Source organism: Xenopus tropicalis, chromosome 7 (assembly GCF_000004195.4).
Source record: "Xenopus tropicalis strain Nigerian chromosome 7, UCB_Xtro_10.0, whole genome shotgun sequence".
In the NCBI taxonomy this organism is placed as follows: domain Eukaryota; kingdom Metazoa; phylum Chordata; class Amphibia; order Anura; family Pipidae; genus Xenopus; species Xenopus tropicalis.
This window is the reverse complement of record NC_030683.2, coordinates 15755280-16043637: the sequence shown is the minus strand read 5'-3', so window position 1 is coordinate 16043637 and position 288358 is coordinate 15755280. Positions and strand designations below refer to the sequence as shown.

The following is a 288358-nucleotide window of genomic DNA, read 5'->3' as shown; positions in this document are numbered from 1 at the left end:
CATTAAGAAATAGCCAGTAACATATTAACCCCGGAAATACCAGTAAGAAATGGACAATAAGCATATTAACCTCAAACATGTCAATAATGAGCATATTAACCCTAGACAAGCCAATAAAATCACTACAGAAATTGACAATAAGCATTAACCGCAGACATGCCATTAAGAAATAGCCAGTAACATATTAACCCTGGAAATACCAGTAAGAAATGGACAATCAATAAGCATATTAACCTCAAACATGTCAATAATGAGCATATTAACCCTAGACAAGCCAGTAAAATCACTACAGAAATTGACAATAAGCATTAACCGCAGACATGCCATTAAGAAATAGCCAGTAACATATTAACCCCGGAAATACCAGTAAGAAATGGACAATAAGCATATTAACCTCAAACATGTCAATAATGAGCATATTGACCCTAGGCAAGCCAGTAAGATCACTGCAGAAAATGAATAGCTTGAAAGCATTACCGACTCTTGCAGAAGCAAAATTTAATCAAAAAAAGATTAAAAGATGTGTTCCACTGCAGAACGCACAACCATCTTTAACCTTCTTTATCTCCTTCCAAGGGATGGTCAGTGGGGGCCCAGCAGGGGGAAGGAGAGGTTGGTGGGGGGGGGCTGCATGATAATAGGGAAGGCAGGGGGGCCAGCAGGGGGGCCAGCAGGGTGACCAGATCGCCCAGGGAACTGGAATGAACGCAGGCTGTACATGGTTGGGGGGCCCAGGAGGGAAGAAGATGGCTGTGTGGAGTGAGTGAGGCCCACTAGGCCTCGATATGGGCAGTATCCCAGGGGGCCAGTCCAACCCTGCCCGTGGCTAAGGCAGGTTTAAGTCAAGAAAGTGAGCCACTGAGGCAGATCTGGGTGGGCGGCAGGGTGATGAATAGTCCTGACCTCATTCCCAAGTCATAAGATTCCAATGAGAATCCCAGCTGATTTCATGTTCTTTGAACCTGCAACTTGGTCTGGGAGCTAGCACTCAACAAGTATGGCCTCCCTCCTGATGTCTGATTACAGTTTAATATGATGGAGTCAAAATGGCCCAACAATCTCTGTATGTAAGAGAAACACAAGGGGGCTGCCATAGTGCTGGAAAGCAGCATTCTCATTGGTGGGACAGTTGTAAAATGAATCCCTTTAGCTTTAGTGAAGCAACGATTCATTCATTGAATTTCTAAAGTCATTACAGAAGGAAATTGGATCAGCTGGTTTGGTGGTTATATAATGTATTAGATATTTTTTAGTTTTATTGCTCAAATAGTTCTTATTATTGTTATGTTGTCTGTTTATTTTTGTCAAGACCGATATTAAGATGAATTGGAACAAATGGGTTTATTTTATGTTCCTAGAAGAAAACTTGTGCGTTGAGACTTTCCCAGCTTTTCTCAGCACAATTTATAGTCTCAGGGGGCAGAGGGCTTTGTGGGTTTAACGCAGGAAGTGGCCTGGCTCTGGATATTATGGTGGGACATTACAGACTACAGGGGGGGTGTTGTTTATAAGCAAAGCAGCCTGAACATCTGAGCCCTGTGAGTGAATTATATACAAACAGCGGAGGAATGAAACTTCAATACGGAACTACTTGGGATCATGTTTATCCTTACCAGCGTGATGTCCTGGGAGCCTCCTTGCTAACCCTGTCACAGCTGCTTGAAAGTCCTTACATTTGGGGGACTTGCACAACTGCAGGATTGCAGCCCTTGGAACCCCACATTGAGCTTTTATTTCCTACAATGAACCCCTCTGCCCCTGCACCCCCCAACTTGTGTGTCCTGAAAGAAGCGTAAGCTAGGGGTATTTCTATCTCCTACCTCCCCAATATTTAGCTCTGCCCAATTCTAGCAGCACTGCACTCAGGTAGGGTTTCCGGTATTTGAAAATCTCCAGCTAGGACCAAATTTACCGACGAATATCAATGTCCATATCGTAAAGAAGGTAATTGAAAGGTGAACTACCTCTTTAGCAATGTCTATAGGGGGTCCAGGTGTACTGCCCTCGACCAAGAGCATCCTATTAGTGCAGGGGTCCTCAACCTTTTCTACCTGTGAGCCATGTTCAAACATATAGAATTGGGGAGCAGCACAAGTATGAAAAATGTTCCCGGGCTGCTAAATAAGGGCTATTATTGACAATTTGGTAGCCCCTATATCAGTGATCCCCAACCAGTGGCTTGTAAGAAACATGTTGCTCTCCATCCCCTTGGTTGTTGCTCCCAGTGGCCTCAACACAGATCAGTGATCCCCAACCAGTGACTCAGGGACAACATGTTGCTCCCCAACCCCTTGGATGTTGCTCTCAGTGCCCCCAAACCAGGGAGTTATTTTTGAATTCCTGACTTGGGGGCAAGTTTTGGTTGAATAAAAACAAGATTTCCTACCAAATAAAGCCCCCTGTAAGCTGATAGGGTGCATAGAGGCTGCCTAATAGCCAATCACAGCCCTTATTTGACTCCTCCATGAACTTTTATGGTGCTTGTGTTGCTCTCCAAGTCTTTTTACATTTGACTGTGGCTCACGAGTAAGAAAGGTTGGGGACCCCTGTCCTACATGGACCCGCAGCTACAGGAGGCTCTGTATGACAGTACACCTAGTTTAAAAACCAATTGGGAAGCAACGTGTTGCTGTTAAGTCACTGGTTGGGGATCATTGTATTAGAACATATCAATAAGATTTTCCATGCCCAGATACTTTACTATTCCACTCATCTACAATAAGCATTACTCTGGTGGCACCAATAAATAATAAGTCTGCCAAGGAACTGATGCCTTTCCTATTAGTTTGTGAAGTTGTCTCTGTTAGGAAAACTGTGAAGCCAGTGTTATAGCTCAGCTGCTACATCAGCCCATGGCCTGAATACAGGGAACAGAGATGCTCAGTATCTGCGTGCTGCTATTTTAAATCATGGCCTCGGAATAGTTTATTTTCCTAATATCACTTTCCCAGGACCTCCCTTGCTGCCCGCGCCTCGCTCCCCCTTGGTGGAACATAACTGTGGCTGATATTGGGGGTTTATGGTGCCACGTGGGAAGGCACAGGCTGCAGGAATAACTCTCTGCTCTGTTTTTGTTTGTTTGTTTAGTTTTTATGCTCAGTACGACAGAACTTAAAGTGCCAAAGAAGAAAGAAAGTAGGAGAAATGCGGATTTGCAGAAAAAAGTGTATATATAATGGCAGTGATACTATATACAGTAGGTAGCTTAGGGGGCCACAGTTAGCCAAGAGGGCCCCCCTGGATATGCTTTAGATATACAGGTATAGCATCTGTTATCCAGAATGCTCAGGACCAAGGGTATTCCGGATAAGGGGTCCGTAATTTGGATCTCCATACCTTAAGTCTACTAAGAAATCAATAAAACATTAATTAAACCCAATAGAATTGTTTTGCATCCAATAAGGATTATTTATATCTTAGTTGGGATCAGTTACAGGTACTGTTTTATTATTACAGAGAAAAGGGAATCATTTAACCATGAAATAAACCCAATAGGGCTGTTCTGCCCCCAATAAGGGGTAATTATATCTTAGTTGGGATCAAGTACAGGTACTGTTTTATTATTACAGAGAAAAGGGAATCATTTAACCATGAAATAAACCCAATAGGGCTGTTCTGCCCCAATAAGGGGTAATTATATCTTAGTTGGGATCAAGTACAGGTACTGTTTTATTATTACAGAGAAAAGGGAATCATTTAACCATTAAATAAACCCAATAGGGCTGTTCTGCCCCCAATAAGGGGTAATTATATCTTAGTTGTGATCAAGTACAGGTACTGTTTTATTATTACAGAGAAAAGGGAATCATTTAACCATTAAATAAACCCAATAGGGCTGTTCTGCCCCCAATAAGGGGTAATTATATCTTAGTTGGGATCAAGTACAGGTACTGTTTTATTATTACAGAGAAAAGGGAATCATTTAACCATTAAATAAACCCAATAGGGCTGTTCTGCCCCCAATAAGGGATAATTATATCTTAGTTGGGATCAAGTACAGGTACTGTTTTATTATTACAGAGAAAAGGGAATCATTTAACCATTAAATAAACCCAATAGGGCTGTTCTGCCCCCAATAAGGGGTAATTATATCTTAGTTGGGATCAAGTACAGTTACTGTTTTATTATTACAGAGAAAAGGGAACCATTTAACCATTAAATAAACCCAATAGGGCTGTTCTGCCCCCAATAAGGGGTAATTATATCTTAGTTGGGATCAAGTACAGGTACTGTTTTATTATTACAGAGAAAAGGGAATCATTTAACCATGAAATAAACCCAATAGGGCTGTTCTGCCCCAATAAGGGGTAATTATATCTTAGTTGGGATCAAGTACAGGTACTGTTTTATTATTACAGAGAAAAAGGAAATCAATTTTAAAAATCTGAATTATTTGATTAAAATGGGGTCTATGGGAGACAGGCTTTCCGTAATTTGGAGCTTTCTGGATATCGGGTTTCCGGATAAGGGGTCCCATACCTGTATAAGAAAACCAACTACACCCCATTGGGTACACACAGAATGCTCAAAAAGTATTCAGGAGTAGGTTGTAAAAGCCCTGATTTACTGTACATTATTGCTATGAATAATAAACATGAGCACGGTTCACTCTACCCGCCGCCTATGTACTTTGTGCTTTTAATAAGCTGTAATAAGTTTTATATTCACCCTGAGGCGTTTTCTCCCAGTTGCTCACTTTAAATCAATGAATGTCTTTATATTAATATCTTTATTACCTGTACTGCTGCCTCCGATGGACCTCCTGGTTCTACACCCTGGGTTCCTCTCCACCCTTTCTACAGGGATTTGCTTTTTTTTGTGAATTGGCCAGTTGGTTTTGTTTCTAAACCAGTGATCCATCTCTGAGAAGAATGAACGGATTGAAGGTTTGAATATTTTCACACAGGGTGTTGTTTATGTGTGTTTGGGCCACAAAATGAGGCCAATGAGGTGACCTACATTTCTCCAATTCCTGTTTTCTTATTGTATCTTTATACTCTATTTTCTGCTACATCATCATTTGGGATTTCCTCCAGGTTGCTCATTTCAAATTAATGAATGTCTTTTTGTATTAATATCTTTATTGCAGATACAGTATACCTGTACTGCTCCACCCTTTCTCCGGGGATGGCTTTGTTTCTAAACTAGCGATTCAACTCTGAGAAAAATAAATGGGTTGAAGGTTTGAATCTTTTCAGATGGGGTTCTGTTCAGAAGCGCTTGTGTCACAAAAACCAATTTCCATTCCTATTTTCTGAAATACAGGTATAGGACCCTTTATCCAGAATGCTTGGGACCAAGGGTATTCCAGATAAGGGGTCTTTCTGTAATTTGGATCTCCATACCTTGTCTACTAAAAAATCAATAAAACATTAATTAAACCCAAGAGGATTGTTCTGCCCCCAATAAGGGGTAATTATATCTTAGTTGGGATCAAGTACAGGTACTGTTTTATTATTACAGAGAAAAGGGAATCATTTAACCATTAAATAAACCCAATAGGACTGTTCTTCCCCCAATAAGGGGTAATTATATCTTAGTTGGGATCAAGTACAGGTACTGTTTTATTATTACAGAGAAAAGGGAATCATTTAACCATGAAATAAACCCAATAGGGCTGTTCTGCCCCCAATAAAGGGTAATTATATCTTAGTTGGGATCAAGTACAGGTACTGTTTTATTATTACAGAGAAAAGGGAATCATTTAACCATTAAATAAACCCAATAGGACTGTTCTGCCCCCAATAAGGGGTAATTATATCTTAGTTGGGATCAAGTACAGGTACTGTTTTATTATTACAGAGAAAAGGGAATCATTTAACCATTAAATAACCCCAATAGGGCTGTTCTGCCCCCAATAAGGGGTAATTATATCTTAGTTGGGATCAAGTACAGGTACTGTTTTATTATTACAGAGAAAAGGGAATCATTTAACCATTAAATAAACCCAATAGGTCTGTTCTGCCCCAATAAGGGGTAATTATATCTTAGTTGGGATCAAGTACAGGTACTGTTTTATTATTACAGAGAAAAGGGAATCATTTAACCATGAAATAAACCCAATAGGGCTGTTCTGCCCCAATAAGGGGTAATTATATCTTAGTTGGGATCAAGTACAGGTACTGTTTTATTATTACAGAGAAAAGGGAATCATTTAACCATGAAATAAACCCAATAGGACTGTTTTGCCCCCAATAAGGGGTAATTATATCTTAGTTGGGATCAATTACAGGTACTGTTTTATTATTACAGAGAAAAAGGAAATCAGTTTCAAAATTCTGAATTATTTGATTAAAATGGAGTCTATGGGAGACGGGCTTTCTGTAATTTTGAGCTTCCTGGATAATAGGTTTCCGGATAAGGGATCTCATACCTGTATAACCATTTGTGATATGCCCTCAACCTTGATTCTGTTTTCCCTTTATTCCAACATTCCTTTTTTGCTTATTGGTGACTTCATCTGTGATATTTCCATCCCTCAGCACAACCCATGATCCCATCAAAGCAATAGAACATGAACCCACAAACTGCCATGTCTTTATTTGTACAGTCCAAGTCCAGACGTCCTTTATTCTCCCTTCTCACAACCTGTGAGTGCTTGCTCCATCAGTACTCAGGCTGCCTGTCTTGGTTCAAGCTTATACATGTTTAACTTTCTTCTTTATAAAGACCTCTTGGGGGTAAATGACTCAAAGGATCATTTAGTTACACAAGTGCAGTTTCAGAAGGGAGTTGCCGTGTTTCTTGCCCATAATGCAGTGGTTTTGCCCATTGTTCTGGTACAATTGTGCATGCATTTGCCATGAAGTACAAAAGCACATTTGGACTCAAGTACCTATTAATGAATGGTGTCAGTTTGAGCATTTATGTATGGCTGCAACTGCAGTTGTAAATGAGCCCTTTAGACCCTCGACTGAAGTACAAGAACACAAAGCACAACCTTTAGTGATTATTCAGAAACTGGCTGCACTCACCCTAGATAAAAAAGAAGGTGCCTTGAACTCACCATGGCCTGCACCCAATGGCCTCTTTATTACCATGGCCTGCACCCAATGGCCTCTTTATTACCATGGCCTGCACCCAATGGCCTCTTTATTACCATGGCCTGCACCCAATGGCCTCTTTATTACCATGGCCAGCACCCAATGGCCTCTTTATTACCATGGCCTGCACCCAATGGCCTCTTTATTACCATGGCCTGCACCCAATGGCCTCTTTATTACCATGGCCAGCACCCAATGGCCTCTTTATTACCATGGCCAGCACCCAATGGCCTCTTTATTACCATGGCCAGCACCCAATGGCCTCTTTATTACCATGGACTGCACCCAATGGCCTCTTTATTACCATGGCCTGCACCCAATGGTCTCTTTATTATCATGGCCTGCACCCAATGGTCTCTTTATTATCATGGCCTGCACCCAATGGTCTCCTCATTTAGATATACAAGTTAGGAAAAGGTGGGTACTTATGGAAGGATACCTACATGCCTCCCTCTGCCCGGCCCTTATGAATATAGCACCACCGAACTCAGCAGTTTTTTTTAAATGGAAACATAATTTCAAGCAACTTTGCATTATACATCAATTAAAAATATTCAGCCTTTCCATAATTTTTAAGGTAATAATCTGGTTTGGAACATTCCCTAAGCCCCGCCCCCTGTTCCCCTGCTGATCTGGCTGAATACTTTGTGACTCAAATAATATGTAACAGTAGTCGCTTGTCCCTCAGCCTGCCTCCTCCCAGTCCCACAATTCCCTGCTGCACACGTGATGTCAATAAGGAAAGTGCTGTCTGTAAGCTGTGGAGAAGTTGTTACAATTTGTAATATCAGTAATATATGTTTAAGTCCCTCCTCCCCTGCCAATGATGCAGAAAGAGAAGAACTGTTTTGCAGCTGGATTTCAGCATATAAAAATAGGATTTATTCATACTTTTTGAAGGAACAGATTACAGTCACAGGTATATTAGGGGTTTCTGTGTTGTGTGGGGCTCTTTAACACATTTTGGAAAAGGATATAGTTATAGAACACTGTGGGAGCATTAGCTAGAAAGGGTAGCTTTGTGCTCCATCGAGCAGATTGCAATGTGCGGAAGTTACTCAGTGACACCACCACAGTGTAGGGGCTCCAGCTGGTAAGACTTAGATATAGAGAGTGAAATCCCTTGGAACACACTGCGAGGACCTTGATACACTGGGGGCAGACACTTGTGATGTGAGTAATACACACTGTGAAATATATGTATAATAGAATGTTGTGCTATAAATATTTAATGCACAAAGGAAGTGCCTTTCTGTTCAACAAATCTACTGTTCCAGGTTAGGAACCACTGCTTCTCTCACTACAAAGCGGGCAGGACTAGACTTGACACATGTAAAGTGTAACTTAAATGTATAATTATTACCTATTGTTGTGGGAATATTTGAACCACCATTTCCACCCATTTTGGATACCCTCAGTATTACTGTAAAGCCCCATAGCAAGTAATTGTGGAACCATTAGTGCATAGGTGCTGAGTTCCCCCCTTCACCCCATGCTGTGCCCAATAATTAACAACTCAACACTTAATTATGGAACAGTCGGTATGATGGGATTTGGAAAGTGGCTGCTGATTGATGTGACCTGAAACAGTAAGTGATGTCAGTTGTGGTCTTGGTTACTGTATATAATAACGGAATAGGAAGAACAAGATTAGTTATATGTTATTTATACCTTGGTAGGAAACAAAGTTCATAAAGGGAGTTTGTTATATGATTTTTCTGTTTTTTTACCTTGAAATAACCAAACAAAACGTAAATGACTTTAACAATTGTCTCTATAGTTCATGAAGTAAAGTCGTTGGCGCCCCCGTCTCAGTAAAAGGGACTTCAGTTACAAGGTCTGTCTCTTAGTATGCACGATAAAGAGACTCTCTGTGGCTATCAGTGTGTCCTTCTGAAAGCTTAGCTCTGTTTATAAAGGCCAATGCAGTACAATAGAAGGGAGCTGTGTAAATAGTTACCTGGTTTCAGCTCGTTCAGCACAAGAAATCAAGTACAGCTAAAGAACTAAGAACAAAACACCTTGCCTGATCGACCTTTATCTGCATAAAGAACTTGTTTTCCCTTTCTCCAGAAGGTTATAATAATGAATAAGCGTTATAGCACAACTCTAACAAAGAGGCAATGAAGGTGGAGAGAAATTAGAGTTGGTCGCACAATGCAGTTTGGGGCATTTGGCTCCATATAACTGCCTTCTACCTTACTTTGGTGCCAACCGGAATGGGGTCGCTCAGAAGAGTGATCTAGTTTGGATCACTATTGGGACACCCAAACTAGATATTATGTAATCAAGGGGCAATGAAGTGAAGTTATCTTGCCTAGTTTGCAAAAAAATGAGAAATTAAAGAAGGTCGTACCATTCAGTAAGGGGCACTTGGCTCCATACAGCTGCCTTCTACCGTACCTTGGTGCCACCTGGAATGGGGTCGCTCAGGAGAGTGAAGTGCTCCATTCTCTATGCTCCAACCTGGAATTTAAGCACAATGGGAGGGCAGATGATCTTTGGGTGGTTGACTCTAACAAAGAGGCAATGAAGTAAAGGTGAAGAGAAATTAGAGTTGGTCGCACAATGCAGTTTGGGGCATTTGACTTCATACAACTGCCTTCTACCTTACTTTGGTGCCAGCTGGAATGGGGTCGCACAGAATAGGGGAATGAGATCACTGAGAAGAGTAATCTAGTTTGGATCACTATCGGGACACCCAAACTAGATATTATCTAATCAAGGGGCAATGAAGTGAAATTATCTTGCCTAGTTTGCAAAATAATTAAAAATGAGAAAAGGTTGTACCATTCAGTATGAAGCATTTGGCTCCATACAACTGCCTTCTACCTTACCTTGGTGCCACCTGGAATGGGGTCGCTCAGGAGAGTGAAGTGCTCCATTCTCTATGTTCCAACCTGGAATTTAAGCTCAATGGGAGGGCAGATGATCTTTGGGTGGCTATTTGGTCACCCAAACTTGACATTATCTAACAAAGGAGCAATGAATTAAGGTTATCTTGCCAAGTTTGCAATAAATGAGAAATTAGAGAAGGTTGTACAATGCATATATGAGGCATATACTCCATTCTCTTACCCTGATACCAACCTGGAATTAAAGGTCCATGGGAGAGTAGATGAACTAGTTTGAGTGGCTATTTGGTCACCCAAACTAGACATTATCTAACAAAGGAGCAATGAAGTAAAGTTATATAGCCTTGTTTGCAAAAGATGGGAAGTTCAAAAAGGTTGTACAATGCAATGAAGCATACATGCATATATGGGGCATATTCTTCATTTTCTTATTCTTATACCAACTTGGAATTTAAGCTTCATGGGAGAGCAAATAATGTCTAGTTTGGGTGGCTATTTGCCCACAACTATCTAGACTTTCTGTAGAAGGATCAGTAGCTATTTCCATATATGAGGCAAAAGCTGGCTTTTGTCTCACCAGAAATGTAAATTGTGGTCAAGGAGAACATGATTTCCTTGGTAATGATGTTCATTATCGAGATTTACTTGTAGATTGAATTTGAGAAAAAGGGGTTGTGACTGTACTGGTACGTAAAGAATATTACAAACTAACCCATAGCAACCTCTGGCCCACTAACCCATAGCAACCTCTGACCCACTAACCCATAGCAACCTCTGGCCCACTAACCCATAGCAAATCTAAAATAAAAATCTGATTGGTTGCTCTGGGTTTCCAGACCTAGAATTTCCACCTTGTATTACATTACAGTTAAAGTGGACCATAATGAGTATAATCTAAAGCTGGCCACGCCAAAGCTGATCAACCAATATGGAAAACCAGACAGACCAGAGGGGCCTGATTTGGTGGGTTTTTGAGATACAGTGGTCAACAGGGGCCAATTTTAGCACAGAGACTGTTCTTGCTCTTGGCTAACAGCATCGGCGGGACCTGATGGCATGGAGGGGGGAGACTCGGTACAAATTTTGCATAGGGGCTGTAAGCATTTAGTTACACAACTAGAAATGCCAAGGCGGGTAGAAGTCCATTGTCATCGCTAGAGACATTGGCTGGAACATACCAACTCCCTTAAACCTCAGTACCCATTTTGTATTCTTCACTTTGTCTTCCATCGTCTTTTTTCTAATTTTTTTTCAGCGGAATGCCTTCATGATATGTTTCATTCCGCTTGTGAGACAGGAAAGTGCTTAATGAGGAATGTAACAATGCATCATATACTCTAACATCAGGCAGCAGATGTCAGACTTCTGTCCCACCACAAGCCTGGAAACATAATACAACAAATCAGAAGGGGATCTAAATGACAAAGAAATGCAATTAATTCTAATGGAAAAATCGCGACATTCCTAAATGAATGAGCAGCATGAATAGAGTTACATTAGGATAAAGAAGGTACAGAAGCTCAACCTGAGAGACAGCTTTATTCCTTCAGCCACATTAAGATAAAGGAATTAACTGAATTTTCTGTGGAAACCATAGCAACAGATACATCAACATGTTTGTGACATAACCTGGCCAAATGCAAAATATACATGAAACAAGAGATAAAGATAATTATGAATTATGGCCACTGGTAGATAAATATATTCACCTTAACTCTCTATATGACTCATTGATATAGTCCTCCTTGCCCAATATTACTATTATTCTCCATTTATCTCCATTTAATCCCAAAATAACTGTGACAGTTTATCAGATGTTGGTAAACATGACTGACACTTTAAGTGATTTCCAGGGATTCAAGCAGGTGTTAGTACTCTGCTCTGCCTCTGAACAGCACTGAGCACTAACACTGCATGGGGCTGAATGCTGTTTGACCACTTAAAACAGCTAACCCACCATGTGTAAGAAAATGCACAAAGTTTGCCCAGGAGAATTAACACATAGCAATCAATAGGATGCTTCAATTAAACCAGGTGATTAATAAATGGTACCTGCTGATTGGTTGTTATAGGTGATAAGAAGTATAGCAAACTTTGCTCCTGATATACATTATCTCATCACTAATAATTACCCCTTATTGGGGGCAAAACAATTCTATTGGGTTTATTTAATGGTTAAATGATTCCCTTTTCTCTGTAATAATAAAACAGTACCTGTACTTGATCCCAACTAAGATATAATTACCCCTTATTGGGGGCAGAACAGCCCTATTGGGTTTATTTAATGGTAAATGATTCCCTTTTCTCTGTAATAATAAAACAGTACCTGTACTTGATCCCAACTAAGATATAATTACCCCTTATTGGGGGCAGATCAGCCCTATTGGGTTTATTTCATGGTTAAATGATTCCCTTTTCTCTGTAATAATAAAACAGTACCTGTACTTGATCCCAACTAAGATATAATTACCCCTTATTGGGGCAGAACAGCCCTATTGGGTTTATTTCATGGTTAAATGATTCCCTTTTCTCTGTAATAATAAAACAGTACCTGTACTTGATCCCAACTAAGATATAATTACCCCTTATTGGGGGCAGAACAGCCCTATTGGGTTTATTTAATGGTTAAATGATTCCCTTTTCTCTGTAATAATAAAACAGTACCTGTACTTGATCCCAACTAAGATATAATTACCCCTTATTGGGGGCAGAACAGCCGTATTGGGTTTATTTAATGGTTAAATGATTCCCTTTTCTCTGTAATAATAAAACAGTACCTGTCCTTGATCCCAACTAAGATATAATTACCCCTTATTGGGGGCAAAACAATTCTATTGGATTTATCTAATGTTTTATAGACTTAAGGTATGAAGATCCAAATTACGGAAAGACCCTTTATCCGGATGAACCTTGGTCCCGAGCATTCTGGATAACGGGTCCCATCCCTGTGTAAAGTGGTTAGTGAGTACCCAGTCTGATGGGTTAAACACAAGAGATTCTTTACCTCTGTACTGCATGTTTTATTGAAATATTAATGCTATTTTGTGCCGTCCATTTTTTACATTTACAAATGAAAATGTATTTTTAGCTAAATAAATCTCCTGTTATATACAAGTTACTGTTTTTCCGCAGAATCAGTAGAGCTTATCCGTAGCCAGCCTTGCAAATAGGAGCGGTTCCAAGAACAGCCTGCCCCTGGGGATTGCCCTCGTTGCAATGTATGTTGGCTTTATGTTTTCTCTTTGTTCTCACATGTTCAGCAACAACAACTGTTTCAATTAGAGAGGAATCAATGCAAGTAGGGCTTGGTAGTTAATAGGGCAGAAAATATTTGTTTGCAGTTTATTTTCAAGGCAATAAGATACATAATACATGAAAGGCCATTTTCCAAAATGCTTACAATAACATATGATTAATAAATCATCTTTTTTCTTTAAAGATTAATATATTTATATCCCAAGACCCACAAAGTTAATATCCATGTCATTAATCTGTTAAAGGGGAACTTAGACTTCTGAACCAAAATTTGTTTTGAGCCCCACACAAATATAGATTATATATATAGATTGTAAGCTCTACGGGGCAGGGACCTCCATCCTCTTGGGTCTTTGACTCTTAACTTAATTGCAACTGTACCTTGTATTTATCTGTATGTAGCCCACTTTTTAGATTTTTCTTGTGGCACTACCTGCTGATTTACTTTACTTGGCGCTACAGGAGTCCTGAGCCCCCGCTTACTATGGGGGTTTACAAGGGATTCTCCCCTAAATGGGGTGCCTCCACCCAGGGATGGTGTTGTGGAACTATAATCCACCCCTGGGAACTTAATAGATTTGTTATGCCCCTCTGGGGACCCACGTACTCCTGGTGTAATACACTCCCTCTTGGGGTTATTCCTTACCAGCTGGTAGTGGTCCTCTGGGCTTGGTAGAAACTCAGATACGCAGACACAATATTATATGTGAACTAGATGCACGGTTTATTTAGGCAGGGTCCTCTCCAGGAGTGGCAAATATATTTATACAGCATGCAGGGCATATCTCCTTACTACTCATTGATACTCATTTTCTGTTGGACTACTTCACGGTACTCCTGCCACATGCTCCCCTCTAGATGACCTTCCCGGTACTCGCATCAGGAGGCACCCCCTCTTGGAGCCCTCCCCGGTACTCACGCTAGAAGCCTCACAACTAGTGATGGGCGAAAAGTTTCGCCAGGCATGGATTCGCGGCGAATTTCCGCGTTTCGCCATTGGCGGATTGTTTCGCGAAATGGATGAAAAATTTCGCCGCGGGAAAATTCGCCGCACGCCCAAAAATAGCGCGCGCGACGAAACAATAGCCGTGCGACAAAATAATAATAGCTGCGGGCGACGAAATAATAGCCGCGGGACGAAACAAGAGCCGCGGGCGACGAAACAAGAGCCGCGGGCGACGAAACAAGAGCCGCGCGACAAAATAATAGCTGCGGGCGACGAAACAAGAGCCGCGCGACGAAACAAGAGCCGCGCACGACGAAATAATAGCCGCGCGACAAAACAATAGCCGCGGGAGACAAAACAATAGCCGCGTGACAAAATAATAGCTGTGGGCGACGAAACAAGAGCCGCGGGCGACGAAACAATAGCCGCGCGACAAAACAATAGCCGCGGGAGACGAAACAATAGCCGCGCGACAAAATAATAGCCGCGGGTGACAATTTTTTTTGTCGCACGACATTTTCGCCGTTTCGCGAATTTTTCGCCGTTTCGCGGATCTTTTCAAAGATTCGCGAATTTTTCGGCGAAACGGAACAGATTCGCTCATCACTACTCACAACAGGGACCCACACCAGTACTCACACGAAGCATCCTCAAATCTGAGATCCTGGACTAGTGGTGTCTTGGTGCACCTTCCCTAGCCACTTGTGGCCCTGCACTCCAGCAGATGTAGCGCTGGGAGGTCATAACCTCACTACCACTCCTGGAGGGGTCAGGTCTGCCCATTCTAACCTATGGTGTACTACATATTACTCCTAGAGCAATCTATTACCAAACGTCTGACTAAACTGTACCTGGGGTACTCCTGCCTGGAGCAGTCCCCAAAATGTCTGCCCACAGCACATGGCTGCTATCCCTTAGATGGGCCTATGCACCACCCTGTGGCCATAACCCGAACTACAGGTATACACCCTGTTAACTATTGACAACCCAGTCATCCCAGTGTCCCTGTTACCCAGCACCACCCTGTGGCCTATCCTAGGGGTTTCTGTCCTAAGGGCCCATTTTTGGTAAACCCCTACATGTATTTATTGTTATACTTTGTATTTATCTATTATTATCTTAATAACCCCCTGTTTGTATTAATGTATTCTACTGTACAGCGCTGGGTACATAAGTAGCACTTTATATATAAAGATATACATACATACATACATACAACACAGAAACCCCTAATATACCTGTCACTGAAATCTGTTCCTTCAAAAAGTAGGAATAAATACCACTTTTATACGCTGAAATCCAGCTGCAAAACAGTTCTTCTCTTTCTGCATCATTTGAAATCCTGGCAGGGGAGGAGGGACTAAAACATTACAGATTGTAACAACTTTTCCACAGCTTACAGACAGCATGCAGGAACTACATAACCCACAATGCATTGCACTGGGATGTTCCTTTCCTTATTGACATCACGTGTGCAGCAGGGAATTGTGGGATTGGGAGGATGCAGGCTGAAGGCTGAGGGCGGGCGACTACTGTTACATTTTATTTGAGTCTCAAAGTAGTCAGCCAGATCAGCAGGGGAACAGAGGGCGGGGCTTAGGGAACTGTTCCAAACCATATTATTACTTTCAAAATCATGAAAAGGCTGCCTATTTATTCAAAAAGCTTAGGCTGTGATTGGGTGGAGTTCCCCTTTAAGCTTAGTTCTCTGTTCCATTTATGCCAGACCTGTGGAATGCAGCTCATATGGGTATTATTCCCCCATATCTGTACACCTCAGCTGACATGTATCAATCAGAATTTGCTCCGACTCCGTGCTGCAGCTCTATCTATGGAGACCAAGCTAAAATGGCAGCTGCTGTCTTAAACAAACAGAGGGAGCTTCTAGGGCTCTTTACTCAGGTATGGTAAAGCTTTCTGCAGAATAAATATATTGTTCTAGGTGGCACTAATGTGGCAAATCTATTGGCAGTAAAATGCCAAAATGACTTCTCCTTTAATGCTCTATCGATGTTTAAAAGAGAAGGAAAGTCATTTTTGCATTTTACTGCCAATAGATCCATCACATTAGTGCCACTTAGAACACTATATTTATTCCGCAGAGAGCTTTACCATACCTGAGTAAACAGCCCTAGAAGCTTCCTCCAATAGCAGCTGCCATTTTAGCTTGGTCTTAGTAGCTTGCTGCTGCAGTTATAACCATTGGAAGCTCAGATCCCACTTTCCTAAGGGAGGGGGGAGTGAGTTCTTATGCATTCTTATGGGGGGGGGGGAGAGGAGAGAACTGAGCAGACTCAAGCCCCAAACCTGAAGGAGAGGAAGTCTGATACCAAAGAACATGTTCCCAAAAAAGGAGACAAGAAATCCTGTGTTTCTTTTGATAGAGGACTCAGTGCAGTGTTTCTGTGAGTGCTTATGGCTGTATTTACATAGACCTTTCTGATAAAGCTTACTTAGTTTTTACCTTTCCTTCTTCTTTAACACTGACAGGTGGAAATATAGAACAGAACAAAATGGAGTCACCGCCCCCCTTGCCCCCAATACACACAGCTGTCATCTATGTATCTATCTATGTATCTATCTATCTATCTATCTATCTATCATCTATGTATCTATCTATGTATCTATCTATCTATCATCTATCTATCTATCATCTATGTATCTATCTATGTATCTATCTATCTATCTATCTATCTATCTATCATCTATGTATCTATCTATCTATCTATCTATCATCTATCTATCTATCTATCTATCATCTATCTATCTATCATCTATCTATCTATCTATCTATCTATCTATGTATCTATCTATGTATCTATCTATCTATCTATCATCTATGTATCTATCTATGTATCTATCTATCTATCTATCATCTATCTATCTATCATCTATCTATCTATGTATCTATCTATCTATCTAGCATCTATGTATCTATCTATCTATCATCTATCTATCATCTATCTATCATCTATGTATCTATCTATGTATCTATCTATGTATCTATCTATCTATCTATCATCTATCTATCTATATATCTATCATCTATGTATCTATCTATGTATCTATCTATCTATCTATCTATCTATCTATCTATCTATCTATCATCTATCTATCATCTATCTATCTATCTATCTATCTATCTATGTATCTATCTATCTATCTATCTATCATCTATGTATCTATCTATCTATCTATCTATCTATCTATCATCTATCTATCATCTATGTATCTATCTATGTATCTATCTATCTATCTATCTATCATCTATGTATCTATCTATGTATCTATCTATCTATCTATCTATCATCTATCTATCTATCTATCTATCTATCATCTATGTATCTATCTATGTATCTATCTATCTATCTATCTATCTATCTATCTATCTATCATCTATCTATCTATCTATCTATCTATCATCTATGTATCTATCTATGTATCTATCTATCATCTATCTATCTATCATCTATCTATCATCTATCTATCTATCTATGTATCTATCTATCTATCTATCTATCTATCTATCTATCTATCTATCATCTATGTATCTATCTATCTATCTATCTATCATCTATCTATCTATCTATCATCTATGTATCTATCTATGTATCTATCTATGTATCTATCTATCTATCATCTATCTATCTATCTATCTATCATCTATGTATCTATCTATGTATCTATCTATGTATCTATGTATCTATCTATCATCTATCTATCTATGTATCTATCTATGTATCTATCTATGTATCTATCTATCATCTATCTATCATCTATCTATCTATCTATCTATCATCTATGTATCTATCTATGTATCTATCTATGTATCTATCTATGTATCTATCTATCATCTATCTATCTATCTGTCTATCTATCTATCTATCTATCTATCTAACAAACATCTATCTGTATGTCATTCTGGTCAGTCCCTTGCAATGAGCTATTATAAAAGATCTCTACTCGCTCCCCAAATAGTACCCTTACTACAGGAGCCGACCGTAGCCCTTCTATAATAACGTCCCTTCGATATAAAGTCAGAATGTCAGCTGACTGGCACAAAGCTCCCAGATTATACTTTACTGAATACATTTTTTTTTTACGAATAGAAATTAAAGGGATGTAATCCTTCCTAATTGTATGAAACATCAGTCACTAGATAAACACTTGGCTAAGGATGAAATAATAAATTATTCTCATTATGTTGCTCTGGCAACAACAAAACAAGATATTTTTTTTATACGTTTCACCTCCAAAGTGGAATATACAGTAAATGACTGTACGTAATTATAGCCGCGTGATGGGAACCATTCCTGGGCAGAACTTCACACAATAGAGCGCCTTTATTATGGCTATTATGGCTTCATGGCTAACACATAAGAAATACAAAATGGAAATATATTGTCGGAATTGTTTGAATTTGACGTTTGTCTCTGGAGGTTGTGCCTGCCGCTGCGCCCATAGGGAGTGAGTACTCAGCACGACTAGTTCAAAGGGTTTATGTAATAAAAGGCACTAAGTTTGCCCCAAAGTACTAACCCATAGCAACCAATCAGCAGGTAGACTTTACTGGTCAAACATCTAGTCCTACTCTGGGCAGTAGTGCAACCAGGATTATAATCCCTACTAAATCTCCTCAGCGGAGCTTCAGGCTGCTCATCTCGCTAGCCCTAATCCTATCTGTCACACCTAGTATAATCTATGAGAGAGTATATCATAACAATTACTAGGCCTTACTAAACCTAGGTTCCAATCTGATTCCCCCTGCCTGCTGAGAGGGAGATGATAGTTGTAGATTGTAAGCTCTTTTGGGCAGGGCTCTCTTTACCTCCTGTATCGGTTATTGGTTGCTTTATATGTTACTCTGTATGTCCAATGTATGTAACCCACTTATTGTACAGCGCTGCGGGATATGTTGGCGCTTTATAAATAAATATTAAAAATAGATAGATAGATAGATAGATAATAGATAGATAGATAAAAGATAGATGATAGATAGATGTTAGATATATGATAGATAGATAGATAAATAGATAGATAGGTAGATACATAGACAGATAGATAACTAGATAATAGATGGATATAGATATATGATATATAGATAGATAGATAGATAGATAGATGATAGATAGATAGATAGATAGATGTTATATATATGATAGATAGATAGATAGATAGATAGATAGATAGATAGATGATAGATAGATAGATAATAGATAGATAGATGATAGATAGATAGATAGATAGATAGATAGATAGATAGATAGACAGATAGATAGATAGATAGATGATAGATAGATAGATATATGATAGATAAATAGATAGATGATTGTTAGATAGTTGATAGATAGATAGATAGATAGATAGATACATAGACAGATAGATAGATAGATAGATAGATAGATGATAGATAGATAGATAGATAGATGTTAGATAAATAGATAGATGATTGTTAGATAGATAGATAGATAGATAGATAGATAGACAGATAGATAACTAGATAATAGATAGATAGATAGATAGATAGATAGAGATATATGATAGATGATAGATAGATAGATAGAGATAGATAGATAGATAGACAGATAGATAACTAGATAATAGATAGATAGATAGATAGATAGATAGATAGATAGAGATATATGATAGATAGATGATAGATAGATAGATAGATAGATAGATAGAGATAGATAGATAGATAGATATATGATAGATAGATAAATAGATAGATAGATAGATAGATAGATAGATAGAGATATATGATAGATAGATGATAGATAGATAGATAGATAGAGATCGATAGATAGACAGATAGATAACTAGATAATAGATAGATAGATAGATAGATAGATAGATAGAGATATATGATAGATAGATGATAGATAGATAGATAGATAGAGATAGATAGATAGATAGATAGATAGATAGATAGATAGATAGATAGATAGATAGAGATATATGATAGATAGATAGATAGATAAATAGATAGATAGATAGAGATATATGATAGATAGATAGATAGATAGATAGATAGATAGATAGATAGATAGATGATAGATAGATAGATATAGATAAATAGATAGATAGATAGATAGATAGAAAACAGAGTTACTATGATTGCAAGGTTATAGCTTAAGTAGTAGCTTATACGTATGTAAAACACTACTATGTTCAATTCAAATATTTTTTTCAATTATTTTACACATCCCCCCCCCCCCCCCAATCCTTGAAAAAGTAAAGGCCACTGCCGGCCTAATCAGCATTAGTGATGAAGATTTATTCTGATTAAAAGAACTTCAAAGCCCAGAGCTGAAACTGCAATCAAAATGAATAAGATCCTGCTGAATTCTCTGCGTTAGCTGCTCCGGCTCTGCATATAAAATAAGAAGAAGAATTCTAACACCGTGTATAAGCACATACGTCTCAATGGATGATTAAACCCCACTAGCAAATAATAATGGTGCCCAGCAATGAAACTTAACATGAACAACGGAGGCCGGGAAGAGACTATAATGTGCTTATATGGCTGCATATCTGTCAAACCATAGTAATATAATCAAGTTAATTGGGCAACTGATTGAAACCAAGCAACTAATTTACTGCTATGGGTAATTAGTCCCGGGCCAAATTCCTCTGGTGTTACCATTATTGTTTGAATAAAGTTTCTTTATACAAAAAAACCAATCCAGTCTCAAAAGAACTCACTTTTGATTGCCTATGGGCCAATGATCGGGATTTCACATTTTGTTGTGCTATGTCCTGCAATGACTATGTATCTATCTATCTATCTATCTATCTCTCATCTATCTATCTATCATCTATCTATCTATCTCTATCTATCTATCTATCTATCTATCTATCTATCTATCTATCTATCTATCTATCTATCTAGCTGTCTGTCTATCTATCTATCTATCTATCTATCTGTCTGTCTGTCTGTCTGTCTGTCTATCTATCTATCTATCTATCTATCTATCTATCTGTCTGTCTATCTATCTATCTATCTATCTATCTATCTATCTATCTATAATATATTGAACTTTTATCTATCTATCTATCTATCTATCTATCTATCTATCTGTCTGTCTGTCTGTCTGTCTATCTATCTATAATATATCTAACATCTATCATCTATCTATCTATCTATCTATCTATCTATCTATCTATCTATCTATCTATCTATCATATAGCTAACATCTATCTATCTATCTATATATCTATCTATCATCTATTTATCTATCAATCTATCTATCATCTATCTATCTATCTATCTATCTATCTATCTATCTGTCTCTCTATCCAAAATAACTCACTGATAATTCTATAATGATTGCCTATGGGCCAATCATCGGGATTTCACATTTTGTTGTGCTATGTCCTGCAATATCTATCTATGTGTCTATCTATCTATCTATCTATCTATGTATCTATCAATCTATCTATCTATCTATCTATCATCTCTCTATCGATCATCTATCTATCTATCTATCTATCTATCTATCTATCTATCTATCTATCATCTATCTATCTATCTATCTGTCTCTCTATCCAAAAGAACTCACTGATAATTCTATAATGATTGCCTATGGGCCAATCATCGGGATTTCACATTTTGTTGTGCTATGACCTGCCTCTAGATGGTGCTAGAGTGCAATGGCATTAGTCCATCAGAAGCTACATAGCAATGTCTAGCACCATCTAGAGGCAGGATTTAGCACTAAACAAATTGTGTCTGGACAGGGTGCGCCAAAATGTGGAATCCTGATGGCTTCATCTGTAAATGACTTGCAAGTTGATAGGTGAGACAGCCCTATGGCAGGAGGTTGGGACAGGGCTGAGAATGTGCAAGAATGGTTCAATGTAAGGGTTGGGTAGTGGTTGCATTGTGCGCCAGGCCCCAGTGAAGATTTTTTTTGCTTGGGGGGCCAGTGCAGTCTAGGAGCCACTGCTTACAGTACATCTAGCCCTATAAAAAAAACATGGGACCAGTCTGTATATCTGTAAGTACAAATTGGCACCCTGTCTGTGTGAATCCTTACTGCGTCTCTCTACAACTAATTACTGCCAGACAGCCTTACTGATTTTTTAATTAACATAACCAAGACAAACTTTAATTATTGTATGCTTCCACTTCCTAGTCCCTTACACCCTAATGCAAAAAAAACCCCCATCATTCAAAAAAAAATAGTCCTGTTTGTCCCCTGCAGGAACACTGCAGCTGGTTATGTATTACTTTGTCATATCCCACTCTTCTTTTGTCAAACAAGGCAATTTTCATACATTTAGAGCACATTACCAGCCGGGAAATTGTTCTTTATAGCCCCGTCTCAAAGGCTTTCTGACACTGAGAATAAAAAAAGAAATTAGAGGTGGAAAAGTAGAAGGTGGTGCATAAAGTGCATTGCTCATTATAGTTACAGACGTCCGACATGTACGGTAACAGGTCCTGTCAATCATATATTGCATCGACTGCATCACTGTGAGATTAATATATACTATATATTATATATTTTTTTTTATTTTGCCAGGGTGCTTTGCTATAGGGTTGCCACCTCTTTTGTAATTAAATATCGGCCTTTGGGTGGGGAAATGGGAATTTATGTCACATGGGTGCAGGGAAATGGGTGGAGCAGACAGGAAATGGGTGGGGCAAGGGCAGGACGATCCTTATATGAGGGTCAGGGAAGGAAGGGCCCCCACCCTAATGGTGATTTACCGGCTGGACTGGTCAAATACCGTCAGGGTGGCAACCTTATTTGTGTAACGATTTGTACTTAAAAATATACAGATTGGTCCGATGTTTTGTTTATAGAGCTAGATGTAAGCATTTGCCCCTGAGAGGTGATTTCAAATGAGGTTTGGGCAAAAGGGACATTATGGGGCAGATTTATATGGGGCAGTTTTATCAGAATGTGAGTTTAGAGCTTAATAATAATAAAAACTCACCCATGTTCTATTCATTCCAATGGGGATTTATAAAAGAGTATTTATCAATGGGAGAAAGTTAGAGTTGACCAATTAATAAATATGCTTATTAAGATTCCATAGGGAGCAATAGAACGTGGGTCAGTGTTTATGTATTAAGCTCTAAACTTACATTTTGATAAATCTGCCCCTTAGGGTCCGGGTACATTCTGACCCCAACTGTGGTCTCAGGCTCAATTGCAGCAGTCAAAATAGCCTTAATCTGTCTATGGTAGACACAGGCAGGCAGCGCTTGGTGATGCTCTTTTTACTAGGGCAGTGCCCACTCCATAACCCCAGTGTCTGCTGTAGGCATTTACCATTGTTTTCAATTGGAGTCATAACAGGTTGTTAAGGTTGATTTTAATGATATACTTTTTATTCCTAAATGACACTGTTTACACAGCAAATAATTCACTCTGCCATTTAAACCTTTATTCTTGAACCAACAAATGTATTTGTAGCTGTAATATTGGTGTGTAGGCGCCATCTCAGTGCATTGTGCCTGAGTCTGAGCTTTCAGCCAGCGCTACACATTAGAACTGCTTTCAGCTAACCTATTGTTTCTCCTACTCCCATGTAACTGGAGGAGTCCCAAGCCGGACTTGGATTTCTTACTATTGAGTGCTATTCTGATACCTACTGGGGGCTGCTATCTTGCTGCCTTCCCATTGTTCTGCTGATCGGCTGCTGGGAGGGGGGGGGGGATATCACTCCAACTTGCAGCGCAGCAGTAAAGTGTAACTGAAGTTTATCAGAACACAGGTCACATGGCTGTGGCACCCTGGGAAATGAAGAATATGGCTAGCCCCAGGGGAAAAACAGATTACAATGCAGGATTCTGCTGGGGAAGCTCTATTAACTGATGGGTTTTGAAAACAACATGTTTTCCCATGACAGTGTTTCTTTAACCACTGGGGTCTCCCTGAAAGGCGGTGAAAATACGACGTGTGCCACAGCCCTGATCCACACTGTATGGTTTGTTCCCAGTAATGTAACCGAGAGCTGATAGAGAGACAGAGGGAAAGGCAGCAAACTGAATAATGTTTCCTTCTGAGCTTTTAGAAGCTAATGGAGAGCATCTCCCAGAGAAGATGTTAATGGAAGGAACAGTGATAGATTAGTCCTTATATATTATTCAGCATACAAACATGGTAAGATGATATACACGGAGAGTAAAAATGGAGCATTAAGCATTTACCAGACACATTCAAAGAGATAAGAGATGATATCCTTACATAAAGCCGGAGTTTAAGCCAAGCCTAGGTAAGCCTGATTATGGAAGCCAATCCTAAAGGAGAATGACTGAACATTCCATGGGAACTGTGGGAACTGATTAACTCATGTAAAAAGCAAATGTTCAACTATAACTCAACTACTATTGATTTTAGTTCAGACGATGCATTAAACTTCATTCCGTTACAGGAAATATGTATAATAAATGTTTATAATAATCATAAATGTGTGCTATCGAACTGTATTCCGTATTACTTGGGGTAAGTATTTAACTACATGAGTGTCCTATACATCAGGTCATGGGTATCCCAAATCCGCTAGAAGCAAGGCCAAGTAAAAGTAGGGAGCAGCTACATTGGTTAGATATGAGGGAGCTCTCCATTGGTACCATTGTTCATTGATGTCCTTCTGGGGTATTGGACATTCTGGGGCCACATCAGTAGGGATCCTTCTAAGCCCAGGGAAGCAGAAAGTTAGAGAGACAAAGCAGCAAAAAACATATCCAAACAAAAGGAGTTGTTCACCTTCAGGTTTCCTTTTCTGACTCTTTCCAGCTTTGAAATGGGGGTCACTGACCCCAGCAGCCAAAAAAGATGTTTTTAATTTTTATAGCGTATCTTTCTATTCATATTACTGTCTCTTTTTTAAACTTCTGCCTGGTTGCTATGTTAAACTGGGCCCTAGCAACCAGCTGCCATCATTCCAAACTGGAGAGCTGCTGTACAAAATGCTAAATAATGAAAAAAAAAAAAGACCAATTCCAGATTGTCTCAAAATAGCATTCTCTACATCATATCGAAAGGTAATTTTAAGATCTTAATTAATACCCAGATATATACAGGTATGGGACCTGTTATCCAGAATTCTCGGGACCTGAGGTTGTCCGGATAAGGGGTCTTTCTGTAATTTGGATCTCCTACCTTAAGTCTACTAAAAAAATTATTTAAACAGTAATTAAACCCAATAGGATTGTTCTGCCCCCAATAAGGGGTAATTATATCTTAGTTGGGATCAAGTACAGGTACTGTTTTATTATTACAGAGAAAAGGGAATCATTTAACCATTAAATAAACCCAATAGGGCTGTTCTGCCCCCAATAAGGGGTAATTATATCTTAGTTGGGATCAAGTACAGGTACTGTTTTATTATTACAGAGAAAAGAGAATCATTTAACCATTAAATAAACCCAATAGGGCTGTTCTGCCCCCAATAAGGGGTAATTATATCTTAGTTGGGATCAAGTACAGGTACTGTTTTATTATTACAGAGAAAAGGGAATCATTTAACATGAAATAAACCCAATAGGGCTGTTCTGCCCCCAATAAGGGGTAATTATATCTTAGTTGGGATCAAGTACAGGTACTTTTTTATTATTACAGAGAAAAGGGAATCATTTAACCATGAAATAAACCCAATAGGGCTGTTCTGCCCCCAATAAGGGGTAATTATATCTTAGTTGGGATCAAGTACAGGTACTGTTTTATTATTACAGAGAAAAGGGAATCATTTAACCATTAAATAAACCCAATAGGGCTGTTCTGCCCCCAATAAGGGGTAATTATATCTTAGTTGGGATCAAGTACAGGTACTGTTTTATTATTACAGAGAAAAGGGAATCATTTAACATGAAATAAACCCAATAGGGCTGTTCTGCCCCCAATAAGGGGTAATTATATCTTAGTTGGGATCAAGTACAGATACTGTTTTATTATTACAGAGAAAAGGGAATCATTTAACCATTAAATAAACCCAATAGGGCTGTTCTGCCCCCCAATAAGGGGTAATTATATCTTAGTTGGGATCAAGTACAGGTACTGTTTTATTATTACAGAGAAAAGGGAATCATTTAACCATTAAATAAACCCAATAGGACTGTTCTGCCCCCAATAAGGGGTAATTATATCTTAGTTGGGATCAAGTACAGGTACTGTTTTATTATTACAGGGAATAGGGAAATTATTTTTAAAAATGTTAATTATTTGATTACAATGGAGTCTATGGGAGATGGCCTTTCTGTAATTCATAACTTTCTGGACGAGGGGTTTCCGGATAAGGGGTCGGATACCTGTACATACAAACATACAAAACAATGATCAGGGCTCTTACCCTTAGTACCCTTAGAACCTTTCACTGTTTCTTACTACAGATAATGTATGACTTTTACTTTAGCTTTAAACAGAACAACCCTAAAAGAAGAAATATTAAGAAATAGTGATTGACTATATATCTATATTACAGCCAGACTACATAGCTGAAACATTCATAAAAAAGAAAAGGGAAAAGGTCAAGTCAGGTTAATGTAAAATAAAGTAAGTAATCCACCTGGCAAATAGAGTGAGACCAATCGAAAAAATAGATATAGTGGCGGCAACGAGATGAAAGGTAATACTGAGCGTCTGTGGGGCTGAGGAGGAAGCTGAATAATGAGAAAGAAGCGCCAGCGCTGAGCCAAAACCTTCCCTTCAGTGTGTATGGGAAATGGACTTGGGAATCATTGGCTGAAACTACAGTTTAACCCTATTTTATTGAGGGGTTTGGGGTCTCAAACCTGCCAGTGTAATGGCCAGTATATAACATATTAGAGCAGACTAATTCCAAAGGGGCCTGTTTGACGTGCACATACAAATGGAATTGAATTGAACCAAGTACAGTACAATATATATTGTTTTTCCTTATGTAGTTGATGGTTTGTGGCATTACGTTGATATATGGAGTGCTCTGTGAGCAGCCCCTTCAGCTTTGGTTGGTAAGGTAGATTTATGGAGCAAATGGCTACACAAAAGGGTCATTAGAAGTCAGTTTATGGGTGTCAGAAGCTGAACCCCCAAGACCTCTCAGACAGGATTTCTGCAACAGGCTGCATGGCCAGTTTTCGAGGCTATAGATCATTCTATCCAACTGCCAGCTCTGGCCTAGGGACAGCAAAGGATATTAGCATCACAAAATTACCACTTAGGTGCCCATTCATTAAACCACAATTTTTTTGTGGTTATCACAATATGCAAAAAATTCAGAGTAACCACGATCATTTCTAATGTCCAATAATGTCACGCAAATTCTTTTATCGTTCATATGAAAATATTGTGGTGGCGTCACAAAATTTTTGGATCCGAACGTTCGTACGGAAAATACGACTTTAGAAAAATTAGTATTTTTTCTAACTTCTAGAACTTTTTTGTAATGTCCGCGATAATTTCGTTAAACTTCCACAACTTTTTTGCGGTTTTCGTTAACTTCCACAAAATCCTCGTATTTTCCGTAAAGACTACGGCCATTTTGGAATTCATTCAAACTTTGGAATCGTGACTATCTTTTGGCCAGGTTGGATCTGTAGAGTGCCATTGAGCCCTATGGAAGGCTCCCAAAATCATACATTAAAGATTTCAAAGCCAGAAAGGTTTTTGCGACATTTACGAATGTTCGAATCCGAAAAATTTGTGACTTTCGGATCACAACCACAATATTTACGACCGATAAAAGAATTTTCGTGACATTTTCGAACATCAGAAATTGCTGTGGTTACTCCGAATTTTTTGCATATTGTGGTTTAATGAATGGCCCCTTTATGGGATGATTTATTAACATTCGTGTTTGTAAAATCGCCATCTTAAAGCTTGTGAGGGCCTTTTTGAAGTCAATGGGAGTTGCCCTAGGCAAGGTCAAGCCATATTTGCTAACTCCTATTGTTTATTTGACCGATTTGATTCAATATGCAAGTTTATTTGACTTAGAAAAACACGAATTCACAAACTCAAAAATGAATAAATAAGCCCATGACAGAGTGGTGGGGGCAACCTCCCAATATGTTATATTTATCATCATCATGTCATAAGTTTACGAAAAGGAAGGAGAATTTAAAACATTTTCTGACTGCTCCTTATCTGAGCTATCTGTACCTATTGACTTCTCTCTGCGGTTCCCAGATCTGTACATATTCTAGAGAAAGTGAAGTTATTAAAGTGGGATTAGGATGGACGATGCCAAGAAGCAGATTCCCAGAGGACCGTGGCTCCATAGTAGGCACATTTCATACAAACATCTTGTTTTGCTTGCTGCTGATTTTCCCAGGTTCTGTTTTTGTGAGAACTTTCTCTTCACATCAGCTTGGATCTAAAATACAGACATGTGTTGGTTATATAAGTAGCTGAGAAGGATCCAGGGAAAGAGAGATGTTTGCACTTCAGCAACTTCTCCAAATACACAGAATTGTGCCCATCATTTATTCCATATACCATGCCTAATGCATCCAGTAGCTTGGCCCTCAATTCAGTGGAGAAAAAAGCATGGCTATGTGTTCCAAATGATTAATGAGGTCTGCTCCATCTGTATATACTGTACATACAACATACTCTCATTTACACATTTTATTTTTTAGTTTATGTCAGTGGTCATCATTGTACATCACTTAATTCATGAAATAAGTACAAATATAGGAAAATATTGGTGGGTCAGTCATTTAACTATCTGACACAGCAAATATATTTTCATCCCAAATCGTACCCTACCTTGACTTCAAGCTGGGCTTCCAGACTAAAGAGTAGTGATGGGCGAAATGTTTCGCCAGGCATGGATTCGCGGCAAATTTCCGCATTTCGACATTGGCGGAAAAATTCGCTGCACGTCCAAAAATTGTCGCCCGCACCAAAATAATAGTCGCGGGCGACAAAATAATAGCCATGCGACAAAATAATAGCCGCGCGTGATAAAATAATAGCCGTGGGCGACAAAATAATAGCCGCGGGCCACAAAAGAATAGCCGCGGGCAACAATTTTTTTTTGACGTGCGACATTTTCGCCATTTTGAAAATTCTCCACTGTAATAAAAGGTCTTCCAATTGTGAAGGGGACATCTGCCATTGACTTCTACATGATGTCGACTGGTGTAAGATGGAGCATTTTTGGATTCCACAACACTTTGCATTTTTTGGTGATAAAAAGCCTGACCTGAAAAAATTGCTCTTTAGTAAATGCCCCCTTAACTGTCCAGTTCTTCTTTGTGACAAGATCATAAAAATATCATGAAAAGGCAACACCAAGGCTATGGGGCACATTTACTAATCCACGAACGTCCGAAAGCGTCCGAATGCGTTTTTTTCGTAATGATTGGTATTTTTGCGACTTTTTCGTCACCGTCGCATTTTTTTCGTATTTTGCACGACTTTTTCGTCACCGTTACGACTTTACCGTATATTTTCCGCAACTTTTTCATCGCCGTCGTGAAAAATTTGGATTGGTTTTTCCACCGTTTACAATTGCTCAATACGATAAAATTGCGACGGCGACGAAAAAATCGTGCAAAATACGATAAAGTCGTGACGGCGACGAAAAAGTCACGCAAAATACGAAAAAAACACGGCAGCGACGAAAAAAAAATCGCAAAATTTTCGTTTCCAATACGTTTTTTTCCCATTTGGGATTCAGATTCGAGGATTAGTAAATGTGCCCCTAAGGGGCTGATTTACTAAGACACGAATTCAAATCCGAATTGGAAAAATTCCGATTGGAAAACGAACATTTTGCGACTTTTTTGTATTTTTTACGACTTTTCGGAAATTATCGCGACTTTTTCGTTACCAATACGATTTGCGCGAAAAAACGCGAGTTTTTCGTAGCCATTCCGAAAGTTGCGCAAAATCTGGCGATTTTTTTGTAGCGTTAAAACGTGCGCGAAAAGTCGCGCCTTTTTCGTAGCGTTAAAACTTGCGCGAAAAGTCGCACCTTTTTTCGTAGCGTTAACTTAAAAGGCGCGACGTTTCGCGCAAGTTTTAACGCTACGAAAAAATCGCGATTTTGCGCAACTTTCGGAATTAAATTCACTTTACACAGGGCACTTTAGTAGGTCTAGTTAACCTCGATATGTATATTAATCATGGATTTATTCTTTTTTTGTATAAATTCAGTTTTATCATTCATGTTCCTGGGCACAATGTAATTAAAAAGTATGATTTTGTATGAAGCGAGTCTGCGGTAGTATAAGAATGCTTAAACACAAGGGGTTTCTATTCCGTGAGAATATTGTGAGTAGCGCAGGCAACAAGGCTCCCAGCGTGTAGTCTCACAATCCCTCCGACACAACAAATGAAAAGCTATGTTCAATACATTGGACTTGACTGGGCCTGTCTATATATCAATCATGGCACCCTGGGGGTCTATCTGTAAGCCTACACACGTCTCCGGCAGCAACTGCTTGCTATGAACCTGGGCCAGCCAGCGCTGTACAGCAACGTCAGCAACTCCATTCACCTTGAATGACTCCAGCCCAAAGTCACATATCCGTAAATACAGTCAGTGCCGGATTATAACACTGTGCTCCACCTAAAGCTGTTTTGGTCAATGGTTTTACTAAAGTAGTAAAAAGGTGTAATGGAGATAAATAGATATATTAACATAAAGGCTTTTATCTTTGGAAAGAAGATTATAGTGGAATTGTCTTCTGCCTCCTGAGCAATCGGGATAAAGGTCAATGCAAACTCAATAGTATCCTTCTAAGAGAGTCCTTGCGTTATTCTCTATCATCATTGTTCCAAGGTTGTTATTAAATATGAAAGGGAACAAAGAAGGTTAATGCAATTGCAAATGCCAGAATTCAGTAATAAAGACTACTGTGTGCACAGGTATAGCTTGGAGAGACAGAATGAAAGGTTTTGACCGATTGGCCCATAGAATTGGGATTATACATGTAACCGGCTGACCTGTTGTCCTGATTTAAAAAGCAAGGGGCTGGGTGCAAAGTGCAAAAAATGGGAAACTTTCCTGCTTCATGTATTGTGCCCTTAGATGCAGGTTTGGCAGCACTGTATTTATGAACGGAACACGCTGTAGAAAGGCGCAATGAACGGGTCACGCCCATAAAGGGCCAAATAATCGCCTGAAATTCGCGCCGCGCTCCTCCCCCCCCCCCCCCCCCCCCCGGTCCTTGGTGCAGAAAAGGTTGGGCCATGTATGGCCACTTATAGTTAAGATAAATCCACCCACACACACTTTGGAACCCAATATAACTTCTCCCCTAGAAGTATTTGCATCTATTGCCTCCATGGCCAGAGTTACTCCCTGCACTGGGGCTCAAAAGAAAATATGTATTCAGGGATGTCCAACCTGGGGGTTTCAGGCTGGTTATCCCTGATTTTAACAATAAAGGTATCTAACAATTCCAATATGTCCCCTGTGTACATCTTGAGGCCCAGGGTAAATTCTTTGTCCATACCCTAGCATAAGAACAACCATGGCTATCCCACACAGTATATAAAATGCCCCCAATATCTCGGTTTTGTAACCTCAATTAATTTTGGTGCTGAGCATCGTCAGATTTCCATGAAACAAGCACCTTGAGCAGAATGTGCCGAGATTAATTAAAGAAAAGTGCATCTGAAACAGTCGGCGCTGAAAAGTCTGAACAGACAGATGCAGGTTTTTCCAAGAGGGAAATGAATGTGTCTAATTCATCTTCTCGCTTACTATAAAAACTCAGACATAAATCTTGGCTTATTGCACTTTAAACAATCAGAATATATAATTTCTAGTGAACCGTGGGGGGTTAGTGAAAGGCACAAGCGTTTTCCTCCCCCTGACAAATGGTGCCACTGCCATGTCTTCTGCTTTTTGTCATTTTAGCTTCTGCTCCATCATCGTCCCCAATATCAGCGGATATAATTCATCCAGAAAGTCAGAATCCTATGAGGCATTTTCATTTGCAAATAAAATAAAGCCCAGTTAAAATGTCACTGTGCTGAGATTTATTGACGAGTAAAGATACAGTATGGATATAAAAATCTGCAGGAATCAGAGTGCAAAGTAAAAAGGAACGGAGATGAAGTGCGGGGTATTACAGTGATTTGAGCTCCACAATTTAATGGCTATGGGGCTGCATGGGTCACTTTGGGATCATCACTGCTGCTGGGAGTGGCTACACCGTGACTACACGGCAATGTAGTTGCCAGTAAATTTGTAATAATTTGTCCTTCTGATGATGTAACTTCCAGTTTACGATGATGTTATTTTGGTTCTATGGATGATGTTGCTTTTGGTTCTATGTGATGTCATTCCTTGCCCTACTCAAGCTGACCTGGCCAACCATAATGATTTATAAGTATATAAATAGCAGCAATTGGCTTCCTCCATCAGAAGTAGGGTTGGGACAGGGCAGGGAAGTTGTGGAGGCATCGGGCTGGTGGTGAATATGGCCCACCAACTGCCCACAACATGCTCCCGGGGGCAATTGGTCAACCCAAATCTGCTCTACTCACGTGTTTTCCTACAGGCCATAGACCCTAGTTGCAAGTGGGTAGCAGTTCAGGTTGGTGATAAGACAGTTAAGGGTTGGATTGGGTAGCAGCCCTAGCAGGTAAAAATGTGGGTTGTGAGTCCAAGTACAGGTTGCAGGATGTGGGTCTGAGTTTTTAGATATTGGACCCATGCAGGACTCTTGAGTGAACTTGAGTGGACTCTTTAGTATAGGGTATTGTACAATATCCAGTGCTCTCCAAATAATTATCTACATTTATGACAAGGGCACTGGAAGTTTGGTGGATTGGAGTGCTTCATCTCCATCTCACTAAAGGGCAATATACCCCATCATTAATAAATGGATTATGTTGTTGCACACTATTTTCTGCTGTGTCTTCATTCTATGCCTTCAACTGAAGGGGAGAAGATAACTTTTGAGACACTTCTCCTTTAGCTAATCCCCAATTGGACATTGTATGTGCAACTTAAAAGAGAAGGAAAGGTAAAAACTAAGGTCTATGTAAATACAGCCATAAGCACTCACAGAGTCCTCTATCAAAAGAAACACAGGATTTATTTTCTTCTTTTGTGTACAGAATCAGACTTCCTTCTCTCAGAAAAATCCTTTAGGGCATGGCACAAGTCTGGACAGTTGGCTTCACTCTCCATCCCCCCCACCCTTCTCCTGCTTCCCCTCACAGCTCAACTCGCTCCTCCTCCCAACTTTGTTGTGTAATCTGAGCTACGAGCAGCCAGAGCTGCAGCATGGAAGCTATGAAGACCAAGCTAAAATGGCAGCTGCTGTATTAAACAAACAGAGGGAGCTTCTAGGGCTGTTTACTCAGGTATGGTAAGGCTTTCTGCAGAAAAAAAAAGTGTTCCAGCTTGTACTATTGTGGCGAATCTATTGGCAGTAAAATGCCAAAATGTCTTTCCTTCTCCGTTAAAATGCACATATTTAGGTATTATTCTATTACAGAGCACATGTTCAGCCATTTATTCCCCACTCCAGTGGGGTTTACTAATTTTCTTATCCTGTACACTTTCACACAAGTTTTCATTAACTTCTTGCATTTCTTGTTAATTGCCTTATGATCAGTACAGTGCCATTTGCCAATTATACAATAACAGGATCGTACAGGACCAACAAGACACCAGGAGAATACCCAGTGGACTCTGGCTTTTTTGGGCCCCACCAACCCAGGCCCCCTCCCCAGCAGGAACTTTGGGCCCTCCAACCCCGATTGTGGCTGCAAGGAAGAAGTAGAGGGTATGCGATGCGTGTGGGAGGCTGGTGGAGAGTTGACTGAGGTTGGGGCCCTTGGGGTGGCAGCTCTGGTGGGCCCCCAGTCAACCCAGTCCAACACTGAATAATGGAAGCAAAAAGAGGATGCACATCTTGGAACATCTTGGAATCAACAGCTGCCCCATCCCATTTGTTTGGCCCGGTCCCACAAAAGCATCTAGAAGAACGGAACAAGTTCTGTAGGAAGCAGAGACAGCCAGCACTGCTGCACTAATCCCCTTACTCCTGGCAAAATCAATTTGTTGTGCTTTACAGAATGTTTCCAAGATGCAGTTACTCACTAAGAGGCACTTGCTGGCAGTGGAAGTGTGCATGATCTCAGCAGCGAGGGTATTATCAGTAACAATATCTAGTGCTGCAGCTACTGCTGTAAGGTCAGAACATTCCGCTGCGTCTGGGCATTAGTGAAAGACTCGCCAAGGAACTCTTCCCGCCAGCGGCGAATGGAGCCCTGGGACAGGGGGCGGCAGCCACAGATTCCACTGATGAGATAATCTCGGGCTCAGCAGTTCCGCGAGAACCTTCATGGCATTTGCAGACTCATCTGGCGAGTTCTTTTCCCTATCCCTATGTACATGGGAATAAGAATAAAACTGTAAATATTGTTTTCAGGCGATAAAGTAGGCTAGAAATGCCGCACATTATATTTTGGGGTTCTGTACCTGCTAAGACCACCCCAACCCCCAAAGGTTACATTTCAAAGATACATTAAATTCACTTGCATTGGAGTAACTACAGCCCCAAAATTTGCACCCAGGCCCCTTCCCGGCATACATGCCCACAGTGTCAGACTGGGAACCCAGGGGCCCAGCAGAATTCCTCAGACCCTAGGTGTTTGTGAGGATTCTCATTCATCCAGGTCATGGTATATCTCTAGCAATAAGTCAAACCAACTGGACTTGCTGTGTTTTTCTTGAAGACGTTTTGCCAGTTACCCAACTGGTTTTCTCAATTCTGAATTACTACAGATATATTTAGACCCTAGGGCCAACTTTCCAAACTATTTTTCCTCACCCAACCTCTTTATTCTCCTAGTCTCTTTTATTTACATGCTAGCATCTATTCTTCCATCTATTTCTCCTCTTTCTTCCCATTCAGAAATAGGGAATGACCATGAAACAGGCCAAATGCTCAGGAGCAGGAGGGCCCACTGACACCTGGGCCCACCGGGAGTTTTCCTGGTATTCTAGTGGGCCAGTCCAACACTGTATGCCCCTGCACTTAGTGTGCCTGCCATGCTGGATCCAATTGGCCCCCACAAGGGAACAGGCCCAGGTTCAGTCAGTTGCCCCCCTGTGCCCCAGTAGTTACACCACTATTCACTTAAATATTACTCACAAACCACTTACATCACCTCTTTAATCACTAAGTGCACCCCCAGATGTAGCCTTCACTCTGACACAACTTTGCTTTCTCTCCCCCTTCTTCATTAATTCTACACATTGCTGGATCCAGAAATTTCACTTGCTGCTCCCATCCACTGGAACGTCCTCCTCCGTCCCATCAGACACTACCAGAACCTCCAGGCCTTCAAATATTCACTCAAAACTGACCTTTCATCCAATCTAAATCCTCGTCAACTTGGCCATCTTCCTAATTCCCTTAAGCCTCCTACACACACTGACTTTTGGTTAGAAAAGAAAAGGAAAGGGAATTACTTTTCTCCATTGGCTTTTCAAGCTCTTTAAAGCAAGCAAGGAAGCCATTATAGGCACATTAGGACACCAGGAGATGAAGTGAATTGGTCAGAGTCACAGGAAGGTGCCACCAGGAATCAAACCACGGTCTCTAGCATGAGATCCCACACAACTTAAAGGACATGTAAAGGCTCCAGCACCATCACATTTAGCAACTTGGCACTCGGTGGCCATTTTTCCTATGACATATCATCTGTAAAGTTCATGCAATGAACAATGCAGGCATACACAGGCAGAACCTACTCTGATAAAAAAAAGTCCTGCCTGGACTTAGGAGAAAAAAATAGGAGCAGACATCTAGAGAAGAGTTTCTATGGGAACCAGCAATTCCATCTCTTCTTTGGCTGCTAGACTGGGGGGGCGTGTTTAGTAATCTGAGCTGAGAAGAACTGAGCATGCTCAGTAGCCAACAGCCAAGTTAAATTTCTAAGGGGAGGGTTGAGCGAGTTAAAAGAGGAGAAGGAAAGTGATTAAGAAGATGCTGCAGCCTTAATTAAACTTGAACTTTTAACAACCAGAGTGGCAGGTATTTATACTGTAGATTTCAAAGATGCTGCTCAGTGATTACATTTTTGTGTGGAGGTTTTACATGTCCTTTAACTTCTGGGTCAACTCCTCTTCCCCCCTGTCCAACAGCTCACCCCTACTATCTTGACCCATTCAACCGCATTGGTTACCCCCATTTTATTTCTCATTTCTAGATCCCCTATTGTCCCTATTGCGGCTATAACAATGTTACCATCTGAATGTGCAAACTCCTATATCTGCTGTTCCTATCCCCTTACTCTGTACAGCTCCGTGGGAGACAATGGTGTTATATAAATAATAGTAAGATATCATTACTGCAGATTTCACATGTTCTTATTGTTTGACACCTCCATATTCTTGCACTTTCCCATATATCTTGGCAAAATAACCCGGGACGCTGAGACAGAAGTGGAACCATTGTAAAGCTGTCGGGATGCAGCATCGGAACACGATCATTCAGCCGAAGGGGACAGACCGCTTTATAATTCCGTGCACTGCTGGAACGGCTGCGAGCGTCCTATCCTATTTGTTCCTGTACAAATGATAAAATCTTATCACCACTTCGGCAGAAACTGCTGGAGAGAATCCTGAGACACTTTATTTTGATTTGTGCCTCCTAAAATTATAAAATATTCTGGCTGAAGCCGCGCACACACTTTGTATAACTTCATACCAGTTGTCAGTTATAAATAATGTATAAATCATCTCTTTTGCTTTCAGGCAGATCAGAAAGGTACCGTGATGTTCCAAGGCTGTTGTGGCATTATTCATATTTTGTGCAACAATAGCCACCTGTGCATTATAACCCCAAGGGGCCACAAGGCCTTTAATCCTTCAGGCTGTTGCATTGATTCTAGAAGAGTTGCTTTAGTTGGGATATGCCTTCATCTCAAATGCTAGTGCACCCTGCAAGGGCGATCTATAGACCCCAACCTGTTAGGGGCACCCAGGAATTACCTGTTAGGGGCACCCAGGAATTACCTGTTAGGGGCATCCAGGAATTACCTGTTAGGGGCACCCAGGAATTACCTGTTAGGGGCACCCAGGAATTACCTGTTAGGGGCACCCAGGAATTACCTGTTAGGGGCATCCGGGAATTACCTGTTAGGGGCACCCAGGAATTACCTGTTAGGGGCACCCAGGAATTACCTGTTAGGGGCACCCAGGAATTACCTGTTAGGGGCACCCAGGAATTACCTGTTAGGGGCACCCAGGAATTACTGACAGCTCCAGCTTCATGGTAGTTTTAATGGTTTCCTAAAGTCTATGTGCTCAGGCTGAAAGGGTGCATGTAGGGTTGCCACCTCTTCTTCTTTAGAATACCGGCCTTCGGGATTGGGGGGCTGATAATGATGCAATGGGTAGGTGGGGCAGACAGTGTCTCTATTTAAAAGGGGCTGATAGGCCATGGAGACAATCAGGGAAGGGGGGGATTTATAGGTCGGGTTGCCCGCATTACAAACCAGCACTGGACCTAGCTGGTGATTTGCTGGTTAGACCGGTCAAATACTGGCTGGGGGGCAGTAGGGCAGTTGATTGGGACAAGTATCAGTGTGTGACAGATTTTGCATACTGTTTGTGATAAAGTCATTGTAGATACTATACACCATTCCCATAAGTCCCTGCCCCAGTAAGCTTAAAATCTAAGGTCCCTATCACATTCCCATCAGCCCCTGCCCCAGTGAGCTTACAATCTAAGGTCCTTATCACATTCCCATCAGTCCCTGCCCCAGTGAGCTTACAATCTAAGGTCCCTATCACATTCCCATCAGTCCCTGCCCCAGTGAGCTTACAATCTAAGGTCCCTATCACATTCCCATCAGTCCCTGCCCCAGTGAGCTTACACTCTAAGGTCCCTATCACATTCCCATCAGTCCCTGCCCCAGTGAGCTTACACTCTAAGGTCCCTATCACATTCCCATCAGTCCCTGCCCCAGTGAGCTTACAATCTAAGGTCCCTATCACATTCCCATCAGTCCCTGCCCCAGTGAGCTTACACTCTAAGGTCCCTATCACATTCCCATCAGTCCCTGCCCCAGTGAGCTTACAATCTAAGGTCCCTATCCCATTCCCATCAGTCCCTGCCCCAGTGAGCTTACAATCTAAGGTCCCTATCCCATTCCCATCAGCCCCTGTCCCAGTGGAGCTTACAATATAAGGTCCCTATCACATTCCCATCAGCCCCTGCCCCAGTGGAGCTTACAATCTAAGGTCCCTATCCCATTCCCATCAGTCCCTGCCCCAGTGGAGCTTACAATCTAAGGTCCCTATCCCATTCCCATCAGTCCCTGCCCCAGTGGAGCTTACAATCTAAGGTCCCTATCACATTCCCATCTGCCCCTGCCCATTTACTTATTTTTTTGCGCTGGAAAAGTTTCTCCAAGCCTTTTGTTTCCCCAGGAAAAACTTTTTTATTTGCCCAAAACAAAAACATTTTTTCCTCCTTGACTGGACAGGACTGTGGTCTGTGTCTGCCGCTTTCCCATTGAGTCCAATGCATTTTCTCCATTTTACAAATATTTCAGCCGTTTCATGTATTTTGCAGCTCTTTACTGGGTTGTAATAAATGAAATGTATACAAATATCCGTTATTTCCCAGCTTACAGCTCCAGATCTCAATATCCCTTGTGTTCCAGAGGAGTCGCAGGGGGAATTACTGTGATGTTATTTGGCAGTGACCCCGCGTAGCTTGTTCCTTGGGATTCTGGAAGGCGTTTGCTGTGAGCTAAGTAACCGGCTGAGCACGGCGAAGGCATCTCTGACCCTTGGCTGGGCCCTTCCTTTCGGGGAAAGCAGTATGGCCGCACAATGCTAAATTTTATTGCTTGGAAAAAGCGAGGCATCCTCTAAATACAGTGCTCCATTGTTGCCTCCGTCCGTGTCTTAAATAAAAAATCTGCCTGGGTTTGTTTTGCTGTGCTCGCTATGATAAATACACATTCGACCGGGGATTTTCCAGCCATTTGTTTTTTTTCGCTTCTTTTGTGTTCTGGCTTTAAATTGCCAACACGTGAAATCCTGCAGGGCCGAGCTGCAAAGGGCAGAATGAGAGGTGCTAAAGTAACAGTGAGTGATGGTGCGGCTGCCGGGATACGCTGCAAGGCAATAACAATACAACAGAAAGCCTCTACTACATTAAACAGAGGCTTATTAATCAAGCGCCATTTCTCCAATCATCAGAATTCAGCCCGTCGTTCCTTTATATCAGCCGGAGCCGCGCCAATAAGTCATTCTGACTTTGGGAAAGTGTTCAGATCCGCCCAAGGCTCGTATCATGTGCAGCGTTCCGCTAAGGAAACTGTTGACAGAACACCTTTATGGGAGTTGGAAGGCAGACAAAGAAGGGGGTTGTGTTTAGTGCAGGATAATATTATTATATGGTAGGGATGCTCTGAATTTATAATGTTGCGTTGGGCCGAAAGATAGAACCTTCATATTATCTGTGAGCAAAAATGTCTCGTCCAGGGCTTTAGGGAGACTTTGCCGTGGGCATAAACAGAACCCTAAAGACGTTTCCAGGTTTTTGATTGAGGTTCCTTCACCAGTAATGTTGCCACCTGGCTAGTATCTGACCAGCCTAACCAGTAAATTATCACTAGTGTTGAGCAAATCTGTCCCGTTTCGAGGAAAATTAGCGAAACGGTGAAAAAATCCACAAAACGCATTTGACGCCCAACATTTGACGTGACCGCACCCAGTTTTTATGCGACCAATTTGATGGGCCCGCAACCTTTTGTGACGCACGACAAATTTTTCCACGACAAATTTTCACGGAAATTCGCTGCAAATCCATGCCTGCTGAAAAAATTTGCTTATCACTAATTATCACCAGCTAGGACAGCATTACAAATTTATTGGCAATGTATTTGCTGGTAAATTTGTAACCCCCTATATATCCCTCTCTGCTGCTGCTCACCACAGGCCACCTTATGCTCTGCCTTTAACCCTGCCCATTCCCCCACCCATTTCCTGGCCATTCCCCCACCCATTTCCTGCCCATTCCCCCACCCATTTACTGCCCATTTCCCCACCCATTTCCTGGCCATTCCCCCACCCATTTACTGCCCATTTCCCCATCCATTTCCTGCCCATTTTCCCACCCATTTACTGCCCATTTCCCCATCCATTTCCTGCCCATTTCCCCACTCATTTCCTGCCCATTTCCTGGCCATTCCCCCACCCATTTACTGCCCATTCCCCCACCCATTTACTGCCCATTTCCCCACCCATTTCCCCACTTATTTCCTGCCAATTTCCTGGCCATTCCCCCACCCATTTACTGCCCATTCCCCCACCCATTTACTGCCCATTTCCCCACCCATTTCCCCACTTATTTCCTGCCCATTTCCTGGCCATTCCCCCACCCATTTCCTGGCCATTCCCTCACCCATTTACTGCCCATTCCCCCACCCATTTACTGCCCATTTCCCCACCCATTTCCTGGCCATTCCCCCACCCATTTACTGCCCATTCCCCCACCCATTTACTGCCCATTCCCCCACCCATTTACTGCCCATTTCCCCACCCATTTCCTGGCCATTCCCCCACCCATTTCCTGCCCATTCCCCCACCCATTTACTGCCCATTTCCCCACCCATTTCCTGGCCATTTCCCCACCCATTTCCTTCCCCCACCCAGCCTGCCCATTTCCCTGCCCATTACATCATAGCCCTGCCCAAAATGATGCCACAACTTTCTCCCAAATCAAAAGGCTGGTATTATTGACAGAAGAATGTGGGAACCCCAGTCATTTCCTATGATGTATTCAGATTACTTACATAGGTACAGGCCCACTTCTATCACTCACATGTTTCAATACAATAGTATGGGCTTAGGGTTAAGGCTTATGCTAAAGGCAATGCTCTGACATTAATGCAGTCAGGCGACTTTTTAAGAAATGAGCTCATTCATCATTGCAGCTGAATCACATGGAACAGTGTCACAGTTCTATAATGCAATGAAAATGACTTGCCCCCCCCCCCCCCCCCCCCAAGCCAGATTACTAGATATTAGAATACTTGGTAGTATAGAGAGCTACTGGTAGGAACCGGCCATCAGCTCAAATATATTGTTGTATCATATCGTGCCACATAAAAGTCTATAAAGGTGCCCCGTGGCTGCACGTGGCTGGGTAAAGCCGGTGCTTTGATTTATATCACTAGCCTAAGGCCAGCACTGTTCATCAAACAGATGAGTATGAGAAGCCTGGGGTGGCCATTTTCTCTGGTACATCAGCAATCACATTGTATGAGCCTCCCCTGGATAATTCTGCAAAAAGTAATAGTGACTATGGTAATATGGGTAATAGCTAACTATAACTAGCTACACAAAACCAACACAAGACCAACAGTTGCAGACCTTGGGTGCCCTAAGGCCCTACCTGATGAGTACAATCCTGGGACCCCTGCAGTCCTGCCGTGTTCAAAGCTGCTAGAGATCACATACACAAAGGACCTCAGTATGGACCGGCCCAACGGGTACCAGATGAACTCCAGGTTAAACCCAGTTGTAACTGGGCCCTCCTGCTTGCCCAACCATGTGGCCTTTTATGTTTGCCCTATACCATGGCAATCCCTCTTTATTGTATGAGAGAAAGTAAGTGATAAGGAGGGACGACTAGATAAGTGCATACAGTATAAATAAAGTTCTTGGCAGGCAAGGCCGGAACTAGGGCTAGGCAGGCCTACAGCTCAACTTAAAGGGGAGGCACAATTTGGGGGGGGGAATTGGCAATGTTTCTAGGGTTAGGGGTAAGGAGCGGGAGCAGTGGGGGCAGCAGCTAAGGGGGATGTGTCTGACAGTGGTGTGTGGCGTCAGGGGGTGGGAGTTGGCTTAGGGTAGACTTGGGGTGCCGGCTCCCTTTGTACCCCACTCCTACAGTGACAGGCCCATTTGCATAGGTGCTATCACTGCCCAAGGCTTAACCATACCGTTTGGGTCTAGGGATACAACTGCCATCAGGACTGAGAAGAAATGTCACCTCTCTGCGCTTGGCCAATGCACTTATATCCATCTGTTATTAATAATAATATTATTATTATTGTGATTTATAACTTGCAAAATGTGATTTCCTGAAACTACAAACTTTTGCATACTGTAAATAACAAGCAGCTGTTACATAGTGTTATAATATGAACGTTATATATATATATTTTAAACCCTCATGTATTATAAGCACAAGTGGAAAAGCAGCATGCAGCACGAGGAGCCATTTTCCTTTATCTGAGGGGATGGATGCGCTCAGCAGAGCTTCTTGTACACGACCGTCTCGAGGTTCCCGTCAGGTGGCATTGCAGAGAATGTGCCCAGAATACTAATGACGGAATGTACAAAGCCAGACACAATGTGCAGCAGAAGGCACAGAAGAAGCTGAAGGATATCCTGGTGCATAGGGAAACATGCCTGGCTTATCTCTCACTTCCAGATCAGGGCTGAATTAAGAGGGAAGAAGGTGCAGAGCAATGCACACAGGCTTAGAGTCTTCAAAATGAGGGCGTATTCTCATTAAAGGGGAACTAAAGCTCAACAAAGTAGGTTAGACGTGCTACATGTAAGTGGTAATTTACAAACAAAATCAGCCTGCACTTTGCATATCCTGTATTGTGTAAGAGGCCTCTGCACTCTGTGTCTTGCCCCTTGTATAGAGCATTGCCTGTGTTAGACAGGTATGGGATCCTTTATCTGGAAACCCGTTATCCAGAAAGCTCCGAATTACGGAAAGGCCATAGACTCCATTTTAATCAAATTATTCAAAATTTTCTGTAGTAAGAAAACAGAACCTTGTAATTTATCCCAACTAAGATATAAATAATCCTTACTGGGGGCAGAACAGCCCTATTGGGTTTATTTCATGGTTAAATGATTCCCTTTTCTCTGTAATAATAAAACAGTACCTGTACTTGATCCCAACTAAGATATAATTACCCCTTATTGGGGCAGAACAGCCCTATTGGGTTTATTTAATGGTTAAATGATTCCCTTTTCTCTGTAATAATAAAACAGTACCTGTACTTGATCCCAACTAAGATATAATTACCCCTTATTGGGGGCAGAACAGCCCTATTGGGTTTATTTAATGGTTAAATGACTCCCTTTTCTCTGTAATAATAAAACAGTACCTGTACTTGATCCCAACTAAGATATAATTACCCCTTATTGGGGGCAGAACAGCCCTATTGGGTTTATTTCATGGTTAAATGATTCCCTTTTCTCTGTAATAATAAAACAGTACCTGTACTTGATCCCAACTAAGATATAATTACCCCTTATTGGGGGCAGAACAGCCCTATTGGGTTTATTTAATGTTTTATTGATTTTTTAGTAGACTTAAGGTATGGAGATCCAAATAACTGAAATACCCCTTATCCGGAATACCCTTTGTCCCGAGCAATCTGGATAATGGGTCCTATACCTGTACAGCATTACTCAGCTATTCATTTGCCTTTGGTTCTCCTCTAAGTACCCCTCTCAGAAAAGAACCTGGGGAACCTAAAACTGGCCGGAATCATAAAGGATGGAGGCTCAGGATTGGATCATTGGGCAGTGCCCAAGCCCTATTCCTACAACTCCACATTGTTACTGCTATACCTGCATACTGCTATTCACAGGTTTCAGTACATTCCCGCCATCTTGGATTACCCCCATTACTATGTATTGTCACCATTGATTTTAAAAGCGCTCAAGTCATTTTCACTGCCCTGTTATTCAATCACTCACAAATTCTCTTTAATTAAATGTATTGATCTATGGAATACTTTATTAACGAGATTACATTGTTGGCCGGCAAATAGTAGATTTGACAGAATGTAAAGTTTGAAGCTTCCAGCTCTTGGGTAAGCGAGAAGGTTCCCAGTTGCAGGTTGGACTCCAGCGATTTATATAGTTTTCCGACCTGGGTGGGGCCCATAGCCATAGCGTTTCAGTTGCTAATTCTGAAATTTAGGGTCAGATCTACCAAAATGCGAGATTAGAGCTCAACACAGGAAAAACTCACCCACGTTCAATTCATTCCTATGGGATATTTAGAAGTGTATTTATCAATATTCACCATTTGATAAATACGCTTTTAAAAACCTGATAAAGGAATAATTTGAAAGCGGGTTTTCTGCATTGAGCTTACCCATTGTGCCGCCCCTTTAACCTGATACATCAAACTCGGTTTAAAACTTATTTTTCCCCTCATTGATTGAGCTTCGCATTATTCCAACGAATATTGCTGCGCTGGGCATTTTCCGACGCAATACGTTTCTGCTGAGCGGAAAGTTATTTATTGTCTGATCGGTGAGACTCGCGGAGCTGTCTGCGGCTGAACGGATGGCAGGCCGGGAACATTAGCATTGTGATGTTGATGGATCAATACCAGCTTAGCCCGGATTAATGTTTAAATAAATGTAGATTTCGCCCCATCGGCATTCGTCGGCAGGCGCTGGAGCCAAGTTTTATGTTTATTAAGAGAAAGGAGAGATTTTTTCTGATGCATTTCTCTCTATGCGCGTTGAGTTCCAGCCGTACAGTTTGTTAGTTCATAATCCAAACATTCCCTACCCCACAAATTAATCACCCTTCAGGCTTCTGCAGTGTCAGCTCAACATGGCTTTCTGCTCCAGAGGAATTGCTGTGATTTGTGTGCATCCACTGGGCGCCCAGATAAAACTCCATGCAGCTGTCTGTTTATGGGAAACCTAGAAAGTATAGGGAAAAAAATCTGATACAGTTTGTAAATCCCTGCTTCATCTAAATAAACCACAGCAGTATGGGCAGGGTAAATGCACCTGGTCAGCTCGGTAACCCTATGGAAGCAGGCTGGATAGATACCTCAGTCCTCAGGTTGAATACCTCTAGCTTTAAGAGTCCTACAGCAACTGTGGATCAGGGTTGAGATACTGCCTGTCTCCTATGTTTTAACCGTGGCCCTGTGCTGAGGCAACAGTGCCTGTATGGAAGGGTACTTCCAGCTACTTTCCTTGGTGGGGCCGAAACTGCTCTTACTTCCTTCCCGCTCTATCTCACTTTCTTAAAAAGTGCTAGACAAGAGTAACTATCTAACTTGTCCTTGTTCACGGGGTCCCAAATTGCCAGCTAGTGCCAGTGCTGGTATTAAAATTTACCGGCAATATACCTGCCTGCAAGTTTGTACAGCTGGCAGCCCTACCTATAAATCCCTCCTTCAACCCTTTTTAAATAGAGACAAGGTCTGCTCCGCCCATTTACCACCCCACACACCCATTTCACAGACCCATACACCCCTACCTAGCAGGGGTGGGCCAAGCACCTCCCCCCGTATGTGCTTTGGCATGCCAGTTTCGCAGTTCTTGGGGGGGGTGGTCTGCAATGGGTAATTGTCCCCACCGCGTAGGCTCCTGCCTGGTGCCCCCCAATTGTTGCGCCCTAGGCAGCTGCCTTTTCTGCCTACCCCTAGTTCCGACCCTGCTACCTAGCCCACTCATTTCCCTGCCCCGTGACACAATTACCAGTAAGTGTTGTCACTAGCCGCCCCACAAACCTGAAATGTAAAGAAAAGAAGGTGCCAACGCTACCAGTAGCTGGGTGGGCTCAGCCTGAAGATCTTTTAGGGTGAGGTTTGGGGCTGATGATGCTTCTCAAGATACCCCTGGAATGTACAACTAGAGGGTCAGTTAGGATAAGATTTTGAGAGTGAGAGTAAGTATGAGTACTTATTTGTTCCTCTACAATCTACATATTTTTGGAACTATTGATAAATGAATCACCAATGTTTTCCTATATACCAGGGAACCTTTTATACCCGTGAGCCACATTCAAATGGAAAAAGAGTTGGGGAGCAACACAAGCATGAAAAAAGTTCCTGGGGTGCAAATAAGAGTGATAATTGGCTATTAATTAGCCCCTATGTGGACCGGCAGCCTATAGAAGGCTTTACACTGCCTTTGTATGCAACCAAAACTTGCCTCCTAAGCAGAAATTAAAAAATGAGCACCTACTTTGAGGGAGCAACATCCAAGGGGTTGGTGAGCAACACAAGCGTGGAAAAAGTTCCTGGGGTGAAAATAAGAGCAATAATTGGCTATTTAGTAGCCCCTATGTGGACTGGCAGCCTACAGAAGGCTCTGTTTGGCTTTACACTGGCTTTGTATGCAACCAAAACTTGCCTCCTAACCAGAAATTCAAAAATCAGCACCTACTTTGAGGCCACTGGGAGCAACATCCAAGGGGTTGGGGAGCAACATGTTGCCCCCGAGCCACTGGTTGGGGATCACTGCTGTATACAGAACCTTGTTATTTACCACATTCCTTCTATGGTATATCTAGTATAAACAAATCTAAAGCAACTGGACTTGTTAAGTAATCATTGGAGACGTTTCACTACTCATCCGAGCAGCTTCTTCAGTTCAACTGACTGGTTTGGGTACTGGTATGGGTTCCATAACACACTGGATACTACAGCATCTCCCACTGTGGTGGCCAATGAATTCTACTTGATGGTACCATTTACTCACAACTTCAACAGATGAAATAAGTCAGTTTATTGATGGTGCGCTTTGCCTTGCATGGTGATCCAGCTCATGGAGGGCAACACAGTGGAGACGTCAATAGAGAAAAATAAACCTTCACTAACAAAGGGGTAGAATGTCGCTTTAATGAAAGACAAGTGCACGTTTGCAAGGCAAGTATAATTTCACTTGCCCTATGAAAAGCACATTCATCTTTCAGCCTGTAATTATCAAGCCGGTGCCCATAATAATGACCTCCCGTCACAGCTGTCTTTGCCCCTCGCAGTAATGCGCCGCGTATGTTTATGCACAACAGTAATAATCATTCAGCGGATAAAACTTTTTATGTTGGAATTTGCCTAATGCACACTGATACACTGTGGAAATGAAAACATTTTATTTCCCACATTATATCATTTATATTTTGTGAATTTAAGGATTTGTCCCAACTACTGCCTGAAGCTTTTGTACCCAGCGAGCTAAGTCATTGATTTTAATCTGTTTTTCCCCTTATTTTAGTTGCCTGAGAGTTTAAATTAATAGGTTTATTCATTCACCAACCGTTTTTAGGATCAGCCGTTTTTTATCTGTGACTTTTTCCCAATAGGAGTTTAGGAGCAGCTGAGATACAAATAAAAAGGCAATAAATGTTCTTTGCTTTCCAGAGCAAAATTGTATCTATAAACCAGTGGTCCCCAACCCAGAATATTATATATATATCTGTGTACTCATTCTGGTACCGTAGTGACTCCAACTGCGGGAGACAGTAGGAAACCAGGACAAGGAAGTAATGCAACAACTCCCAGTTTGAGATTATATTAATCTGTAATGTCCCATTTGTACCCATCCCAGCTATACAGCCAGCAGTGCCATACGTTATATAAACACTTCTGTAGTCACAATTATACTGACAGCTATTCCTGTATAGTAGGGAGAGATGGTGCCTATAGTAGCAGTGGGATAATAGCCTCTGGGAAGGGACTGGGGCTGTGGGATAGCAGGTATAGTAGGGAGAGATGGTGCCTATAGTAGCAGTGGGGGGATAATAGCCTCTGGGAAGGGACTGGGGCTGTGGGATAGCAGGTATAGTAGGGAGCGATGGTGCCTATAGTAGCAGTGGGGGGATAATAGCCTCTGGGAAGGGACTGGGGCTGTGGGATAGCAGGTATAGTAGGGAGAGATGGTGCCTATAGTAGCAGTGGGGGATAATAGCCTCTGGGAAGGGACTGGGGCTGTGGGATAGCAGGTATAGTAGGGAGAGATGGTGCCTATAGTAGCAGTGGGATAATAGCCTCTGGGAAGGGACTGTGGCTGTGGGATAGCAGGTATAGTAGGGAGAGATGGTGCCTATAGTAGCAGTGGGATAATAGCCTCTGGGAAGAGACTGGGGCTGTGGGATAGCAGGTATAGTAGGGAGAGATGGTGCCTATAGTAGCAGTGGGGGGATAATAGCCTCTGGGAAGGGACTGGGGCTGTGGGATAGCAGGTATAGTAGGGAGAGATGGTGCCTATAGTAGCAGTGGGGGGATAATAGCCTCTGGGAAGGGACTGGGGCTGTGGGATAGCAGGTATAGTAGGGAGAGATGGTGCCTATAGTAGCAGTGGGGGGATAATAGCCTCTGGGAAGGGACTGGGGCTGTGGGATAGCAGGTATAGTAGGGAGAGATGGTGCCTATAGTAGCAGTGGGGGGATAATAGCCTCTGGGAAGGGACTGGGGCTGTGGGATAGCAGGTATAGTAGAGAGAGATGGTGCCTATAGTAGCAGTGGGGGGATAATAGCCTCTGGGAAGGGACTGGGGCTGTGGGATAGCAGGTATAGTAGGGAGAGATGGTGCCTATAGTAGCAGTGGGGGGATAATAGCCTCTGGGAAGGGACTGTGGCTGTGGGATAGCAGGTATAGTAGGGAGAGATGGTGCCTATAGTAGCAATGGGGGGATAATAGCCTCTGGGAAGGGACTGTGGCTGTGGGATAGCAGGTATAGTAGGGAGAGATGGTGCCTATAGTAGCAGTGGGGGGATAATAGCCTCTGGGAAGGGACTGGGGCTGTGAGATAGCAGGTATAGTAGGGAGAGATGGTGCCTATAGTAGCAGTGGGGGGGATAATAGCCTCTGGGAAGGGACTGGGGCTGTGGGATAGCAGGTATAGTAGGGAGAGATGGTGCCTATAGTAGCAGTGGGGGGGATAATAGCCTCTGGGAAGGGACTGGGGCTGTGGGATAGCAGGTATAGTAGGGAGAGATGGTGCCTATAGTAGCAGTGGGGGGATAATAGCCTCTGGGAAGGGACTGGAGCTGTGGGATAGCAGGTATAGTAGGGAGAGATGGTGCCTATAGTAGCAGTGGGGGGATAATAGCCTCTGGGAAGGGACTGGGGCTGTGGGATAGCAGGTATAGTAGGGAGAGATGGTGCCTATAGTAGCAGTGGGGGGATAATAGCCTCTGGGAAGGGACTGGGGCTGTGGGATAGCAGGTATAGTAGGGAGAGATGGTGCCTATAGTAGCAGTGGGAGGATAATAGCCTCTGGGAAGGGACTGGGGCTGTGGGATAGCAGGTATAGTAGGGAGAGATGGTGCCTATAGTAGCAGTGGGGGGATAATAGCCGCTGGGAAGGGACTGGGGCTGTGGGATAGCAGGTATAGTAGGGAGAGATGGTGCCTATAGTAGCAGTGGGGGGATAATAGCCGCTGGGAAGGGACTGGGGCTGTGGGATAGCAGGTATAGTAGGGAGAGATGGTGCCTATAGTAGCAGTGGGGGGATAATAGCCTCTGGGAAGGGACTGGGGCTGTGGGATAGCAGGTATAGTAGGGAGAGATGGTGCCTATAGTAGCAGTGGGGGGATAATAGCCTCTGGGAAGGGACTGGGGCTGTGGGATAGCAGGTATAGTAGGGAGAGATGGTGCCTATAGTAGCAGTGGGGGGATAATAGCTCTGGGAAGGGACTGGGGCTGTGGGATAGCAGGTATAGTAGGGAGAGATGGTGCCTATAGTAGCAGTGGGGGGATAATAGCCTCTGGGAAGGGACTGGGGCTGTGGGATAGCAGGTATAGTAGGGAGAGATGGTGCCTATAGTAGCAGTGGGGGGATAATAGCCTCTGGGAAGGGACTGGGGCTGTGGGATAGCAGGTATAGTAGGGAGAGATGGTGCCTATAGTAGCAGTGGGGGGATAATAGCCTCTGGGAAGGGACTGGGGCTGTGGGATAGCAGGTATAGTAGGGAGAGATGGTGCCTATAGTAGCAGTGGGGGGATAATAGCCTCTGGGAAGGGACTGGGGCTGTGGGATAGCAGGTATAGTAGGGAGAGATGGTGCCTATAGTAGCAGTGGGATAATAGCCTCTGGGAAGGGACTGGGGCTGTGGGATAGCAGGTATAGTAGGGAGAGATGGTGCCTATAGTAGCAGTGGGGGGATAATAGGCTCTGGGAAGGGACTGGGGCTGTGGGATAGCAGGTATAGTAGGGAGAGATGGTGCCTATAGTAGCAGTGGGGGGATAATAGGCTCTGGGAAGGGACTGGGGCTGTGGGATAGCAGGTATAGTAGGGAGAGATGGTGCCTATAGTAGCAGTGGGGGGATAATAGCCTCTGGGAAGGGACTGGGGCTGTGGGATAGCAGGTATAGTAGGGAGAGATGGTGCCTATAGTAGCAGTGGGGGGGATAATAGCCTCTGGGAAGGGACTGGGGCTGTGGGATAGCAGGTATAGTAGGGAGAGATGGTGCTTATAGTAGCAGTGCGGAAAATAAATAAAAATTTTTATTAATTTGCACAAATGACATTGGAGTTTTGCATTGTGGCTGAATAAACATAGCAAATTGCAACATTTTACACCTTTTGACACTTGTTGATGTTAGTAAACAATCCCTTATGTGTTTATATTGCGCATTTCAATCCTTGTCCCTAAAAAATCCACTTGGTTATTCTCAGTGTGACAAGCAATTCCTCATTAGGGAGATGTTATTGTGAACAAGTGGCGCGAGTTGAACAAAGGGCTTCATTTTCAGCATCGGAGCGATGGCACGGTATGCAGTTATATAGAAGCTATTTAGCAGCCCGGCTAATGAAATGATTCGGTATTGTGTGATCTCGGCAGACACAGGGCTCCTATTCAGCGCCCAGCTGCACTCATATCATTCATATCTCAAATATGTCTCTAAATATTTCTCCATGGTACTTATGTCACGCTGCCTGGCAGGACAGCGAGGGGTTTGTCACTGGTCAGACATTACTCTATGTAGTAAGATGCACTGATGGTAAAGGATAAATAAACCACTCAAGCTGGGGCAGTGTCAAATTCCCTATGCACATTCTTGCCCTTTGTCCATTGTTACATATCAGTTGAGGTTGTAAGAAGACTTTCAGCCTTTTGCCATTGCACTTGGCCATAGATTATGGCAAATAAAGGGGGAGTATTATTAGCACATACAGATGGATAATGGATACCCAGGCCTGTGGTCTGAAGTTCTCAAGTTGTTGTTGGTGACGGGCCAAAACCTTGAAAAACCCAGTACGTTCTCAATGCAACCCTCCATCTACAGTGGCCAACTGGTGAGGCAAGGGATTGGTTAAGACTAAACAGGTCGTAGCCAGTTCTAATTAAACTTAGGATTGTGGGTACTGACAATTAACTTAACCAAGTCTTAAAAGACTGCCATTTCACTAAATACTTGTTCCATCGGTTTGCCCCCCTGTCATGGTTTACACAATGGAAGATTCTGTGCATGGGCAATCCCACTTGATATTTTTAGTTCATAGACACCACCTCATAGAACCAAAGTTATTGCTGTTGAGTTGAATGAGACCAACGTCAATCAGAATATGATCCCACTAAGATCTATCAGAATTCTTTTGCAACTGTATGGGGCAAACAACAAAATATAGTGCAAAACGTACAATTGGAGCAAACCCGGCCCGAAAAGTGCAGGGTGACAAAAAATGCAGTGTGGGAATACCCTCTCAATCTGTCGAACATATATGCTCACCAGATGTAAAATGAATAATGCCCATAGAAACCGTGATCAAATATTGATTGTAGTAACTGCCAGATCCTCAATGTATAAATGAGAAAGGAAGACAGCAAAGATAGTGTAATACCATTTATGGAAACATAAACCCTGCTAAATGCAGGCTACTCACAATGTCCAGAAGTGATAGAAGCAAAAAACCCAACAGATCAACGCATTTCGCGTTCTACACGGCACACTTCCTCAGGAGAAAGTACCGCAATGCAGGTCCCCATAGGTTTTTATAGTCCCCACAATTACAATAAGGTAAAAAAAAAACGTTAAACCCACCCGGAACCACTTTTTATGGACATTTATTCATTTGATGGCCCAAACAAGCAGATGAGACCCTAAAGCGGGTGAAGCTGCTCAATTTCTCTCACTTTTTACATCTGATATATCGAACTACCTGTTAAGAAGAGCAGATAGTTTATTTGTCCAAGAACACCAATTGAGATCCAGTACCCCGTTGGATTTCTAGAAGTATCTATGGGACCTCATAATCCCCCCAGATCTCACCATAACTGGTCAGACTGAGCCCCCCCAGCTGTTGTTTCAAACTCCACCCCACAGTTTGGGAACCACTGGTTAGGGGCTGATTTATAAAATGTCTATCTGGGGATGCTGCGTTGTGCACTGGGACTTTAAAGATTCAAGCCAACTGGTCGGTCAGTTTGAATATCAATATTCTTCATTGTCCAATCCATTACGATTCATTAGCCACTATAATGACTGCTTTGGGATACTGAACAGCATGGCTAATTATATATTTTTTCAGACAGTTTTCTAAACTTTACTATTGATCAGTATTGATTAAATTACCAGTTTCTGAGAGGATCATTCCCTTATTAGACTCTAAAGCAACTGGACTTGTTAATTAATCATGGGAATCTTCCATTGGACAAAGAGACCGCTGGTTTGAAAGAGGTGTTAAAGAGGCTATTCATGTTAAAGTGGAGAAACCATCCCTAAACAGAGGTGGCGGCCTTCAACACCATCTGTCTGCTACATACCATGCTGTTCTAACATCTGTACCCCAGCAGTTTCAGAACTCTTCACACATCCATTCATGCAACGCTAACAAGTAACACCTGACTCGATCCATGGATAGTTTCTCCACTTTCACAAACCATCCCTAAACAGAGGCGGGGGACTTCAACACCATCTGTCTGCTACATACAATGCTGTTCTAACATCTGTACCCCGGCAGTTTCAGAACTCTTCACACATCCATTCATGGATGGTTTCTCCACTTTAACAAACCATTCCTAAACAGAGGCGGCGGCCTTCAACACCATCTGTCTGCTACATACAATGCTGTTCTAACATCTGTACCCCAGCAGTTTCAGAGCTCTTTACACATCTATTCATGCAACTCTAACACCTGTTTCGATGAGTTGTATGATACTTTGGTAATCCTATCACAGTAACCCCATAGCATTCACACCTCTGTGCCATTGTGATTGGATTAGTGGAAGAGTACATATGCGGAGGACTTCCCATACCAGTCAGTTGAACAGAAGAAGCTGCTCTGATGAGTAATGAAACGTCTTTAATGATTACTTAACAAGTCCAGTTGCTTTAGATTTATTTATACTAGATATACCATGACCTGGATGAATGAAAACCTTCATAGTCATCCCTATTAGACTGTTTCAGACCAACTCTTGCCATAAAGATCTCCTTCACTACTTGGGGTGAAAAATCCCCAAAATGTTGTGCATCAATCTGAATTGATTGATCCATATTGACTTCTTCTAAATCAGCTACCAAAGCTCATACCATAGCTGATACCATAGAGGGGGTATTTGATTCATTTATGTGTCAACAAGCCCCTTGCCAAATCTATCTAGCGTCTTCATTCTGATTAGTACGGCCAATGAATGGCGACCAAGTGCAAGGTTAAACCAACTGGTACAGCAAGACATACAAAGAAACGTCAGCACTTTGGTATTTATAATGTACCTAGAGAATGAGCCCAATTTACATCACCTACAGACTCCTTTGTGGGAAGCTGGAACCAATATCCCTGCCAGTTCCAAGACTTAACAATAAACTTTATATGGGAGAGACCAAGCAATACGTTCTACAAGAACATCCCTTTATGTGGAAATATTTTTCATGTTCCGCAGCCGTGTTGCACGAGGCAATCCCATTTATCTCTTCCGAGCCCATGAAGAGCAATGGGAGATGAAGTGGTTTATTGGTTTGCCCCCATATAAATAATATCCCTTACTTTTTGAAAATTAAAATCATTTTTTTTTGGGGGGGGGTGTATAATAATGACAATAAAAATAAAATGCGTCCATATAACTAAATGGCAAGTGTCTGAATTGTGGGACAGATAAAAACAATGAATGTTCCTGGGTTGAGCGGTTAATGTTCCATAAACCCAGATCTAAGAGGCAGCAACAAATCCTCAGCCGCACTGGCTGTATAGGAGATACATTGTATTTTATAGATATGGCGAGTCCATGTTTATAAGGGGCGTTGGATGTCACTCAAAAGGCAGAGGTGGTGATACCATTTGCAATGTAAGAGGCAGCAACAGCCGGGGGGGTAACTTCAGGTAGGTTCCATAAGTGTTTTATTCACAGCAGGGCTTTCCATAAACGAAATGCTAATTATGGAAGGCAGAAACCCGACTGTGCAGTAGTGCAAGGAGCACAGGTTGATGAAGTACCTTCAAACATTAGATTTTTAGTGTGGGAAATTTACTGCCCTGCTATTGTGTTGTGGTAAGTAAATTACCCCATATGTATCGAATGGAGAGTCATGCTGTCTGCCTTCTGTCCCCAACCCTATATATCTAGTCAAGAGTCATGCTGCCTGCCTTCTAAAGACAAGTCTGTGTATTCAACCAAGAGTCATGCTGCCTGCCTTCTAACACCAAGTCCATGTATCCAACCAAGAGTCATGCTGCCTGCCTTCTAACACCAAGTCTGTGTATCCAACCAAGAGTCATGCTGCCTGCCTTCTAACACCACGTCTATGTATCCAACCAAGAGTCATGCTGCCTGCCTTCTAACACCAAGTCTATGTATCCAACCAAGAGTCATGCTGCCTGCCTTCTAACACCAAGTCCATGTAACCAACCAAGAGTCATGCTGCCTGCCTTCTAACACCAAGTTTGTGTATCTGATCAAGAGTCATGCTGCCTGCTTTCTGGCCTGTATGTCTGTGCATCTAATGGAGTTCCATGCTGCCTGTCTTTTAACACCAAGCCAATGTATCCAATTAAGAGTAAAGCTGTTTGCCTTCTGACCCAAGACTATGTATCCAATCAAGAGTCAAACTGCCTTCTACATTTTGCCTAGGCTTTGTTCTGCCCTAGAAGAGATTCTGCCTCTTGCATGTTCCTGGGGTACTTTGATTTACTTGTGGGGAGTTTTCATCCCGCATCTCTGCAGTCATCTTTGGTCACTAATGATTGTGTGCCTTGGGAATCATTGTCTCCATCTTGGCTTCAAAGACTAGCTAAACGGAGTAAAGTGTCTCTCAGTCAGGAGCCCATCTACATTTGTGTTCTTTTGCGCTTGAGTATGGGGCCAGATGCCAAGAACTAACAGACTACACATGGAGCATATAAAGTAATGTAAAAGAACCTCTCAATAAGTTTGCACCAGGTCTAGTAACCCATAGCAACCAGAGCTTACTAGACCTGGTGTAAACTTTATAACTTTGATAACATTACATGCATTTCATTACTAACTTCGTGGAGCCAATGTGACCAAAAATATATCTGGGGCAATAAATGAACCATGACATTCACTGCATGTTATCTTGATGTAATGTCTCACAAGACATAAGGTGCCCCGGGGGAACATAATAAGGCAACACAATAACCAGCACCGAAACCTTTGCGCAAGTAGAGAGCGGGAAACATAAATATACTGACAATTTGCCAAATGAATTCCAAGATCCAGATCGGTGGCATCTGTTTATGTGGCTGTTTTTTTCAATATAGGATCCCCTCCAGCCTTACGTGGTGCAGTCCATTGGCTTAATTCAAGAATACAGGGCAATAGGAGAGAACATTTCCTCTCTAATCACATTTGCAGGTAGCGCGTCGCCTCCAGTCGTCTGAGCCATCAACGTCTCCGTTTCCACAGTAACTCGTTTGTGAAATCAGAAGTTTTATCTGAAAAAATATTAAGTTATTCAAAGGAGCATCTTGTGAGATGAAACCTTTCTTGACCTCTTTTAGAACATAGGATAGATAGGGTTTTCATACAAACGTGAGTGAAACAGCAAGGCCTACAGATGGAGCAGGTCTGAAGGAGAACTGAAGTCTCAATTAAACCTACTGTACCAGCTCAGAGGGGCTACAGCCCTAGAACAGCAGTTAGCCAGCCCTTCAGATTTGCCCCATGGGACCTCTTCATCTTCTTAGGCCATCTTTGGAGTCAGTGGCACTGCACATGCTCAGTGTGCGATGGGCTGAGGTTAAACACTAAGCTTAGGGGTTGTTACATCTGTCACAAAAGCTTACTAATATAAATATATATATAAAGATATATTGTATATTGTGTGTGGGTCCCTAAGCCAAGGTAGGGAAGAACATGGAGAGCTATAGGAGCCATCTTTAGTGAGTGAAACAGCAAGGCCTACAGATGGAGCAGGTCTAAAGGAGAACTGAAGTCTCAAAAATGTATATGTCTAGTTATACTGTATATTATATATTGAACCTACTGTACCATCTCAGAGGGGCTACAGCCCTATAACAGCAGTTAGCCAGCCCTTCAGAGTTGCCCCCTGGGACCACTTCATCTTCTTAGGCCATCTTTGGAGTCAGTGGCACTGCACATGCTCAGTGTGCTCTGGGCTGAGGTTAAGCACTAAGCTTAGGGGTTGTTACATCTGTCATAAAAGCTTACTAATATAAATATATATATAAAGATATATTGTATATTGTGAGTGGGTCCCTAAGCCAAGGTAGGGAAGAACATGGAGAGCTATAGGAGCCAACTTCAGAGGCACAGATCTTCCCTAATAAAGTGTGGCCTTGGGCTAATGGCTTTTATACTCCTTGAGATTGTGCACTGGTTATGGCTAGTATTGGTCTGGGGCCCACAGGGAATTGGACCTATAGGGCACTACCCTCAACCTCCCCACCTCCAGACATACATATCCACATGGTAGGGCAAAATAAACTAAATTGGCCAAACTGCATCATAGAAGATCTAGGCAAGGGCAACGTGGTACTATAGCCCTGGATGGCAGGCAGCGTGGTACTATAGCCCTGGATGGCAGGCAGCGTGGTACTATAGCCCTGGATGGCAGGCAGCGTGGTACTATAGCCCTGGATGGCAGGCAGCGTGGTACTATAGCCCTGGATGGCAGGCAGCGTGGTACTATAGCCCTGGATGGCAGGCAGCGTGGTACTATAGCCCTGGATGGCAGGCAGCGTGGTACTATAGCACTGGATGGCAGGCAGCGTGGTACTATAGCCCTGGATGGCAGGCAGCGTGGTACTATAACCCTGGATGGCAGGCAGCGTGGTACTATAGCCCTGGATGGCAGGCAGCGTGGTACTATAGCCCTGGATGGCAGGCAGAGTGGTACTATAGCCCTGGATGGCAGGCAGCGTGGTACTATAGCCCTGGATGGCAGGCAGCGTGGTACTATAGCCCTGGATGGCAGGCAGAGTGGTACTATGATATGATCTCTATGTACTTGCCAAGAATAATATTATCTGTGGTTACTCTTCCCTCATCTGTGAATATGAAGCTTAAAAATAAAGCATGGAGCATTCTGGGAGTTAATCTGAACCAAGCCAGCCAGTCCTCTAGCGAATGAGGGACCTTAGAATGGTAACATATAGGAACTGCAGCCAATATGACTGCCTTGGTGCTGTAGCAGTCAGTATGTGATTCCCCCTATAACAGGAATGGGCAGAGCACTAGTGATTGGCTGGCACTGGAGGTGATGGGAAGTAAAATGGAACCCCAAAGTGAACACTGTCGATGCCGCCTACCAACTCCAGTGTCTCTATAGGTGGAGTGTTTCCCCTTCTGCCCAAGGGCGTTTGACCAACACGCTTCTTTCTCCTGAGACCACCATAGCGTCAAAAGGTCAGGCCTGTGATAGGCCAACACATCATAGCCAGCTGCTGGATGCTTATAGCATTAGACGCTACACCTTTAATTGAAAGGTCCTGACCACGCCCAGTAATGCCCAGCTCCGCCCCTCTGCCTAATATAAATCCAGGTGGGTTGACAGCGCTGGTCACAATGGTGTAAATACTCTGAGTAACCCTTTAACCCCCATATCCAGCTCCGGCAGCATCTGTTTCTCCCTACACCAAAGGCAGCTTGTCCTTTAACGCCGGGGACACGCTACACAAACCCTGTGCTTTTGAGCCAATGACATTCAAGGTCAAATAAACCCAGTGATATGAATTTAATCTCTGATGCCTTATGTACGTCAGCAGCTCCATAATGTAAATACATTCTGGCTCCTGAACTGGATATGGAATATATATATTTATTTAACAACATAACTATTCTAATAGAGCGTCAGCTCTAAGGCAAAGGAACTTGATGGTATATCATGCCTGTCTCTGGCAGGGGCTGCTGGGAGTTGTAGTCCAACATCTGGAAAACTGTATCAGCTACATAGCAGAATACATTTGTTTATTCACATGAACATCACAAAGAAATATCAGCGTAATATTTGTAATAGTCGTTTTTTTTTTTATATTTAAATATTTCTACCCCAGAGGTGGAGGGTTAAAAAAATTTGCTTTATTCCAGCCAGGAAAATATGATGCCATAGAACAGCTTTGGCAGCAGCAAGTGTGACATTGTTTTGCTATATCATCATGGGGGCCAAAGAGATATATGTTAGCAATGTCCCTTGGTGTATGTGGTACAGGAGCTCCATCTAGTGGCCAGTTATCAGAATGAACACAGCGACTCGGGCAGATTAGCAATTCAGCAGCTGGTTAGAGGAGGTTTTAATGTTTTGTGAATTGAGGGACTGTAAATTAAATCGTTCTATAATGATTTTACACAGGATACATTAGTTGCTTCTCATGCAGAGAAAATCATAGCAGAATAATACAATAAATCCCAAAGGGGGAGACAAGAGGAGATTGAGAAGGTGCTGAGCACAGTGCTGGCTGATTCCTTTAGCAACAGAATTATTTACACAAATACGGCCATGTTTGCTTTATAGACCATTTGCACTGTTAGAAATGTACCATCTGTCTTATATATGCCTGGGATATTAGTTTTGCACCGGCATTTGCATCATAACACCCATATGTAATAAAAGACAGCAACCAATCAGCAGGCAGCATTTACTGGTCACATAACATTTTATTGGTTGCTATGGGTTACTGCATCTGGGCAAACACTGGGACAGTAGTATGGCAACAGCACCTGCATTTGGATCTCAACACCCATATGTAATAAAAGACACAGTGGCTCATTCATTAACAATACACAGATTTGCACCTAGGTACTAACCCATAGCAACCAGTCAGTGATCACATCTGTCCAGCCAGCCGCACGTATAACAATGAAGGCAGACTTCTGATTAGTTGCCATGGGTAACTGCCCGGGTGCAAATCTGCCCAGTGTTTATAAATGAGCCACACCGTCTTTTATTACATATGGGTGTTGAGATCCAAATGCAGGTGTCGTTGCCATACTGATTTCCCAGTGTTTATAAATGACCCTCGTTAAGTTTGCCCAGATGCAGTAACCCATAGCAACCAATAAAATGTTATGTGAACAGTAAATGCTGCCTGCTGATTGGTTGCTATGCATTACTGCTCCTGGGCAAACTTAGTGCCTTTTATTACATAACCCCATACCTCCCAACTGTCTCAAGCTCAACCCGCAGTCCCAGATTCTTACTGAAAAGTCCCTCATTTTCCCTGCACCGAAGCTAAAAAAGATACAAATTTAATTAAAAGTAGCTTTTGGCAGAGAGCCCAGAAATCTTAACCAGCATCACCTGCACTTAGATACATTGTTTCTCACATTAAATTAAATAAGTGGCTTTTGGCAGAGAGCCCAGAAAGGTAAAAAGCCCCCCCCCCCACACTGAGATACAATTGTAACTAATAAGCTAAACAGGTTTCTAGGGGGAACTGAGACTCACAGCTTATAAATAGCACATAAACAAGACCTCAAATAACCCAGAAATGTGTTCAAACTTTAAATAACCTGCCAAATTTAGTCAAATAGGAGTGGTATTTAGGGGGTGTGGTTGCAAAAATGGGCGTGGTCATTTGTTTTTGTCCCTCTTTCGATTTTCAAGATGTTGGGAGGTATGTAACCCCCTAAATGTCTTGTCCCGTGACCAAGGGCCCTTACACCCAGGTTGTTCCTGTGCCCCCCCCCAGCAAAATGATCCAATAAATGATTATGGATCATAATGGGGGCATAGGGCGTACTATATCAACCAGAGTTGGACAGGAGCATTGGGGCCTACCTTGGTTGCAGCCTCCTAGACATCTGCCCCCACTGCCCTCCAGGTGGCGTCTCTTTTACCTCCTGGGGAGGGGGGTTGGGGGAGAGGGATGGCAGGGGGCGCAGTGGAGAGGAAGAGGCCTGGGCAGGGGAAAGGGAGGGGCCCAAAAGGGGAGTGAGTTTGGCTCAGTGGGGTCGGGACCTAACACATTTTTCCTATTGCCCCGCTGGCCCAGTCCGACCCTGATATCAATCTATAAATGTTGTCCTTAACCAAGAGGATTTTCTAACCTGCTCAATACATATCTAAACAGAGGTGAGTAGTGATAATGTAATAACAGGGGCAAAATGAACCCCCAGCAACCAATCAGAACTTACATAATGATATCAAACATATGATTGGTTGCTATGCGCTCCATTGTGCCGACATGGGATGAGCGAACAGTACAGTTTTGGAGGGAAATTTGCAGTTTTTACAGGAGAAAACTGAAATGTCATAATTATTTACCCCTTACCTTGCATATCAACCAATAGGGTCAGAGCCCTCCCCCTGTGTATATAAGGAGCTATCCGGGCGCTGTGATTGGAAGAAATTGGCCACATGGGATCCTTGTATTTCTATGAAGAGCAGTTGTGGCACAGTGGAAGGAGCTTCTCTCACAGGGAAGGGCAATACAAATCCTGCTCCCAGTAAGGAGACAGAGCAGCACCTACTGAATTCCCAGCAAGCCCATGGGCTGGAGAACAAGACTTTATGACATGAAGTTTGTCTCTATTATTTCCATTTAATTCTTCTATCCATAGAACAGGGGTAGGTAACCTATGGCTCGGGAGCCAGATGTGGCTCTTTTGATGGCTGCATCTGGCTCGCTTCCAAATCTTTAATAAAAAAAATAACGGGGGGCGTGGCCTGCGCTTGGTGGATAGAAGACGTGTTCTAAGCCTTAGCACACATCTTCTATCCGCCGAGCGCAGGCCACGCCCTGCTCTGCATCACATCCGCATCCGGCATCCTTGGGACCCACCTTACCTTGCCCCAGCATCCGCGGCCAAACATATTGTATGGCTCTCACGGAATTACATTTTAAAATATGTGGTGTTTATGGCTCTCTCAGCCAAAAAGGTTCCCGACCCCTGGCCTAGAAGAACGTTCACCTCCTACACCTCCCGTGTTCCTTTCAGATCTCCCCTCTCAACCATCCCTGCTTTCCCCATCCATTTTCTCTTCCCCATCCCCTCGTTTCTATCTTTTCCTTTGTAATCCTGTCTTCCCTACTCTTCCTTTACTCCCCCCCTTTTGCTTTCAATGTTGATAAGTGCAAAGTTATGCATTTTGGTAGAAATAATATAAATACAAGTTACACACTAAATGGTAGTGTGTTGGGGGAGAAGGATCTGGGGGTTTTTGTAGATAACAAGTTGTCTAATTCCAGGCAGTGTCATTCTGTGGCTACTAAAGCAAATAAAGTGCTGTCTTGTATAAAAAAGGGCATTGACTCAAGGGATGAGAACATAATTTTGCCCCTTTATAGGTCCCTGGTAAGGCCTCACCTTGAGTATGCAGTGCAGTTTTGGGCTCCAGTCCTTAAGAAGGATATTAATAAACTGGAGAGAATGCAGAGACGTGCAACTAAACTGCCAGCCAGGTGGCAACCCTAGCTGTGAAGGAGGTAACCATATTTTCTCTGGAGAAATGTAGCCTGTGCAATACTGGAGTTATACATTCCCATTAAGCCCAGGGTCCATACAGGAAGCTCCTGTTCCCTAGTCTATACAATGAGAGGTAGCACACGGTTCTGTCTTTTTGGGCTCCACCTGGTGCAGGGACTGGTTGTACTGGAGAGCACACAAGGCCTAAGGCTTTGGTAGGGTTGGCACCTTTCATCAACGTTCTTACCGGCCAGGGTGGGGGACAGGTCCACGAGGCCATGGGTCTGTGACTTTGGGGCAGGGTTGTGATGTAAGGGGGGCAGGACATGATGTTGGTGGGCCATATTCAAGGAGAAATAGGGAGCAGGGCAGGTTAGAAAGGGAGCTGGGAGAGGGGATAGCAGGTGGGGATGGGGGTGGATTGGAGACAGGATGGAGAACTATATTTCCAGTAGTCTAGGATGGTGAAATACAGGCCAGGTGGCAACACAAAGCTTTGGTAACCAAAGAACATTAACGAAGACAGGGATGTGATACCCCTTGAATGAGCTGCAGCTCCTGTTATACAATAAGCTAGGAGTTGTGATATAGGCAGTGTGAGCAGGTAAGGGCAGCTCTGTGCTCCACAAAGGAGAGGGTAGTGTAGGGAAGCTCCTCAGGTAGAGACTCAAGTGAGTAGAACCCTTGGAGAGCACTGAGATCCTCTCTCTTGGTCCTTCAAAAGATCTACTGATCTACTGGCGCTCAACTTCTTTGTGAAAGTCAATGTGTTGAGAGTTCTAGCATAGTCTTGAGACCCTTCCTCCAGTACTTCTCTGTAGGCCCAGCTGGGGAGCAGTCACATATAGAAGTGATCTACTCCCAAGTAATTGTAGGGCTACCATCTATTAGTTATAAAGATCTTTCTATGTCTATTTATCGTCATTCAAACCTACCATGGTCAGTCAGTCACAGCAGGAATGTTCTCAGCCCATTTTTAATTTGTCTGCCTCCCTCTGTAATCCTGGTTTTTTATGAAATAAAAGCCAAAAGTAAGTTGCATATTGCAGAGTAAGCCCTAGTATATATATATATATAATGCGGCTACATTAGGGAAATGTTATGGGATCCATGTTCTTTGCAATGTGCTGACACCTCATGAAATAACACATAAATCTATATTTTTACTCAGTAGCCTTCTGGTACCAATTCCGTCTTAGGAACAGGGGAGATTGTATCTGGTTCCTACTCCTACAGGAACAGAACCGACATGTTCTATTGGATTCCTGCCCCTTGGGCCTAGGCACAGTGTCATATCGACAGGGGCCTTGTTTTCCTTTAGTATCGAGTTGCGCCCAGGAATGAGGATACGTATTTTTCCTTCAGCGAGAAGGGTTAGGGCATTCGCTTTCCCAACATCCAACTGTTATTCATAATGAAAAGCAACACAAAACCACACTGGGTTCTGCTTACATTTGGAAAATATTCCCTTTTTTTTCCATTTCCCCAGGAAATAATTGTGGTAGATCTATCATTTATTATATTTGCCAACTATTTTCCGTTTAACTGCATACATTCGTCTTATTTAATGTATTGGCGGTTCCTCTGGCCGAGTGCTAGCGCTGGAGCTCAGAAACCATTAAGCCAACCATTGGCCCATAAAACTTCCGCCGCTACGGAACCAGGAAGCCAGTTTCCCTGTTCCCCATGTTAAATGCTGGTTTAGCATTTGGGAAATAGATAGGTAGATGTAGTGCAACTGGAATACAGAAAGCAGACTTATGCGTAAATCACACTAAAGGTTCTATGTAGCCTGAACAGGGGTTTGTGCAAAAAAAGTTGAAATTTCCTGGAAAATGTGATATCTCTCTCTACAAAGATGGCAAACATAAGATTTCTGGGCTAACTGTAGCCAAAATGACTGCTTAGCCCCTCAAGTCATCCTGTGAGCCACATTCAACTGTAAAAAGAGTTGGGGAGCAACACAAGCATTAAAAATCTTCCTGGGGGTGCCAAATGGCTACGATTGGCTATTTGGTAGGCCATGTATGGAGTGGCAGCCTATAGGATGCTCTGTTTGGCAGAACATCTGGTTGTAATGTAACCAAAACTTGCCCCCAAGTCAGGAATTCAAAAATAACTACCTGCTTTGAGGCCACTAGGAGCAACATCCAAGGGGTCAATGAGTAACATGTTGCCCCCGAGCCACTGGTTGGGGATCACTGCTCTAGATAGACCATAATAGGGGGCCTATAGACAATGTTATCTTGAAAAAGGATAGAACTGCAAGTTGAGCCAACAACGCCCTTATACAAGTTTGGGAAAGCAAAATGGTACTCATTTTTCAAAGCTTGAGGAGCAAATGGTGGTGCACCAAAGAGTATAATATTGTCCCCCTTAGGGAACCTTACTGGAAGCACTCATGCTCTTGACATTGGTAGGTTCAGGCTGTGCTCTGCACCTTGCTCTGGATTACAAAATGCAAACTTTACAAAGGCACAAGGGAGTCCCACATTGAATGCACACTTTTGGAGCTTCTTTGCTTCAAGTCTACTAGTGCTTCTATCTTTCATGTCCAAAAACTGGGAGTATACCCAAAGGATGACCGTATCCCAAACACCTCACATCGATACATATGCAGTATCAGCAGGTCACATACAAAACCCACCATACAGGGCCGGAATTAGGCGAAGGCAGAAGACATACGTTCCTAGGGTGCAGTAGTGGGGGTCGCTAGTCACGTACCTCTTCTGCACTCCTAGTCCGGTCCCTCTTCCCCCCTTCCAGCTCCACAGTGCGCCCCCTGGTCCTTAGCGCTGGTGTGTGGGGGTGTGGGCCTTGGGCAAGCGCTGCCACCATAACTTTGTGCAGTCTACTTTGTGAGTGCAAAAATTTGCACCTTTAGGAGGAAACTTTGCAAGACTTTGGAAAACGAAGCAACATGTATGCCTTCCCTGCCTTTTGGGGACATAAGTTGGCCATGGTAGCCAAGATTTACCCACGGACAACTAATCTCCCCATGGGCCAAAATCCTTAGGCACAAGGAGAACCTGCAAAGGGCAACAAAAGATGCTTTGTTCAATTTTTTTTAAAACTTTGCACTTGCACCTTGTCCCACTATGGTAAATGAGCCCTGTGTCTTTATTAATTGTCCAATCCAGTATAAACATCATTAATAGCAGATTTTTATGTTTCAGACATTACCGCGGTGTGTTTGTTATTTCTCTGTACATTTCTAATGAATGTAACATAATGAATCACACAGAGAATAGTCGGATTAATCAAGGGAGCGAGGGCTGCGTTGCGCGCCCGACGACAAGGAAGATTAATTAAAGTCATTATAATCCTTTCCAGAGCCACTAGCTTCTGTACGGTTTTATTCAAATAAATTAGCAATATTTTACAATAACAACTCTGAAATCTAATAGATTGGGGGAAAAGCGCATTACGGGTGCACCAATTCCAGTTTTGGGGGCAGGGTTAGTCTTGTTTTAAAGGGGAACTGTCCTGGCTATAAATATGGAGCCAGGCTTTAGTAGAAGGTGTTTACTATTGGGCACCCCCAACCCCTGCTGGAAATACTGAAATTTCATCCCCCAAACCCAGTGGTCCATTAGGTGGACCTCCATGCCCAGCTGCAATATAGTAAAATGCTTCCCTACTATGGGAAATTGTAATTACATATTTTGGGGGGCGAGAAAAAAACAAAGAGGGGGGCAAGAAAATGCCAAGAAACAATATCACCCATTAGAAAAAACTTCCCCCCAAACTAACTTCCAAACTTAATTTGGTTCACTTGAGAAATTGGTTAAGAAGCCTTGCCCTACAAGAAGGATACTTGTACAATAATCCACAGAGAAGCCAAAAAGAGCTTCTCAATACATCTCAAGAGCTATTTGCTTCCCCACAATGGGAAATTGTAATTACATATTTTGGGGGGCAAGCAAAGAACAAAGAGGGGGCAACAAAATGGCAAGAAACAATATCCCCCACTAGAAAAAACTTCCCCCCTTACCCAGTGGTCCATTAGGTGGGCCTTCATGCCCAACCCCTTGAATGAAGAGAAATGTTTCCCCACAATGGGAAATTGTAATTACATTTTTTTTTTGGGGGGTGGGATGGTTACAAACTAACTTCCAAACTTAATTTGTTTCACTTGAGAAAGAATCCACAGAGAATCCACAGAGAAGCCAAAAAGAGCTAAGGTTGGTTTAAAGGTGACCCATTTGGACATCTCAAGAGCTCTTTGTTTCCCCACAATGGAAAATTGTAATTACATTTTTTTTGGGGGGGGGGTATAAACTAATTTCCAAACTTAATTTGCTTCACTTGAGAAATTGGTTAAGAAACCTTGCCCTACAAGAAGAATACTTGTAAAAGAATCCACAGAGAAGTCAAAAGAGCTAAGGTTGGTTTAAAGGTGACCCATTTGGACATCTCAAGAGGTCTCTGGTTCAAACCAAAAGTCGTGGTACAAATTTAACACTGATCTACAAAGAATAGTGAAGTATAATGGTGGTATATCTAGTATAAATAAATCTAAAGAAACTGGACTTGCTAAGTAATCATTGAAGAAGTTCCACAATCACTACTCATCCGAGCAGCTTCTTCAGTTCAACTGACTGGTATGGGAAGTCCTCCACATATGAACTCTTCCACTAATCCAATCACAAATAGACTTCATAGTCATATAATGGTGGTACATGACACTTTTTGCCCCCAGAGGCTGCAATGATGTTGGAATTATGGGGTAAATTGCATCTGGAATTGCACTTTGGACACTGCTCAAAAATGGGGCCATAGATGTCCAAGGACGGGTTTGGTAACCATGAAAAGTTATTGAATCTGGGCTCTATGATTGGTGGTATAACCTTTCTAGCAACGCCATGTTGGCCTTAAATGTCTGACCTCTGCAATTATTTGTTGAGTTCTCCCTGTTCAGCAGTCTGAGAACTTTCCGCGCTTAGACAAACATAATCACAGCCCTATGCCTATAAAATGAATGGCTGCATGGCGCTATAGAAAGAAACCACAAGTAGTAGGAACCGTACGAGGGAAACAGAAGTGGGAAAAGGCTTAATAATGACTCCGAGTGTTCTTTTTTCCCATTAAAGTTCATGGCTGCTGGGGAAGGATTAAAGTTAAATAAAAAGTATATATGAAAACAATCTCAATATCTGGAGATGCCACAAGCTCGTGACCCAGTTAAAGACTTCAAAGCCGCTCCGCTGGAAACCATAATGGGACCCTATCGCACTTCAGCAGAAAAATAACATTGTGTGTGAATGTAACAATTGTGCAGCCCGGGTCCATTATTAAAATCTAATTTGGTGATAGACAAACACGAATTCCCTTGGACGTAACCGCTTCGACCATGAAACATTGGGTTTGGTTAACCAGAAAAAAGGAGTCGACTCTCTTTCTCTCACCTCATTCCGCAGCCCGAGCCAAACCCACATTTCCCTCTTTGGTTTGCTCTCGAGGTTCCCTGCGTAGAAAATATATACATTAGCCTCACTGAAAATGGGTTTAAAGGGGAACTATCACACTGATAGACTCTGCGCAATGGCAGTGAATGTTTTATAAATCTTTTGCAACCGCACCAACATTTCTGGTCTTCACTAGGTCCTAAGAAAGGCGCCTAAAAAGGTGCCAAACAATTAGGGGCACATTTACAAATCCACAAATCCGAATCCCGAATGGGAAAAAATTGGATCGGAAACGAAAATTTTGCGACTTTTTCGTCGCCGTCGCATTTTTTGCGCAATTTTTTCGTATTTAGCAATTGTACACGGCGGAAGAACCAATCCGATTTTTTCACAATGGCGCCGGAAAAGTCGCGACAATTCGCGAAAAAGTCGTGACGGCAACGAAAAAGTCGTGACGGCAACGAAAAAGTCACGGCAATTCGCGAAAAAGTCACAACGGCGACGTAAAAAAATCGCAAAAATACCAATCGTTACGGAAAAAACGCATCCGGACGCTTTTCGGACGTTCGTGGATTAGTAAATGTGCCCCTTAGTGTGGAAATGTTAGTAAGGCTATTATATATGGAGTAAACTTACTTTTTATCTACAACAACTGCAGATTTATTGTGTGTGTGTGTGTGTGTGTATATATATATATAGAGAGAGAGAGAGAGGTGGTTTTTGTGTGTCTTTTTTGTATTGTGCATTTAGAAATGACTTCCAGTTACAGATATTTTATAGATTTCTTTCTGACTGACAGTAGCCCCAGGCCATACAGCACAAATAAAAATAACTTGCCCTTTACATAGCTCAATAATAGCTAAATCACTACTAATAATGGGTAGTGATGAGCGAATCAGTCCCGTTTTGCTTGCCATAAAATTCACGAAACGGCAAGAAAATTCTCAAAACGGTGAATAATTCACAATACGCATTTGTCGCCCGCGTCTTTATTGTCACCTGTGTCTATTTTTTTTGTCGCCTGCGCTTTTTGATGCAACCGCGCCCATTTTTGACATGACCGCGCCCAATTTTGACATGACCACGCCTTTTTTTGAAGCGCCGGTGCCCTTTTTGATGCAACGGCGCCCGATTTGACGCGACCGTGCCTTTTTTGATGAGACAGTACCATACAAATTGACGCGCGTCAAAACAAAATTCCGCGCAACTAATTTTTCTGCCGCAAATTTCGCGAAACAATTCACCAATGCCAAAATGCGGAAATACACTGCGAATCCATGCCTGGCGAAAAAATTCGCTCATCACTAATAATGGGTTGTTCTGTTCATATACAGTAGAACATGTAAAATGTCCAGCCATGACAATCAAAAACTTTATATTTTTTTTTTTACCAAAATAATTGTAATTCGCCAGTGGTTAAATCATATATTTGAGTGGGCAGTTATTTTCCTAATTAGCTACTGAGGAAATGTCTGCCATTTTGAGAGCAATCAGCAAAAATGTCTGAAATGTGAATCCAAGAGGGGCCGGGGAATATATTTCCATGCTGAGAAGCTGACAGTTACAGAAATGATGGCACTGGCACCGGCTGCCAGCCAAGTTCTCTTTGGTCTGGAAGTCTCTGAGGGACACTACTTCATTTTCCCAGTAAATTTTCTGTTAGTTTCTAAAATGCCCAGCAGATGGGGTTGTGTGAATGTATAAAAATTAGAGCTCAGGGTCTTTCCTGGGACCTCACCTTGCTGGGGTGGTGGATACAGAGTAGGGTCCTAGGTAGGTGTCAGGCCCAGTTAGGATTTACTTGGTAGTTAGTTCTTTGTAATCGCCGCTCTAGGAGAGCAAGGCAGGTGAAGGTAGCTGAGCATCTCTTTGCTCCACCAAGGAGGTTAGAGGGGTTATGACCCTATGCTGACCAGGCCACTAGAGTAGGGGCACAAGTGGTTGAGCTCAGGGGTAAGTAGTGTGTCAGGGAGCAAGACACCACTGTGGGATGGCCTATGCTGGAGATAGAATCACTAGATGAGATTGTGAGACCACCAGGGAGATGTGCTGCTCAATTGGGAGGTGAAACCTGGAGCTGTTTTGCTTTGCTCAGGTGTCATAAGCCATTTATGTATTTTACTATTGATATCACCAGATCATTACCTGCCTGGAAATCAATAAAGGAGGTTGTTTGCAATAGACATTGGTGGTTCTTGTCATTTACTCAACTGGTGTTTTTCCAAAAAGCCTGGTTGATCCCACACCAACGTGAGCAGAACTTAATGTAACATTTGGGGGAGTTGAAGGAGTTGCTCCCTAGTTTGCCAGTTTGTGGTGGCCATTCATCTAGTGCATGGAGCTCACACACCTTTTCTCAGTCACTAAAGCCAACACCTAAGGGCACAATTGCATAATACATAACTGTGCGTTGATAAAGATGGTAGCCAGAGGTGTCCCATAGCACTATCTCAGGTTATACAGGTTTGATTTGAATGAGATCAGGCAGGCATGGATTTGCGTCGAATTTCCGCGTTTCGCCATTGGGCGATTGTTTCTCAAAACGGATGAAAAAATTTGCAGCGGAAAAATTTGCCGCACGTCCAAAAAATGTCGCCGGCGTCAAAAAAGACTAGTCGCGGGCGCCAAAGAATAGCCGCGGGCGACGAAATAATAGCCGCTGGCGACAAAATAATAGCCGCGGACGACAAAATAATAGCAGAGGGCGACGAAATAAGAATTTTTTTGCCGCACATTTTTGCCGTTTCGCGGATCTTTTGAAAGATTCGCAAATTTATCGCCGAAGCGAAATGGAACAGATTCGCTCATCACTAGTTGTCAATCATTATTGTTTGCTGCTTGTACTTGGTCTTCCACTACTCCATTTTCCTGGGGCATTTGCACCTCCACGTGTAGATGGGTGAGTTTAACCTCATTTACTGGATATATTTAATTCTCAATGCCATTATTTCTGTTGGACATGATCAACAAAAGTACGACTGCATAGAAAAGTTGTGTTTTTGGGATTGCCTCCATTCAAGGGCCAGCTATTTTTGCCTTTGAGCCAATGTATTTTATATCAACAAGATGGTTTCCTAATATCTCCCAGAGTAAGGGTCACTGTAGAATAATACCATAGACAGTCACATCAACCATTCACAAAAGTTGACTTGGTAAGCAAATTTGCAGTTGGAGCACAATGACCTCCTTCCCTAGTACTCAAGCTTTAGAGGTAACTCCTGGTGGAATAGTCCCTGGAACCATAGAGATGCTGATTGTCCTCAGGATGAGTATATTATTGTGCATTCTTCCCCACCCATTATACACAAAACCAGCAGGAAGTTACTGGATCTCAGGAATTGCCTCTGAATGAAGGCCTCCAATCATCTAATTAAGGTCCCACTGTGACCTCCTAATAAATAACTAGCACAACTGTACTTGGGGAAAGAAGGCAACAGCTTTAAAACCCTGCCTTCTAGGAGTCTTGAGCGATGAAACAGAACCATAAGCTACTGGGTGCCCATGACTGATGATGGGACTTGTGTGGCTCCACATATATATAAGACCTGGCCAAAGCTCTATCTTAGAACCTTTTCCAACCCCATTCAAAATGAGCTACTATACATGGGCCCCCATTGGTCAGGTAGACACGGCTGGTAAAGGCCTGGCTGCCAATCAGAATCTTTGTTCATTGTACTGTATGTTTAAAGGAGAAAGAACTCAGTAAGCTTTATCAGAAAGGTCTATGTAAATACAGCCATAAGCACTCACAGAAACGCTGCCCTGAGTCCTCTGTCAAAAGATTTGTTGTGTCTGTTTTCCTCTGCCAGAGACACACAGCTCTCTGCTCTCTCCTGTTCCCCCCTCCCTCAAGAATGCTAAGAACTCACTTCCCCCCCTTAGGAATGTGGATCTGAGCCAATCAGCAGGAAGCTGACTCATAGTCTAACTAACTGAGCATGTACACAGGCCTGGGTCTCCGTGCAGGAGTGAGGCATTATGGGAACTTTCTTTACACAGCTCAGCGTTTTTTCTTCCTGTTTGGCTTCTGATCTTCTGAATGGGAGAAATATGGGAGAGAACTGAAGGTATGCCTGCAGCTTGAGATTAACTCTTTATTAGCTTTTCCTGCTCCTTTAAATCTAAACAGGCAGTTTCTGTACCTGGCCTTTGCATGGCTTTGGTCACGTTGCCTTGGCAGCTGGGAAACATTCCAAAGCCCAATTTTAACATTTACCAAATAAAAAGATTCCAAATCTGCCAATGTTGCATTGTTTTTCCCCCCTTCTTCAGGGCTCGCCTCCAAAGCCTTATTGAACACATCTGGTCGGCGGTTTGCTTACTTTGCAGACTGAGCGCTCCAGGCCATCTAAAAAACTTGACAAGAGGTATTTTTTTTTCATTTGGGTCTTGCAGTTCATCACGATCAGCTGTAACTTGTGAAGTGAATGCAAAAATAACATTTGTGGACGCGCAGGAGCGCCAAGCTGCTCTCAACCCCACGTCAGAGGCTCCTCGCCGGGTTAACCTTGTGCCGTGATGTTAGAGAAAATGAAATATAATAATATTTGGAGTTGTTCTTGTTCAAGATCCCTCTGATATAGGTTCGGAGAGAACAAAGTAACTGCAATATTTGTGTTATTTGAAACAACTAATTTAGTGGTCCTGGTCAATCCGCAGGAAGAATTGCTCCCCATTATTATCTTTTTTACATAGTGTCAACACATTTACAGAGAACGCTCATCATTCACATTGGTCCCTCCCCAGTGGAGCTTACAGTCCTGATCATCTAACACACCAGGTTGGGTTTGATCAGGGACCAATCAATATGCCTGAATGAATATGGACTGTGGGAGGTGGGAACTGAACTCAGGACCAAGAGTTGCAAAGCCACAGTGCTGACCCCTAAGCCTCCATGCCTCCATCACTATCAACTATTTTTTTAATTATAAACCAAATCAGGTCTAATAATGTCATAAAAGACGGTCAGGTGGGTTTTATACTAAATATGACTGAAGCACTGAAGACAAAACACATCCATTGATAAAATGGAGGCCTCTCATCCCTGAAAACGTGTCCTTTGCTAAATCTGTGTTGCTTTTGGGAAAAGGTGGTCTCCAATCAGACCCCCCTCACTTACAATACCTAATTCCTGGGTCAAAACAGCCTTCTTGTTCTCTGTGGATTTACCTCTTGTTACCAGCTAGGGCTGGGGCTGAAATTACACATTTAACAGCAATGTAATTGCCGCTAATTTTCTGATACCCTATGAATCCCTCCCTGACCCTGTCCACTGAAGGCCAGACAGGCTATACTACGCCCATTTCCCCACCTACTTTGTACATTTCCCTGCCCACTCCACCTGTTTCTCCACCCACTCTGCCCATTTCCCCACCCACTCTACCTATTTCCCCACCCACTCTGCCTATTTCCCCACCCACTCTGCCCATTTCCCCACACATTTTGTACATTTCCCTGCCCACTCTGCCCATTTCCCCACCCACTTTGTACAATTCCTTGCCCACTCCACCTGTTTCCACACCCACTCTGCCCATTTCCCCACCCACTCTACCCATTACCCCACCCACTTTGTACATTCCCCTGCCCACTCCATCAGTTTCCCCACCCACTCTGCCCATTTCCCCACCAACTTTGTACATTTCCCTGCCCACTCCACCTGTTTCCCCACCCTCTCTGCCCATTTCCCCACCAACTTTGTACAATTACCTGCCCACTCCACCTGTTTCCCCACCCACTCTACCCATTACCCCACCCACTTTGTACATTTCCCTGCCCACTCCATCAGTTTCCCCACTCTACCCATTACCCCACCCACTTTGTACATTTCCCTGCCCACTCCATCAGTTTCCCCACTCTACCCATTACCCAACCCACTTTGTACATTTCCCTGCCCACTCCACCTGTTTCCCCACCCACTCAGCCCATTTCCCCACCAACTCTACCCATTTCCCCACCCACTTTGTTCATTTACCTGCCAACTCCACCTGTTTCCCCACCTTCTCTACCCATTACCCCACCCCATATGACACCTTGCCTGTTCCCCAAATGCCAGTATAAATGTAAAATAAAGGTGGCAACCCTACTTCTCTATGACTTCCTAAATAAAGCTCTGTAGGCTTCAATCTTTGCAGTATGTGGACAGGTTTCCCATCAGGACAACAGCTTCTCGTTCTTTGACTCCTTTACGTACAGTAGATCACTTATTGTTAATAAAAACCTGATCCCAGCTAAATGAAGCGGTAATGGCTGGCACTAAGCCTAAATGCCATGTGCAGATCCTATTCTGCCGCCTCCATCAAACTTAACATAAATAACCAGTGTCAGCCCGCAGTCTCCATGGATCATGTAGGGAAGTTCAAAACCTATGACTGATGTCCTGTTTAAAACTACTTTTAGACATTTCTCCATCTATTGCTACAGAATGATGTTAAACAAGAGCAAGTAGCATTCTAGCTAAATCCCCGTATAACCCCAGAGAAGGAGCATTGTCTGACTCTTTTGTATCAATGACCCATTTTTCATGGAAACAGTTGACAGGTCTTCACCGATTCTCTAAATACTTTGTGCCTATAAAAATGCCCAATTGATCCTGGTAATTCATTCACTTTGTAACTGATAGTTTTTCATTTTTTTTTCAACAAATTCTTCGTTCAGTTTATTTTTCCACTGACATTTAATCTACAGAAAGGGGTTCTGTGTATTTACATTAGCGTTTCTGAACGTGAAGATCAAACAGTGCATTACCTTGCCCACAGCCGTGCAAACAATCCATCATTGAATTACGCGCAGCCAGTGTGCCAAGCCGTGTTGGTTTCATTGGGTTGCAGATTTCAGGAAAGGAGTTGGAAACTATGTTTTTTGGCACAAAGATTAAAATAAAAAGGGATTGGCTTCATGCAGCACCTTTCATGGGAACAATGTCCAAAGGGAGGTCCCGTTCCATGACAACACACAGAAGCAATGTAAGTAATGGAAGGAAATTTGTGAAGATTTCTCTTGGACTGTTTATTTATCTGAGAGCCACAAGGTTTCATTCAAGTCTAAAGTAAAATGGAAAGTCTAAAAGGAAATTCTGCTTGACAAGTAAATGGAACTTTGGGTCCTGGGAGAATTCCTCATTGTTCCAATCCATTGTTCCTTGAGAAACTCAACTGTTTCAAAGAATACCAGTCATATTAAATGTTCTAGAATGTCCTCTGATGACATTAGATGGGTTAGAAAGAGTCTAAAACAACTGGACTTTTCTGAGTTTTTTCTTGAAATGTTTCAGCACTCATCCGAGTGGCTTCTTCAGTTAAAATGATCATTTGAACTGAAGAAGCCACTCGGATGACTGGTGAAACGTTTTTAAGAAAAAACTCAGAAAAGTCCAGTTGTTTTAGACTTAATTCTACTAGATACTGTATATCATGACCTGGTTGAATGAGAATCTTCATAGACATATGGGCTAGAAAGGCATCCAGAAGGACATAAATGGAAAGGCAATTAGAAAGAGAACTAAGCAAAATGGGAGAGAAATTGTGAGATGCTATATTTAAGACAATGGAAATCAGATGAAGCCAACTGGAGAAATATACCAGAGGTGGAGAAGACTAGGAAGGGTGATAAAGGTAAATCAGGACAAGGATAGGTGGTTTGGTGGGTGTATAGCTGCCAGGAGAGGACTGACAGAATGGAGGGTCAATGAGAAGTTCAATGGCAGATTACACCATATTTAGTTGCTGTTCCATTTACACACAGTAGCCTGCTCGTAGTAGAATCTTCCAGGGCAGATAAGAATAATATGGGTCAGATTTACTGAAAAGTAAAAGCCTAGGACAAGGTGGAAGTTACCTGCATGGGGTTGGGTTAATGTGTGAAGAAATAAGGCTGGAACACAGGAGGCAACATCCCTAAGATGGAGCTATGGATGTTTAACAAAGACAAGAAGAATCTTAAAAATACATTCAAGAGTTTCTTGTCATAACTAGAAGTATTAGGGCATCTCACAGCAGCAAATGTCTCTTGTTTCCATATGCTTAACCTATCCTTCTCTTTCTTTGGGTTGAACCTTCACCCAAGTGGTTTGAAGTATCACTCTGGGCAACTGCTAAGTACTTCTGACTCAGAGTTAAAAAGGGATGGAGGGCTTTTGGAGCCAGAACAAGCAGAAGGTCAGGGTACGAGACACAAAGTAGCCAAAGTAGACCAGGATCAGGGTAGGCAGTGATATTCTCAGGAAGAGTCTGGGAAGGCAGTAAACAGACAATCAGGATCCATGCCGGAGTCAAAAATTGAAGATTACAGAGACATGGTTGTCCCAGAAACACACTAGATATGGAAACTGTAGACAGGTAAAGTACTTACATCAGCTTCAAGGGACTATAGGGCTGCAAAGTTGGCTTTACTGATATATGTACTCAAAATTTCCACCCTGCCCACCCTAAAACTATATTTACCTTTATGTAAACAAGAATTCTCGGCCATTCAGAATTGAAATGGAATATATAAGGCTCTATAAAGGTCAATAACATGCCATTCTTTATCAGTATGAAATAGGAAGTGTGGGGGGAGCTGAGAGCATATAAATACGGCAGTGAGGAATGCAATATGCCAAACAGTATATATAAATGACAGTCCTGAACTGAAAGCACATAGTTCAGTAGATAAGAACCACCTTCTCTCTAATTCTGCGTTTCAAAGTCTGTTTGATCATCATTATCTCTTCCAAGATACGGCAGCCATGGCTCAAAATGCAATAAACTTTGTTTGGGGAATTTCCCCTCCACTTTATTAAGATGACAGCAAATATCCATCTCATTCAATAAATCTGTAGTAGTCATTTCACCATGGAGATATGGACAAAACTTTTATGCAGTTGGTCAGAGGAATTAGACACCTCAGTTGCCATGGAAAGCTGCAACTTTCCGACATATTGTGGCCAAAATCTTTCAAAATATGTTTTGTTTTCACTGGAGGGAAGACTATGTTCAGGAGCGTGAGTGGGAATCTCCCTGAGGACTCCATTTTTTATTTTTCCAGGTGGGGTGAAGCCACGTTTGCAGCATTTGGCTTCCCGCGGCCCCCGAGCAGCTGCAGTAGAAATGGCAGCCACTCATACGGGCTGGGACTTCTGACCCGACATTTACTTGACTGGACGTGAGGAAGTTGAAAGAGTCGTAAATGGAAAATGTGATCTTTATGGATTGTGCCACATACAATTGGCTTGACAGGCTCCTGCTGAGGTGCCTGGCAGTGCAAGGGTTTATGGGTCAGAACATTATGTCATAGAACATATGGCGGAAAGCATTTATATAACTTAAAAAAATTATAATTTTGTGTTTCAACTTATTGTTCCTCTGGCTTTATGTTATATCCCTTTATACTTATGGGACACAAACTATTACATAATGTGCGAGTCGTTTTCTATTTCAGAGCAATTGAGCTGGCTGTACACTAATATTTTAATATAGTAACATAGTAAGTTAGGTTGAAAAAAGATATGTCTATCAAGTTCAACCATAATGCCTATATATATATATAACCTGCCTAACTACTAGTTGATCCAGAGGAAGGCAAAACCCCATCTGAAGCCTCTCTAATTTGCTTTCCTGACTCCAAGATGGCAATCGGACCAGTCAATACACCTGTATTCCCTTACTTGCTAAAAAGCCATCCAGCCCCTTCTTGTACTTATCTAATGTATCAGCCAGTATATATATTCACCCATTTCATTAATGACCATTGGTTGGACCTTTAAGTGGGGCTTGAAAAGTTTGATTTTCAATGCTCTGAGGTTATACCAACTGATACATTAGAAGAGTTCACTAAATCACCCTAAATGCACATTTCAACACTTTACTATATTACCCTGACAGGGGTTAGGTAGCCCCTTCTATTCTACCCTTTAACTAAAGGTCACTAAGCCAGGTAATCACTTTGTAGCGTCTCAATCACTATGTAGACCACGAAGGTCCAAGACTCCTGGCCCTGCAGATCCAGCTCTCAAAGATGCAGAACTTGATGCAGATAGAGGTTGTCTCATTAACAAGTATCTCCATGCCTTGGAGTTAACACTACTATATGGGCAAGAAACAAGTTATTTTCTTCAACATTTCAGGCATCACTCTGTGTTATGATATGCTTGAAATGTTGAGGATCACAGGGTGATCATAGGGTGCATAGGGCGATTGGATCACTAAAGTCTAATAAATACATGTTGCCTGGGCAATCAGTTCAGCCCTGCTAACTGGATTATTTTTATGGTTGTCCCTGAATTCTCAAGTGATCTGGTCACCCAACCATAGAGGAAACACAGAGATGTAGACATTGAAGGCCATTAAAGAGCAAGTATTCAAGGCCACAGTTGTGTTATGATTTTAATCCATTTTGTGAAAGACTTCAACTTCATTTTCTTAGATAATCAATGAGAACAGGCTAAATAATAGAATCTAACTCAGTAGGTATATACGTAGTTGGAATATGTACTTGGTGTCTTCTAGAGAACAAGCAAGTTGGTAGTAAAAATGTCCTATTTTTCAAAACATGAACAATGACTTTGCAAACTGATCCTGCCCATAAATTGGTAGAAACAACATTGATATATTCCTTTCCAAGCAGGCGACCAAGGCACTTGGGTGGTCTCCTAGATGGATTGTATAAAAATATAAAATTGTCCGTAAACATTCTGAGGTTTTTAATTCTTTGGAAAGGGTTTCCTGCCATGATCGGTCTATTGTGGTAACACTAAAGTATTAGAAAGGGCATTTCTGGGTGATTCATATCACGTCTCCTCCCTGCTAAATGCTCATAGGTTCAGCCTGTCAAGGAATTTGTTGCACTTGGTATAGTCCAACAGGAACATATTGTTTTAATACAATAAGACGCCTGAATGGATGCTTTGCTAGGTTCATGAAGGTCTTGGGGTTTCCACCAGGGGTTACCAAACTAGCACTGCCAGAGTATTGGTCTTTAGCTGCTGAACGTCTAGGAGTTTGGGCTCTCTGGCACTACTCAGTCATGTTTGTACTACAGCAGCACCATAGGCTTGTTCTGCCCCCAATAAGGGGTAATTATATCTTAGTTGGGATCAAGTACAGGTACTGTTTTATTATTACAGAGAAAAGGGAATCATTTAACCATGAAATAAACCCAATAGGGCTGTTCTGCCCCCAATAAGGGGTAATTATATCTTAGTTGGGATCAAGTACAGGTACTGTTTTATTATTACAGAGAAAAGGGAATCATTTAACCATTAAATAAACCCAATAGGGCTGTTCTGCCCCCAATAAGGGGTAATTATATCTTAGTTGGGATCAAGTACAAGTACTGTTTTATTATTACAGAGAAAAGGGAATCATTTAACCATTAAATAAACCCAATAGGGCTGTTCTGCCCCCAATAAGGGGTAATTATATCTTAGTTGGGATCAAGTACAGGTACTGTTTTATTATTACAGAGAAAAGGGAATCATTTAACCATTAAATAAACCCAATAGGACTGTTCTGCCCCAATAAGGGGTAATTATATCTTAGTTGGGATCAAGTACAAGGTACTGTTTTATTATTACAGAGAAAAGGGAATCATTTAACCATTAAATAAACCCAATAGGGCTGTTCTGCCCCCAATAAGGGGTAATTATATCTTAGTTGGGTTCATGTTTGATGCACAAATGTGGTTGTGTTTGTCTTAAAACATCAAATTGGGTAATATATAACTACATACAGTTATACTACATGAGGCAATCAAGATTTGGAATGAGAGATCCACCAGTGCAAGACACTGGAATGGTCCCATCATCCTCCACACAATATAAGCCCCACCCTCAGACAGCCCCATAAAAACTTCTAGGCCCTATACTCACTGCTTTGACAGCACTATGGATGGTTTAACCATCAAAAATAACAACTCGGTGCTCATGAGTCTTTAAGCTGACAAAATGTTTAGATTACAGAGGTACATATAGTATTAAACCCTTAAAAATATTGTCTTACCCTGCAAATGTTAAACTTTGACATGATCACAATCAGTATAAATGTAGAGTAAACTGAGCCCAAAGTGTTTATACAGTCAGTCAGTTATATATACACTTAATGGAAGTATGTTGGGGGCCTCCTAAACTGCACAGGATTTAGGGGATATGTCTACGAAGACTCAATTATCCAGGTCATGATATACATATCTGGGAGAATTATGCCAAATGCAACAGAACTTTCTAAATTTTTTTAAACATTTCAGTTCAGGTCTGAACTGAAGAAGCCACCTAGATAAGTAGTGAAGCTTTAGACCAGTGATCCCCAACCAGTGACTCAGGGGCAACATGTTGCTCCCCAACCCCTTGGATGTTGCTCTCAGTGCCCCCAAACCAGGGAGTTATTTTTGAATTCCTGACTTGTGGGCAAGTTTTGGTTGAATAAAAACAAGATTTCCTACCAAATAAAGCACCCTGTAAGCTGATAGGGTGCATAGAGGCGCCTAATAGCCAATCTTAGCCCTTATTTGGCTCCTCCATGAACTTTTATGGTGCTTGTGTTGCTCTCCAAGTCTTTTTACATTTGATTGTGGCTCACGAGTAAGAAAGGTTTGGGGATCTGAGCTTTAGACTGTATATCTGGGGGATTTTGTGTAAAACCAACTGTGCAACTCTAGGCAGAATCCTAGATTTAAAAAAAGCATTATATCTTACATGACTAGATTGTTCCAATCTGTCTAAACCGCACTCTGATAACTCATATCCGACAGCATTTACTTAACAGGTCATGACCTACCTAGTAACAGGTGTGGCCTGGACTACAGATTTTTTAGGAATACCGCAGCATTTACAGACGAGACTTCACAAAATGGGGGGTTATATAAATTTATTTTCTTCAACATAACAAAATGATTAGTTAAAAAAATCCATTTTAATGGTCTCAATCCACATTGAATTAAAAAAAAAAGTAAAATAAAAAAAAAAGTCATCATCCCGCCCCCCCACTGAAATAACAATCTGTATCTGTTCTACATTTACAGATAACTTGTCTCTCTCAAGGCACAAAATAAAATGCAAACAAACATGGGGATTGAACATGTATTTGTGCCTAATGCAGCACTGAGGGGGCAACAATCGCGCCTATGTTGCCACGTTCCATAAATGAGATTAAAACAGAAGGATTCTCCCGTACCTATGTGTTTCTGTGCATCGGTGAGCGTATTGTATAAAGCCCCTTTGGGGGGTATTTCCTACACTATAATCAAAAACAAAATCCAGGGGGAAGACGAAAATGCTGCAATATATCCACTTAGCGATACCCATGTGACTTCAGTACTGATCAAAAAAAACAAAAGACAGATTTCTCAATGGTATAAAACGTTTTCGGTTACTTTACAACACACTTTAATAAAAAAAAAAGAAAGGAAGTGGTTCACCAAAAGTAGTGTTTAAAGCCCCCAAACCACCACCCTCTGAAACAGTGCCTTAGAAATCAATAACACGTATTAGATTGCTGCATTGCTTATGCCCATACACAATTATAATGGCAGCAAAAGAAGAAAAATCTAAAATATATATATTTTTTTTCAAAACATTCCCTTATTGAGTGTGCAAATGTTTGTGCGGCAAGTTTACCTTGAAATAAAATCTTATTGTGATTTACCAACCACCCCCCGCCCCCCCCCCCTCCAAGCCTCCCAGCATGCTAAGTTTTCTCCGCCAATCGCAAGCACAGGTGTCTGTGCGGCCGGTCTGAACATGATACCTTTCAAAATGGTTTCCAAAATGTACAGTACAAAAATTTACAGTTTTCCGGAAATAAAAACCTGGAACGTTCCCATAGTAAACGGTCAAAAAGAAAAAACCGAGGCGTCGCTTGCGTTACGGGCGACCTCGATATCGTTAAAACATATTTTCACAGTATAAAATAACTGATAATTGGAATAAGTTGACTATTCTCCATCGAACTACGTTTTATAATACATCTTTGGTTCTAGAGTTGCTTTTTCCCAATAGGCAAACTGGCTTTTTTCGTGAATCCGGCACATACAAGGGTCCATTAAAGATGGCGTTTCGCTTCGACAGACGCTAATGAACCTCGATATGTTCGTTTGATAGGGAGGGAATACATAAAAACAAAAACTTTGCATAAATAAATGAAATGTTAATGACATCTAGCATCGACTTCATCTGCTTTGACGTTCCCAGCAGTGCAATAGGTTGACCGGACTCACAAAAATAGGTCTATACTGGTCCTTTCGTCTGTTACAGTGAATTCATTTCATTGTAAGCGTTGATAGGAATATTAAATAAGAAAGGAGGGGACGGGACTTATCTACCAGTGACAAGTTTCTTCTAACAAGGGTTCCCCGCTTTCCAGCATAATATCTGCATAGTTACCGTACCGTTGCTATGCACAGATGACACAGCTGTACCTACTGTAAAAGCACTATGGTTGATTAGTGACATAGAAATTGTGTTACATGGCAATAAGAGAACAGCACATTTACCCACAGGAGACAAAAATCGGGAGTATGTAAAGTGCAGACATGATTATTTTTTGAATACTAGAAAAAATCCTTCACAATAAAACCGTTAAGACATGCCCTCTGTAATTTGAGAGATTCATCCTTCATTCAATAAGGTAAAAATTTCAGTGCATACATTATAGTTATACATAAAATCATTATTTTTTTTTGTGTTTGTTTGTTTTGCTATTGCAATTCGGTCCAGTCTACAATAGGCATACAAAACATATTCCGCATCTGAAATGTTCTGAAAGTCGACACAAGCGTTTCGTCTTTTTGGCACACGTGTGGGCACGATGCTTTGGTCCTTGGTACCGTGGCTTTAAAGTGCTGATGGTAAATAATAAAACAATACGAAATGGATGCCTTTCCACAGGTCAGCCATGGTCGTCTCTGTGGGGATAAAGTGATTTCGCCGGGTGCTACCAGCGCCCACTGACGCTCGCAATGTCTGTGTGATATTGTCTTGGGAGTCTGCCGCTGGCTCCACCCTCCAGAAACGAGGAGCGGATATTGGTGGGCTCGAATAACTTCCTTCGGTTTTTATTCAGTTCTGCAAAATTCATGGGGAAATAAAATGGATTTAATACTATTGAAAGATATGTTTCATGTAAGGCTGAAGTCACATGGAGCGTGTTAAGGCGCCCATACACGTGAAGATTCGCTTGCTTGGCGAGGTCGCCAAGCGAACGGATATTCACCAGATATCCCCACCTACAGGTGGGCGATATGGGGGAACATGTAGGCTAATTCGAATTATAATGGTGGCAATGGGGCAGTTGGTTCGGGGACCACATCAACGAGCCGATGCGGTCCCCGATCCGACTGAATTTTTTTAACCTGCCCGATCAATATCTGGCCAATTTCAGCCGTTGTTTCTGCCCCTACACGGGCCGATAAGCTGCTGAATTGGTCCAAGGGACCGATATTGGCAGCTACAATCGGCCCATGTATGGGGACCTTAAGTTGCCCGCAATAGATCTCAGCTAACGGCTCCAAAATGGTTTTCCTCCGGCAACACTGGAGTTCGCTAGTGGAAAGGTCTTCACACCGCTTTGGTTTTCTGAAGTTGCACAAAGTTTCCTCCCACAAGCAACTTTGCGAGACTTTGGAAAACCAAAGGGATGCGTCACCCTTTCCAACAATGACTCCTATTGTTGCCGGTTGAAAAGAATTTTGGAACTGTTAGCCAATATCTATCGTGGGCAACTAACACGCTCCATTACACATCAGCCTTAAGTGGCTACTTCAAATTCAATCAAATTCTGAATTCTGTCTACCCATGGTGAATTCCAGTCCTATCAAACCACCCTAAAAGTTACAGGAACGGATCTTTTTCAAAACATACATTTTCACATGTAAAGCAAGGTAGGACTGCTTCTACTAGGGATCCATGGACATAATGCTCTTTTATAAATATAGCTAGAATCTCAGCCATAAAGCAGTACAAGGCTGCTGCATATAATGGGTTCCATACAAGGCCCACAGCCAATAGAAACAAATACTCGAATACAGTGCTGTCCAACTGGCGGCCCGCGACCCCCCTCTGTGTGCCCCCCCTCCTGTCTGGCTGCTTTGATAGCTTACCCGCAGTAAGGACCAAGCATTTGGGTTTTTGCTGCACTACCACCATTGTGATAAAATAGGAGTGGTTTGAAGTGGGTGTGGTTTAAAAAAAGGGGAGTGGTCAAAACTGGCTTCCATTAGCGGCCCTCCACCATGTATGTGAGAGAAATTCCGGCCCTCGGCACCACAGAAGTTGGACAGCACTGCTCCAATAAAATGCTCTGGCACATTCAAGGACATAGATGATAATGTAGCTATTTATTACAATGACTTGCCCCACTAATCGTACCCCTACTGGCATGGGTTCAATGGCACATTACCTGAGATAGCCAGCAACATTTTCCTTCGAGCACCGAATGTTGTAATGCCAAGTTCTTTTAAATCCTGATCTGTTAACGTGAGGAATGTCTGAAGATCAATCTAGAAACAAACACACGAGAACATCTTAGCATTCAGGATCATGGAATGCAAACTGGACCTTTCCGAGAGGCTCTTCTCTGTATTTTAATAAAGTATATGCTTTGGCTCAAATCTGAACGTTTCCAGCTTATATCAAAGGTTCCCATACAGATACCTTTACAATAAAGACATTTGCTCAAAATAACCACTGTCTACAGAGACTTCTTTAGTTATGTCAGGGCCTGGGTGAAACTAGACTTTGAGAAGCTCCATTACTAATGCAAAGTAGGTCTTTCCGCTATCGTTGGCATATTAGACCTTTAAAAGCTCCATTATTACTACAAAGTAGGTCTGTTTAAATTATGGTCCATCAGTTGTTGTCAAAACAAAGATTTTAAAGAATCTGCCCAAACTATGGCCTTTAGCTGATGGCAAAACAAGACCTCGAGAAACTCCATAATTAATACAAAGTAGGTCTCTGTTCAAATGATGGCCCTTCAGCTGTTGCCAAAACCAGATTTTGAAGTTCCATTATTAAAACAAACCAGGTTTGTCCAAACTAAAGCCCTTCGGCTGTTCTTGAAGTACAATAATTTCTTGAGCAGAAGTTCTTCTCTGCAGGCTGGACAACATTAATATCAAGTCTAACTGTTGCCATCTTGTTCTGGCATTTTCTTAACCTACTCTCCCTAACCTTTCCTACCTACAATTCTTGCTCTGCTTAAAAATCTTTATGGCAAGTCCTTATTCCTCAGATAATGGGGCAAAAGTTATAAACCTTATGGGGGAAAAAACACAACAGTGTTGGACTGGTCAATCAGGATACAAGGAAAACTCCCGGGCCAGTGGGCCCTCCTGCTCACCCAACCATTTGCCTTGTATGCCTATACCATGGCCATTACTCAATTCTATATGGAGAAGAAACAGAAGAAATGGAGGAAAGGATAGATAATAGTATAAAAAGAAGTTTAATTAATAGACTAAAAAAAAGGGAGTAAACAGAGAAGATTAGAGTGGGCCTAAGGTTTCTGGTTGGGCCCTTGGCACCCCAGTCCGACACTGCACAACAGTCTCATTATTGACCTATTTATTAAACGAAAAAGATATCGGTGGAGGAGGGTGATCATTTTGGTTTCATAATAGGTCAATGATGAGACTGTTGTGTTTTTTCCCCATAAGGTTTATAATTTTTACCCCCATTATCTTTGGCCACCCATGAGGTGGACCCTACTGGGCTGGTCCAGTCAGGCCAATGCTCAGATCACAGGGTTCCTGTGTAATTTGATCAGCGGTGGAACCTATATAAAGGGTCGGTGTGGCCCTGGGGCAATGGCACTTCTGTTACCAGATAGATATCAGTGGAGAAGGGTGATCAATCCGGCAGTAGAAATGCCATTGCCCCAGGGCCACACCAACCCTTTATATAGGTTCCACAGCTGATCAAATTACACAGTAACCCTGTGATCTGAGCATTGGCCTGACTGGACCAGCCCAGTAGGGTCCACCACACGGGTGGCCAAAGATAATGGGGGTAAAAATTATAAACCTTATGGGGAACAAAAACAACAGTCTCATCATTGACCTCTTTATGAAACCAAAATGATCACCCTTCTCCACTGATATCTATCTGGCAACAGAAATTCCACTGCCCCAGGGCCACACCAACCCTTTATATAGGTTCCACAGCTGATCAAATTACACAGGAACCCTGTGATCTGAGCATTGGCCTGACTGGACCAGCCCAGTAGGGTCCACCACACGGGTGGCCAAAGACGCACTTGTTTTCAATACTAAGGCGTAGAGTGATTCCATGACTTCAAGGCCCCAAGTATCTAACATGGGAGCTGAACCTAGGTCTATGACATAACCAATGAAAAAAACTTGAACTGGATAACACGGTGAATTATATTTTCCTGTTTAAAGATATCGTCACTGTTTGGTGCTCGATTTTTCCAACCTTCTCTTCACTTCATCACCATAAAGACTTCACAGCCAATTAGAACGTTACAGCATGTGGACTGCATTACGTTAAACTGAAACACCAGTATAATTATAGGCCGAGGGAACCCCAGATAATAAATACTGAATGATCATTAGGTTATTTACACAGCTTACACTACTCAAGGTAGAACCGTATGATGTCACACCAGCCCGCCCCAATCTTAAATAATCCTGAATTGGAGCTCACTGACCTCTTGCTGCTGGAATATGTCGGTGTACTTCCCCAGGCCCAGTTTGCTGAAGAGTTCAGGAAGATCGGAACCTTTGAATGAACTGTTTAGGTTACATCCATTGCTTCCAGTCAGTGAGGAAATGCAGTCCATGTAATTACTGCTGCTTAGATAGTGTTCTGCTGTAGAGTAATTATGGAAAAGAAAACACAAAAACCTCTGATTATGTAAGATATGAGCTAGAGAACGTCAGTCAGGCCGGGAGGGGCAAACGGGAACAGGATCTGCCTATTGCATAGTCAGAGAAAGTTTCAATTATGTGATCATAATGACCTCATGTTCATCATTTATACAGTTCTTGCCTCAGCCGCCATGATTCGGCCCCTCTGGGATACCATCGACAATGATCAAGAACCAAAATGGAGTCATCTTTCCTGCTTAATTTTGTTTTTACATAAAGAACTCATTAGCGCTATGCGTTTAAAGAAAGGCGCAATTAGAAGTAAATTAGGTGTGAAAATGTAAATACTCATATTGCCACTGAGCTTGGCTCTGGCACAGCATCAAACAGCCCAATCAAAATCAAACGATCACGCAATGCCGGCTTTAATGAATGCACAGTAGTGAGCATTATACCTAATAGCGGTGTCAGAAGTATATTTTAAAACCGAAGGCAAATGCAATAACCCCAATTGGACAATTACTTAGTAAATTCCAAGTCTCACACTAACCTAACAACTGTATTTAGTTCTAAAGATTGTTACATATACGCCGAGAATGGTCTTCTCTAGGCTTACACTCATAGACCAACGGTTAGCTTGTTGGGCATTCAACTTTTGCGTAAAGGTCCCCATACACGGGCCAATTCTAGATGCCAATATTGATCCCTTAGACCTATTCAGCAGCTAATTGGCCCATGTAGGGGCACTACCGACGGGCCTGCCCGACTGATATCTGGCCTGAAATCAGCCAGATCTCCATCGGGCAGGTTAAAAAATCTTGTCGGATCGGGGAACGCATCGGCTCGATGGTGCGGTCCCTGGACCGACTTTGCCTATACCCGTCGTTATAATTCGATAATTTGGCCCCAGGGCCAAATGATCGAATTAGCCTGGATTCTCCCGATATCGCCCACCCATAGGTGGGAGAAGATCTGCTTGCTTGGCGACATCGCCAAGTGAGCGGATCTGAAGGTGTATGGGCACCTTAACTGTCAGATTTTGCTCAATATCCATTCATAAGACATTTTACTTGGAATGTATAGTAGGTAACGTCACAACATATAGACAGAGCTGTGTTTATGGATGTCATCATTTTGGGTAACCAGAACCACAGCTCTTCTAGAAAGTGTCCAATTCCTCAACAAACTCCTAACATGCATAGAAAGATCTCTCCGGGCCAGCACATAGTTACAATGGAGCTCACAGGAGGTAATGACTTTTGAAGGGGTGTGATTGCAAAGAAGGAACTTTGACGAATGACTTTGGGGGATCCAAGATGGCGACTGCTTTGTGAGAAGTGCACACAAACTTTGTATGGCTAGTACATCAAAAGGAACTGGTTTGGGTGGAAAAAGTATAGTGTTTTGGAAGGGGCTTGAGGGGACTATTCCTTTGGTCAAGTATGTACTTGTTTTCCAAGGAGACTTTCCTTGGAAAACTTGTTGAGACCAATTAAAACTAAACCATAATGGGACAGTATGTTGGAGTATCAAATTTATTGCATGTAACCAAAGACTAGACAAAAAGTCTTCTCCTTTACAAGCCGCAAGTGGGGGAGGATTAAGCCTGTAGAACCAATGCTGTGGTCCTGGCAATCACTCTCTATAAACGCTGAAGGCATGGGGGGGGACTAAGCCCTCTGACTCAAACCAGCCCCCAGGTCAAGAATGGCAACAGTGCCCAGGAGTGCCAGCCTTTGAAAAATATGACCAGAGGTAAATAGATAGGACGTGGTATGACGTGGTATAGTGGCTTACCAATCTTATGATCATAATTTTGTTACTAAAAACCACTGTTTTTTGTAAATACATGCACTTGCATGGATAAGTTACTTATGAAACAGGGGACCAGGGAATGTGCATTGATCAATCCCCCTCTCCTTTTTGTATGCTTGCAGTTAATCTGGTCAGATTCCATTGTGTTTGTATACTCTATTTAGCCTTGGGGTGCTCCCACAACCCCCTTCTGTGTATCTAGACAAAAAGTCCAACAGAGAATATTTTCAGTATTTCACTTATAAAGTTATAAACACTCAGCCCTCTTTAGCTTCTGTTTCATTCAATGTTTGGTCAGTGGACCCTTGTATTGGACAAAGCTACGAAATAAGTTGGAACTTTATATAATAACAATACTAAGTATAGTAATCACTTTACAAATGGTTGACAATGGAAACGTTTGACCTTGATGGATTTAATATTTAATAGCCACCGTCCTTCCTTGCAAAAATACATATGAGCAATAATAAAGACTAAGTGAACCAGAAAGTTGGAGGTCCGTGTCTTGTAGATAGTAAAGCCCAAGTATATATCTATATGCGCTATATAGCATGATAATGCGCGTCATTATGGAATTTACACCTAGAAAACCCATGACTAGAACCCATGACTAGTCAGGAGCGGAATTTTATTTCCAGGTTTCGCTGCAAACAAAATTCCCATAGGTTCCATGGCGGCAAAAGAAGTATTGTGGAATGGAAAAAGCTGCAGTGAAAAGACGTCTATTGACTTCAATGTGTTTAATAAATTTTTGCCGTTTGTGAATTGACTACTGATGGAACATAACCCAGTCCTCCAATCAGAAGGCTCTCGCTAAGAGAGGTAACGAACATAAGGCGCCTATGAGATGGGATGGCAGACAGCAGGATAGAATGGCAAAAGGGCTGGGAGAGGATTAAACAAGAAACCTCTAATATTAAAGGGAAACGAAAGTCAAAGTCACTTGGGGGTGCCAAAATGTTAGGCACCCCCAAGTGACTTTAACCGCTTACCTCGTACCCCGGGCTGGTGCCCCTGTTAGGAGAAAACAGCACCAGCCCGGGGCACCTGGAGCGGATCGCTTCCTTCTTCCTGGCTTCCTTTTCCTGAATGCCAGCGGTGGGCGCATGCGCAGTAGAGTGAAAAGCCGACTTTAATGTTTAAGTTCGGCTTTTCACTCTACTGCGCATGCGCGCGCAGCGAATCAGAAGGAAGGAAGCGCCGGCAGCTACCCCGGGCTGGTGCTGTTCCCTCCTCACAGGGGCACCAGCCCGGGGTAAAAGGTAGGTGGTCAAAGTCACTTGGGGGTGCCTAACATTTTGGCACCCCCAAGTGACTTTGACTTTCTTTTTCCTTTAAGGCAGCGTACCAATTCCTTATATAACCAATAATAAAGAGGTCGGGAAAGAAATCTGCAAAAAGGGAATGAATGACTGTTACAATATTGCCGTTCTGCCACGTGAAATAACACCATTGTTTAAACAGCCTGTAAGCTCTGCCAGCACTTTTGATCAGGTACATGAGTGCACTCTAAATGCTGTTTAATGAGGATGGATTGGGAAATCTATTGTGTATTTAATACTTGTTCCCTAAAGGGCTCTTCCAAAGACAACACTTTCTGTATATTGAAACCCTTACAACACGTGCGTACCAGATTTGTTTTGCTTTCGCTTGGGACTCCCTATGGAGGATGAGTAGTCGTTGTGAGATGAGTCAAGCCCATTCCTTTCCCTCCAGTTATCCGAGTCGCTGCCGTTTCCCAGCTGCTCCCGGCTGTCAGACCGAGAAAGAGACATCGAAGAGTCCTGAAACGATAAGAAAAACGATGCCTCGTAAATGGGATTCTGCTTGCAGATTATATTTATATCAACACCATGGAGATAACCAGTAACCTCATGTACAGATGTAAAACACACAGTCTTGGAGTAGTTTCTGGGCTGCTTACAGTGGGTTAGGTATCTGTTATACAGGTATGAGATCCCTTATCCAGAAACCTGTTATCCAGAAAGCTCCGAATTACAGAAAGGCCATCTCCCATAGACTCCATTATAAGCAAATAATTCTAATTTTTAAAAATGTTTTTTTGACTTTTTCTCTGTATTAATAAAACAGTACCTTGTACTTGATCCCAACTAAGATATAATTACCCCTTATTGGGGGCAGAACAGCCCTATTGGGTTTATTTAATGGTTAAATGATTCCCTTTTCTCTGTAATAATAAAACAGTACCGGTACTTGATCCCAACTAAGATATAATTACCCCTTATTGGGGGCAGAACAGCCCTATTGGGTTTATTTCATGGTTAAATGATTCCCTTTTCTCTGTAATAATAAAACAGTACCTGTACTTGATCCCAACTAAGATATAATTACCCCTTATTGGGGCAGAACAGCCCTATTGGGTTTATTTCATGGTTAAATGATTCCCTTTTCTCTGTAATAATAAAACAGTATCTGTACTTGATCCCAACTAAGATATAATTACCCCCTTATTGGAGGCAAAAGAAGCCCATTGGGTTTATTCAATATTTAAATGATTTTTAGCAGACTTAAGTTATGGAGATCCAAATGACGGAAAGACCCCTTATCTGGAAAACCCCTGGTCCCGAGCATTCTGGATAACAGATCCCATACCTGTATCTACAGATTTACAATGCCAAATTTGTTGAATTAACCTAGACATAAAAAAAAAAAAAAAATTGAGGGCTATGAATGTTCTTTTGAGGCTTTTATCCTGGCCCTAGTAATAAAGATGGCCAAAGAAAGGGAGATCCAGTACTATAAAGGCAGCCCTTTTCTGCTTCAGTTAAATAAATGCAGAGACAAAATGCCCCTTCTCCTATTTTGTTGGTCACTCTGTAAGTAGAGGGTGGAAGATCTACAAATGTAGATGATTAGAAATGAAAACATTTTCCAAAAGCCCCTGTGGGCGGTGAGCATTCATAACTGCAACCTTAAGAACTGCATATCTCCATAAAGCCCACGATATATCCAGGAAATCCTGCAGATCATCGAGATCATAGGACTGATAGAGATACTTACACAGGGCAGCCTTAAATGAAAAAACATCATTTGGAATGTCAGTCAAAGTGGCATATGGTTAATTTCACTAGGCTACAGATCCCATCCAAAAACATATCAGATGATAGAAATATTAATACCGACTCATATGATCCAGCCAGGGAGAGGGAGAATATTGCATGTTACTTCAAACAAAGACATCTTGCTGTATTGCATTTTCTTTTGAAAACCGTTATTAAAAATGTTATTGAAGTTCAGCAGCTTCTATTAAAGCAGGATTGTCCATACGGACCCAGCAGCTGGATATATGGCCCCAGTGTATTGAAGGTCTCCATAGACTAAAGGTCCCCATACACGGGCTGATTCTAGCTGCTGACATCGGCCCCTTAGACCGATTTGGCAGCTAATTGGCCCATGTAGGGGCACTAACGACGGGACTGCCCGACCGATATCTGGCCTGAAATAGAGCAGATCTCGATCGGCAGGTTTAAAAATCTAGTCGGATCAGGGACCGCATCGGCTCGTTGATGCGGTCCCCGAACCAACTTTGCCTATACCCGTCGTTCTGGCCCTGGGGCCAAACGATCGAATTAGCCTGGATTCTCCCAATATCGCCCACCCGTAGGTGGGGGATATCGGGAGAAGATCTGCTCGCCAAGTGAGTGGATCTTAAGGTGTATGGGGACCTTTATGCAAGTAGAAAATGTATCAAAGTGTGACTTTAGAGCTCACCACAGTAAAATAATTTCGCTCTCCATTCCTATGGGATTTTTAGAGGCGTCTTAATCAATGGGTGAAAGTTAAAATTCACCATTGGATAAATATGCCACCGTATGAATGGAGAGTGGGGCAGTGTTACTGTGGTGGGCTAAAGCTGCCCCTATATGTAAAAAGAACCCCAACACTGTCTCAATGGAAACTTATGTACAGATGGCTGGAGACGAATTTGGAGAAATGTGTTAATCAACCTTGGGTTTTCTGGTTCTTTATTTGTGCTTTTTGGGCAACCCCATGGACAAAACACACTGTATATTAACTATGAACAAGTTAAGAGTTGTTGCTGTGTATAAATATATAATCTCATTGGTTGCTCACATTCCTGGTTGCAGACCATGCCCCCTGATATCTAGGCTACACGCCCTTCTGGTTTCATGCATGACTTTGGAGACATGAGACGTTGTGGGCAGGTAGACAATGGCAACTTTGGTAAGAATGAAACTGTAAGCAGAATCATCCACCCCAAGGATCCAAACTGCTAAAAACTCTTCATAAGGAATTCCGCCGTTTCCATACATACTGAAGAATGATTCCAGGTACCCTCTCATGGAACATCTACAAGCAAGTATCTAATGGTGCTGTTCTACTATCCTGCATTAGTAAAACAGGCTAATGTTCCCCCGATTCAATGTTCCCCTTGATCTCACAGCAATTGTAAGAAATTACATTATGGAATTCATGCAATGTTCTATTTAGTGTCTAACTGTTCTCATATGAGCTCTTCCCAGAATGTTAAGAAATTCAAATACCCCCAAATTAAGTCGGCTGACTGCACAAGAGGCTCCTCATATTGAGAGGTATGTTCTTTCATTATCCTGATTAGATTCCTGGCCCACATCCTCTGCACGCGAAAGCAATTGAACATGGGGGTGTCCAATTACCCCACAGGTGCAGAAACAGGCAAAGCTGATCCTTTTTGTACCTTGTGGGGAACAGTAGCATGTGGTTATGATTAATTGCCACCACACTCAGAGACATGTCTGTGCCAGAAGTAATGTCTACTGAACTGGATTTGATTTCCGTGCATACAATGGCGTATATACAGTGTAGGTACAATGTGCTTACTGATCTGGCAGCGCAGTTACTGAGGAGCAGGGGCTTTTTCCTTCCATAACTACTCAAATCAAATAATATGAACCCCCTACAGTAAATTATAGGGATATTAGTAATCACTGAGGGGTTCTGTGCCCATATAAAGGCACAAGGCTGCAGGCTGAGTTATACAGGGAACTCTGAGTATCACTCATGTATTATAAGGGATAATGTACCCCCTACTGTAAATGATAAGGATATTAGCAGTCACTGAGGGGTTCTGTGCCCATATAAAGGCACAAGGCTGCAGGCTGAGTTATACAGGGAACTCTGAGTATCACTCATGTATTATAAGGGATAATGTACCCCCTACTGTAAATGATAAGGATATTAGCAGTCACTGAGGGGTTCTGTGCCCATATAAAGGCACAAGGCTGCAGGCTGAGTTATACAGGGAACTCTGAGTATCACTCATGTATTATAAGGGATAATGTACCCCCTACTGTAAATGATAAGGATATTAGCAGTCACTGAGGGGTTCTGTGCCCATATAAAGGCACAAGGCTGCAGGCTGAGTTATACAGGGTTTCCATAGTTATAATGGGTTTCCATATAAGGAAATTATCAGACAGAAACTTGCTGCCCATAAGAGCGGAGTCACTGACGTTTAGGTTGAGAAGTGCACTAACTGTTACCAACAATTTAAAATCTTAATACCTCGTATGTTGTTGTCATGGTTGGCTTGTACGATACGTGGTTGGCCCGTCTCAGTTCCTTAATGGTTTCCGCTGGCATAGATTTGGAGAAGCCAAGCCCACTCCACGTGTTTGTTGGGGTCCTCACTTCTGTCACCACAGGCTTTTTTAACATGGCTGAAAAGGAAAAATATTTTAGTGCTAAATCAGTGTAAGACCCTAATCAGCTCAACAACATAAAACTAAACAAACTCATGGATAAAAAAAAAGTTGGAATGGTTCATAAATATATAAGTGTCAGTATAGTGATAAAAGTGATATATAGTTACCCTTTGTTGCCATCAGCTTCTTCTGTTCGTAGTCATAGGCCTATAATGGAGATGAGAAAGAATGAAATGTATAGGTTTTCTATATAAAAAAAAGGTTATTTAATAACTTTCCCTTGTTTGTTATAGTTTATACAGGAGTAGTGACTAGCTCCATGTTGTAGTTCCCACCCTTCCCAGTTACAGTCAGGTGATCCCATAGAGACAATAAATCAGCAACCATATGGGGTTTTAACCTTGAAAGCAAGAAAGTTGCAGGTAAAACTCAGTCCCTTTGTTAAATGTATAATGAAGCAGAAGAATTTTTAAAAAATCAGATAAAAGTGAGTGTAGGACAGGCCAGACCGGGGGTGAGTGAGTGTAGGACAGGCCAGACCGGGGGTGAGTGAGTGTAGGACAGGCCAGACCGGGGGTGAGTGAGTGTAGGACAGGCCAGACCGGGGGTGAGTGAGTGTAGGACAGGCCAGACCGGGGGTGAGTGAGTGTAGGACAGGCCAGACCGGGGGTGAGTGAGTGTAGGACAGGCCAGACCGGGGGTGAGTGAGTGTAGGACAGGCCAGACCGGGGGTGAGTGAGTGTAGGACAGGCCAGACCGGGGGTGAGTGAGTGTAGGACAGGCCAGACCGGGGGTGAGTGAGTGTAGGACAGGCCAGACCGGGGGTGAGTGAGTGTAGGACAGGCCAGACCGGGGGTGAGTGAGTGTAGGACAGGCCAGACCGGGGGTGAGTGAGTGTAGGACAGGCCAGACCGGGGGTGAGTGAGTGTAGGACAGGCCAGACCGGGGGTGAGTGAGTGTAGGACAGGCCAGACCGGGGGTGAGTGAGTGTAGGACTGGCCAGACCGGGGGTGAGTGAGTGTAGGACTGGCCAGACCGGGGGTGAGTGAGTGTAGGACTGGCCATAACGGGGGTGACTGTGACGTAGTTGGCCAGCTTGTAGTATATTGCAATATGCAAGGTAGGCCGGGACAGGAACCCACAGCAACCAATCAGCTATAGGCTTATTTTTTAGCCAGCTTCCAGGTGAGCAGTGAAAGCAAACATCTGATTGGTTGCCATGCGTTACTGCCCTGGGGCAGCAGTGCCCAGTGTTTACGAATGAGCCCCAGTATATAAAGAACTGTAACCCAACCAAACACTGGCTCAGATTAAATATCCAACGTTTCTTTAAGGCTCAGTTAGAATGCATAGTATTTCTGTTAAGAAACTAAATCCTTTTAATGTGGCCAATAATTCTCTCAAGGACAAATCTACTGTAGATTTAATCAAAGTGAACAAAATACTTTCATGTTCATTAAAACAAGCTTAGGGGAGAATGTAATAAAAGTTGCAGTAAAAATAAGTAAAAATGTCACATTCGGCAGCGTAATATCCTTCATTAGTTATTGCAATGCAAAGGGTTAATTCTGCGCTTTTACCGTGAACTGTTTCCGGCCCAAACTGCACCAGAAGGTCCAAAAGATGAATAAACCTACACTGATATTACACTTGCCTTAACTTAAGTATAATGTAGATATTGATATTCTAAGACAATTTGCAATCAGTCTTCATTTTTTAGTTATTTCGTTTTTTGTTCAGTAGCTTTTCAGTTTGGCATTTAAGCAGCTATGCAGTTGCTAGGGTGTTATTTACCTTAGCAACCAGGCAGTTGTTTGAATGAGAGACTGGAATATAAACAGGTGAGGGACTGAATAGAAAGAAAAGCGATAAAATAAAGCTGAAGCCTCACAGAGCAATAGTGTTTTGGCTGCCAGGGTCAGTGACCCCTATTTGAAAACTGGAAAGAGGCAGAAGATAAAGGCAAATAATTCAAAAAATAAATAATAAAGACCATTTACAAAGTTGCTAGGAATAGGACATTCTACTAAAAGTTAACTTGAACCACCCCTTAACCCTAAACTAGATACTTTATTTTCTATCCATAAATGGCAATGGATTCCCACTACACCCTAGGTCAAATATACCTTAACATTTCACACTTATCATCATCATACACTGACTGATTGAAGTTACAAGCGCAATGCATTCTTCAGACGTTCAGTGGAACAAGAGACCGGAGATTAAGGGTGAAGACACACTGGGCTACTAGTAGCAGTTACTTGTCACGGCTACTAAACTCCAGAAAATCCCCTGGCATAGACAATACTGAGAACTGCCTCTGCTAAAACACATGTAGAGACAATTATCAGTAAATGATCAGCATTGTCTATTTTAGTAGCCGTGACAAGTAGCTGCTACTAGTAGCTCTGTGTGTCTTCACCCTAAGTGTGTGCTCACATGGATAAGGAAAGACTGGGTGCTCGTACATAAGTAGAGCTCCCCTACTATGTTGGAATTGACCAGTCATCTATAATATAGCTATCACTTTAAGATCCCAAATGTAGCCAGAGTTCTTAAGGAGATATCTCTGGGTATTTGGTTCTTTATGGTTATCTGCAGCCACTCTGCTAAATGCACGGGCTGATTGTAGCTGCCGATATCGGCGCCTTGGACAGATTCGGCAGCTTATCGGCCCGTGTAGGGGCAGGAACGAGGGCCAGATACCCAACCAGATATCTGGCCTGAAATTGGCCAGATATCGATCGGGCAGGTTAAAAGATTCAGTCGGATCGGGGACCGCATCGGCTCATTGATGCGGTCCCCAAACAGACTGCCCCCATTATATCAAATTAGCCTACATGTTCCCCGATATTGCCCACCCGTAGGTGGGGATATGGGGTGAAGATCCACTTGCTTGGCGACCTCACCAAGCGAGCAAATCTTCACATGTATGGGGACCTTGAGATGCACCCCACGGTACATTAAATAAAGATCTTTGGGATAGCAGTGACTGGATGTGATTTTCCCCAGAAGGACCCACCCAGAAGGTGGTTTGGTATATACAATAAAGCAACCCATCGTCCCATCTACAGAACTTAAATATATATCCCTAAAAACACGATTGTCTGTAAAACAACCTACAATACAAAACCATCCCTATACAGAGCATGCCATTACACTCCCCATTATAATAATGCTACTAGATTGTTTCCTTAGCAATTCTGATGCACAATAAATAATTATAGGTTTAATGAGTTTAAATATAAATAAGTATTTGATAAAAATGTTGCAGGCTTTAACTTGTTAAAGGGAACATAATTTTTGCCAGTAACCCCCATTAGAGCCAATTTCCATCATGAGGAACAGTTTATATGTAGCCACGTTCCAAAGTATATACTACTGTATGTACAGAGCTGACAGAATTGCCAACTACATACATCTTACCTTGTGTGATTTCAGGTCCTTTCAGCTAGCCCCTTTTTAGATAGACCACATCTTTGAGCAACAAATGATATAAAATTGGTGATCCCAAACCAAGAAGTCTATGGAACCCCTGGAGAGAGTGGGGTCCCTTGAAGAACCACATCCAGCATATACCCTGCTCTAGTGCTTAAATGGTTATAACAGCAACGTTGGCCCAGGGGCATACAAAGACATCTGACTCAATACCTGCTAGTGTAGAGTGCTGGGGGCAAAGCGTAGCCCTATACCAGTCGCTCGGGGGCTCACCAACCCCATGGATGTTGCTCTCAGTGCCCCCAAACCAGGGAGTTATTTTTGAATTCCTGACTTGGGGGCAAGTTTTGGTTGAATAAAAACAAGATTTCCTACCAAATAAAGCCCCCTGTAAGCTGATAGGGTGCATAGAGGCTGCCTATAGCCAATCACAGCCCTTATTTGGCTCCTCCATGAACTTTTATGGTGCTTGTGTTGCTCTCCTGGATTCGGATTCAGTTCGGTATTCACCCAAATCCAGGGGTTCGGCCGAATCCAAAAAACTGAGTTCAGTTCATCCCTAATTTTTTTCTTTAAATTGCCAGGCAGAATTTTCATTCCAGAAATATACCTGCATGTTGCCATATGCCGACTGGGAAGTAAGCCGTGCCCTCTCGGAATTCTGTTGGGCAGCTGCTCTTTCTGCAGCCCGTTCACTTCCAGGGGCCTTTTTATCAGTCATGTGACCTTCTGGGGGACTCATTTCTGAATCCGAAAGCAACCTTTCTGCAGTACTATAAACAGAAAAGATTATGAATTCATCATTTTCATTGAAATGATTTTGATTTACAGTCCAATCGTGAATTTCCGAAGCCAATACACAGGAGCACAACTTACTGTAAGTGAGAATTTTTGGCCCCGTGTAACAATTTTACTGTCTGTCTTGTTGGACATGGAGCTTTGGTAGAGTTCAGCATCTGCTTGAGATCCTTGGTGTTGGCGGAATGAGAGGGACTTCTGGGCATGCCCACTTCCACAAAGGCATCGTTACAGCCTGTCAACAGATTGAGACAATGAGAAACATAAACATGGAAAAAACAGCAACAGGAAAGTTCAAGTTTATCTTATGGAGGGGCTTTAAAAAGGATGTAAATAAAGTACCAAGTGTCTAGAGTGGTCCAATTTGACCATTTTTGCCATTTGACCACCATAGTTTGTGCTGATATACACAGACAGAATGAAGCAAACTATCAGATTTAATGGTTTTAGGAACAAACAGTTCATCGGTGATGTCACAATCAAGGAGTTTATAGCCAATGGATTTAATTGCTGTTTATTTTGACCAGTGGAGGCCAAGCGATGTTTCTTAACACTGTGTAGTAATTTGGGTAAAGATAAATATGTATAGGATGTATAGGAGGACCTGAGATGTTAGAGAAAGGTGGGCTTAAGGAAAGACCAGTACATTATATATAGCGAGAAGAGCCATAACTGTAAACTTGCAGGCAACTTCTTTCAAAATCCTGTTCAATTTCATCAGCCCAATTGGAAAATGGATTTGGAGGGGAGAATAAGTGGAAAGAACCATAGAGATTGACATGAGCTGGGCAATAACAAGTGAAACCTTTCCAATGATACAGTATATACAATGGAAACCCTAAAACCCAAATGGAACGAAGGAACTCTGGGCAGCCATACAAATGACTCCTTTCTGGCCCTAAGACCAACCATGCATGCAGAACTATTGATGGTTGGACAGCACAGATACAGACGTGAAGATACCGTTACCAACGGTACAATTATTTCTCTTTCATTCTTTTTCTACAGAACTGAAAGCTGATCTTTATTCCCTTCCATATTTGGACAACTTTGGAAATACCTTAACAGAAAAGGAGAAAGATGAAGTAAGAGCAGCAGAGGAGATGGTGGGAAAGTGGTTGGAAAGGGCTTCTAGAAAACTATACATCCGGGTCACCTTCTGAATCTGTTTTGGAATTCACTTCATCGGCCGAGCCGTGGTTGTTTGACTGCCGCGATGCCTCGGCAAGATTGGCATTTAACACCTTGTCTCCTAGAGATGAAGAAGATATTGTTCCATATTTCATATTTGTTGGCTGCAAACAGGAAAAAAGATAAAAGAAATTATAAATATACATATAAAGGCTCCTGTTTCAACAACCAACGGGCAGCATTTTCATCTAAAACTTGTTTACAAATGATAATTATCCATTTATTTTAAATATTGTCATATTTTTTACTTCATTATACCACAGCAAACTGCAAGTATGGTAACTATAGCCAGTCCCTAGTCTTATTCTTACCCAGCTGTTCCATGGCGAATTGGCGAACACAAACAGCCGACATCCAAGGAAACATCAGTTCCATAAAAAAAATGGCTAGGTGCTACTAAAGACCAGGCCCGACCGTCTCCTAAAGACCAGGCCCGACCGTCTCCTAAAGACCAGGCCCGACCGTCTCCTAAAGACCAGGCCCGACCGTCTCCTAAAGACCAGGCCCGACCGTCTCCTAAAGACCAGGCCCGACCGTCTCCTAAAGACCAGGCCCGACCGTCTCCTAAAGACCAGGCCCGACCGTCTCCTAAAGACCAGGCCCGACCGTCTCCTAAAGACCAGGCCCGACCGTCTCCTAAACACCAAGGCCCGACCGTCTCCTAAAGACCAGGCCCGACCGTCTCCTAAAGACCAAGCCCGACAGTCTTTTTATGTCTTTTAAGTGCCCTTTATTGCACTGAATCTTACCTTCACATGACCATTCAACGCCGATGTAACCTTCTTGCATTCAGAGTGTATGCCGTTCATGTGGACATCGACAGGCGTCAGCCCGGGAGGTGGAGATGGTGTGTTCTGCCCGTAGTTTGGTACCCCAGAGAGCAAGAAGTTGGTGAGCGTTGCTTGTGCAGCAGACGGGATCATTAAATGGGGTATTGCTGGGAAGCCTGTGCAAAAAAATAGTGTTCAAGTAACTAGTCAGGGAAAAGGAGTGAAATACAATGTTCTTTTGGAAGCAATAAATCAGAAATTCCCAAACTGTAAAATTGGCCCCTTTACAGAACAGTGGAAAAGGATGGAGCTGCAGACTATAATAAATTTAAGATTAAGAGTATTTTCTGATGTGGATACTCAAGGAACGTTGATAACACGTTTCTTACTGTACTTCATATCCCAATGACAGACATTGACACCTGCTGTGTGTGTGCCCTGGAACCTTGGGGTGGTACCATTTACTGTATCAGAGCAATTAAACTCTCTAACACCCGCCGTTACATCTGTCTGAGCGATGTTACCCTATAATTGAGCAAGTTTAATAAAAACATACTTCTGTTCTATTCTTTTGAACTTGTATCTTTGGCAGTTTTGGAGCAATTTTCCATTTCTTGAAATGAAATACTTGTCTTTATAATTCATCCTAGAAATTTGTTTCTCTGACAAGTGATAATTATGTCTAGAACCACACAGGCTTGTCAAAACTCTAAAGCCCGTAAATTCAGGAATCTGAGGGGAATAAAACGGGTGCATGTTTGGGAAAATATTATTCTTTCATTTCGACTTCTGTTCTTTTTGAAGCGTAAACTCAAGATGGCTGAGAAGAAAAATATACTCTGCGCCCGGGCAATGTTATGATCTTGTAATACATTACCAATTAGACCGTCAGTATTAAGGTTTTGTGTTACAAACACCAGTATAATATAAGCTTAGTTCAACAAGGCCCACCAGAGGTTGTATCACTGTCATAGGCATCACAGGTGGAATTATTTAGGATAGTCCGGCTCTTTTTTTAAATAGCACAAATGAGATTTTTTCATAGGAAAATTAGGCAAGTTGGGTTTTATGCCAAGTGTGAACAAAGCAGTGGTCTAAGGGTGAAGACACACGGAGCTACTTAGTAGCAGCTACTTGTCGTGGTTACTAAATGCCAGAAAACACCCTGCCATAGACAGTACTGAGAATTGCTCTGCTAAGGGCTCTGGCACACGGGGAGATTAGTCGCCCGCGACAAATCTCCCTGTTCGCGGGCGACTAATCTCCCCGAGTTGACATCCCACCGGCGACAATGTAAGTCGCCGGTGGGATGGCACACGCGGTGGCGTGATTTCGGCAAATCGCCGAAAATGCCTCGCGAAGCAACTTCGGCGATTTGCCAAAATCGCCTGCACAGTGTGTGCTATCCCACCGGCGACATTACATTGTCGCTGGTGGGATGGCAATTCGGGGAGATTAGTCGCCCGCGAACAGGGAGATTTGTCGCGGGCGACTAACCTCCCCATGTGCCAGAGCCCTAAAACACATGTAGAGACAATTATCAGTAAATGATCAGCATTGTCTATTTTAGTAGCCACAACAAGTAGCTGCTACTAGTAGCTCCGTGTGTCTTCACCCTAAAAGACCAGATTTAGACCTTTAGGCGCACATTTCCCATACACTTCTATGGCAAGCAGTAAGAGACATGGGCATTGGATGGTCACAACACCTCATGTGCCGTAGGTATTAACGGAAAATACATTACCAAACTATAACTTCCCTCAAGTTTTTTTTGGGCAGTATATTCCAGTTTAACGATATAAAGAGACAGAGTATTGCACATATATTAGTAAGTGCTAGAAATAATCCTGTAGAACAGAGATCCCCAACCAGTGGCTCAGAGGCAACATGTTGCTCACCAACCCCTTATGTGTTGCTCCAATTGGCCTCAAAGTAGGAGCCATTTTTACATTTCTGGTTTGGAGACAAGTTTTGGAAGCCCAGAGATATAGTTATACTCCAAGCAGAGCCTTCTGCAGGCCTACAGTGAACATGGGGCTAACAAATAGCCAATCAAAGCCCTTCTTCTGCATCCTCAAGGAACTTTTTTCATGTTGGTGTGGCTCACCAACATCTGAGTGTGGGCTCAGGAGTAATAAATGTTGGGGATCCCTGCTGTAGAGGGAGTTATGTTATCTCATGGGACAAGGGCCACAATACCTGTTGCGTTTGATGTATTAGCTAACGAAGTGGCCCATAACGTTGGGCTAGGGGCAGCAGAGCTTGGACTATGCAGAGGGCTCACAGAGCTGTTCAGGGCGTTCAGCAGAGTATTCTGAGCGGTAGTGGAATTAACCGAAAGGGTGTTGGGACCCAAGAGACCTATACACAGAAGAAACGTATGTCAAATGTTTGGATGATAGATTCAAAAGTCACACTTATTTAATCACTGGCATGCATTTCAACTTCATCACTTTTGCAAACCGGAGCTCCTTTCCCAACATACACCAATACCAATAAAAGCCAATACAGGTATAGGATTCCTTATCCGGAAACCCTTTATCCAGAAAGTTCTGAATTACGGAAAGGCCATCTCCCATAGACTCCATTCTCTGTATTGGGGGCAGAACAGCCCTATTGGGTTTATTTCATGGTTAAATGATTCCCTTTTCTCTGTAATAATAAAACAGTACCTGTACTTGATCCCAACTAAGATATAATTACCCCTTATTGGGGCAGAACAGCCCTATTGGGTTTATTTCATGGTTAAATGATTCCCTTTTCTCTGTAATAATAAAACAGTACCTGTACTTGATCCCAACTAAGATATAATTACCCCTTATTGGGGGCAGAACAGCCCTATTGGGTTTATTTCATGGTTAAATGATTTCCTTTTCTCTGTAATTATAAAACAGTACCTGTACTTGATCCCAACTAAGATATAATTACCCCTTATTGGGGCAGAACAGCCCTATTGGGTTTATTTAATGGTTAAATGATTCCCTTTTCTCTGTAATAATAAAACAGTACCTGTACTTGATCCCAACTAAGATATAATTACCCCTTATTGGGGGCAGAACAGCCCTATTGGGTTTATTTAATGGTTAAATGATTCCCTTTTCTCTGTAATAATAAAACAGTACCTGTACTTGATCCCAACTAAGATATAATTACCCCTTATGCAAGCAATCTGGATAACAGGTCCTATACCTGTACGACATTTGCTTTCATTATTCAACCTATCACAGACAGCTACATTGATTACTACCTGATACAAGTTACTGCAATAGGGCAGATATGGCAAATGTTAGTAAGTGTGCCCGACACGGCACTCAATGCCAACTTTAAACTGAGATTTGCCTCAAGGAATTTTATGGTGACTTAATTACTTTCTTACACTAAAACACTTAATGAAAACTCTTATTACCTAATCCAGAGAGACCTAGGCCTGCTGCCAAAATATCCAGCCCATGGCAATTCATCGGAACTGGACAGGATATTGTAGACTGGTTTGTAACGGTTACTCCGCTGCTATCAAGTCCAAGGAGGCATTTTCTAGCTTCGTACATGTTTAAGGCATTTCGTTCCACGCTTTTTACTATCACAGACTGTAAAAGTAAATAAATGCACATTTAATTAATAATTTTTTAAAAAAATCTGTGCAATCATCCAACAGTGTGCTTTTAGAGGAGAAGGAAAGTCACTTTGGCATTTTACTGCCAATTGATTTGCAACATTAGTGCCACCTAGAACAGTATATTTTGCAAAAAACATTACCATACCCGAGTAAAGAGCCCTAGAGGCTTCCTCCATTTGCTGAAGACAGCAGCTGCCATTTTAAGTAGCTTCCTGCTGCAGCTCTAGCACTTATAGCTCAGATTACACATTCCTAAGGGACAGGGGAGGGAGTTCTTAGCATTCTTATGGGAGGGGGAGCAGGAGAGAGGAGAGAGCTGCGTGGACTCTGGCCCCGGGAATGAAGGATTTTCCTGAGAGAGGAAGTTGGACTCCTGAAGAACATGTTTACAAAAAAGGAGACAAGAAAGCCTGTGTTTCTTTTGATAGAGGACTCAGTGCAGCATTTCTTTGAGTGCTTATGGCTGTATTTACATATTTACATCATTTTTACCTTTCCTTCTCCTTTAATTAGTCCGCAGTAACAATGACCATTCATCTCCATCTTTCTTCTTCTACCCTTCTGTCTTTTTTCTGGGGACCATTCCTCCTCTCATGTAGCCACCAAAGGGATGGGCCAAACTGGGCTGATTCAATCATTTGGCCCCCAGGCCCATGATCAAATCAAACCTTTCAAGTCTGAATAATAGCCCAAATTGCTCTCTCTATCTGACTAATCCCCAATTACATATCAGTGAGGGGCAGGCAGGGTATTATTGTGGCCGGATAAACAGGCTGCTGTTGATTGTCAATACTGGTCGAGCCACCAGACAGTATCTCCCTTTGTAGGTAGATCTTTAGACAAACAGCCATATTGTATTCATGGGGAACTGCCTATTTAAACCATCCATTCGTTGAGTATTTCTGGACGTTCTTTGGCTGATCTACATCAGTGACACAACACTTGTGTTGACAACATTATAAAATACAATACAATACAATACAATGTCAGAATCAGCATAAAAAAGCAGCAACTATAACATTCATGCACAAACAGGTTAACCCTATAATGTTTCATTGATGCCCACACTCACTTTACTCGGCTGCTTAGGTTTGGGTTTAATGCTGATGAAAACATCTAACTGTTCCATGAGCTGAGTGATGCACTGCGGCTCTACTTCAATCTCTTCCTTCATGTCAAACATCAACACAAGAGGAAGGCAGCCCTGTAGGGAAAATGTTGAGGGAAAAAAACAATGTAAAAATATGAAGAGGTAGAGGCTGTACAACATCTATGTAATATGAAGGCTGGTCATCATTTCTTAAATATTTTTTAATAAAACAAAATACAATAACAAAAATATTTATGCTTACAATCTGAATTGTAATTGCTTAAATGAATGAAAACTTCCTTATACTGAGCTTGCTGGCATTATTGAATGATATAAGTGATATGGGCCAATGATGGGTCACTTGTGGCCCTCTTGTTTGACAAGAGATGAAGGACCCAACATTATACATCTTACTTTATATTTCAGCCATTAATGCCAACTTCAAGCACTGTCGTAGTCATATTCTTAAGCCTATGATTAAGTGTCGGATGGACACGAAACGCGTCAGGCTTTTTGAGATGAGTATATAATAAAGCCTTTTTCTTTTTAACTATTGGAATGGCCTGTGTTTCTGGATCACCAGAGTGCCCTTCCCTGTCCATTTTTGTTCTGATGTGTAGCCATATTCTTGTCATATTTTTTTTTTTTTTTTTTTTTGAAGGAAAACAAAACCAGGTAACTGGTCTTACAATGTTTCTATGCAAAACAATGTACAAAACATACTTCTATTATTAATTACAAAGTCTCATTATGGCTCATGAGTCTAGAACAGTGATCCCCAACCAGTGGCTCGTGAGTAACATGTTGCTCCCCAACCCCTTGGATGTTGCTCCCCTGGCCTCAAAGAAAGTGCTCATTTTTTAATTTCTAGCTTGGGGGCAAGTTTTGGTTGCATAAAAACCAAGTATAATGCCAAACAGAGCCGTCTGTAGGCTGCCAGTCCACATAGGGGATATTAAGTAGCCAATTATAGTTCTTATTGGCACCCCCAGGAACTTTTTTCATGCCTGTGTTGCTCCCCAACACTTTTTCCAATTATATGTGGCTCATGGGTATAAGTTGGGGATCCCTGCTCTAGAGCAACAAAGTTGCATGGGTAAATGGGGTCAGAATCCCTAGAAAAGCCTGTTTTCTGAGCAGCAAACATTGGATACTCACCATGAGATACTGCCTAGCAAGACAAACAGACTCAATGGTGCCTTGGAGGTAGACAGTAGACTTCTTTAGGGGGTTATTAGGATCGGGGAAATGAATCTGAGCACCCGTTCTTTGCATGATGTGCTTAATGTTGCAACCATTGCGTCCCATCATGAAGAGGTGATGTTGAGCAGCGATATCCAGTTGAGTGCTGACGGGGATGGCAGTAGCCAGGCTGCCAGCTAGATGTTCAAGCAGCATTGCCGTACCCTCCTATGAAAAAACATAAAATAAAATCGAAGCTGTTTCTTTGGACCATGGGGAAGTTTCTCATTTTATATTCCATAAAATGGCACATCGGCTCCCTGGATCTGGAGAGAATGAGATAGCAGATACAAATCTAAATCATGGTCCAAGCTACAAAAATGGACTATAAAGAATAGAATTCTAAAATGTACACCACCACTTTTTTTTTTATATAATTGAAGCAATGTTTGCCTTTCTATGCATTTCATTAAGTGCCAACACGCAAGAGAAATGTATTCATTGATGAAAAGTGATGTCTACAGTTAGTGTTGCGAGGGCGCCTACAAATGCTGATTGAAAAACTAAACAGCCCACTACACAAGGCCTCCCGGCACATAGAAGATGAATTCTGATACAGGACAAATTGGGTTTGTGGGATTTTGTTATAAGCACGGGCTGTTTTCAGCCATGGAATGTATACAAGATAGAAACCCAAAGAAAAAAGGAACATTGTTCTGTTTGCTCATAAGATCAACCTCCAGAAATGCGCAGAGACCATCAGGAAATACCTGAATGCAGACGTTTAACATTCCACCAAAAAAAGCACTTTTGATTTGAAAGTTATGACATATTATGACATTCATTTACTCCAGATTGCTACTAACGAGACATCATCGTATCAATCATTCATAGAGTGCAGACGCATTCCGCAGCAATTTCCTGCTAATGGGATAAAACATTTTCCTACATAGGCAAACTGATCATAATTGTGGTAAGGGCCTGGTTAGATGGAACAGGCTTGATCACTTATGATACTCGGAATATAATTTAGCACATATAACCCCTATGTAAAACATTACCATATATACCCTTCCATTTCTTCAGGGCACCAATGAGAATAAGTATTTAGAGACGTCAACCAACCACATAGCTTGAGTGTGATTATGATTCACTGCAGTCCTTATTCCATATCAAAAAATCCAGGACTGGACCATTCACACCCTTATGAAAATGATTGCACTGTGGGTGCAGAATAGGGGTATATCTGGGCATTCTTGATGATTTCCTGTTTCTCTGTAATTATAAATCAGTACAGGTATAGTACCCATTATCCAGAATGCTCGGGACCAAGGGTGTTCAGGATAGGGGATCTTTCCGTAATTTGGATCTCCATACAAGTCTACTAAAAAAAATCAATAAAACATTAAACCCAATAGGATTGTTTTGCCAACAATAAGGATTATTTATATCTTAGTTGGGATCAAGTACAGGTACTGTTTTATTATTACAGAGAAAAGGGAATCATTTAACCATTAAATAAACCCAATAGGGCTGTTCTGCCCCCAATAAGGGGTAATTATATCTTAGTTGGGATCAAGTACAGGTACTGTTTTATTATTACAGAGAAAAAGGAATCATTTAACCATGAAATAAACCCAATAGGGCTGTTCTGCCCCCAATAAGGGGTAATTATATCTTAGTTGGGATCAAGTACAGGTACTGTTTTATTATTACAGAGATAAGGGAATCATTTAACCATGAAATAAACCCAATAGGACTGTTCTGCCCCCAATAAGGGGTAATTATATCTTAGTTGGGATCAAGTACAGAGATTATTACAGAGAAAAATGAAATAAAATTCTGAACTAGGTTTTCCATAATTCAGAGCTTTCTGGATAACAAGTTTGCAGATATGGGATCCCATACCTGTACCTTGTACTTGACCCTAACTAATATATATATAATCTTTATTTGAGGATTTAATGTTTATATGATTTTGTAGCAGACTTAAGGTATGGAGATACAAATTATGGAAAGATCCCTTATCTGAAAAAGACCAGGTCCCAAGAATTCTGGATAACAGGTTGCCTGAACTATATGCACAAACCTAAAAAAGGACCATCATCTTATTCAGCTGCAATATACAGTTATATAGATATATGCATGCAACTTGGGCTTTAATGCCTTCCAGACCTTAAAAGCTATTAAATATTTAAAAACTGCATAGCCAATTGTTATTAAGTAACAAAGATATCTCCCTAACTAAGAAAATTCCATACAATTTCTTTCAAAATGAGCTATTTCACAGCTGTAAAATTGCTCTGGCGGTGACTGGAAAATACCCCAAGCCAATGAATGGGAAGAAGATTTAGACAGAATCTTTAATTTCCAGTTTTCCATTAATTGTTGCAAATAATTACCTTCACAGCGCTGGTGTTATTCTGGGAACCTCTCACTATGACAGTAGCACCATAGACACGTGAGCGTTGCTTGAAAGAGACCGTTATGTTGTACGTTTGGGATATTTGCTGAATTGTGGGAGAGTTGGGGTCTGGTATTGGTTGCAGGATCCCGGCTATAGGCAGCTCGAACATCAGTACCAAAGGCAGCAGCTCCTGCACGAATACAATAGAAAAGATGACTAAAATGAGATTTGTCTAGAATATACTAATGGTATTATTAAAAAGATAGAATTTGTTAGAAGCTGCTTCTCTAGAATAATAAAAATCTAAACTCTTCCTTAGAGTATAGCACAAAGAAATCAACCAACCTGAAAGCTAATGTGACCCAGTAACAAACTGGCCAACAAACATAAGGTTACTGTATGTCCCTGTTTTATGGGGACTGAACCTGCTTTAGACCCCTTGGAAAACCTTTAGGCCTGGTCATATGTATAAAATTAATAATAAATTGTGATTACAATGGGTGGCTGTGATGCTGAGTGGGTGTACAACAATGTGGCTAAAAACGGAGAGTGGCATAGACACATCTTGCACAGTGCACTCTGTGTGCTGCAGGCTCCTTCCTGTCTCGCAGCATCGGACTGGGCCACCAGAAAAAAATCCGGTGGGCCCCAGCCGCCCAAACTAGATCCCCACAGGGCGCTTAACTGACCCGCCGGTAAGTTTAATTTGGGCACACTCAGGAAAGGGGGTCGGACAAGTGTTGGGGCCCCTGCAGGGGGGGGGGGGTGAAGGCAGGGGCCATTGAGGGGTGTAAGGGCCCCTGAGGCAGAAGCCCCAATGGGCCCTGTACTCCCCAGTCCGACCCTGCAGTTACTGCATTGCAAATAAAGGTATGGGATCCCTTATCCGGAAACCCGATATCCAGAAAGCTCCGAATTACGGAAAGCCTGTCTCCCATAGACTCCATTTTAATCAAATAATTCAGAATTTTAAAACGGATTTCCTTTTTCTCTGTAAAAATAAAACAAACAGTGCTTTGTATTTGATCCCAACTAAGATATAATTAATCCTTACTGGATGCAAAATAATCCTATTGGGTTTAATGTTTTAGTGGTTTTTTTTAATAGACTTAAGGTATGGAGATCCAAATTATCGAAAGACCCCTTATCCGGAATACCCTTGGTCCCGAGCATTCTGGATAACGGGTCCTATACCTGTATTTAATTTCTAAGCCCCTGCTTAATGTTGCCACAATTTGGGCCACAGTAAGACGTTCCATTACTTACACTGCACACTGGTTGCTAATGGTAACACTTTCCATTTTTCTTGCACTATCGGATGAGGTTGCCTAATACTTTCACAAATTATATTATATGGACACAAAGGGATGATTTCTTGCATTGCTAATACTTTTCCATTATTACATTCCCCCATAAATTTTTAATATTCAAGTCCAATGATCAGCATTATTAACTCTTTAGCACCAACTAAATTTTTTTTTTTTTATCCTTGCCCGGTTTTTTTAGGATTCGGGTAGGGCGTTTTGCCTCTTTTTAAACCAAATCTTGTGCAAACAGCCTCTTAAGTACAGCCTCTTCCCAAGCATGTATTTAAGCGTTCAGCAAGCCATCAAGAGCAAAAGATAAATAACAGCGGTGGACGGAGACAGGTGGCTTAGGCCAAACTCAGCATTCAGAAAAGCACCAGAGGCCAATGAGCTTACAAAACCACGCTTCTCCGACAGGCTCCTAAAATATGTCACTAAAATATCCAAACCATTTGAAAGTTGCTAAATAATGGGTTTCCAGTACAACACAATGGTACGCACGGCAGCCAACAAAATCAAAATTCCAACAAGCGGCTACCAAGGGCGGAAAAAGAGAAAGACGATCGGTGTTTAAATCAGTCAATGGGATATTTGGGGAGGGGGGGCTTGAGCCTTATGTTGCTTATCAGGATAACTGTAGGGTATGTATAGAGGAGATTAGATCTGTGTACATTTACATTGATTCTACAGCTTTGTAATGAGGAATCGGTGACACTTTTAGACAACACTGACTATAAACATTGCGCATTTCCTCATCACCAACATTTATTTTTACAGTGCCAGCAAGTTACACAGCGCTTTGCAATAATTAAACACGGTTTGAACTTGGGCCCAGTGGAAATTTCACATCTTTGTTTTGTTATAGAATATTTTTTACTTCTCCCCCCCCCCCCTTTGTTGTTTATCTGGGACTTGGTTTTTCAATGTGTTGCACAGATGAGCGCAGGAATAACAATCTGAAAGAGCAGGACCTACAGTGTCAATAAACTTTAATACATAAAGGAATTTGTTTCTAAGCCAGGCATCAGTTTTACACCAGTTCTTGTTAATTAAATGAGCTCCCAGCATTCCCTATCACCTAATAACTCTGCTATTCCCTGCACTGCGCAGTATGAAAGCAAAAGACGGAGACCGACTTCCGCATTAATAACATCTACAATGAACTTTTAAATTGTTGAACACTTGTGTATATTGGAAAGTTGCTTAGAATTACATTGTGCAAAATGCAACATTTGGGTTTGTGACACCTTTAGTTAACGTGATTGATTACTGGATAATTCAATCTAGGGGCTAGGCATTTAATTTCATTAGATTATAAATGCCTTAAGGCATATGATAGTCTAATTGTAAGCTCTACGGGGCAGGGACCTCCATCCTCTTGTGTTTTTGACTCTTAACTTATTGCAACTGTATCCTTTATTTATCTGTATTTATTGTTATACTTTGTATTTATCTATTATTATCTTAATAACCCCGTTTGTATTAATGTATTCTACTGTACAGCGCTGCGTACATAAGTAGCGCTTTATAAATAAAGATATACATACATACATATGATCAATAGGTACAAATCGATACAAGGTGAATAAATTAGGAAGCATCTCCCACCATGAACCAAGAAAACCCAAGGTTGCAAAGAGGTTTAACCAGATGATGATTAGGAATGTATATGGCGGGACTGGGAATTAAGTGACATGACATTGGACACTTTCTTTCCTCTAGATCAGGGGTTCTCAACCTCCCTAATGCTGTGACCCTTTAATACAGTTCCTCATGTTTTGGCGACCTTCAACCATAAAATTATTAAATAAAATATGCGCTTTCCGATGGCCTTAGGCGACCCTAAAGGGGTCTCAACCGACAGGTTTAGAACCGCTGCTCTAGATTCACCTACCAAGAAAATGCAGTGAAGTTCACCCTCTTACATAATATCTTCTGCATACCTAGAATTCTTACATAGTAACATAGTAAGTTAGGTTGAAAAAAGTCCAAGTTCAAGCTTTTAGGTCCATATATAACCTGCCTAACTACTAGTTGATCCAGAGGAAGGTGAAAACCCCATCTGAAGCCTCTCTAATTTGCCACAGAGGGGAAAAAATTCATTCCTGACTCAAAGATGGCAATCGGACCAGTCCATGGGGCAACTTGTACTAAGAGCCATAACCCTGTATTCCCTCACAGTACAAGTGAGGGAATACAGGGGTAGGGGGGATAGCTCTCAGTACAAGTGAGGGAATACAGGGGTAGGGGGGATAGCTCTCAGTACAAGTGAGGGAATACAGGGGTAGGGGAGATAGCTCTCAGTACAAGTGAGGGAATACAGGGGTAGGGGAGATAGCTCTCAGTACAAGTGAGGGAATACAGGGGTATGGGGGATAGCTCTCAGTACAAGTGAGGGAATACAGGGTTATGGGAGATAGCTCTCAGTACAAGTGAGGGAATACAGGGGTAGGGGAGATAGCTCTCAGTACAAGTGAGGGAATACAGGGGTAGGGGAGATAGCTCTCAGTACAAGTGAGGGAATACAGGGGTAGGGGGGATAGCTCTCAGTACAAGTGAGGGAATACAGGGGTAGGGGAGATAGCTCTCAGTACAAGTGAGGGAATACAGGGGTAGGGGAGATAGCTCTCAGTACAAGTGAGGGAATACAGGGGTATGGGGGATAGCTCTCAGTACAAGTGAGGGAATACAGGGTTATGGGAGATAGCTCTCAGTACAAGTGAGGGAATACAGGGGTAGGGGAGATAGCTCTCAGTACAAGTGAGGGAATACAGGGGTAGGGGAGATAGCTCTCAGTACAAGTGAGGGAATACAGGGTTATGGGAGATAGCTCTCAGTACAAGTGAGGGAATACAGGGGTATGGGAGATAGCTCTCAGTACAAGTGAGGGAATACAGGGTTATGGGAGATAGCTCTCAGTACAAGTGAGGGAATACAGGGTTATGGGAGATAGCTCTCAGTACAAGTGAGGGAATACAGGGGTAGGGGGGATAGCTCTCAGTACAAGTGAGGGAATACAGGGGTAGGGGGGATAGCTCTCAGTACAAGTGAGGGAATACAGGGGTAGGGGGATAGCTCTCAGTACAAGTGAGGGAATACAGGGGTAGGGGAGATAGCTCTCAGTACAAGTGAGGGAATACAGGGGTAGGGGAGATAGCTCTCAGTACAAGTGAGGGAATACAGGGTTATGGGAGATAGCTCTCAGTACAAGTGAGGGAATACAGGGGTATGGGAGATAGCTCTCAGTACAAGTGAGGGAATACAGGGGTAGGGGAGATAGCTCTCAGTACAAGTGAGGGAATACAGGGGTAGGGGGGATAGCTCTCAGTACAAGTGAGGGAATACAGGGGTAGGGGGGATAGCTCTCAGTACAAGTGAGGGAATACAGGGGTAGGGGAGATAGCTCTCAGTACAAGTGAGGGAATACAGGGGTATGGGAGATAGCTCTCAGTACAAGTGAGGGAATACAGGGGTAGGGGAGATAGCTCTCAGTACAAGTGAGGGAATACAGGGTTATGGGAGATAGCTCTCAGTACAAGTGAGGGAATACAGGGGTAGGGGGGATAGCTCTCAGTACAAGTGAGGGAATACAGGGGTAGGGGAGATAGCTCTCAGTACAAGTGAGGGAATACAGGGGTAGGGGAGATAGCTCTCAGTACAAGTGAGGGAATACAGGGGTAGGGGAGATAGCTCTCAGTACAAGTGAGGGAATACAGGGGTATGGGAGATAGCTCTCAGTACAAGAGCTTGTACTAAGAGCTATCTCCCCTAACCCTGTATTCCCTCACTTGCTAAGAATCCATCCAGCCCCTTCTTAAAGCTATATAATGTATCAGCCGGTACGCTGGTTCAGGGAAGGAATTCCACAAATTTACAGCTTTCCGAATATTAAGATAAAACCTTCTAACTGAAATGGGTGCCCTCGTGCCTGCTGGAAGGACCTACTGGGTCACACAGGAATATATCAATACTTGCCCTTATTCGTACTCTTGCAGACTCCACACCAGCTGGTTGCCCTGCAATCGACACCTGCAAGAAATGTGAGCGTTAGAAATGGGCATGATGCCAACCCTCCTACCAACTGGCATTAGAACCCAACTCTCTGACTAATTAACTCATGTGCTGTTAATAGGAAAAAAATAATAAAACTCCACAAATAATTAAAGGGGTAGTATACCTTTGAGTTAACTTTTAATATGTTATAGAATGGCCTATTCTTAGCAATCTTTCAATCAGAATTTATTTCATTATATATATATGTTTATTTATTATAGTTTTTCAAATATTGGTCTTCCTCGTCTTGCTCTTTCCAGATCTCATATGGGGGTCACTGACCCCAGTAGCCAAAATTCTACAGCTCTTTGAGGCTACAATTCTTTTGTTATTGCTGCTACTAATTCCTTATCTTTCTGTTCAGTCTCCCCTAATATTTATATTTCTTCACTCTCTTATCCAAGCCACTGCCTGGTTGCTAGGTTATATTAGACCCAAGCAACAAGATAGCTGCTGAAACTTCAAACAGGAGAGCCGCTACACAAAAAGCTAAACTAATTAAAAACCACTAAAAATAAAAATAACAAAAATGAAGGCAAATTCAAAACTTTCCCATATCTACATCAAATTTAATGCAAAAGTAAACTTGCACTATAATTGGTTGGTAATCCCCCCAAGCTACTAAACACTGGGGCCACAAACATGAGAAATTGATAAGTGCCATTGTCTTTAAGTCATTTGTGGTGGAGAGAAGCTACAATGAGTCAAATCCAAAACCCAAGAGGCAAAGTCAGATTGAGTGTTTATTTCAGATATAAAAGGAGTCAGACTTACCTGGTTGCTTTTCTCTGCTTGGTTATTCCTGTTGGAGTCTGGGAAATGGATGTGGCAGCCCGTTTCTTCCATCACCTTCTTGATATTGTTACCGCCTTTCCCAATGACATGCGAATGCTCCGTGTGTGACACGTCCATCTTCAGCGTCACCCGATTACTCTACAGATAATGCAAATGTTCAATTAACCATGATGCACCTTGGTGGTGGAGCCCAAAAGGGCCTTTGAAATTAAAACATGCAAGTGGCTAATGAGCCTTGTCTTATGTAATGATGTCATCTGCTCAAGGTCAAGGTCTAGTGAGGTCACTACTGTCTAACATGTCTATTTATTATAAGGATATTACAAATCCCCTTGGAATGCCATGACCTGTATAATTCAACAGAACCCGTACAGAATTCTAAGGAGGGCGGATCTTTGTGCTTCTATAGGGTATATTTATACAGCCCACCCTGCCTTGTAAATCACATCACTTGTAAGTCATAACAGACTGTTTGTAATACAGGTATAGGAGACCTGTTATCCAGGATGCTCAGGATCTGGGGGGTTTCCAGATAAGGGGTCCTTCAGTAATTTGGATGACCATATGTTAACATTAAATAAACCCAATAGGGCTGTTCTGCCCCAATAAGGGGTAATTATATCCTAGTTGGGATCAAGTACAGGTACTGTTTTATTATTACAGAGAAAAGGGAATCATTTAACCATTAAATAAACCCAATAGGGCTGTTCTGCCCCCAATATGGAACAGTACCTGTACTTGATCCCAACTAAGATATAATTACCCCTTATTGGGGGCAGAACAGCCCTATTGGGTTTATTTAATGGTTAAATGATTCCCTTTTCTCTGTAATAATAAAACAGTACCTGTACTTGATCCCAACTAAGATATAATTACCCCTTATTGGGGCAGAACAGCCCTATTGGGTTTATTTAATGGTTAAATGATTCCCTTTTCTCTGTAATAATAAAACAGTACCTGTACTTGATCCCAACTAAGATATAATTACCCCTTATTGGGGGCAGAACAGCCCTATTGGGTTTATTTAATGGTTAAATGATTTCCCTTTTCTCTGTAATAATAAAACAGTACCTGTACTTGATCCCAACTAAGATATAATTACCCCTTATTGGGGGCAGAACAGCCCTATTGGGTTTATTTAATGGTTAAATGATTCCCTTTTCTCTGTAATAATAAAACAGTACCTGTACTTGATCCCAACTAAGATATAATTACCCCTTATTGGGGCAGAACAGCCCTATTGGGTTTATCTAATGGTTAAATGATTCCCTTTTCTCTGTAATAATAAAACAGTACCTGTACTTGATTCCAACTAAGCTATAATGAACCCTTAAAAGAGGCAAAACAATCATTGGGTTTAATTAATGTTTAAATGATTTTTTACTAGACCAGTGGTATGGAGATCCAAATTTTGGAAAGATCCCTTATTCGGAAAACAATTCTGGATAACAGGTCGATATCTGGCCTTGATATGGAGCATGGAGTAGTACTCGCCAAACAAAAAACACAACGGGCCTTGTTGTTATTTGCTCTATATTTATAAATATATATGGGCATATGAATATAGTATATGCAGCTTGTGGGTGAGCATTAGTGTATCTGCTTATTTGACATTTTAGGAGCATATTGCGTCTCCTTTCCCAGAATGCTTGTTGCCCTCCATATAAATAAAGAGCTCTGGTCACTGTTTGGTCTCCCCTTATTTCTATACACAAACACATTTCTAATGAAAGTTATTTCCATCATCCCACACTAGCCTACATCTCAAAAATATTTTAATTAAAACCAGAGATTTTTGTGGTTGCAGGCGTTCTCACACCATCTCTTTCAGAATGCACCATTACTGTTAAACATCTGTCATCTTCTAATAACATCACATCAATTCAAAGCGACAAAGCTACTTCCTGTCTACAGGGGGCGATTGGGTCAGTCTATGAGTATAAAAAGTATGAATAAATGTAATTTGGAAAACTTTAGTGTCTTGTACTTTTGGAATGACTACAAAATACTAATGTTCTTTACCCAGTGTTTCTCCCCATCAAGTGGATCATTCCAGGTATGGGACCCATTATCCAGAATGCTTGGGAACTGGGGGTTTCCAGATAAGGGGTCTTTCCATAATTCGGATCTCCTAACTTGTCTACTAAAAAAATGATTTAAACAGTAATTAACCCCAATAGGGTTGTTTTGCCTCCAATAAGGATTAATTATATCTTAGTTGGGATCAAGTACAGATACTGTTTTATTATTACAGAGAAAAGGGAATCATTTAACCATTAAATAAACCCAATAGGGCTGTTCTGCCCCCAATAAGGGGTAATTATATCTTAGTTGGGATCAAGTACAGGTACTGTTTTATTATTACAGAGAAAAGGGAATCATTTAACCATGAAATAAACCCAATAGGGCTGTTCTGCCCCAATAAGGGGTAATTATATCTTAGTTGGGATCAAGTACAGGTACTGTTTTATTATTACAGAGAAAAGGGAATCATTTAACCATGAAATAAACCCAATAGGGCTGTTCTGCCCCAATAAGGGGTAATTATATCTTAGTTGGGATCAAGTACAGGTACTGTTTTATTATTACAGAGAAAAAGGAAATCATTTATAAAAATGTAAATTATTTGATTAAAATGGAGTCTATGGGAGATGGCCTTTCCATAATTTGGAACTTTCTGGATAATGGGTTTCCGGATAAGGGGTCCGATACCAGTACCACCATCAATAAGTGGCACTTGAAGAAACATAGTATTTAGTATTCCATTGCAGCATAAAAAACCTATGGTTTAAAAAATGCTAATTGTTTAAATTCCAGTGGGCAAATTAGGATTTACTCTGTTGCAGAAATCTGACAACCATTACTGTCTCTTTAGCATTCTTGCTAGATTGTTTCCAGAGGATCCAAAACTGGGGAGCAAGTGTTTCTGAAACCACTTATTGTCATTAAAGGTGACCCGCGGCAATGAAGCATCAGTGCAGTTGGCCACGAAAAGCGGCTTTCTGGGTTAGCGAGACAGAATCCAAGCATGCAATCCTGCTATGAACAACCAAACACACTAGGAACCGGCCTGAATATCAACTCTTCCATAAGTGGAGTACACTCTAATATAGACTCTTATGGAAGAGATTACTATAACATGATACTATGGGTTTTTGTAACACAAAAAAAGAAGTAGGAGTGGAGTTTTTTTTATCCAAAGGCATGAGGCGGAGCTATGTTGAACAAGTAATGGAATAGGTGGATCATATTTAGGTTGCCCTAAAACAGGGGTCCCCAACCTTTCTTACTCGTGAGCCACAGTCAAATGTAAAAAGACTTGGGGAGCAACACAAGCACCATAAAAGTTCATGGAGGAGCCAAATAAGGACTAAGATTGGCTATTAGGCAGCCTCTATGCACCCTATCAGCTTACAGGGGCTTTATTTGGTAGGAAATCTTGTTTTTATTCAACCAAAACTTGCCCCCAAGTCAGGAATTCAAAAATAACTCCCTGGTTTGGGGGCACTGAGAGCAACATCCAAGGGGTTGGGGAGCAACATGTTACCCCCGAGCCACTGGTTGGGGATCACTGCCCTAAAACATCAAAGGCAACCAGAGGAGCACAAGGCATCTCTATGTAACATTCTGTTAGCAAAGCTGTTCTGGAATGGCAGTAATATGCCAGGGGGCCGCCATTTGGAACAAAGTCAACAGACCTTAGTGTCCAGCACTGACATGATCCGTTCCTTCGCTTCCTTCACATTTTCTTTCTTGCCAGAGACTTTAATGTGCGGATCTGCAGAGAGAAAAACGGGAGATAAGTTCACAAGTCACATCAAGCACTTTTATTTGAGTTTGTTTGTAGCACTGTTAGCCAGATCAGTGGAATGTCTATGCTACCTATACCTGGGTTTGGAGGACTTTCACAACCTACATATATTTTCTGGAAGAGTTGTTCTGCAGAAAGGCAGTCCAAACTGCCAAGAAGTTGTAGCACTGTAAAAAGGGGATAAAAAAAACCTCAAAATAAGACTTTTCTAACAAAGAAGAATCTGGCTTTTGAAGCATTCTGAAATGCAGTTTTGCAATATCTGCAGTGTAACATTAACACAATGTTGCCGGTATCAGCTCTCCCCAAGTCAAGGTTTCTATGGCCACAATTCCTGTATTGTGTATTGTTTAATGCAATATGAATGGCATTATGAGACAAGCTCCCATAGGCTGCTGTCAAATGGGGAGATTTGTTGCCAGCGGTAGCAGAGATATAATTATGGGCCCCAAATCTCCATGTGTAACCACCAGCCTCAAGCTGGCCATACACGCACCGATATTATCCTACAAAACCTTGCTCGACGTGGCAGCAAAAGCTGCAGATATCGGCCGTCTCGTCGATCGGGCTGGTTAAAAGATTTTGATTGGGCACAGTTGAAGGCGTCTGAACAAAATCTACGTTTATGGCTGAATTGGAAGGTGGTGGTAGAATTTCTATTGTTTTACCTCCATATCTGATGATTCAGCCCTGGAGGGTGGCAATGATCTTTTGCACGAAAGATCGTTATTGCTACATGTATGGCCTTATGAACGTGTCCCCTCCCCATCCTTTTTCGGTTTCCTTTTCCTCATAGATTGTAAGCAGAGGCATAATTCCAGTGGAAGGAGACCCTGCAGTTGCAGGAGGCCCAGAATTGTAAGTAAAGGTGGCCATACACGTGAAGATCCCCTCGCTTCCAAGCGAGCAGATCTTCTCCCGATATCCTCACCTACCGGTGGGTGATATAGGGAAAATGTAGGCTAATTCCACGTTTGGCCCTGGGGCCCCATCAGACTAAATCTTTTAACCTGCCCGATCGATATCTGGCCAATTTCAGGCCAGATATTGGTTGGGCATGCCCCTCGTTCCTGCCCCTACACGGGCCGATAAGCTGCCGAATCTGTCCAAGGGACCGATATCGGCAGCTTCAATCGGCCCATGTATGGCCACCTTAAGGCCCTAATTAATGAGCTATTTCAATATTTCTTGGTAGCATAACTTAGTCATGTTTGGGGCTTTAAACTGAATTTGCTGTGGGATCCAGCAACATCTAGTTACATCACTGATCGTAAGCTCTTCAAGCAAGGACCTCATTCATACTGTGCAAAGAAATTTTGAGCACTTGGCTTGAATTCTGAATTTCTCTCATTATTCAACTGCCCTTGTGTTTTGACCAAATGACAATGAACACTTATGGCGCTAAATCAATACATAGGGGTTATGGACTAGCCCACTTATCACTTCTGCCTACTGGTTGATAAAGGTAGTTAGACCTCTAGCAAACTTGGCACTTTTAATTATATTATCCCACTCCAAGTATAAAAATTGTTGCTCTTTTCTGCCCTCGTGCCTCATGTGGCCCAGTTGTCCGCTCCTCACTGTGTTACATCTTATTCAAGATCCACTGCACGTAGCCTCATTTTTTTGCCACTTCCAAACCAATTAAATGCTGAGTGACAGTCCAAACACGGCCGCTTATGCGGAAACAGCAGGGCAGACGGGAATGTAAACCACAAAAGATACTATTTGGAATATTTTCTCACCAAAGTGGAAGAAAGGAAAGTGTATGAAGAATGAGAAATGAACCGTCAACGTGATTTCCAGTCATGCCTACAAAAATAAATAGGCGCAACAAATGTAAATCATCCGCAGGTGGTCTGCCATGTTGTTTCAGCTGAAGATTAATACAAGTAGTTTCCCATTGGTAACTAGGGGGATCCAAGATAGAAGTCAGTCAGGTAGGAACATCTAGATAAGGGTAACATGATAAATACAACAATGTAATTCATCTTCATCATGAAGAGCAAATATTATATGAACGTATCCATGTAATACATATGTTTAGTCCCATTTTGATATGCATATTGCATTCAACCTGTTTCTGACAGGGAACGGTCTGGCTTAGGCATCTTTCTAACAGAGCAATTTAAGAATTCTTTCTTAAATACAAAGCTGTGCAACCACAAAAATCTGTATTTTCGCAGCAGTTAATAGAGAAGATTATCCAGACATTCAGAAGGATTGTATTAACGCGAAATTGAGTTGAATTTCTAAATGATACCATACCCTAAATACAATGTGTGTAAGCATCTCCCAGAAAGACTAAAATTTGATGAAAAATTAACGCCCTCAGGTAAGTCCGTAAGGTCTGAAAGTTTTGCTTTCAGAAGTCAAACTTTATGAAAAAAAAATAGAGATGGTAGACCAAGAGGTTGCCCTGCTGGAGTCACTGGCTGATTTAATTATATAGCATTTGGTCTCTTTTTGGGGAGGCTAGGCCTAACTAAATCTTTATGACTCTCTAGCTATGAGCAAAGGTCAGGCCTAATTAAATCTTTATGATTCTCTCTACCTATGAGCAGAAGTCAGGCCTAACTTTTGCTCATAGGGAGAAAATCATAAAGATTTAGTTAGGCCTAATGTTTGCTCATAGCTAGAGAATCATAAAGATTTAGTTAGGCCTGACTTTTGCTCATAGGTAGAGAGAATCAAAGATTTAGTTAGGCCTGAATCTGCTCATAGGTAGCCTAACTAAATCTTTTTGATTCTCTACCAATGAGCAGAAGTCAGGCCAAACTAAATCTTTCTAACTCTCTAGCTATGAGCAAAAGTTAGGCCTAACTAAATCTTTAGGATTCTCTCTACCTATGAGCAGAAGTCAGGCCTAACTAAATCTTTATGACTCGCTAGGTATGTGCAAAAGATAGGCCTAACTAAATCTTTAGGATTCTCTCTACCAATGAGCAGAATTCAGGAATAACAATCTTTACGGTTCTCTCCCTATGAGCAAAAGTTAGGCCCAACTAAATCTTTATGATTCTCTACCTAATAGTCAGGCCTTACTAAATTTTTTATGATTCTCTCCCTATGAGCAAAGGTTAGGTCCAACTAAAACTTTATGAGTCTCTACCTATGAGCAGAATTGAAGCTAATACATTCCCTTTTATCTCTTACTATAGAAAGTCAGGACATGGCCGTTTGATCAGTATTGGCAACTCATATTTTCTTGAGTCACATATTGGCAATAATGAGAATCAGACCTATATATCAGATCCAAAATAGTACTTTTTTATTTTCTTCTCTATATCATAGCTTCTCTCATATAGCTCCATGGTTTGAGGGACCACCATCATTATATTCAGAAATGTCTTCTTGGTGATCAAACACTATAAGAAAAGTCATCCAATTGGCCACAACCTTAAGAGCTTTAATTGCTTTGTATGGTTATACACGTTCCATTGAATAAATAATTACGCAGGCCCATTATGCCATTTGCCAAAAAAATGATTAACGGACTTTAATCCATAAAAAGGGAGAAAAATGCTGAAATAATCAACTATACCAAGGTGGGGCACAGAAGTTCTTGTATATGTTCCGAGAAACCAAAAAAAGACTTCTTAAAATAAATCGGTTCTACATACCAACTTCAGATATACAGATCTAAACTATAAAATTTCCAAAAAAAAAAATTCTAATAGTCCTGGAAGGAGAATTCAGCTAATGAAAAACAGAAGCAGAACTTGCAAATGGCAAAGGCTTCAAATATGAATTATTCATAACAAAGACTTGGAAGGCAGGTTACAGAAACCCTCATCACGCGGCAAAGCGGCCGAACGAGTCGAGAGAAACTTTCAGGAACTTGAAATCAAGGACAATTTATTTTGTCATGAGTTCGATGTAAAATTTATATGAACGCTATCGCCAAGGAAAACTTACCGTGGAATGAATAAAGACAAAAGCGATGTTTGACTGGAGTAGGAAAAAGTCTCAGAGAAAATCATTTAGGAGAAATATGCACAGACTGAGAGGCTTGAGTTTGTTATTTCTGTAAGCCAATTTATGGAGCCTATTCAGCAAGGCCCTAAATCATTATATCAAACAATACAGAGAACAAGACATAAAAAATCAACTTACAAGAACAGATTTGCACCTAATGGGCGAGAGCAAGATCTAATTTGGACTGGTGGAAAAGTAAAGAGAAATTAGAACTCATTGAAGGTTTATCATCCGTTTATTTTTAGGTTTGGCCAATTGATCAGTACGGCTCATTGTTCTGGGCCAGGGGTCCCCAAACTTTCTAATGGTCCCCATACACGGGCTGATTCTAGCTGCCGATATGGGTCCCTAAGACCGTTTTGGCAGCTTATCGGCCCATGTATGGGCACTACCGACGGGACTGCCCGACCGATATCTGGCCTGAAATCGAGCAGATCTCGATCAGGCAGGTTAGAAAATCTAGTCGGATTGGGAACCGCATCGGCTGGTTGATGCGGTCCCCGGACCGATTTTTCCTGTGCCCGTCGTGATGATACGATCGTTCGGCCCCAGGGCCAGGGAATTATCCTGGATTCTCTCGATATCCCCCACCCATAGGTGGGGGATATCGGGAGAAAATCCGCTCGCTTGCCGACATCACGAAGCGAGCGGATCGGCCCGTGTATGGGGACCTTTACTCGTGAGCCACAGTCAAATGTAAAAAGACTTGGAGAGCAACACAAGCACCATAAAAGTTCATGGAGGAGCCAAATAAGGGCTAAGATTGGCTATTAGGGGCCTCTATGCACCCTATCAGCTTACAGGGGCTTTATTTGGTAGGAAATCTTGTTTTTATTCAACCAAAACTTGCCCCCAAGTCAGGAATTCAAAAATAACTCCCTGGTTTGGGGGCACTGAGAGCAACATCCAAGGGGTTGGGGAGCAACATGTTGCCCCCGTGGCACTGGTTGGGGATCACTGTTCTGGGCGAAACAATGAAACACCCATGGGTTAGCCCCGAACAAAATCTTGGGTTTATAACATGTCTGATACTGATAAGAAATCAAGCTTTAGTAAATCTTTTCTTATCTCAGTTTCAATTTCAATACTACTTTGGTTTGTCCAACACCAACTATTTTACCAGTTTTTTAAAAGATAAAAATGAGTTGAGTTACTTTTTTATGTACGGCTAATAATTAAAAAAAAAAAAAAAAAAAAAAAAGTTTCAAAAATCCCCATTATTTCGTAATGGCTACATTTCCGAATTGCTGTCCATGTAATAGTCATTCTCAGGGGGGAAAACTCAGATCATTTCTATACAGGAAACAATTGTTGCCGGTAATACAAAACTGAGCAAAAAAATTAAAATGGGGACCAAATTCTTTTCCACCAGTGTAAGAAGTTTCCCAAACGAGAATCTCCGATTATAATTTTGGTATGTGTTTCATTTAATAAGATACTAATTCAATTTAACTAATGTCATTTTCACTCAACCTTATTTTAGTGTGTCACATTCCAACCTTATTCTCATTAAAGGAACATTTGGAAAGTAAAAGTATTTGGATAATTAACAAATGACAAAGGAATTTTGAAAATGTGAACGACAGACAAAGAAATATTCTGTTTGCCATTAAACTACCAAAATAAAATGCGGAGTTCTAGTTTTCCGAGTGTGAGTTGTGACAATGACACACTTAGATCTTTCCACTGGCACGCAAGTACAGGTATGGGACCCCTTATCCGGAAACCCATTATCTAGAAAGCCCATCTCCCATAGACTCCATTTTAATCAAATAATTCAGAATTTTAAAACTGTTTTTCTTTTTCTCTGTAATAATAAAACAGTACCTGTACTTGATCCCAACTAAGCTATAATTACCCCTTATTGGGGGCAGAACAGCCCTATTGGGTTTATTTAATGGTTAAATGATTCCCTTTTCTCTGTAATAATAAAACAGTACCTGTACTTGATCCCAACTAAGATATAATTACCCCTTATTGGGGGCAGAACAGCCCTATTGGGTTTATTTAATGGTTAAATGATTCCCTTTTCTCTGTAATAATAAAACAGTACCTGTACTTGATCCCAACTAAGATATAATTACCCCTTATTGGGGGCAGAACAGCCCTATTGGGTTTATTTAATGGTTAAATGATTCCCTTTTCTCTGTAATAATAAAACAGTACCTGTACTTGATCCCAACTAAGATATAATTACCCCTTATTGGGGCAGAACAGCCCTATTGGGTTTATTTCATGGTTAAATGATTCCCTTTTCTCTGTAATAATAAAACAGTACCTGTACTTGATCCCAACTAAGATATAAATAATCCTTATTGGATGCAAAACAATCCTCTTGGGTAAAAATTAATGTTTTATTGATTTTTTTAGCAGACTTAAGGTATGGAGATCCAAATTACGGAAAGACCCCTTATCCAGAATACCCTTGGTCCCAAGCATTCTGGATAACAAGTCCTATACCTGTACGAGTGCCATTGCTTCTGTGTTTGCTAGTTTCCCCTTGATCTATGCATTTTATCCCCTGGCAAGTAATTCACCAGGCGCAGGTACTATGACAAGTCTCGATACAAAACTTGGCCAATCTATATTTAATTTTTTTATACAAACACCTGGGTTTAGTTACCCTTTAATTTTAGGTCTTCACAGAGCCATTTGTGCTTTTTATCAACATACATCATAATCGCCTAAAAATCAGTCTCAAAACAAAGAGGGAACATGAAGGAATAAATAAACAAAGCGAACATTCCAGCAACAGCATCACCGCAAACCTCCGAGGAACAGTCGTGCTCAAAGCTCCGTCTAAATGATGTTGTGACAGACACACACCAGCCCCAGCTCAGGACGGACAGACATGGCAGCACAACCGGCTGGGCAGAACTAGTGTTGGGTTTTGTCAGTTTACACAGAAGTGTGCCAGAAAGCTAAGTAGGTGTGTTTACAGATGATGCACTTGGAAACAAATTTTAGTTGTAGCTCCAATAAACTGGGGTGCAGAAAACCTCTTCGGTTGGGACGTTGCCATTCTACACAATGAATAGGGAGGGGGGTAGCGGAGAATGAGGCCCTTACTGGTACAGAACACATGGCAGGCCTAAGAACTGCTTCCCCTTCAATCACATTTCCAAAATTATCTAGGGAAGCAAATGAGTGGTGACCCCCAAGTCTTACACTGAACATAATTTCAAGATGGGTGTCCAATAGAAACGAAGGCCATTCTCATACATTTTAGAAAAAAGTTTCAATCACTGGGGGGTGCACCCCTCGGTGATTATAATCACTTGCCTGATACCCCGGCTGGCGCTCCTGCTGGCAGAAAACTGCACTGGCCTGGGGTATATCTGTGCAAGTATCCTGCTTCCTAAGGCGGCCATACACATTACGATCCCCTCGTTTAGCGAGGTCGCAAAATAAGTGAATCCTTTACCGATATGCCCACCTAAGGTGGGTGAGATAGGGCAAACTTTTAAATTATGATGGGCATAGGCACTGTTGGACCACATCAATGAGCTGATGCATTAACCAATCTGACACACAAATCAAACCTGCCCAATTTTTGGTCAGATATAGATCAGGAAAGTCTGTTGGAGGCCCCATACATAAATCGGCCCGTATATGGCCATCTTTACTTTGGGCTGGGTGTGCACAAGCAGTAGAGTGAAAAGTCAAACTTTACTCAACTTCACTCAACTGTGCACATGTGTTGGCCCCTGGGTTTTTGAAGAAGGAAAGAAAGAAAGGAAAGAAAGGAAAGAAAGGAAAGAAAGGAAAGAAAGGAAAGAAAGGAAAGAAAGGAAAGAAAGGAAAGAAAGGAAAGAAAGGAAGGAAGGAAGGAAGGAAAGAAAAGGAAAAAAGAAAGAAAGAAGGAAAGAAAGAGAAAGGAAAGAAAGAGAAAGAAAGGAAAAAAGAAAGAAAGAAAGAAAAGTTTAGAAAAGAAAAGGAGAAAGAAAGAAAAGAAAAGTTTAGAAAAGAAAAGAAAAGAGAAAGAAAGAAAAGAAAAGAGAAAGAAAAGAAAGTAAATTCTAGTAAATCATGTACATAGAAATGTTTCCCAAAAGGCAGATCGTGATCTACCAGTAGACCATAAGCTGGTAAGCAGCAAACTTAACTACTAGGTGTCATTACACTTCCAGTACATATGGTAGACAAATTAATCACTGAACTTTTAGGTCAGTTTTGTAAAATGTATTAATGGAAATCAGGTAGCAGCGCCCAAAAGCAGGTTTGTCTTTTTCTAGATTGTTGTCGCTCCCCATTTAGAGTGTAAGCTTTCCACGCTTCTATCAATGTATAAATGAATATAATTCACCCTTTTTTTTTTACTATTTGGAAGGTTAAGAATGTATAATTAAACCCAAACTGAAACACTGATGCCCAAAGCAGATATACTGTATGTTGATTTTTCATTATAACGAAAACCTTTACAACGTGATCAAAAATGAACAATTTTTCAGGTTTCTTTTTTTTCTCTCCACAAACCACTAATTAGATTTGCAGTGTGTTTATTGAGACAATCAAGGGTAAAGCCATTTTCCAAAGAAACAAGAGGAAAATCTTCCTGGAAATTAACGGAATTACCAAAATGAACATTTATCCCAAGATTGCAGGGATTCTGTCTAAGAAAATAAGGTCTCGGATTTTCATATTTAGTCTATGTTAAATTAAGTTTGACGTGGCATGGTACATTCAGAACAACAGGAACTCCAGTGAACAGAGCCCTTGTATGAATTGAAACTTTCTCAATAGCAGGTAGTTGGTTGCACTTATTGACTTAAATGAATCCGGTTATGGGAAAACATTTTTTTTTTTTTTTTTTCAAAACCCATCAGTTAATAGAGCTTCTCCAGCAGAATCCTGCATTGTAATCTGTTTTTCAAAGACACAAATAGATTTTTTTATATTTAATTTTGAAATTTCCCATGGAGCTAGCTATATTCTTCATTTCCCAGGGTGCAACAGCCATGTGACCTGTGCTCTGATAAACTTCAGTCACACTTTACTGCTGCGCTGCAAGTTGGAGTGATATCGCCCCCCCCCCAGCAACCGATCAGCAGAACAATGGGAAGGGAGCAAGATAGCAGCTCCCAGTAGGTATCAGAATAGCACTCAATAGTAAGAAATCCAAGTCCGGCTTGGGACTCCTCCAGTTACATGGGAGTAGGAGAAACAATAGGTTAGCTGAAAGCAGTTCTAATGTGTAGCGCTGGCTCCTTCTGAAAGCTCAGACTCAGGCACACTTTACTGCTGCGCTGCAAGTTGGAGTGATATCCCCCCCCCCACTCCCAGCAGCCGATCAGCAGAACAATGGGAAGGGAGCAAGATAGCAGCTCCCAGTAGGTATCAGAATAGCACTCAATAGTAAGAAGTCCAAGTCCGGCTTGGGACTCCTCCAGTTACATGGGAGTAGGAGAAACAATAGGTTAGCTGAAAGCAGTTCTAATGTGTAGCGCTGGCTGAAAGCTCAGACTCAGGCACAATGCACTGAGATGGCGCCTACACACCAATATTACAGCTACAAATACATTTGTTGGTTCAAGAATAACATTTTAAATAGTAGAATGGATTATTATTATGTTAACAGTGTTAAGAAATAAAAAGTACCCCATACAAATCATGACCGTATCCGATCAGAATTCTTTTATCATCACATGACTGGCGCACCCAGCGTGCATGAAATGAGAGAATCCTTGCATGTTGTTTTCATGACTCCTAATAAATGATTCAGCATTAATAAGCAGCGCATCTTAGCGTCCATCTGGGCTGCCGGCCAGAGGAGAGATAACGCAGTATATTTTCTTCTGCATATTTATAACCTCTTATCTAGCGCTCCCTCCCTGACTTACAGAAAAACAGAGAACACGCGTCACCGCTGGGCAAAAGCCAGAACCGCTCTCCGATCCCAACTTCAGGCTCAGTAGGACTATTTCTGCTCAGCAGCCACTTTATTTTTTTTTTAAATTGCAACAAATACTTCATAAATATCCTCGTTGCAGTGTCCCATCACCGATAGGGATTTTAATCTTCCAACCAATGATTGCCAAAAGCCTTAATTATTTGATAAGAGCCTTTTCAAGAAGCTTGTTGTCTCTTCAAAAGAAGCTTGTGTTCTCTCTCCCCAATCCGTAATTGCAGTTGCCAGTCTCACAAGCTGGCCACCCACGAATGAAACCCAGCCAAAGAATATAGCCTCACTAACGGTGCATGAAAACCTTTAAAATAGACCAACTTTCTATAGTAAGACATGGTGTTTCTGAAGCCACATTTCTCTAGAGAATGGCAGCTTTCCCCGGCAAGTGTCATGCGGTGCTTTAGGAATACTTATCATGCAGATACACAGATACTTCTACTGTATACAAGCTACAAAATATATTTATTGGTTAATTCAAGCACCCTTTTGAGATTCAACATTTGTTAAGGTTCCCCCTTAGCTCATAACAAAGCAAATGAAAGCACTTAGTCACTTCACCATAGTTCCATGCATATCTAGGACATTAATGGCTCACCCAAAATATCACCTTAAAACAAGTTGGCCTTGTGTGTATGTATGTATGTACAGTGGCTTGCTAAAGTATTCGGCCCCCTTGAACTTTTCCACATTTTGTCACATTACAGCCACAAACATGAATCAATTTTATTGGAATTCCACGTGAAAGACCAATACAAAGTGGTGTACACGTGAGAAGTGGAAGGAAAATCATACATGATTCCAAACATTTTTTACAAATAAATAACTGCAAAGTGGGGTGTGTGTAATTATTCAGCCCCCTTTGGTCTGAGTGCAGTCAGGTGCCCATAGACATTGCCTGATGAGTGCTAATGACTAAATAGAGTGCACCTGTGTGTAATCTAATGTCAGTACAAATACAGCTGCTCTGTGACGGCCTCAGAGGTTGTCTAAGAGAATATTGGGAGCAACAACACCATGAAGTCCAAAGAACACACCAGACAGGTCAGGGATAAAGTTATTGAGAAATTTAAATCAGGCTTAGGCTACAAAAAGATTTCCAAAGCCTTGAACATCCCACGGAGCACTGTTCAAGCGACCATTAAGAAATGGAAGGAGTATGGCACAACTTTAAACCTACCAAGACAAGGCCGTCCACCTAAACTCACAGGCCGAACAAGGAGAGCGCTGATCAGAAATGCAGCCAAGAAGCCCATGGTGACTCTGGGGGAGCTGCAGAGATCTACAGCTCAGGTGGGGGAATCTGTCCGTAGGACAACTATTAGTCGTGCACTGCACAAAGTTGGCCTTTATGGAAGAGTGGCAAGAAGAAAGCCATTGTTAACAGAAAACCATAAGAAGTCCCGTTTGCAGTTTGCCACAAGCCATGTGGGGGACACAGCAAACATGTGGAAGAAGGTGCTCTGGTCAGATGAGACCAAAATGGAACTTTTTGGGCAAAATGCAAAACGCTATGTGTGGTGGAAAACTAACACTGCACATCAATCTGAACACACCATCCCCACTGTCACATATGGTGGTGGCAGCATCATGCTCTGGGGGGGCTTCTCTTCAGCAGGGACAGGGAAGCTGGTCAGAGTTGATGGGAAGATGGATGGAGCCAAATACAGGGCAATCTTGGAAGAAAACCTCTTGGAGTCTGCAAAAGACTTGAGACTGGGGCGGAGGTTCCCCTTCCAGCAGGACAACGACCCTAAACATAAAGCCAGGGCAACAATGGAATGGTTTAAAACAAAACATATCCATGTGTTAGAATGGCCCAGTCACAGTCCAGATCTAAATCCAATGGAGAATCTGTGGCAAGATCTGAAAACTGCTGTTCACAAACGCTGTCCATCTAATCTGACTGAGCTGGAGCTGTTTTGCAAAGAAGAATGGGCAAGGATTTCAGTCTGTAGATGGGCAAAGCTGGTAGAGACATACCCTAAAAGCCTGGCAGCTGGAATTGCAGCAAAAGGTGGTTCTACAAAGTATTGACTCAGGGGGCTGAATAATTACGCACACCCCACTTTGCAGTTATTTATTTGTAAAAAATGTTTGGAATCATGTATGATTTTCGTTCCACTTCTCACGTGTACACCACTTTGTATTGGTCTTTCCCGTGGAATTCCAATAAAATTGATTTATGTTTGTGGCTGTAATGTGACAAAATGTGGAAAAGTTCCAGGGGGCCGAATACTTTTGCAAGCCACTGTATATCTTTATTTATAAAGTGCTACTTATGTACCCAGCGCTGTGCAGTAGAATACATTAATACAAACAGGGGGTTATTAAGATAATAATAGATAAATACAAAGTATAACAATAAATACAGATAAATAAAAGATACAGTTGCAATAAGTTAAGAGTCAAAGACACAAGAGGATGGAGGTCCCTGACCCGTAGAGCTTACAATCTAGATTGTAAGCCTAGGCCTTCAGGAAGTATCTATGGGGGCAAATAGGTTTCATCCCCCTGATCCCACATCAATTGTTCCTGAGACTGGGAAGCCCCAGCCACTGTTCCAGGACATCCCGCAGTTTAGGAACCAGGGATTGAAGAGACCTTTAATATTTATAATGAAGGTTGGTTCCACCCATTAGAAAAACAAGCTCTGATCCACCCCCAAGTCAAAGACATTATGTTAGGTACGTAGGTAGGTAGTGTGCTGTAATGGGATGTATAGGGCGCCGAGTGCAATGTATAGGGCGCCGAGTGCAATGTAAACTAACATAGCTCACCCTAAGAACTTAGGGAGATTTTTTTTTTCCTTTTGTACAATAAAGAAAAGCCAGAGGATAAACCCCAGGAGAGGGAAACATGTGAGGGTGCCATAGTTTCACTGTTGCAACTGAAAAAAACTTCTTTTTGCTCATTAAGATTAAATCCGCTTTTCCTTGCTTCTCCTTGAGATTTCGACTGGTGAATAAACATCTCAGGAGTTATCCTGTAGAGCACCTATACATTACACACAAAATGATATCATAAGCCCTTTAGTCCTGCTTTAACATTCCCAAGTTGGCCATGCTGTCTTCTTGATAGAAATCCTCCATTCCTTTTACTAACACAGCCAACCGGCTCTGGTTTCTCTCTAGCCGAGGAGCGCTCCTTCACCAACATATTTCAGTACACACCATTTGTCCGTGTTGCTATGTGCTACATAAATAAAAAGAAGCTGGGAATTTCTCAACACTGGGAAACATCCAGATCACACCACCGCGATCCCAAGATAGCCAGCCCAAGGAGATTCCATAGTGACCACAGATGAACATTTATTTTCTGTTCCTTTTTTTAGAAACCCTTCCATTTTGTGTGGAATGGGTTTATTGACCACTTATCTGGTTTGTAGACGTCTGAGATCTACGTATAATCTTGTATTCTCGGTTGGTTGTACGTCTGCGTCAGCTTCATAACCATCAATACATGTAATCAACTCCATCTCAAAGGACCTCTTGTCTTGCTAGAATATCCGTGTGTTTATTTGGCACCATTTACATGCTTTTGTCGCCTGAAAACATTCTGTCCTAAATGCTCGCAGCACAAAAACTCTGTCAAGTCCCAGAGATATCATATTGCTGTTTCCCAACACAACGACATGGTTTAACCACAGCTAGACTGTTTAGAAAAGCAAACGTACAGTGTGCGGACCGCAGGCATTTGAGCCACCCACACAGCTCTCTTTATAATCATGTACGGAAATTAAAAGGGCACTTATGGAAAAGGGGTGACTAACCGGTCACGATTGGTTTGGCCAGTCCCAGCCCTATAAATGAAACTTAGTAGTAGTCCATTTTATAGGAAATACCACAGCATGTGCATAGGGAAAGACCCTATTGGTCACTCCACTACATTCTTGCATTCTGTTCCGAACAGGAATCTGCGCAGCAGAAGGGAAGATTCTGTCAAGTTCAGATCTGGGTTGGAACCCTGGAGGCCACAGGCAATCATAATAAAGGCAGGGAAATAAACTGACGTTACAACATGTCTTTTTTTTTTTCCCCCTTCAGCTATTGACTCAACGGTCAGGGGCCAACACAACGCAGTTCACTTGTGCCATCTCACTTATCCTTTGCAGCTACAAGTATCAACGTTATTACTTGCTTAGAATGAACTTAGCCGCCTTTGTGTCCCGAGGGAGAGAGAATGTTCCAAAAACTCTTCCTCTCAGGTACTCATTACCAGTTCAGGTTTAATTATATTACACCAAGAGCAACCCATTTGCAATGGAACTATGTCTAGGAAAATAGTAACACATGTTTTATTTAACACAACAAGAGTAATTAAGGTCACACAAACCCATTAGACAGCCTCCCTAAATTGTCTGCCCAATTCTTGATACTGTAGATTGTAAGCTCTTTTGGGCAGGGCTCTCTTCACCTCATGTATCGGTTATTGATTGCTTTATATGTTACTCTGTATGTCCAATGTATGGAACCCACTTATTGTACAGCACTGCGGGATATGTTGGCGCTTTATAAATAAATGTTAATAATAATAATAATACAAACCAGTAATGACACAGGACAATGATCCCAAAGGTCTCCTATACATTTGGTTTCTAGATTTTCTTGATTTTTTAATAGACTTAAGGTAGGGAGATCCAAATTACGGAAAGACCCCTTATCTGGAATACCTTTGGTCTCTAGCATTCTGGATAACAGGTCCCATACCTGTACTGGGAAATGTTCTGTTCCTCAGTCCCTATTCCATTGAGACATGCTCACTCTACTGAGTTGGGGAGAGTTCGGTTATGGTTCAGAACACAAAAATGGCTCATCAAGATCTACTTTATTGTTGTTTTCACCCCAAAATATTGTGCCCAAGTCCCCCATCATTGCAGCTGCAGTTAACCAATCCTAGGATGTCAGAACTTAGGCAGGAATTTGGGTGCCCCTCTGCCCCAATAAAAATCGATTTAAAAAACAAAAACTGCACAGAATGTATTAACAGGGCCCCAATGAGTGATGACAACAACCCAGATGTGTTTTGGTGGGTATACACAAGAGGATTAAGGCCAAGCTGCATATCTCAGAGACGCACCGGTTACAACACACATTCGCTACAGAACACATAATATTATCCAGAGCAATTATATTATTTACGCTCGGCGCAGTAAGCTATCAAAGCACTTTGCAGTCGGCGGCGCTAGTCTTGATGTTGGCGAAATTCGGCTTCCTGATGCGCAAGGATTAGATTTACTTTCCTGCTGACATAACGTGTTTAGCTTGGAATGGCCAGATGGATCCGTATACATGCAGCCATTGTAACGTGTGATGCATCTGCTTTCCATTAGGCTCACAAGTTATGTGCGTGGGTGCGATTGTCTCATTCCAAACATTTATTTACTTTTTTTTTTTTTCTTCTTCTCCTCCATGATCTGTTGTTCGGAGCAGCTGTGATAAGGATACATTTTTGTTCATCTATTTTTTGGCCAAAATTCTAGTGTGCAATATCACTATGATAGAAATAAATGTTCTATTTACATATTTTTTTTTTTTTTTTTTTTTTTAAAGAGCACTCTGGAAGCATTCTGAAATACCATTAACCCAATGCTGACCGTAACAGTACAGACAAAATACCGGGCACAGTAGAAGAAATATGATTGGCTGGAATGAAGAATAATATACACATCATCAACAATATGGTGATATCTACACCTTTCCGTATCTGGGCCAAACATGAGTTAAGAGCCCCAAGACAAAATAGTATACTTCAAATATAAGTGCAATATTGACACACACCTGGTCCTATCTTTATATCTTTAAAAGGTCTTCTACTGATACTGATATATATATATATACAGTTTCCAGGGGTGCAGGAAGAGGCGGGCCTGTGCTGTCATGGGGCAGGGCTATAAAGCAGAGACAGGCACTTGGCCAATCGCCGTGTCAAAGTTACCAAGTCCTGCCGGTTTTCCCTTAGGGAAACCAGGCAGAAGGTTTTGGCCCAGGCAGCCCTTCCGAAAACTGGGCTGTTCGGGTCAAAACCGGACCGGTGGCAACCCTTGGTATATACCAGTGATACCCAACCAGTGGCTGAGGAGCAACATGTTCACCACCCCCTTCGATGTTGCTTCCAGTGGCCCCAAAGTAGGCAACCATTTTTTAATTGTTGGCTTGGAGGCAAGTTTTGGAAGCACAGAGATACAGTTTTACTCCAAGCAGAGCCTCCTATAGGCTAGCAGTCCAATTTGGGTTACCAAATAGCCAATCACAGTCCTTATTTGGCATCCCCAAAGACATGCTTGATTTTTGATTTTTCATGCTTGTTTGGCTCCCCAACTCTTTTACATCAGACTGTGCCTCACAAATAAAAAAGGGTTGGGGATCCCTGGCTATACACCTTGATTCTAGACAGATGCAATCAGGTCACAATGAGCCTTTTGTCAAGGTAATGGCCATACCTGGATGGCAGAATTGTTCTTATCCAAAAGGAGCAGCCCACAGATAACTGGGCCTTTTAGAAGGATTGTGGACCAGTTCTATCTTGGTCAGTAGATGGCCTGTCTTATTCTTTTTGGTTGATCAAAGGTAAGTTAGGACAAGAGGTCAATTTGCCAAACTAATCGGTTTAAGCACAGTTTTACCAGGTATTAACTTGTTTGTCCATACATAAGAACATTATGAATTCAATGGGCGTTTCACATGTTGAGGACATTGGATAAATTCCTCCTTCACAAAGCATTGCTATTGAGTCCTTCTGCTAAGACTCAGATCTGAAACATAAATATAAATGCTTACATAGTATGGGCATTTACCCTTACCCCCAAGCACAGAAGACCCGCCTTCTCTCCTCATGCCTTTGTTGAAACCTTCTGTTTAACACAATTGATATTATTGAAAATCTCTTGGTCACCACCATAGATGATTTTCATTGTCACGTATCATTCCAGCCACACAGGCAAAAGACGCCAACCTGGACCAAAGGGATCTGGGGAGTGTCTGGCCACATGCCCTGTTCAGACCCAACCGCATCCTTCTTTCAACCAATCATGTTTATGTTCCAAAATTAAAGCTAGTCCTTCAAAATTAAATGCATTAACTGAAATCAATATGAAAAGGTACAGCAACAGAAAAACTGGTGTGACTCTGATCCTCCTGCTGCAAGAAAGTTGTACCTTGTTGCAACTCCATCTGCTTATGTTGCTAATGTGAACAAGCCCATTTAGATCAATAAAATCAAAATCTCTCACTAACATTACATTTATTAACTAAAAGTCTACAGCATAAAAATGGTAATTAAGGACATGTAACCCCCCCCCCCCCCCCCACACAGCCTCTTTAAAATCTTTAAATACTGGCCACTCCTGTTAAAAGATTAATATTAAGGCTGCAGCATCCCCTTAATCACTTTTCCTTATCCTTCTCTAACCCATTGGTCCCCTGCCCTAGGAATGGACATTGGCTAACTGAGCATGCTCAGTGCTTATCAACTCAGTTTACCAAACACACCCTCCAGTCTAGCAGCCAATGAAAAGATGGCACTGTTGGTTTCCATATAAACTCTGCTCTAGCTGTAAGCTCTGCTGGATAAATGTGTTTTTTCTCCTAACCTCCTCACCTGAGTTACAGGGCACAAGCCAGGCAGGAGTTTTTATCAAAGTAAGTTCTGCCCGTGTAAGCCTGCATTTTTCATTGCATGCACTTTACAGCGCACATGTGCTGATGTCAATAGGGAAATGGCCACTGGGTAAAAGCTATTTGTCTTAGGAAAATGTGATGGAGTTCGTGAACGGAGGGGATATATGCAATACAAATGGTTTGGGTGGGGGAGATGTGCCCAAAATATACATGGTAGGAAAATGTAGGGTTTATATATGTGTAAGCTAATATTTCAACCGTCAGCAGACCTGTATGAAACATTCCCAGTTGATAATAATAAAAGAACTGCTACCTTAAAATAATCTGCTCCGCAATCAATACAGTCTAGCAACTGAGCTATGAAAACCACACATTCTTGTTTTGCGCTGCCGAAACAACTGAATAAGCTGTCGAGAAGGAAGAATCGCAATTATTCATACGAAATGGCTAATTCAAGCCGTCTGTGTGTATATTGGCAGCCGCTACTTGCCTCTATGCACGGTTTTACAGATGTAGCCGGTTTGCTGTACCTCTCGCCTCGGCCGGGATACGGAGGGATTACTGGTGAGATTCCGAGCTCTACCATATTGAGCGCTATCTGGGGAGCCATGAATCCCACTACATCTGTAAAAATACAGCTACGGCTGCATTGCTTGGATGATGGGAACGGCAGAGACAAAACTGTCAGTTCTCACCATTGAATTTGCAAGTTATGGGGGAGCAAACGTTCACTCTTCTGAGTTGTGATAATATATGGAAAAACTAAAGCAAAAATAGAATTTTTTTTTTTCTCTGTAATAGTACCTGTACTTGATCCCAACTAAGATATAATTACCCCTTATTGGGGGCAGAACAGCCCTATTGGGTTTATTTAATGGTTAAATGATTCCCTTTTCTCTGTAATAATAAAACAGTACCTGTACTTGATCCCAACTAAGATATAATTACCCCTTATTGGGGGCAGAACAGCCCTATTGGGTTTATTTAATGGTTAAATGATTCCCTTTTCTCTGTAATAATAAAACAGTACCTGTACTTGATCCCAACTAAGATATAATTACCCCTTATTGGGGGCAGAACAGCCCTATTGGGTTTATTTAATGGTTAAATGATTCCCTTTTCTCTGTAATAATAAAACAGTACCTGTACTTGATCCCAACTAAGATATAATTACCCCTTATTGGGGCAGAACAGCCCTATTGGGTTTATTTAATGGTTAAATGATTCCCTTTTCTCTGTAATAATAAAACAGTACCTGTACTTGATCCCAACTAAGATATAATTACCCCTTATTGGGGGCAGAACAGCCCTATTGGGTTTATTTAATGGTTAAATGATTCCCTTTCTCTGTAATAATAAAACAGTACCTGTACTTGATCCCAACTAAGATATAATTAATCCTTATTGGATGCAAAAGATCCTATTGGGTTTCATTAATGTTTTACTTAAGGTATGGAGATCCAAATTACAGAAAGATCCCTTATCCAGAAAGCTCCAGGTCCAGAGTCCCGAGGTCCCATACCTATATATATATGGATGTGGCTTTAACAGTGGACCCTAAATGAATACAAACAGAGTCGAGTCATATTCTGTATATACTGCATAGAAATATTTTATATTAGCAATTTTGGCCAAACCAAATAAATAAAGATAGGCCTGCGCCTCGCACTGTGTGTGGCCGGTGTGGGAGAGACGAGAGCATCTGATTGATATCTGAACAGAGTTCCACTTAAGCATTGGTATGTATCTCAGATCCAATTTATTACATTTTATATCTAACGGTGCACAGAGTGGGCCCTAGAGGTCAGGCCTTCTATTGGTTCTCAGGTTCTCTTTTTCCTGTTAGCTCTAAAACTAATCCATAGTAATGTACTTAGTTCTAGAGAAAGCGGGCAAACACGAATGGCACAAACCTAGAACTTTTTTGGCTCTCTGAGAAAATACTCAGAGGTTGAAACTGTCCCAAGCTATTAACTCTCTATTAAGTGGATTATTGAAATCAGTATATTTTATGCATACCCAAGAACGGACTTATAAATCTTGGAAGTGCCTGTGATTACAGCAACATAACCTAATTAAGTACAACATTACAAAATGAACCATGACCAAACCTAACAGTGTGAGCAAAGCGTATGCAATGAATGGGAAAATATTAGTACCTCCCTCAGAGAGATTTAAATATGTATCTTTTTTTTTATTGAAAACGTATGGCCAGAGATCAGAAACACATACTCAACATTTTTATCATAAAATCCAAGATTTTCAATGGAAAATAAAGTTATGGGATACATTAATGAAACTCCAAAGTAACAATGGGCAGAAAGAAAAAACTGTGTGCAGCAGCCTAGAGTAATCCAGCCCAAAGCCATAACCCCCTATATCCCCTACACCAGGGATCCCCAACCTTTTTGACCTGTGAGCCACAGGTAAAAAGAGTTGAGGAGCAACACAAGCGTTTAAAAAGTTCCTGGGGGTGCCAAATAAGAGCTGTGATTGGCTATTTAGTAGCCCCTATGTGGACTGGCAGCCTATAGAAGGCTCTGTTCGGCAATACACATGTGTTTTATACAACTAAAATTTGACACCAAGTCCAGAATTAAAAAACAAGCACCTCCCTTAAGGCAACTGGGAGCAACATCCAAAGGGTTCAAGATCCAAGGGAAAGATCTAGGCCAGTTTAATACTGTGGGGGAGTGGTGGTGGGGCAGATGAACATGTTTGGCACAAGTTTCATAAGATACTTCCCAGACAAGACTTTCTATGACTAAGGTGTTGTAATGAGTAGGTTTCTTCTCACATGTAGGACTCTAGTTTAGTAGGGAGACCCTGTAATATACTACTACTTTACAATGGAAGATAAAGGGGGTGGATTTGCAATTCAAGTTATTAACGAGATAAATATACTTGCAACAATGGTTTTATTATGCCCAGAGAGCCCTATAAATGGCATTTCCTTTTAACGAAAAGTCTTAACTGGTCACTTAAGGTCACTGGTTTATATTAGTCTATGGATAAGGTGAAATGTCATCAGCCAAGAAAGCAGTATGACTTCTCCCTTTCATATAAGTGGAGGTTATAAGTTGAGGGAATCATTTAAACATTAAATATTTATCATGACCAAGTACTGTTTTATTATTACAGAGAAAAGGGAATCATTTAACCATTAAATAAACCCAATAGGGCTGTTCTGCCCCCAATAAGGGGTAATTATATCTTAGTTGGGATCAAGTACAGGTACTATTTTATTATTACAGAGAAAAGGGAATCATTTAACCATGAAATAAACCCAATAGGGCTGTTCTGCCCCCAATAAGGGGTAATTATATCTTAGTTGGGATCAAGTACAGGTACTGTTTTATTATTACAGAGAAAAGGGAATCATTTAACCATTAAATAAACCCAATAGGGCTGTTCTGCCCCCAATAAGGGGTAATTATATCTTAGTTGGGATCAAGTACAGGTACTGTTTTATTATTACAGAGAAAAGGGAATCATTTAATCATTAAATAAACCCAATAGGGCTGTTCTGCCCCAATAAGGGGTAATTATATCTTAGTTGGGATCAAGTACAGGTACTGTTTTATTATTACAGAGAAAAGGGAATCATTTAACCATTAAATAAACCCAATAGGGCTGTTCTGCCCCCAATAAGGGGTAATTATATCTTAGTTGGGATCAAGTACAGGTACTGTTTTATTATTATCATTTTTAAAAATTAGAATTTTTTGTTTATAATGGAGTCTATGGGAGATGGTCTTTCCGTAATTCAGAACTTTCTGGATAATGTGTTTCCAGATAAGGGATCCCATACCTGTACTAGTTAGAACTTTATGGGGGCAGGGGCAATGCCTATGCAGGGTCTGTAGCTCAATATACAAATACTAGTAGCCCCATGAGGGTGAGTTACATCCATCACAAGCATCTGAAGAGTCATAAATTCTTAGAGATAAATATTTATAAATGTTACAAAACCCTCTTTCGCAGAGTTCAGCCAGCGCTTTAGCTCCCCTTTAATAGTTACGGATAGGCACTGCTGATTTATTAACCAGAAAATAAACAGAAAGTGACGCCCGGGGAGTCTTTGCACGATTAGCGAAAATTAATTTGGTGCTCAGGCTTGAAAAGAAGGCAGCGCAGACACCAGCGGGGCTGTTAAGGAATTTTTGCCTCATTGTTAATCCTCTTACATAGTATATTTATCCCGCTTGTTCTGTTGCCACGGAGATCACCATATTAAAAAAAAAAAAAACACCACAAACCTGAAAGTAAAATGTAAAAAATGTGAAAGCCCTCGCTGTGTAATAAAGTCCGAAGGACAATTTATACCTTGGGAACCAAAGACGGAGTGGTTTTATATGACTGCAGCTGACAAAAGCACACAGGCCCCAATAAACCCACGGCCCAGAATGCCTTTAGTGTTCACAAGCAAGGTTGTATGTGACTGCTTAATAGGTCGCTATGGCGATGCATACGCGTGCTTTAGGCATGTAAATAATTATCCGTGCAGATAAGGCCCCAGTCATGAAGTTTGGACGGTGTTTTCACAGCTGCCGATTTCTTTTCTTGCCCGTTAAGTGGCACTTTAGGGACATCTTGTAACACAATTAAACACAACACACAAAAGTACGGAATAAAACATGAAAATGTCATTTGCTTTACGTTGAGTGGATAAAGCAGTACTGAAACTGCCGGTTTAAATTAACTACTTCAAGTACTTTCTGCTTTAAATGGTTTCAATTGAGATGTCATTCAGATATAAGCACGTATGCGCCAGTATGGAGACGGCTAATTAGTGCTAACGAGAGACACGTATAGAGATGACGTATGCAAAACAAGAGAAGTGTAAGAAGGCCTTCAGTTGGCTGAATGGCTAAACATAATCAGAATAAAGCCGGGCATCATTTGGAGATCATTTGGATCAGCTCAATGTGGTCCGGTACTTGTTTAGCCAAATTGGGCCAGTCCAAGCCTTTAGCCCAGGGGTAGGGAAACTATGGCTCGGGAGCCAGTTGTGGCTCTTTTGATGGCTGCATCTGGCTCACTGCCAAATCTTTAATTTAAAAATAACGGAGGCGTGGCCTGTGCACGACGGATAGATGACGTGTTCTAAGCCTTAGAACAAGTCTTCTATCTGCCGAGCACAGGCCACGCCCTTCATCGCATCCACATCCGGCATCCTTGGGACCCACCCTACCTTGCCCCTGCGCTCGGCGGAGAGAAGACGCATCCGAGGCCAAATTTATTGTATGGCTCTCACGGAATTACATTTTAACATATGTGGTGTTTATGGCTCTCTCAGCCAAAAAGGTTCCCGACCCCTGCTTTAGCCTCTGGGAAAGATCCAACCTTAACATGGACCTGTTAGAAAAGGACAGATAATCTCTGGCCAATTTTTAGCCATTTATCCTTTGGGCAGATCCCCATACATGGACCAGTAAGGGTGGCCATGCACATTAAGATCCAAGGTCGCCAAGCGAGCGATCTTCTCCCGATATAACCACCTACGGGTGGGCGATATCGGGCTAATTAATCAATTAAATTAGAACGATGGGTATAGGTGTCCGTCGGTTCAGGGACTAATTTTTAAACCTGCCAGATTGAGATCTGGACGATTTCAGGCCAGATGTCAGTCGGGCAGGCCCGTCGTTAGTGCCAATACACGGGCAGATAAGCTGCTGAATCGGTTTAAGGGAGAGATATCGGCAGCTAGAATTGGCCCGATATGGTCAAAGCATTCTGATCAGCCCAATGTATTTGTGTATGGTACATTATTTGTTAATCAGTAAAAGTCACAGAGTAGACTATAATAAATTCTACCATTAAGCTGAACAGAATTGCAGAACATAGGTTACCAGTGATCTCCAACCAGTGCGCAACATGTTGCTCCCCAGCCCCTTGGATGTTGCTCTCGGTGGCCTCAAAGCAGGGGCTTATTTTTGAATTCCTGGCTTGGAGGCAAGTTTTGGTTGCATAAAAACCAGTTGTACTGCCAAACAGAGCCTCATTTAGGCTGCCGGTCCACATAGGAGCTATCAAATAGCCAATCACAGCCCCTACTTGGTACCCTCATTAATATTTTTCATACCTGTGTTGCCCCCAACACATTTGAGTGTGGCTTATAGGTAAAAAAGGTTGGAGATCCCTGTTCTAGACCAATAATTAGAAGATTACTTCTCTTATGAATCTTCTAGTCATTGAACACAAAATAAAAGACTTCAAACTTTGAGTGTATCTGTGTATAGCATATATGGTTCGACTAGATGTTCAAACAGTTCATTCCTTGTATATTTCTGTGTTCTAGTTCAGATCTGGTTCTAGAACTTTAAATTCCAATCTGCTTTGCCATACAAACTGTTACTGTTTAAGTAATTGAGATGTTTTTATTGGATTCACTTAACTAAGACTATAAACTGAAATTAGCAAAGAATTGGGAATAAATGAAGGGATTTGCCAGGAAGCTGACTTTGCATCGGATGGTAAATCCCAGGAGGAAGTAAATGCTGAAGGATGCGGTGATTTCTGAAACGTAATGGAGAATCAGCGAGGAGATTAAGCGATTAAACGAAGAGATAAATTGCGGTATAGGCTGGTCGGCTTTCCAGTGGAACTCCAAACAGGATTAATGCATTCATATGAAATGGAAAACTACCAGCGGCCACTCGGCTAAATACTCTTAAATTAATATAATCTACACATGAGTGCAGAACTATCAGGCTCAATCAGCTATGAAGGCCTCCTTATGGAAATCTGCCCGGCGAGTTCTGAAAGATAAACTGATAAATATCCTCTTCATGTCAAGTTTAATTAACTTTCTAAACGATCCCATTATAACGGAAAACTGTAAATCAATCCCATTAATAAAGCCCAAAGAATGCAGTTCTAAATAGACTCAGGTTCTACCAAATCTCCAGTCGCTGTTTTTACACCTACATTTTGGAATTTCTATAACGCATTGCAGGTAAGGGATCCCTTATCCAGAAAGCTCCGAATTATGGAAAGCCTGTCTCTCATAGACTCCATTTTAATCAAATAATTCAGAATTTTAAAACGGATTTCCTTTTTCTCTGTAATAAAACAGTACCTGTACTTGATCCCAACTAAGATATAATTACCCCTTATTGGGGGCAGAACAGCCCTATTGGGTTTATTTAATGGTTAAATGATTCCCTTTTCTCTGTAATAATAAAACAGTACCTGTACTTGATCCCAACTAAGATATAATTACCCCTTATTGGGGGCAGAACAGCCCTATTGGGTTTATTTAATGTTTAAATGATTCCCTTTTCTCTGTAATAATAAAACAGTACCTGTACTTGATCCCAACTAAGATATAATTACCCCTTATTGGGGGCAGAACAGCCCTATTGGGTTTATTTAATGGTTAAATGATTCCCTTTTCTCTGTAATAATAAAACAGTACCTGTACTTGATCCCAACTAAGATATAATTAATCCTTATTGGATGCAAATCAATCCTATTGGGTTTAATTAATGGTTTATTGATTTTTTTAGTAGACTTAAGGTATGGAGATCCAAATTACGGAAAGACCCCTTATCCGGAATACCCTTGGTCCCGAGCATTCTTGATAACAGGTCCTATACCTGTATTTTTAAAACCTATATTTTGAAATCTTAAATTTATCCAAAATTGCCATTGTACAAAAGAAAGCAAGCAATTTTCTGAAAAAAAAAAAAGAAATGACTATTGACCCTTGGAAGGTTATGGTTAGGATGAATGGGGACCTTGAGGGGAATTTTCATGTTTTATCTTTAAATCAATAAAACAGATAGAGCAGCGTTTTGTGCAACGATAAATGATTTTAAACATTAAGGGAAATGTCTAACAGAACGTCTGCTGTTGCAGAATGAGCGAAGCTGATTGGCTGCCTTGCCGCATTCGTCCTTATCTCTCATACAGTTCCTATTGCATTTTCCCATTTGGGGTCACGGCTGAATGATTCATATCACGTGGCCCATCTGTAATGGAATACTTCAGGCATATCAACAGTGAAACAATGGCCAATGTGTGCTCACAGAGAGACACCACATACATGTAGGGACTATGAAATGTGCAACATTCTGCACCAGATTGGAGTACTTACTCCATCTTGCAAAGGGACCCATGTACCATTAGCCTTAGGTTTGATTTCCTGTTTGATTAAACAGTATATCAGTACCAAAGGTTAAAGCTATAGATATACCAAGGTACAAATAATTTGACCTTTCACTGAAGAACAAAAGTAGTTCAGAGGTCCAAAACACGGACAGTAAGTCTGACTCCGGGACACTAGGCTCCTTTAGATTTTTTTAATGGAATTATAAACGTAACTGGAAGTCAGTAGAAGGTTGGGAAAAACCTTGTGGCCATCCAGCCAAAGATACATGGGCTGCATAGGATATGTTATATTGGACAATGTTCATTGAATAATACTGGTCAAAAGGACATTAATAGGTATCCAAGCAATCTTTGGAAATCAGCTTCCAACTGTCGTGGTCCCAAATAATAAACAAAGACAGGTTTGGGAAGACAGTTGGTATCACTAAACCCAAATGAATCCATGTAAACAATACTGACCATCTCCCAGAAAACTGGTTTAACGAGAATATGGGAAGCTTGGAAATCCCATGGGACAGTGACAGCTATGTGTGACATTCAGTATAACAGGTGATTGGAAATGAATGGAGTCCTATGGCAGGGGAAATATCCCTTGGGCTACAGTGACTACTACTGGGCAGTGTTTCATCCTAGGGATGTTTACAAGCAAATGTTGAGGGGCTGGGGCCTGGTTCATGGAGGGCAAATGGATATAACTTGAAGCCCTTCCACTTGGTGTAGCAGCAGAAGAAGTAAGAAAGGAACAAGGAACAGGTGATGTATCAGAAAGAAACACCTTTAAGAATAGCTGCACAGACATCACACCTTATACATGCACACACAGACAGTAGCGCAGTATAGTTAGAATATATTTATTAGAAGCCTTCTATGTTCATAAGATATCAGAGTCATTGGTATGTTATCACAGGTTGATGGAATATATGTGTTATTAAACAAAGCCTGACAGGCTAACCCGGTATTTAGGCTGTTTACAGGCTAATAATACCTTTATGAAAGTTTGGGAATACTAAGGGGGAGATTTATTAATCCACGAACGCTCCAAGTGTTCGTTCGATCGTATTGTCGCAACGAGTACGAAAGTTTCGAATTCATTCAAGCTTCGGTATTGTGACTTTCCTTGGGCCGGGTTGGAGCTGCAGAGTGCCATTGAGCCCTATGGGAGACTTTCCTTGGGCCGGGTTGGAGCTGCAGAGTGCCATTGAGCCCTATGGGAGACTTTCCTTGGGGCAGGTTGGAGATGCAAAGTGCCATTGAGCCCTATGGGAGACTTTCCTTGGGGCAGCTTGGAGATGCAGAGTGCCATTGAGCCCTATGGGAGACTTTCCTTGGGCCGGGTTGGAGCTGCAGAGTGCCATTGAGCCCTATGGGAGGCTTTCCTTGGGCCGGGTTGGAGCTGCAGAGTGCCATTGAGCCCTATGGGAGGCTTTCCTTGGGCCGGGTTGGAGCTGCAGAGTGCCATTGAGCCCTATGGGAGGCTTTCCTTGGGCTGGGTTGGAGCTGCAAAGTGCCATTGAGCCCTATGGGAGACTTTCCTTGGGGCAGGTTGGAGATGCAAAGTGCCATTGAGCCCTATGGGAGACTTTCCTTGGGGCAGCTTGGAGATGCAGAGTGCCATTAAGCCCTATGGGAGACTTTCCTTGGGCCGGGTTGGAGCTGCAGAGTGCCATTGAGCCCTATGGGAGGCTTCCAAAATCATGCACAGAAGGTTCAAAGTCGGAAAGGTTTTCCGGCCGTTTACGATCGACTGGATACAAAAATTTTGTGACTTTCGGTTGGCCAATACAATATTATCGTGACTAATACGATTTTTTCGTAAGCATATTCGTGATATTTGCGATCTTAAGAAATTTTTGTATCCAATCTGATTTTATCCCATTCGGGATTCGAACTCGTTAAATGAATCGGCCCCTAAGTATATATATTTATTTCTTTCAATCAGACAAATCTGCTGTCTGCTATTACCAGCTGTTTATTCAACATCTTCAATTGGGAGATTACACTATTCCAGAAATGAAGGTGGCACTGAATGTTACATCTGGAAGGAATCAGCATGATCTGTGCTTGTATCTCAGCTTTCTAAAGCATCAAAAGCTCAAATAGGACTTTCTCTCAGAAGCAGACAATCACCTTAATGAACTCTACAGCAGTAACGGTATTGACTAAAATACATTTGTGCACATATTGCAGTTCAGGCAGTCTGTAGCCCCTTGACGAGCTTCTCCTGCCGCCCAGCGTCCTGCCACTTACATGGGAACATTCCACTGCCTTCTGGACATTTCAGATTAAATAGCTCTGGAAACGTGGCAAGTGTTTCTAGAGCCGCAACCAAAAACAGTTGGATTTCTTTCCAGATGTGAAGCTGCCAGGCTTTAACCATAGCATTGCCAATTGCTGGGGAAAATAAACACTGCTTAGAAAATGTAAAAAGTTTGGCGCCTAACCCAGTTATTATTTTTTCTGTTTAATGAGCGTTCGATTTAAGTTTTCAAAGATCCCTATTGGGTTTATTTAATGGTTAAATGATTCCCTTTTCTCTGTAATAATAAAACAGTACCTGTACTTGATCCCAACTAAGATATAATTACCCCTTATTGAGGGCAGAACAGCCCTATTGGGTTTATTTCATGGTTAAATGATTCCCTTTTCTCTGTAATAATAAAACAGTACCTGTACTTGATCCCAACTAAGATATAATTACCCCTTATTGAGGGCAGAACAGCCCTATTGGGTTTATTTCATGGTTAAATGATTCCCTTTTCTCTGTAATAATAAAACAGTACCTGTACTTGATCCCAACTAAGATATAATTACCCCTTATTGGGGGCAGAACAGCCCTATTGGGTTTATTTCATGGTTAAATGATTCCCTTTTCTCTGTAATAATAAAACAGTACCTGTACTTGATCCCAACTAAGATATAATTACCCCTTATTGGGGGCAGAACAGACCTATTGGGTTTATTTCATGGTTAAATGATTCCCTTTTCTCTGTAATAATAAAACAGTACCTGTACTTGATCCCAACTAAGATATAATTACCCCTTATTGGGGGCAGAACAGCCCTATTGGGTTTATTTCATGGTTAAATGATTCCCTTTTCTCTGTAATAATAAAACAGTACCTGTACTTGATCCCAACTAAGATATAATGAATCCTTATTGGATGCAAAACAATCCTATTGAGTTTAATGTTTTCTTGATTTTTTAGTAGACTTAAGGTATGGAGATCCAAATTACGGAAAGACCTCTTATCCGGAATACCCTTGGTCCCGGGCATTCTGGATAACTCATAATTCCATGACTTTAGAACATAGATGACTAGGCACCGCCTGCACTATAAAACAAAGGATCATGAGATGCCCAAATTTAGTAACCCACAGCAACCAATCAGCAAACTCAATCACCTGATTGGTTGTTGTGGGTTACAAGACCCAAGCCAAATTTACCAAAAGAGCAATACAGGAAAGCGCCTGAGTAATAATGGCAATATAATTCTGTATATTTTCATTCCAATCCCAAATCCCTTTATTTCACATTATTTCCACCCATTAGCGTTATATTCCAGTCCGGCAGCTGCATAGGAAGCGAAAAAACTTCCCAAAACATTCTATCTGCGGCTTGAACTTCTGCTAAACTCTAGGAAACGTAAGGGAGCGTATTATGCTCATATAAATCAAAGACTGGGCTTAAAACCTGCTTTTAGCAGTTAAAACAGCACTGGATGAAGTATGGCTGCTCCTCTAAAACTATGTTTCAGATTTATCTTGTGCATCCTGACGCGCTGCCATATCGGAACTCATCCTCAAGATGCATTCTTTCCTTTTCTCCCAGATTTACTTTTACTGGATAAAAGTAGACGGGTTATATAGGGCTCCGTTTGGGCAGGTTTTAGGCTAGGGACGAGAGCATTTGCTAGTGGCCCCTTAGAGCTAAAAAAGTATAGATAGAAGTAGAGAGGACATATATTGTAACACAATAATTTTTAAAGCTGGAATTGGCCTGGTCTTGTACGTTATCCCTTCTCAGATGGGGCCCCAAGGTTTCTTTATCTCAGGACCCCCCTATTGCAACTTCAGCCCTTCCTTAGATCATATTTGAATTGATATATATATATATATATATATATATCTACTCCCTGACTGCTCATCAGGCTAAAGATCTAACTTGCCCTGCAGTGAAACAAACAACCCACTATAGGATCTATTATGTGGAATGCTTGGGACTAGGGCATGTACCATAAGCCATTAACACAGTGATCCCCAACCAGTGGCTCGGAAGCAACATGTTGCTCCCCAACCCTTTGGATGTTGCTCCCCGTGGCCTCAAAGCAAGTGCTCATTTTGAATTTCTGGTTAGGAGACAAGTTTTTGCCAAACAGAGCCTTCTGTAGGCTGCCAGTCAACATAGGGTCCATCTAATAGCCAATAATAGCTCTCAGTGGCACCTCCAAGAACTTTTTTCATGCTTGTGTTGCTCTCCAAAACCTTTTCCATTTGAATGTGGCTCACGGGTATAAAAGGTTGGGGATCCCTGCATTAAAAGATTCTCCAAATTTGCAACAGGTCTACAAAACATGCAGGCAAAACTACTGCAAATCATACATATATCTGCAAGAAGAAAACAAGAACAGAGGCAATTTTAGATGGCAGATCCTTTGCAAACCACACCTCTTGCACCACCCACCATAAAGCATTGTGGCTCCCCCCCCCCCAAATGCCCCTAAATGGGGAGGAGAGGCCTTTTATTATGCTATGTATCAGCCCCAGCACCTCTGGCTATAACTACAGAATCCAAAAAACAATAAAACTGATAAATACATCCTTATTTCAGCAGACTATATATAATTATATATCAGAATAAATCTTCAGCATAACGGTGCAGTGGTGCCTTGCAGAGCTGGGTTCCTGAGTTTGAGTTTTGGGTCTATCTGCAAAGAGTTTATATGTTCTCCTCGTGTCTGTGTGGATTTCTCCAGGTACTTCAGTTTCCTCCAACACTCCAAACACATACAATTGGCTCCCAATTAAATTGACTCTACTGTGTTTGACTGTGATAGGGGCCTTAGGGCTCCTACTGATGAGCATTTCATACTGAAGAATGGGATACATTTTTTTCCTAAACTCCCCTGTGGTGGAACGCAGGAGAACGCTGCCGTAGTACAAGCCCTTAGATTGTAAGCTCCAATAGGGCAGGGACTGATGTCTAATCACTACATTGGCAATAAATAAAGCATAATAATGTAATACACTGAACAAAACAAAAGATGGAAAACTATAGAATCCCATAACACTGTGCAAATTGGAAATTACAACCTGGGCAGCCAATAAAGACAAACAACCGGTGCCAATATTGGAATAATTAGAAGGCGGGCCCAACTCTCGGAGTCTCTGTACAAGAACATCTCTTCCCCTCTTAGAACAATGGTTCTTTTCCAAACCACAGCAGGATCCGATTTCTAATGAACCATCTATGGGTTTTGGAAATATAGAGAACTTCCACATGTTTAATATCCAGATGACGGGAATTATTAACAAATTCACGATCAGCTAAATCTTTTCTTTATGGAGCTCACGCGTTAAGTTTAAACCTGCCAATAGCAGGCGTGGGGTCACATTCTGTGCCGTTGTTCGGTTGTCAAAAGGGATTATTGCAGTTATCATCCTGATGCTTTCCAGTCACGTTTACGGGAACATAATAGCAATGGACACTTACTAAAATATTTAGGTTTTCATGAAGACTAGTTGGTTTTGGCACACTTTGCCTTTGCTATACTTTATAAGTCAAACGCCTGTGGTTCTATAACACACGTTGGGTTCTGCTTAACAACTCCAAGTAATCAGCATCACTGTCATCATTTTCTCTTTTCTGAATTTGCACTTTATTTGAATTGTAACGTTTACTAACCTGCTGCTTGAAATGCCAGGACATAGGCTATTACGTCACTGACGGATGGCATAAGGCAGTGCTGTACAACTGGCGGTCCGCGACCCCCCTCTGTGTGGCCCCCCACCTGTCTGGCTGCTTTGATGCTTTACCTTTGTGTAAGCTTTAAATGGTATCAGTACTGCCCCCCTGCATGGTTAATACCTCATATTCAGGCTGTAATCCCCCTGTATTGTTTAAATATGTAATCCCCTGTGTTGTTCACACCCTTTTTAATCTCTGCATTGTTCACCCCCTGCAGTTTTCACACCTCAGGCTCAGGCTTTAATCACCCACATTGTTCACCTGTTCACACCTTAGACAGACTGTAGGAACAGTAGAAACCCACAAATAAACCCTGCACACTATAAAAAGAACATATACTGTGGTGGTACTGCAATTAAAAAGTTTTTTAATATATAGTTATTGTGCCGACTGTAGGAGCAGTGCCAGCATTGTGTCACTGTAGGCTGTGTGTGCCATACTCTGCCTGCCCTATGCTACCTGTGCGTGCCATACTCTGCCTGCCCTATGCTACCTGTGCGTGCCATACTCTGCCTACCCTATGCTGCCTTTGTGTGTGCCATACTCTGCCTTCCCTACCCTGTCTGTGTGTGCCATACCCTGCCTGCCCTATGCTGCCTGTGTGTGCCACAGGCAGCATAGGGCAGGCAGAGTATGGCACACACAGGCAGCATAGGGCAGGCAGGGTATGGCACACACAGGCAGGGTAGGGAAGGCAGAGTATGGCACACACAGGCAGGGTAGGGTAGGCAGTGTATGGTGAACACAGGCAGGGTAGGGAAGGCAGATTATGGCAGGTTTTTGCTGTACTACCACCATTAATATGGCTATGGTCATGCAATAACATGGGTGTGGTTTCAAGTGGGTGTGGTTTTAAAAAGGAGAGTGGTCAAAACTAGCTTCCATTATCGGCCCTCCACCACGGAGGCCGGAAAAATTCTGGCCCTCGGTACCACAGAAGTTGGACAGCACTGGCATAAGGCATAACATTTTAAAAGATATCCTTTGTCATGTTATTTAAAACATTACAAGTGTCAATGAAACACTGTACAGGTATGGGATCCCTTATCCGGAAACCCGTTATCCAGAAAGTTCTGAATTACAGAAAGGCCATCTCCCATGTCCCAGATTGAGCACTGGAGACCAAAATGGATTGGGTCCTAAACAAAAGTGTTATGAAGTGTTGGAAGGTATGCACACTGGGGTAGAAACTTCTACTGCCTAATACAGTGATCCCCAACCAGTGGCTCAGGGGTAACATGTTGCTCCCCAACCCCTTGGATGTTGCTCTCAGTGCCCCCAAACCAGGGAGTTATTTTTGAATTCCTGACTTGGGGGCAAGTTTTGGTTGAATAAAAACAAGATTTCCTACCAATAAAGCCCCTGTAAGCTGATAGGGTGCATAGAGGCCCTAATAGCCAATCACAGCCCTTATTTGGTTCCTCCATGAACTTTTATGGTGCTTGTGTTGCTCTCCAAGTCTTTTTACATTTGACTGTGGCTCACGAGTAAGAAAGGTTGGGCATCTCTGGCCTAATACATAAATCTACAACATGGTATTCCTACTGGGCAGCGAAACAAATGCCGTTAAACTGCTTCTAACTAATCACATGGAACGTTGTTAAAATAGCTATTGTATCATATAACTGGGTAAAGCCACACACGGCGAAGACCATTATTAAAACAAACAGATTTAATCATTACCCCCCGAATTATGGTATTGTTTTATCCCTGTTGTGCGCTAGCGGCTGGTTATTATTCACAAAGTTGAATCAATATTACAGAGAAAATAACACGTGGGACCTCGAAAGCCCAGAGTAGCAGAAACAGTTCATCAAACTCCAGGCCAATAAGGAGAAAGAAAAGTTTCCAACAAGCCCAATTCCTCCTGCATGAGGTCTGCTAATCCACTTGCCTAATACTGCTCCTCGGAGATGTATATAGCATGGAAAAAGAATGGTGAAGCAACTTTTTTTTTTTATTATTTTTAAAGGAAATGCTAGGTAGGTCTGGTCGGTGCCAACACTTTGGATCACAGCTCGTAATTCTGATGCAGAAGTTGGGAAGAAGCTTGGTACATTATACTAAGGTTACTAGAATACCTAATAAAAGAAGAAATTGAGAGGGTAGGTATAATTTCAAAGCTATGGACTTGGAAAATATCAAGACGGACATGTTGGAGTCTGTACAAATTACAATGCTTACGGTTCCTCCAACACCGTGGGGAAAAAATATACATTTGTTTGAAATTCTAGTGGCAGATTGCTTCATGCTTACATGGCAATTTCGCCGCCTATCCAACGAACGCTACAATCCTTATAGAAGGTATTTATTACCTTTAATAAATATCTACATGATTAAATATGGATTTTTCCTTCATAAACGTTGGGTTTGATCCCACAATAATACCGAAGGGCACGAATTGTGCTTAAATGAAAGTACGAAAGAAAAAAAAAAAATGTCTGAAGCTCGTGAAGACTTCATGACCTTAAAAAAATCAGTCTCCAAGATCAGAAACCACATAATTCCGTTTAAGACAGGATTATTGTATTTTTTGTAAAGATCCATGGACTAAAAGCTGCCGCCACTAATCAGACTTCATGGTTTTGCTCACCACTGCTCAAGATCAAGTCAAATTCTCAAGACCTGAGACAACTCTGTAGGCCACGCTAGTGGAACCATACAGCAAAAAATCCAAAAAACAAACCAGGTTACATTCCCATTGCCAACGGCCCTAATTTGCAACCTTTGTCCCAGCATTCTGTCTGACCTGGTTCCTCAGTTAGAAGTTGATAGTTTCCTTTGCTTCCTTGTGCAGAGTGAAGCCCCACCCCCCCACTTCCTGTTCAGTTCCCTCATCAAAAAAAAAAAAAAACCCTGCTCATGCACAGACTGGCTCCTGCTGCCTCCAGGCATGCGCAGAAGGCTCTCCACTTCGACTACAGTAGTTGAAGTGATGAGGGAACTGAAGAGGAAGTGGGGGCGGGGCTTCACTCTGCACAAGGAAGCGAAGGAAAGGATTAACTTCTAACTGAGGAACCAGGTCAGACAGAATGCTGGGACAAAGGTAGGTAATTCTGGAGGCTGATAGAAAAAAAAAAAGGTTTACTTATTCTTTAAGGCAGGTACATGGGCTTCCGATAAAATCGATCCTACTGCATAAGGACCTAAGATTGTTAGCTCCACTGGGACAGGGACTGGTGCGTATTCCACATAATGTGTGCAATATGTCACTATACCAAGAGCAATAATAATACCTTCACAGAGGCTAGGGGTAAACAAAGGAGGCGGGGCATAATATTAACACTATTTTATTATAACAGGATATATTTTCCTCTCTAAATAACATTCGCAGTTGCAATGTTTCCTGTTTGGCTCACATTAACACCTCTTCCGAATTCAAAGGTCGTTAAAGGAGGCGAAAACATTTACCAAAATAAATTCCTGACCGGAACAAAAGGTTTAATAGAAGAGCAAGCTGCCGAGGGGCGAGCGTGGGTGCACCGGAGTCCTGATGTAACGCTCCTGGGATCCTATGCGCGAGTTATGAGGTGTCGGCGCAGGGAGAACTTGAGCAGAACTGGCAGACACTAGAACTATCCCGAAAAGGTATTATGTAAACTGTTCTCCACATCATAAAGTGTGAAGGCCCGCAGAGCCCTGCTGTAAAGTTGCAACTGGCTCCGAAACATTGGAAACAATAACTAAATAAAACCCCACCAAAAAAAAAAAAAAAAGCAATTGTTATTCCAAATTCTGTTGGAATAAAACACAGTTTGGCAAATTGGCTACGCTACTAAGGAGACAGAAAATATGTAGAATAATTACGTGCCTGGGAACTAATTGCTTCACTCTGTCAATGGTGATTTCTTAACTTCGCTATTACAATGCAGTTTTCTCCATTAAGCCATCGAAGAAATATTCTGTTACATGCACAGGCTGTTGATGTTACTAAATAGCCAAGAAAATAAGGCACACACTCACCGTTAATAGCAAACAGAGTCGGCTGAATTCATTCAGAATGTAAGCAACAGATGTTTGGAAAGAACATATGCTGGAAGGATTTGAGAGAGTATTTAAAGGGCAATGATTATCACACGTTGACGGATGTTCATTAATGTAACTCTTGATTTGGCACCAATTTTTTTTTTTGTGGAATTACAACAGACTTCATGAATATCAAATAAGCCTTAATAAATCATGTAAACTACCAAGTCAAGGGCCATGTAGGAAATTCATTTACCCCATTTCATAAAGCTAGAGGAGCAGAGGAAAGCAGTAGAGCATTATAGGTTATTCTTGTTTCTATTGGCGCAAAATTAGGGCATAGGGCAACCCAAGCCTGAAGGCCAGCCGAGTAAAGGTAATTTTATCTTCTACATAGGCCTAAAAGCTTAGTTGGAAGGTCAGCTAAAAATGACATTTATTTGCTGTCCTAGATAATTTTTGAAACTAGGATTGAATGACCCAAGCATTTTCCTATATTTGTATTCATTTCTATAATCTATAATCTATAATCTGACCAAAGGTTGGACAATGAAAGAGAGGGGGAGAAATTTGGCAAAAGTTTGGACCTTCAAGAGGTACTTCAACACTTAAAGAAAACCACACAGGGCAATGATTGGTCAACAACGATTATATCTCTATAGAAAATAGCACTTTTAGCTCTAAGAAGCATAAACCTCTTTAGTTCCTCTACTGAGGAGTATCTGAATGTAACTGGCATTTTGATGCATCCTCCCCTCTGTTTGTAAAGTTCTGTGGAATATGCCAGCACATTAGAAACACCTCTTAATAATTGTACTTAGATCACAAAGTGAAAGGTCTTGCTAAGATCCCAAAGAGAGAGGTCTTGCTAAGATCCCAAACAGAGAGGCCTTGCTAAGATCCCAAAGAGAGAGGCCTTGCTAAGATCCCAAACAGAGAGGCCTTGCTAAGATCCCAAACAGAGAGGCCTTGCTAAGATCCCAAACAGAGAGGCCTTGCTAAGATCCCAAACAGAGAGGCCTTGCTAAGATCCCAAACAGAGAGGCCTTGCTAAGATCCCAAACAGAGAGGCCTTGCTAAGATCCCAAAGAGAGAGGCCTTGCTAAGATCCCAAAGAGAGAGGCCTTGCTAAGATCCCAAAGAGAGAGGCCTTGCTAAGATCCCAAACAGAGAGGCCTTGCTAAGATCCCAAACAGAGAGGCCTTGCTAAGATCCCAAACAGAGAGGCCTTGCTAAGATCCCAAACAGAGAGGCCTTGCTAAGATCCCAAACAGAGAGGCCTTGCTAAGATCCCAAACAGAGAGGCCTTGCTAAGATCCCAAACAGAGAGGCCTTGCTAAGATCCCAAACAGAGAGGCCTTGCTAAGATCCCAAACACAGAGGCCTTGCTAAGATCCCAAACAGAGAAGCCTTGCTAAGATCCAAACAGAGAGGTCTTGCTAAGGATCTCAGGATCAGCACCTACTCATGCTGTGCTTTAAAACTCATTAAGAGCACCAACTCAAGGGTATTCCATGAAAAATAAACTTCCTATCTGGAATGTTTGGCATACAAAAAGGGAGTGATTGGTTTGCACTCATTCCAGAACCAAAGGATTCTCTGATAAGTGAGGATTCATTTTAGGAGAAACACCCCAAAGAATTTTTCCCTTAACTAGTGATACAGAAGAGAATTTACCAAGGTTCCTGTAGGGTGAGACCTGACCAGCCAATAAATCTTGGTCATAGCATAACAGCAGCAGACATGGAAGCTACAGAGGGATGATTCAATCATTGTTTATCTATAGCTAAGAATGGAAGTTTCCCTTGGGAAAGTCTGGTGTCATTTTGATACATAAAGTACAATAAATTGCATGACTGCACCACAGGTATGGAATGATAAACTTGGCTTCATCTATAAAAACAATAATAAAAATACCTTTCTTTGACTTTGCCCCAATCTTCAGCTTGGACGGCCAAGCGATCTGTGTGTTTGTCTCTTCCATAATCTGTAGAGAAGAACAAGCAACGTTAGTAACGGAATAGTTCCCTCATGGGTAGAACTCAACACTCTGACCACTACAGCTTGGCTTGACCTCTGGAGAAAATAAGCTCAATATGATATATGTTGTCTCACTCCCCTGTTGATAGGGATTTGTGAAGAGTAAAAGTAAACTTCCAAGGGTAAAAAAAACAACATCTTTAATTTGAATAGTTGATGAGAATACGAAAATATGAAAATCGCTTTGAGAATTTATGTGGCCGATGTTACTGGCTAGCATTAATTTAACTTTGGTTTGGGTCACATTAGTTCATCCCAGGTCACTCTGACAAGTCCATCAGCTTCAGCCAAACCTCAGTTCCTCCAAACCTCTGGCAATGGGTTTCTTATTTGCACCATTGCCAATGCCACAAAAGGACTTGCCAAGCAATATTACTAAACAGTAACCAATAGTAAATACTCATGTGTCTGTTCATGTTTTAGGGTAAACAATCTATACACAAATTTTTTTTTCCATATCGCACAATGAGAAATTTGGCTGGCTGTGTCAAGACAAATAAATCACCAAAGTGCGCTCCCTCTATACATTATGTGGTAAACCAGAAGCCAAAAATGTAAAAGGAGGTGGGATATGGTTGCACCACTCTTATTTCCATTCCTCTGCCATAGACTCCTTCAGGTCTGCTCCCCCCCTCCCTTTTTTTTACATGAACTTATTGAACTGGGTTTATGTAGACAAGGTTAATAAATACTATATGAACTTTCAAACATAAATATATATACATTTTCAGAAAGGAATCTGAGATACTTGTATGAACCATTTCCCCAACCTGCATAGGTTCATATGTCAATGCAACCCTTGTTTCAAGCTGAGCCTAGAAGCTCCTTAGAAACAGGGTCGGACTGGGTCGCCGGGAGAAATTTGGTGGGCCCCGGTGGTCCAAACCCAATGCCTGTTGCTATTCCCCCAGTCGCCGGTGTCCTCCCCTGATGCGTTTCACTTATGCGCGCTCAGGGAAGGACATTCGGGAGGGGGCCCCTGCAGGGGGTTAGGGGGGCACCTGGGGTTGTAGCCCGGGTGGGCCCTGCACCTCCCTGTCCAACAATGCTTAGAAAGCAAAGGGACTTCAAGTGCAAGAATCCATCACTTCACAACAGAACTAAGGGGTTGAATGACACTGTGAGCCTAAAGGGGAGGGCACAGGCAGAATATCATTGTGCCCCTGCAGTCTGTGGATATGTTCATGTATTTTTGGAATTTCAGATAGTTTTATACACTTTTTTTTTTTACATAAACTCAACTGAATGAGTTGTCTGAGCTTTTTAAGGGTTTCCCCCTTTGCTCTAAGTTATGGCAGCATATTCCGCGAGTGTCTCTTCAACGAACAAACATGAGAAGATCCAGACACTCACTATGCGGGAATCCTGCAGAAGGCACTTGGATGTGGGTTAGACCATGCAGGAGAACCATGGATAATATCCATCACCAAGCATTAATAAGCCAAGCGGATGCCAAAATTATTTTTTGTTGGAATTTTTGTATTTATCTGTATTCATATTATGATAAGAAAATATATTCTTTTACTTAGATAAAGCCAACTTTCCATTTGTTCCACCTGTCAGAACATTGCACAATAAAAACCACATAGATCAAATTTCTGCTCTATTTTATCTAAAATTATCTTCAAGACTCAAAATAATATGTGAAAGCCTGGGGGCAAAATGAGAGTGCGTTCTGACTAATAAATTAGAGTGGCACCAACATCACAGACATTAGAGAATTACGAACGCAATTGCCCCCCCCCCCCCCCCCAGTTTAAGGTTGACAAACAGGGTCGGACTGGGTCGACAGGATACTGGGAACAAATCTGCTGGGCCCCAGTGCCCAGATACGATCCCGGTTACCGCTCCCCCTGCCGCCGGTGCCCTCCCCTGATGTGTTTCACTTACGTGCGTTCAGGGAAGGATGTTGGGAAGGTGGTGGGGACCCCTGTGTCCGGGACCATGGATTCGGCCGAAACGGAATCCTTCAAAAAAAGCCTGGATTCGGCATGAATCGCGGATTCAGTGCCATCCCTAGTTTTAACCATGAAAAATCCATGGTTTTTGCTATTTCTTAAGTTAACAGGGAAACAGAAGCTACTCCATGTTTGGTCCTTGCAAGGCAAGATATTTAGATTACTACAGCACAGATAAACAGGAGTCTACTATGCAGGGGGATTATCTGTGCACTGGGAATCTAATTTTCTACCTTTCAACGGCCAAACATGGAGAAGCTTCAATTTCCCTCTTTAGCTGAAGAAATAAGAAAACATAGATTTTTGCAAATAAAACAATAGACAAAAACTATGTTCAACACAAGCCCTATTAACTGAACACATATCAAGGCCATTTGGCTACCTCAGGGCCACTATTAGGGGGAAAGGCAAAGCTGCGCAGTAATGGATGGTATTTTAGAGAGAGAATTATTCAGATTCAAGATTTGCAGAATTTATTTTTAAAGTGTGATCTTAGTTCAAAATTGAATTGGAGATTTAGTCAATCACAAAAAATTTAAAAAATTTGAATTAAAAAAAAAAAAAAACCTCTTACAGAAGTCAACTTTCAGAATTCAAGTTAGTTTATTTTAAGGCGCCACTGAGATGCTGGGGCTCATCATCTACCTGCCCACAGTGCTTGCATTGCCACTTACTGTAAGTACTTGGCCACGTTCCAAAGCATTTATCTGTTTTTCATTTTGGAATTCCAAACCGCCAAGATATTGCCAGACCTTGTACAGAATATGTCCAGTTTGGACTTGTTAAAGCTTGGTAAAAAGGGCATCTGAGTAAATCCGGTTCCAGAATCTGCCCCATATGGTAAGCAAATAGGACGGTATTGTGCAAGTGTTTTCCTGTTTACATGGCACAGGGTCGCAGCCACTAGCTCCAGACACATTAAAGCCACCTCCTCTTGGCTGTTCATTACTATGTCATTAATCCGCTGTGAATATTAGTTATTTTCCTGAATGGCACTGTGTATCAAATCTATTATTCCAAAATGGCCAACGCGTCCCATTCTGGCCGGTACAGTTGGTTCCTCGGATCTGGCCACGTTACACTATGTGAATATTCCAACAGGGTCTTGGCACGACCGGGAATATAAACATTTCTTCTCAGGTTGATCCCTAATTCTTTATTGGTAGCATAACAAGCAGGAAGTTATTGGACAAGCTTTATACATACACATACGCCAGGGCTGTACCTATAAACACAAGGCGGTTACAGGCAATTCATTTAGTTGTCATTTAATAAAGTAGAATAATATTTGGGAAGGCAGAAAGGATTGTTTAGTGCTATCGGATGCCCTGAGCCAAGGGGAGGCAGGCACGTCACATTACTGTATGCTTAAAAAGCAGCTTTGTCTGAAATAGAAAACACGTGTTCCCCATCCAGACGGTAATACGGCGTAGCACAAAAGCACCGCAGAGTGGCACAAAAACTCTTAAGGTGGCCACCTATGGGTGGGCGATATCGGGTGAATTTAGGCTAATTCGGTCAACTAATTCGGCAACTTTTACCCCTTCCCGATCCATTCAGATTCGGTTCGGGATTCGGCCGAACCCAAAAAAGTGGGTTTGGTGCATCCCTATGAATGACACGTCTAAAACAACAAGCTATATAACCCTATGTGCTGCCCACTAAGGTGCTACTTATAAACAATATTGTATACAAAGGGGCTGATTTACTAATCCACGAATCCGAATGAGAAAAATTCGGACTGGAAAACGAACATTTTCCGACTTTTTTGTATTTTTTTCCGATTTTTTTCGTCGCCATTACTTTTTCGTAAATTGTCGCAACTTTTTCATAGCCATTATGACTTTCGTGAATTGTCACGACTTTTTCATAGCCAATACGACTTTCGTGAATTGTCGCAACTTTTTCATAGCCATTACGACTTTCGTGAATTCTCGCGACTTTTTCATAGCCATTATGACTTTCATGAATTGTCGCGACTTTTTCATAGCCATTACGACTTTCGCAAATTGTGGCGACTTTTTCGTATTGAGCGCTCGAAAAAGTCGCAAAATACCGATCATTACGAAAAAAACGCATTCGGACGCTTTTCAGACGTTCGTGGATTAGTAAATGTGCCCCAAAGTGTAGTATCACCATTATTTTATGAATGTATATTTTTGTTTCATCAGCAATAGGTATGCAGCAGAACAATAATAAATACAAAGTACAATTACATTGTACTTTGTAAATTAACTTTTGGGGGCCTATTTATTGTGCTGTGTAAAACGATATTCACTGAAAAAATTGTGTAAAAAGCTGTGTAAAATAAATGGCGAATTTTGTTGTCTGAATGTCAGATTTTATGCCGTTACATAAGCACTGGGCGAATTAAAAAAAAAAAATAAGGATGCACCGAATCCAGGATTCGGCCTTTTTCGACGGGGTTCGGATTTGGAAAGATCCATGGTCCTGGCCGAGATCATAAGCTCTTTTGGGCAGGGCCCCCTTCACGCTTTTTATGTTACTCTGTATATCCAATGTATGGAACCCACTTGTTATACAGCGCTGTGGGATATGTTGGGTAATATAATAAATAGGCCCTGTGTGATGTATTTTTTATCTGTGGTTTTAAACTATTTATTCAGTTGCTCTTCAGTACGGCATTTCAGCAACTATGTGGTTGCTAGGGTACAAATTACCCTAGCAGCCAGGCAGTGGATTGAATGCAAAATTTGAAGAAGAGAAGAGAACAGAAAGTTGTCTGTTTAATTTACCAATCAAAAAGTTGCTAATTTTGGCTATAATGTTCTAAAAGTGATCTGGAAAGTGAAAAGCCTACATGCTAAGAGTTAAAGAGACGCGCGTAAGGAGGTCCCTGACCTGCCAAGCTTACAGTCTAATACACCTGAGCCGTCATAACCCATTGAAGTCAAAGCAACAAATTATTTCGGGCATAAAATGTGGTGAAAACGGCTGCCGACACCCAGTGCATGTTTTTTCTTCTACATTTTTCAAGCAAACCACAAGCATGCCCTGGCAAATAATATTTATTTAATAAAAGAAATACGGCAGTGTGTTAGAGGGGGCTAGGAGTCAGTGAGCAAAAACAAAGTCAAGTTGGCTTTCTATCACAGCAATCAGTATGGCAGCCCCTACTGGCACATGGTATGTAAGCCTCTTTTTGTAGAACAATGTAGGTCAATATATTTATTGAGCATTAAAGGAAAACTATACCCCAAACAATGTCAATCTCTATAAAAATATGCTGCATAACGTAGCAGTTAATAGAGCTTCTCCAGTAGAATCCTTCATTGTAATGTTTTACACAAACAGATTTTTTTAATATTTAATTTAGAAATTTCCTATGGGGCTAGCCATATTCTTCATTTCCCAGAGGTCACAGCCATGTGACCTGTTCTCTGATAAACTTCAGTCACACTTTACTGCTGCGCTGCAAGTTGGAGTGATATCCCCCCATCCCAGCAGCCAATCAGCAGAACAATGGGAAGGGAGCAAGATAGCAGCTCCCAAGTAGGTATCAGAATAGCACTCAATAGTAAGAAATCCAAGTCCGGCTTGGGACTCCTCCAGTTACATGGGAGTAGGAGAAACAATAGGTTAGTTGAAAGCAGTTCTAATGTGTAGCGCTGGCTCCTTCTGAAAGCTCAGACTCAGGCGCACTTTACTACTGCGCTGCAAGTTGGAGTGATATCCCCTCCCCCCCAGCAGCCGATCAGCAGAGCAATGGGAAGGGAGCAAGACAGCAGCTCCCAGTAGGTATCAGAATAGCACTCAATAGTAAGAAATCCAAGTCCGGCTTGGGACTCCTCCAGTTACATGGGAGTAGGAGAAACAATAGGTTAGTTGAAAGCAGTTCTAATGTGTAGCGCTGGCTCCTTCTGAAAGCTCAGACTCAGGCGCACTTTACTACTGCGCTGCAAGTTGGAGTGATATCCCCTCCCCCCCAGCAGCCGATCAGCAGAGCAATGGGAAAGGAGCAAGACAGCAGCTCCCAGTAGGTATCAGAATAGCACTCAATAGTAAGAAATCCAAGTCCGGCTTGGGACTCCTCCAGTTACATGGGAGCAGGAGAAACAATAGGTTAGCTGAAAGCAGTTCTGATGTGTATCGCTGGCTGAAAGCTCAGACTCAGGCACAATGCACTGAGATGGTGCCTACACACCAATATTACAGCTACAAATACATTTGTTGGTTCAAGAATAAAATTTTAATTGTAAATTATAAAAACTAAGAGATAGATCGAATTCCCTTTACTTTTTTTCTTCCTGCCTATAAGTATAAGCATTTCTAATCAGGTGGTGATGGATCCATAAAATAAACCTTTATTATTTGTACTTTTTGGAAATGGAAAGTTCGCTCTGTTTTTAGATACATGCCATTTCCCAGGCACGTCACTGATCTAATGAATGGCCACCCATACGTTGTTGTCAAACTCGCAGCACTGCTGTTTTGAAGAATGACCATATGGTATACCAGCCGCCAGTGGACGCCGCCAAGAATCAAAACAGTCTATAAACATAGCCCGGGTGGGCAGCTGGAGACCCTCCAGATATTGGAGAACTACAATTCCCAGAATCCTACCCAAAGCCAAATGCTTCCAATTGTTATGTGTGGTTATCCCATCTCACTAACAAGTACCACCAATGCTGATTTCCAGATGTCAGACCAAGAACGGGGGGCAGGGGGGGGAAATAAGAGAAATGTTTTGGAAAAACCAATCCCAAACTTCTCTCGCAGATAATGAATTGTTTGTAGTATTTATCTCCACTTAGCAACAACTGCCATTCCTGGAAGGGAGTTCACGTGGCTCGCAAACCTGCCAGCGCGCCAATGTGTTTCTGATTGAACGTGTTACTTTCCTGCAGAGAGTCCCTGACTGCGCGAGTGATCGCTGGACTTGCGTGTTTATTTTCTAGAGTTAAGTACATCATTTCACGGCGGTTATTGGACCGTAAAAAATACACAGCCTTCTAAGCTGTGCACTGAGATATTGTTTCAATTTAGCGCTGTAGCATTGGGGATTATCAATGAGTCAAATTGGCGGTTCTCCAAAGATCTAAGTAAATGTAGGTTATTGCACCGATGGTATGGAGTACTACAGTGGAAATGAAAGGCCCACTAAAAGCCCATAACAAACAAAGATCCCTAGGGCAGTGACCCCCAACCAGTGGCTCGGGGGCAACATGTTGCTCCCCAACCCCTTGGATGTTGCTCTCAATGCCCCCAAACCAGGTACAGGTATCAGACCCCTTATCCAGAAAGCTCCGAATTACGGAAAGCCCGTCTCCCATAGACTCCATTTTAATCAAATAATTCAGAATTTTAAAACTGATTTCCTTTTTCTCTGTAATAATAAAACAGTACCTGTACTTGATCCCAACTAAGATATAATTACCCCTTATTGGGGCAGAACAGCCCTATTGGGTTTATTTCATGGTTAAATGATTCCCTTTTCTCTGTAATAATAAAACAGTACCTGTACTTGATCCCAACTAAGATATAATTACCCCTTATTGGGGGCAGAACAGGCCTATTGGGTTTATTTAATGGTTAAATGAATCCCTTTTCTCTGTAATAATAAAACAGTACCTGTACTTGATCCCAACTAAGATATAATTACCCCTTATTGGGGGCAGAACAGCCCTATTGGGTTTATTTAATGGTTAAATGATTACCTTTTCTCTGTAATAATAAAACAGTACCTGTACTTGATCCCAACTAAGATATAATTACCCCTATTGGGGCAGAACAGCCCTATTGGGTTTATTTAATGGTTAAATGATTCCCTTTTCTCTGTAATAATAAAACAGTACCTGTATTTGATCCCAACTAAGATATAATCAATCCTTATTGGATGCAAAACAATCCTATTGGGTTTAATTAATGTTTTATTGATTTTTTTAGCAGACTTAAAGTATGGAGATCCAAATTACGAAAGACCCCTTATCCGGAATACACTTGGTCCCGAGCATTCTGGATAATGGGTCCTATACCTGTAGTTATTTTTGAATTCCTGACTTGGGGGCAAGTTTTGGTTGAATAAAACAAGATTTCCTACCAAATAAAGCCCCTGTAAGCTGATAGGGTGCATAGAGGCCCCTAATAGCCAATCTTAGCCTTTTTTGGCTCCTAAATGAACTTTTATGCAATATATATGTATATATAAGCATCATATAACAGCCCTTATGCAAAACACTGGTTCATCTAAATAAACCATTTTCATAAAACTATATATTTATTAGTATGTGCCATTGGGTAATCCTAAATAGAAATTTGACATTTTAAGTACTAAGGGCCGCCCCCTGGGATCATACGATCATGGTGAACACAAACAAGCCAAGGCACACATGTTATGTCTTTTACTCCCACACTACTTCCTGTTACAGGTTGAGCTGAATTATTTCTGGTCATGTGATCTCTGAGGAAGCACACAGCCCATCACAAAATGGTGGTTTAGAAAAAAAAAAGTTATAAAAGGGCAAAATTATATATATATATATATATATATATATATATATATATATATATATATATATATATATATATATATATATATATATATATATATATATATATATATATATATATATATATATATATATATATATATATATATATATATATAGGTTGAGCTGAATATATATTATATCTATCTATATATATATATATCTATCTATATATATCTCAAAATAAAACAGCCAGCACCAAGGGTCTTTGTGTTTCAAAAAATCTCTCGTGTATTATAATTGCTTGTACCACCGACGTTTCGGTCCCTTTTGGGGTTGTACATGCAATTATAATACACGAGAGATTTTTTGAAACACAAAGACCCTTGGTGCTGGCTGTTTTATTTTGATATTTATATGATATCCCGTGCACAGGGGCAGCTGCAGAGCAGCAGATTTTGGAGTGTGGTGCTGTCGTGTGGACTGTTATATATATATATATATATAACAGTCCACACAACAGCACCACACTCCGAAAGTTGCTGCAATGTAGCTGCCCCTGTGCACGGGATACCAAATAGATACCAAATCAAACACAACCAGCACCAAGGGTCTTGTGGTTCAAACAAATATTGGTCCCCAAAAGGGACCGAAACGTCGGTTGTACATGCAATTATAATACACTAATATTTGTTTGAACCACAAGACCCTTGGTGCTGGTTGTGTTTGATTTGGTGTATGTATATATATATATATATATATATATATATATATATATATATAACTGATATATATAATATCCTGATGACGATCCTGTGGTGATCGAAACGCGTAGATGGTATGCTGAAATAAATCACTGACCTGATTGATGCTGTAGCTGTGAGTGCTTTCTACTGTTGAGTTATTATATATATATATATATATATATATATATATATATATATATATATATATACACACACACACACATTCACACACACAGGTTAAGTAGGGGTAACTGGGTGTGGTTAGGGTTAGATTTAGCATGCAGTGTCAAAGGGAGGGTGAGGCACATGAGCCTATGCCCTGAATATCCGGTTGACATTAAGTAGAGATAAAGTTACTGTACCTGAGAGTGTGTATCCATGCATGGCATTTTCAGCCAAAAGACAGACACACACAAAAAAAAAAAAGTCAGACGGTTGCGCAAAGGCTTTAGATACCCTTTATTGAGCTAGTTAACACCCCACTGTGATATGCTGCCCAATGGCAACCAGAAATCAGTTTGAATTAGGGATGCACTGAATCCTGGATTCTGGCCGAATCCAGGCTTTTTTTGAAGGATTCGGTTTAGGCCGAATCCACGGACCCAACCAAACTGAATCAGAATTAGAATAAATTAGCATATGCTAATTAGCATTCGGAAAGGGTTAAATGGTCGGGGGGGGGGGGGGGATTTCCCCGTGCGCGACGATTTTTAACCCCTTCCAATCCTAATTAGCCTATGTTAATTAGGATTCAGATTCGGTTTGGGATTCGGCAGAATCCGTCAGGGTGGGTTCGGCCGAACCCAAAAAAGTGGGTTTGGTGCATCCCTAGTGTAAATGCCATGTAATGTAGAGAAATGATTCCATATTCCAAGCCGTCCAAACTGTATATTTTCTTATTGGATCTGCCTGCACTGAAAATAAATTCTAATATCAACTTACCCTTTAATCGTGCCTGGTGCACATGTAGTAGACACACTTTTACAATCGCTTTTTTTTTTGTAAAGCATTTGAGCAAATGCCTGCCCAAAGAGCCTGTATTTCCGGCCATACTGCCTGCCCACACCAGATCAAACCTAAAGCCATTCTGCAGTGAAAGAATTATGGACACACGTGGCATAAACGATCTGGTGGGTCAGAGTGATGGCTAAATGATCCATTCAGCACCAAATAAACCTATAGCAGCCCATATGTTGTCAGCATAAGATTAACTGTAGGGCTCGGAGAGAAGATAAGGAGAAAGGAGCCCCTTTACAGAAGATAAGGAAAGCCATGCAACAGGAATACTGTAACACATTCTCACATCATCAGTCAAACACTTGTTATCATAGGAATTCTACGGTGAGATGCCATTGGCTACAGCAGCCACCAACAGCAACAAAGCCATGTAATCTGCACAAGGAATGGCCTCATTCTAACTCTGGTGGCAGAAAGCCACTTTGCCCTTTGCACTGTGCGTAATAAGTCTCATTTTTTCCCATTCCAGGAGAACAACATCTGGGTTAGTCAGACAATATTCACAAGTAGGGCACGGTGCCCCTGTTATTAAAAAAAGAAAATGAGCACAAAGCGACAGCCAAATCGTACATTACGCTCACATGTCTGAAGCAATGATGCGCTGGTTATAATAATATCTACCAGAATTAATATTCCCCCCACCATTCCCTGCCTGGCACCGACCGTGCCATCTGCACCACTGGTGACACCATCAAACAGATGTGCCATGACTTCACTCATTTTAATTGGACGATGAACAAACTGCGCTCTTTCAGTCAATACCACATGACTTGGATAGGAAACTAAATCAAAACATATTTCCACGTAATGCATTTCATTGGCACATGCGGTGGTTTTAATTCCCCCCAAAATAGAAAAATATTTGGTGATCTTTTCATTTGTATCTTTTCTACAGAAACACATGTGGCCAGTCAGGAAGATTTGGGTACCAGGCCATTAAATAATTGGCCAATACGATGTATGGGGATTTAAAGAGCTACATTAGAGGGCCCAGAGAGGAAGGGCAGTCCCACGTCAGCAGTCAGTTTGGGTCGCCTTGAAGATCTGAGGTTTGGGTTCAATACCAAGCGAGGGACTACTTCTGTGTATTCCCCTTGGAGGTGTCACTAAGAAATCCTTCCCCATATCTATTAAATGCTTATTGTGAGGTTGTCACTAGGTTTTTCTGCTAATAGGGGAACAGTTAAAGATGGCCAGAGAATAGCCACTTCAGCTGTGGACTTCAGACAAGTTAATCCAGCATTCTAACACACATCTGTTTGGGTTAGGCCAAACACCAAACTGAAAACAAACACTCATTTTCAATTTACCAAGTTCTGAAGAAAAGCTGAATAATAAGAAAAATGCCTAATTTGGAATCTATCAAGTAGAGAAGGAAAGGTAAAAACTAAGTAAGCTTTACCAGAAAGGTCTATGTAAATCCAGCCATAAACACTCACAGAAACACTGCACTGAGTCCTCTATCAAAAGAAACACAAGATTTCTAGTCTACTTTTTTGTTAACATGTTGTTCTGGTATCAGACTTCCTCTCTCAGAAAAATCCTTAATTCCCAGGACCAGAGTCTGCTCAGCTCTCTCCGCTTTCCCTTTTCCTGCTGCCCCCTCCCATAAGAATTCATAAAACTCACTCCCCCCTCCCTTAGAAATGTGTAATCTGAGCTATAAAGGCTAGAGCTGCAGCAGGAAGCAACAAAGACCAAGCTAAAATGGCAGCTGGTATCTTAAACATCTTAAATGGAGGGAGATTCTAGGGCTGTTTATGCAGGTATGGTAAAGCTTTCTGCAGGATAAATAGAGTGTTCTAGGTGGCACTAATGTGGCGATTCTATTGACAGTAAAATGTCAAAATGACTTTCCTTCACCTTTAACTGCAAACAGAGCAAGGCCAATGAGCATAGGTGCTCAAGGCCAAACTTTGGTGGCCCCAATCCTCTGCTCAGAAACCACATTACCAAGCTCAGCAGCCTCTCTCCCACACTGGTCAGCAACGATCACTATTTGTACCTTTCTTCCTTCCGCTGCCTATTTCTAATCAAAGGGCAGCTGTCTTAGGGTCCTAGCACCCCCCACAACCACTGTGTCCCTTTAGTACAGGTATGGGACCTGTTATCCATAATGCTCAGGACCTGGGGGTTTCAAGATAGGGGGTCTTTCTGTAATTCGGATCTCTTACCTTAAGTCTACTAAAATAATTATTTAAACAGTAATTAATCCCAACAGGATTGTTCTGCCCCCAATAAGGGGTAATTATATCTTACTTGGGATCAAGTACAGGTACTGTTTTATTATTACAGAGAAAAGGGAATCATTTAACCATTAAATAAACCCAATAGGGCTGTTCTGCCCCCAATAAGGGGTAATTATATCTTAGTTGGGATCAAGTACAGGTACTGTTTTATTATTACAGAGAAAAGGGAATCATTTAACCATTAAATAAACCCAATAGGGCTGTTCCGCCCCCAATAAGGGGTAATTATATCTTAGTTGGGATCAAGTACAGGTACTGTTTTATTATTACAGAGAAAAGGGAATTATTTAACCATTAAATAAACCCAATAGGGCTGTTCTGTCCCCAATAAGGGGTAATTATATCTTACTTGGGATCAAGTACAGGTACTGTTTTATTATTACAGAGAAAAGGGAATCATTTAACCATTAAATAAACCCAATAGGGCTGTTCTGCCCCAATAAGGGGTAATTATATCTTAGTTGGGATCAAGTACAGGTACTGTTTTATTATTACAGAGAAAAGGGAATCATTTAACCATTAAATAAACCCAATAGGACTGTTCTGCCCCCAATAAGGGGTAATTATATCTTAGTTGGGATCAAGTACAGGTACTGTTTTATTATTACAGAGAAAAGGGAATCATTTAACCATTAAATAAACCCAATAGGGCTGTTCCGCCCCCAATAAGGGGTAATTATATCTTAGATGGGATCAAGTACAGGTACTGTTTTATTATTACAGAGAAAAGGGAATCATTTAACCATGAAATAAACCCAATAGGGCTGTTCTGCCCCCAATAAGGGGTAATTATATCTTAGTTGGGATCAAGTACAGGTACTGTTTTATTATTACAGAGAAAAGGGAATCATTTAATCATGAAATAAACCCAATAGGGCTGTTCTGCCCCCAATAAGGGGTAATTATATCTTAGTTGGGATCAAGTACAGGTACTGTTTTATTATTACAGAGAAAAGGTAAATCATTTTTAAAAATGTGAATTATTTCATTAAAATGGAGATTGCCTTTCCGTAATTCGGAATTTTCTGGATAATGGGTCCGATACCTCTACTGGCCATGGCTGCCAGAGTGGTGCAGGGAAACATTCAAGCCCTGGACCCCTGAATAAATAACCAAAAAATTAGGAGCCTGGCAGGGAGTGGCACAAATCATTTTTTTAATCCTCTACAGGGATATCAATTAGGACCTAAAAATGTAAAATAACTCCAAGAAAGTAAATCACCCATAAGCTTTAACACAAGCAAAAGAAACCGTAGAAAAGCTTTTCTGACAGAGAGACTTCCCCTTGCTTTAAATACACATTATTCCGAACGCGAATGCTAAAAGGTCTTACATTCCCTTCATATTTGTGAAGGGTTCTATACATTTTATTTCTCTAATGATTAGCCGCTCTCTAAAACTGTAACTATGAATCACTGCCCGGCCAGACAGGACTGAATATTCCCCTAAATCAAAATCAGATGTTTCTCCGGCAAATGTAGAGAAACTGGAAACATATTTAACAAATTCAAGAGAGCGATACAGGTCGGCAACTGTAAATGTGTCTTCAAATGGCTGTTTGAAATTTTTGGTAAAAACAAAGAACAGTGAAAAACAAAATAACCTTTTAGATTATGTATTCTATTGCTGCATAGTAAATTCTCTAGATAACTTCTATTTCAGTCATTTAATGATATGGCCTCAAGGCCTTCTCTCATGGTGGTAAGGCCCTCTTATTTATGTAGGACTGGCTCACTATGTCAGGAGATGCTAGATCTTTGACAACAAAAAATGGTGGAAATTGGGTAATAAGTACCCCCATCTCTCCCTACTATACCTGCTATCCCACAGCCCCAGTCCCTTCCCAGAGGCTATTATCCCCCTACTGCTACTATAGGCACCATCTCTCCCTACTATACCTGCTATCCCCCAGCCCCAGTCCCTTCCCAGAGGCTATTATCCCCCCACTGCTACTATAGGCACCATCTCTCCCTACTATACCTGCTATCCCACAGCCCCAGTCCCTTCCCAGAGGCTATTATCCCCCCACTGCTACTATAGGCACCATCTCTCCCTACTATACCTGCAATCCCACAGCCCCAGTCCCTTCCCAGAGGCTATTATCCCCCCACTGCTACTATAGGCACCATCTCTCCCTACTATACCTGCTATCCCACAGCCCCAGTCCCTTCCCAGAGTCTATTATCCCCCCACTGCTACTATAGGCACCATCTCTTCCTACTATACCTGCTATCCAACAGCCCCAGTCCCTTCCCAGAGGCTATTATCCCCCCACTGCTACTATAGGCACCATCTCTCCCTACTATACCTGCTATCCCACAGCCCCAGTCCCTTCCCAGAGGCTATTATCCCACTGCTACTATAGGCACCATCTCTCCCTACTATACCTGCTATCCCACAGCCCCAGTCCCTTCCCAGAGGCTATTATCCCCCCACTGCTACTATAGGCACCATCTCTTCCTACTATACCTGCTATCCAACAGCCCCAGTCCCTTCCCAGAGGCTATTATCCCCCCACTGCTACTATAGGCACCATCTCTCCCTACTATACCTGCTATCCCACAGCCCCAGTCCCTTCCCAGAGGCTATTATCCCACTGCTACTATAGGCACCATCTCTCCCTACTATACCTGCTATTCCCACAGCCCCAGTCCCTTCCCAGAGGCTATTATCCCCCCACTGCTACTATAGGCACCATCTCTTCCTACTATACCTGCTATCCAACAGCCCCAGTCCCTTCCCAGAGGCTATTATCCCCCCACTGCTACTATAGGCACCATCTCTCCCTACTATACCTGCTATCCCACAGCCCCAGTCCCTTCCCAGAGGCTATTATCCCACTGCTACTATAGGCACCATCTCTCCCTACTATACCTGCTATCCCACAGCCCCAGTCCCTTCCCAGAGTCTATTATCCCCCCACTGCTACTATAGGCACCATCTCTTCCTACTATACCTGCTATCCAACAGCCCCAGTCCCTTCCCAGAGGCTATTATCCCCCCACTGCTACTATAGGCACCATCTCTCCCTACTATACCTGCTATCCCACAGCCCCAGTCCCTTCCCAGAGGCTATTATCCCACTGCTACTATAGGCACCATCTCTCCCTACTATACCTGCTATCCCACAGCCCCAGTCCCTTCCCAGAGGCTATTATCCCACTGCTACTATAGGCACTATCTCTCCCTACTATACCTGCTATCCCACAGCCACAGTCCCTTCCCAGAGGCTATTATCCCCCCACTGCTACTATAGGCACCATCTCTCCCTACTATACCTGCTATCCCACAGCCACAGTCCCTTCCCAGAGGCTATTATCCCACTGCTACTATAGGCACCATCTTTCCCTACTATACCTGCTATCCCACAGCCACAGTCCCTTCCCAGAGGCTATTATCCCCCCACTGCTACTATAGGCACCATCTCTCCCTACTATACCTGCTATCCCACAGCCCCAGTCCCTTCCCAGAGGCTATTATCCCCCCACTGCTACTATAGGCACCATCTCTCCCTACTATACCTGCTATCCCACAGCTCCAGTCCCTTCCCAGAGGCTATTATCCCCCCACTGCTACTATAGGCACCATCTTTCCCTACTATACCTGCTATCCCACAGCCACAGTCCCTTCCCAGAGGCTATTATCCCACGGCTACTATAGGCACCATCTCTCCCTACTATACCTGCTATCCCACAGCCCCAGTCCCTTCTCAGAGGCTATTATCCCCCCACTGCTACTATAGGCACCATCTCTCCCTACTATACCTGCTATCCCACAGCCCCAGTCCCTTCCCAGAGGCTATTATCCCCCCACTGCTACTATAGGCACCATCTCTCCCTACTATACCTGCTATCCCACAGCCCCAGTCCCTTCCCAGAGGCTATTATCCCCCCACTGCTACTATAGGCACCATCTCTCCCTACTATACCTGCTATCCCACAGCCCCAGTCCCTTCCCAGAGGCTATTATCCCCCCACTGCTACTATAGGCACCATCTCTCCCTACTATACCTGCTATCCCACAGCCCCAGTCCCTTCCCAGAGGCTATTATCCCCCCACTGCTACTATAGGCACCATCTCTCCCTACTATACCTGCTATCCCCCAGTCCCTTCCCAGAGGCTATTATCCCCCCACTGCTATTATAGGCACCATCTCTCCCTACTATACCTGCTATCCCACAGCCCCAGTCCCTTCCCAGAAGCTATTATCCCCCCACTGCTACTATAGGCACCATCTCTCCCTACTATACCTGCTGTCCCACAGCCCCAGTCCCTTCCCAGAGGCTATTATCCCCCCACTGCTACTATAGGCACCATCTCTCCCTACTATACCTGCTATCCCACAGTCCCAGTCCCTTCCCAGAGGCTATTATCCCCCCACTGCTACTATAGGCACCATCTCTCCCTACTATACCTGCTATCCCACAGCCCCATCCCTTCCCAGAGGCTATTATCCCCCCACTGCTACTATAGGCACCATCTCTCCCTACTATACCTGCTATCCAACAGCCCCAGTCCCTTCCCAGAGGCTATTATCCCCCCACTGCTACTATAGGCACCATCTCTCCCTACTATACCTGCTATCCCACAGCTCCAGTCCCTTCCCAGAGGCTATTATCCCCCCACTGCTACTATAGGCACCATCTTTCCCTACTATACCTGCTATCCCACAGCCACAGTCCCTTCCCAGAGGCTATTATCCCACGGCTACTATAGGCACCATCTCTCCCTACTATACCTGCTATCCCACAGCCCCAGTCCCTTCCCAGAGGCTATTATCCCACGGCTACTATAGGCACCATCTCTCCCTACTATACCTGCTATCCCACAGCCCCAGTCCCTTCCCAGAGGCTATTATCCCCCCACTGCTACTATAGGCACCATCTCTCCCTACTATACCTGCTATCCCACAGCCCCAGTCCCTTCCCAGAGGCTATTATCCCCCCACTGCTACTATAGGCACCATCTCTCCCTACTATACCTGCTATCCCACAGCCCCAGTCCCTTCCCAGAGGCTATTATCCCCCCACTGCTACTATAGGCACCATCTCTCCCTACTATACCTGCTATCCCACAGCCTCAGTCCCTTCCCAGAGGCTATTATCCCCCCACTGCTACTATAGGCACCATCTCTCCCTACTATACCTGCTGTCCCACAGCCCCAGTCCCTTCCCAGAGGCTATTATCCCCCCACTGCTACTATAGGCACCATCTCTCCCTACTATACCTGCTATCCCACAGTCCCAGTCCCTTCCCAGAGGCTATTATCCCCCCACTGCTACTATAGGCACCATCTCTCCCTACTATACCTGCTATCCCACAGCCCCATCCCTTCCCAGAGGCTATTATCCCCCCACTGCTACTATAGGCACCATCTCTCCCTACTATACCTGCTGTCCCACAGCCCCAGTCCCTTCCCAGAGGCTATTATCCCCCCACTGCTACTATAGGCACCATCTCTCCCTACTATACCTGCTATCCCACAGTCCCAGTCCCTTCCCAGAGGCTATTATCCCCCCACTGCTACTATAGGCACCATCTCTCCCTACTATACCTGCTGTCCCACAGCCCCAGTCCCTTCCCAGAGGCTATTATCCCCCCACTGCTACTATAGGCACCATCTCTCCCTACTATACCTGCTATCCCACAGTCCCAGTCCCTTCCCAGAGGCTATTATCCCCCCACTGCTACTATAGGCACCATCTCTCCCTACTATACCTGCTATCCCACAGCCCCATCCCTTCCCAGAGGCTATTATCCCCCCACTGCTACTATAGGCACCATCTCTCCCTACTATACCTGCTATCCAACAGCCCCAGTCCCTTCCCAGAGGCTATTATCCCCCCACTGCTACTATAGGCACCATCTCTCCCTACTATACCTGCTATCCCACAGCCCCAGTCCCTTCCCAGAGGCTATTATCCCCCCACTGCTACTATAGGCACCATCTCTCCCTACTATACCTGCTATCCCACAGCCCCAGTCCCTTCTCAGAAGCTATTATTCTCACTGTGACAATAGTGTTTTAACACTCTCCTATTACTAGCAGGAGTTGCACTACTGGGTCATACGATGAGCTTGGCCCATGACAGTTACAAGCAAATTCATGATGTAATCCACAATCTCCTAAACGTACTGGTGGGTCACTGGCTTACCCTGTAAAGAAAAGTTGCCCGAGGTTAGTTGCAGACTATCACCCAAGTGCTTGTGGGAGGCTCAGTTTAACTGAATTTAGGTATGTAGTAGTGACAGTAGTGAGTGATGAATCAATCTACAGAAGAACACTTTTCAGGTAGAACAGTGAAAAATTATTTTCTCAATTCCAGTATGCTTGTCTCTTGAAAAAAAAATAAATACAAGGTAGCTACAGGTATGGCTGTTATTGGGATACTGGGAATTGTAGTTCGGAAAGACGGAAAGCCTCGGCACAATACAATGCTGTCAAGGTCCAAAACCATCAGGGAAAAATAATTGAACTGTAAAACATTGGCGGGTGTCCTATGTGGTCCGTGAATTTTTCCTGCCAAATGTGAGTCATGAAACAACATGAATATTCTCAGTAATGAATACAGCTTTTCTAAAGGAAGAAGAATTTGATTAAAAACTCCTGGAGATTGGGTGGAAACAGAACAGAGAGATTCCCATCCTTTCATGACACAGATCGAAATCGTTTTCAAGTCTAGGCCGGAAACTAAGTGCGAGTCACTGTGAAAATCAGACGGACTTGCCGCGGCTCCCGTGGGCTTCAAACGCACAAACACCAATATTTCCAGCCATTCTGCCATTCCCCTAAACTGGAAAGTCCCTGGTTTTCTAGAGTGTAAAAAGTAAATTCATATTTCAAGCTGCACCTTGTACAGAGAAGATAAATATTAACCTATTAATAATGTAAGTAAAAAAAATCAGTTGCTGTTGTCTGCCGTGCAGATGTTAATGGGCCCCTATAGCTAAACTATTTTATTCTCTCTATAGAGAAATAATAAAAGGCAAATGTGTATATATTTTCCTTTTGCCCCCAGGCTTCTAAGGGTGAAGACACATAGAGCTACTTGTAGACAATGCTGATCATTTACCAGGTATGGGACCTGGGGTTTTCCAGATAAGGGATCTTTCCGTAATTTGGATCCCCATAACTTGAGTCTGCTAAACATTATTTAAATATTAAATAAACCCAATAGGACTGTTCTGCCCCAATAAGGGGTAATTATATCTTAGTTGGGATCAAGTACAGGTACTGTTTTATTATTACAGAGAAAAGGAAATCATTTAACCATGAAATAAACCCAATAGGGCTGTTCTGCCCCCAATAAGGGGTAATTATATCTTAGTTGGGATCAAGTACAGGTACTGTTTTATTATTACAGAGAAAAGGGAATCATTTAACCATGAAATAAACCCAATAGGGCTGTTCTGCCCCAATAAGGGGTAATTATATCTTAGTTGGGATCAAGTACAGGTACTGTTTTATTATTACAGAGAAAAGGGAATCATTTAACCATTAAATAAACCCAATAGGGCTGTTCTGCCCCAATAAGGGGTAATTATATCTTAGTTGGGATCAAATACAAAGCACTGTTTTGTTTTAGAGAGAAAAGGGAAATCAATTAAAAAAAATCTGAATTATTTGATTAAAAATTGGGTCTATGGGAGACAGGCATTACATAATTCAGAGCTTTCTGGATATCGGGTTTCCGGATACCGGATCCCATACCTGTACTCTCAGAGCTACTGAGCAGCCGCTACTTGTCCCAGCTACTAAATGCCAGAAAATCCCCTGCCATAGACAGTACTGAGAATTGCCTCTGCTAAAACACATGTAGGGACAATTATCAGCAAATGTTGAGCATTGTCTGTTTCTGTAGCAATGACAAGTAGCTGCTACTAATAGCTCCGTGTGTCTTCACCCTAAGCAATAAGAGAATTTCCAACAGACGCAAAGTAAAAAACATGGAGGATTGGTAAATGGAAAACCAGTAAGAGAAGATCTAGAAGCGATAACGTTACAGCCCAAGAGGATACCCATGAGTTAGCGATACGCTTCCAGCGCCTGTAAAAGGGAAAGGCTTCCTTTACTTCTGTTACAAAGATGAATAAACAGAACATGGAAAATCCGTCACATTCCAAAATCATCAATTCTTGTTTTGAAAATTACCCTCAGCTATTCCAAACGATGTGATCTGCCCTTTGAACATAATATGGTTTAGCCCAAAGAAAAAAAGAAAAATCCCACTTAAAGTGGATTCATTTCCATCAGCCACTTGTTCTAAAGTAAATGAAAAACATTTGAATGGCTGGACGGCTTTCTGGAACCAATAGCCAATCCTCTGCCGGCACGGATCCCATTAAACGGTTTAAAAAACGAAGCGCAGCCAAGGACCACAATCCTGGAAGGTTTTGCACTGGAATGGCTGAGTAGTTCATGAACTGCGCTCGCTATACATTAAACCTGATGAGCAAAAAAGGCCTAAAATATATTAATTGCCTTTGACAGGCCCCTATATTACAGCCGGACACCTGAAGGTATCACATTAAATTATACTGATATTTTCAAGTCCCCTGAGGGAGACTGAATAGGTTGTATGTATCATGCTTCTTATTCCGAAAGTCCTTACAATTTACATTGAGTGAGGTTAGACCGGGGGTCATTGTAAATACCAGTACAGCTGCTAAGCGCACATTTCCCTGTACAGGTATAGGAGCGGATATCCAGAATGCTCGGGACCTGGGGTTTTCCGTAATTTGTATCTCCATACCTTAAGTCTACTAAAAAAATCATTTAAACATCATTTAAACCCAATAGGACTGTTCTGCCCCAATAAGGGGTAATTATATCTTAGTTGGGATCAAGTACAGGTACTGTTTTATTATTACAGAGAAAAGGGAATCATTTAACCATTAAATAAACCCAATAGGGCTGTTCTGCCCCCAATAAGGGGTAATTATATCTTAGTTGGGATCAAGTACAGGTACTGTTTTATTATTACAGAGAAAAGGGAATCATTTAACCATGAAATAAACCCAATAGGGCTGTTCTGCCCCCAATAAGGGGTAATTATATCTTAGTTGGGATCAAGTACAGGTACTGTTTTATTATTACAGAGAAAAAGGAAATCATTTTTAAAAATTAGAATTGTTTGCTTATAATGGAGTCTATGGGAGATGGCCTTTCTGTACTTGAGAACTTTCTGGGGCTATTCCGAACAGGTTTCCGGATAAGGGATCTTATACCTGTACAGCAGAGCTTCAGTCTCTATGGGAAAGTATCACATCAACTAATATTGAAGTCTACCTAAGTAGCAACCCATAATCTTGAGACTTGGACTCAAATCCAATACAGATTTCACCTATTCAAGTTACTACCCAAGTCCCTGATTCTTAACCGGGGGGTCCAGATGTTGCGGTTACATAGTTACATAGGGTTGAAAAAAGACCATTGTCCATCAAGTTCAACCCATCCAAGTAAACCCAGCACACAACCTATACTTACCAATCTATACACTCACATACATAAACTATATACATACAACCAGTAATACTAACTGTAGATATTAGTATCGCAATAGCCTTGGATATTCTGCTTGTTCAAAAACTCATCCAGGCCCCTCTTATAGGCATTAACAGAGTCTGCCATTACCCCATCACTAGGAAGGGCATTCCCCAACCTCACTGCCCTCACCGTGAGGAACCCCCTACGCTGCTTCAAATGGAAGCTCCTTTCCTCTAATCTAAAGGGGTGACCTCTGGTGCGCTGATTGTTTTTATGGGAAAAAAGAACCCCCCCAACTGCCTATAATCTCCTGTAATGTACTTGTACAGAGTAATCATGTCCCCTCGCAAGCGCCTCTTTTCCAGAGAAAACAACCCCAACCTCGACAGTCTAACCCCATAGTTTAACCCTTCCATCCCCTTTACCAGTTTAGTTGCAGTCTCTGCACTCTCTCCAGCTCATTAATATCCTTCTTAAGGACTGCAGCCCAAAACTGCCCCCCATACTCAAGGTGAGGCCTTACCAGGGACCTATAAAGGGGCAAAATTATGTTTTCATCCCTTGAGTCAATGCCCTTTTTTATACAAGACAGCACTTTATTTGCTTTAGTAGCCACAGAATGACACTGCCTGGAATTGGACAACTTGTGATCTACAACTCTCGCCAATGTAATGTATAATCACAGTTTAACTAATGCTGGGAGATGTAGACCAGCAACATAATGTAGATACTAGACCTCCTTAACCCCTTGTGTATATTCATTGTTGATGATTATTATTATTATTATTAATAATAATAAGTATTATTATTATATATATATTAATATATCATTATTATTATAATATTAAATAATAACAATAATAACACTAACAACAACAACAATAATAATAACACCAATAATAACACTAACAATAATAACACTAACAATAATAATAACAATATATAAATAATTTCACTTTCTTATTTATGCCTACCTCCAAGACTATGTTACTATGTTGCCTAAGTTTTCCATTTATATTTCAGACCCGAGGCTCTAGTCTTGCTTATCAAATCCCATAGCCCTCCTATTGTACTATAGCACCCTTAAAAAAAGCCAAGGGAAGACCTAGATTTGAAGTCAAAGTTGTATTGGGAGGCATGGCCAGATTAGGCCCTAGGTTATTTTTGGCTACAAATATCTATGCTAGCATATGCATTCCATTCCAAAAAGTGGCCCCAGAAACTGCAGTTTTAGCTCACAATTATCATATCCCCTTAGTTTTCTGTTCTTCTGAGCAGCAATGATCTTACTGGCTTTGTAGGGAGGCTTTTATATAACTAAACCTTAAAAACAGGAAACTTCCAAAAATAACCTTTTTACGACACAGACAAGAAAAACCTACACACAACTTAAATATAGAAGGGCAATTCTTCAACATTATTTAATGCAACTGTCATTGATCTGGTTCTACAACACACAATTTAATGTGAAGGAAAAGACATGAGCGGTGATATATTTTTATGGTTCATGGAAAGAGGGACGTTTCCAGATTTTGTTTATGGGTATAGAGTAAGGTCTTCCTATTTCATCTGCAGGAACTTAGAATTTCCAAGCATCTTTACACCATAAATCATCCTTCTGATGCAAATACAAGTACATCGGTTAAATCCACACTCATTGTACCTCAACATCTAAAATGCTGTAACTGGTATCTCTAGTTGCTATAGGAAGAAGGAATGTAATGCCCAATCACAGGTGTCCCTAATACATCCCTCCGGGCATCTAGGGAATGCACTGCGATGACCTGGAATTTTATTCCACAAACAATTATTTGTCTCAGATGTTTGAAGGACTATAGGAAAAAGCCAAAATATAGAATGTTTCTTCTCCATGGCTTATACATGCCTGGGTTGGAATCCTATGGTGGCCATTGTCCCTTTGATGTTTCTGCAGCATAGTGCACAGCTAGAGCAGAGTTTCTATGGAAACCAGCATTGCCATCTCTCCATTGGCTGCTAGACTGGGGGGAGTGTTTTAATAACCTGAGTTGAGAAGAACTGAGCATGCTCAGTAGCCAGCAGCCAAAGTCAATTCCTAAAGGTGGGGGCAGACTAGGTTAGAGGAGAAGGAATCCTAAGTGGTGGGGGGAGGGGGGGGGGGCTATTGCCCTCATACAATCACAGCAATGTTTCAAGTCCTCTCTGTTGGGTTAGCTTGACAGTAGGTCAATGTAGACCTGAAATGTTGCTGTGATGGTCTTGTGACCTGTGGAAGTAAACACATTGGGATAAGCACCCATTCTATAAGAAATCTGGTGAAGGTGCCGACTTCTAGCCTTAAGTTTGCCCTCATACACCAAGGACAAGCCACATTATTTCAATCACTAAGGCAACAGGTACATATTAAGGAGATGGTTATGGCTAGTCATGCAAATTCTACCAACAACTGGACCTTGAGGCTGCGATTGATCAGCTTTCTTGCAACTTCCTGCATCCAAGTGGATAACACCAATAAGACTTATCCAAATTCTTCCCATAATGACCATTTGTAACTCATGTACTGTATTGCAAATGACAAACAGGAGAAAAGGGGGTCAATACGATGGTCAAGATGGCAAAACCAGGAGGAATTATTAGTCTGTGTATGTCCAAAGGGGCAAAACAGAAGAAAAAAAACTTGTATCTAGAGCAGGGACCCCCAACCTTTCTTACTCGTGAGCCACAGTCAAATATTAAAAGACTTGGGGAGCAACACAAGCACCATAAAAGTTCACGGAGGTGCCAAATAAAGGCTGTGATTGGCTATTAGGCAGCCTCTATGCACCCTATCAGCTTACAGTGGGCTTTATTTGGTAGGAAATCTTGTTTTTATTCAACCAAAACTTGCCCCCAAGTCAGGAATTCAAAAATAACTCCCTGGTTTGGGGGCACTGAGAGCAACATCCAAGGGGTTGGGGGATCACTGATATAGAGGATACCTACCCTATCACACATACTTCATGCAGACAGTGGTCTAATTGGCACTGAACTGATTTAGAATTTGTTGGCCCGAGACTTGATTCCAAGACAATGCTTATACAAATTCCTTGCATTGAAGTTTTCCAGTCTGCTTCCAAATTAGCTGGAACCATGGCCCACAAATGGATAAAAATCACAGCCAATTCACGTAAAAGAACTATGCGAGTTTAATAAGCGTAAAGCTTTAGCCATGTGGTCGTCACATTGAACGTGTTATAACTTTTTCCATCAATTTAAATCCAGAAACAGACCACACTGGCCTTTCTGGCAACTATCTGCCAATTTAATTGGCTCCAGTGAACTACAATTCCCACTATCCATTGACATTACAGGTATGGGATCCCTTATCCGGAATCCCGTTATCTAGAAATCTCTATTACGGAAAGTCTGTCTCCCATAGACTCTATTTTAATCAAATAATTCAGAATTGTAAAACTGATTTCCTTTTTCTCTGTAATAATAAAACAGTACCTGTACTTGATCCCAACTAAGATATAATTACCCCTTATTGGGGGCAGAACAGCCCTATTGGGTTTATTTAATGGTTAAATGATTCCCTTTTCTCTGTAATAATAAAACAGTACCTGTACTTGATCCCAACTAAGATATAATTACCCCTTATTGGGGGCAGAACAGCCCTATTGGGTTTATTTAATGGTTAAATGATTCCCTTTTCTCTGTAATAATAAAACAGTACCTGTACTTGATCCCAACTAAGATATAATTACCCCTTATTGGGGGCAGAACAGCCCTATTGGGTTTATTTAATGGTTAAATGATTCCCTTTTCTCTGTAATAATAAAACAGTACCTGTACTTGATCCCAACTAAGATATAATTACCCCTTATAGGGGGCAGAACAGCCCTATTGGGTTTATTTCATGGTTAAATGATTCCCTTTTCTCTGTAATAATAAAACAGTACCTGTACTTGATCCCAACTAAGATATAATTACCCCTTATTGGGGGCAGAACAGCCCTATTGGGTTTATTTCATGGTTAAATGATTCCCTTTTCTCTGTAATAATAAAACAGTACCTGTACTTGATCCCAACTAAGATATAATTACCCCTTATTGGGGGCAGAACAGCCCTATTGGGTTTATTTAATGGTTAAATGATTCCCTTTTCTCTGTAATAATAAAACAGTACCTGTACTTGATCCCAAGTAAGATATAATTACCCCTTATTGGGGGCAGAACAGCCCTATTGGGTTTATTTAATGGTTAAATGATTCCCTTTTCTCTGTAATAATAAAACAGTACCTGTACTTGATCCCAACTAAGATATAAATAATCATTATTGGATGCAAAACAATCCTATTGGGTGTAATTAATGTTTTATTGATTTTTTTTTTTAGTAGACTTAAGGTATGGAGATCCAAATTACGGAAAGACCCCTTATCCAGAATACCCTTTGTCCCAAGCATTCTGGATAACGGGTCCTATACCTGTATTAGATATAAAGGAGAATTAGAACCGGTGCTCCAGAAGCAGTAAGAGAAGCTCTGAAGCTCAGGTATGATTCTAATTTTGGGGACTTTTTTTCAGTTGCACCTCAAGAACATCTAAGGCAGCAAATAAGCCTTCACCCCCTCATACACCTTCATGCTCGGCTATAAGAAATATCTAGGAGGCCAATAAACATTTTCCCCCAAATTTCACCCGAACTGACTTTTAGCCTGGTCCCTGTGGGTGGGGGCAACACTACAGTTTAAGAACCACTGTTCTAACCTGATCATTACTCCAAACCAAAAAAAAAGGGCTTCTGGCTCAAATACGGGTAAATGGTTTCTGCTGCAGCCACCTTGTCTGCTATGTGTCTACAAAAGTATTAAATGTTCTCGTTTATGGGGTTACATGCACGGCTAATAATCATTGTTGACCATAATGAAAGGGTTTGTGGATAAAGACCTCAAACAATCCGCAGTAAAGTTATTTCTTGTTTTTTTGCGCTGGAAACAAGAATCTCTAGTAAGCTGCACGTCTATGGTATGCACGTTGGACGGCCGGGCCAGTCAGCTCAATTAAACTGAAGGATTGTTGGCCACAAAACAATATGTGGTAAAGTACATGTAAACAATGTCAGCCAAGGCCTATTATATGGAATGTTTGCACTATTTATATAATATGGAGCACTGTTCTTTTATATTCTGTTTGGAAATCTGGTACTACTCATTACTACGGATTTCAAACAAAAACAATCTTACTTAACCACAAATTACTCTCGCGCCCAAGTAGGTCTGGCCTTCAGTCCTCCAATGACTTATTTATCTACCTGTTTCTATCAATACCTGTACTTATGCATCTCCATCCCATAACCCTATCTATCCATATGTCTAAGTCTCTATGTACATTTTGTACTGGAATTCACAGTATGTATTTCCCAACATTTGAAAACAATTTCCAGCAAAATTTTGTAACTGGAAATTTTGCAATAAATTCATTTTTGAATTTCTGACTTGGAGGCATGTTTTGGAGGCATAAAGATCATGTTTATTGCCAAACAGACCCTTTTGTAGTCTGCCAGTTCACAATGGGCTACCAAACAACCAATCACCGTCTTTATTAACCACCTAGGACAGTGGTTCTCAACCTGTGGGTCGGGACCCCTTTGGGGGTTGAATGACCCTTTCACAGGGATCGCCATAGAACATCGGAAAACCCATAACCGATGGTTTTAGGAATAATTTTATGGGTGGGGGTCACCACAATATGGGGAACTGTATGAAAGGGTCGCGGCACAAGGAAGGTTGAGAACCACTGACCTAGGAGCTCTTTTGACACTTGCGTTGCTCCCCAATTCTTTTTATATCTAAATGTTGCTTACGGGTAAAAAATGTTGGGGACCTCTGCCAAAGAGCTATGTAACATGTCGGTTAGAATATTTGACATCACACATTCGTGACAGTGAACCGGGCCCCAGACATCAGATTCTCTGGGGCCCCATAGAAGAACAGTCTAAAGGTCCCACGGCATACACGGGCCGATTGTAGCTGCCGATATCGGTCCCTTGGACCGATTCGGTAGCTAATTGGCCAATGTAGGGACAGGAACAAGAGGCATGCCTGACCGATATCTGGCCTGAAATTGGCCAGATATCGATCAGGCAGGTTAAAAGAGTTAGTTGGATAGGGGACCACATTGGCTCGTTGATGCGGTCCCCAAACAGACTGCCCCATTGCCGCCATTATAATTCGATCGTTTGGCCTACCCTACATTTTCCCCGATATTGCCCACCTGTAGGTGGAGATATCGGGAGAAGATCCGCTCGCTTGGCGATGTGTATGGCCACCTTAACACTTGCTCTTGTAAAACAAGCTGTTTTCCAAGGATCTTCAATATGTGTCAATATGGAGCTTCTGAAGATCAATCACTAGCTATCACAGCAACCACCACCAGTCTTATAGGTTTGATCTTGATCTTGGGCTGGGGTGCTCCAATAAATATGTCTTTTTTAAAAGTTAAAGATCATCGACCTAAAGTGAGACTAGGCACCATAAATGACAGATAGTTGCCTGCATGATAAGGGTGATTAAAGAACCCCTATGTTCCCTTTAAAGCAGGCTGTGTGCAGAGGTGAAGAGGTGGCTTGAGAAGATCTCAACATAGCTGTAAGGCCTGGATTTCAAGAAGTTAATTGTTATGTTTTTATCATTGTTTCATCACTTCATCCCCTAAGCTTGGACTATTGGAGATGGCTGCTGAAAACTGAAAAAACCCTCGGGTCAAACACCCATCCAAGTCGTGTAATTTAAAGCAGGACTCAAAACTCCAAAGCTGAAGGCAACATTCACAACTTGTGCTCCTTGCAGAACACGTAGGCACTAAACACAAACAGCTACAGGACAGAGGAAGAACGTCCAGGGTTTCCTTAAACATCCTACAGAAAAATAAATATATGTTATGTAAAATGACGGGATACTTTTTACAAGGCACCGTACTTTCGTGTCAAGCCACACATTCTCTTCCAAACTTCCAGAACCTGAAGGTCGGCTCCATTAGAACGTTCCCAGGTAGGGTAATAAGCAAATACCTAGCAGTACAGGCATTTTCGAAAAAAACAAAATAATAAATCGCAGTTAAACACCACTGAGCTTTGCTTATATAACTAGCGGCGTGCACTTCATCAACCCCCTGAATCTGACACGGAAATAAGGTGAAAAAGAAAAAGGCTGCCTATGCTTAAGTGTAAAGAGATCAGTATAGAAATATACACAAGCGCATAGACGATATCTGCATTTCTTCAACCGCGCGCAAAATGCGTGCTCCAATAAAGCGCACCTTGTGTTTGTATCAGCTGCTATAGAAACACTAACTGTGAGACTTTGAAACACCCCAGGCATTGGGAAGATATATGGAAATCTGTAAGCACCTAGTAAGTCAATAAAACTCTAGAGAAGCCAATCACGTTACAGACAAGTTAAGCCTCAATTTTTTGTTAGACAAATCTCTAACAAATGTCTTTGCCCGAATGGTTAACCACATTTCTTGAAAGAGGATTTTTAAACTGAAAACTGAGGTTTTTGAGAGATGAAGTTGAGACATAAGCTCCCATGAACCTAATCTGACCATGCCAGTGACCATGCAAGTTACAACTGACCAGGGGTTAGGAGAGTCTCCCAAAAAGGGAGGGATCAAATTATATACAAGTAATGGGTTTCAAGGTATTCATAATGAACATTTCCACTTATAACCAGAACATGAACCAATGTCGCTCAGAAGATGGCTTCCTACCAACTGTCTGGGACTTATTCTTAAACAGGCACAGATTAATGAAATTTACCTTTGTACTGAAATAAAAATAAACAACGGTGATCCAGGGAAACTCTTCCTCTTACATCCTCAGCACCATATAAAATCTGGTCCCACCACAACCAGCCAGTGTGAGGTCCAGCACTTAGCATAGATCGGTGATCCCCAACCAGTGGCTCGTGAGGAACATGTTGCTCCCCAGCCTATGATTAAGTGCGGGCACGCAGGAAACGCGTCAGGAGTTCTGGGTTTTTAAGAATGTAAATAAAGTTCGAGTTTTATCCATTCTCTGGCTGACCATGGTGCTTTGCGAGCCGCTTTCTTCAGAGATTTGAGTTTGCTCCTTTGGGCTACGGGTTCGGGGCTCCAAGCACCCGAACCAAATTTCGGCATCGGTGAGTGTGTGTATATTTATGTGATCTTCACTGCATGTGTACTAACATTTGAAATATTTGGCGAGGGACCTGGGGTATTCACACCCAGGTCAATACCTATTTTAGGTAAAGATTTTTGTCTTTAACTCTGATCTCTTTTATAAATTGTTTAATTAAACTGTGTTAGCACACTATATATTATATCTATATCTATATCTATATATATATATAAATTTTACTGAATTGGGTGTATTCTTTGAATATTTTGCTCCCTAACTCTTTTTACATTTAAATGTGGCCCATGTGTAGAAAAGGTTAGGGACCCCTGGCATAGATGGTCTTACAAAGTCACCCATGATTAGCTTAACAGGTGAATAAACTAGGACTACAGTTATCATTCCTGCTAACCGCTCCAATGGGGACTTCCCAAAGTCTCCATCTGATTGTAACTTGCCCTGATCTGCTGAACTGGGGCATCACGGAAAATGTTCTCATATTCCAAATTGGAATGCTCGGATGTAAGGGGTAATTATATCTTAGTTGGGATCAAGTACAGGTACTGTTTTATTATTACAGAGAAAAGGGAATCATTTAACCATTAAATAAACCCAATAGGGCTGTTCTGCCCCCAATAAGGGGTAATTATATCTTAGTTGGGATCAAGTACAGGTACTGTTTTATTATTACAGAGAAAAGGGAATCATTTAACCATTAAATAAACCCAATAGGGCTGTTCTGCCCCCAATAAGGGGTAATTATATCTTAGTTGGGATCAAGTACAGGTACTGTTTTATTATTACAGAGAAAAGGGAATCATTTAACCATTAAATAAACCCAATAGGGCTGTTCTGCCCCCAATAAGGGGTAATTATATCTTAGTTGGGATCAAGTACAGGTACTGTTTTATTATTACAGAGAAAAGGGAATCATTTAACCATGAAATAAACCCAATAGGGCTGTTCTGCCCCCAATAAGGGGTAATTATATCTTAGTTGGGATCAAGTACAGGTACTGTTTTATTATTACAGAGAAAAGGGAATCATTTAACCATGAAATAAACCCAATAGGGCTGTTCTGCCCCAATAAGGGGTAATTATATCTTAGTTGGGATCAAGTACAGGTACTGTTTTATTATTACAGAGAAAAGGGAATCATTTAACCACTAAATAAACCCAATAGGACTGTTCTGCCCCCAATAAGGGGTAATTATATCTTAGGTTGGGATAAAATACAAAGCACTTTTTTTTTTTTACAGAGAAAAAGGAAATGAATTTTAAAAATCTGAATTATTTGACCAAAAGGGGTCTATGGGAGACAGGCTTTCCGTAATTCTGAGCTTTCTGGATATCAGGTTTCCATATAAGGGATCCCATACCTGTATATGAATTATTAAATCACTAAGGCAACAAGATTAACTAGTATCTTTATAGGTTTATTTTTATAAATATTCACAACTATAATGCAGTTTCAGACTTCTTTGCGGTCTACTTTTACATGTGGAAAAAGAAGAAACAATCCAACGTTGGGGGATTGGCTTATGCACCACTGATTTTTAATAGCATCCTGATACTTGCCATTTTATAGAAGTCCTGCCAGCGCACTACATTTAAACTCAACATCAAGACTAATACTGGAAACAAAGCTTCCCCCCCTTTTATTAGACTGTTACTTGTGTTTAGGGGAAATGATGGAAATGTTTACTTTATGTGTTTTTTCAAAGTCATTATATAGTCTAATTCCCCTACTGATTCATTGGGGGGGAGGGGGATATTCGAAGAGTGTATTTTGGTTCAAAAGTGGAAAATTTTCATTATTTCTAGAATGCGTGAATTTTCGGTTTTCCCTTAAACATAGGAGGGAAGAATGAGGGCACAGTTTAGGGTGAGTTAATAAGAAAATGCATAAGTATAAAAAAAAAATGAACCCCAAATATAGTAGCGATTTAATAAATGGAAGGGGGAGTTATTGAATGAAAGGACCTATAATTGCGAATGGTCCAGTAGCCCATAGCAACCATTCAGTAGGCAGTAGTGATAAGCGAATCTGTCCCATTTCGCTTTGCCATAATATTCGCGAAACAGTAAGAAAATTCCATGTGCCAAATTTTTCCGCAGACAATTTTCACAGAACTTTCTCAAAACAATTTGCCAATGGCCAAATGCGGAAATTCGCTGCAAATCCATGCCTGGCGAAAAAATTCGCTCATCAATAGACAGAATTTACCGCTTAGCTCTTGAAAAACAAACATCTGATTGGTTGATATGGGTTACTAGACCAGGGCCCGGTTTTCCTTGTTTGGTACATAAACACTGGTGCAATTATTCCAAATTCCTAGTGTAGGTGGCCCCACACAATACCAGACTCTCATACTCTTCATAGCAAAAAAGCAGTATATAATGAGTTATTGGGGATGTATGTGTAGCTTTTAGATATTAGTTTTCGTATTTAACCTTTCAATCGACCTCACTGGAAGCCCTGATCGACAACCAGATGTTCTTGAACTACAACATAGAGCTTCCGATGGACAGGGAGAGTGGGAGTTGCAGTTCAACATTTGAAGGGCCCCAGGTAGGACATGGCAGATACAGGGAATTCATCACATCAATAGCATTAGCCTTATCTCAGATAAGAAGTGGAAGAGTTGGGTTCATGCACTCTATAACTAGTCTGTACTCCCATAGGCGGGGGTGGGGGTGCAAGGTATCTTATTATAGTTATACAGGTATAGGACCCATTATCCAGAATGCCTGGGACCAAGGGTATTCCATATAAGGGGTATTTCCATAATTTGGATCTCCATACCTTAAGTCTACTAAAAAATCAATAAAACATGTATTAAACCCAATAGGATTATTTTGCATCCAATAAGGATTAATTATATCTTAGTTGGGATCAAGTACAGGTACTGTTTTATTATTACAGAGAAAAGGGAATCATTTAACCATTAAATAAACCCAATAGGGCTGTTCTGCCCCAATAAGGGGTAATTATATCTTAGTTGGGATCAAGTACAGGTACTGTTTTATTATTACAGAGAAAAGGGAATCATTTAACCATTAAATAAACCCAATAGGACTGTTCTGCCCCCAATAAGGGGTAATTATATCTTAGTTGGGATCAAGTACAGGTACTGTTTTATTATTACAGAGAAAAGGGAATCATTTAACCATTAAATAAACCCAATAGGGCTGTTCTGCCCCCAATAAGGGGTAATTATATCTTAGTTGGGATCAAGTACAGGTACTGTTTTATTATTACAGAGAAAAGGGAATCATTTAACCATGAAATAAACCCAATAGGGCTGTTCTGCCCCCAATAAGGGGTAATTATATCTTAGTTGGGATCAAGTACAGGTACTGTTTTATTATTACAGAGAAAAGGGAATCATTTAACCATTAAATAAACCCAATAGGGCTGTTCTGCCCCCAATAAGGGGTAATTATATCTTAGTTGGGATCAAGTACAGGTACTGTTTTATTATTACAGAGAAAAGGGAATCATTTAACCATGAAATAAACCCAATAGGACTGTTCTGCCCCAATAAGGGGTAATTATATCTTAGTTGGGATCAAGTACAGGTACTGTTTTATTATTACAGAGAAAAGGGAATCAGTTTTAAAAATCTGAATTATTTGATTAAAATTGAGACTATAGGAGAGAGGCTTTCCGTAATTCAGAGCTTTCTGGATATCGGGTTTCTGGATAACGGACCCCATACCTGTATTTAAGAAACTAGACAATTACCTTAAATCTTCACTTATTCTGGGTTGCTTTAACTATCCTTTTCCCCACCCTGTCACACAGACGACAAACACCGCTTTCTCATCCCACAAAAATAAGAGGCGCTGCACGTCGGTGCCAGAGAATTCCCATAAAATTCTATTTAGAGGAAAATTATAGCATTTGATTGATCCTGTTATTAACGCAATAGGAACAAATCTAATCCTTTATTAATATAAAAGGAAGACAACCTCATGTTTGGAGAACGTTCTAACCAGCCCCCTGATGGCCATTACAAGTACTGCTCAGATTCCATTCAAAACAATATGAGAAACACATGTCCGTTCTTCAGTAAAACTTGCAAATAAAAGAGGATTCCAACAAAAACACAAAGAGAAAATGATGAGTCAGACTGCCCAGTTAGAGAGAATGAAATCGCGCTCGAGTGCCAGCGAGCAGCAACGAAGGTCTGGAACGAACCTGCCCATTGTGACTTTACTGCAAGACCAGAGAGCTCAGCATTAAATATTTCAGTAGGTAAATATTCTCATTCTCGCTGTAAAATACACAAGTTATTCTTTTAGAATCTGTTAGGTTTTATATAGCGCCAATATATTCTGCTTTATAGACATCATTCATTGGCTCACTGCCGCAGCGGAGCTTCAAACCCAAGGCACCATTGAACTAGAATATGTTAGTCTGAGGAATGGAAGGACAGATGAGCATATAAACTCTACCCCTTGTTAAAATTAAACCCGGGGCCCCTGCCATGTACCACCGTGATGTCCATATAAACTGAAACGAAAAAGAAGAACTCTAGTTATGATAGGGATGCACCAAACCCAATGTTTTGGGTTCGGCTGAACCCCCGAACACACCCTGAAGGATTCGGTTACATCACATATTGTGATTAGGATCGGAAGGGGTTTTCTGTGAGCGCGGCGAAAATTTTTTTTCCCCTGACCATTTAACCCAGGGATCCCCAAACCTTTCTTACTCGTGAGCCACAGTCAAATATAAAAAGACTTGGAGAGCAACACAAGCACCATAAAAGTTCATGGAGGAGCCAAATAAGGGCTGTGATTGGCTATTAGGGGCCTCTATGCTCCCTATCAGCTTACAGGGGGCTTTATTTGGTAGGAAATCTTGTTTTTATTCAACCAAAACTTGCCCCCAAGTCAGGAATTCAAAAATAACTCCCTGGTTTGGGGGCACGGAGAGCAACAGCCAAGGGGTTGGGGAGCAACATGTTACCCCCCGAGCCACTGGTTGGGGATCACTGATTTAACCCTTTCTAAAGTCTAATTAGCATATGCTAATTTATGCTAATTAGGATTTGGGTTCTATTTGCCCGGGACCACGGATTCAGCCGAACCCTTCAAAAAAAAAAAGCCTGGATTCGGCCCAAATCCTGAACCGAATCCACACCACATATATGGTGACTAGGATCGGAAGGGGTTTTCTGCGCGTGTGGTGAAATTTTTTTCCCCTGACCATTTAACCCCTTCTGAATTCTAATTAGCATATGACAATTAATGCTAATTCGGATTCGGTTCGGCCAGGACCTCGGATTCGGCCGACGCTGAATCCTTCAAAAAAAGCCTGGATTCGGCCAGAATCCCAAACCGAATCCGTGCATCCCTAATTTATTGTAGGAAACAAAGTCTTGTTGTCCGATTAGTTCCTTTTAGAACATTGGAGAGTTAAGGTGACCAAACATGCTCAGATCCGGCCTGGCAATGTGGCCAATTGTGACCATTTTGCTTCAACCTTTAAGCATGGTGGTGCTAGGGATAACCTGCCAGCTACGCTACTTAGCAGGGACATGGGACATTCGCCAACTAGATGGTGCTTGGAGCCTCAGTTCTTCCTTCTCCTTGGATCCTCTTGCTCAGGCCCTGGGCCCAAGTAAATACAACAATGCTATTTTTCACTCAGTATCCATGGGTTTAGACACAGGCTGATCAGCCAAAAAACCCAAGGTCAGTGAGTGAAAGGCCATCTTTACACACATTCCCTCTCATAGGTAACTCCTGGTGGGTCTACAGCAGGCAAATATTTTACAAGGGGTGAAGGACCAGAATAACAAACACCATAAATGAAAAACACATGCAATATACACCAATGGTCATCTGGAGCACAAATCTTATAGATACAGGGCTAGGGATGGATGGCAGAGTAAGATATTGTGCTGGATAATGAGTTTCTCCTTGTGTCTCCAGCAGAACATATAGAAGGAGCTATAATACCAGGACAGGTAGGGTTCAAACACTACAGCTAAAGAACAATGTCCATAAATCAGCATTACTTGTAAATTAAGGCAAGAATTGGTAAGACAATATCCCTACTAGGTGTCTGAGAACCAAAATCACTACTAACCAATAAAGGCAAGAGTCTGAAGCCAGCAGCACTATCAGTTAATACCAGACAGGTATCTGTGAGCCATTATGTTTATTAGTAGATATAAGTAGGCGCCCATTAGCCAATAGTAAAAACTGTCACCTCATTGGGAGCCAACATTACTAATGTTTATTAAAGGCAGGTAGGTAGGTATCAGTGAGTAAATACCACTAGAAATGGTTCGAAAAATTGCACACACATTTCCCATAATGCAACATCTTACCTTCTGAAAGAAATCTTCCCCACTTTTTCCTTTTCCTTCAGCAGCAGCTGTAGAAAAAAAAAACCACAATTGTTTAAGTACAGAGAACTGTCGATATGTAGATACCAGAAAAAATCATTCCTGCATGTAACGTGTCTGGGAAGGAACTACATATGATGGGTATGGCTTTATGGCTTACTGCTGGCATTTTTTTTTTTAATCTCATTAATTAATATCTACTTGTTAGAATATCACAATATGAATTCAAATTGAGACCCCCAATGGGGTTACCTAAGGATAAAGCAGTAATACGTATTTAATTGCTAATTATACGGACTATAATAAACATAGTATATTCACTGTATAATGCACCTGGATTACTGGCTATCAGTTACCTTGTATGCACTAACAACTTCATTCATGTATGTACGAACTAAAGCAGAATTTAGATGATGGTGGATAAAGTGATAGCACTACATATGTATTTTCGAAACTTTGCACTTGGACATGTCAAAAAATTGCAAAATGTATGGGAAAACTGACAAAATTTGCCATGTTATATAGCAGAAACCAGAGCAATCACTCAGCAGGTAATTTAATACTCTTATGTAAATTAAGGGCATCAGCCATTTGACCCATCAAGTAGTTTTTACTTGTATCCATACAGTTCCTGAACGTTTGTCACACCTTTACTTGGCTAACCCACAGCAATTAACTGGGGATAAGGAGCACTGCCCATAGCATCTAACCCACGTATCTTTCCTGTCCAAGTTCATTCAACTTTTATCTTCCTGAATTCATTTTGTTCGTTAGGTAGAGGTATCACATTAAATGACTTGGAAAACCTAAATGTGTATATATTTTGCAAATATATCACAAGTCTTCAGCTAAGCAGCTCATTCGTAAAGATCCAACAGCCTCTAGTCCAGCGCTTCTCAACCTGTGGGTCGGGACCCCTTTGGGGGTCGAACAACCCTTTCACAGGGGTCGCCTAAGACCATCGGAAAACACACATTTCCGATGGTGTTAGGAATAATTTTATGGTTGGGGGGTAACCACAACATGAGGAAGGTTGAGAACCACTGACTTATACCTTTTCTGCACTGCTGGTTCTGACTGTCGTAACAAAATAACAGAAGCCGACTGATTAGCAGACCTGGAGGAGAACTGACTCCGGCTACATTGTTTCCAGAGTCAGAACCAGAGAACAGGAAGAGATAAACCAGCGGTTCTCAACCTGTGACCAAGGGAAAACACATATTTCCAATGGTCTTAGAAATCATTTTATTGTTGGGGGGTCAGCACAACATGAGGAACTGTATTAAAGGGTTGCGGCATTAGGAAGGTTGAGAACCACTGCTCTAGTCTATTGGTATAGATGTTATAGATGTCTGTTCAACCACAGCCATTAAAAAAAAAAAAAGAAAAGATAAAGTAAGAGACATTAGCATTTAAAATAGCTCTCTCACTACTTTCCACCTAATTTTGCATTGAAAATTTGGGATAATTTAGGCCATTCCTTGATCCACATGTGCCTATTCCCACTACTTTCCACCTAATCTTTCCCAAACCCCCAACAATCCCCTAAACCAAGAGCCAAAGGATATATACTGCACTGTGCCAGTAATATCTTTAGGGCTTATGTAATAAAAGGCCAAGGAGCAGTAACCCATAGCAACCAGTCAGCAGGTAGAATTTACAGGTCACCTGTTCAAAAGCAAACATGTTATTGGTTGCTATGGGTTACTGCTCCTGGGCAAACATGGGCCGATTGTAGCTGCCGATATCATTCCCTTGGGGCGATTCAGCAGCTTATTGGCCTGTGTAGGGGCAGGAACGAGGGGCCTGCCTGACTGATATCTGGCCTGAAATTGGCCAGATATCGATTGGGCAGGTTAAAAGATTTAGTCGGATCAGGGACTGCATCGGCTCATTGATGTGGTCCCCGAACCGACTGCCCCATTGCCGCCATTATAATTCGATCATTTGGCCCCAGGGCCCCAGGTGCCTTTTATTACATAAAGGGATAAAAGTCCTAAGGAGCTCAAAGTCAGTCTAAAACACCATCAGATCTGCAAAGGTCTGTTACCTTCAACTACTTTCAAGAAATATCATTGTTTCCAGATGTATACCCAGTAGTTTCTTTTTTTTTTTTTTTTACTGGGCAAAACACCTACAGTGCCAAGACAAGAATGCCTAAAAAATAAGCAAACAAGTCTAAAGATCATCATGACCTGGAAGGTTTCTTGAAGAAGGCCAGAGATCTAGGTGAGCGCACAGTAATGTCTTTCCAACAGGATGAAAAGCGGAGACAAATTAATTGCTCAATTTAGTGATAATGAAATAGCTGGAGTTGGCTCCCGATATCTTTCATACCAGTCATGTCCGACATGAAGTCTGGATTTGTGCGCAATCATTTTGGCTTCAGCCGTGATCGGGCAGACGCTGCTATCATTAACCACAAATATCTTTAAATAGAAAGGATCATTTTATTAAACATTTAACAGTTTAACCTGATTGTTTAGTGGAACCGGGGCATCAGCTTCACATAGACTGTCCAGCATTCACATCACTCCACACCCAAGTGGAGCTTGCTATGTACTCACATTCTCTGGCTTGCTCCATTACTATATGCAGACACTATACACTACCTGTTCTAAAGCTCTGTCTTTTCCATACACTTTAACATGCTCAGCCCCAGGTGCTTTCTGCATAGTAGGGCTAAAGACCATATAAACAATGAATATGGGCAAAGGTTTTCAGGCTACTTCGGTTCTACATTAAATCGTCCAATTATACCTTGACAAGAATGGCATTATATAAACATACACACAAGTGTGTAAGCCCATCTCCACCCCACTACAATACACATACAAAAAAAGTTGACGACAACAAGCAGTACAGGTATGGGATCTGTTATCCGGAAACCAGTTATCCAGAAAGCTCCGAATTATGGAAAGGCCGTCTCCCATAGACTCCATAATTTCGAATTTTAAAACGGATTTCCCTTTTCTCTGTAATAATAAAACAGTACCTGAACTTGATCCCAACTAAGATATAATTACCCCTTATTGGGGCAGAACAGCCCTATTGGGTTTATTTAATGGTTAAATGATTCCCTTTTCTCTGTAATAATAAAACAGTACCTGTACTTGATCCCAACTAAGATATAATTACCCCTTATTGGGGCAGAACAGCCCTATTGGGTTTATTTAATGGTTAAATGATTCCCTTTTCTCTGTAATAATAAAACAGTACCTGTACTTGATCCCAACTAAGATATAATTACCCCTTATTGGGGGCAGAACAGCCCTATTGGGTTTATTTAATGGTTAAATGATTCCCTTTTCTCTATAATAATAAAACAGTACCTGTACTTGATCCCAACTAAGATATAATTACCCCTTATTGGGGGCAGAACAGTCCTATTGGGTTTATTTAATGGTTAAATGATTCCCTTTTCTCTGTAATAATAAAACAGTACCTGTACTTGATCCCAACTAAGATATAATTACCCCTTATTGGGGCAGAACAGCCCTATTGGGTTTATTTAATGGTTAAATGATTCCCTTTTCTCTGTAATAATAAAACAGTACCTGTACTTGATCCCAACTAAGATATAATTACCCCTTATTGGGGGCAGAACAGCCCTATTGGGTTTATTTAATGGTTAAATGATTCCCTTTTCTCTGTAATAATAAAACAGTACCTGTACTTGATCCCAACTAAGATATAATTACACCTTATTGGGGGCAGAACAGCCCTATTGGGTTTATTTAATGGTTAAATGATTCCCTTTTCTCTGTAATAATAAAACAGTACCTGTACTTGATCCCAACTAAGATATAATTACCCCTTATTGGGGGCAGAACAGCCCTATTGGGTTTAATTAGTGTTTTATTGATATTTTAGTAGACTTAAGGTATGGAGATCCAAATTACGGAAAGATCCCTTATCCAAAATACCTTTGGTCCTGAGCATTCTGGATAACAGGTCCTATACCTGTACAAAACTGCTCTAAGACTAAGTCATGGACACCTACAAGGCAGCCACTTGGACCCACTGCCTACTTCAAGAAACGGTATCAAGAAGAGCTTCTTTCAGAAGAGGCTACCATAATGCTCCTCAAAGATCTGGCCCACAGGTAATTAAGGCAACACCCTACTAACACCTCACTACCTGCTGCTGACCGGGACTTCTAAGGGCACCTCCTTTTGCAGCCACAGCAATGGGTGCTCACTTGAGGGCATCTCAAGCTTACCTTCAACTTTATTCTTTATTGTTTGTATAGCTCAAATGGCCCTTTAGCTCTAAACATCGATTCTGATTCTACTGGTGAAGAAAAGGAACAATAGTACAATACTATTACATACCAAATTAGATGAAAGATTTAGAAAGCAAAGTGTAATGAATAAATAAAAGCCATTGACTTTGCTCATGATATTTTCTCTTGCAGTTTTTAAAGTCCAAAATATTAACACCATATTGGAGCTACCAGCAGTTTAGAGAATACCCCCCCCCCCCCCCCCAAGAGAGCAAGTGAATCGCTCCTGATACCTTGGCAACGGGCCGCGCTGTTTTGTTTAGACTGAGCCAATCACGGCTGAAAATGATTTATGATCACTCACAGGAAAATGTAAGAGTTTGCACATTAAACATGATTTCAAACATGTGTTGGGTTTCTCTACGCTACAGAGCTTCACGGTGAAGGGGAAAATGAAGATAGGGTTTCTAAGGCTTCAAAGGTAAAAGCGTGATATTGCAAGCGTTACATATTTTTTCGGTGTTGGGGGACAGAGCCAACACTTGGGGGGGGGGATCCCATCCACTTTAATTTTATTCTACTTAACAAGAAAATTTACTTTTTAAGCAAATTCCACTAAAATTCCAGTTGAAATATATTCTCTCATGTCGGCTCATGATTCCAGTGGCAGGAACTTGAAGTGGTGCTAAAATATTCCATTAGATGGATTTGTTATTTTTATAAGATCACTGCAACTATATAATTTCTTTAGGTATACCATCTACAAGTAGACAAGGCACAATCAGGTATTATTACCTACGAGCACATTTTAGGTAGTATTGTAGTCTTCTAGGTTGATGGGGAGAATTTCAGCACCTATAAAGCCTTTGAAAATGTCCTTAGCTGCCTCCTGTTGCATGTAATTCCTACAAGTCAACAGTAGGAGTGACATGTGATTTTGGACTATATTCAGTTGGTTGCCCCTAAATGGGCACTTTAGCCCCAATTGCCGAGTTGTCTGTTCTGTTCTCATTCCAACCCATCACCATTTAAAATCACATGGCCATTCCAGGTGACCTTGAATATGGCCAATGACTTGTGTTTTGTCACGTCCCCCTTTTGACTTTGACTAGAGGCAATTTCTAGTGTTTTTGTTTGTCCCCAATAGGTGGACATCTGGTATCTTGTCTTTACCTGGGAGCTATTTCTAAGGTTTTGTAATTTATCCCAAAGACTTTGAATAGGGGTGATATCTACTGTATTGTCTTTGCCCTCATAGTCTTTCAATGGGGGCAATATCACTGGCCCCACTGATTGGCAGGTGTTCCCTTATAGTCCCCTATTGACTCTGAATGGTGGCCATGGCCAAGGTTTTACCAGCAAAATACTCAAAATGGCCCGGCCTACCCTTACGCTATAAAAGTGTGCATTTCTATAAGCTTAGCTAGGCAATTACTGGCCCTTTTCAACCAGCCTTTAGCTTCTTCCTTACTTAATTGCAGCCCATGAGTAACTTTCACAGATTATCCATGCCTATTCATAAGGAAAGGATACTCTACAAGCAAAAGTTACAATCTCTAGCTAGAAATTAGAATGTAAGTATTCTATTTACAAAGACCATTACACAAGAAAAATATACATACTCAACGGGAAGCCTAAAATACAACCAGAAAATGCACTTCGGGCAGACATATTTGGCCTCCAAATCATTTTTGAACTGAATGTCATTTTCTTCCAATTTTCCCTTCAGTGGTCGCCAATATACGGTTTCAGCTATGCCCATTACAGATCAGATTGAATTACAGACGTGCCGTCCAATAATAACAGCCACTGGTTGAAACAGGTGTTAAACATTAATCCTCACAAGACCAGAACCGGTTTATTTAATGATATGGGAAGGCGCTGGTGCAAATAGTATTCATTTGTATCAAGTATGTTCCCTGCTTTAAATAAACAAATAAATAATTCTCTCTCTAATACAGGAAACCCATTGGTCCAGTTCAACCTAATAGTAAACACTGAAATGAAATAAGGTTTAAATGCACAACATGAGTGTCCTGGAATGTACTTGGCACAACCGATATGAGATCCAGCGGAGAGTCAAATGTAAGTTCTACTATTGGCTTAAATACACTTCATGCAAGTCAAATGCCCTCAAGAGCCAGGGTTGCATTAATCAATTGGCCTGGGGCCCACCATTGCCCAGCTTACCCGTTTTTAATCAGTTGGAAAAGCTGTGATGTGGGTTGTGAGGTTTGGCATGTTTGTTCTGAAGCCTTGAGCACAAGAAATAGAGTTCTATAGGTTCTGTCCTTTTTTTGGAGGCCATTTGGCAAGTAAAGGTGGCCATACACGCTAAGATCTGCTCGCTTGGTGAGGTCCCCAAGCGAGCAGATCTTCTCCCGATATCCCCACCTACGTGTGGGCAATATCGGGCAAGTTTAGTCGTTTGGCTCTGGGGCCAAATTATCAAATTATAATGACGGTTCTAGCTTCCGATATCGGTCCCATAGATCGAGATCTGGCTGATTTCAGGCCAGATATTGGTCAGAGAGGCCCATCATTAGTGCCCATACACAGGCCGATAAGCTGCCGAATAGGTCTAAGGGACCGATATCAGCAGCTAGAATCGGCCCATGTATGGGGACCTTAAGGCTGGTCCCTTTAGGAACAAAGAGGGGTAATTAGGGAAGGTAGAAGGCAGGCTGGAGGGCAGATGGAACAGTTATTACAAATTTACTGACAAGTACATTTCTGGCAAATCTGTAATACCAGCCGGCTAGGCCAATTAAATAGCAGCCAGGTGGCAAACCGAGAAGGCACATTTTTTTTTTTAATTTTAACTAAGTAATTTCCACAAATGTCTGACATTTCGCAAAAATTCTGAACTGGAAAGGCACAAAAAAGTTGCAGAAAAGTTGAATTTTTTTTTTTGCCTTGTCACATAACGACGACTTCCTCGTACTGTTGCACAAAATCCAGTGTCAAAAATCTAAAAATCTCAAGTTTTGAAGCAAAGAAAGAAAGAAAGGGGAGGGGACATCTGCCATTGACTTCTATGTGATCTCGACAAGTTTTAGATGGATATTTTTTGGGATTTGGAATTGTTGCAGTTTTTCACCAACTTTTAGTGCTAAAAAATCCTAATCAGAAAAAAAATATATGTATGTGGCCCCCTAAGTGTTGTCCATATTAATGCCTACTATAAACAGGAATCCATCTCCTGATTGTCTATAGGTCCCCATACACGGGCTGATAGTAGCTGCCGATATCGATCCCTTGGACAGATTCGGCAGCTTACCGGCCAGTGTAGGGGCAGAACCGAGGGACCTGGCTGACCGATATCTGGCCTAAAATTGGCCAGATATCGATTAGCCAGGTTAGAGAATTCAGTCGGATCGGGGACCGCATCGGCTCGTTGATGCAGTCCCCGAACCGACTGCCCCATTGCTGCCCACACCCTGGGGCCAAACGATCAAATTATTTATTTTTTCTTACCTAAACGCTCCCCGATATCGCCCACCCGTTGGCGACATCGCCAAGCGAGCGGATCTGCTTGTGTATGGGGACTTATGACCCATCTTTTATAAACCTTTTAAAAGAAGAAAGCACACGTGGCTGCAAGGCCAAATCCCTTCTAAGCACAATTTAGCAGACGCCGGTCTCAAACGTTTTTGATAGTCCAAAGGGAGAGATACCACAAAATGATGCCAGCATAGCTAATCATTATCTACATTAGGCACAATCCTGCAGGAACAGCCACCTAAGTTGTCCCATAGCCTCTACAGAGACATAGCATCAAACTAATCAAGTATAGGTACCCCAAGTACTCAGGACAATTCCTCCCATTTAGGGCCCCTTCCAGTCACCCAGCCTGCTCCAAGAGTTCCAATAACAATCTACAGACAAACTGAACACTGAGATGTAGAACAAAAAAAGACCAAATCAAAGATAGAGCATCAAAGATAGAGCATATATTAACATAGAGGAAAGACGTTTTAGCTTTTTTTGCAATTCTCTCGTTTCGCATTTCTTTAGGGAGGAAAAAAAGCGGAAATACATTTGAGGTTGAGCAGGTATCTGTCTGTCGAACTTCTGAATTTTTAGCATGTCTTTAAAGCTAAGGGAGCACGGAGCCAAAGAAAACAGAATTCTGCTGCTTGAAGAAAGATTGAAAAGTAACTTTAACATTCTGACTATCAATCATTAAGCATTAAATCCCTGTAACAAGAAGAGTGCCAGAGACAGAGAGTGTGGGTGTATGGCTTCTGTCCCATATGGAGGCGCATTTCGTTGGAGTTCCCAAAAGGCTGCCGAATTTCCTCCTTATGAGACAGATCCGGGGTTATGCCCTAACCCAGTAACACCCAGAGCATCCAATTAGCTCTCTGTTTTCATAACTTTAATATCACTAGGTCAGTAGAAGCAGATTGCGGATTGGTCGCTGTGGCTTAGGGCAACATTTGCTTGTGCATCGTCTCCAGTGTGGTTGTGTGTATGCCCCTGAAATGCTGCTAGATCCCCAAGGTTTCAGTTTACGCCCCAAAACCATGTTTAATGTTCAGGGTCTAGACTGCAGAACTGTGCCCATCACCGTGCCCACCTCCACCACCACCACTGTCCACCACCACCACCACCACCACCACCACTGTCCACCACCACCACCACCACTGTCCACCACCACCACCGTCCACCACCGTCCACCACCGTCCACCACCACCACCGTCCACCACCACCACCGTCCACCACCACCACCGTCCACCACCACCACCGTCCACCACCACCACCGTCCACCACCACCACCACTGTCCTGTATAATCTCGGCCTCAAGGTGTTTCAACAACAGAATATAACTTGCAATTCTTTCAATTAAAAGGAGCCCAAATTCAAAAATCAATTGTGTTCAATTTGCTACAATGAAATAAGTCCCTTAGTAATATAATTGCATTTGTAACTCTGCCGCACGTAAAGACCAGTCTCTCCCAGCCTCTTGTATTGGGCCGGAATCACAAAGCAAAGAGGTAGCCAATGGGAAATACTCAGGCAAGTATATAAAGTAGATTGTTTGCCTACAGTTGCAAAATTAGAGCATTATGCATCTGATTTTTAATCACCTTAAACAAGGTAAACAAGCTAAGGAATGACGAATGCCCTTAGGGGGCACATTAAACTATAAATAGCGCTGTACATTATGTACGTTCATGTACTTAATACTTATCCTGACGTTCTGACTGCATTTCTGCCTAAACATGCTGATTAGGGGTTGGTTTGTTAATGGTTAGCGGGCAAAGTCATTTGTTTGTGTTTGAATGAAACTGGCGGAGGCTCAGTGTTGTCCTTACGGCACTAATAGAAAATAGCCAACAGTGTAATGTAGCTTGGGATAAAGCTTACCTTGGGTGCTGTATAATATAGGCCTATATACCAAATATATCTCAGCCTCCATTTCCACTCCTGACAAGGCTTTACTTACCCCCATACACGGGTTCCGGGGGAGATTTGTCAACAAATTTTTGTCCCATGATTCCAGTTTTTGTGCGTTAAAAAAACTTATATTTCAAAAACTGGAATGTCTGGTATTTATCAAGTGCAAAAAACTGTAAATATTCCCCATCTAAAAGATTCTATAGAAGTCAACAGTAGTCGTCCTAGGCAAAGTCCGGCTAAATTTGAAACTTGAGTTTATAAACTCAAAAAAAATTCAAGGTATTCCAGTTTTTTCTTATTAATATATAAGTGAGCATCCTATATGCGAGTTTATACGATTAAGAAAAACTCACGCGAAAATTGATGAGCCAATTAATGTAAACGAGATATTTCACCTAATAGAATGAGCAAACTGCGCAGAATGTGCCTATCTGTACATGTCAAGGTCGGCCAACAACAGAGCAAAGTGCCAGCCTATCTGCAGATGATGAGTTGGAAGTATCAGAGACAATAGACTGCCTTGTCCATCTCATTCCTAAACCTTAGGTCCTTTACACTAAGGGGTATATTTATTATGCTGTGTAAAAAGTTGAGCAAAACATTACTGGAGATGTTGCTCACAGCAACCAATCAGGTGCAATGCTTTGGCTTTCTAGCTGTTGTGATCTAATTGCTGATTGGTTGCCCTGGGCAACATCACCGGTAATGCTTCACTCCACTTTTTACACAGCATGATAAATATACCCCCCTAGATGATGGAACATTCTTGGTGGGATTTGCTGGCGATGATGTTAGAGATCAGGCCTGGCTCAGAGTCAATGGGGGCTCATTCATAAACACTAGGCAAAATTTGCACCTGGGCAGTAAACCATATCAAACAATCAGTGATTAGCTGTTTTGAGCCAGCTGCAGGTAGAATTAAATTAAACATCCGATAGGTTGCCATGGGGTAAAAGTCCAGGTGCAAATTTGCCCAGTGTTTATAAATGAACCCCTGTGTTCCAATTCATCTCATAGGTTTTCAGTTGAGGACCACTCAACCCATTCTGTATGGGACTTGCTTTGAAACAGGAACACAAGCCTTGACCAAACTGTTGCCACAAAGTAGGAAACACAAAAACGTTAATGTCACTCTACCCTGCAGCCTTAAGGTTTGTTTTCAATTAGCCCTGTCCCAAACCATGGAAACCAGCCCCAAAACATTATTATTCTTCCTCCACCAAATTGTCCATACATTGACATTATGCATTCAGGCAGGTAGTGTTCCCCTGGTAGAGCTGGGCGGTATGACCAAAAATTTATATCACGGTATTTTTCAAAATTATATCGGTATCACGGTATTTGACGGTATATAAATAAAAAATAAATAATAAATATTGGTGGCCCAGCACCCCCCCCCAACAACCCCAGCCCCCCTCAACAACCCCAACACCAACCCCAGCCCCCCCAGCCCCAGCCACAACCCCCCCAGCCCCAGCCACAACCCCCCCAACCACAACCCCCCAGCAGAACTTGTGGTTCCTCCAGCTCCAGCGATGCGTCCTAGCGACGTCGCGTGCGCGCCGACGTCACATGTGCGCCGACGTCACGTACGCACGGGCGCAACCCGGATGTGATTGGAGAAAAACAGCAGGAGGCGCGCATACCGTTATAGCGATATGTTTAAAACTCTTACCGTTTTTTTTTAAAAAAACGGTATACCGGTTAAACCGGTATACCGCCCAGCACTATCCCCTGGTATCTGCCAAAGCATCCAACTGCCATTTATTACTCCAAGGGATGCATTTCCATTGCCCCAGAGTCCAACGGTGGCAACCTTTACACAACTCCACCAGCACTGGTCATTGCACATGTTGATGCTAGGTTTGTTTCCTTCTAATTACACCAAAAAAATCCACTTTGCCTATGAACAGTTCTTCTGCTGACACTGCAACCATAAACAGTTTGGAACTTAGTCTCAGTCTCATACATTTGGCTATAAACGAATACATATAAAAGGTATAGGACCCGTTATCCAGAATGCTCGGGGCATAGAGTATTCTGGATAAGGGTTTTTTCCGTAATTTGGATCTCCATACCTTAAGTCTACTAAAAAATCAATAAAACAGTTAATAAACCCAATAGGATTGTTTATTATATATCTTAGTTGGGATCAAGTACAGGTACTGTTTTATTATTACAGAGAAAAGGGAATCATTTAACCATTAAATAAACCCAATAGGGCTGTTCTGCCCCCAATAAGGGGTAATTATATCTTAGTTGGGATCAAGTACAGGTACTGTTTTATTATTACAGAGAAAAGGGAATCATTTAACCATGAAATAAACCCAATAGGGCTGTTCTGCCCCAATAAGGGGTAATTATATCTTAGTTGGGATCAAGTACAGGTACTGTTTTATTATTACAGAGAAAAGGGAATCATTTAACCATTAAATAAACTCAATAGGGCTGTTCTGCCCCCAATAAGGGGTAATTATATCTTAGTTGGGATCAAGTACAGGTACTGTTTTATTATTACAGAGAAAAGGGAATCATTTAACCATTAAATAAACTCAATAGGGCTGTTGTGCCCCCAATAAGGGGTAATTATATCTTAGTTGGGATCAATTACAAGGTACTGTTTTATTACTACAGAGAAAAAGGAAATCAATTTTAAAATTCCGAACTACTTGATTAAAATTCAGAAAATTCGGTAATTCTGAGCTTTCTGGATAATGGGTTTCCAGATAAGGGACCCCATACCTGTACTTTTGCCCATTTTAAGGTGCATTGAGACAATTAAATTGTGATCGATGCTTATGAGGCCAAAATGCAATACTGGGGGTCTCTTGCACCAAGTAAAGCTTCACATGCCCATCTGATGCAAACTTTATTCCAGCAAAAAAGTCTAATCTTGTGTATTATTAGCTGTAATTTACCTTAAATAAACCAATATGCAATAAGAATAAAGAGGCAAAACAGCTCAGTTGCAGATGTGAAACCCTGACAACAATGAACATGGGTGGTACAAGCCAACCATAGACTGAAAACCACAGGGTTCAGCAAACAAATGGTTCCTTCAGAATTATAGGTTATAGTAATGTAACAACAACAATGTAAACTAAATCTAACTCAACAGCTTTTCAACACTTAATAACCTCACCCAAAATACACAGCAGCCCTCGCAAAATTTAAAAACAGGGTGTATTATACACCGGAGCCAAAGATAATTAACAGATTTTTTTGGTTTGCATGCCTTCTCAATGTTATCAAACTACCTTTCAAATGCTTAATTATACCCTGGGAAATACTCCATTAATGCTCAATTACTAGTGGTGGCGTTATTACACGGCTCTCTGCTTTTAATTAATGGCACTTGGTGAGCTGATTATTTATAAAATCGTTACACACCTTGGCACCTTGGGGGGAAAATTTAGGAATTTAAACCGATTCCTAGAAGTTCAGCTGCTGCTCAACAGAACTGAATCCGTATGGCCTGATTGTATTGGCGTGTGGTTTGTTCTAAAAAGGGCGGTGGAAGGGGGGAAATGTTCTCGATGGAAGATAAAGAAAAACGCTAATTATCCGGTCAGCGTGGCTCAGATTTAATGAGTTTATGATGGTCCTTATATAATAGGATACATTTATTACGAGTGGAGCAATGGTTTCCCAATGGTGAAATGTGCCCAAAGCCGAGATGTACTCAATGATTGCTCTTAGAATCAACGCAGAAGGTTCTACAGCTACTGCTCAGATTCAGGGGAAAAGGCTAAACTAGAATTCCCTTTTTACCACATAATGTTTTCAAAAGTAACAGAGATCATGGCATTTATTATACCAAAGACAGACATTAAGGTAATCTTATTATGCAAAGTTCTTCCAAAGATGCCAACTTTCCTGGTCTAAAGCGGTTGCTGTGCTCTGGATTCAATAAATGGCATCAAAAAACTTGGTATATATAAGACTTTCTTCTTTTTTGCTGAACCAAACCCAACATGTAGTAATGGGACTTTCCTGTGACATCACTGCCACGATAAATGTCTAAAGATGACTTCATGTGATAAGAAAGGAAAGCAGAGGCAACGAGGAGAGTTCTCCACGTCACCCCTTTAATATTAGCCTCTTTTACTTGGCTGAATAACCATCTCACCATTTAATCAATTATTATACAATACCAATAATTATATCGCTTAATAAGCATAGATGCATCCAATGCAAGCAATCACGGAGCATAAAGTTTCATAAGGGTCTGGTATTCCAATGACAGGATGGAACCTCAACTCAAAGACAAATACCTATTACCCCTAATAGAAATGCTATGCCAATAAGTTATTAGAACAGCGGTCCCAAAACTACGGCCTGTAGGCCCGATCCGGCCCCCCAGAGGAATTTACCCGGCCCCACGCTGCGTCCTCCCACCTGGCAGTGGAGAGAGAGTACTTAGTGGGGAGCGACAGAGGGGAGCCGAGATGGAGGACGGACTGCAGACCGGGGGGAACTGGTACAGGTAGGACTCAACGTTAATGAAGCCGGGGGGGGGGGGCGTGGTTGGGAGGTAATGTGAACAGTCTGCTTTGATGGCGGCGGTGGTGGACGGGATATGAAAGAGGATCTGGGCAAATCCACCAGCGGCGGCAGTGGGGGGCGCTGGTGATAGCAATCTGGCCCTCCAACAGTCTGAGGGGCCCTTGATCCCTGAGCCCCTTGGGTCAGAAGTTTGGGGACCCCTGTATTAGAAGATAGAAGCTGCTATGACAGTAGAACTAAAAGTAGTAAGATAAAATATGGGGTGTCCATATCACCCAAAGTGGCATTGCAGCACCTGGACCTGACTCTGAAGAGCAAGTAGAATCTTCTCTTTCAGTTGAGCCAAGAGGAAAAGCTTGAGGAGGACAGGCATAACCAGCAGACAAGGAGCATTAGATCCAAATATATAAATATGGGGTGTCCATATCCACCTTAAGTGGCATTGCAGCACCTGGACCTGACTCTGAGGAGCAAGTAGATTCTTCTCTTTCAGTTGAGCCAAGAGGAAAAGCTTGAGGAGGGCAGGGAGAAACAGCAGACAAGGAGCATTAGATCCAAATATATAAATATGGGGTGTCCATATCCACCTTAAGTGGCATTGCAGCACCTGGACCTGACTCCGAGGAGCAAGTAGATTCTTCTCTTTCAGTTGAGCCAAGAGGAAAAGCTTGAGGAGGGCAGGGAGAAACAGCAGACAAGGAGCATTAGATCCAAATATATAAATACAGTTCTTTGGTAGAAAACTTTGCGGTATTCTTGACTAAACATCCAGAGAAAAATAAGCTCAACGGATAAATAAGCAACATGTTTCCTTGAACAAGAGCAACGAAGACTTAAAAGCCCATATAGCCTTCCTATAACATACAAGTTCAAGAGTTTAAGATACTTCAAATTACAAACCCGTGAGTCATTACAACAAACATAAGGCTAAACAAGTTAGAATTGTGCCGCCTCAACCTCCACAGCCCATATGCGATTTCATGGTTTCTTGAGCGCCTGGAAGCTCCTGAGTGTCACTCGGATAAAACAACATACCGAAAAATATGGGACTGGATATAAATCAGCGGAATCAGCAGTTATTCCTCGTATTTGCTTTTTTTGGTGAGGCCAACGTATTTTTTTTCCCCCGGAGCAGCTTGGAACATCTGGAAGTAGTCAGCCCTTGTGTTCTGCAGCCATTCACCTTTCCTCACAGATGTCCAGAACAATCCTGTGTACTATTTTCCAAAGGATATTTTCTTCTCTGGCATCGAAACAGATAGTATCTAAAAATAGGGAATTCGCTCGGCGCTGTAACAATCACTTCCTGGACAGTAAAATAGTATTTCTCATTCCGGTTAACAGTCCCCCCCTTTTATTTAAAGGGAAATACATAAGTCTCTTTCTTTGTAGTTGTCCCAAGTCTTCTTTATTATCCGTAGTTGTGATATTCCCCAGTAGCATTCTCTTGGAGGAATACGGATTTCTATCACTGCTCTATGGGCCATGATGGATTTTACATCCATAGCCAAGGACATAGCTACTACATTAGTTTTATTGTTTAATCCACTGAAACATATTTTCTTGTCTCTGTCCATTTACTGCCCTATTATTAACTTTACTTCATCAACTTGAGCGTTGAACAATGATGTATTTGCCCAGCAACCAAATGACAACTCCAGCGTTTCTACTCTCAAAGAACCAAGTAACAAACAGTCCATGTCCCCTAATGGGGCCCAGCTTGAAGACTATTCATCACCATCATTTATTTATATAATGCCAACAAATTATGCAGAGCTTCACAATAAAATTAAACAAGGTAACAATAGGATCAGGGGGTCCTGCTCGCAGGAGCTTACAATCTACAGCAGGGATCTACAACCTTTATTTTACCTGTGAGCAGCATTCAAATGTAAAAAGACTTGGAGAGCAACACAAGCACCATAAAAGTTAATGGAGGAGCCAAATAAGGGCTGTGATTGGCTATTAGGCAGACTCTATATGGATTGGAAGTTTACAGGAGGTTCTGTTTGGAAGTACATCTGTTTTTTTGCAACCAAAACTTGCCCCCAAGCCAATAATTCAAAAACAAGTATCTGTTTGAGGCCACTGGGAGCAACATCCAAGGGGTTGGAGAGCAACATATTGCTTACGAGCCACTGGTTGGGGATCTATGATCTACAGGGTACTTATTTGCTGTCTTTTGTATACCTGAAGCTATACTTCAATGACTGTTACAGCCATGTCTTCTTAAGCTAAGCGGACCCAATAAAATTCAGGCTATATCAAATTTCGTCTGAGCTTTCTTTGGGTGCAGGGAAGTGAATGATGGCAGCATTGCTGTCTTGCAGCCCCAAGGGCCTCAGTTTGATTCCCACAAGGGCACCATCTGCAAAGAGCTTGTATGTTTAGTGTCCGACTTAGGGGGTCAGAAGCCCAATGGGAATGCTGCCTCAGTGGCCCTGATGCCCCTTAAGGTCTACCTGATGTGACAACCCAACTCCTCCCCATTGCACATACCCTGCAGCCACAATCGGGGGAGTGCCAAGGGTTTAAGGCAGGGAGGGGGTCTGGGTAGTGAGCCCTACTGGGGTTTTATCCCAGTGTCCTGCAAGCCCATTTTGACCTATGTATGTTCTACCATCGCCTGCGTAGCTTTATCCCACACTCAAAAAAGTTAATCAAGATACAGTGAAACCTCAACTTTACATAGTCTAATATTAAAGGAGAAAGAAAGGTAAAAACTAAGTAAGCTTTATCAGAAAGGTCTATGTATATACAGCCATAAGCACTCACAGAAACGCTGCACTGAGTTACCTGTCAAAAGATTTGTTGTGTCTGTTTTCCTCTGCCAGAGACACACAGCTCTCTGCTCTCTCCTGCTCCCCCCTCCCTCAAAAATGCTAAGAACGAATACGTTAATGCTATATAAAGGATAAAGCTATATTTAACAGACATGACATTCCTCATCATCTTCATTAAAGCCTATTCTCTCCAACTACAGAATATACACAGATCTGGCCATTGCTGTTCTTTTGCCCTATCATTTACAGAACACATCTAGATGTCAATTTAATTAGGGTATTCAGAAAACCGATGGTACTTTCTTACAGCAATGCAATACTCTTCTACTACAAAACCAAACCATAATTCCAAATTGAAGATTACAAAAATATCTTCCTTTAGATACAAGTTGATAACCAGGAGGATATGAAATCATTGTTTAAATAACGGGAACAAAGAGCACCAGAAGAGCGCAGCACTTGGACGGGTCTTGAAAAGAATTATTTTCTCAGCTGCTCACTTTAACACATAACCTTTCAAATTCTGTCTATAATTTTTACATCTCAGCGGCACCGAGATTTGCAAACAGTATTACAGGCTCTTTCATCATCCCAGGCAAGAGAAACGGCCAAAGTGCGTAACAAGAATAAATTAAGTAAAAGATTAAAGATAAGCATTTCATACACTTTGTCTAGTTAGGCTTTTAACTCATCATTCCTAGGGAGCCTGGTCATGGAAACGATTGGGACCCATAAACAGCAACTGTAGGTAGAAATAGTGTGGGAAAGTTCACAAAAATAAAAAATTAGTACTTGACTGTGTAACAAGCACCTTAGGACTGAGGCTGTGGGATAGCAGGTATAGTAGGGAGAGATGGTGCCTATAGTAGCAGTGGGGGGATAATAGCCTCTGGGAAGGGACTGGGGCTGTGGGATAGCAGGTATAGTAGGGAGAGATGGTGCCTATAGTAGCAGTGGGGGGATAATAGCCTCTGGGAAGGGACTGGGGCTGTGGGATAGCAGGTATAGTAGGGAGAGATGGTGCCTATAGTAGCAGTGGGGGGATAATAGCCTCTGGGAAGGGACTGGGGCTGTGGGATAGCAGGTATAGTAGGGAGAGATGGTGCCTATAGTAGCAGTGGGATAATAGCCTCTGGGAAGGGACTGGGGCTGTGGGATAGCAGGTATAGTAGGGAGAGATGGTGCCTATAGTAGCAGTGGGGGGATAATAGCCTCTGGGAAGGGACTGGGGCTGTGGGATAGCAGGTATAGTAGGGAGAGATGGTGCCTATAGTAGCAGTGGGGGGATAATAGCCTCTGGGAAGGGACTGGGGCTGTGGGATAGCAGGTATAGTAGGGAGAGATGGTGCCTATAGTAGCAGTGGGGGGATAATAGCCTCTGGGAAGGGACTGTGGCTGTGGGATAGTAGGTATAGTAGGGAGAGATGGTGCCTATAGTAGCAGTGGGGGGATAATAGCCTCTGGGAAGGGACTGTGGCTGTGGGATAGTAGGTATAGTAGGGAGAGATGGTGCCTATAGTAGCAGTGGGGGGATAATAGCCTCTGGGAAGGGACTGGGGCTGGGGGATAGCAGGTATAGTAGGGAGAGATGGTGCCTATAGTAGCAGTGGGGGGATAATAGCCTCTGGGAAGGGACTGGGGCTGTGGGATAGCAGGTATAGTAGGGAGAGATGGTGCCTATAGTAGCAGTGGGGGGATAATAGCCTCTGGGAAGGGACTGTGGCTGTGGGATAGCAGGTATAGTAGGGAGAGATGGTGCCTATAGTAGCAGTGGGGGGATAATAGCCTCTGGGAAGGGACTGGGGCTGGGGGATAGCAGGTATAGTAGGGAGAGATGGTGCCTATAGTAGCAGTGGGGGATAATAGCCTCTGGGAAGGGACTGTGGCTGTGGGATAGCAGGTATAGTAGGGAGAGATGGTGCCTATAGTAGCAGTGGGGGGATAATAGCCTCTGGGAAGGGACTGTGGCTGTGGGATAGCAGGTATAGTAGGGAGAGATGGTGCCTATAGTAGCAGTGGGGGGATAATAGCCTCTGGGAAGGGACTGGGGCTGTGGGATAGCAGGTATAGTAGGGAGAGATGATGCCTATAGTAGCAGTGGGGGGATAATAGCCTCTGGGAAGGGACTGGGGCTGTGGGATAGCAGGTATAGTAGGGAGAGATGGTGCCTATAGTAGCAGTGGGGGGATAATAGCCTCTGGGAAGGGACTGGGGCTGTGGGATAGCAGGTATAGTAGGGAGAGATGATGCCTATAGTAGCAGTGGGGGGATAATAGCCTCTGGGAAGGGACTGGGGCTGTGGGATAGCAGGTATAGTAGGGAGAGATGGTGCCTATAGTAACAGTGGGGGGATAATAGCCTCTGGGAAGGGACTGGGGCTGTGGGATAGCAGGTATAGTAGGGAGAGATGGTGCCTATAGTAACAGTGGGATAATAGCTTCTAGGAAAGGGGTATATACTAAAACAGCATATTTTACCAATTCCTCTTCTCAATTTATAGTTTAGTCAAACAATGTTACAGCATGATGTGGTGTAATGTTATTACATTTATGTAAATTTATACAAAAAGGGGATATTTAGAATTTTTTTTAAAAATGTATTGGTTACAGAAAGATGATGTTATTGAAGCAGATGTTTCCATTCTGCAAATTTCAAACAACATCCCAAATGTAAGAGATGAAAAAAAAAAATTATTAGCAAACTAGGAACCACTTATAGGCTGGGAACCAAAGCAATGTATTCCTACGTCATTCATTAACAACCAACACATCAGTTTCTGTAAATGAATTGTGTACTTAAATAAGCTAAAGAAGAGATTTACCAAATTGTATGTTCAATATATACAGGTATATAGGTATGGGACCTGTTATCCAGAATGCTCGGGACCTGGGGTTTTCCGGATAAGGGATCTCTCCGTAATTTGGATCTCCATAACTTAAGTCTGTTAAAAAATCAATTAACTATTAAATAAACCCAATAGGGCTGTTCTGCCCCCAATAAGGGGTAATTATATCTTAGTTGGGATCAAGTACAGGTACTGTTTTATTATTACAGAGAAAAGGGAATCATTTAACCATTAAATAAACCCAATAGGGCTGTTCTGCCCCCAATAAGGGGTAATTATATCTTAGTTGGGATCAAGTACAGGTACTGTTTTATTATTACAGAGAAAAGGGAATCATTTAACCATTAAATAAACCCAATAGGGCTGTTCTGCCCCCAATAAGGGGTAATTATATCTTAGTTGGGATCAAGTACAGGTACTGTTTTATTATTACAGAGAAAAGGGAATCATTTAACCATTAAATAAACCCAATAGGGCTGTTCTGCCCCAATAAGGGGTAATTATATCTTAGTTGGGATCAAGTACAGGTACTGTTTTATTATTACAGAGAAAAGGGAATCATTTAACCATGAAATAAACCCAATAGGACTGTTCTGCCCCCAATAAGGGGTAATTATATCTTAGTTGGGATCAAGTACAGGTACTGTTTTATTATTAAAGAGAAAAGGGAATCATGTAACCATTAAATAAACCCAATAGGACTGTTCTGCCCCCAATAAGGGGTAATTATATCTTAGTTGGGATCAAGTACAGGTACTGTTTTATTATTACAGAGAAAAGGAAATCATTTTTTAGAATTATTTGCTTCTAATGGAGTCTATGAGAGACGGCCTTTCCGTAATTCGGAACTTACTGGATAACAGGTTTCCGGGTAAGGGATCTTATACCTGTACTCAAATAAGCTAAAGAAGAGATTTGCCAAATCGTATGTTCAATATATACATCATACTTAGAGACAGAGCCAACGGCAGTGGAAATTGCAAAAATATAAAAAAATAAGTGACCCTATATGTAACTATTCATTGACAATGGTAAAAAATTTTAAGAATTTGAGTTGTTCGTCCAAATCTCATCTTAAATTACCTTCATGCAGAGCTTCTGCCCAGGACAGAAAATGGGAATCCTCCCAAATCCAACCATAATTAGTGCTCAGTCTGATTCCTAACAGGTTAGTTCCCCCAGGCCCTGTCATTTAAAAACCTCAGTATGCGTCTAAGTGACATTAGGGCTGATTCACTAAAGTGCATTTATTTTTATCGCACACTTTTTTGCGTTAAAATAGACGCGAAAATTAACGTATGATTACTGCGTGCGTTAAGTCGCACATCGCATGCGTTAATTTGCGCCGAAATAACACTAACGCATGAGTCTCAAACTCTTAGACGCGCTAAATATTGCATTAGTCTGTGCGAAAATTAACACCTACTTGGGGCAGGCGGTAATTATAGAAAAGTACAGTTAATGAGCTTTTAGCAATAAAATATGGACTTTGCAGTGGGATTTATTCAAGTCTGTGTTTCCCCTAGAGTGACGCAGCCGCCAGTTTGCAGGGAAATGGGCATTTTCAGTACAGTAATTTCCTGCAAGTATTGGCGTGTATGGCGTGCGTTTATTCACGCGACTATTTATATGCGGCTACTATTTATACACGGCTACTATTTATATGCGGGGCGTTGATTAGCGCATGTACCATCAAATACCGCAGGAAAATAGTCTTCGCGACTAAAATAACGCATACAGTATCGCGCGTAAATTAACGCAAGTATCCTTTTAGTGAATCGTGCGTTAAGTCACGAAAAATTAGACGCGCTAAAAATTTTACCGCATGCTATAAATAGCGCACGTTTAAACGCACTTTAGTGAATCGGCCTTATTAACTTTACTTACCCAACATGCTACGCTCACCGTTCAACCCAACTAAGAGCAGCAGAGAGCACATTTACGTCTGACAGATCCCTGTACAATCCCAAACTCCTTATTTTACTGAAATATTATAGTCAAGCAAATGAATTTAGCCTTCATGGCTACAATGCAGAAACACATCTGTTCACAGACACACCAGGCTTTCCTCCACTAAATTAGAAACAGAGGCTGAAACCCTACTATTAACCAACCAAGCCATCGTTAAATGTCTGCCCGCAGCCGCTTGCAAGCGAAATGTGTTATTTTTTTGGAGATTTCTTTAGAATAACCCGACTTATTTCCCTTAAGAATCTATCGCAGTGGGTAGAGATCTCAGCCGTATATTTTAGCATTTTGTGATTTCCAGAAAGTTTGAGTGAACAGAGGTTTATTTTAATCCAAATCGTTTCAGACCCAAGATGCAGATTACATTATCTAATTAAATCAACCATATTCAAGGGAAATCCATTATTCCGTGTTTAAATCATTTGAAATGACTTTGAAATGACTTCAGTTTGGCTACACATCAGGCACATACAAGTTGGAGTTGGAGGAGTTTAGAGATGGAGTAATCCAGTTCTGTGTTTGAATAATGAACATTCTATTGCTCAGACTGGCTACAGGTTGGTTCTAGCTCAGACCACATCAACACTGGTTACACACAAACAAACATATTACAGGTCAGGTATCCAGAACCCCTTATCCAAAAAGCTACAAATTATAGAAAGGCCATCTCCCATAGACTTCATTTTAAACAAATCATTTAGATTTTTAAAAATGATTTCCCTTTTCTCTGTAATAATAAAACAGTACCTGTACTTGATCCCAACTAAGATATAATAACCCCTTATTGGGGGCAGAATAGCCCTATTGGGTTTATTTCATGGTTAAATGATTCCCTTTTCTCTGTAATAATAAAACAGTACCTGTACTTGATCCCAACTAAGATATAATTACCCCTTATTGGGGGCAGAACAGCCCTATTGGGTTAATTTAATGGTTAAATGATTTCCTTTTCTCTGTAATAATAAAACAGTACCTGTACTTGATCCCAACTAAGATATAATTAATCCTTATTGGGGGCAGAACAGCCCTATTGGGTTTATTTAATGGTTAAATGATTCCCTTTTCTCTGTAATAATAAAACAGTACCTGTACTTGATCCCAACTAAGATATAATTACCCCTTATTGGGGCAGAACAGCCCTATTGGGTTTATTTCATGGTTAAATGATTCCCTTTTCTCTGTAATAATAAAACAGTACCTGTATTTGATCCCAACTAAGATATAATTACCCCTTATTGGGGGCAGAACAGCCCTATTGGGTTTATTTAATGGTTAAATGATTCCCTTTTCTCTGTAATAATAAAACAGTACCTGTACTTGATCCCAACTAAGATATAATTACCCCTTATTGGGGCAGAACAGCCCTATTGGGTTTATTTAATGGTTAAATGATTCCCTTTTCTCTGTAATAATAAAACAGTACCTGTATTTGATCCCAACTAAGATATAATTACCCCTTATTGGGGGCAGAACAGCCCTATTGGGTTTATTTAATGGTTAAATGATTCCCTTTTCTTCAATTAATCATTTTGGAGACAAAATAATTCTATTGGGTTTAATTATTGTTTAAATGATTTCTTAGTAGACTGAAGAATTCTTATCCAGACGACCCCAGGTCCTAAAAAATCCAGATACTGGGCCGCTGGGTTTTTTCCCTACCACACTATTCCTTTAGAAGCCAATTAAAGGGGATAACTTGCCTAGATTTACTTTCATTAGGCTACAATTTCTGGATAAATAACCAACATAGACTTCCAGCGTGCTATTGATGTCGACCCCAAACTTGGTTACCCCTAGGACTAGTAATCAAGAAGAAATCAAACCTACCTAAAACATGAACAAAACAGTGCATTGCTAATTTTCCAGGAAGAATTTTCACGCAGTTATTTCCACATGATTTGACATTTGGACGTGGTAAAATAACACCTTTAACAGACACAAAAAGTTGGATTGCATCCAAAAAGTCAATCAAATTGATGGAGATATACAAAGGGGGGCTACACTGTTCTGTTGTACCAGTCTGAGTACAGTATGGGGCGGCCTTTGGATGGCTGACTAACACTGTAAAATGTTTATAGTTATCTGGTTGTATGGATTGGATTGTTTCCATACTCACTCTGGTTTACCCAGACATCATGGGCCTGGGCTGGGTCAAGGGGACAGAAAGGCTAATGTCTCATTCTGTGTTTGCTGCTCATCATCATTCTTCCCCATATCTTTTAACAAACATTGACTAAATATAACACAGATTGTAGTCCTGTTTTTGCTGTATCATTATCAATGAAATTCTCAACAGCTATAAGATTCCACTAGGACAGGGCTGTCCCACTGGAGGCCCACGGGCCGGATGTAGCCCTCATAAGGGTTTTATGGCCACCAATCTGCTCTATAGGGCTCTATTGACTCCATTGTATGACATTTTATACAGACCAACCCACAAACAGGAACATGAGAAATAATCAGGCCATGACATGCAATAAGTTGACATAAGAGCAGTTCATACAACAGATGAAACAGACAGTACTGGTTATAGTATCGGCCATTAGTGAAGTCTCAGTGAATTAAGATTCAGCTTAAGGGGTATATTTATCATGCTATGTAAAAAGTGGAGTAAAACATCACCGGTGATGTTGTTTATAGCAGCCAATCAGATGCTTTGCTTTGATTTTCTAACTGTTGAAATCTAATTGCTGATTGATTGCCCTGGGCAACATCACCAGTAATGCTTTACTCCACTTTTTACACAGCATAATAACTATACCCCTTCATGTATTCAGTTGGTGCTAAAAGATGCCTGCCACAAATAGATATTGACTATTGCCTTCCACAACATGACTGGCCATTTACAGAACCTCCCACTATGGATGACCAGTATATGGAGGACAAAAGGGGCAACCCCTTTGAAAGAAACCCCTGCATAAATGAAGAACGGGCAACAAAGCTGCAAATAAAAGCCTCTATCAGAGAATGCAAAGCTACAGAGATAACACTTATATTGGCGAACAGAAAAAGGAAAGGAGTTTTTCCAGATATGGGGTTTTTTTTTGTAATAAGATAAATTTACCATCATCATGAATGTATGCTTAGTCAAAAATGACTGTTTAAATTGGATTCTATGGGAAACTATATTCCCTTTTTTGGAAACTTTTATACAATACGTTTTCGAGATTTTTTGATGGACAATAATGAAGCATAAAACTGGGCTAAATATTTTGGACACAATTTAAATGTTTCTGTGCATTTGTTATGTGTTCTCAGAGTATCACTCATGTATTATAAGGGATAATGTACCCCCTACTGTAAATGATAAGGATATTAGCAGTCACTGAGGGGTTCTGTGCCCATATAAAGGCACAAGGCTGCAGGCTGAGTTATACAGGGAACTCTGAGTATCACTCATGTATTATAAGGGATAATGTACCCCCTACTGTAAATGATAAGGATATTAGCAGTCACTGAGGGGTTCTGTGACCATATAAAGGCACGAGGCTGCAGGCTGAGTTATACAGGGAACTCTGAGTATCACTCATGTATTATAAGGGATAATGTACCCCCTAGTGTAAATGATAAGGATATTAGAAGTCACTGAGGGGTTCTGTGACCATATAAAGGCACAAGGCTGCAGGCTGAGTTATACAGGGAACTCTGAGTATCACTCATGTATTATAAGGGATAATGTACCCCCTAGTGTAAATGATAAGGATATTAGAAGTCACTGATGAACTCCTTGACCATATAAAAGTTAAGAAGCTACAAGTCAAGTGCTTTTAAGCCAACGAAGAATTATTTTTAACACCATTTTGTTATCTCCTTTATTCGTGCATTACATTATTACATTACTATTCTTTGGCCTTGTACACGGTTTCTGTTCATTTTCTAAAAGAAACCATAAATAATATCCCGACAGGTCCTAATCTAGTCCAGTAAACAATTTAGAAGCAAACTCCAGCTCAAGCCATAATAACGAACAAGAGGACAATGACATCTCCTCCTTGGCCAGGAACCATTATGTTCGGCCCTCTCCTGCGCTGAAACTTGGAACGCTCGGCGCTCGCAGCAACTGATTTGGAAATAACGAGGATGAAAAATAAGCCTTGTTCAAATATTTTGTTAAACTTTCATATTCTTTACAGGATACGGTGCAATTAATCAACTTTAATCACACGGTGTCCTGCTGCAAATTCCTTGTTAAGTGAATGATTCCTGACAATGTATCCTCTTAAGACTCTTGGAAAGTGACCTGCGGCCAAACCCATACATGCTTTATTACTATTTCAACTAGAATATCCAAGTTTCCGCCGTATGGTGGGAGTGATTTTTTTGGGGATGGAGGGAGAGAAAAGTATTGTGGCATACTCAATACTCAATCCAAAACCATTTCGCAATCTGACTTTATAACCGGATAACATACTTTCCAAACATCTCAGACCTAATACGTAGTAAACGAAAACCAGCTGTACAGATAAATAAATGTCGGCTCCAGACGCTGTTCCAGAATGTTCCATGCATGTGTTCCAGCTCCTCTGTAAAACGATTCTTGAGGCTTTGAAGAGCCATAGTCATGACTTGTAGGGTTTTAGCTTTCTAGCTGCCAGATTCCTTACTGCTGGTAAATGGTTACATAGGAAAATATCCAATTTATATGCACTGTTCATTGTGTATTCAGTTTCCCTGATATTGCAGATAAAATATGAAGTCACAGAATGGTTTAGGCACTTAACATTCCTTCTATGCATACTTCCATTTATATATGAGCTGGAGGTGACATATAGCTTTGCTTTGGCTTATGCTTTTCCAAATACTTTCCATAACCATGAGTCGCTGTTGTGGCGACATAAGTCAATGCCTCTGCTGGATGTTCAGCTTATCCGCCTCATGATAAAGAATCAGACATTGGGTAACCTGGGAGCAGCTTGTGATAGTCCCAGAGTTTAGTCCCAGTTCTCTAGTGAACTAGAGTTCTTTAGTTTTTAGAACCAAAATTCCAGAAGCATCCACAGGCCTCCTACAAGGTATTCCAAAGCAAATCTGATCCATGTTCTTGTAGGACCTCTTCCTCCTTGACCATTTTTCAAGCAAAGTTTACCCAAGATAAGCACCTCTTATCCTTCAATACTTAATGAATTCATTCAAATGTGTTATTATTAACTACTTATTAAGTTGGTTGAACACACTGATTCTTGAGACTTTGAAGAGCAATAGTCATGACTGTAGGGTTAAGTTGGTTGAGCACATCTATTGAGCTAATGATGGCCCCAAAGTTGAATACGACTGTTTGACAGGTATCAAGAGGGCTGAATTACATTGTCTCACTATGTTGAAAGCAGCTGCAGTCAGAATGCCATATTAGTCCCCAATAAGGAGGTTCTAAATATACATGCCATAGATATCACTATTATTTAGCTACTTTAGTGTGGATGGTAAAGTGTTGTCCTTAAAAGAAAAAAATGATATTAACCTTTTATCCTCAGGGTATAAATGTATCTGTAGTGCTAAAGATGTTATTGGACAGATTCCACGACTCAAGGGGCTTCAGAGAAAATGGTATAAACCTTGTATTCTGGTTTCTAAATTCTCCATTTCTTTTCTTTGTTTCCCTTTCTTATTTCCTTCAAAGATCTTTTTAATAGATCTTTTGCTTTCACAAAGAGAAAACTTATATCTTAGTTGGGATCAAGTACAGGTACTGTTTTATTATTACAGAGAAAAGGGAATCATTTAACCATGAAATAAACCCAATAGGGCTGTTCTGCCCCCAATAAGGGGTAATTATATCTTAGTTGGGATCAAGTACAGGTACTGTTTTATTATTACAGAGAAAAGGGAATCATTTAACCATTAAATAAACCCAATAGGGCTGTTCTGCCCCCAATAAGGGGTAATTATATCTTAGTTGGGATCAAGTACAGGTACTGTTTTATTATTACAGAGAAAAGGGAATCATTTAACCATTAAATAAACCCAATAGGGCTGTTCTGCCCCCAATAAGGGGTAATTATATCTTAGTTGGGATCAAGTACAGGTACTGTTTTATTATTACAGAGAAAAGGGAATCATTTAACCATGAAATAAACCCAATAGGGCTGTTCTGCCCCCAATAAGGGGTAATTATATCTTAGTTGGGATCAAGTACAGGTACTGTTTTATTATTACAGAGAAAAGGGAATCATTTAACCATTAAATAAACCCAATAGGGCTGTTCTGCCCCCAATAAGGGGTAATTATATCTTAGTTGGGATCAAGTACAGGTACTGTTTTATTATTACAGAGAAAAGGGAATCATTTAACCATTAAATAAACCAGAGAAACCCGACTCCAGAGCCAGTCCTAATGCAATATTTATAGTCACAAAGGCATGGCAAGAACAGCACAAACGTCATGTTGATACCCAGAGAACTAGGTGCCATACCATTGCACAACCCTAAAAGCTTGGATGCCAATCAGTGTGGCCATTTCTACTGGTTAAGACATAGCTACAGTCTAAAAAGCAAACACAACAACTGGCTGCTGGGAACACACTGCAGCAAGACTCATAGTGATTGGCTTCACCCCAAAGGGATCACAGTGCAGTCACTACTCGTTTGAGTCAATCCAGCATTGGCCAACGGCCAGCAATGGTCACTGACATTTCAGCATTCCCCGAGAGACAGACGCTTCACTCTTGGAGGTTTCGCTCTGTAGCGTTTGCCAGTTTTAAGACTGCAGAAAGAGACTCCCGTTTGGCCCCAGTCTCACTCCTGACCAGAACAAACTACATCAGATATAGCTGATATGAATTCAAAGACCGGCGGTTGAAAAACAGTAGAAGAGAAAAACAGCAGATCTTGTGTATCATGCAATCAGCGTTGCAATTAAACAGGAACAGAGTTCCCACCATAAATTATTTGTACAAGGCATGAAGTGCCTTCAGCCAAAGCCAAGGTATTGCGCAACGTCTCTGCATTCTGTAGTGCATGGATATTCCAACCCATAGCAAACTGCAACTAATGAGAATAAAAGAAAAGCTGGTGGAGGCAGATTCACAAGACAACTCTACATTATTATATATATATATATATATATATATATATATATATATATATATATATATATATATATATATATATATATATATATATATATAAAGAGGATAGCTAACACAGAGTGGGAGGATTTATCATCCACGAACGCTCTGAATGCATCCAAATGCGTGTTTTTCATAATGAGCGTTTTTTTGGCGACAATTCCGTACCTTGCAACAAAATTTGCGCGACAAAATTGTATTGTCGCACCGAGTACCAAAGATTCGGATTCCTTCAAGCTTTGTTACTGTGACTTTCCTTGGGTCAGGTTGGAGCTGCAGAGTGCCATTGAGCCCTATGGGAGACTTTCCTTGGGCCTGGTTGGAGCTGCAGAGTGCCATTGAGCCCTATGGGAGACTTTCCTTGGGCCGGGTTGGAGCTGCAGAGTGCCATTGAGCCCTATGGGAGACTTTCCTTGGGCCAGGTTGGAGCTGCAGAGTGCCATTGAGCCCTATGGGAGACTTTCCTTGGGCCGGGTTGGAGCTGCAGAGTGCCATTGAGCCCTATGGGAGACTTTCCTTGGGCCAGGTTGGAGCTGCAGAGTGCCATTGAGCCCTATGGGAGACTTTCCTTGGGCCGGGTTGGAGCTGCAGAGTGCCATTGAGCCCTATGGGAGACTTTCCTTGGGCCGGGTTGGAGCTGCAGAGTGCCATTGAGCCCTATGGGAGGCTTCCCTTGGGCCGGGTTGGAGCTGCAGAGTGCCATTGAGCCCTATGGGAGGCTTTCCTTGGGCCGGGTTGGAGCTGCAGAGTGCCATTGAGCCCTATGGGAGGCTTCCCTTGGGCCGGGTTGGAGCTGCAGAGTGCCATTGAGCCCTATGGGAGACTTTCCTTGGGCCGGGTTGGAGCTGCAGAGTGCCATTGAGCCCTATGGGAGACTTCCCTTGGGTCGGGTTGGAGCTGCAGAGTGCCATTGAGCCCTATGGGAGACTTTCCTTGGGCCAGGTTGGAGCTGCAGAGTGCCATTGAGCCCTATGGGAGACTTTCCTTGGGCCGGGTTGGAGCTGCAGAGTGCCATTGAGCCCTATGGGAGACTTTCCTTGGGCCGGGTTGGAGCTGCAGAGTGCCATTGAGCCCTATGGGAGGCTTCCAAAATCAAGCACTGAAGGATCAAAGTCAGAAGGGTTTTCCTGCATTTTATGATCGTTCAGTACGAAAATTTTGTGACTTTCGGATCGCAAATGCGATATTTTCGTGACTAATATGATTTTGTCGTAAGCCTATTTGTGATATTTGCGATCTTCAGAAATTTTCGGATCCAATCCGAATTTATCCCATTCAGGATTCGAACTGTTTTCATGAATCGGCCACAGAGAGTCCATGAAACCTTCAAAATGTCATTAGGCTAGGGGACAGGTGGAGGTGACAATGGAATTCAAATCACTATTTTGAACCCATTTATTTGTATTTTTGTCTATAATTCAAGTTCCCATTAGTACAAAGAGGGTACACACAAATGATGTATGTATGTATGTATAACTATTTATAAAGCGCCACAAGGGTACGCAGCGCTGTACAATCTTACAATATGCACAATTACACACAGGGAGGGCAAGTGATATAATAAATAAATACAGTAAATATATATATATATATATATATATATATATATATATATATAAGTGCCATGTGGTATGAGACACAGTGGGAAGGAGGTCCCTGCCCTGTAGAGCTTACAATCTAAATGATTCCCGTTTGCCCCTAGGAGGCACTATCGAGGTACTGTTTGAACACAATGGATATAGTTGTGCCTCAGCAAAGGCAGTGGTATATAAGTTCCCAGCCTCCAACAAAATAAATTCATAACAAAAAGGTAAACTGTAAAACTCCCATCACTATCAACAACCCTTGGCATTCTCCCACCCTAAATGATTCTTTTGGAGTCGATGGTTGCCAAGAGAACATTAAAATAATAAGTAAGGAAAATATACACAGACGGTCAACTTTTCTGCATTGCGGAGTTCCAAAACATACATCTTTCAGATTCAACAACTTTCTCTTTTTTTTTTTTTTTACCATTTTCATTCGATCAGAGCTCCGGAAAAGAAAAATCTTACATGTGCACATTCACGTCTTGTTTTATCAAGCCCCAAAGAATTCAGAATCTTGCCCAGTGCAGCGTTTTGTGCTCGCAGGAACCTTTGATTGAAAACAGATTTTCCCTCTCCGTTACTACATTAACAAACAAATCACAGAGCGTCCCCCGCTCAGGTACAATAAGGCGGCAATTTTCATTAGGGGGAAAGTATATGTGGAGGATTTCACGGTGAACTTGCCTGTGTATTTTATGAATGCGGAATACGGGAATTAGACAAATGAATCCCGGCAAGGATCTCTTAGGCTTGATTTTAGTCTGATTTGCTAAACACTTGCGTATATCAAACACATATGCACGTTATAGCCATAGCTGATGCCTTGTAATACTCTTAAATACAGAATAAAGTTATGGAGGATAAACTGTTTGTCTTTATGGGCCCTTGTCGAGGTATAAACAAGACGTTATAAGCACTAACAAGTGTATATGGAATCAACCAGGGGAACCTGTAACTTTTATGTAGAGATGGAGGCATCAGACCCAAAAACCATACTCAAAGATTGAAACTGTAAGTACCAGAGGGTTTAATTAAGAATTTACCAGCTGTATGTAGCTATGGAGTAGTAAATATCAATATATATGTATGTAACAGATGGGCCATAAGGATATTATAAGTCACTAAGGAGCACTATGACCATATAGAGCAGGGATCCCCAACCTTTCTTACTCATGAGCCACAGTCAAATGTAAAAAGACTTGGAGAGCAACACAAGCACCATTAAAGTTCATGGAGGAGCCAAATAAGGGCTGTGATTGGCTATTAGGGGCCTCTATGCACACTATCAGCTTACAGGGGGCTTTATTTGGTAGGAAATCTTGTTTTTATTCAACCAAAACTTGCCCCCAAGTCAGGAACTCAAAAATAACTCCCTGGTTTGGGGGCACTGAGAGCAACATCCAAGGGGTTGGGGAGCAACATGTTGCCCTCGAGCCACTGGTTGGGGATCACGGATTTAGAGGAATGACCCCAAAGGCCAAGTGCCAAGAATGTGTAATGAAGGATTGGGGTTCAGGAGAATTCAAAAATAGTGGATTTGGTGCATCCCTAACAAAGGATTACTTAACTAACCACCATTAATTGGAATATACCCAGCACTTGTGTACCGTATCATTATGATAACCGAGCTGTCAACAAGGAAACTGATGGATACTACTGAGGGTTGTCACCTTCACCTGCTGGGGCAAGGGGTGGGCATTGGTGTCACAGGGCTGTGAAAAACGCACTGTCTGTGTCAAAACCAGAAAAGTGGAAGCCCTAAGGGCGAAGACACACGGAGCTACTAGTAGCAGCTACTTATCATGGCTACTAAAATAGACAATGCTGATCATTTACTGATAATTGTCTCTACATGTGTTTCAGCAGAGGCAATTCCCAGTATTGTCTATGGCAAGGGATTTTCTGGAGAAAAGTAGCCGTGAAAAAGTAGCTGCTTCTAGTTGCTCCGTGTGTCTTCACCACAATACTACTATGGGCATGCTGTGAGTACCATGAATATAAACACTAACAGACAATGATAAATGACAAATATAAAGTTGGCTCCATCTGTAGTGGCCGACTACATATAATCCGACACTGTTATTACTATTATATTGGAAGGTCAGTTGTAAAACTTCTCCCGCTTGTCTCCAGGTTGGATCGGACGTGTAACACACTGAGCTTTATATTTGTTGGCTTAAACCATGGATTACAGTAAAGGCTTACTCAAGTAATAAAACTCTGATAACACTTATTGAAATCACTAATCAACTAAACGAGTGCGTTCAACACAGTCACTCCCAGCATTACTAGGCGAGCTGGAGCAAGGCACTCCGCACATAAATCACAACGCCTGCCCGGCACGGATTATTAACATTATTATTCTTTTAGCAAGTATTTAAAATGTCCAAACATCTCCAGGATTAACAAATCTCCATTTGGCAAAGTGATATATTCCTGTGCTCTTTCGCCGAGAGCGGCGCCGCGTCCTTTCGCACAGAAGAGCATTGGAAGCTTCAAGTTAAAGAGGTGGTATAGAATAGACCATGCTAAGCAACCGTTTCAATTGGTCTTCATTATTTTTTATAGTTTTTTTTTAATTATTTCTTCCAATTCTTTGTATTTTTTTAAATGGGGGTCACTGACCCCATCAGCGAAAAAAAACTATTGCTCTGTGAGGCAACAGTTTTATCTTTATTTTTTGTAACTTTCTTTTCTATTCAGTCCCTCTCCTATTCATATACCAGTCTCTTGGTACCACTCCCTGGTTGCTAAGGTAACTTGGACCCTAGCAACTAAATAGCTGCTGAAACTCCAGACTGGAGAGCTCCTGAATGGAAAATGAATTGCAAATTGTCTGAGAATATCACTCGCATTGAACTATCATTCAACTCAAAGGTAAACAACCCCTTTACCAAAAAAAGGGGGGGAGGGTTATTATTGGTTTGTGTGCCAGAGTCATGGGGGGGAATGTGTTAGAATTGATTTATGGGAAACGTAACAAAAATGCATTTAGACACAAACAAGGAAAAGTCCGGTTTTTGCTCATTACTATAAACTAGTTATAAATGGGGAATTATGGAACAAGTACAGGAATGGGACCAGTTATCCAGAATGTTTGGGACCCCGGATAAGGGGTCTTTCCATAATTTGGATCTCCATACTTTAAGTCCACTAAAAAATAACTCATACTTTTGTTTTCATGAAATCATCCATACCACTTATAAAAGCTATTTAAAAACCTCAGCTGTCAATAATATATTGCCTGCCCTTCCTCTGGGCCTGAAGCTTAGAGGAGGGGCAAGCATTTACTTTCACTTTCTATTCTGCACTTCCTAGATGCCACTGCACTGCTTATTTCCTCATCCTCTTCACAGTCTAAAAGGGTGAAGACACAAAGAGCTAAATGAGTAAATGATCAGATTTAAATCATTAATATAGTGTAAGTAAAGTTTATTTTGCTGATCTAACATGATGGAAAAGATTTCATAGGGCGACAAGTCCCCTTTAGGGTGAAGACACACAGAGCTACTAGTTGCAGCTACTTCTCGTTGCTACTAAAATAGACAATTCTGATTGTTTACTGATAATTGTCTCTATGTGTGTTTTTGCAGAGGTATGGGATCCCTTACCCGGAAACCCACTATCCAGAAAGTTCCGAATTATGGAAAGGCCGTCTCCCATAGACTCCATTATAAGCATATAATTCTAATTTTTAAAAATGACTCCCTTTTCTCTGTAATAATAAAACGGTACCTGTACTTGATCCCAACTAAGATATAATTACCCCTTATTGGGGGTAGAACAGCCCTATTGGGTTTATTTCATGGTTAAATGATTCCCTTTTCTCTGTAATAATAAAACAGTACCTGTACTTGATCCCAACTAAGATATAATTACCCCTTATTGGGGGCAGAACAGCCCTATTGGGTTTATTTCATGGTTAAATGATTCCCTTTTCTCTGTAATAATAAAACAGTACCTGTACTTGATCCCAACTAAGATATAATTACCCCTTATTGGGGGCAGAACAGCCCTATTGGGTTTATTTCATGGTTAAATGATTCCCTTTTCTCTGTAATAATAAAACAGTACCTGTACTTGATCCCAACTAAGATATAATTCGGGTCCCGAGCATTCCGGATAACAGATCCCATACATGTACTATTACATTACAGTTTCTCATTTAAACCACTGCCTGTTGCTTGGATAACTAAGACCCTAGCAACCACATAGCTGCTGAAATATCAAACTTGAGAGCTGCTGAACAGAAAGCGGAAAATAACTGAAACGCCAAACAAAATAAAAAATGAATTGCAAACATCTCAGAATATCAATAGCTACATCATACATTGCTGTTATGATATTCCATAGTACTGCTAAATTCTGGGGGTGTCAAACAAGCATTAACCACAGCCCCCAAAACTATCAATGCTTTGAAGCTTCCATTGCTTTATTATTTGCCATTCAGCCCAATTGTTATGCCCAACTAATTTTAATTGTTATAGCGGCAATTCATACATCAAAGGCCTTTCATTCATATGGAGGTTATATTTTATCACAGGGGGTACTTAGAGCTACTGTATTCAGGGCCTGATAGCATCTGTTATCACTGAGCATATGTGTAATTCCTATTAGGAGAATCCCATCTCAACACACATGATAAAAAAAAAAAAGCTTTTATTATTGCATTTAAGTTCCCTTTATCACATCAAAATACACTGGCTATGGGCAGGGAAGCCCATCCTACTTCCGTACCCCCGATAAGCGCCACCTGTGCAAAGTTTGCTAATATGGTGGAGCGGTCTTTCGTATCTGGACGGAAATTAACTCGATTGATATTCTGAAAATGCAAATATTTTATAAAGAGACAGAACATATGGAGGAACAGATGCTTATTACACACATTGGTATAATATATTAATTTAGAGGCCTAATCTAGTGTCGTTGCATAGAAAAAATCGCGGACAGCAGCGGCGAGGGTGCCAGTTGATAGCCCAGCACCATACCACCCTAAGAGTGTTTTACAACAGCCATATAACTGCTTCAGCTTCATGTTAAATAAAGGAGAAAAAAAGACTAATATTGGCAATTTATTTCCTATACAAAGAGATGATGACAAATGAAGCCTTAACCAACATATATCTGTTTAACAATATCAGATTTTACACACACACAGCCAGATACAATACGGTGGGAGGAGTTTCCACTGCAACTAAAATGATAACTAAAATATTATTTGCCTGCATTTTTAGATAAAACTAAATCTACTTGTATTTTTATAGCCCATCTTTTGAAACTATAAGTAGGGGGGGGCCGCACATAGGAAATGTTTTGTGTATATTTTCTACTTATGGTTTCAACAATGATGTGCCTTTTGGACCCTTTGGCCAAGAAAAGTGCAAAGATTAATAATGGGAATAAAATTTGTCGTAAATAAGTTGTCCCTTCATAAGTCCCCATGGGAAAGAACAAAGGAGAAAGGAGATGTTGGAGGGTGTAACTGTTCATTGTTTAAACCCTTGACATAGATAGAATGTATATAAGTAAATTGTATCTTTCCAATGTCATTTTCCCCATTATGCACATAATAATTCCCTTGTTCCCAACTCCTAACCAAACGTGGTGATCATTTTGTAATTCTTTGTAGACTTGCACAGTACAAATTGAGTTCTCCATATTCTCCTGTACATGTAACCAAGAGCAAAGTGATATCTTTGTGGCCCTATATTGGATTTAATAGTCTTTTTTACACTCCCATGATCAAACAATGAACCCTCTATTGTAGGAAGCCCCAGCCTTTTTACTTGTGAGCCATATCCAAATGTATACAAATTGTCGAGTACCTCAAGCAAAAGAAAAATGATTTGGGGATGCTAAACTAGGACTGTGATTGGCTATTTGGTATCCCTATGCGGACTGCTAGCCCGCAGGAGTCCCTTTTTGGAGTAAAACTGCATCTCAGTGCTTCTGGAACTTATATTACCTGAATACATAACTGAGCACCCTAATATAAGGATATATTGTGCAGGAAATCCATGGCTCTTGTGTATTAGAAGAATGTAATGCTAGTGTTTTGGCCTCTGACTGTAATGATCACAGTAACGCCCCAGTTAAATGTTAGGGTATGAGACAAGGATACCCAAGTTGCATTTATCCAAAAAAACAACAGATCCCAGTATCCATTGGCAGACAAAATGCTACCAGGACCTGGCACTCACTCACTGGATCTGATTCCTGGCGTAAGAGGTCAGTACATTCATGACCTGTATGAAAATATAATATTCCAGGCCAGCAGGAAGCCAAGAATTAAGAACCACCCAACTGGACAATAACATACAATTAAACTCTCAGTTGACTTTTAATATAACTATCCCCTGGCCCCCATATGGTGGTATATATCCTTACAAGGGTGCTTCGGGGTTTCATTAGTTATAAAGAGAACTAAGTGATGTTATTAAGTTGCACGGCTCAATGTATATATTATACAGGTATGGGATCCCTTATCCGGAAACCCATTATCCAGAAAGCTCAAAATTACAGAATGCTCGTCTCCCATAGACTCCATTTTAATCAAATAAGTCAGAAATTTAAAACGGATTTCTTTTTTTCTCTGTAATAATAAAACAGTACCTTGTAATTGATCCCAACTAAGATATAATTACCCCTTATTGGGGGCAGAACAGCCCTATTGGGTTTATTTAATGGTTAAATGATTCCCTTTTCTCTGTAATAATAAAACAGTACCTGTACTTGATCCCAACTAAGATATAATTACCCCTTATTGGGGGCAGAACAGCCCTATTGGGTTTATTTAATGGTTAAATGATTCCCTTTTCTCTGTAATAATAAAACAGTACCTGTACTTGATCCCAACTAAGATATAATTACCCCTTATTGGGGGCAGAACAGCCCTATTGGGTTTATTTAATGGTTAAATGATTCCCTTTTCTCTGTAATAATAAAACAGTACCTGTACTTGATCCCAACTAAGATATAATTACCCCTTATTGGGGGCAGAACAGCCCTATTGGGTTTATTTCATGGTTAAATGATTCCCTTTTCTCTGTAATAATAAAACAGTACCTGTACTTGATCCCAACTAAGATATAATTACCCCTTATTGGGGGCAGAACAGCCCTATTGGGTTTATTTAATGGTTAAATGATTCCCTTTTCTCTGTAATAATAAAACAGTACCTGTAATTGATCCCAACTAAGATATCATTAATCCTTATTGGATGCAAAAACAATCCTATTGGGTTTAATTAATGTTTTATTGATTCTTTAGTAGACTTAAGGGATGGAGATCCAAATTATGGATAGACCCCTTATCAGGAATACCTTTGGTCCCGAGCATTCTGGATAACGGGTCCTATACCTGTAATAATGTATCTCCTGCTATAATATATGAGACACCTGGGCCGGTATAAAGCACTTGCCCAGTTGCCTAATGTCCTTATATCATCACAGTACTCCAAACTAACTTCCAATATCCTGCAACGTTATGATAGGGGGTCCATTACTGCCCATCTTACTTACAGCAGGGTGTTCATTATCACACACACACACTGATATTTATTATACAGATGCCGGAGACTGTAAATGCTAATATGGCTGCAGGCAAAAGAGAAAAGAGTCAGCTTCGTACCACGGCTAATTGTTACCAGCACTTTGGAAGCGAGGCGTAAAACACAGCTATTTCCTGCGAAATAAATGCTGTCGCTCTTCCCGCAGCGATACACTGAGAGCATATGTGCAGGCGTGTGAAATACAGACACAAAAATGCAAATCTTGGCCTATTACATCTCTCTGGGTCTACAGCTAAAGGCCCCGTGGACCTACTGCCCCAGCATTAGCAATACAACAAAAACTTTTGCCACCTAAATGAGCTTTGAGGTTGGCGTGCCAATGCCACAACTGCAAAAACAAAAAAACCATCTATCTGTTACACATACCTGGCTTTGGTTAGGTACCCAAATTGGGGGGCAGAGCCCTGCCTGAAGGTCCTCTAGGGTGAAACATAGGGAGAATGCTTATTTACTGTCCTAGATACTCTTGAAAACCTAAATTTATAGGCCATTCAGGATTATTTATTGAGGAAACACTTTGATTAACGATTCTGCACCTTTTTATCATTGGACCAGATAAAATGTGACCATACATGGGCCAATTTCAGGTGCCAATATCAGTCCTTCAGACCGATTCGGCAGCTTATCTGCCTGTGCATGGGCACAACCAAAATCTTCCAAAATTGGGCAGATGTCGACCGGGCAGTTCCGTCTGATTGGGGACTGCATTGACTCAATGAGGTCCCCGATCTGAAGGTGCCTATGCCCAAGGGCCAAACGATCAAATTAGCACAAAATCACCCACCCATAGGTGGTCATATTGGGAGAAGATCTACTCACTTTGCAGCCTCACCAAATGAGCGGATCTTAACAGTGTATGGCCACCATTAAGGTGGATCGAGCGGATCATCTCCCGATATACCCACCTACGGGTGGGCGATATTAGGTGAATTTAGGCTAATTCGGTCGTTTGGCTATGGGGTCAATCGAATTAGAACACCAGTAAATAGGCACAGTCAGTTCGGGGACCGCATAAACGAGACAATGCGGTCCCCAATCAGACTAAATTTTTTAACCTGCCTGATCGATATCTGGGCAATTTCAGGCCAGATGTCGGTCGGGCAGGCCCGTCGGTAGTGCCCATACACGGGCCGATTAGCTGTCAAATCAGTCTAAGGGACCAATATCGGCAGCTAGAATCGGCAAGTGTATGGCCACCATTAATCCTGAAGTCAGTGTTGTGGCCTAAAAATTGGTTTAGACATTTATACCTACTTTAATTAATGTGGCCTACCAAACTGCATTATAGTAAAAGTCCTTAGGCCAAGTAGGGCCCAGCCCAATAACTGGACCTCAAAAGGATTTAACCCCCAACCTCCAGTTCCTTAGAATAAATTAAGTGTCTAGAGATTTTAAAACCAATGCATCACATTCTTGACAAATTAACCCCATTTACACATTTAAGCAGGAGATATGTTTTCTTTCCTCCCCTTTATATAATTGTTTTTTTTACATTTTCATGTAATTTAATTGCTATGGATCTCATACATTTTCATCTAACAGAAACCTTAGCCATTCCCTCCGCCCCACCGATCATTCCAATCTCCTTCCTGGAACTCGGCCTCCCCCTCACTCTGGTTCCCCACATCTCCCCTGCTGTCCAGACATCCAGGATAAGAAGCCACCCCTTGGAGACAGAAATTGTGATTATTTTCAGCCCTCCTTTCAAAAGAATTGCTAATAGAGCGCTACAACCAGGAATGATTACTCTGGACCCTGCGCACACTGGGGGCCACACAGATCTTGTGGCTTGTAATTGGAAATGGCGTGGAACATTTAGTATTGCCCAGTAAAATGTAACTTTAACTGCAAAGGCTGTGTGGCACAGGGTAACAGCATAATACAGGCATAGGATCCGTTATCCAAAAACCCGTTAACTAGAAAGTTCCGAAAGGCCATCTCTAAGACTCCATTTATATAAAATAATTACAATTTTTCGCTATTTCCTTTTTCTCCGTAATAATAAAACAGAAAAGCAAACACAAGCATAAACAATGTCCTGGGGTGCCAAATAAAGGCAGTTATTGGCTATTTGGTAGCCCCTATATTAACTAACAGCCTATAGAAGGCTCTGTATGACAGTACACCTAGTTTTTATTCAACCAAAACTTGCCTCCAAGCCAGGAATTCAAAAATAAGCACCTACTTTGAGGCCACTGGGAGCAACATCCAAGGGGTTGGGGAGCAACATGTTACCCTGGAGCCACTGGTTGGGCATCACAGATGTAGGGTGACAAGGACCACTGACCATAACATACAGGTCTCATTTACAAACACACTGCAAGGTCACGTGACCCAACTTAAATCCTCCATCGAGAAATTCTTCTCTTCCAGCAGATAAAATGGAAAAAAACCCAGAGAACTTGTTAGGAAGTCAAATTGTTTCTCAATAAAGACCTTCATGTAAGGCCAAAATATTAATACTGAGTTCCAAACACGTCTGCGAGTTACAAATACTCCCTTGCAGCCTAAGCCATTGCCGAGGATTCTGTTGCATACACACACCCCTTCCAACCAAAGCCATGACCTTGTAGTTGGCGGCAGAGGAAGACTAATCAGCTCATCTAGTCTTTCCATCTACTGTGAAAACCATTATAGTGATACTGAAACATTCTTATCAAAGATAGGAATAACAATTAGCCACCAGTTAATTAAATGGAGTACTGTTCCCATTTATTCCATTCTGCCCTCCAGCCCAACGTGACTGATAATAATGAAGATGCCAGGACTGCACGTAAGAATGTTGGGACATAAGTAGCAGCAGAAGGATATGGATAGAAACTACACAGCCTTTTTTAACAAGATAGTGTCAAGGATTGAATAAGGTCAATGCAGACCTCCTGCCACTAGAGGGGTCCTCTGTTCAATTTAGAAACTGGCATAAGGATGTAGCCTTGGGAAAATTCATTTTTGTTGATATTAAGTGAAATTAATTTACTGGGTGTTGGATGGAATCATATTGATCTTTAGAAAACCTTTTTATTTATAGCTGTATGGGATGTAAAGTGTTAACCTGTGCCCTTGGAGAGGGATGTGCCCCTATAGGACCAGGGGAAGTGATTGTAGTTCCTGTTCCCTAGTCAACATAAGGGGAAGGGAACACAAGTTCTCTCTGTTTGGACACCGTTCCATGGAGCAGGTGGATGCTACTGGACAGTAAAGTCCTCAAAGTAAGATAAACCCTAAGATACCAAGACCTAAGAGAGGTTGGAGAAGACCTGGTGAAAGAGAAAGACAATGGAAAGTAGGAGTATTAAAAGGACAGGGTGAGCTAGAAGAGCAGTTTTGTGCTCCACGGAGGAGGTTTAGTTCAAGGCAGTTCCCCACATGACCTTAGTATAATCCTTTGGCGCACCTTGTGAAATTCTGATACAATGGAAGTCGATACCAGCGGAATAATACTGTTTAATGTGATAAAGTGCCACAGTGCCACAAAGGTACAAAGGTAATCTACTGTTCCCTGTTCAGAACCACTGGAGACCAATTTTGGTAACCAAGTTTCTGTGTGTGTCTGGAGTTAGAGTTCAAACTGGAGAACTTTCCTCCAATACCTCAAGGCACCAGTTGTGAGGATACCCCTAAGTATCTATAGCGCTATAGAGGTGAATAATCCCTTTGGGCTGTGGTCTGCAGCCAACAACTCTCATCTGGCCCCAAGTCTGATCTAATAATAAACCCAAAGACGGTTAATATGGAACAAGGATCTACTCATTTGAGTGCCCAGCACTACAATATATAACAAATAAATGTAGTCACTACCAACAGTTGGGGCACTGGCCCATAAGAGCTGACACGGTGCTAGGGCTTCAGGAGGTAGGATGTGAGTTTAGTAATATTTTAGATTGTAAGCTCTTTTGGGCAGGGCTCTCTTCCCCTCCTGTATCGGTTACTGATTGCTTTATATGTTACTCTGTATGTCCAATGTATGGAACCCACTTATTGTACAGCGCTGCGGGATACGTTGGCGCTTTATAAATAAATGTTAATAATAATAAGGAGGGAGAGTTTCTTTATAGGGAAGCACATGTTCTACATTCACCTAAATCCTAACATTACCAGAGCAATTAAACTAATTGCTTTCTCCTGCACATATCCCACAGCTATATGTTTATATGGTCTTCTAAAATCATACAACTTGGCTTTTCCCCCCCACCTGCTATTCCCCCCCCCCCCCCCCCATTCTATGTCCCATGTTAGAAAGTGCACATTTCAGGAATTTTTGCGGTGGAAGAGGAAAGTTTTGTCTGACCAGGAAAGCAATTTGCACAGAGCTTGAGACAGAGAAATTTCCTTAATGAATAATAGAAGGCTGTGCTCTAATCTCCCATCTTTTGCTGGAATCAAAAGAAAATAAACAGACTTTTATGTTTCGATCAATGCTAACCCAGCGCGGGGGCCAGCTGAGACGCACACACCAAAGGGGCATACTTTCCACTGCAGGAATGGATTACATTATAACCAGTTGGAATGTGCAAACCAGCAATATTTAACCTGCGTTCTAGGAGCCAAACCATGATAGCACAGCGGTCTGCGCTCGGCGCGGAAACTCGAGGAAGTGTGATTATACACAACTGTTGTGCAAGAATAACAATCCAGCTGTGGAGTTGGGGTACGGCCTTCTAAACCCAGGGGAGATAGTCATTATCAGCGGCGATTGAGCTGTTTGTAATTTTAAAATTGAAAGAAAAGGTGAGAGCAAGAGATAAATGAGCTTCTTACATAGTCCAAGTGTGAGCAATGGGCGTACGAGAGGCCATTTTACCATTCTTTCATTAGCCGTTGGCACTTTATGGTGATTACTCAATGCCACACAAGGAAACGCCATTGTGCCTACATAGTTACATACAGTAAAACATTTCTGAGGTTGAAAAATGACAAAGGGCCTTCAACTACAACCCACTGTGTAAGAAAATGACGAAAACAACTAAACAAATGTACAGTTTGCCACTAAGGGGCTGCAAAAGTAATTTTTCCTCGCTCCCAAATGGCATGATTTGTAAGTCCAATGACAAAGAAATGAAAAGTCTCAGAACAGCTTCTTAACAGTGGCAGATAGCACATTCGTAACCAACTGATTTGCATTTCATTGAGTGAAATAAGTTTTTGAAAGACTTAATACAACCCTTGTTTACGTTTCGAGCAAGTTTGCGCACGGTCCCACTCCTCTTTGCAGATCATCTCTAAATCCCTAAGGTTTCGAGCTGAGCTTGAGCTTTCAGGTCCGACTTAGGGACCTTAATTGAGCCACTCATGGCGACCCATTTTCACCGTTTTCACGATACACGCCATAAAATGCATGCTTGACGGTACATAGGCAGAGCATGCTCTACATTGCAAGTCACTCACAGAATCATTCAGGTGGGCAAACTTCAGAAACTTGAGCAAACAGGTGCGGTGTAAAAAAATTTGAGGTCATTAACTAACCCATGTAAGGATGCAGAATCATTGACAACCTTGCGTACACATTTTGTGCTCCTTCCATTTTCGAACAATCGCACCAACAGTTGCCAGCTTCTTGCTAAAGCAAGGTCTACAATTTTGTCTCTGACAACACAGTCTGCTGATTCCAGGTGTCCAGGTGACTAGTTGTGTCCTGACGACTCTGTGGAGCCAACTCGCAATGAAATGCAAATCAGTTGCTATCTTCGAATGTGCTAAGGGGGCAAGAATTGTCCGCCCAAATGCATGGTATGGATACCAACTTGCTACAATGAAATTCCTTGTAACTAATCACTATATGTGTATGCCCTTATGGCTAAATACATCCAATGGAGAATTTGTCCCTACTACTTACTACTGAAATCCCCCTATAAGATGTATATTCTCTCCCATCTCTGATGATTCTATCTGGGCACAATGCAGACATCAAAACGGAGATGATCTGTGCCCCTTATTAATTGAGTGGCCCTCACTGGTTCCATAGGTCCTTTTTATGATTTGAAATGCATCATTTTAGTTGGACTTGATCCCCTTTTATTAACCAGCACAGTTTTAAATCAGGAGATCCTTCAACACCAGTTGAAGATAGTAGATGACAGCAACATAAGTACTGACTTTGCCTCCATGGTTCACTAATGTTAGGTTGGTCACAGCTGGCAGCCTACACCTACTGCCCACTATGCCAAGTTGCTGGCAAATACAGTGGCAGGATGGCAAACAACACTATACGCAATCAGATGGAGGTCATTGGCTGACGTTCCATTTCTGACCAATTGGTGTAACTAACAGAATTTGTGCAACTGCCCATCTCACGTGGACCAATGATCACACTATTCAGCTGAAAAACATGGGTCCATCAGCCACCAAGTTTAATTAAGTAAAGGTTATGTGTAGAACTTCATGCATCAAGTGTACAAACGCAACATCTGCTTTTCAGAACAGTACTTACTGCTAGGCACATCATTTGTCCATCCTGAGTATTCTAGGCTCCTATGCTGAAGGGTATTATTGGGGCATATCAGCTAGAGAACCACCATGGTTGACAACATAGCTTCTAGCCAGATGGATATTAAGTTAAATGTCATGTTCAGTTATGGTTTGGGTTTGTTGAGTTTAGATTTAACATAGTTAGAAATTATTAGATGGAATAGCCAAGTGCCATGCCCTGAACCCAGCAATGTTTTAACAATACAAGCCAACAAGTGAATTTTCAGAAAAAAAAGAGTCAAATAAAGCAGACCACAAAACACTCCATATAACTGGTACGTGGGATTCAAAAGCTTCTCATGGTCCAAAAATATTTTCAATAAAAGTCTGACTGCAAAAAGGCCAGAAGGTACGGCAGGGATACAAGTAAAATGCCTTTTCTGGACTGCGGGACGCTCTGCTATGTACCAATACATTGTGGGAGTTTAGATCCCCTTTAATACCATAGTGTTCCTCCAATAATGAGTGGAGCTAATCTGTGAGCAGTCAACTTCCAGCCAACTAAATACCTTTATTCTTTTGTTTATGGCAATTTGTTATTAAAGGGACACTTTCATGATGTTTATGGTATAGTTATAATTACTAAATTACACTGTGTACATTCATAAATCATAAGGGCTGAGGAGACCGCCTCATACGTATGCATATAAACACAAGGAATTCTGGCAACTAATGCCAAAGAGTCTCAAGAAAATCCCATTTATTTGGGTTAAAATTCTATGTGTTTAATGTGTACATTGCAAATAATTCACTCCGCGCCATCTCAGTGCATTGTGCCCGAGTCTGAGCTTAGAACTACACATTAGAACTGCTTTCAGCTAATCTATTGTTTCTCCTACTCCCATGTAACTGGAGGAGTCCCAAGCCGGACTTGTATTTCTTACTATTGAGTGCTATTCTGATACCTACTGGGAGCTGCTATCTTGCTCCCTTCCTAGTGTTCTGCTGATTGGCTGCTGGGGGGAGGGGATACCACTCCAACTTGCAGCGCAGCAGTAAAGTGTGCCTGAGTCTGAGCTCTCAGAAGGAGCCAGCGCTACACATTAGAACTGCTTTCAGCTAACCTATTGTTTCTCCTACTCCCATGTAACTGGAGGAGTCCCAAGCCGGACTTGGATTTCTTACTATTAAGTGCTATTCTGATACCTACTGGGAGCTGCTATCTTGCTCCCTTCCTAGTGTTCTGCTGATTGGCTGCTGGGGGGAGGGGATACCACTCCAACTTGCAGCGCAGCAGTAAAGTGTGCCTGAGTCTGAGCTCTCAGAAGGAGCCAGTGCTACACATTAGAACTGCTTTCAGCTAACCTATTGTTTCTCCTACTCCCATGTAACTGGAGGAGTCCCAAGCCGGACTTGGATTTCTTACTATTGAGTGCTATTCTGATACCTACTGGGAGCTGCTATCTTGCTCCCTTCCCATTGTTCTGCTGATCGGCTGCTGGGAGGGTGGGAGGGATATCACTCCAAGTGTGACTGAAGTTTTTCAGAGCACAAGTCACATGGTATAGGGCACCTGGGAAAGTAAGAATATGTCTAGGCCCAAATCAAATTTCCAAATGAAATATAAAAATAAAAATCTGTTTGCTCTTTATAAATGGATTTCAAAGCAGGATTCTGTTGGTGGAGCACTATAAACTGATACATTTTGGGAACAGAACCACTTTCAGAAGAGAGACTGCATGATGTTACATCACTTTTTTGGAAACTTTATTAACTTTGCCATTTAATGGATTAGGGAAAAAGTGCAAAGTGTCACAGTTACACGCTCTACTGCACCAACCAGTTGGCTCCATACTGGCAAATACCCTCGTTCACTAGTCCATCTTGCGTTGACCTTCTGACTATAGATATAATCTCGGTTATAAAAAGCCCTGGTTGCTCATTTTGGATGCCAGTTGACTGTATATTCTAGCCACACCATCATAAAACGTTCCAATATAGGAAATTAATTCAGCAACGTAAGTCAATAGGGTTTAAGCCAGTTCAGCCTATTCCTATCTGTAAGAAAAATCAAAAAGGTATTTAATCAGAGGGGTTCATCTTCCACACAGTAAGTAAGACGGGGGGGGGTTAGCTTCTCTCTATTATAAGAATAAACACACCATAAATGCGCACTATTTCCCAGTAAGAAGCTTTGAGCCCACTGTATGGAAACGACAAGGCTAAATTCAATTATGACCCCAGCAAGAGGTAACAAAACATGGACTGCCTATTTTGTTTAACCATTATCAAGATTTGGAACGTTAATGACCTATGATGCTTACAATATGCTCTTTCAGGCACGGGCAGCCCGTAGTACTAACCTATTACTCACTAGTGTATACAAAGCGTCAGAAACATTTCACTCTGCTCCTCCGCGAGATTATACAGTTACACCGTGCTCCGCTCCTCAAAAAATTGGCTGTTAAAAATTAAAAAGGGAGGCCGTCTAATATCCAGCCCTCCTGAGAAAACACGGTTTCAAATTATGTTTTCAACACGGAAGGTGTCGGATGAGACCCGAGATGAAAACGAGGAAACTAGAGGCCCGACGTGTCAATGAACAGCCTTCGTTTCTCGAAAGTATGCACTGATGTTATTGAAAAGGAATAGTCTGTCATATCCATAAACATTCCGTGGTTTTGCACGTCAGGCAATGTCTCAGCCCAAAGGGGTCCAAAATGGTTGGACTTTAGTTACTTGTGTGGTTGGGCAGTTGGGCATAGACCCTTACTTTCTCCAGTGGCCCGAACAGATGTTACAGGGAGCTGCAGCCCCAAACATTTCAAGCAACAAGGAGGCCAGCTAATCCTTTTTTACATAAACACTAATAATTAAGGGAGCAGTGATCCCCAACCATTGGGCTGTGAGAAGCATGTTGCTCACCACCCTCTCCTAGTGGCCTTAAGGTTGGTACCATCTTTATACATTTCTGGCTTGGAGGCAAGTTTTGGAAGCACAGAGACCCCAAGCAAAACCTTCTGCAGGCCAGCAGTCCACATGGGGCTACCAAATAGCCAATCACAGCCCTTATTTGGCACCCCAAGGAACTTTTTTTCATGCTTGTGTAGCTCACCAACACTTTTTTGCATCTCAGTGTGGCTCACAAGCAAAAAAGTTTGGGGATCCCTGCTCTATTGGATTATTGATTTCATTACCATATGGGGTTTTATTGCATCAAAATGATAGCCAAACCCTTTATATCAGGGGTGGCCAGACTTTTTGAAGTTGCGATCAACCAGACCGATGCGGAATGCATTCGCGCAGCACTTCTGCATCGCCAGCTTGATCGCAGTCCATCAGAAATCCACGGGGGATCGACTGGTGGACCACAATCGACGTATTGGCCACCCCTGCTTTATATTATAGATGAAGCTTAGGGGTACATTCATAATATGCAGCAGGCCAACTTTAGGACCTACCCATGCCCAAGCCAGGGCAGATGAAACCTTCCATCAAACCAAATGACCTAAGTCCATAATCTATGAAAACGTCTCCTTCTCCTAAAGTGGCCTTATATGAACTGGAAGGGCAGGAAGGTTGATATCAGACATCGACCCAACCAAATGTGGCCCTTAAGGGGCCTCCCCTGTTTCACAGCTGGAATGCAAGGGTCATGTCCTGATCCACAGAACAAGCAGTGAAGAATTTCCCTTTCCTGGGAGTAAATGTTTCGAGCTGCCTATGTTTATTAAGGAAATGTGGACTGTAATAGAAAATACTACGTTCTGTAAATGTTATCCATCATACAATGTAAACAATAAGTATATTATATAAACCCTCTTAAGACTTCTCTGCTTGGGGTGGAGGGTGCATAAAGCAGCCGTATCCTGGTCTGGATACAGGAACCGTGTCGTTCTTATCTGCATTTGCTTGCCATTGGCACCATCAGGTCAGATGCAGACCTTAAGAAGTCTATGGAGGTAAACTGTCCCAAGGTATTCTACTTTATCTAGCAGAGAGTGATAAGAATTCCGAGGGAAGGTTTTATACATCAAAAAAAGGCCAGAAATGCTTTTAAGCTGATTTGCTCATTTTTATAAAAACCTGGAACATGTCGGTGTCACTTTAAAGAAACTAGATGAATGATAAATACATAGAGTAACTTCTTAAATGGGTAACATTCTTGGCATTCAACAAATAGATGCTACGTACCTTCAGAAAACCCACATTTTAAAATGGTATGCCCCAGCACACCCTCAATTCTACCTAATCACACCCGACAAGCCAACTCAAATTTGCAAATGGAGGGTGGGCTTTAACCATAGAATAGTGTTGTAAAATATGATCATAAATTAAGACCAATTCTATGGTTAAAGCCCACCCTTCGTCTAAAACAATATGAACCCAGCTAAGATATTATTTTGGTGCTCAATAAACAGTAGTAGTAATAATAAAATAATGCTGGGAAATGGCCCTGTTAATCATTGCCAACCCCACGCAGCCTGGTACATTGCATTACTCTGCAGAGAGCACATTGGGAAAGTCATTACCTAACTGGAATTAAATAAGGCTAAACGTTCCTATTATAGAGGGGGGTGACGTTACTTCTTTCTAAATAGAGAATTAAGCAGCTCAGCCTGTATATTTTATCCCAGCCAGAGATCTCAGCACTGCACATTTCCAATGTCATTCTATGCCAGCAACAGTAAATTCCTCAACATATTTGAGGTATATTTTACTATTCTTTTCTTTTTTTCCCCTCATTTAAATCCGCTTAAGACTTATTAGGCAGATAGAGCAAAAAAAATTAGAGAAATTAGGTATTTTTAGCCCAAATGCTGCCTGATGCAGATTGAAGTATGGTAAGGGGGCGATATCGGGGGAATATAGGCTAATTCTTTCATTTGGCCCTGGGGCCAAACAATCGAATTATAACGACTGTTATGGGTGCAGTCGGTTTGGGCACCGCATAAACGAGACGATGTGGTCCCCGATCCGACTGAATTTTTTAACCTGCCCGATCGAAATCTGGCCAATTTCAGGCCAGATATTGGTCGGGCAGGCCAGTCGTTGGTGCCCCTACACAGGGCGAGTATGGCCACCTTTAGGGTAAGAACCCACGGAGCAGTTGAGCCACCTGCGATAGATCTTGTGGGCGACAAACCGCCCGCAAGAAAAGGCTTTCCACCGTCAACAATAGAAGTCGCCGGTGGAAAGCCTTTTGAATCGCTTTGGTAATAAAAGAAAATTTGCACAAACTTTGGATTACCGAAGCGACGAGAAGGGCTTTCCACCCGCGACTGCTACTGCTATTGTTGCCACTGGAAAGTTTTTTAGGAGCGGTTTGTCGCGGGCGACTCAACCACTCCATGGGTTCTTACCCTAAGACTTAAATCTTTGTCGCTTTGAATGGTATATTTGTCTCCGGCAGTGCAGTCAGTGTTTCTCATCATGAAGGCTAAAAACCGGAAAGTTTTAATCAGGGGACTTTAGCGGGGGATTTACTATTGCTCGATTTTTTGAGTTCGGGTTGACGCAGAAAACCCACGATTTTGTGGAGATTTATAAGGCAACAAAACGGACAAATCTGAAAGAATACACCAGCTAAAATCCGTCGAGATCATGCAGAAGTCAAGGGCAGATGTCCCTTTTACAATTAGAAGATTTTTCTTTGCTTCATGACTTTTTCCGTTCGTGCTTTTTAGTTCGGATTTTTTGATAAAGGGACTGCCATTCGTGGAAATAAGTTTTCCTGCTCCCCATACAACATTCATTACTCAATAAAAAAAAAAAAGCCTTGTTTTAGAAATAATTTGTCGCTAAACACTTAGTTGAAGTTGTTTATAGAAAGAAAATAAACACATGGGGAGAAATATGGTACCTATTTAAGATCAAGTAAACACCCAAGTTGCTTTCTGTATCCCATTTCAGAGATGAAACAGATTGTACTTACAGCAAATAAAATACAGGAGGTGGGACACTTTCGTAGCCAACCAATACGGACACAGACAAGTATCTCTAGGGATAAAATATATACACATTTCCATAATATTCAGTGGGCCAAGATGGAAAACATGACACCAGATTTCTCTCAGAGGTCTTCTAAAGAACTTAGGGTTTGTAAAAGAACCACAGGGTTTGTAAAAGCTATAGAAACACAGGTTGGCACAAGGGATCCATATCTAGAAAAGTGTTTACAAATGTCAAGCCGGGTAGAAAATAATATATATTTACATCTGTTTGTATTGGCCAATACTTTGTCCAGGATTGACAATTCACACACAACAGTGGAGAGAATATTAATCACTTGAGGATTCCAATAAAGTTGGCCATACACCATTGGTTGGACAAAAGATCGTTCCCACCCTCCACTGACGTTCAGGGCTGAATTGCCAGATATGGAGGTAGAAACAATAGAAATTCTAGCTCCTTCTGCCGATTCAGACTTTGCTTGGGCGCCTTCAATGGAGCCCTATCAGAATCTTTTAATCTGGGCGATAAGCGAGTCAACCGATATCCGCAGCCATTCTGCGATATTGGTCTCTTGTTCGAGCCACCATACATGCACTGAATATCGTACCAAACGAGGCTTCGTACAATATTGGTGCATGTATGGCCGGCTTAAATCTCATCAAAGGCACCGTGACCCACTTGACGGGACAGGACAACGCCATATACCTTTCGGGGCTTTTACAGAATGCTCAAAAATGCCCACCTAGATGTCTTGTCTGAGGTCTTTACCCCACTATTCTTTATATAAGAAACTCGCATTGACAGAGACAAACTGTTTTGTCTTTTTAGTCAGTGTCCACCAAATACATAAGAGAAAAAAATTAAAGAGAACAAGGAATTCCTCCATGTCACCATGTGTAGAATACATAGGGCTTTACCACCACAAGACCATAGCAGAGAAACAGCCCCACTGCCGTGATTATTCAACTGCTCATTCCTACCACATAAGCCAAATGTAACCTGTATATGAATTCAGCAGACACTGCCTTGGCTTGGTTTCAGCTATAGTATTTTACAGTCTTTTGTAACCCCCCCCCCCCCCCAATTCCATAGCAATATGTCCATAACAATTTTGGCTTAACCCCCTTGCTGCCAAGCAAGTCTGGGAAGTACAGCAACTCTGCCGATCCCAAGAGAGATTCGATAGTAATATAAATTCAGAATGCAGTCCGTAGCCAAGTCCAATACCCAGGCTAATTCCCAGAAACACATTCCATAAAGCGCTTTGTGACAGAACTTCATCTCCCACTCGCTACAGATAATCACTTCCAAACTGCGCTGTACAAAGCACCCAATCACCATTTTCAGATGTGAAAGACTGAAAAAAAAAAGTGCATTTGTTAACAAAACCTCTCTCTTGGCAAATTAAAAACGTATCCAGAGATGATAATGTAATTCCCAAGATAATCACTTTCTGTTAATTTCCACATTTTGGGACAGAGCCACTTTGGACGCAGGATACTAAAAGATAAGACTTACGTAACCGCTGCTGACTATGCAGTTTGCTAAGAAGCCTACTAAACTAATTGCCCTTACACAGTCCAAAAACCAAAATATCGCCTATGGATACACAAGTTTATTCCATGGAGTCTACATTGACAGCAAGAAGTATGGAGGTCTAAAGATGGTGGGCAAAGCCAACATAGTTTGTCATTGTGTAGCACTGCAATAGCCTGTGTGATCATTGCTTTTGTCTCAGATGTAACATAGGCTACTGTACACTGACAAATCTATTCATGCGTTATATCTGTAAACAGAAAAATAGCCCATCGGTCTGCATTCCAACGAGGCCACAACATCAACCCCCATGTAATAGAAGTGTTGGAGTTTAAACTGCTACTTTGTTTAGAGTATCTAGAGTGGGGATCCCCAAATGTTTTCACTTATGAGCCACATTTAAATGTAAAAAGAGTTGGGGAGCAACACAAGCATGAAAAAAGTTCCTGGGGGCGTCAAATAGGGGCTGTGATTGGCTATTTGGTAGCCTCTATGTCAGCGGTTCTCAACTTGTGGGTCGGGACCCTTTTGGGGGTCAAACGACCCTTTCACAGGGGTTGTCTAAGACCATCGGAAAATACATATTTCCGATAGTCTTAGGAATAATTTTATGGTTGGGGGTCACCACAACATGAGGAACTGTATTAAATGATCGCAGCATTAGGAAGGTTGAGAACCAATGCTCTATGTGGACCGGCAGCAAACAGGTGGTTCTTTTTGGCAGTACTCATGGTTTTTATGTAACCAAAAACTGCCTCCCAGCCAGGAATTTAAAATGGGCACCTGATTTGAGGCCACTGGGAGCAACATCCAAGGGGTTGGTGAGCAAAAAGTTGCCCCCGAGCCATTGGTTGGGGATTATTGATCTAGAGGAACGGGGCACAGGATTAGGACAACATTCAAAATGGAAAGACAGCACTCACTATGACAGAATTCCATTTTTTGGAATGGGCGCCAGGTTAAGATTAGAAGTTTAGAGTCCAGAACCCAATATTAATTTCACAAAGGGCCAATTATTTTGTAAAATAATGACAATAAAAAAAACAAAACCACAGTATAAATTGCTTGGAATCTGCTGTGGAGGTTATCAAAAATATCAAACTGCTGGAAATCCCTAAAGCTGCCCTAATCATACAGATAAAATTGGTTAGCCTCTCATATTGTATCTGTGTCTTTGGCCCAGAAGCCATTTGGCCAGATACAATATAGGAACAACCTATGTATGGTGGCCTTTAGTCTGTTTTTTTAACTACTACTTACTAGTAAATTAATTTTACTGCAAAGCAAGATATTTTACTTAGGCTCATTACTGATGACTTCATTTTCTAAAGGGTCACCCCCTTAATTCATTCAGATATGGGTAAAACCCAAAGAGCTGTAAAGCCGATAGAACCAACAAAAACAGCCAATATATTCCCCTTTAGTGTTATCGCCAGATGGCAGAACGTCACAGATGCACTCGCATTCACATTAGTAAATAAAGGTCTTAGGGGGTTATGTAATTAAAGACACTAAGTTTGCCCAGGAGCAATAACCCATAGCAACCAATCAGCAGGAAGCATTTACTAGTTACCTGTTTAAAAGCAAACATTTTATTAGTTGCTATGGGTTACTACTTATGGCCAAACTTTTATTACTTATGGGGGTTATATATTCCAAAGCAATGACAAGGAGGCAACAAGGGTTACATTAAAGGGAGAACTATCATTCAATAATCATTCAATTATAATATGTATAGTTAGTTATTATTTGGGCCTGAACGGGGCCATGTATCTTATGAAAACAGATAATATCTTCAGGCAAAGAGCAGCCACCCTGTCCCAAGAATTAGCTCCCCATCTTGTAGCAGAAAATGTTTTATTAAGGGACATCATGTAGACCAGGGATCCCCAATCTTTCTTACAGTCAAATGTAAAAAGACTTGGGGAGCAACACAAGCACCATAAAAGTTCATGGAGGAGCCAAATAAGGGCTGTGATTGGCTATTAGGGGCCTCTATGCACCCTATCAGCTTACAGGGGGCTTTATTTGGTAGGAAATCTTGTTTTTATTCAACCAAAACTTGCCCCCAAGTCAGGAATTCAAAAATAACTCCCTGGTTTGTGGGCACTGAGAGCAACATCCAAGGGGTTGGGGAGCAACATGTTACCCCCGAGCCACTGGTTGGGGATCACTGATGTAGACACACTCTAAACAGAGCTGCAACCCAGTTTTGGTTGCCAACCAAGACCTTACAAATCACTATTCTAAAGGTCTCATTCAAAGACGGCCCATTATTAAAAGGCCCACAGCCGATAAGCAGGAAAGATCTGTGCCGCAAAGATGACCCAAGTAGCCCCCTTCTCGGCAGCCCAGAGCACACTGAGCACGTGCAGTGCCACCAACACGCAAAAGAGGTCTCAACAAGATCCATATTTCTCTGTAGCCATTACAAACCAAACCTAAACCCCTTGAAGGAAAAATCAGATGACGAAGAGTCATAATGAGTAGTAGATTGTAAGCTCTTTTGGGCAGGGCTCTCTTCACCTCTTGTATCGCTTATTGGTTGCTTTATATGTTACTCTGTATGTCCAGTGTATGAAAACCCACTTATTGTACAGCGCTGTGGGATATGTTGGCACTTTATAAATATTATTAATAATAATAACAGAACCCCGTCTCAGTCAAGGCCAATAGTTAAAAGAAAGAAGAGAAGAACCAATGATAAAAACACAAAAGGGCCTAAAGAGAAAGATGGAGCTGACTTTCGGTTAGGTCAGGATTCATAGTTCAGCAAAACCAGTCAAGTGAATAAAGATGTAATAAAAGCACCTCTGGGGGGGCTATTAATCATAATCTGCAGAGAATTAGCCTGCCCTGTATAAACGCTAAGGTGTTGCGCAAGAGTAACCCTGGACAGTTGCCTGTGTGGGCAGTAATAGCAGTTATTACCTCTAATATGTTATAGTAGTACATACAAATGAGTACAAATTGCCTGCATGTGTATAGGGATGAGTAGGCGCCCCGTCTGTAACACCCGGCTACACTAACTGCTTTATTGCCCTTGGAAACACAGCGCTATTTAAGTCCAGTTGTAATAACACAATAGAATGAGAATTCCAGTAAAAACGGACACACTTATCATTTGCCAATAAATGATTGTTTTAACGATAACTCTCTTCCCCCAGGAAAATCCATCAGGAAAAGACAAGCGGTCTACTTTGTGAAGAGAAAATTGGAAGAATGTGCCATAACTATCACTGTTGCCATGCTTTTTTTTTTTTCGTTTCCTTTACTGAAAAAAAAAAAATTTCTGGATTTTATCAGAAAATCACAAGTGACAACCTGCAGCTATAAACAATAATGCCCCCCATAACCTGCATTCATAAGGAAAAAATCAAGTGGGAATGTGGGCAGCCATTGAAGCCCTACTAAATAAGTAAGAAGAGTTCATGAGATTTAAGCCTTCTATACTATCTCTAGTAACACTAATATAGGTATGGGACCTGTTATGCAGAATGCTCAGGACCACCCAGATAACTTTCCATACATTGGATCGCCATACCTTAAACCTACTAAAACATAATCTCAACATTATATCAATCGGGTTGTTCTGCCCCCAATAAGGGGTAATTATATCTTAGTTGGGATCAAGTACAGGTACTGTTTTATTATTACAGAGAAAAGGGAATCATTTAACCATGAAATAAACCCAATAGGGCTGTTCTGCCCCCAATAAGGGGTAATTATATCTTAGTTGGGATCAAGTACAGGTACTGTTTTATTATTACAGAGAAAAGGGAATCATTTAACCATGAAATAAACCCAATAGGGCTGTTCTGCCCCCAATAAGGGGTAATTATATCTTAGTTGGGATCAAGTACAGGTACTGTTTTATTATTACAGAGAAAAGGGAATCATTTAACCATGAAATAAACCCAATAGGGCTGTTCTGCCCCCAATAAGGGGTAATTATATCTTAGTTGGGATCAAGTACAGGTACGGTTTTATTATTACAGAGAAAAGGGAATCATTTAACCATTAAATAAACCCAATAGGGCTGTTCTGCCCCCAATAAGGGGTAATTATATCTTAGTTGGGATCAAGTACAGGTACTGTTTTATTATTACAGTGAAAAGGGAATCATTTAAACATGAAATAAACCCAATAGGACTGTTCTGCCCCAATAAGGGGTAATTATATCTTAGTTGGGATCAAGTACAGGTACTGTTTTATTATTACAGAGAAAAGGGAATAAACCCAATAGGACTGTTCTGCCCCCAATAATGTTACGAACAATCCTATTGGGTTTATTTCATGTTTAAATGATTTGTAGCAGACATAAGGTATGGTCATCCAAATTACAGAAAGATCCCTTACCCAGAAACCACAGGTCCCATGCATTCTACACAAAAGACCCTATACCTGTACAGGAAAAACTTTGGCTTATCAGTCATTCGGCTATAGCCCCAAGAATATCTAGGATACTTAATAGGTCTTTAATCAAAACCCACTCAAACTGACCTTCAAACTGAGCTTCCAGGATGGAGAGCAAATAAAAAAACCTTTCTTCCCAAATCTTACACAAGTTTGACCTTCACGCTGGTTTTCCAAGTGTATATAGGGGATCAAATAAGTATTCCAAAATCTTACCCTAACTGGCTTTCAGGGTCAGCCCTTCTACCAGTGCTCTATGCCTCTTGAAAGAGGCCAGTGGGGGTTATTAGTGATGTGTGGGTCAACCTTTACCCGACCATAATCTCCCACTCTCAACCCAACCAGCAATCCACCTTTATTTATAGAGCTGCAGCCAACCTGCCCTTTTCCTTTGTCTCTAAAGGGGGCAAAGTGGGGCGCCTATATATACAGGCAGCTGGAGAAGCAAGAGCTTGGTCTGAACCTGACTGCAAACTGCAAATCTTCTGTAACAGGTCCGGACCAACCCGCACTACGGGTTATGTATTTTCAGGGGTCAGTCCATCCCTAGCAAGCCATTGCAATCACCAGTCCACTTTACCTGGTAGCAATTAGAACAATGCCGCCCGGTTAATGCAGGTTTTCTGGACAGCAACAAACGTCATTCAGCCGAGTTACAAGAAAAATGATAATAGTCGTTAATAATAATACTAAAATGGAATGCCATAGGAAAAAAACCTAATTGCAGGTAATAATGCGTAGAAATATTTAGTAGAATGTTCTTGAGCGATCTCGTTAAATACTTCCAGAAATTATTTTGATTTTCAGTCTCATTTTTGTCATGGTAACTATGCCTGATGCATTTTTTAAAAATGTACGGGAAAAAAAAATTCCATTAATTTATTGATAATTAAACATCTACTAAAAACACAGTCTAGACGCTCCCGAGAGAGGAGATTGAAATCAGATGCAAACCGGTTCGCTACAAATGATACTTTCCAAAGTCAATTACCGTCCCAACCAACCTTTAGATTAACTGCACACCGGCCAAGGAACGTAACAATATACTGAATCAGGAATCGGCCTTTATAGGGGAAAGCCTACCATAACATAAGATATATTTCTCATTAAGCTCACAGACTGTTGGGGCTCAATGTGATTGACTGTTATAGGCCGCGGGGTACATCAAACTCGCTTCAACTTCCACATACATTTCACTACGAATAATGATTCCATGTATCACAATTATTCATTTTCTCTGCCGTTCCAATGGAATGCGAATAAAGGTCCAAAAAGTCTAAACATATCCATATACAATCCATGATCTTATACAAAGGGTACAAGGAGAGTGCATTGATGGCTGCTGGTTGATGAGCCAACCAACTCAATGTCCAACCAAACCAAGACAATAGTGATTTGCTGCAATAAACAGACACATTAGCTACCAATTAAGTCAAGCTGAACAAAAACTAGCCTATAATATACAAGCAGAGTAATGCAAATTTTGCCCATGTCTAGTAACCCATAGCAACCAATTGGATTTGCTCGGCCTCAAGCTGGTAAACATTAAATGCTTCCTCTGGTTGGTGGTTTTTTATTACTTTACTGATTTATTGCCTGCTGAAAACACAGAATCGCAACTCCAAATATGCCCTGTGCTGTCTCTTCTATTGACAATGGGGTTTCCCTGAGAAACTGGGGGATGTGCACTTGTGGCTAGGGCAAATGCCCTTTCTGGCCTAAAGCAGTTGGGGGGTTGACGTTGGGTATTCTTCATAGAGAACAATTTGGTAGCAAAGCATCCAAACTTTATGGAAATACATTGTAGGGCACATTAATTAAAGCAGAAAGGCAAGTCAGTTGACTATCACATGTAGCTAATGTTGATTATTAGAAGGTACAACTTTATTAAAAGGGTTGGCTATCAGATTGGCTAAAAAGTTAGGAGATGAGAATTTCTTTTTGCAACTTTTACTGGAGTCAGACGTTGACTGGCTTGATGGGTAAAGCTTTAGAAGCTCATGAGATATCTCCAGAAGATGTAGCTCTTGCATGGAGACAAGAGCCTACAGATCATAGGCACCCAAAATGATGGAATCCAACAGAGGCACTTAGCTTTGTACGGTCACACTTGGCACCCTAAACCCAGAACTAACGTCAAGATCCCAGTCTCAGCTCGCTCTTCAGCCTATAGCAGGAAGGAGCTCTCAGCTACTCAGATGGCACCAGGTCTTAATGAGAGAGGAACAGGACTAGGGTTCTGGGCGAGCAAAGGGGCCAAATCGTAGCAAATGGGAAGGCAGGAGGAAACACCGGTAACTAAGCAGGGGTCAGTATGGCCAAGTTCAAACACGGTCAAATAAAAGGTAATAGTTGGTCCAGGCAGAATACAAGCAAAGTAGAGAATCAGGCAAGGTCAGTCCAGGCACAGTTCAAATAACAGACAAATCGGAAATCGGAAATCAGAAGGCAATTCACAAACGCACCCAGGAACTATGAGTAAGGACCTACAATGGGCACCGATTCACTGGGCGCAGGGGAATATTGACATTTTCGCGCCAAAGATGACGTCACGCGGTCCGTCATGTTTTGGCTTGTGCGTCTGTCCCATACCTTTCACATTTTCCCACAGAGGTAGAGGATGGAGGAAAAAGTGAAAGGGATATTGTACAAACAAATTCTGAGATGTTATGGGATGAAGGAACAACATGAAGAATGCATCAAAAGAATGTATCAAAAATTTCAAAAAGGCATTTCCCCCCCCCCAGATATGAGTCCAACTGGCCTTAAGACTGTGCCCCCCCTAGGTGAGCAAGCCCAACAGTCTGACGATCTATAGGAAAGTAGAAATATATATATAAGTCTCCAACGCCTTCCTGGACTCAAAATGGCAATCGGACCAGTCCCTGCATCAAAAAAAAAAAAAAAAAAAAGCATCCGGACCTTTCTTAAGACTATCTATTGCATCCAGTTCTGGAAGAGATTTCTACAACTTTGGAACAAATACCAAAAAAAACCCCACCCAAAAACATTTAATCAGACAGCACCCATTGCACCTGGTGTTCCCAAATGCATTAACATTGTATAATATTTCCAGCACATTAAATTACATTGACATTAAAATACCCAGACCTTTTATAGAAAGACAAAAGCCCTGATGGGTAATGGCAATAAGACCAGAAAGAAATTCTAAATTTAAGGGCTGCTCTGTAGGGTGCGCGAGAGGTAGAAATACAAAGCAGTTAAAGATTAACCTGCCCCCAGCGGGTCGGCTCTTTGCAGGCAAATTCCGAAGCCTCTAATCACCAGGCATAGGCACGCAGATTTACGGCACGGTGCTGAGATGGTTCCGAGATCTGCACATAATATACGAGAAATCGGAGATATAGCTGATAAGAATAAATTAATTTTACAGTCAGTGAACAGTGTTGGAATAAAGCAGGATTGTGATTGGTGCTCTCCCTCTGGGGGGGGGTATAGCTATGGCCAGTATGGGGCTTGTACCTCGGGCAGCAGCTGGTTGGCTAAAAAATGCAGATACAGGTATAGGACCCATTATCCAGAATGCTCGGGACCAAGGGTATTCTGGATAAGGGGTCTTTCCGTAATTTGGATCTCCATATCTTAAACCTACTAAAAAATTAATAAAACATTCATTAAACCCAACAGGATTGTTCTGCATCCAATAAGGATTATTTATATCTTAGTTGGGATCAAGTACAGGTACTGTTTTATTATTACAGAGAAAAGGGAATCATTTAACCATGAAATAAACCCAATAGGGCTGTTCTGCCCCAATAAGGGGTAATTATATCTTAGTTGGGATCAAGTACAGGTACTGTTTTATTATTACAGAGAAAAGGGAATCATTTAACCATGAAATAAACCCAATAGGGCTGTTCTGCCCCCAATAAGGGGTAATTATATCTTAGTTGGGATCAAGTACAGGTACTGTTTTATTATTACAGAGAAAAGGGAATCATTTAACCATTAAATAAACCCAATAGGGCTGTTCTGCCCCCAATAAGGGGTAATTATATCTTAGTTGGGATCAAGTACAGGTACTGTTTTATTATTACAGAGAAAAGGGAATCATTTAACCATGAAATAAACCCAATAGGGCTGTTCTGCCCCAATAAGGGGTAATTATATCTTAGTTGGGATCAAGTACAGGTACTGTTATTACAGAGAAAAAGGAATCATTTTTAAAAATTAGAATTATTTGCTTATAATGGAGTCTATGGCAGATGGCCTTTCCGTAATTTGGAAAGGGATCCCATACCTGTAGCTATAGCTTGAATGGCCAATGTGAGGCCCTCCATCTGTGAATAGTCAGCAGTATGGGCAGGGGCTGCTGGGAGCTGGAGTTGAACCCCAGCTGGGGGGCTGCAGATAGGACATTCCTGTTGCTAACCTGTGGGTGCCGAGTTACCAAGAGCTAAGAATCCACTAGCAGGAATTGCGCTGTACCAATAGCCGAGCTCAAACACAGCTGCGCAGCCCTAACAAACTATAAAAATAGGCATTTCTAAGATTCTTTTCAGTGAAACATGCAGGCTGGGAATGAACGTTGGGGAATGCATTGCTGGGGTTGCTTCTCAAAAGAACTGGGCACTAAACTAGGATTTTAATTACAAACAAGGAAAATAATCACTGCACCAAGAAATGAGAAAAAAAGGGAAAAAACATTAAAAAAAAAAAGGAAGGAATTTGGGCTGCAATAACAAAACTGTTAATGCTGGGCTGTAAATAGAGGAGGGGGGAAGAGACTCCACATTAACATAACACTGAAACCACTGGCTGAAGGTCATTATATGGCTGGCAGTAGGTGTTTCACATCATTAGCATTTGCCATTAACTCAGGGAAAGCTATTTAGGAGAACCTCCTGCTTAAAGTATGCCTGGGTAGGGGCCCTTCCCTTCTACTCACTCCCTAACATAGGAAATCAATCAGGCCATCAAGCAGGGATATCCAGTGCAGCTTGCCATTGACAGTCATGTAGCACTTTAGGGGGGGGGGGTCAGTTGTCAGCGTATTTAATGCAAAGATGGCCATACCCCAGCTGGCAGTCAGCAGCATATCCAATGATGGCCACAATGGTTGGGGCCACAATCGGCTATCAATAAGCAAAAATGTCATCAGGACTGCATCAGGCCATGGATGTTGCCTTCTCTCTAGAGGTTTGTATAAGCCCCCAATGTGAACCCATCACTGGTCCAAGGACCGGGCAATTGGTTCAGCCCGATCTGGCCCACCATCTCCTTAAACGAGCAGATCTTAGCATGCATTATCAATGGTCATTGCTCAGCAAAAATTCTCATTAAGCATAAAAGCAGACCCCAGAACTATACTGTGGTCCCAAAAGGGACCGAAACGTCGGTTGTACATGCAATTATAATACACGAGAGATTTTTTGAAACACAAAGACCCTTGGTGCTGGCTGTTTTATTTTGAGATATTATATATATATATATATATATATTTTTCCATACTATGACCTGGCAAAGCAGTTCGAATCTGAGAAATCCCTGAAGCTGCACTTCCTGTTTCCACCACTGGGAGTGCAATAGGCAAAGCTAGTGTAAAGGTAAACATAGATTCATTTTGGATTATACAAAAAAAAAAAAAAACTCATGTAGAATGAACTCTACTTAAGGGCTCTGGCACACGGGGAAATTAGTCGCCCGCAGCAAAACTCCCTGTTCGCGGGCGACTAATCTCCCCGAGTTGCCTTCCCCTGCCATCCCACCGGCGACAATGTAAGTCGCCGGTGGGATGGCAGACGCAGCGGGGCGATTTTGGGAAATCACCGAAAAAGACTCGCAAGTAAAATCGCGCCGCCGCGTCTGCCATCCCGCCGGCGACTTACATGTTCGCCGGTGGGATGGCAGGGGAAGGCAACACGGGGAGATTAGTCGCCCGCGAACAGGGAGTTTTGCCGCGGGCGACTAATCTCCCCGTGTGCCAGAGCCCTAAGGCACTGTTCCATTAAAGGTGATGAAGGATATTTCATTTTAGTTTAGCACAAGAAAGAGTATGGTATGGCAGCTATCTGGTTGCTAGGGTCTTGTTTACCTTAGTAACCAGGCAGTGGTATAAATGAGACAATGAATAGGAGAGGGACTGAATAGAAAGATAAGGAATAAATATAAAATAATACATTTGTAAACTCTCAGAGCAATTGTTTTTGGCTGCCGGGGTCAGTGACCCCCCCCCCATTTGAAAGCTGGAAAGATGTAGAAATGTAAGTCAAACAAACTATAAAAAAAAAAAAAAAAAAAAAATAATGAAGACCAACTGCAAAGCTGATCAGAACAGGACAGTCTATAACACAGTAAAAGTTAACGTAAAGGTTAACTACCCCTTTAATAAATGCCATGTAAGTGGACTTTAGCACTCTCCTGTAAATACACAGGGAAACGATCTGCAGTGTCCTGCCTGCTCTATACCTAGGGGCTACTCTAATCAAACGTGACGTTTCCTACTACTCATAGCAACCAATCAGCAGGTAGAATTTACTGGTCAGCTCTTCAATCTGCGAGGTTGCTATGGGTTACTAGACCCGTAGAAACCTTCACCTTATATTACAGTATCTGAAATGTGCCTACAGCTGTATTTAATCCTACAAATCAAGCTATTTTAGGACACACACTCCCACCCAGAAGGCTGCCTACGGTATTCATTCATTCACACTAACCGACACGGGACTTTCCCGCTCGCTCTGACTCAGCTTCATCTTCCAGACAATGTTTTTGTTGTGATTTTTTTTTTTTTTAAATTAAAGGCCAAATAAGCCCAAGATGAAAATATGCTGTTGGTAACCCATACGCAATAATGTCAATAAGCCAGAGATAGAAAAATATAAACGTTGCCTTGGCAAATAACTGGCATTCATGTCTCCAAACTCTTGGCTTCCACTGGCCCAGGCAAGGGATGAAAAGTTAACGTCTCCACATAACAAACCCCTAAAGAGCACGGAAAAACTGTGTTCTCAGTTTAGACCCAACACACAGGGAATAGGTCGGATACCTCCCTTACTAAGCACTGGTCACTGGGGATCCCAGTAAAAATGACACTGTAAACCAGTAAATGGGTGTCGGAATGTCAGAGTTGCCAATCGGATCTCCAACAGCTGTTTATGGCCTTAGATTCCTTGACAGGGACAATACAAAGCCCAGCACCCCCAATACAAAGAAAGTGGGCTCCTTTATCATTGGGAGTGGGTCTATAGAAAGCCAATGAAAAGAGCTTTGTGTACATGACAAGGGAAAGTCGTTGTGTTGCTAAAGGCTGAAAAGGCACCTCCAGCGTCACTAAGGTCACTGAGATACTATTCTCTGTATAGAGATCATTGCAAGGCCATAGCCTTATATACAGGACAGGGAGAGGGGAAAAGCACTAACCCCCCCCCCCCCCCGTCTAAAAGTAACCGTCTCCCATAACTTGCCAGATCTTAATTACTATCTTTAAGACGACTGAAGGGAAACATTTCCTACGCGGCATCCAAATGGTTAGTGGAGCGATTCGGTACAGTAAATACAATGTTGCACTTAACAGATAATTCTGTCCTTTTGTGTTTGCCACGTTTCGCATTTCAGTCCTAGGGTGCCTCGGAACCACCCTGCCTTTATCTCCATGACCATCAACAAAAGCTTCAGTTTCATTTTTATGTTACTGATGGTTTAAATTTAGCGCTATACAGGGTCACACTGGCCTGCCAGAGAAGCAGCGGACGAATGGGAGTGCCCTTGGGTGCCCGGATAAGAAATCCGGCACTGCACCCCACGTTAACGCCACATTAACCCGTCTGCCTAGATATTGGCCGAGTAGGCCATCAGAGGGCCCCTATAAACTTTCTAATAAAATACCAAATCTATCCATCAGCAGCTTTTATTACGGATGCACCGAATTCACTATTATAGGATCCGCCCGAACCCCAAATCCTTTGCGAAAGCTTCAGCCGAATAATGAAGCAAATCTGAAGCCTAAAGCTCCCCATACACGGGCCGATCCACTCGCTTGGCAATGTCGCCAAGCAAGCGGATCTTCTCCCGATATTCCCACCTACTTTCGGGAGGGTGATATCAAGACAATCCAGGCCCTGGGGCCAAACGATCAAATTATAACAACGGGTATAGGAAAAGTAGGTCCAGGGACCGCATCAACGAGCCGATGCAGCCCCAGATCTGACTAGATTTTTTAACTTCCCGATCGATATCTGGCCGATTTAAAGCCAGATATCGGTCGGGCAGGCCCGTCGTTAGTGCCCATACACGGGCCGATTAGCTGCCGAATCGGTCTAAGGGACTGATATCGGCAGCTAGAATTGGCCTGTGTATGGGGACCTTAATATGTATATGCAACTTGGTATAAGGAAAGTTCAAGGAGATTTATGTGGCAAAAAGTCACATGTTTGGGCACTTTAGGAGGGTTTTCTGGTGCAAACAACAACATTCCCTTACTCTCCATCAATGCTTTATCTTATATAACACTCGGGAAGTCACATATCGGACTCAGCCTTCCTCTGTTTGGCTCCCTGCACTCACAAGCAGGCACTTTGCTTGTTGCCTTTGCAGCACTACTAAGGCTAGTAAGGCCAAAAAGCACCTCCCACTGGGCTGAAGGTTAATTGGCTCTCTATGCAAATCCTTATGTGCAAGTTTAACAAGCAAAATTCAACATCTTAGCAACAACATTCCTTTGAAAGGCCATAGTATCCTGTGCAACAAATCCTGGGGACTTACACTAAATAAGACTATTTCTAAAGGGGGTATTACCTAAAATTGTGACTTGATGAGGTTCCAGTTGGGAATGCTACGGAATACACAACAAGCAGCCCTCCTTCTGTTCTTGCATTGCGAGCCCCATTGACCAGTGATAGCCCAAAGCTGTAAGGTGCATGTTGGACACCCCTCTAGGTCGTTTTGTTCTTTGCATACAAATATGAAGTAAAGACAAGAATAAACCCAAATGTATCCCATTTTCCATCCAATTCGAGAGGTTACATGAAATAAAAGCAGCTCCTATTAAACGTTGCCCTGGGCTGTCGGCTGTGGTACAATTCATGGGCTCACACAATGCACCTCAGTGGCGGCCAGTGGAATTGTGTGCACATAGTTCTGCTCCCAAGCCCAACACCTTGACAACTGCTGTGTGCTTCCTTCCTCCCACAAAGAATGCAGAATGTGCCATTAATTCCTTTATTGTCAGAGCAGCCGGGAAGCCCCCTAACAGCAAAGAGCAGCCATGGCTCAAATGAACGGCTATAGCCAACACATCTTACCTTCTTGCCTTGGGCTTTCCTACAGACTGGGTTGCATGAGGGGAGATACAAAGAAAGAGAAGTTTATTAGAATAAGTCAAACAAGAGAGAAACAGATCTTAGAAAATGGGAATTCCTTTCTGTTTTGGCAAACAAGTCTCTGTATGTGGAAAATAAAGAATGACACTATAAAGGGCAAACAAATCTGTTCTACTCCTTCTGTATATTCAGTGAGGAACGTTCCAGCTTGGGTGAAGTACACAAGACATAATTCCAAATTATTGCTGACACATTGATATCCGATAATTAATGGTGTTTAACATTATGGCCTCCTGGGACTGTAGGGCTACAGATAAACATTACACGAAATATTTTTATGAATTCCCATGGGAGGTGGGTAGGGGCGTGAACAAGGGTGGTGGAGTATAAAAGGGCAAATCCCCCCCCCTAACTGGCCTTCAGGCTGGGCCCCCTTAGCCCATAACAAGGTTACAGATATAGAAACATTGGGGTAACAGTCACCCTGCTATAGTTCCAGGGGTACCCAGGACACAAATAAGCACTCACCCCAAATCCCCCCTAACTGGCCTTCAGGCTGGGCCCCCTTAGCCCATAACAAGGTTACAGATATATAGAAACATTGGGGTAACAGTCACCTTGCTATAGTTCCAGGGGTACCCAGGGCACAAATAAGCACTCACCCCAAATCCCCCCCTAACTGGCCTTCAGGCTGGGCCCCCTTAGCCCATAACAAGGTTACAGACATATAGAAACATTGGGGTAACAGTTACCCTGCTATAGTTCCAGGGGTACCCAGGGCACAAATAAGCACTCACCCTAAATCCCCCCCTAACTGGCCTTCAGGCTGGGCCCCCTTAGCCCATAACAAGGTTACAGATATATAGAAACATTGGGGTAACAGTCACCCTGCTATAGTTCCAGGGGTACCCAGGACACAAATAAGCACTCACCCCAAATCCCCCCTAACTGGCCTTCAGGCTGGGCCCAATTATTTTTCAGTTTTTTTCAGCCAAACCCACTTCCAGGCCTGACTCAGCACAGACACACAGAGCTCCCAAATGCCCCCCCCCCCCCCCAGTGCATCCAAAGTCCATATCAATATGACAGGAATGCAGGGCAAGATGCTGCATAGACATTTTTAAATATTTAGATACAGGAACATGATTGGATAACAGATTTGCCCCCCATGATTTCACTGCACAGATTCATTCAAGAGGCAAACTTCAACTAGGGTGGTCCCCATTCCCTAATTGCAGCAAAGACACCCCCAGGACCATCCTGTTTTCCCATGTCAACAGGGAAAATACAGAAGTGGGGTGCAGGGGTGGGGGCCCCTGCCTGTCACCGCTCCATGTGCATCAGTCCATTTAAGAACATTAAAGAGGTAGTTCACCGTTAAAATTAACTTTTAATATGATGTAGACATTAATATTCTGAAACACTTTGCAATTGGTCTTCATTTTTTTATAGTTTTTCAGCTTTTGGTTCAGCAGCTCTCCATTTGGTATTTTAGCAGCTGGTTGCTGGTGTCTTATTTACCCTAGCAACCAGGCAGCAGCTTAAATAAGAGATAGAAACATGAATAGCAGAGGGGCTGCATAGAAAGATTAGTAATAAAAAGCAACAATCATAATAAAACTGGAGCCTCACAGAGCAATAGTTTTTTTGGCTGCCGGGGTCAGTGACCCCCCCATCTGAAAGCTGGAAAGAGGCGGAAGAGAAAGGTAAATAATTCAAAAACTATAAAAAATACTGAAATAGGACATTGTATAACATATTCCCCTTTAAGTGCAGTGACAGGCCGACGGCCCCAAACAGGGGGCTGGGGGGGCCGCAGTACAGGGAGGAGGGAGAGGGGCTGCAATACAGGAAGCCCTTGGGTTTGGGATAACATCCTCTCCAGATCCTCAGCGACATTATTCATCCCTCTCTCCCAGCTCCCAATCACACACGGGGGCAGCCGGGATGATTCACAGTAACAGTCATTTTACAGTCTTCCCCCGGCCCCACAGCCGCCGCTCCAATAAAACAATGACGCCCGACTCGGGTCTAAACAACCAAAACCCTGCAATTTCCAGAAAAAGACAACAAAATCTCCAAAATATTCAATTTCCTTCATGGCTTGTAGCGCCTCACTGGCAGTCTGTGGCTCGACTGATCCAGCGCTCACTGAAAAGCAGATGTTGGGAGTGCAATTAAAGGGAAAGTTAACTCTACAAACTACTGCCTGCATCATACTAAAGAAAAAATGGATTAGTCCCTGTTATTAAGACTTGTTATTCGGTAGTTGCCTAGTTTGAAATTATTCTTAGCCCTTTATAAATAAAGAATGAGACATGTAGCAGCAGCTTACAGACATTATACAGCAGTCCCTGCACCAGTAGAGCTTACAATCTAAGGTTCCTATGGGCAATTTTATTTGGAGCCAATTCTCCTGCCTGTATATTTTTGAAGTATAGGATCTGTTATCCAGAATGCTTGGGACCTGGGGTTTTCCGGATAAGGCTTATTTCCGTAATTTGGATCCCCATAACTTAAGTCTGCTAAAAAATAATTTAACCATTAAATAAACCCAATAGGGCTGTTCTGCCCCCAATAAGGGGTAATTATATCTTAGTTGGGATCAAGTACAGGTACTGTTTTATTATTACAGAGAAAAGGGAATCATTTAACCATGAAATAAACCCAATAGGGCTGTTCTGCCCCCAATAAGGGGTAATTATATCTTAGTTGGGATCAAGTACAGGTACTGTTTTATTATTACAGAGAAAAGGGAATCATTTAACCATTAAATAAACCCAATAGGGCTGTTCTGCCCCCAATAAGGGGTAATTATATCTTAGTTGGGATTAAGTAAAATGTACTGTTTTATTATTACAGAGAAAAGGGAATCATTTAACCATTAAATAAACCCAATAGGGCTGTTTTGCCCCCAATAAGGGGTAATTATATCTTAGTTGGGATCAAATACAGGTACTGTTTTAATATTACAGAGAAAAAGGAAATAATTTTTAAAAATTAGAATTATTTGCTTATAATGGAGTCTATGGGAGATGGCCTTTCCGTAATTCTGAACTTTCTGGATAACGGGTTTCCAGATAAGGGATCCCATACCTGTACTGGATGTAACCAGTAGAAACCCATGATGCATAGGGGAAGAGTCTGGTCATAACCATCGTATCATCATAACACTTTTCCCATAACACTCCTCTCCCCCTACACCACTGTTGCCCCTCTCATTGGGTGAGGTTGGCAGAGAAGCATATTGTAGCCCATGCACTTGGCCAAAATCATTGCCCAATGAGATTTTCTAACCTGCCCAAGAAATATATCTGACTGATTGGCCACTATACATGGGCCATGTGCAGAACGAGGTCTCTATATTAAGAAATTCCTCTCTAAAATAGACTCTGCCCCGGCCCTGGCCACGTCTGATCACCCCCCTAATCTGCCCCAAATTCAGTGGTGAGTTGCAGTGCACAAATCTGGACACTCACATATGTCTCAGCCGCCCATCTCGGCCTTATAACCTCATGGAAGGCACCATGGGCACAGTGTTGGCTTCTGTTATACCCACACCCAGGCCCGGACTGGCAATCTGTGGATTCGGGCAAATGCCAGAGGGCCACAGACACTCACTATTTATTGGGCTACTGGGGGGCTGTTTGGGCCTCTGGGTACTTGCAATGCCAGGGCCTATTCTGAATCCCAGCCCAGACCTAATACACACAGCAATACAAACCAACAATCAAAGAACAACCCTCCCTCGGTGCAACAATGGAAACGGCACACTCAGTGTCCCCTATGACTCCTGATAGTTGTCGTTGCGTCTGGTCTACCACCATGCAGAATGACAGCTTCATAAGCACTCTTGTATGTTAAGGGTTAATGACAGAAAGTTGATACATACAGGGTCCCCTGTTTGCATTGTATTTGGCTACACTGTAACATCTGCTTCTCCTTACTGTGCCTGTCTCAGAGCAGGGCCCGGTCCGGAATGTTATTGTTTAATGTATCAGCCAATAAAACACCCTCTCGTAGGGATAAATAGAAAACCCAAAGCCCGGCAGTACCCAGCCTGCCCTAGGGGAAAGGTCTGTCCCTGCTCCTAATCCCTGGGATCCCAAGGGAACACAGAACGACTTCCTTGTAAACAGAACTCCATGTTGTTCTGCTCATAAGAGCCTGCAAAGATGCACCGTCTGGTTCATTGCTGGGCGCACAGGCTGACAGTACCACCCATGGTGACTGTATGGGATGCTGGGAGCTGCAGTTCTGCAACAGCTGGAAGGTCACAGGTTGTCCCATGTATAAAGTATATATATATATGACTGTATGGGTAAATTGCACGGCACCCCCAGCAAGGGGTCTACTGCAAACACCACTATGGCCATAACCCCATACCCCCATTACTGTAAGACCCCTGGCACAAGGGGCATTTTGTCCACCACCAGTTTAGGGATCGTAAGAAACAAAAAACCTAGTTAGCAGGGTCTCCAGGGCCCTAGCAACCAGTAATAGTTTCCATTTTTGAATGGGGAGCTTAGAAAAGGAACATTTAAAAAAAATCTAAGACCAACTGCAAACTGGCTCCAAAACTGCTGTATTAGGGCTAATGGTGTAAGGAGCTGTTAGGGGCAAAAGTTGCCCCGATGTGCAGGTAAAACTGGCAAATTTCACGTAATATGCAGTTAGTGTAAGAGATAGATAATTCCCCGCGCAGATATAATCACGTGATGCTCATGAGAAGAAACAGGCCTTATCCAATGTACTAATGGAGTTCATTAGTGCACAACCGCTCTTTAACTACAACTCCCAGCAACCCCTGAGAGACTCTGGTAGGACATTTCAATGGAGTTGCCTTGGCATCTCTGCCACTGACTTATTTTTGCCAAACATGAGAGACGGTAATATGGTGGGGCTCATACTCAAACGATCTTCCCAAAACACAATTCTTATTGGTTCTAATAATGAGATTTCTATGAATTAGCCACTGTTGCTGTTTATCCATAAGGAGCTCACACAGGGGGAGGGGCAGCACCAGGTAAGCAGGGGGTCCCATACATCTAGGGTAGGTGCCATGTATGCCAAGGCCTTAGGGTGACAAGCTTTCTAGGGTGCCCTCCTATTCAGTGTGTAATGTTAAATATGTGCCACATATGGCAGGGCTAAGATTGTGCCAGGTAAGGGGCTACACTAAGTCTGATGTTGTTAGGATGGGCAGCACCAGGTAAAGGTACTATGCTATAAGGGATACTGTGCCAGGCAAGGGGCTACGATGATGGATACTGTGCCAGGCAAGGGGCTACGATGATGGATACTGTGCCAGGCAAGGGGCTACGATGATGGATACTGTGCCAGGCAAGGGGCTACGATGATGGATACTGTGCCAGGCAAGGGGCTACGATGATGGATACTGTGCCAGGCAAGGGGCTACGATGATGGATACTGTGCCAGGCAAGGGGCTACGATGATGGATACTGTGCCAGGCAAGGGGCTACGATGATGGATACTGTGCCAGGCAAGGGGCTCGGATGGATACTGTGCCAGGCAAGTGGATGTGAAAGGTAAGGTGCTACAGAGCAGGGTGGTATCCCAGGTCAGACACTCGGCAATAGGGTGCTACAGGGCAGGGTGGTATCCCAGGTCAGACACTCGGCAATAGGGTGCTACAGGGATACACAATGGGCTGGCACTGAGCAATATGGTTGGTAAGGTGGAGCCATGTGTGTGCTGGCTCAGTAGGGGAGGGGGGCTACACGCTATAGGTGCTATACAGGACGTAGGGGTTGGGGGGCTAGGGTTATTGTGTAAGTTTAATGGGGCTCTATCACTTTGCTGTGGGGCCGGTAACTTGTAGTTGTGCCACTGGTACTGCCCTTACCAACTGCTTCCCTGTGTAACATTGGCACTGGCTAAGCTACACTTTGTGCCAAGCCTAATTATGGGGGTCACTCTAGGCAATGTGTTATACTCAGTAGGGTTCCACATTGTGTAAGGTGCTGACCCCTAATAAGGGTGCTACACTTTGCAAGGTGCTGACTCCCTAATCAGGTTGCTATACTTTGCAAGGTGCTGACTCCCTAATCAGGGTGCTATACTTTGCAAGGTGCTGACTCCCTAATCAGGGTGCTACACTTTGCAAGGTGCTGACTCCCTAATCAGGGTGCTACACTTTGCAAGGTGCTGACTCCCTAATCAGGGTGCTACACTTTGCAAGGTGCTGACTCCCTAATCAGGGTGCTATACTTTGCAAGGTGCTGACTCCCTAATCAGGGTGCTATACTTTGCAAGGTGCTGACTCCCTAATCAGGGTGATATACCGTGTAAGGTGCTGAGCCCAATCAGGGTGCTATACCGTGTAAGGTGCTGAGCCCAATCAGGGTGCTATAATGTGTAAGGTGTGGAGCCCAATCAGGGTGTTATACCATGTAAGGTACTGAGCCTAATCAGGGTGCTATACTATGTAAGGTGCTGAGCCTAATCAGGGTGCTATAATGTGTAAGGTGTGGAGCCCAATCAGGGTGCTATACTGTGTAAGGTGCTGAGCCTAATCAGGGTGCTATACTGTGTAAGGTGCTGAGCCTAATCAGGGTGCTATACTGTGTAAGGTGCTGAGCCTAATCAGGGTGCTATACTGTGTAAGGTGCTGAGCCTAATCAGGGTGCTTTACTGTATAAGGTGCTGAGCCTAATCAGGGTGCTATACTGTATAAGGTGCTGAGCCTAATCAGGGTGCTATACTGTGTAAGGTGCTGAGCCCAATCAGGGTGCTATACCGTGTTTACCCCACTTTTAGTGTTATATATCGATGCCACAATGCTCAGGCAGTACAACACAAGTAAGTACAACTCCAACCCTACTACCGGCCTACAATAAAGCCACCCTGGGCTCCGCTAGAGAAAGTGCTGTAACTTTGCTGAGTGGGGGAACATGGGGAGACATAGGCTGGGGGGGTCGGGGAACATGGGGAGACATAGGCTGGGGGGGTCGGGGAACATGGGAAGCCATAGGCTGGGGGGGGTCGGGGAACATGGGAAGCCATAGGCTGGGGGGTCGGGGAACATGGGAAGCCATAGGCTGGGGGGGTCGGGGAACATGGGAAGCCATAGGCTTGGGGGGTCGGGGAACATGGGAAGCCATAGGCTGGGGGGGTCGGGGAACATGGGAAGCCATAGGCTGGGGGGGTCGGGGAACATGGGAAGCCATAGGCTGGGGGGGTCGGGGAACATGGGAAGCCATAGGCTGGGGGTCGGGGAACATGGGAAGACATAGGCTGGGGGGTCGGGGAACATGGGGAGACATAGGCTGGGGGGGTCGGGGAACATGGGAAGCCATAGGCTGGGGGGGTCGGGGAACATGGGAAGCCATAGGCTGGGGGGTCGGGGAACATGGGAAGCCATAGGCTGGGGGGGTCGGGGAACATGGGAAGCCATAGGCTGGGGGGTCGGGGAACATGGGAAGCCATAGGCTGGGGGGTCGGGGAACATGCGGAACCATAGGCTGGGGGTCGGGATGGAGCTGGCGGGGGTACGAGAGAGTAGGGGCTGCCGGGGGAGCGGTACTTGGCTGGGAAGCAGACGGCGGGCAGAGCGGGCTAAGTTGGTCCCGTAGCGGCCCCGGAGGCGGATACCTGGATGGGACAGGGATGTTGCGGTCCCGTTATCTGACTCCGCGCCCCACACACACACACAGGGGAGGAAGGAGCTGGAGGTCCCGGAGTGGGGCAGTGGGGAGCGGGGCAGCGGGGCTGCGGGGAGCGGGGCTGCGGGGAAGCCCGGGGAGATGGATGTAACAGCGGCGGGGGAATCGGACCGGACCGGTACTTACCCTGCAGCATCGTTTCCAGCTTCTTCCGATCCACTCGGAACCGCTCCTCTCCCCATTCCGGATCATGGGGCACGGCCGAGCCGGGGGAATCATCCTCTGAGCCCGGGAGAGGGGAGTCAGCGCTCCGCTCGCTGTTGGAGCCCGGGTCCGACTGGTTCATGTATCCGCCGATAGTGTCGCACTGAGCCGCCATGGTGTAACTGCCGCTACCGACTGCGCCCAACTCAGCGCCCAGGGCGCACTCACACACTCCGGGCTGGCCGGCTGGGTCGGGATAGAAGCGCTCACTAAGTCCGAGTTGGCAAGTAAGTTAGTGGGACACAGCGCCGCCCTCACTCCCAGCCCTACGCACACACACCGCCCGGCCGACTGAGCTCCCTCTGTGGCTGCGTCCGGCACTAGTGCAGCTCCGCTCTGGGAATAGCGCCTGACGTCACACTGCCGGGGGCTGAGCCCTGCGCTCCTGACTCAGCGGCGCTACTGGGGGCAACAGGCTGGCGGGATAGCAGCTTATAGGGGGGCAGCAGGCTGGGGGGATAGTAGCTTATGGGGGGGGCAACAGGCTGGCGGGATAGCAGCTTATAGGGGGGCAGCAGGCTGGGGGGATAGTAGCTTATAGGGGGGGGGCAGCTTATGAGGGGGCTGCAGGCTTGGGGATAGTAGCTTATAGGGGGGGGGGCAGCTTATGAGGGGGCTGCAGGCTTGGGGATAGTAGCTTATAGGGGGGGGGCAGCTTATGAGGGGGCTGCAGGCTTGGGGGATAGTAGCTTATAGGGGGGGGGCAGCTTATGAGGGGGCTGCAGGCTTGGGGGATAGTAGCTTATAGGGGGGCTGCAGGCTTGGGGGATAGTAGCTTATAGGGGGGGGCAGCTTATGAGGGGGCTGCAGGCTTGGGGGATAGTAGCTTATAGGGGGGGCTGCAGGCTTGGGGGATAGTAGCTTATAGGGGGGGCATCAGGCTTGGGGGATAGTAGCTTATACGGGGGGGCAGTTTATGAGGGGACTGCAGGCTTGGGGGATAGTAGCTTATTGGGGGGGCAGCAGGCTTGGGGGATAGTAGCTTATGGGGGGCAGCAGGCTGGGGTCATAGCAGCTTATTGGGGGGGTCAGCAGGCCGGGGGGGATAGCAGCTCTTTGGGGGGGCAGTAGGTGGGGGGCAGCAGCTTATGGGGGATAGCAGCTTATGGGGGGGCAGCAGGCTGGGGGGGGCAGCTGCAGAACCTCTTGGAGTTCCGGGATGTCAATCATAATGCACCATGAGTGAATGGGGAGGGATGGAACATTCCTATTGGTTGCACAGAAACATGGTCTGCCTCTAAAGGGAAACTCTGCCCAAAATCAGCTCTTTGGCATAATGAAGGAAAATATCATTCTAAGCAACTTTCCAAAATTTATTCATTAGACAAACTCACTGGCTTTGAGGTTATGTTTAAATGCTATGAATGAAAGCAGTAGATGTTTATATTCACTGCCCAGTTCTGACTCCTGAAACAATGTAGCAGAAGCCACCTGATTACCAAACCTGGAGTGCCCACCCCTGCCCCCCACTAAATCAGCAGAGCAGGGATGGAACCCACTGAATGGGACCCCCTATGGCTGCAGACCCCCCTCTGCTCCCCACTAGTTATGTCACTGATTCAGGTGCAATTTAGTGGCCAGATTCAGTCTCGCCCCCCCCCCCCCGGGCACTTAAAGTGACAGATGTATGAGAAAGTGGGTTTAGCATTTACTCCAGGGGAATCCACTGTGCCACTGCCTTTAAGTGTTAATTACTATGTCCATGTTATCACATGACATACCCCCTGAGCCCCCCTCCCCATATACACCTGCTCAGTGAGGAATTCCAGTCTCTGGCACCATTGGTACATACAGGGCACATAGGAGCTTTATCTGTACAGCAGGGCCGCCATCAGAAATCACGGGGCCCCTCACAAGAAAATTTTCTGGGCCCCCCTCCCACCAGTACAAAAGACTCACAGCCAGCAGCCCCCCCAATACATGGTAGCCAGCAGTGCCCCCCAGTACATTGGTAGCCAGCAGTGCCCCCCCCAGTACATTGGTAGCCAGCAGTGGCCCCCCCCCAGTACATTGGTAGCCAGCAGTGCCCCCCCCCGTACATTGGTAGCCAGCAGTGGCCCCCCCAGTACATTGGTAGCCAGCAGTGGCCCCCCCAGTACATTGGTAGCCAGTAGTGCCCCCCCCAGTACATTGGTAGCCAGCAGTGCCCCCCCCAGTATATTGGTAGCCAGCAGTGGCCCCCCCCAGTACATTGGTAGCCAGCAGTGCCCCCCCCAGTACATTGGTAGCCAGCAGTGGCCCCCCCCAGTACATTGGTAGCCAGCAGCCCCCCCCAAGTACATTGGTAGCCAGCAGGCCCCCCCCAAGTACATTGGTAGCCAGCAGTGCCCCCCAGTACATTGGTAGCTAGCAGTGCCCCCCCCTAGTACATTGGTAGCCAGCAGGCCCCCCCAAGTACATTGGTAGCCAGCAGCCCCCCCCCCCAAGTACATTGGTAGCCAGCAGTGCCCCCCAGTACATTGGTAGCCAGCAGTGCCCCCCCCCAAGTACATTGGTAGCCAGCAGGGCGCCCCCCAAGTACATTGGTAGCCAGCAGCCCCCCCCCAAGTACATTGGTAGCCAGCAGGGCCCCCTCCCCAAGTACATTGGTAGCCAGCAGGGCCCCCTCCCCAAGTACATTGGTAGCCAGCAGGGCGCCCCCCAAGTACATTGGTAGCCAGCAGTGCCCCCCCCCAAGTACATTGGTAGCCAGCAGGGCGCCCCCCAAGTACATTGGTAGCCAGCAGCCCCCCCCCAAGTACATTGGTAGCCAGCAGGGCCCCCTCCCCAAGTACATTGGTAGCCAGCAGGGCCCCCTCCCCAAGTACATTGGTAGCCAGCAGGGCCCCCTCCCCAAGTACATTGGTAGCCAGCACAGCACGGAACGGAACAGCACAGCACAGCCAGCGGCGTCTTCGCGTTCCTCCTTGGCGAAGCCTCTGCACTTCTGAGTGCCGGCAGAAGACAGGCCCTTTTATAAGGTTGCGCCCCGTGCGTACTGACGTGCATGTACGCACGGGGCGCGACCAATAGGATCACCCGCTGACCACCAATGACAGGGGGCCCGGAATTAATTTAAGGGGGCCCAAGCTATTAAGAAAACTTGAGCACAGCCGGGCCCCCTTTTAAGGTTAAAATTGTCCGGGCCCGGGACGGCTGTACCCCCTGTGCCCCCCTGATGGCGGCCCTGCTGTACAGCGCAGAGAAACCAACCTGTGACCCAGACTCATACTGTCACTTTAAGGCCTTGTGCCCTGCAGTATGTATAAAGCAACTCATTCCTACCCACTGCTACTATAAGCACCATCTCTCCCTACTATACCTGCTATCCCACAGCCACAGTCCCTTCCCAGAGGCTATTATCCCCCCACTGCTACTATAGGCACCATCTCTCCCTACTATACCTGCTATCCCACAGCCCCAGTCCCTTCCCAGAGGCTATTATCCCATTGCTACTATAGGCACCATCTCTCCCTACTATACCTGCTATCCCACAGCCCCAGTCCCTTCCCAGAGGCTATTATCCCCCCACTGCTACTACAGGCACCATCTCTCCCTACTATACCTGCTATCCCACAGCCCCAGTCCCTTCCCAGAGGCTATTATCCCCCCACTGCTACTATAGGCACCATCTCTCCCTACTATACCTGCTATCCCACAGCCCCAGTCCCTTCCCAGAGGCTATTATCCCCCCACTGCTACTATAGGCACCATCTCTCCCTACTATACCTGCTATCCCACAGCCCCAGTCCCTTCCCAGAGGCTATTATCCCCACTGTTACTATAGGCACCATCTCTCCCTACTATACCTGCTATCCCACAGCCCCAGTCCCTTCCCAGAGGCTATTATCCCCCCACTGCTACTATAGGCACCATCTCTCCCTACTATACCTGCTATCCCACAGCCCCAGTCCCTTCCCAGAGGCTATTATCCCCCCACTGCTACTATAGGCACCATCTCTCCCTACTATACCTGCTATCCCACAGCCACTGTCCCTTCCCAGAGGCTATTATCCTCCCACTGCTACTATAGGCATCATCTCTCCCTACTATACCTGCTATCCCACAGCCCCAGTCCCTTCCCAGAGGCTATTATCCCCCCACTACTACTATAGGCACCATCTCTTCCTACTATACCTGCTATCCCACAGCTCCAGTCCCTTCCCAGAGGCTATTATCCCCCCACTGCTACTATAGGCACCATCTCTCCCTACTATACCTGCTATCCCACAGCCCCAGTCCCTTCCCAGAGTCTATTATCCCCCCACTGCTACTATAGGCACCATCTCTCCCTACTATACCTGCTATCCCACAGCCCCAGTCCCTTCCCAGAGGCTATTATCCCCCCCACTGCTACTATAGGCACCATCTCTCCCTACTTTACCTGCTATCCCACAGCCCCAGTCCCTTCCCAGAGGCTATTATCCCCCCACTGCTGCTATAGGCACCATCTCTCCCTACTATACCTGCTATCCCACAGCCCCAGTCCCTTCCCAGAGGCTATTATCCCCCCCACTGCTACTATAAGCACCATCTCTCCCTACTATACCTGCTATCCCACAGCCCCAGTCCCTTCCCAGAGGCTATTATCCCCCCACTGCTACTATAGGCACCATCTCTCCCTACTATACCTGCTATCCCACAGCCCCAGTCCCTTCCCTGAGGCTATTATCCCCCCACTGCTACTATAGGCACCATCTCTCCCTACTATACCTGCTATCCCACAGCCACAGTCCCTTCCCAGAGGCTATTATCCCCCCACTGCTACTATAGGCACCATCTCTCCCTACTATACCTGCTATCCCACAGCCCCAGTCCCTTCCCAGAGGCTATTATCCACTGCTACTATAGGCACCATCTCTCCCTACTATACCTGCTATCCCACAGCCCCAGTCCCTTCCCAGAGGCTATTATCCCCCCACTGCTACTATAGGCACCATCTTTCCCTACTATACCTGCTATCCCACAGCCCCAGTCCCTTCCCAGAGGCTATTATCCCCCCACTGCTACTATAGGCACCATCTCTCCCTACTATACCTGCTATCCCACAGCCCCAGTCCCTTCCCAGAGGCTATTATCCCACTGCTACTATAGGCACCATCTCTCCCTACTATACCTGCTATCCCACAGCCCCAGTCCCTTCCCAGAGGCTATTATCCCACTGCTACTTTAGGCACCATCTCTCCCTACTATACCTGCTATCCCACAGCCCCAGTCCCTTCCCAGAGTCTATTATCCCCCCACTGCTACTATAGGCACCATCTCTCCCTACTATACCTGCTATCCCACAGCCCCAGTCCCTTCCCAGAGGCTATTATCCCCCCACTGCTACTATAGGCACCATCTCTCCCTACTATACCTGCTATCCCACAGCCCCAGTCCCTTCCCAGAGGCTATTATCCCCCCACTGCTACTATAGGCACCATCTCTCCCTACTATACCTGCTATCCCACAGCCCCAGTCCCTTCCCAGAGGCTATTATCCCACTGCTACTATAGGCACCATCTCTCCCTACTATTAGGCTAGTATCCCAGCTACTCAGTAGAGCTCACAATGTGTAAGGCCCCTGCCAGAACCCCTCACTTACAACTTTGACAACATGTGTAAGAATCCTGATAAAGCCAAGCAGGGAATTACAGAGTGAGACTGAGGGAAATGAGAGAGAACTGTCAGGGGCCCTTGGCCGAGTGATGAAACAAGGAGATAAGTAGAGACAAAGTGTTGGTACTCAGCATAACTCTAGTGTGGGGGGAATCAAGTTTATAGAAAGACTCCCTGCATTCTTAGAGCTGTTCCTCTGGCTTTGACTGAGCCAAAAAAAATCGTCACATTATACTGTAATGTTTATATATATATATATGTGTGTGTGTATTTAAACCTTCATTAAATACATATATACAGTATATACATATATATAAATACAGTGCCTCCATAATGTTTGGGACAAAGACACATTTTACTTTGATTTACCCCTTTGCTCCTTAGTGTAAAATTTTAAATCAAACAAATCAGACATGATTAAAGGGCACATTCCAGAGTTTAATTTAAAGCTATTTGCATACAAATGTAGAAATTACAGCACTGTTTATACATAGCCCCTCCCCCACTCACTTCAGGGCACCATAATATTTGGGACAAACTAAGTAATGGTTGGTGTATGGGGAGGTTCACCTTTACATTAACTTTTAGTATGTTATCGAATTCCCTATGCCTAGCAACTTCACAATTGGTCTTCATTGTTTATTTTTACAGTTTTCAAATTATTTCCACTTCTACATTTTTCCAGCTTTCAAATGGGGGTCACTGACCCCGACAGCAAAAAGAAAAACTGTTGCTCTGTGCACTTACAAATGTATTAATATTGTTACTTTTTATTACTTATCTTACTATTCAGCCCCTTTCCTATTCATATTCCAGTCATTTGTTTAACCCACTGCCTGGTTGCTAAGGTAAACAAGACCCTAGCAACAAGATAGCTACTGAAATGCCAAACTGGAGAGCTGCCGCCATGAGGAACATTAGGGCCCCGTACAAGACACACAGTACCTACATTTTGGCCATGCCCGGTTTCTGCCCAATATAAACAGCTAAACTATTCATTAGCAGTTCAGTTCCACTAGTTAATGCACTAATTAACAGTTTATTGGGGGTCAGTGGAGTTTGCCCCAGCGTTAAACCTTCCTACCCCTGCTGTGTGCTGTCATGTATGTTTATGTACATTTTTGCATAATTTAGGTAAGTTATGGCCCCTAGTCAGTAGTAGTTCATAAAAGCAGTAAAAATAATAATGTGCTAATAAGTGAGTCTGTTAATTAGGGGGGCAGTGCAGTTTACACGTAAGTTTTTTGAAAGTAACAAAAGTTTTAAACATAAATTGCGTAAGCGTAGGGGCCCAGTGATGTTGCTGTGGGGCCCAATAACCAGCCATTCCCCTGCGGGAACGTTCATGTAGAAGACCCTCATATAATTCAGTAAATGGATCCCAATATAAACAGCTGATGTGACTCTATAATAAGCAGTTCATATAATGAATAATTAATGTGCTAATAAGTCAGTTAGTCCACTGGGGAGAAAGTAAAAAGTTTTTTAATTCATTGGGGGTCAGTGGAGTTTGCCCCCCATCCAGGGTGGGACTGGGATGCCCCATATGGAAGGTATGCTCAGTTGGATGTAAATCAGGTGACTAGCTTGGCCACTCGTTGCACGCTCAGGGGAAGATGTCGGGTGGGGGACCCTGCGGGCAGTTAGGTAGGTCCTGGGGGTTAAAGGAGGCTCAGTGGGGGCCCCTGCAGGGGGTAAGGGAGGCTCTGGGGGGAGTAAGGGAGGCTCAGCGGGGGGCCCTGTGGGGGGTAAGAGAGGCTCTGGGTGGGGCAAGGGAGGGTCAGTGGGGGCCCCTGCAGGGGGTAAGGAAGGCTCAGCGTGGGGCCCTGCGGGGGTTAAGGGAGGCTCTGGGGGGGTAAGGGAGGCTCAGCGGGGCACCCTGTGGAGGGCAAGGGAGGCTCAGCGGGGGGCCCTGGGGAGGCTCTGGGGGGCCCCTGCAGGGGGTAAGGGAGGCTCTGGGGGGGCCCCTGCAGGGGGTAAGGGAGGCTCTGGGGGGGTAAGAGAGGCTCAGCGGGGGACCCTGGGGAGGATCTGGGGGTCCCCTGCAGGGGGTAAGGGAGGCTCTCGGGGGGGTAAGAGAGGCTCAGCGGGGGGTAAAGGAGGCTCTGGGGGGCCCCTGCAGGGGGTAAGGGAGGCTCTGGGGGGGTAAGAGAGGCTCTGCGGGGGGTAAGGGAGGCTCAGTAGGGGATGCAGCAGCCCCGGTGGGCCCTGCACCCCTCAGTCTAACACTGGCCTTAGCAGAATGTTTGGGATCATTATCTTGTTGCAGGATGAAGTTGCCAAGAATAGGCCATTATATAACATACTAAGATTAATTTAAAGGTCAACTAACCCCTAAGCAATGGGTTTTATTCTTCTAGAAAGAGATGCTGCAGCCTCCAAATGAAGTGACCCCTGGGTATCGGCCCCTTGTTTGCTTTGCCAATGAGACTGTTTGCACAGTTGCCTTGTTGGTACCTGTCAGTCCAGAACTCAGGAAGTAACTGCCCCCGGTACCTGAGGGAAGAGGACTGTGAATGTGCTCTACACAGCGGAGGCGTCGGGGCAATAAACATGACAAATACTTCATTAGCTCCAGTTTCTGCCCCGAGTTTCTAGTAATGAGAGTTCAATTGTGAAATTCTCCCAACTGACATTATTTTAGGATTTTCCTGTCCAAATACCTCCCCTCGCTGCCATTATTTGTCTGTATCCATATATATCTGATGTGTACCTGCTGCTTTATAAATGCTTCATAGCAGTAATAATACTACTAATAATAATAAATGCTTGGGGGGCTAGTAGAGCATCTATGGTGCCTCTGACGGCCTGTATGGTAGAGTGTAAGCTCTTTTGGGCAGGGCTCTCTTCACCTCTTGTATCGGTTATTGATTGCTTTATATGTTACTCTGTATGTCCAATGTATGGAACCCACTTATTGTACAGCGCTGCGGAATATGTTGGCACTTTATAAATAAATGTTAATAATAATATGGGAGCCCCATAGGGTTAATATAAGCAGGAGCCAATCAACCTGCCTGTGGGGTATTTATTATTATTATTTATTATCATCACATTTTTAGACTCTGTGTACATTTTGGCTGATTTATTTAGTAGTCAGTGAGCCCAAGATCCCGTTATAGAGTAATCAGCACTGTTTCCCTCTGCAATTCACTGATCATCGCTCTGAGATTCATTGCTGTCCTTGTCTGCGAGTTATTAGCGCCCCCTGCTGTTCTCAGAAGGAATTATCATACACACTGCACAACTGTTTAGTTGCACAGACTGGAAATATTACTAAAGAAATGAAGGGTGAAGACACACAGAGCTACTAGTAGCAGCAACTTGTCATGGCTACTAAAACAGACAATGCTGATCATTTACTGATAATTGTCTCTACATGTGTTTTAGCAGAGGCAATTCTCAGTATTGTCAATGGAAGGGTATTTTCTGGAGTTTAGTAGCCTTAGAAAAGTAGCTGCTACTAGTAGCCCTGTTTTTCTTCACCCTAAAGTGTCTGCAAACAGAATTTCAAGTAGGGGTATTTGTTTTTTTTTTAACCCAGAATGAAATGAGGAAATCTGTCCATCCAGTGTTCCCATATAAGTTCTTGTATTTATCCATAAGGTGTTTATATGGACAGTTATTGGATTGGCCCACCAGGAAAACTCCCAGGGGAGTCCAGATGTCAGTGGGCCCTTCTGCTCACCCAACCAATTGCCTTGTATGCCTATACCATCCTATTACTCAATTCTATATGAGAATAAACAGAATAAATGGAGGAAAGGGTAGATAATAGTATGTAAAAGAAGTGATTAAGAGATTAAGGAAAGTGATTAAATAGAGGAGGGGGAGAGTGGGCCAAAGGTCTAGGGTTTTCGGGTGGGCTCTTGGCACCCCAGTCCGACACTGTTATTGGGAGTACAGATTCTATTTGGACCTCACCAGAATTTTGGATTCTATTTGGACCTCAGTGGAACACTTTGCTGCGATTGTGCTTGGAGCAGAGGAAGTATTCACTGACTACAGAGGTTGGACCCCCTAAAAATACGGTTAATTCTACTTTTAGGATTGGGACACACTATTCATCAGACTTGCCAACAGGGCAATAATGCAGAGGTTGGGGGGGGGGTGATGATGTTGGAAGGCAGGGCCATGATTTTGAGTAGGGCCATCATTAGTAATCATGGGGTTCCATACTAACAGCCCCCCCTTGCACATACAGTAACACCAGCAGGCAGGGGTTGGGGGGATTTAGGGCTATAAGTCCATGTTCAGTAAGTCAGTAACTGAAACATTTTCAGGGTTGGTACAGGTCTAGTAACCCATAGCAACCAATGATATGTTTGTTTTTAAACAGCTGACCAGTAAATGCTAACTGCTGATTGGTTGCTATGGGTTATTAGACCACTAGAAACAATAAGAATTTCATTTTAGGTATGGTGGTTTGGGTGTATTAATCCAAGAGGATCCTGAGGATCCAGGAAACCTTTTCTGCTCCATCCAGGGCCCATACAATGGTTTGTTACCCATAAGGGGAGTTGCCTCCATCTTCTGGGCTCTTCTTTGGGTTTTTTTAATCTGTAAGTATATTTTATTAGACTTTAGTCACCCAAATTACATTAATACCCCCTATCTGGAATACCCCAGGTGCCAAGCATTTTGGATAATACATCCCCCACCCATACTTATATTTTTATATCACCCTAAGTGGGATTGGATTTGATGCTCCATTCACTAAATAAAGCTCCCAAGTAGTCCGGGGTGTCCTTACGTGGGATGGGATGGATACTAGGTGCCATAGTGTTCTCAATAACATTTATCAGGCACGTTTACGTCAGCGGAGATCAATGTTACGGGTTCAGTGAACAGAATCTGTATCTGATCTGACAGCTGCCTGGATACTGCGTGTCCTGTTGGTGCCGGCGAATGATTAGTTTGGCCATCCAAGCATCCCACAATCCATCACTGTCATTGGTTACCAAGGTTGCACGACCCAAAACTCTACTTTCAAGTGGGTCTTGTTTGTTTTCAATGGGAAAATCGGACATGTGATCTTGTACAGTGGTGGGGGGGTGGGAAATGTGGCATTACTGGAATCCTTGTGCCAGGCCCGGACTGGGAGTCAAAATAGTCCCTGGCATTCCAAGTACCCAGAGGCCAAACAGCCCCCCAGCAGCCCAATAAATAGTGACTGTCTATGGCACCTTACAGCAGCCCCTCTGGCATTTGCCAGAACCCACAGATTGTCAGTCCTTAGGGGCCTTAGGCCAATGTCTCTTCTACTTACCCCTAGTTCCGACCCTGTCACTGCATTATTTAACCTATCAGATCCAAATCCCCCAGCCAATCAATCTCGTGACTTCATTTCCCAGAATCCCACTAACTTTGCCATGGCTCCACCCCTTCAACCTGTGCCTTCCTTCCTAGGGCCACTTCTACAGCTTTGTCCCTGTTTCCATATTTCCTTTTTAGAAGTTGTTACATCACTTATTGCACAGCGCTGCAGAATATGTTGGTGCTTTATAAATAAATGTTAATAATAATAATAATAATAATTTGTATTTATTTTAAAGGGGTTTCAAAGTGACAAGATCTGCTTTTAGACCAGACTGGCTAACTGGAGACCAGGACCTTGATGTGCCCACCAGTTTCCTCAAGCGTTCCCCTAAACTCTACGGATCATCATCCGATCACTGTTTCATTATAATCTGGCCCCTCTTCTATGCAGAATGCAGAATAACTGGTCATGAAAAACAGTTGGATAGACCCAGACTGGCAATCTGTGGATTCTGGCAAATGCCAGAGGGGCTGCTGTAAGATGCCATAGACAGTCACTATTTATTAGGTTGGTGGGGGGCTCTTTGGGCCTCTGCCCGAGCCTATTTTGAATCGCAGTCCAGACCTGGCATTGGAATAACTGATAAGGCCCCATTTAGAATATGCCATGCAGTTTTGGTCTCCAGTGCTCAAACGCATAGGCGGATTTTCAATAAGGCTAGGGGAGGCTAAGCCTCCCCAAACCTGCTCTGGCACCCTAAAAATAAAAAAAATAAAAAAATTTAAAAAAAAAAACCCGGCTCTGTTTCTGCGCTGTCCTGCAAATCTTCTCCTGTCCCTGCAAGCTCCGGGTTCTGCTCTAATCAGCTGTGCTCTGATTGGATCTTTCTTCTTGTATATTCTGCAATCAGAGCACAGCTTTCTTGACAGACAGTAAAATTGACCAATCAAGACACAGATGCAGACAGGGATCAGGAAATTTTGTAAACTGCAGAAATGAAGACTTAAAAAAGAAGAATCTGCAGACTGTAAGTTTACCCATGAACCAGCTTTGAACTTTGCTGCAGTTTTCATCCCACAGGTACTATACCCAGGCACTATACACAGGTACTATACCCAGGCACTATACACAGGTACTATACACAGGCACTATACCCAGGCACTATACCCAGGTACTATACACAGGTACTATACACAGGTACTATACACAGGCACTATACCCAGGCACTATACCCAGGCACTATACACAGGCACTATACCCAGGCACTATACACAGGTACTATACACAGGTACTATACACAGGCACTATACCCAGGCACTATACACAGGTACTATACCCAGGCACTATACACAGGTACTATACCCAGGCACTATACACAGGTACTATACACAGGCACTATACACAGGTACTATACACAGGCACTATACACAGGTACTATACACAGGCACTATACCCAGGTACTATACACAGGTACTATACACAGGCACTATACACAGGCACTATACACAGGCACTATACACAGGTACTATACCCAGGCACTATACACAGGCACTATACACAGGTACTATACCCAGGCACTATACACAGGTACTATACCCAGGCACTATACACAGGTACTATACACAGGCACTATACACAGGTACTATACACAGGCACTATACACAGGCACTATACACAGGCACTATACCCAGGTACTATACACAGGTACTATACCCAGGTACTATACCCAGGCACTATACACAGGTACTATACACAGGTACTATACACAGGCACTATACCCAGGCACTATACCCAGGTACTATACACAGGTACTATACACAGGCACTATACACAGGCACTATACACAGGTACTATACACAGGTACTATACACAGGCACTATACACAGGCACTATACACAGGCACTATACCCAGGCACTATACACAGGTACTATACCCAGGCACTATACCCAAGTACTATACACAGGTACTATACTGTATATGTTCTAAAGGCTGAGTCACTAGCTGGAATTAAATTGTTTTTTGTCACCTGACATTTATAATATCCCCTACCCTAACAGATGGAGGGTAAGTTAATTTTTCCCCTGACAAAGCTCATTGTGCTTTTATATATTTGTTATGGTTTTTTGCACATTCTATTTTTTTTTTTACTTTTGTCATTGTTTTTTTCATTTATAGTAAGTTACAGTGGGGCCAATGTTGTGTATCAGTGCCAGTGTTATAGTGCCAGGGCCTGAATATCTGCCATCTGTACCCACTGCTCCTCATGGCATATAATGTGCTGGGTTTGTATATAAAGACTGCTTCTCACTGCATATAATGTGCTGGGTTTGTATATAAAGACTGCTTCTCACTGCATATAATGTGCTGGGTTTGTATATAAAGACTGCTTCTCACTGCATATAATGTGCTGGGTTTGTATATAAAGACTGCGTCTCACTGCATATAATGTGCTGGGTTTGTATATAAAGACTGCGTCTCACTGCATATAATGTGCTGGGTTTGTATATAAAGACTGCGTCTCACTGCATATAATGTGCTGGTTTTGTATATAAAGACTGCGTCTCACTGTATATAACGTGTCTGGGATGTCAGTACCCGCTGCCTCACTTTCTATAAAGCTAACTTAAACACATCTAATGTGGAGGTTCACTTTTAAGTTAACTTGTAGTATATTATAGAATGGCCTATTCCTAGCAACTTTGCAATTGGTCTTCCTAGTTTTTTTTTTTTATAGTTTTTGAATAATTTGCCTTTTTCTTCTGCCTCTTTCCAGCTAACCAAAAAGTATTGCTCTGTGAAGCTACAGTTTTATTTTTCCATGCAGGCCCCTTAACTATTCATATTCCCATCTCTTGTTTAAACCACTACCTGGTATATAAGACCCTAGCAACCAGATAGCTGCTGAAATACCAAATGGAGAGCTGCTGAACAAAAAGCTAAATAACCGAAAAACCATTAAAAATAAAAGAGGACCAATTGCAAATTGTCTCAGAATATCAGTGTCTACATCATATTAAAAGTTAATTTAAAGGTGAACTACCCCTTTAACCTAACTGAACACAAATGTATAGAGATCCCCTAACAGAAGTGCACGTATGAATGCTTTTACATCCTAAGCATTTTAGGGTTAAAAAAATCCCCCCCCATCCGCACTTTTGCACAGTATCCCTGGGAGTCAGTGGGAACGGCAAGAGGTAGTTGGGAGGTTAATTTTTTACACCAGCAGCGAATCCACTAGGGGGCTGATTTACTTACCCACGAACGGGTCGAATGGAGTCCGATTGCGTTTTTTTCGTAATGATCGGTACTTTGCGATTTTTTCGGATTCTTTACGAATTTTTCGGATCCAATACGATTTTTGCGTAAAAACGCGAGTTTTCCTATCCATTACGAAAGTTGCGTAAAAAGTTGCGCATTTTGCGTAGCGTTAAAACTTACGCGAAAAGTTGCGCATTTTTCGCGTAAGTTTTAACGCTACGAAAAATGCGCAACTTTTTACGCAACTTTCGTAATGGATATGAAAAACTCGCGTTTTTACGCAAAAATCGTATTGGTAACGAAAAATTCGTACAGAATCCGAAAAAATCGCGAAACATACGAAAAAGTCGCAAAATGTTCGTTTTCAAGTCGGAACTTTTCCAATTCGGGTCGGATTCGTGGGTTAGTAAATCAGCCCCTAAGTGTCACATTAGCTGTAGGTCAGTCTGTGTATGGGCCATCTTTAGCCTCCCCAAACAAAAAAGTCACCCTCCGCCTATGCTCAAACGGGACATTATTGAGTTAGAGAGGGTCCAGAGAAGGGCAACTAAGCTGGTAAAGGGTATGGAAAGTCTCAGTTATGGGGAAAGGCTGGCCCAGTTGGGTCTGTTTACACTGGAGAAGAGGCGCTTAAGGGGGGATATGATAACTATGTATAAAAATATAAGGGGTCATATAATAACCTCTCTAATGTTTTATTTACCAGTAGGGCCTTCCAACGGACACGAGGGCACCCACTCCAATTAGAAGAAGGGAGGTTCCGTTTAAATATTCTGTGAGAGCTGTGAGGTTGTGGAATTCCCTCCCCGAATCAGTCGTACTGGCTGATACATTATATAGCTTCAAGAATGGGTTTGATGGGTAAATAGCAAGTGAGGGAATACAGGGTTATGGCTCTTAGTACTAGTTGATCCAGGGACTGGTCCGATTGCCATCTTGGAGTCAGGAAGGAATTGTTTCCCCTCTGCAGCAAATTAGAGAGGCTTCAGATGGGGTTTTTTGCCTTCCTCTGGATCAGTTAGGCAGGTTATATATATACATTAGGGTTGAACGTGATGGACGTATGTCTTTTTTCAACCTAACTTACTATGTTACTATGATCCTACAGAGCTGATATCAGGGACTATAAGAACGGGCCGGGGGGGGGGGTGGTTCCATGTGCCTTGGGCCCTTCCCTCTGGGACAAGCAATAGGAAAATATTGGAAAGCGCTGCGCATTGATTGCATACCAGTGTAGGTGGAAACAATGTTGTTTTCCCTCTCTGTTAGCCATGTGTGCGCCTCTCTCTCAGCCTCTCTCTGTCTCTCTCTCAGCCTCTCTCTCTCTGCCTCTCTCTCTGTCTCTCTCTCAGCCTCTCTCTCTCTGCCTCTCTCTCTGCCTCTCTCTGCCTCTCTCTCTGCCTCTCTCTGTCTCTCTCTCTGCCTCTCTCTGCGTCTCTCTGTCTCTCTCGCCTCTCTCTGTCTCTCTAATGAGATCAGTCTGATTTGCATTCGCTCATGGAACAAAGGGCTCAGAGGAATTACACCCGGCGCTGGCTCTTCTCAGAGCCCCAAGCTTCCTGAGACATGAGCGTATTATCCCCGCAGAACACTGGGCGGACAGGGCAGGCCGGGAAATGGCCCAACACGCCACACACATCCACAGAAAATAGACTCGTAAAAGTCGGCTTTATAACATGTGCGAAATGACATGTGTTTTCCACTTGCGCTACGCTCCGTGGATATGGGAAGCTGCGTTGCTTAGGGATTCAAGCCAGATTCAAGTTATACATTCATTTTCTATTATATGTATTTTGCAGTATTTTGAAGGATACCCTATCTGGGGTTGACAGACTGGACATCCCTGGGCCTGGGCCGTAATTACAAATTTGTAAAAATTCTAATAAATTTGTAATATCCTACAAACCCCTTCCTGCCCTGACCCTCTCCACTGACACATTACCCCTTATAAGGCCAGACCCACATATACTCCACCCATTTCCCCACCCACTCATTATAATTGACCTCTAGTATCTTTTACTATTATACCAGCCTTTATGTTGGAGGGGCATCACATGGGGCAGGTATAATAGTAAAAGATACTAGAGGTCAATTATAATGAGGGGTTAATTATAATTACCCCATGTGCAAAAGAACTCAGCGTCCGTGGTTCCAAAATCTGGATGCTGGTTGGCTAAGAATTCAGCCAATCCCTGCACACTCCACCCACATATGTAATTGATCCGCTTCCAACATAACTGACTCTGCCCAGGGTTGCTACCTTTCCTGCATGGAAACTCCAGGCAACAAGGCAGGGCATGATGTCACTAGGCGGGGCAGCGACATCATGGGGGCAGCTCACTGATGTCACAGGGAGGGGCTATGGAGCGGAGATAGGCAATTAGCCAATCCACGCATCAATCTAGGAGAATCCTGCCGGGTTTTCCAAATTGGGAACACCGGACTGTCCTGGTCAAATCCGGCCAGGTGACAATCCTAACCTCCCGCAGACATCTTTAGCTCCATCATCAACCAGGCTCGGACTGGCAATCTGTGGATTCGGGCAAATGCCAGAGGGGCTGCTGTAAGGTGCCACAGACACTCACTATTTATTTTGAATATTGAATCCACATCCTAGATGGCTAGGTAGCAATTCATTAACATTCAAGCTGCATGGCTACACAAAAATCAGTTCAGTCTGCAGCATGTATCTTAAATAATTGCTAATTAAACATGCATTCAATATGTAGTCGGTATTAAAGGGGTGAGGTGGGAACCCTATTAGCCAGTGACAGGCATTACGTGGCCCTTGCTGCTCCATACTCAGTGGGGCAACAGCCGGGACCACCCAATCCCCCCATGACTGTCAGCCAAGGTGTATACAGATGCAGCCCAGGGGAGAGAACAGATACATGCCCTTTGGAACAGGTCTCACAGCCGCTGTCCCCACATCCCCTCAGAACCGAATCTTTAGTACAAACCCGATTGCACCTACCAGAGCCATAGAATTTCCATCCACCCCCCCCCCTCCCCGCCTATAAACAACAGCCGCTTCCAAGAATTTCCATGGCTCGTTATGGAGTCGGGGGAATTTCTTCATTTATTTCCTTCGATCCCAAAGTTTCAGATTACCGACAAAATGTAGCAGAGCTGCCCAATTAGTTCTGATAAGTTCCAGTCAAGAACAATTTCGGGCCATCGCCGAGAGCCGTGCCTGAAACAACAAGAATCCCTGACAAATTAGAGCGCAGAGAAAGTCTGCAGAGCGTTCCGCATCCCGTCCAGAGAATGCCGTCCCGCTGTACTGAATGTGCTCCCTGCGGGAAAGCAGTGTTTGAGGGCAATAGACCAAGCTAACTTCAGCCATGATAAACTCACACTCACGCCAGCAAACAGCACGGCCATGCTAGAATATGCTCAATATCTTATGTACAGTATATTGTACCCTTTAAACATGGCCGCCATCAGTAATCATGGCACCCAATTGGTCTCAAAATCTGGTAAAATGTGTACACAAAGCAGTATGACACTCAGCCATTGTCTCTCTCATCCATTTTTCTGTAATCAATGGCAAATGAGTCCTCCATCAGGTCAGGGACCCCTTGGATACCCGCAATGCAGTTGGGCCATAATCTACTTGATGTCCCCACAGTGCGGGTAAACCATGGGTACCCGTCCCTCTTGCAGTGGGGTCCCCATTTAGTTAATAACTTAACATCTATTGTTGCCAATGTAAAAGCAAATGGCTTGTGACATCACTTCCTGTTCATGTGACGTCACTTCCAGTTCATGTGACATCACGTCCAGTTGGTGTGACGCTTACTGGGGGGCTTAGGGTAAGTGGTTATGGATTGGGCGCGGGTCTGAAAAAAACAGTAAAAGTAATATTCCCTTTATTTATTTATTATAAATGATCAGTGTAACTTGTTCCATATGGTTGGATCAGACTAATATGCAAGAGTATCTCTATTAGAAGGTAGTCAACCATTCCTTACCCTAACCAAGCCCTTGTTCACCCCCTAAAAAAATATTTTTACCCTTAAAAGCTGCTCTTCTCAGGGCAGCTGGCTCTACTGGGATTACTTATTGTCCAGCTCAACATGGCACTGCATCAGATTTACTGAATACCCCTTAGAGCGATCAGTTAGTAACTCAGCCAGGTTGTCTTTTTAATGTTCTAGGGCAGGGATCCCCAACCAGTGGTTTGGGGTCAACATGTTGCTCATCAACCCCCTTGGATGTTGCTCCAAGTAGGTGCCATTTTTACATTTCTGGCTTGGAGACAAGTTTTGGAAGTATAGAGAAGCAGTTTTACCCCAAGCAGAGCCTCCTGCAGGCCAGCAGTCCCCATGGGGCTACCAAATAGCCAATCACGGTCTTTAGGGTGAAGACACACAGAGCTACTAGTAGCAGCTACTTGTAGTGGCTACTAAAATAGACAATGTGGATCATTTACTGACAACTGTGGCTATGTGTGTTTTAGCAGAGGCCATTCTCAGTATTGTCTATGGCAGGGTATTTTCTGGAGTTTAGTAGCCATTAAAAAGTAGCTGCTACTAGTAGCTCAGTGTGTCTTCACCCTTATTTGGCATCCCCAAAGAACTTTTTTTCATGCTTGTGTGGCTCCCCAACACTTTTTACATCTGAGTCTGGCTCACAGAAGATCCCTTCCCTAGGGTTGTCCTTCTGCCATTGGCAGTCCCACTAAACCTCACGTGTCCATAGAAGATCTAGTCAAGTTCCACTTTCTTACATAACCCCCTTCATCTTCATTGTGAATTAAACTTTCATTTCCCCTTGTAGTCAACTTGACCTTGTTTTCCTCCTAACTTGGAACATGTAACCAAAATATCTGACAGCGGAACCCAAATCAGCCGGATCAGAAGATTTGTTAACTGACAAACCGCAGGATCTTTAATCCAGAAGAGCAACAACGTTTAAACTCTAATGTTTATTTAATGGTTTCAGCCGATCTTTCAGACTCCTCGTTTGTCAAGTTCAAACATCTTAAGTGCAGGGCGGAAAATGGATTTGTTTGTGATTTTTTTTTTTAGGGGAGTGTGGCAATTTTTTTTTTCTCCTTGTTTATTTACGGCAGAGAATTCTTGTGTGAGATCTTCCATGTTGTGTGTCATTCCAGCGGGATTAGGTCACTGCTCCGGTTCCAGAATGTACCTTTCTGCAGCTGCATATTTATCCTTCTGACTAAAACACTGGCCGGTTACATAATCACTTTGTCTGAAACATGTTAGGCAAGCAAGCCTTCGGGCAACTTACAGTGCTAAATGCTTATTAACGGCTTATTATGGCTCCAATACTGGTCCTAAATAAAATACATATACAGGTATAGGACCCGTTATCCAGAATGCTTGGGACCAAGGGTATTCCAGATAAGGGGTCTTTCCGTAATTTGGATCTCCATACCTTAAGTCTACTAAACAATCAATAAAACATTAATTAAACCCAACAGGATTGTTTTGCATATAATAAGGATTACTTATATCTTAGTTGGAATCAGTTAGTGTCAGGTACTGTTTTATTATTACAGAGAAAAGGGAATCATTTAACCATTAAATAAACCCAATAGGGCTGTTCTGCCCCCAATAAGGGGTAATTATATCTTAGTTGGGATCAAGTACAGGTACTGTTTTATTATTACAGAGAAAAGGGAATCATTTAACCATGAAATAAACCCAATAGAGCTGTTCTGCCCCCAATAAGGGGTAATTATATCTTAGTTGGGATCAAGTACAGGTACTGTTTTATTATTACAGAGAAAAGGGAATCATTTAACCATGAAATAAACCCAATAGGGCTGTTCTGCCCCCAATAAGGGGTAATTATATCTTAGTTGGGATCAAGTACAGGTACTGTTTTATTACTACAGAAAAAAAGTATTGTGTATGTAAGTATCTGTATTATTTGATTAAAATGGAGTCTATGGGAGACAGGCTTTCCATAATTCGGAGCTTTATGGATAATGGGTTTCCAGATTAGGGATCCCATACCTGTATCTACTTGTGTTTCATTAATCAGCAGCCATAAGCTATGCCCAACATAGCCCCCACCACAAACCACTCTCTCCAGCTCATCCCATATTCCTCTGCTTCCAAAATGATATGCTTACCCCCTCAGAGCTTTGGTTGGGGGTGAGGATCAGCCTGGACAACATTTAGGGGCATATCAGGGGAAAATGCGTATTTGCTCTCCTAAACACTCCCAAAATTCCATCTTGGATGCCAGTTATTTGGGGTGAACAGTTCTTTAACTTTCTAGATCAGGAGTCCCGAACTTTTTTTTTACGTTTGAGCACCATTTAAATATAAAAAACAGTTGGGAAGCAAAGCAAGCATGAAAAAAGTTCCTAGAGGGTGACCAATAAGGACTGTGGTTGGTTATTTGGTAGCCCAATGTGGACTGGTGGCCTACAGGAGGCTCTGTTTGGCAGTACCCATGGTCTTTAGGCCTCCAAAACTTTCTTCCAAGCCAGAAATGTAAAAAAGGACACCTGCTATGAGGCCCCTGGGAGTAACATCTAAGGGGTTGGTGAGCAACATGTTGCTTGTGAGGTGCTGGTTGGGGATCACTGTCCTAGATAATCTAATGGCTGATTCAATGCCACGTTTTTATAGGTTTGCAACATTTTTATTAGCAAAGGGAGCTCTGAACAAATGTTAACCCCCTGCTTTGGAAGTGAAATGGCTGTGATTCAGATCAGCCTTATCAAATGTCATAAGTAGAAGTTAGCGAAAATCCTTGGGGGGCTTGTATTATAAAAAAAAAGTAGTAGTTATGGAAGCTCATTGAAAGGCTTAGATTATAATGAGATAATAATGTCATAGGTAGAAATTATTGAAGCTTATTGGAAGGCTTGGGTTATAATATAATAATGATGTCAGAAGTAAAAGCCATTGAAGCTCATTGGAAGGTTTGGTTCAAAATACGAAAATGATGTTGTAAATCACTGAAGCTTATTAGAAAGCTTAGATTATAACAAGATGAATGAATTGAAGCTCATTGGAAAACTTGTTTTTTTTAATGATGTCATAAGTAGAAGTCATTGAAGCTTATTGTAAGACTTGGTTTATATTGAAATAATAATGTCACAAGTAGAAGTCATTGAAGCTCATTGGAAGGCTTGGGTTATATTGAGATAATAATGTCACAAGTAGAAGTCATTGAAGCTCATTGAAAGACTTGGGTTATATTGAGATAATGATGTCATAAGTAGAAGTCATTGAAGCTCATTGGAAGGCTTGGGTTATATTAAGATAATGATGTCATAAGTAGAAGTCATTGAAGCTCATTGGAAGGCTTGGGTGATATTGAGATAATAATGTCATAAGTAGAAGCCAATGAAGTTATGGAAGGCTTGGGGAAAAGCAATAACAAAATGTTGGAGGGTGTCATTGAGCCCCAGAAGCTCCAATTGGACAGTGATGCTCTGATTCCTTCAGTTTGTGCCTCTAACACAAAAACCTGTGTTTTGTCTAGAAATAAACAACCATCGGATTCTTTTGTTGGTACAAGAAGGTTCTGGACTCCTGAAGCAATTCCTATGTCAAGAGACGCCCAAAACAGGAAAAGTTTGTTATTTCCAGCTATGTACCTGCTGCTGAGCCCCGTGCCAGATGTGCTGGGCGAGAGTGTTCCTGCTGAACCTCACCAAGTCATACATTAAATCTGATGGGCACCCCTGCCAACATCAACTGCAGCCAGCCCTACAGATTAAATATCAAAGCCTCCGCATAGGTAACATTGGGTGGAATTCTCTCCATAGAAAAGTCCTACATGTCATCATTGGGATGGAAATCAGACATTATCAAAATGAGGGGAAACTTGGAAACCCTTTGAAAATGCTGGCTCAGGAAATGCCTCCTTTCCAAACTGTAGGCAGAAGTTTGATGTTCTTACAAAATTACCTTTTTTAAAAAAAAAATGAATCCCACATTTTGCCAAAGTGAACCTGTCGTATGTGATAAATATTGGCCATCTGGGTTTTATTATGGAGCGGCATGTTTGTCTTTTTCCCCAGCACTCGCCTTCCTGGTACATTTTTTGCAAGTAGGTCTTAGTATGGTTGGATCCACATTGGGTTACTCAGAAATTCCTCAGAAATAAACAGAAAAGATAGCTTAATAGATCTGCTATGGGGAAGTGTACAGCCCCCTATTGAAGTATCAATCATGTATTATAAGGGATAATGTTCCCCCTACTGTAAATGATAAGGATATTAGCAGTCACTGAGGGGTTCTGTGACCATATAAAGGCACAAGGCTGCAGGCTGAGTTATACAGGGAACTCTGAGTATCACTCATGTATTATAAGGGATACTGTACCCCCTACTGTAAATGATAAGGATATTAGCAGTCACTGAGGGGTTCTGTGACCATATAAAGGCACAAAGCTGCAGGCTGAGTTATACAGGGAACTCTGAGTATCACTCGTGTATTATAAGGGATAATGTACCCCCTACTGTAAATGATAAGGATATTAGCAGTCACTGAGGGGTTCTGTGTCCATATAAAGGCACAAGGCTGCAGGCTGAGTTATACAGGGAACTCTGAGTATCACTCATGTATTATAAGGGATAATGTGCCCCCTACTGTAAATGATAAGGATATTAGCAGTCACTGAGGGGTTCTGTGCCCATATAAAGGCACAAGGCTGCAGGCTGAGTTATACAGGGAACTTTGGATATCACTCATGTATAAGAGATAATGTACCCCCTACTGTACATGATAAGGATATTAGAAGTCACTGAGGGGTTCTGTGCCCATATAAAGGCACAAGGCTGCAGGCTGAGTTATACAGGGAACTCTGAGTATCACTCATGTATTATAAGGGATAATGTACCCCCTACTGTAAATGATAAGGATATTAGCAGTCACTGAGGGGTTCTGCGACCATATAAAGGCACAAGGCTGCAGGCTGAGTTATACAGGGAACTCTGAGTATCACTCATGTAATATAAGGGATAATGTACCCCCTACTGTAAATGATAAGGATATTAGCAGTCACTGAGGGGTTCTGTGCCCATATAAAGGCACAAGGCTGCAGGCTGAGTTATACAGAACTCTGAGTATCACTCATGTAATATAAGGGATAATGTACCCCAGCTGAAATCTGCC

At 42.3% G+C, this 288358-nt stretch overlaps 1 protein-coding gene across 2 annotated transcripts; it reads right to left on the bottom strand.

Annotated features, from left to right (window-relative positions):
* Positions 1-79826: 79826 nt before the first annotated feature.
* On the bottom strand, positions 79827-265557 carry bicc1 (BicC family RNA binding protein 1). 2 transcript variants are annotated; one of them, XM_031905224.1, is made up of 21 exons: positions 265072-265557; positions 191695-191741; positions 155201-155270; positions 117627-117706; positions 113908-114066; positions 113056-113109; positions 107769-107963; positions 105343-105594; positions 104167-104298; positions 102885-103065; positions 101678-101839; positions 99458-99654; positions 98674-98812; positions 97596-97752; positions 97330-97492; positions 93449-93488; positions 93142-93296; positions 89246-89399; positions 85641-85801; positions 83370-83469; positions 79827-82036 (listed from the first exon to the last, which is right to left on the bottom strand). In XM_031905224.1, exons 1-21 carry the CDS (start codon positions 265262-265264, stop codon positions 81906-81908), a joined length of 2922 nt encoding a protein of 973 aa, XP_031761084.1. In that variant the 5' UTR covers positions 265265-265557; the 3' UTR covers positions 79827-81905. The 2 variants fall into 2 exon arrangements, with proteins under 2 accessions (XP_031761084.1, XP_031761085.1); XM_031905225.1 differs by having other exon boundaries at positions 85641-85798.
* Positions 265558-288358: the final 22801 nt, after the last annotated feature.

What these genes read in the sequence shown, in the direction of transcription:
- bicc1 (XM_031905224.1), bottom strand. Translation starts at nt 265,264, where the DNA reads ATGGCGGCTCAGTGCGACACTATCGGCGGATACATGAACCAGTCGGAC. An exon ending in ATAACACCAGCGCTGTGAAG is followed by an intron (nt 105,595 to 107,768) that starts GTAATTATTTGC and finishes GTTTTTTCATAG; the next exon opens with GAGGGTACGGCAATGCTGCT. An exon ending in TAATACATCAAACGCAACAG is followed by an intron (nt 99,655 to 101,677) that starts GTATTGTGGCCC and finishes TTTTTTGCACAG; the next exon opens with GCTTCCCAGCAATACCCCAT.